At 39.7% G+C, this 229401-nt stretch overlaps 1 protein-coding gene and 2 long non-coding RNA genes across 4 annotated transcripts; 2 read left to right on the top strand and 1 right to left on the bottom strand.

The window, feature by feature from the left end:
- The first annotated feature begins 16260 nt into the window (after positions 1–16260).
- On the top strand, positions 16261–45762 carry LOC132908748 (uncharacterized). Its single transcript, XR_009658408.1, has 2 exons — positions 16261–18553; positions 45414–45762. It is a non-coding gene; the product is annotated as an uncharacterized LOC132908748 (long non-coding RNA).
- A 253-nt stretch (positions 45763–46015) lies between these two features.
- On the top strand, positions 46016–227782 carry LOC132908715 (probable serine/threonine-protein kinase dyrk2; the record flags this gene model as incomplete). The annotated part of the gene is made up of 4 exons (XM_060962976.1): positions 46016–47525; positions 114748–114998; positions 219478–219777; positions 226204–227782. Coding segments are annotated over 4 exons (2409 nt in total), but the record flags the coding sequence as incomplete, so codon positions are not given.
- LOC132908751 (uncharacterized) lies at positions 193893–197831 on the bottom strand. 2 transcript variants are annotated; one of them, XR_009658412.1, is made up of 3 exons: positions 197740–197831; positions 196869–197505; positions 193893–194210 (listed from the first exon to the last, which is right to left on the bottom strand). It is a non-coding gene; the product is annotated as an uncharacterized LOC132908751 (long non-coding RNA). The 2 variants fall into 2 exon arrangements; XR_009658411.1 differs by lacking the exon at positions 193893–194210 and adding an exon at positions 196033–196172.
- Positions 227783–229401: the final 1619 nt, after the last annotated feature.

Genomic DNA, 229401 nt, shown 5'->3' with positions numbered 1-229401 from the left:
ATTATTAATCCTCGTGTTGATTTTAGCTGTTTGCACGGCTATTTCGTTGCAAACCGATCTGTCGTTCGCCTGGTTTTTGTGCGAACGTCGCGCGGTTACGCGTGAAAATTGGATAAGTAAATGGAGATGGTGGTTGAAGCGTGTGAAACGTTTTGTTCAAATTATTATATTAATAATTAGGAAACGACGATTATGATGTACTTCCAATCGCCACTTTTTCTCATACTTTTATGAAATTCCACAAAATTATGATATTATCCTTCTCGTGAATTTGATAAAATATTTTGCACGATTTAATTACTGTCTTAAATAGATGTACACTGTGCCGAATCGGGCGTGGTAATTTTATGTCACAGATCCCGATAATTTATATTTATCGCGTGAATGTTCTAATAATTTATGTGCTTCGAACACTATAATATGAATGATGGTCAATTGAAATACATCAAGGATCATCACAGAGGGAAGCTGATCTTTCGTTAAAAGATGAACGCAGATTCGGCTGATTCGTTGATCAGAGATGAGCAGTAGCATTCAGCGTGGCTTCTTAGCAAGTTTATATAAAACTCGATAGCGGTCGTGTTTCCTGTTTCATCAGAGAAGGGCTTGTTTCCTGTAGTTTGATCGTTCCCTTCGTGGCTTCCTCTAACCCTATTTAGAATCGTTGTCTGAAACGAGCCCTCTGCCACGATAATTTGATTGCTACACCATCCAAGTCAGACCCTAGCGAAAATTCGTAATCGCAGCTGTGCAAGCGCTGCCGCTCAGTTCGGCTTCTCGTACTACAAACAAATAAAAAAAAAAAAAAAAAAAAAGAAAGAAAGAACATCAGCATACAATGAAATTCTTCATTTTCAGAAATTCAAATTCATTTTCAGTATTTCATGATTCCCAAGATTATTTACTAGAGAGTAATCCGCTAATTATTAGCTAGTATCCGCTAATTAGTCAAATCAAAATTTGATAAACAATATGTACCAGTTTAGTTGTGAAAGAAGGTCATAATGTGCGAGCAAAATCACGTAAATGGTTCGGACAGAAAGTTCTTATTATTCGTGGACACGAGCAAACGTCATAAAGGCATGTACGCGCTAATCATCATAATTTGCAAGGACGTCTAGCCGGTCTGTCGTTGAAGCGCGACGCCTCTCGTAATTCGAGTGACAACTGACGGCCGTCTACGCGTTAAACGCTCATGCCGGTGCCACGACCCAATCTCATCCGACCGAGGAGGAACTTTTTTTACGAGAACGCGAGAGGTCACGAGACGGCGGCTGTACTTTCATTCTCTCTTTTTCTTCTTCTTCCTCTTTCCTTCTTTCCGCAAATTACGTAGAAACGGTGGCTTTCTTCCAGACATTTTTCTCGGCAGCCCGACAGTACAGAATGAATCACCGTTTCCTTGCTCCTGCTCATGGAACAGGAATTCAACATCGCGCCTCATTTCTCTTATTTACAGATGCATTTGCGTAAATTTCCAGCCCTTTCCCTTCACCCTTTACGAGAACCCCTTGACAGCACGGTTTATTCGCGATCTGTTGGCTCCCTGGTAATTCTCGGGAATCCCTCATCTTGTCGCCCTGAGGTATTTCTCGTGAAAACGTCGACATCGCCGCGAGAATCGTCGTAAAAATGACGGAAAACGAAGCTGCCGTTATTTTTAGTTTTTTAGCCGGCGTGTTTACGGCGACACCGATGCGATGGAAAACGTTTCCATGGTGAAAACGATTCGTTAACGAGATGGAGATTTACGTTATTCCGCGCTCATTCACTTTTTTTTTTCGAAAATCACGATAAAAAATATGTCGGTAGGTAAAGTATGTATTTTGCTATTATAGTGAATATTCAGAAATATTTAATACCTAGAGTATGGAACGTCAAAGCTGCTTGATAGCCACAGTGCGGAATGTGAAAGACAACGTGTATTTTAGTAGAAAATTGTATTTTCTTTTAACTTCATGATGCCGTTAAGAAGTGGAACATTTTTAACGATAAAGAGACATGTTCATTGAAAGAGCAAGAAAAGTTTAAACTTAAGAAGTTCGTACCATATACTAATCTTTTACCTGGACATATTTGTAGTATAAATGTCTCGTAACTCTTACGTATTCACTTAGATTGGTTGTTAGATCGGTGTGAAATTATACCAATTCGATGATGGTAGTCGTGCCTCGCTGCAATGCTAACGAGACTTGAAAATATTTTAAATCACGCGTATAACATATTCCTAAAAGAAAATGTTCAAATATGAACCCGTGTGTTCTATACGATACATATACAAACACACACATCGCATTAATCAATTATCATTAATTTAATCATTAATCTACTCTAGGCTTTGTCTAAAATTTGTTCTATATTTTATATTCTTATTCTATTCATAATTTGTTCTATATTATTTGTTCTATTTTTGTTCTATACAATACATATACAAACACACACATCGCATTAATCAATTATCATTAATTTAATCATTAATCTACTCTAGGCTTTGTTTAAAATTGTAAATCTGAAAAGTGATACTCGGTCGATAGTGATATCTATTCACTCTGAAACATCGTTGGAGAGTAGAAGTTTGATAATGGCGGTTATCTTAGTTCTTAGCCGCCTTCTACGCGGAGAGACGAGGGAAAGTTTCTGGCGGCGCGATATCTGCGGCGAGAAAAAAGAAAGAGGACACCGGTAAACAAAAAGAGGGAGCCCGGGCAAAAGACGCAACTACCATGAATGAAATGCTGCTTACCACCTATTAATATCCATCACCTCCTACAACACGGTGTCGCCGGCCTCATAACGCCGCTCGACGACGCAGTGGGAACGTCTTCACGCGAGATTACTCGTCGTTGCGGCGCGGCGTCGCGTCATCGTTTTTTTCTAGAGTAGCAGCAGGGTTTTACGCAACCGCGAGAAACAATCTCGCCCACATCCCTCTGGTATCTTGTCGCTCTGCTTTTCCTTTTTTTCTTTCCACTCTATCCTTTTTCTCTTATCTTCTTCTTTCTTTCGTTCTTTACCAGAGGTGGTATCGTCTGCACGAGGTGAGAAAGAAGCGCGAATCAGCGCAGTGCGACGACAAGGACGAGAAGGCGACGTCACAGCGTGTTTTATTTACCGAGCGGAGAAGTCTAGACTTTGCATTATGCCACCGTTGCACGACACTTGACGACACCCCCGCATGTCTTCGAACACTTGTGTACAAACGTGACGTCGGCACACGAGGATCAACCAACATCGTCCGGGTGTTTGCGACAAAACTGGCTCGTTGCATCGTCAAAGTCCAGAGCGGTGTATATATGTACTAATGGAGAAATACCAGGCGATGATAGTCGTTGGGTAAACGCGACATCCAGGTCAGATCGTCTGCACCACACAGGTATTGGTAAGACCGTAGTTTATCGGTGTTCGAGTCGCGATTGAGATATCAGACTTTGTACGTGGATAGATATAGGTACTTACCTATGTTTCCTATCGTGATTATGATTTCTTTTTAAATACTAGATGTTGAGAAATTTTGTAGGGTTTCAGAGATATTTAACATCGTTCTATGAACAAGCAATTTTTTATATTAATATTTTTTTTAATACTTTATGAATCCTACAATTTGATCGAAGACCACTAGCTGCAATCTAGATTATTATTATGTATCAACGATGCGTTATGAAACTTGTTACCTTTATGACTGATTTCTAATTTTAATAATTCTCTATCAATTTTTCTATTATTTCCAACTAATCAATCGATGGCCAATGTACTAATTATTTCTATCGATTATGTCGACAGATTTGTAAGTAAAGAATCTTCTAAGGTAACTAGAGTACTAAGTTGATTATTTTTAAAGCCGCTAAGATCTATAAAACAAGTAGCTTGCCAAATTCTCGACTTTTAGTCATTAACGTAGAGTCAAAATACCGACTACTCGTAATTGCGACATATATTTCAGAAAACTGTCACGATCGGCACTGCTATGTAGTACGAATTCCAAGTAATTATCCTAATGGCAACAGTGGGAAACATGTGAGAAAGTATTACAAGTTACAAGGTATATACCATGGAAACAATCCAGCGGAGAAGAGCTCAACGCGGCAACCGTGAACATTTCTTAAAGCTTTCGGAATCTGAAAGCGGTTCGTTGGACTTTCTCGAGAATTTGTACGGCGAGAATAAAAGAATCGTAAGGTGCAACCCGAAACAGTTGGAGCCGCGTAAAACACAAGCTAAACAGTTCTTGTTCCCGGCACGATAAAACGTAACTCACGCGACACCAGGAAGGTAGTAATTGTTCCTCGTATTTCTTCGGGCGGTCCAACTCCTTTGAAATTTTCATCGCGAATACGCGACTATGGAACGAACGAAGTAGCTGTCATAAGTCGAAATTATTTTTCCCGTGGAACGACCGGATATGACCGAGTTTAACAAGATGCCATACTAGAATTACTCGTTACCATTAGTGACCAACTCAAATATGTACGTCGCAAGTAGATTTGATTATTGCTCGACTTTACGCGTATTTGGTTATTTAAAAATTATTCCAAGTATGTAAATAAGTAACATACAAATATGGTATATGAACAGATAGATATACACGATCCTTACTTCAGACAACAATGTACCGACAATAATGGCAACTTGTTAAAGAATAACTTGACCGTTTAAACGCAATGAGAATGAATAGTACAAGAGCATCGCATACTAAACCATGCTTCCCAGGTTATAATCATTTCTACGGTGCAGAAGAGTTTTAAGTGGCCGAAATGACTACCCTTTCGACCTGATGTAAAACCGCTGACGCGTAATTACTAATTTTTATGACGGTTGATAACGTCTGTTCATCTACATCTCTGGAGAGTACTCGAGCATTTTAGCGGACATATTGTGTTCGTTAAAACGAACGAGGAATGTTTAATTAGCACGACTCTAGATAAAGCAATTATTTCTTGGTTTTATTTCTGGCAATTAACGAGATGTAGAAAGCTAGCAAATTAAAGTAGATGCTATGCACTTTTGAAAAATAATTTTGACACTTTACCGTTGTTGCTGCGACGTTTATTATTCTGTCGTAGAGTATTCATCGTGAAATAGTAAAACCAGAATTATAGTAACTATTACAGTTTTTCATAGAATCATATTAAAGGTCAATATACTTTTGGAATTATAAATAGATAAATAGATCACAATGAGTCGTACATTGGAGGGTGATTTTTACCTCTTAAGCTCGAGTTAACATAACTAAAAAGAATACGCATCTAATATTTTCGGTTTCTCTTCGCTTAAACAAAATTTCATCTAAATTGGACTTGGTGATTTTTCTTTGTCAGCCGACTCACGCGTCGAAGGATTAAAAACGCCTAAAAGAGAAAAGAATAGGTCGCGTTTAAATTCTCTCGACGACGTAACGCCACGTAACGCCATGTATCTCGTATTTCAACAAGAAATTTTCAATTGTTCGGCAAGTGTCCACCGCAGGAGGCGATAAGACACGTTTACAGCCTCTTTTCGCGAATCTATTCGTTTCTCTTGATTAAAGAAATAATCCCCGGAGGGAGGAAGTAGAGGACGCAGCTCGTCCCATGTTCTTTAACATGGTCGCTGGAGGCCTCGCGGAACGAAGCGAACAGGGAAAAGTTTTCGCGGAAACGAAACGGAGAACGAAGTCGAGAAGCGGGGAAAGGGATGCGAGCTGTGAACGGGAAAAAGAAAGGGAACGAACAGATAGCGAATAGCGAGCAGACGGGACGGGCATGGTTGTGCCGGACGGCATTTTAATAGGTTCGCAGGGTTCGAGCGAAAAAGTTGCAAAACAAAATAAATCGGCGTTGCGACAGGTCGGTCCGCTCTTTCTCCGCTATTTTTCTCTCTCGTTTTCTCTCCCGTTTTCTCCCTGTCTCCAGGCACGGTTACGGGGCGCAGGTCATGCATATTCACGTGTGGCATTCGTACGCATGGAATTAAGCGGCCGGGGAATTAAAGCGCTTTTCGGCGGGAGGTAGTCCAGGAGCCTTTTCTCCCCCTTCTACCCCTGAGCTCCAGGTGATTACGCGGGGATTTTTCGAGGGACGGCATTTCTATGGCGGCGCGGTAAGTACAGCTGCAAGAGGCTACGCCGCTAGCGCGACGATTCGACTCGTATTATTTCCCGAGACAAATTAGACTCTCGCGTCCTGGACAACGCGACTCTCCCATTTTTTCTACTTTCCTTTTGCTCGTGCCTTCAACCGCGACTCACGCGCTTTTCACAAAACACTGCGACTAGTGATCGAACACGAAACGCTTCGAACCTGTATACGTACATGATCATGACGAAAACGTCACTTTCGAATCACTTGAAACGTGAATCGAAACGTAGAAGCGTTCGAATCTAGAAAACATCTTGGATATCTTGACAAATTCAGAGAACATCTGTGACGTTCGTCCAGATGACTTTGTTGTAGTCGATGATACTCGTGGCTTGTTTATGGAGACATGGTGGTGTTGAGACGATATGGTTGTTGATTCTGAATGTATAACGTGTGGATTGTCGAGGAAGATTACTGCGAATGTAGAATAAGGGATGTGAGTGGTAACTGTACGATAGAATGCTGACTTGCGTTCGACTGGAAATGAATTTAGATGCTCTGTTCGTATTATAATTGACTAAACTTGGATCTACTAGAATTCTGAAACTTTTCCTAAGACGATAGGTACCTTTGGATAGAACTTTTACATAGGACTTACGTTCCTTACAGTAAAACGTAAATTTCCTAGGTAAAAAAAAGAAGACTTATTTTGTCAATGTTAAAGGATTTCTCGAGTCGGTTGAAAAAATTCCAGCACTCGTGCGCCAGTTACAAGCGTAGAGTAGAGGCAGCGAGATCGGCATAAATATTCATGTCGTTCCTAGTAAAGGCAACAACAAATGCTCTGTCGCGTGCGAAAGCGATGCTGCTACGGCTAAAAAGTCCGCATCGTGCGCGCTGTACCTATCCCAGATATTTGTAAAACAGGACAAGTAAAAAGAAGAAATAAAAAGGAAAACCTAGCAAAAAGAAGAAACAAGAGGAGTCTGTATTAGAACAGGTTGCGGACGAATTGACAAATTAATCTCATAATTACGGGCGACATGTGATGACAATTGTTCGGACGAATTTCAGCGAAGAATTTTTACGCTGCGCTCGTTAGAAATCCCAACGACAGCGAGGTTTCAGTCGGCGCTAATTTGTTGCCTGTTGTACGGGAGCTCTTTCAATCAGCGATACGTGTATCGCGTATAATGGATACCGATTGTATCGATACTAATGGATAGAGTATAGTAAGGAAAGGTTATTTGAGCCATCTAAGCTTCAACGTGTTAAAATCCAATATTAAACTTTCCACGGAATAATCAAACTTGTTGTATGTGCCTATATTAGGAGATTAAAATTAATGTTTAATGCAACGACAAAAGGATGTATCGTATACTCTAGGTTTAGTCAGGAAAAATATCAAAAACGGGAAAATGATTCGCATAGCCCTATGTTAGGGTTATTAGGATTAGGTCCACGTGGAGTTAATAATGGAAATATTCGAAAAATGATGGAAATACGTTATAAGATAATTACAAAAGACGGTAGATTTTGAAGTTTTAATGAGAACAATTATAAAGTACGGTTGTATATGAATACATTTGGTCGAACGAAATTTTAGTCAGTGCCCTGAATTTGCTTCTCTGGATATGCTATTCTATAAACAAAGAGTCATAGGTAACAGAAAGAATCGGTAGATTTCTATTTCTGTCATACGAACTCCAAGTGTGCAAACTATTTATCGCGTAAGTTTATACAAACCGTGTTCTATCATATTTTATTGTCTCGCTATCGCGTGCAGTATCGTCGCGAGAGACATGGTTTCGCGCGAACACCTGGATATTTTCGTGGAAAGAGCCACGACAAAGTAAGAAGAAGAAGAAAAGGTCGCAGAGAGGATGTCGAGAAATCGCCATGAGGAAGACGAAGCGTCTGAAATAAGGCTCGAAACCTTAAACCTCCGGGAATCTCCGGCATCGTGCAACTATCACGTCTGCCAACCAGCCCGTGCACCTTCCCCCGACTCACCCTTTTGCTATCCCTGTGTGCCACACAGTCGGCTACCCCTTTCTCCGCCGTCTCCGTCGCCGCCGTCGCCGCCGTCGCGTCGTTTTCATCTCTCCTTTCACCCTGCGCCCTCGTCTCACCGTATGAGAGATCCCCTCGCCCTTTCGTCGGTCCTGTCTCACCCTTCCATTCGACCGACCGCCCGTCTAGCCGCCCTTCCAACCCCTGCACCGTGGTGTGCGCCGAGCGCCACCCCCGATCGCGTCCCGACGAAACTCCTCGCCACTCCAGACGACAGCGGCTCTGGTAACGGAGACTCCTCGAAACGTCGAACGAGCGCCCGTTACGAGCGCTTTTCTCCTCGTGCGGATGCGATCGACGCCCGGCTCGCTGACGAAGTGTGCAAAGTCGAGCCGAAGGACCTCGTAGCTGGAGAGATCGATCGATGGTTCCGCGGCTCGTTCCAACGATCCTCAAGGGCGGACTGTTTGCCGGCACACGCGACTTACCAAGAACGATGACTGACCTCTTTAGACTGATTCGAAACTCTTATTTTCGAAATAGGCACACCTTTGACATTTTCCTCGCGACAGCCGGTTACAATCAGCGAGTTACAATCAGGTGTTTGACGAGGGGAGGATTTTGTCGAGTTACCGTTGCATTCTCTTGCGATATTTTGTGAAAAATTTCTTACGTAGAGTCTGGAGACGCTGTATAATTATGTTTCGTATACCTGTTATTTGCATATTGAGATTTACAATTGGTTGATCTTGTCATCTAGTTCTATGATATTTCGAGGTACTACACCAGGCGTTAAGTCATAATTTCGATCACCAAGGGATTTACCATCGTCTATTACATAGCAGCGACTTATCTCTATATTATTCTCGATTTATATTTAAGTATATTAATATATATCGTCATCGAGATGTAGAATTAGAATGTTGCAGTATCACAAACGTTATAATTATTACCGTAATTTCGTTCTCAAGTAACGGATGAGATCAAACAGCTTAATAATGTTCGATTAAACCAATTTCACGTTAAAATATCTTTTCTATACATTGGCATACATATGTATGTACATAATCAATGAAATCTAGAATTAAGATCTTGAAATATTTCAGATGCCACGAATCCATATAATTTTCAAATAGTACATAATGCTGTAATCGTAAGAAGTCAATTCGGATTTAAATATTTTATCTTGCCATTTAACCGTAAGAATTAAAGGTTAACGTGTCAAATTAGTCATCCACCAAGAAAGAAGATTCTCTTTTAACGGTCTACGAGTCTGTCTATTTTATTATTCAAGCCTGACACATAAAAGATACCCAGTTAATGAAAAGAATTTATGAGAGCAACATCTTTCAGGCGACCACGAACGACTACATCCAAAAATAAGAATGCATTCATTGTGATTTATAGTCTGCGTCGCGCGTCAATGTTGGATGATTATGGATGGTGTTAAACGGCAGCTTCTGACGGCAGCAGATGTGGTTCGAGCGGTCTACCCCGCAGTGCAAGAGGGAGAAAGAGGAGGGGACCGTCTAAACCTGCGACCATGACATTGAAACGTTACGTCGGGCATCCCCCTCACGACGGTCGACGGATGGACAGGCAGACGAACAGATCGAAATCTGCCTTCGCAGTCCTTCGTCCCTTCTCATGCGATTCTCCTTTTTCTTCGATGATTCAGCCACGGACCCTCATAGACTTGCATTAAATATTCATCGATAATAAAAGACTCATTGGCAATGTAATATTGTAAAAAACCAGATACTATGCGAGACTTTTTTAACTGAAACCAGTTGCAAAATAATTATTACATTCTGTATTGGAGATGTCGTTAACGGGGAATGTCACATTAATGCAAAGATGGACCTTAATTCTGAATGTATAAAATTTCCCATAAAAAAGTATTTCCCTCGTAACTTCCATAAAATTTTTCTTACGTTCCTTTTTCTAAAATTAATAATAACTTTCATAAAGAGCGTACTTGAATACAGTATAATAAGGACTAAATTTTCCTCATAATCTTCATAAAATTCCTTTTACGATTAAAATTAATGGTAATTGTCCCGAAGAACACGGTATATATACTTTCCCAGTGACACTGAATCATTCCACGATCAAGTTCATCAAACGTTTCTCTGTTAAGAAGGCAGCTCCCTGAAATTTCAACTGCACAGACTCGATATCGCAGGGATTTTGGGGAACGTTTTGCACGGAATTGTATCTACGAAGTCTCAGTGGGACGCGTATTTATACCCATGGTAGCATGAAAGATTCAAGCGTCACAGAGAATGCACTGCGGTTCGGCGAAGTGGATGTCGAGTTTTCGGTCGGCGGAACGATCAAGGTGTTCAAGAATGCGGGCTCGGCTCACCGAACAAAAGTGTATCCTTCTGGACGATCGGGAGACCGAAACTGACGGGTTTGTAGAGACCGAGATCCGATATACGTCATGCGGCAGTTTTAACCGGACAATCGCGCCATCGCGTTATATTCCATCCTGATCGCGGGAATGTTCACTTTCGTATGCGAAAAGGGGGAGGAACAATGGCGTAAGTAGCATGCACGACCGCGCAAGCAGACAGACGGCCCTGCGGGAAATTGCATTGCACACATCGGATGGACACATGGAATCGTAACCTCTCCTTCTCGTTCTATCGCTTGTCGCGCTCTCTGTTCGATCGTCTGTTGTTCCCCGAGCGCGTCAGGGCCCCGATGTCCTCCTTCCTGCCCACTTACGATCGTCAACCGGCCACCTGTCCCTGCGTATCCTGTCCACCCGTCTGTCCGTTCCTCCATCCGTTCGCCAAGCACCCAACGTTTCACGCTTCCGCGAGAGTCCAAGTGGCAACGCTTGTTCCCGAAGAACAGCTCGCAAATAGAATGGAATTTCCAGGGAACCTATGCAACATGGAGCCACATACGGCTTGACCGAGTGCTATTCCGTTTGATGGGACTTGATTGAAAAGAGTTGTACGTAGTCGGCCAACGGTTCTTGTTTCTTCGTGGGGAACAACAGAGTACGAAGCCTGCGTAAGTTGAAGTGGTTGGATTGTGACGTGAAATGAGAGATACTCGAGGTAAAACTTTGACTGATTAACAAACTCCCATTGTTCGGGATATTCAAAGTAGTTGGTAAAGAGGGAGAGTTGATCAACTACGACGAAGAATTTTTCACGTGAAAAGAAAAGGTTTACTCGGTAACATTTCCGGAAAGGAACGTACAAAGTCGATCGACAGCGACTGGAACTGTCGTTTCGTATTACATCGGACAGGATTCTCGTTTCTTTCTTGTTATACAGTTCCTGTTAGATCAAGACGAGTGTGACAGTTTTCCCCGGACGCGATGCTAGAATTCGTGTAAGCTCCTTTTGTTGCGATCTTGTCTCTCGTTCTCGACGCTTCCGCGTGATTGCCGATGAAGACGGCAAGGTTGCAGCCGATACTAAGAATCGGCACGTCTTTAACGAGGAAAACTACATCTTCTTCTTTGACGTAGGAAACGAGAAGCCACGTAAGGCGACGGTAAACGACGAGCAGCCAGTATGACGGACTTGACTATAAGGAGGCAAAGAAGATGGCAGACGCCCGCTCGTCTAGACCCGCTTCGACTCGACTCAACTCTCAACTCTCTGCAGTCACTCGATAAAAAACAGTCCGCCGCTTTCCTGGCCATCCGATGCATTGGCGTACCACGTTAGGGTTTCTTTCTCTAGTCTCAGCCATCGTGATTCCACCCCAGTTGATCGAACCAAGTCGATGGTTAACCTTCTTCTCGCTCTACTTACTTTCTAGCGTGAAATTCGCGCAATTGTCATCGACCGCTGTTTCTTATATGCGCATCTCTATCAAAACGTTTCTATGCGTTAAAGAAACGGTACTGCAGCTACATAGCAAGAAACGACAGGAATATTTTTTATCGTTTTGATTAACATAACGAAGAATATACGTAACAAAGATCCAACGCTAACCACCGGTGAACACCTGACTGGAAATAACTTATCGGTAGTCAAGAGGGAGAAGCCCGCATGAATTATGGAACCGCATCGGCAATTACCGACACGTCGTGCATGCGTTTACAGCTAATCGAAACGAGTTTCGGAGGAACGAGTTTACCCGTTTAACGAGGACTGTCAGATGGAAATCGAATTCACAAGGCGTGGACTGGCAGCCCACGCGCGGAGTCGGGTCGCGCCGCCGCGCCGTACCGTCGCGACATCCTTTTTTGTTTTACGCACGTAATCAGAACATGTGCGCACATTGACCGTCATCGATGCAGGTGCAGAGTGAAACGGTGCGCGCCAAGCGGACATATACCCTGACCTTACCCGAAAGGCCAACCTGTCGACCACGATCGTGCCAGCTGCAGTCTCTCTGTCTGGCTCGGTCTGGCCTCGTCGATGTCTACCGTTTCCCAGCTCTCGACGCCAATGCAGAAATTACCCCCTGCGACCCCCTGGACCGTCTGAGCGGTGTCTAGCCATCGCCCCCTACCTCGAACCGTCGGAACCCTCGCCCCCGTTGCGCCCTACCTCTTTCTCCCTCTTTCACATCCCTTCTCTACTCTCTCCTCTCTTTCTCTCTTTTCTCCGCTGCTTTCCCTCTTGCTCCACCGTATCCGACTGCCCCACCCATCCTCGTCTCCACTGCTCCTACCCCCGTCCCGCGATCTCCGTCGACCTTCTCTCCCCGGTTGGCGGGGGTGCAGTCTAGCCAGCGACTATAGTCTCCGCTTCGCTATGGTATGTAGCTCGACCAGGTTCACGCGATGCATCCTATCATCGCATCGCCAAGGAGTGTAGGAGCCGGCAGCCGAAAACCTATCGACAAGACATTGTTGTTGGATCGAGAAAGAAAATTTTTGCCTTTCTCCGGTGCTCGACTAACATTGTTCGGGAGTACCAGCGCGACGAGGAAACGACGATTGACGGATGTGACGATGAAAGCAGGATTCGACGATTTTCGATATCAAGTTCACGATTACCACTTGGAAATGGATTGCCTGCCTGCTGTCTGACTTTCACCGTAGACGTTGAACAGCGGACGGGGTTCGAACGTAGGATCCTTTTCAAGTCTTGCAGAGATCGATACTGCGAGGGGGTAGTGATTATGGAACGTTGTATCTTCAATCAAGTTAGGGGTTATGATGAAGAGCAACGACGTTCTCGAAGCTAGATTGCGGCAGCTATTAAAAGACCGCGGTGGAAGTCAAGGTTGCGGTGCAATCGATACCTTGAAGTTCAAGGAATATCGTTGAATTGAGTTTCTTCTCATAGAAATTTTTGATGCTTTGATAGGAAACGATGCCATAAGATTCTCTTGTAGCATGTAATTCTCTATTTAATTTAACAACTCCTGTATTTCTTTTAACAGTCTTCTATTTTCTGCTAAAAATATGGTATAAAGGTTAAAGCATATGTTTCAATACTAAAAAACGACATAAATGGTGTCTGATAAGTGCAACGAATTTTGATAAAACATACTAATGTTGTAGATGCTAAGATAATGCTATACCGTATACAAATTTATGGAATAGCGTGCATGTGACGAACCTACGTAAACCAAATTCGTTCGACCGAGAATCCTGATGGTTCGCACGGTTGTTCACCACATGAAAGTACACGTCTTAAATGCATAAAGATAATGACGCATACACAGAGTGTACGGTACAATGACGAATACTGTCTGGCTGTTCCAAGTGACTAGCGTAAATAATACTTTGTGTCCGATGCGTTCGACTGATCACGAGTGGTGAATTCCATGGGGATCCAAAAATGCGTACAAAAAGCTCCCTAGCACTTTCTAGATGCCCCCTCTTCGTTGCGTGACTCAGGACGATTAGGTTTGGCTTGGGAACGCAAGAGTTTAGTCTCGCTTTGATTGGGGTAGGTCCCAAACGTATAGTCGACGACATAATAAGTCTACCACCAGTAGGACTTGCTACCAACGTAGCAAGGTCAGTGATAGGGGACCTACGTTAATTAACGTCTTGCCGTTAAACCGTCCCGATAGGTCTCTAGAGATCGAGGCCTGATGGCCATCATAAAGCAACGATCGAACTCCGTTGGGAAAATCATAGCGTTACACGGAGCTCACAGTAGTATGTATATTGCGAACGATTAATTTTGTCGCGTACATCATAAATAACTGTTTGACACAATTAGTTAAATGAAAATCGATATTGCAAAAATAACAACATCATGACAATTTTCTATCGGTCCGTTTCTCACTGCTCAATTTCACTATTTCTCTACATAAGTACACGATTAATCTTTAATTTACAAAAAGCAAATTATTTGCCTCCATACATTAATTTATTACAAGAAGATAATGCAAGGAATAGCAAATTCCAAGTTAAATTTCAGAAATGATATTTATATTATCATTACCTTCTTCTTCTGCTTTCTAATTTGTGGAGTTGACGAGTATGGCCTCTGAGTGGCTCAACAGTTAAAAAAAAAACTAAATTATTTACAATTGTAAATAGGGTTTATAGTCACGATCGCTAAAATAGTTGAAAAATATGATTATCTCTTATACGAAGTTGTATTACCGAGTGACAATATTTATTCGGATACAGCGTGACTCCTGTTCTGTCTGGTAGAGAAAACACAAAAGTAGTTACCATTCCGTATTCCCTTTGTGCTTTGTAATCTTCAAAATATAGCAGGAAGGGTTTTCTACCCTGCGTACTTGAACGAGAATTTCCAAATTCAATAATACTGTTCTAATTAAAGAAATGTTTAAAGCTAAATTAATAAACGACATTTACACCATTATAAACATATGTATATTACTAGAAATTTCAATTTTATAAACTGACAGAAAATTTTCTACACTGTTACATTACAATTATCCTCGTGCTTGAATGAAAACTTTCAAATCCAACAAGTCTGCTCTTATCAAAGAAATATTGAAAATTATATATGTGGATCATTAACCGAAATTCAGGTTATTATAAACACATATTATTATATAAATTCCAATTTTGAAAAGTTAGTTATTTTCCTAAACATAATTAAGTATCGATAATATAAATAAAATATTATTACTCGATGAATTATTAAGAAAGCTACAAATTTGTATTGTCAGATTTTAGTATCGTGCTTCCGTACTTGCAGTCGAAGGCTACGTACGTCGGGCGAGATGGTTGTCGTAGGTCAGTAATCGATAAAAACCTATTTTTCCCGTGCGTGATGCAGTGACGATGGGTCGCGTTCGTTTTGCTGTCCATAAATGTATAATTTGTCGCCTCACACAATAGCGTTATGAAGGAAATTGTTTTGTTGCGTATGTTGTCGTGGAAGATCAATAGGTTGGAAGAGAAAAAAGTGTACGGGTCGTTTACGAACGAGTTATTGAAAAGCGCGAAAAAAAACGTGCGTATGTACATAGAGAACCCAGGGAATACGAATGGGGACGAAAAAAGCTTTACAAAGTATATAAATACATACGTATGTAATATGAGAATGTTACGCGTCTGTCGTATACGGATCGTCGCGTGAAAAATGAAGCAGGAAAGTCGAAGCATCGTGTCTTTTATACGTATACACAACAATGTGCCACATAACCTAACTTTGTTTCGATTACGAGGCCGATGAAACGTTGAGCGTGATTTTTTTTATTTTTCGTTTTTTGAAAATCCTCGTAACTCTTGTATTTGTGTGACTGGTACGGAGGTATGATGTAATTCACGCGCTGCATCCATAGAAACGTGAGCGTGCGTTTCTATCGTGAGTAGCAACTGTGCGTGCACGCGTGTCCCGGACGTACCGACGCGTGAGTATGTACGCGCGGACGAAAACATGCCGTTGCCAGAAATAACCATGTATGAGTCAACTGCTGAGTCTAAATAGGAGGTTCGCTACATTTAGAGCTCGTGTCTTGATTATACATGGTCTACACCATGACAAATAACCTAGAAAATGCGTACCTATCGAAAGAGTTTGATTACGACAGCACGTTGTAAGGTTATTGTAACGAATTCGTGTTTTGATTGACAGGATTCTGACGAATTGTCGCTTTGACGAATGAAACATTTGAAGATTGAAATCCAACGCATGTTTCGCTGTTCATAAGTACGAAGACACGATTTAATTTAATACAAAATGTAACTAACCCTGTTAGACTAACAAGACTGATCAACTCTACTTGTCATTCATTTTTTAATTTCGCCATAATAAAGTTAATATCCAATTCTCAAGGAACAAGTACATACATACATACGTCCGTAAATCTATTCATTGCAGAAGATAACGTAGATAATGGTAAATTCTGAGGTAGGAGAAGCGTGTAGATCGAGATGTGAAACAAAATCCTGAGTAATAATCAAGTAACAGCAAATATAATAGAGAAGTGAATAACGAATTCCAGAATTTGTTATAGAAACAATAGAGAAATACAGTAAACATTAACAAGAGAGAATGAAACTTGTTATTACAAAGTTAAGATTCTATTATAGCATATTAATCTAAAATTTTAAAGGAGATAATAATCCTTAAAAGTTTGAAAAGTTAAGAATTACATTTTTTGTAGGTGTTCTGATCTATTTGACTGCTTTGACATACAATTTAGTTCGTCAAAATGGTCAAAACACCAGAAGCACTGTAACTATAACTCGAAGTATGGAATCGTCGATCGCAAGGATCTGTTATAACAATCCCGAGACTAAGTGCATAAACTTTACGCTATCAGCGTGCATCTTTTGTGTTATAATCCATTCGGGTGTTGTAATCCAACGAGGAGTACGCTGTCCACCAACAGGAAAGAGTTTAGCAGAAATGTTTTATTCATCTGTTTAATCAACAATTAAGATTAAGATACATCTCGTGCCACATCAAAGGTGTAACATCAAGTAGGTGCCCTTGAAGTACTAGCGTGATTTGATTTCCATCTTTCTTTTTCGCTTGTTAAAACGTGCGGCTTCCAGCGACTCTCGAGTGTTACTTGATTTTGTAAAAAAGAGATACCATAATAAATATGTACAAAGAAGTGTGAGGAAGGGATGGTAGAATAGTAAAGCGGGGTAAAAGCTATCGTTGACTGCACTTGTAATTCAAATTTTCTGTTCCGCAGCGCAAGATGCGTCAATGTTGGCGAAAAGACAGAGCGAGAGAGAAAGAGAAATAACTTAATTAACTGGTTCCGGTGTGTGCGAGAATCGTTCGTAAAATCCGTAAAGTGAGAGAAAGAAACAGAACGGTGAGCTTATTCAACTCCGTAAAACTGTTTACGCATAAAAGTATCTTCATAAGCAACATACCGCTTAGCGAAAAAAGAAGTCATTGCCGCTAAATGCGGCGTGAAAGCGACACACGGACACTAGTCTGATTTTTCAGGGACACGTTTGATCTCGTCACTCGGAGATTAACCTATCTCTGACGTATCTACCAGTGGTTACCAACGTGAATATAAATATATATACATAGCTAACGGTGTCGCGCGACACAGGCGTAACCCTCACAAGCTGACCGGCACGTGTCGAGACAAGGCGGTTAGTTGAAAGCGTCGGACAGAAAGGCAGACAGAAAAGAGAAAGACAGGTAGAACCAGAGAATAAAGGACCGAGGGGTGGGGTTAGAATTATACGTGCCCCGAGGAAAACTCAATTCGCGGCCACTTTGACGCACCCTCCATCTGGGTGGATCGTCGGATAGGCGCTGATACAAATCCACAAGATATATTCCTTCTTCTTCCTTCTCCTCTCTATAACCATAGTCTGTGCCCTCTCCTTTTCTCTCTCTCATCAGAGCACATAGCCGTAGTAGTTTATCCTGCTTTCTACCCCACTGGTGTACACCCGTGCACGTGCAGATACTCATTCGTACACACCGACAGGCCTCGCAGACACGTGCGTGGACCGGCAACAATTCCTAACCAAAAAGCCGGAGTCACCCTCGCCTCTTCCCCTCTTGCCCCTCGCACGGGAGTGTCTGGCTGCGACCGTCATCGGCGGGGCATCGAGATGCGGGGAAGTAAGAGGGGAAAACACCCGGCACAGTGGCGAGCGGCAAGAGAGGAGTGGGAACACAGACCGACAGTGGCACAGGGGGGAAGCTACGTACTCGTGACGTTGCGTCTAGACGCCCCCTCCACCTCAACCCGAAACGACGTCCACACAACGAGCGCCGAGCCAGCGCAGCGCCGAGGAACATCTCTCGGTTTTCTCCGCCTCTCGTGTACGTAAATTGCCGAGCACCGAACTCAGTGTTTTATTCTCGCGGCGCTAGATGTCGCTCCCGTTGACTGAATTAACTAGCGCGACCGCGGATTTTCAAAGTGCGCGGGTTTTTCTGTATTCGTATGGTTTACCTGCGTTGCGCACAAGTAGTACCGTTTCAGTTTATTTGAATTTCTTTGCATTTCTGTAGTGATTCTTGCTTTGAGAAAGTGACAGTGTCCGGTGTATTCTGTGGCGGTTACGTTGATGATTATTTTGGAAGAACGATGACGACTTTTCGTTTTGGAACGCGAGTCCCCGTGTAAGACGACTGGTAAGGTTAAAATTTTTATCTCCGTTGCAACGTTGCATATATTAATACTGGATGTTCTACAGTGATGCAACGTTTAACGATATCGATGACAGATTAATTTTATTATTCTTATCGCGTTTTATCGTGATTCATGATTCATCCGAGCAAACGGTGCATACAAGCGTTTTATCAGGGATCATGGCTCGTGAGTCAGGAAAGGTTAGGCGGGATTTAAGAGCGGCGTATCCTTAAGTTTACGTTCTTACGCATGCGTTTAAATTAGGAATGGCATTTAAGGCCATTCGTGAACTTTATTATCGTTTAATCGCGACGGTATACACACATACGCGCTTTTAATCGCGCACACGCGTATATAAGCATTAAACACGTATACGCGCATGGACGTGCAAAGACACGAGAGAGTAGATGTGCATCGTTGAATTTTTATGGACTGAGGGGAGCGATGCGAGACAGACGTTTCATGGCCTTGAAGATCCGCGGCCAGCGATAGGGGCATAGTTCTTTTGTGAAAAATAATTTTAGTCGTGAACCGTCGTTTCCACCGGCAAACGTGCAAGCTAATTAATTTTCTACGGATCGTATACCGTGTTTGACGCGAGAAATCGAGGACCGGATTTCTAAATCCACCTTTAGAACCATAACACCGAATTTCATCATGGGAATTTCAGAACACGGCCTACTGAAAGACTATAGAATTCATTTTAGGCTATTTGGAGAAGCGATTAAAAGCAGATAACTTATGGGTAATTGTTATTTGTCTGAATTGAAAACCTTTGCATGAAACTTATAACTTGCTTTAAAGTGTCTTAGATAGAAATGATTAAATCGAGCGGGGCTCTTTTGCACAATAATTGTTAATATACATATATATAATATTAGCGAATTGGTAATAAAAATAATAAAAATTGTCGCATGATCGTTAACCCATAACTCTTAATGATCATTCATGAAAGGCATTGAGCTACAAATGTAGAAATATGAAATAATTGTGTAGTTTATTTGTATAAGGTAGTTCAAGGGTTCATATTATGTTTAGTTAAATTAGTTCATAAACGTAAGACACTGTTCAAAGCGACATTTTTACAATCTACATACATACTATATCGATTTTTCTCATCACTCATGGAAGAATATATGGCCATAGCTAAAAAAAAAAATAAGTACGGTATGCACTCTGCACATGAGAACATCTATCACTCAAAAAATATGATCAGAGAGAAAAATATCTCTCACTAAATTGTGTTATACCGCATTCTACCACCACCACTTATGAAAGAGTTATAGCTCATCTCAGACTACCTTGTATAATATACAGCGAGGAATAAGATTATTATTTATTAAATATAGGTAATATAGGCAATTAAACAGGGTAATATACGAGGTGTTCCAAATAGATTGGTCAAAAATTTTCCTATAGGCCGTGTATATTGAAACAAGAAAGAAAGTTTATGTAGGTGTTACATATATCCTAAAATTCATCTGTATCGAAATATAATTTATTTTGTCATTGGCATATTTTCTATCACTTTATGAATTTATATTATATACATATATGTATAAATATAATATTATAATAATATAACCACGTTTCCTAAGTTAGACCTATTCTCTTTAGCTTTAATATCAGTTTATCGACCCAAATATTACATATCTACTTATCGAATTCTTTTTCCATTGACGTATAAAATATCTACTCAAATTGTCCTCCAAACATCTTGAATCACTCTGTATAACATCAAGAAACTATAATAGGGCTGAAATTCATTCTTCACGCCTATAAAATTTGTCATAGTTTGATATCCTCGAATCGTTGATATTTGCTAATAAAAACTATATGTATTGTACTTTATTACATCTTTACGGTACGAATTGAAAGTATAGACATAACACGTGTGCAACGAAATCAAAAGAAAAAGCGAGCCGCCGACTACCGTGAAAATTATTCAACCCGTTGAATGGCGCACGTCGGTTCCTGCATTCCTTCGTTCACGTGTACGGCGCGGCGAAGGCGGTCGCGCAAATAAAGCGTCGACTCGCCTTCTGTCGGCGACAATGGCAATAACAATTGAATCCGCGGCGAGTGGTAACTGCACGTGTTTATGACGATCTCGGCTTACGCTCGTAAAGAGTGGTTAGCCTCTAAAGGCTGAGGCATCCGACCGACCTTCTCGTACGTTTTGTTTTAATAAATAAAACGAAGCCGATTGTGTTCACTTCTTTGGCTCTTTCCCTCTAATCCTATTTCTCGCACGTGTTCCCAATTTCTTTCCCTTATTTGTTTCTTCCCCAATTTTTCTCTCCTTTCTTGAATTTCCTTCGCCTCTTTCTTTCTTAATTCTATTCCACGCGCGTGATTTCCATTTCTTTCTCTTACTTGCTCCTTGCCCAATTTTCCTGTCCTTTCTTGAGTTACACAACCTGACAATCTGTGTTCATTTTGATGTTTTATTTCGACATATATGAAAGTTTATAGTAATTCCGCTCCCGTTACACATCTTCATTATTTTCAGGAATATCATGTCGCGTAATATTATCTGTAAAAGTTGCCTGGTTACGAGAAAGATATAAACGTCTAATACTTTTGTTCGAACCGACGAACGAACATTTCTCAATTTTTAATTCATCTATTCCATCCAACTCGATGTATCGTATAAGTATCATCTTCATTCGAATCCCAGATATACGTAGCGAACTTGTTAACGAAAACGAACGCGATTTAAGGGGTATTTATCCGAATGGAAAAAGATCCTACGTTGGCTATTAAAGGTACGCGTAAGCGGAGGGCTGCGTTCACCGCAAACAGAACTTACGCAAGCGAACTCGCTTGAAATGCGGGCTCCTGCAGCAAGTACGAGGGAAACTATTTAAAGGTCACGCATATACATACATATTTCGTAGAGTGGCGCGGCGATGCAGCTGCACGAACCGACCACGTAAAAATATGCGAGCGTTTGCTCGCGCGCTCGTTTCGCGCCACTGGATCGTTCCACTCCGCGTGCATTGTCTCTGTCGTTGATGTTTATACCTGTGACAATCCAACCAGTGCACAAACTGTTTCTATTGCAATCGAAAATTTGTCGCATTTTAGTTTTATATAAGATTTACAATACTTTAGCGTTACCCTATCATAAAGGAGGGTAAATTGTGGTTGAAAGTAATAGTTGAGAGGTTTCTTGAGAAAATGATCTATAATTACATAAACTAACACATTTAGTGTTTTACAAGTTAGCACTTGGAAACAAGATAATCGGTTTAATTAAGTTAAATTTATAATTAATTTAAAAAAAACCATATTTTATTAATCACAAGACTCGATGAAAGTTATGTTCGAGGCTAGTTGGTTGTCACGTGTTGAAACAAAATTTTAGTTGGCGTCTGATCGACTGTACACTTCTGTTTGTTAAATCCATTTAAATGCGAACTTGTAATATTTAAGTGACAAATTGTAAGTCGTAGCGAGGTATGAATTGCGTTCTTCAGGAGTTGCGTGTTCTTCTTATCAGAAAAGAATTGAAAATTCCAGTAATAATGTCTGTTTTAACACATTGATTATATCGAAACGCGAAAAAAGAAGAAACACATCAATTACGTCAGTAGTATTATCTTCCTAAAAATAATTGAATTGGCGGACCATATGCGTTGTGTCATCAATGTGTTAGATTTGTATAAGATAAGAACATTACAAATATTTATTGTCAGCATGGTAAATGGAAATTCCATACTTTTTAATGAATTTTCGTATAGCATATCCTTCAAGGAGAAGTATACAAGCTACGGAGAAATCCACGCAAGATTCCAGAGTTTAAGTAGAATAAGGTCGGTACGTAACAGACGAAGAACTAAACATAGTAGAAAAGATCGATGGAGGCAAAGGGATGTCGCACGAGTTTCCTCGAGTTGTCTGGACTATGGTAGTGCCTGTGGTAGGGTTGTTTTGATGATTTTGTGTAAACTTGTTGTTGAGAGAGAGGAATTTGTCGGTTTAGGGGATTAAGGAGCTAACTGGTGTGCAGAAACACGGAAAACGAGCGGGTAGTGGGAATGAGGCTTAGGGCACAGCAGCGAGAGAACGTTGCGAAGGAGGGAGCCATCAAATTCGTCCTTTTTTGATTAATTTTAGTCACCGACCGACAGCCATGTTTTGAAAATCGTCCCCATTCTTAGCTTTCCGTGTATATAACGCGTGCAACTCTTAAGTGCGTTTCGTTCGCTCTAGACCGAATACGAAAACAACTTTCTCTATTGTTCGCGATGACGGGTAAATATAGTGCGTCTAACGAGCCGTGTCAGAGCAGATAAACAAAATATTTGTGTGCATACCACGTGGCAGCTACGAACGGAAGTACAAACGCCAATGGCTGGCAAATGTCGGTTAACGTTAACCTATTCAAGACCAAGCAATCAATGGTCTGCTATAACGTTATAAATACACCAATTCCTTTAAATATCATGAATTATAAGTAGAAGAAATAGTAATGAAAAAATATAAAGGAAACCCTTGATATTCTCTTTCATTGTTCTGACGTTAAAAATCAGAATTTGATATCGTAAATTGATTGAGAAAAATTGCAAATTAAATATTGTGTTAACGTGAACGTTAACTATTGCGAATGAATATTCTTCTCCGGAATCATCTCACGAATAGTTCAATGGCTGCATAGGAAAATTAAAAATATTTATATTTTCTAATAAAACCATCTCTGTAGAGATTAAACTGATTTGTAGTTCTGTATGCTACGTTATGTACAATGATAACGTAAGCGTGATTACACACTGAAATAATTAAATCGATGCTCGGAAAATTTGATACCGTCTTAAGGTGGTAAATGATTATTATGTGCATCTATTTACTTACTCGACTTCTTATAGAATAGTATAGATTGTCGATAGAAATATCGGTTTGCTGTCGTTATTTCTTGAATAGCTTTTTTCATTAACTAGAGACTCATTCGTTAATGTTCTTTTAATCCAATTTAGCCACTTGTCTTATAGCGTAGAATATCCAGTCATATCCATGGTAAAGATTGTAGTTTTGATTCAGTAAAAAGAGTTGTATTTGTACGTAGCAAAATTTGACTCGCAGGTAACAGGGCTTCAATTTCAATTCTTCAGATTGAGGATTATTAAATAATTCATGTACAATATTCCAATATCATATCACTATTATCTAGTACAATATTACAGTAATGGACAATTAACGCTTAATTAAGCAGCTATTAAACAAATTACAATTTATCAGATACTATTCTCTAACAAGCGAGTTAATAAATAATTAGTTCAATTTTGAACGAGTGTCTTGCTTTTCGCAATAACAAAAGAAGAAAGTAGATCAAAGTATTATAGTCACCCGATGATCTCGATAGTCATCTCAATCTTAGTCTCCCTCTGCAGCCGAGTTTAATTTGAATGAAACTGTCGGCTCGACACACGGTTTCGATTAATGAGAATCCGCATCGAGCATGCACAGCAAGTGAGTCTTTGTACGCGCAGTTGTACACGCGATCTTCCTCGAGATGTTTTCCTTTCGATGTCCACGGATGCCTGACTTTAAACCGAGAAGCTTATTATCATTTGCTACCAGTTATAATAGAAGCGAGGAGGACGCGACCAGAATCGTTTCAGCGTCTCGTTGATCATCACGCGAGGGAAAAAATTTAACCAGATGGTTTTTGTTTAGTCTGGAATCGGCTTGGCCTGCTAACGCGGCTATCTAGTTCGGTCTCTCGACAGGGAGAGAAACGCAGCGGGTGCGATAACTTGGTCGAGGGCGCGTTGTGGAGTCAAAGTTCATTAAAACCTCCCACGAGGGAGATCGAGATCTTTAATTCTTAGAAATCCTCCTTACTTTCGTTACGACCAAAACTATTTTTGCATCTCGTAATATCTGGCAAGACTTTTCGTCTCGGTTAATACTCTTACTCAGGCCCATACAAATTCCTATAAATGTTACACTCTACGACTGTTTTACTGTCATGGATTGTCCGGACTTATTCTGTAGAACTATATTATTGGGTTGGCAATTAAGCGATTGCGCATTTTGTCAATAGGTGGTCTTAGCATATTTAATTCAGTTTTTTTGCTGGCAAAAATCAGAAGTTTTACGAACATGGAATTACTACACTGCCTGAAAGATGTCAAGGTCATCGACAAAAACGGACAATACCTAATTGAATAAAGATATTTTTAAGCAAACATTTGGAATTTTCTTTCTTATTTAAAATACGCAATTAGTTGCTAACTCAATACAATACAAAGTACCTAGGTACATATCTGCTTAGTCTTACGGTATACGTATGTCATCACTTTTGATGAAATTTATGTCTGTGTACTTTACGAATTTTGCTTCTGTCGTGTTAAACATGTTTTGTTTTCTTCGCGTTGTTTTATATTTAAGGAGCGAAACCAGTATCATGTTTTCGTAAAATATTAGAGTATTATTATACGTCTTATTAGGCACCTCTGATATCCCTACAAAGTAAGCACAGTTGTTAATCCAGCTTTTCGCTAACCGATCGTTTATTTATTGCACCATGCCAGCTTAGTTAATCATTATTACTTTTTCCATATTTTTATGCAACCCTACTATATTTTTATTAAATTACAATTAATTTCATAACATTTGTTAAATACCACTTCTCATTACTGTTCAATGTTCAAATTATAAAAACCGAAAGTCTTGACGCGTAAGGAACTCAATCACGGAGAACCGAATTTATTTATCAAAAAAGAAAACAAAAGGATGATAAAGGATGTCGTTTGTAAATCCGATAGAAGCTAAAGGAAGGAAAAGGACACATATATGTATAACGTTGATCGATCTGCATGTATTGATGAAAAAAATTTGTCTTTTCCGCGGACGAGAACGAGGCATCGTTTGTCTGTCTCGCGCGTGAAAGAAACGATTCTAAGAAAAATAGGAGGTAGAAGAGAGTGTAAAGTAGAACGATGTAGCGTGTGTCGGTCTGAAAAGGAGCGTCGTGGGCAAATTTGCTTCTCGTTCACCTCCTACGAGCGTAATGCCCCGGCGGGGAATTAAGCAACGAGACGATAGTCAATCATGAATATACAAAGCCGGGTAACCGGGAGCGGCGTTGGCATAAAACGTGATTAAAATTAACTTGACAATAACCAGTCCACATTAACAATTTATATTTCGTTGTTGCCCGGTCGCAGGCCGTGCCACTCGAGCGCTCGCCGATTCGCATTGTGCATTTTCCACGAACCTCGCGATTCCGTCGCAACAATTGCAGAAACACACGAGAAGCACATTGTTCTTCGAATAATGTGTGAATAATGCATCTACTGGTTTCGTTTTTTTTCTTTTAAATATCGTGTTTCTGAAATTTGACGAAATACCTGAAATAGTGTAAGAGAGGAGAATAAGATTCTGTCTTTAAGAAAATGTTAAGCTTATTTGCTAGAAAACACAGTAGAATTCTATTTATAAGGATTTCACTTATTTGAAAAGAATTGTATAATCAAGCCATGAATGTTTATGCAAACTCACTATATATTCTTACTACATGTACATTTTATTTTCCCTTACTATCTTCCAATTATAGAGCCTTTTAAATACACATTATCTCCCAACAAAGAAAATTAGCACCTGTATCTACGTCTGATCTACAGACTACAGACGCAGATCAGACGATCTAGTCCAGGAATATTCTACTTCGGCGCGCAAGTTACACCCTCTATATCGTCTACAGTCTACAGTCTACAGTCTACAGTCTACAATCTACAGTCTACAGTCTACAGTCTACAGTCTACAGTCTACAGTCCACAGTCCACAGTATACAGTATATAACGCATCTAGAAACGAACTGCCCAATTGAATAGTCTATAACTCAAGCAGCATAAAAACGACGTACCTATAATACAATTCATAAGTTGCCGCGGCCTGTAATTATCATGACAAATGATCGTTTAATTGCAAAGGCGGTGTTAACAATTTCCATGGACCGCCTACAGGATTCTTCGTGACGAACGGTCGATAAGGGTGTTAACTGCATGTCCTGTGATCGAAGGAGTGTCTTCTGCATCGTGATCGAAACGTGTCATGAACAAGAGAAGGAGAGATCAGAGAACGACAGAGAACAAGAGGATCTATAGTAACGCAACAACGTCTTTGTCAGGCGTTCGCGCATTCTTCGTGAGCCCGACAATTACATTCCACGCATCGCTTTGAGCTGTGCCCAACCCGCCGCGCCGCGCGCCGCCGCCGTATTCTGCCCGGCCACACATCGACACGATTTGCTCCTGGAAAATTTCAATACGCTTTACAAGGTGGCGGACAGTCGCTAGCGAGATCAAAGGGATCGTGGACATATTTCGCGTTTCGCTTGTATCACGCCGCTGTCAGGGAATTTGCCCTTCGCTCGTCCCCTGCTCTCGCCTTTGATTCCACAAAAGAAATTTCGTGCTGGGCTTGTTGTCGACGCGACGCCTCAGCTTCTCCGCTCTTTCTTCCTCTTCCGTGGTGGAAAATTGGTTAACCGTGTGGGAATTACGCGTCCACTGCGTCGCTTTCTATGGGACACTTCGTCGATGTGACGTCTCGTTTCATCTTGTAATTATGAATTACTTTGGAAATGTATGAATGTTCACTAGCACTTATGATACATTTTAGCTAATTTTGAGACAGGGAGTAGGTTTTAGAGTAACTGAAGAGATCGTCAAGGAGAGACTCGTTGCACGATTGAATTAGTGCTATTAGCGAAACTTTAAAAGCCACTATTACACGATATTAACAAATTCGATAACGTAACAAATGAAATATTACAAATTATATGTTATCTGTCTATCATATTCTATCATATGTGCATATATTTTACAATTAAATTGTAAAGGAGAAGTTTCTAATCTATAATTCGTAACTTGTCAGTTTGACAATATTAACATAATGAGAGCGTGGTGATTTAAAAATTCTTTTATAATCAAATATCTAGAAATATTTTACGGCTCGTTAAATATTAATTTTTGCGAAAATGCATAAGCAATAGTTGCGAACAATTTGTTCTAAGAATCGGTTTGACCAAGCACTCGTTGACCAGGCCGCGTGATCGTCACGGGGTCGTTGCACCATTGTTTACGCATATAATGTTATTGTTGCTGTATCTCTGGTTGTCGGTTGATGTAATGGAACGATGACGTGCTTATACGCGGCAAACACGCCAACGATCCACAGTTATGTACGTTTGCTGCACTATCGCTTGCATATGAGCTTGCAAAAATTCAATGTCACATTATTGTCAGAGAATATACGTATTATTATTCAAAAGATCGAATCGCCGTGTCAGGGCTGTGACATACATCGAAGAAAGATGGGAACGTGATTTAACCTCGTCAGGCTATTTATCTCCTCGTGTAATATTGCTCTTAGGTATTAAATCCTTGCTTTGTCCAGGTACATACGTTCACCTAGGATCGTTCTTTCGACTGGAAATATAAATTTGTATCGATTATTATCAATCATATCGATCAACGCGTAAGCATGTACATTCTTTATGGTATAGGTAGACGTCTATATGGTTAAAAGGATTAATATAGCGATATTCATTTTCAAAAAGTTAGAACTTGTTTTACGAACTCCAAAATCATCCTAATATATAATAATTTTACTTCAGTGCTACAATGTATACTGATATATTTGCATATTAATAGCGCGACATTGCATCGCAAGATGCGACGTCCCCATTCTCCAGATTATCGCGTGGAAGCGTTAATTACCATTGGAACCGTGTCGTCGGAACGATTCATCCGAAAGGATTACGGATGCACGAAATTCGTGACAAAGCGCGAAGTCACGACCTACTTCTACAGCTTATCGCAAGAAACTACGGTTTATGCGGGAATTACGAGCCGACCTGTATTTATCTACGCTATTCAGGTGGCACAAATAAATATGACGTCACTTAACAGGCCGAACGTTGCTTCTCGCGCAAATAAGCGTCTCTATTATTAGTTTTCTAACGTCGTGTTTCTCGTTTGAGGCGTCAAGTGGCTCGCACAAGAGTGGAATGAACACGCCGATTCTTTGTTTCGCTCCGCTATGCCTGCGTGTGTCCTCGCGCCAGCTCATAAACGACTCTCACGGTCGCCGTTTTTCCAGATAACGCTTCGATTCTTCTTCCTTTTTCTCCTCGTCCCTTTCTTCCTTCCTTCTTGCTTCGCTGTCGATTCAGCAGCCACACCAGAATCTCTTCTTTTTGCCTGGCCGCTTTCTTCGCGCCCTTTTTTCGTTTACCCCCACCCTCGCTCGCTTTTTTTCTCCACAGCCACTCGTGTTGCATCGACTCGTCGAGTCGAGCCGAGAAAGAAAGAGCTGGAGAAAAAGAGAGAAAAAATGGTAAAGAGATTTTGGACGAGTGCATCGAGCAAGGTATGAGGAGAAAGGAGTGGAGGATGAGACGGTGAAAGGGAAGGGGTTGGTACGACATTGGTCGCGCAACCTGTCTGCTCGCTCATAGCCTCAGAGAGTGGTACATAGTATAGCGGTGACGCTGCTCTGGTATGGGGATTGGAGCGCAATGGGGAGGCAGGGGGGCTACAGAGTGGAGAGAGGTGGTGGAAGTCGGGGGACTCCCGTCTAGACTAACCCCCGGTTCACCCCCGGCAGACAAGCCAACCAAACTGTTCGAGTGAACTGCTCCGCGCTCCTACTGCTCCGTACACCCCCTTAAAAAGTTAAAATACTCTGTCCTCGCGCCTCTGCCGACCTATCCCTCTGTCCCAACCATCGTTGCCAACCCAAACCACCCCCGACTTGCGGCCCCACACCTCTCTATCTTTCGACTTCTCCAGATTTTATTATTACCATTTCTAGTAGGCACCTTCTTTCGTTTCTACCTCTTTTTCGTTTTCTTTTATTCTCCTTGGTGTTTCTTCGACCTGCCTCACCCTTTCAATCTGGTCTTCATCCAGCGTCGATGTAACGAGGGCTGTGAAGCATCGTTTAAATTGTTTCCGAAGGAAATACAGTGCATCTGCTCGCTATCTGCCATCATCTCCTCTGTCTGCCTGCCTGATGCTATCGGTGAATCTTCCATTCACCGATGAACTCTGTCCCTCTGTTTGTGTGCGTCTGATCGAGGGAGGAAAATTCGGCCTCCATTGCACTCTTTTGTGCCTGTAAAACGTCTCTCGAAACGTTTCATGTAAGCGTCTAAACTTGGCTTCTACTTTCAAGGTTAAATAAGAGCCGCTTATTATTTTTAACACACGCGTACTTCTTTTATTCCATATACTTTTTATTCCTAGGATTCTCAATCCATGATCACGCGTGCGATAACATTTCACCGTGTAAGATGCAAAGAAGAAAGTAGACAATCGCTACGAAACGCTTGCCTGCTGAAATTCTGATCCCTTTTCACCGTATCGTTCGAATGATTAATCGTCCATCTCGTTGTCACGATTACGTTCATTGACGCTCGACGATCCTGTTATGCACGACTATCATCGAGATACAATCGTATCGCATCGTGGACGTACATCAAGTATATAGAGGAGGGAAATCTGCGAAGTCTACGAAGGACGATGGAGTCGGTGCTCGTTTAGAAACTGCTGCCCACTTTTGTATCCGCACGGTGCGGCGTGCGACGGGACACAGGAATCGTGGCGATGGCGTGGTGATGCGGTGGTAGGTTCTGTGTGGGAGGTAGAAGGGGGCGAGGGCAAAGAGAGAGGGGGGTCGACTGCGTGCAACCAGGGAGCGGAGACCGCGGCGCGGCGTTGCATTTAAACGACGATAAGTCTCGAAGCTTTGAAGACATCGCATCGGTCGGCTTGGATATGAGAGGGGCAAGAGGGGGGTTCAACGACCCGTTGACAGCCAGACAGGCGGACGCAGGCCAGACCAGTGCATCAGCCTGGTCGAACGAGTGGAGAAAGAAGGACGGAGGAACACGGTGGTAGGAGAATGTGGCAGAGGAGCCACAACGGGCGGGGAGAAAGGGGACGAGTATATCGCCGTTATTATCGCCATCGACTTTTATCGCCAGACGATAACTCTCGACTCCTGGCGGTTACCTAGCTGCTCTGACGATGCTTTTTTCTCATTCTTCTTTTTCTCGTTCTCCCGCTCTCTTCTGGCCTTCGCGCCGCTTACTCGCGCCCTACCCCCATTCCTTTTTCCCGCTTCTTGCTTCTCCCTTGCCGTCATTGCCGGCAACGTGGTTAACGCGGGAGAGAACGATCCACCGACTGGTCCGGTCGCGGCAAATGCCCTTTGACGGCTTATCGCTCTTCTCTCCTCGGCGATAATCGCATAATTCTTTTTCTCTCATCCTTGTTTTTTATTCCCCTTTCCGCTGTTTTTTCCTCTTTTGCTTCTTCATTTTTTTCTTTTCCTCCGTTATCTTTTATCTTCGCCTCGCCCCCTTGTCCGGCGACAGAAAACGCAGAAATTTTTTTCTCGTTTCGTAAAAACCTGGCTGAACGACGTGCATGTGTACGTATGTACGTGGTCGGTATGTATATTTAGAATTGGTCACTTTTGCGCTGACGAGCGATCGAACGGGTCATGGTTACGACCATCGGTTAGTTTCCAGCTACTTTGGTGTCGTTCTTTTAGTTCGGACACGTGCAAGTAGTTGAAATTGCACATATGTATATTGTAATTAACATTGTAAAGTGCGACGTTATTCTGACGTTGAGAAAGAAATTCTCTGAATTTCTTTAATCTGAATACGCCTTTTATTGTACAATTAGCTGTATTTGTATTCTTATATATTCTAACTGGCTTAAGTGGATATGCATCTACATGTATCGTTATTTCCATCATACGACCTGCGATCTTTTCTGCCAAAGGCTTCTCGTCGGAACTTTTCGATAGCTATGCGTTTTCAAAATCTGTTTCAATAATTCAAATTCCAAGATCAATACTTCTTCAGCGATGATCAAGCACACTAACTATGCGGCATAAAGGTAAAACCTCGATGACTAAATGACATGATCTTGATCGCGTTGCTGCTTCGCAACGTGAATACAATTTGAAGGAAGAATAGAGCTTGAGCCGTATCTTCGGCCAGAAATCGACGGAACACAGAATTTTGCAATCAGAAGGAAGAATTGAACGGAACGCGTATGTGCACCGTGCGTGTTGGTCGGTCGACGGCGTCGAACCGATGAAGATGAAGGATGAAGCCCTTTCCAAGCGATTTGATCGGATTCCGTGTTTGATCGTCGATAATCCAATTTGCCCTCGACGCCCGCTGAGCTATCGTATACGATACCAAACGCGAAGGGACGAAGGGGGCAGGGGCACATGTATTTTTCAACGAGCGTGCACCGTCTGCTTCGTACGGTCGAATAGATGTCCCCTGTCAGACGTGGAGCCGTTCAATTTTCTGGAATCATGCATATATCGTCGCGTCGCAGAGACTGCCAATGAAAACGAGAGAGGAGAAAGGTATTTTTGCATCGTGAAATGCTTTTTTTATCTTTTTCCTTTTTTTCGAGTCAAAGGGGAAATCGACGAGACGCGTTTCTTCGGGGTATATCCGTTTTCTGGGATCGATGATAAGTTTCTTTCTTGCATGTTCAATATCTTGTTGGCTATTCGTTCATAAGAAACGATCAGACCCTCGAAGTGTATATGTGTGTTTAGAACGATCAACGAGGTTCGATAGTATTGGAATTTTTCGCTCGTTGGAATAGGAATGGCAATTAAAATGGTTATTGTTGTAGGGTCGAATGAAAGTTAATTACTTTTGCTTGCGATCTTCTTAATAAACTAAAATTTCAATTTGCTTTTTATTTTACTAACAAAACTTTATTCCTGATCTCTCTGTCTCTTATGTCTTTTACGCAACCATAAGTACTTCGATAAGTCGAAGATGAGTTTAGTTTTCAACAGTGTCAACGAGTGACACAAACTTAATTCAATAAAGTAATCAAGGTGAAAGGTATAAGGAAAAACATCTATCCGAATTTGTACGTATAATATAGTTTACGAAAAATCATTTAAATGTCCAAAAATGCTCCGTTTTAATTCTGTAGAAATATAGAAAATTTCGAATTGGTCATTTTAATAAAGAATGTCAATTACACGCTCAGTGCCCTTTGCATTAATCAGTATCTAATGGATGTTCCAATTCAAGAACGTTCTATGTTGCTTCCATCGACTGTACGAAGCAAGAAACATGGTGGATGATCGACAAACCGGACGATTTCACGCGAGCCCGTAATTCGCGTGGCGTCTACTCGTAAAGAGGAAGATTCAACAGGTGTACCAGCGATGCGCGAGAAATTGCACTCGCAGAAAGGAAAAAAGGTAGGCGGTGGTCGGATGACGTGCACAAAGAGCGACGCGTTATTTGTCCGCGCCAAGTCGCAACGCTTCGAAAGAGCTTGACGCGTTGCAAACATTCCAGTTATTAACAGATAACAACGGCGTACGAGTACCTACTACTCGCGCAAGGGTTGAAAGAGCTAGCGTTGGGTCTCTGGCACGAGTAGTCAGGTGAAAAACACCAAAGTCGATCGATAGGACCACTCGAGTTTGACGAACATTTGCTATATTGTAGTTACCTACATATGAATATAATAATCTCTTGATAGTTAAATAGTGCGAAGCTACAGAAAAAGAAAAACAAGAAATCTGTAAATTATGACTCTATGCGAAATGGTCATATTTTATGTAATAGACTATAGCTAATTAAATTCTTATTCTTCTATAAAATTATTAAATTCATACTTTTTATCGTGCTAATCATTTCACAGCTATGAACAGTTAAATCGTGTAAGTCAAACTTGCCTATTTATTCTAACATCTGTATGTTCCATTTGTTTCTATTTTACAATCTCAAATCAAATTCCAAGATCAATACTTCTTCAGCAATGATCAAACATATTAACTATGCAGCATAAAGGTAAAACCTCGATGAGTAAATTTGTCACAGACGAGATGTCCATGATCTTGATCGCGTTGCTGCTTCGTGACGTTGATACAATTTGAACGAAGAATAAAGCTTACTTCGATGAAAGTAGCTGTTGCATAAAATCAGGAGTAGTCAGTAGTCTCTTGTTCCCTGATCCCAAGCCAATCTTGTCATACATCTGTGGCATTCGAAACCCCTAGTTTCTTTCGCAATGAACAATCTTAGAAAGTTTTCATTCCTACATTCCTAAGTTACGATCATCAAAGAAGAATTAAAAGCTACGAAAAGCTACTTAGTTATCCAAGCAATCCTACGAAGAATCATAAGGACTTTCACTGTTATGTCGTAACAAATTACTCTGAAGCCATCGAGTTCCAGGACATTAATCATTCAGGATCGCGAACTTGAATAAAAATCCTGTCCCGTACGAGTGTCGAGCGCAAGTTTTTCGTGTAGATCCCGAGCCACGTGTTCGATATGGGTGATTCGAAGGGCTAGCAGCATGGATGCTGGTCGCGTATAAATTTCATCCGGCTGTTTAATTGAATATTTAAGAGAGAGGCCGCGGCTGATTTCGCATAATCGGCCGGTTTATTGACTTCGAAAGAAACAACTTTCGAGAGGGAGTATATATATATACATACGTTTGGTTCGTCACGAAGTATATTCCCTTTCGTGGCGGTGGTCGGTTTCTCTTTTAGTCTGCACCTTTTTTCAGTTCTGGCCATCCTCTCCTCTGCGCATTTTTCCTTTTTGGCTCCCGCTAGCCAACCACCCCACGTAAATATATTCGTATACAAGGCCCGTCCTCATGTTCCACGCATGAAGTACGAAGCGATACGACGTGGTGCGTGACGTTTGCGATCAGTGGGTTCGGGAACGGCAGGTGTAACTGTAAAAAACAGCCGCAAAAATTCAGGCTGCTCTCTCGAGGAGAGAAGAAGCCCTTGCTTGCCTGCAGCCTCAGCTTTCTCATCCAGTTTCATCGTCCTCCGTCTTCCACTTTCGGTTCTTCCTTTTCGCTCCCGTCCCTTACACGCCCTCGGCTGCCTTCTGGTATTTGATGGAATAATAACAGGGCGAAGATTCGTGATGCGCCACGGCTCGTTTCCAATGCGGTATGACGCGTCCGACCAGATACGACAGGTTGCACGAAACCAGACTAAATGACGGATCATTAATAAAAGAAACGTAGGCTATTGGTTGGAAGGAGCTGTTCGTTGAGTAATTTTAGGACATTGTTCGAGTGGCTTTTTTTATATCGTGCAAGAATTCGCCAATTTCCTGAAATATTTAAAACTAACCCTCTACAGTCCACGGTGTATCTTTTTATACTTTGTAGGCAAATTAGGCCGTTGAATACCAGTTTTTGTAGTGTTCCAGGCATTTCAATGATTTAGGAAATTTCTCTGGTATTCTTCGACACCTGGTTCTAAATATTTTTTAATGAAAATAGAAAGGAATAACTGTAGGTTAAGAATTACGTTTTATAAGAGATTCGTCTTGTTGGTGAAAGTTTGTACCGAAAACCTATATTCCCTAGACTGAATGTCTTCTGGACGTTTCCCAAGGTTCATAGAGATTCGAAGGACGCTCGTTCTGCTGAAGAGAACTACCTTTAAGCGTATTCCTCTCGCGCGCGACGATCAAGGCTGCGCTGGCCCTGCGTTCTCAGACAAGACGGCGCGTTTTGTAGAAACACGATCGCGAGAGTATGGATAGCTGTGGGATGGTGGGCTTCTTTGGACAATGCGCGGACACAGGCAGGCGGTCTGTAGATCGGGGCCGACTGACGGAGCAGAACGTAGCTCGCGGCCGGTTCGATGAAAAAGAAGTCATGCACGTAAGCGGGTCGAATCGCTCTAACGCAGACAGGCTATACGGTGTAGATCAAGTATGCGATGCATTTATGCGTCATGTGGCCTCAAGGATTTTTTCGGAAATCCAGGGAGGATATTCGGACATTATAGAACCGCTGAGAATTCGTTCCAACGGTAGAGCAACTAACTATATATCGATATGTATCGATTTGCACATGTGATTATCCTTTTTCAAGTACAAAGTACGATAGGCGTTAAGAACGTGGAAGATGGTTCAAAGTTTGGTTAGATAGTGGTGAAATTTTAGGTCTTTTTTCACACTCAGACATTTTATAGACATAGAGTATTGATTTAACTATTGATCTTTCTTTAAACGTAGGAAGAGTTTGGAGAAGACGTAGAGTGGTTCAAAATTTGTTTCGATACAAGGACGAACTCTCGATACAAATTACTACATCCTGCATTATACATACGTATACGTATAGTCCAGAAGCCGATCGAGAGTTTTCTAAGCCACGAAAAATGAAAATAAACGGCAGAACTCGCGCATTATTCGAACCATGTTTCGCTTTATTACTTATAAAACATATCGTCCAATGAAAGAGTGGTAACTACGAGTACGAGCAGAGGACAGGGTCGAAATGGAAAGACGAGGAAGGAAGCAAGCAAAGAGGGCGAGAAATAAGTAAAGCTTCGCTCAGTCGTGAAAGAAAAAGGGGAAAAGAGAAAAAATGTACGGAGCAAAGGGGTCAGGCACGCAAGGAAAGAGACGAGCAGGTTCGAAGAAAAGAGAAAAAGAGGGAGAGAGGAGGCTACGGGCTTGGAAAATGAGAGAGGAGACAGGCCGGTGAATGGCAATAGCCTGGAGTGTACTAGAAGAGCGAACCAGGGAGAAGAAGGAGAAAACAGGAGGGGGAGGGAGAGAAGAAGAAGGGAAAGAACGAAGAAAAAGGGAGAGAAAGAAAGAGAGCATAGGCCTGTGTAGCAGGCCATCACAATGTGTTCTGGTTGCTTCGGTCTGTCCGTTCGTTCCTGTGCACGTCCGTACGTCTGTCCGTTGTCTGCCCTGGCACTCCAACCGAGTGTATAGCCGTCTGGCCCCGGTGGAGGGTCTCTGACCGATTATCACTTGGTCTTTATGCTCTTTGAGGTTCTTTTAAACGTCTGTCCCGTTTCTCTGCTTCACCTCCTCTTACTACGTTTGTTCCTTCTCATCGCGCCTCGCATCTCATCATAGTCTTTCTCCCCCTGCCCTTCCATCCTTTCTTCTTCTCCTCCCTTGCGCTTTGTCCACATTCTTTTCGTCGCCATGAAATTCTCTACCCCCTTCACGGTGTTTCTTCGTATCTCACGATCCACCAACCTGTTCTCCGCTTCTCTTAATTCTTTCCCCTTTCTTCTGTGAAAAATCTTTCCGTTTGCCTACACTGACCCGGGCCTTCTTTCGGTTTTCTTCGTGGAAATGTTGGTTGGTAGCGACGAACTTGTCAGCATAGGTCGGTTGGTAAAATGATTTTGATAGATACAGTATCATTCAGAATCGAGAGACTCGTAATGGGAAAACGACGCTTGTTAAATTTGTCGAATTTTTATTACGAGCAACGATCTATAATCTATATCGTTTACTTATCGTTGAATGAAAATTAAACAACTTTTATGAAAGCTCGTCAATCGTTTAATACGTCGAATGTCTCATTATAAAAAATTGAGATCTATCGAGAGGAAATTAAAGATGATGCAGCGAATCCTTCAATTGTTCAAGCGATTTCCATCGACTTTTAGAGTCGTTCGGATAGCTATGAACGATAGTGTGCGTGTTCGTTGTGAAAGAATTTACGGGGAAAACATTTCATTGGTTTTTGATAGCTACTACCGATATGCTTAATCTGCAGCCGACGAAAATATTGGCGCTTCGTTAGCCGCGAATCCAACGATTTACGTGACTATCGACGCGACTCCTCGTCTCACGAAGGGATAAGAGGATTACAAGCGAGAAGGATTACGGTGAAAAACAACGCGAAGCGAATCGCACTGGGGCCGTTTATCGGAATTCGCCTTGCATCCACTAACTCCTCGTTAAACGCCATTCTTGGACAGAATCGTATAGCCAATAGTTTATTGCTGTTTAGTCCTCAACAAGCAATCGTTTCTTGTAAAATGTAAATAACACACACATTAATCATATTTGAAGACATACGTTTTTCTAAATTGTATCATTATAACGGACGTTAAAATTTAGAAAATTAATCGAAATAAATTCAATAGAAAATTCCGTATCTTCCAAACAAATTCCCATTTTTCCACAACTTTCTATCAAACTCTAATCTTTTTATTCCAAAAAGGTTTGAACATCTGACCAAAGTATTACTTGTATAATAAGTTAGGGGTCGTATTAAGTAAGAATTTCTTCAAGTCCCTTTAAAGCCCCAAAATAATAAGAAATCAGGCCAGGGATTCGAAGAATTCCATAATGCTGACCGTGCTAGTGAAAAATAGGCGGAGGATTATGTAAAAATCCAAAAGATTTAACCATGAAATCCCGATTGTAACAGCGTGAGCTCCGGTAATCCAACTTGTCTGACCGTGTAAGTGACGGGCAAAAGGTCGGCGGAGGTTTATGGTAACGGTAAACGGGGTGCTCCTCGGTATGCCTTTCTTTAAATACCATAGTATAGTTCTCGAGTGATCGTCCCAGTTCCACGAACTCGGTGTCCGGTTCCAAGTATGTATATCCGTGGAATGCCGCTGTTCAAGCGGTCCGTAAAACTTGCATTTTTGCATTTCCTTCCCTTCCTCTCTCCATCCTCTGCCATTCCACCGCTGAATGTTCGTATCTCAATGCGACTATCAACCTACGCGCTTCGCCTTTCGCCAACGAGATTTCATTCTCGGATCGACGTTCTTCAGGGCCAATGACTAGCAACGACCGTGTTCAACCGATCTTTCTCGTTATGCGAGCACTCTCTGTTTACGGTACGCTGGCTCGAGATCGAAGACCCCTTATCTTGCAAGTAGATAAGGCTTATTCATCGTGCAGGACAAAGCTAACAACTGCGCGAGACGTTTGGCGAGAGTCTGCGACGATGATGACGAGGCTGAGTCACGTGGTTAAGACTGAGAACGATACGAGAGGTGGGTTGCGAAGAATGGTAACACGGAAGCCTGAACAAGCACTCGGTTAAATCTTTACCATTTTATGGTGCATACGAAACGATTCGCGGATTGCACGATCGAATATGTTAGGGGATTCGAAGTGTTTGTCCAGTTATAGGACATTTCTTCATCCGATTTTACAAAAATAGATTAACTCTTCTCCAGGTGTTCAGTGTAATAACCAAATACGGTTGACATACATGTTTACGTATTGATGATTTGAATTATCTGTACCTGTCTCCCACATAAATTCCATTAAGATCAACAGATTTGGAATGTTCTCTCCTCGCATCGCAAAATCTCCTATGAAGTTTTAATTAATTTTGTTAAAATTCAAACAAATATTGTTCTACATGGCGAAGTATTAAAATCGGTCGACTCTAGCATTTCAAGCTTTTGCGTCCTTTTCTTTAAATAAGGAGCGGCGTTCGATAACGCCGATATCGCCATGTAACCAAGGGGTTGGGAAGGCTGAGTAAGACACGGAACTGGTTTCCGCCATTAAGACAGAAACTCGAGAATGGATATCGCGCCGCTTCTGACATTCCACGATTAATCTTTCCAATGAATTATTATCACTGACCAAGCGTGTATCAATTCCTCGCTTCAGATCAATATATGTCTACAGCTTTCAATTTCTTTTATCACTGCTTCTTTTCAACTTTTAAAAACGTCAAATATTACATTTAAATTCTCCTTTGTAAGTGATTGAATTTTGGAGCAAAGATTAGGAGTAGCGCATCGAAATTTGCTTGTGCGAGCGGCATGTACTCTATGTTACGTCTGCTGCGCAGAGCTTGAGAGCGAAAGGGTGACACAACGGAACGTGCCGGGTGTGATGTGCCAAATATGCATAGGTTCATCTGTATTGGAGAATCTCGGGTTCTGCTGCCCGATTGTCTAGGGGACATTGTTGGTGCGTGCCATGGATCGCAGTGGTCAATGCACTATCAATGGATTCTTGTTTAGCATAAGATCCACGTGGTGTTACGACGTTTCCTCTTAATTTCATAATTTCATAAATCTTTAATAATTTCATGATTTCTCGACAATTTTTCAAAGAATACGATTTTTATTATAAGTGTGGTTATAATATGTAAGGAATTTTAAGGAAGTTATGTTGTTGCATCTCTACGAAGTTAGTATACTTTTGTTACAGTATTCGTTCTATCGAAAATTTTCAAGCTATTAGAAGAACAATTATTTAAAGGAATTACATATTAGAGAAAAATGTTGTTTTCTATGGTATTACACTGGCCCGATACGGTACTAAATACAAGTTTCTACAGCTTCATCGTGAATCATTACACTCAAGCTAATCTTAGCTTATAAGCTCCTCGGATTATGAATTAACTAACGAACATAATTCGATCGGATGAGTATACAAATAGTGCGCAATTTATTAGTATACCATCTGTTCTCGTTGGTAATTTACAAAACGAGGTTCCACTGACATCTTTCTCAAGTTTGAAAGCCTATTTCCAAATGACACTACTCAATCGTATCAATCAAGGTATCTATCTGGTAGAATCATCCGCCAAAACAAGGTATATTCTTCGTAACTAAATTTCCTCAAACTAAAACAAACTGACCCTGACAACCTACCACGGCAAGATCAAAGAAGGTGTAATATAACGAGAGAGAGAGCACGATTCGTCCGATTAAGTAGCGAGTAATCGGGTCGTTGGGTTGACTCGCGCTAGCGACTGCCAAGAAACCAGACGATTTTCGCGACAGCACTCGTCAACTATGACTGGGACGGCGACTGCGGCGACGACAGCAGATGTGTGACGATAGTGTGGTGGTGGCGGTAGCGGTAGCGGTGTTGGAACCGGCGGCGGCTGCGGCGGCGGTGGCGGTGGTAGCCGTGACGGCGGTAGTGGTGACAGTAGCGATGGCGGCGATATGGAGAATCGAAAGAGGCTGCAACGGTGACGAAAGAAAGAAAGAGAGGGTGTCCCATGCGAAAGGAAGGGTTAGAGAGCGATGAGATGGAAGAGAACAAGAGAGAGGAGAAAGAGAACAGAAACAAGACGGATGTGTAGGGAGGAGTAAAGGTAGTAAGTACACACTACACATAGAGGTGAGGGACAGGCGCGCGAGACGCGGCAGAAACTCGAGGGACGGAAAGGGGCGAAAAGCGACGAGCGCCACCGAGACGAGACGAGGCGCGACGAGGAAAGACGATGAAGGCCGACGGGGGTCGCGCACCGCGGCGCTGAACGCAGTGCCATCCGATAGGCAGCACCGTTTGCTCCACGGATCTTCGGCTCGCTCGGCTTCGAGCTTCGGTCGTTCGCTGCGTACGATCCACACGCTCGATCCGCCGCTTCTCCTTCCTTTTTCGTTCGTCTTGGCGTGGCTGCCGTGGCTGCCGTGGCGTCCATGCCGAGAAAGGAAAAGCCAGCATCGACACGCTGCGCACGGTGGAAAACACGGGGCCGCCGCGAAGACGCGTGCACTGGTCGTGTGTGTCGTTGCCGCGCGTAGTTTTACGTGTACTGCGTATACGTCTGATCGTGCTCGTGAACAGAGGTGCCCCCTCTTCTCGTCCCAAACGGCGAACGCGCGGTGGTCAACACGGTGCGTGTGCTTGTCTCCTTCCTTTTTCTCGCACTCTTAGCCTCTTTTTTTTTTTACTTTACATCCTTTCTCGCTTCTTTTCGTCTTTTGCCTTTCGCCTAGCGCACGTTGTTGTTGTCTTTCTTTTCGACGATTCTCTCAGTCTCTGTCCTTTTTTTCTTCTCCCTCTTACTCTGTTTTCTTTTTTTTTTTTTTTTCATTTTGTTCTGCTTTTTTCTACCATCGATCGATATTGTCTTTAATCGTTCACTGTGCCATGTGATTCCACTGAACCACACTTCACACAACCATAGCAAACGGCAACGTGCGTGATAGAATTTCCTGCGAGGGGATACACGAGTTTTCATCGTGTACGCAAAAGGTATAGGTATACTCATTCTCGGAACGCAAGAGAGACCCAGCATGGCCGCCCAGCACAAGACGAGTCAGAGTTCCTTACCGGTGTCCACACTATAACGGCAGCACGCTCTCTGTCTCCTTTCCTCTCTTCCTCCCTTTTGCTCTCTCTCTCTCTCTCTCTCTCTTTCTCTCTGTTTCTACCCGCCTTCTCCCGCCGTGTTTCAAAGCGTACACACTTGCGCTTCATCCTCTTTCCTCTTATACGTGCACATACAGACACGTCGCAATCTGTCTTCGTTTTTGCACAACGTTGTTGCTCTCGTTGCGTCGCTTTCTCGCTTTCTCGCTTTCTACTCCATGCTTTTCCCTCGCAGTTCGTTCCTACGTCTGTCCACGTCTCTTCGTTTCGCGCATACCCTCCACTCAAGTCGTGTTTTTCTCACTCTTCCTTGCGGGCTGGCCGGTTTCTCTTTCGCTCCCTTTCTCTCCCGGTTTCTGCATCTCTCTTTCGTTCTTGTCCCCTGATCGCGCCTTTCATTCGAAAATAGAACGTCACCGCGCGTGCCGCGCACATTTTTCCTCATGAAAACAGCGAATTCCCACTCGCTGACACGCGCGCGCGAGACACAAGCGAGCGCTCGTGTCGTGTTCTAACCTCACTTTCCGCGAAAAATTCTGCGGATTGATCGATATCCAACCCATTAACACGTGTACATAAACTAGTTAAAATTTCTGTCCGATGTTTCGCAACACGTAGTTCATTTAAAATCCTATAGAAATAAAGAAACTTCCATTAACTTTTTAATCATACCATTTAATATCATGTACACATGGCATGCAGTTTTTTTTTTTCATTTGATCGATCATAGTTAATCAGATGATTTAATAGAGGTGCTATTTATTGCTCCCAGCGAAAAATTATTCCACGTACTTAGGTGGCGTGTTTAATCGCTGTTGCGAGCTGATACACGAAACATGTGGTGCATCGATGATCGATTTTTGGCCAAGTTTGGCAAGTGTCAGACGCATAAGAGCCGATGTAATATTTTTATCGCGGCCAATAGACCGTAATAGGAGGGTTACTGGCTTTTCATTTATCGTCTGTTGGCTTTGTTGCGGTGTCAGACGGAGGCAGACGTCCGACGATATTCTGGCGGGAGAGACTCGTAAAAATAGTGTCTTCACCGTTTCCTCCCTTCGGCTCCCGCGACTATAATTAGCACTATTCGCCGTTTTCTGCGTAAACAAACATTCGCTGCTTTGTGTTGTGGCAGCCTCTTTTATCGTCGCTCGTGTGATTTCCTGTTCGATAAAGTACGTCGAACAAACACCAGGGAAAAACACACGGCTATCTACGGCAGTCACACCGGTGTGTCGTTGGCTAATGTCGACGGTCTATCGATGCTACACGAGTTTTGCATTAGGAAAGTGTGGACAGTAGAAACAAGACCACTCTGTTCTCGAACCACCGCGTCCCTTTTCCTCCTTCGTGATTCTACGTTGGCGTATTTCTAGGAGACGTTTGCCTGTAGCAGAGAGGTGGACTGAACTATTCATGTCCGACGACCGTTCATAAAAATAGGATTTTAGTGATTTCTCCCTACGATGCTTCGCTTAATGGTGCCTAGCACGCCTGGTAAATATGTACATTTTCCGGACATTCTTCCATCGATTCTCTCGTTTCATCGATATTTAGTAATATTCACGCGTTTTACCGCTAATACATGGAAATTGGATTTTTTGGATTTTTGAAAGGCATCGTACAATGACCAGTCACGCGATATATAGTCATTATAGATATATAACAGATATGTGATTTAATATGCACGAAGACCAGAGACTTCCTCTTACGAAAGAGCAATTTTGAAATTCAATATGTTGTCAACCAATGTCAGGTCGAAACTATTTTCGCGCTTGATTTTGGGATTAAATACATATTTGCTTTCTGTCAGCCTTGAATATAAAAAATTACGCATGCAGACGAATATTAATTAAGTTAAGAAGTAGAGTTCTAAATCCCATGCGACTTCAGAAATCAGGGCACGGTTGGACTAATGTCATAAATGAAATTGTACAAGTTACAAATTACAGCTTATCGACGCTGATAGATTCTCTTGCATAACAGCGCCAAGTTTGATACGAATGAAACGGATGAAGGGCTTCGGGTAGATTTTACAAATTATGTACATGTCAGCTAATTATCATATTTTGTGTAAAATTGTAAAATTACAAAATAAACGTTTCTAACCTATAACTGGTAACTTGTCTCTTAATTCATTATTATTAGTAGATTATTTTATAAGTTATTGTGTATCAGCTGGATCGTATACTTTCCGCACCAGCTCGTTGTATGACGTCTCCTCGACGAACGTGATATCAATCGTTATCATTGTTTTTCTTTTTATCAACAACATCGTGAATACTGATTAGCGTTTATCTCGACTGTTGCCGACTATGCATCCAGAATAATTACTTCTCGCACGGCCATTATATTTATTCGCGTTTACCGCCAAGGGGCACGATATTCTACGTGTAAAGGGCCACAGGGAACAGAGTTCACCGATCCTGCACATAAATAATAAATCCACGCGATGCGAGGTAGATCTCGACAAGCAGCACTCGAAATCTCGAGTGCACGTTCCGCGGGGCAACATTTTCATTTTTATGCTGTATGTGCGTGCTTGCACGAGAGAACTCGTCTTACAGAAAAGCAAGGGAAGGGAGGGGTGCGTTTCACGTGTGTTGGACATCGTCTCGTTATATTGTATCTTGTATGGTCGGTTGCACGCGCGAGCAAAACCGTAGAGACAAAAGAGGGATGTAAAGGGGAAACGAAACGAGGGTACGAAACGAATGAGTCGACATCCATTCGTCAACTATTTCTTTACTTATATTTTACGAAGTTATAGAAGTCACGATTTCATAGATCGCAATGAGACAGTGCATGCTGCACGCTACTGTTTCTTTTTATCACGCGACCGTCTACTCTTGTTTATAACCGACGTTTGATACCGTTGTGCGTTCCATGTCTTTGTTCCAGCGATCTTTAGCGTTAGAATCCCGATTTTCCACGTATACGTATAGGGAGTCTTGTGCAAGTCAGAGAATTTGATTTTTGATGTTTCGATTAAAGATACCGAGTGACGTAGAATGTAGCTAAAGTACTTGTTTTAAGAGCGATGATGATTTTTTTTGTTGAGAACGTTTAAGAGAAATTTTTAATTATTCTATGTCGTTGTCGAATAATTCGCAAAAGTAGGGATGATGTCATAGTTCGTATTCCAAGATTCCAGTTTTTTTCTCTCTCATAATTTTAACGAAAATTTGTAAATTAATGTTTCTAGATGCTTAAAAGGTAATATACATTTTCTGCGCAATCGATAACATCTAGTCGCTTATACTACCTTCGCACTTCGAAGTTATTACTTTCATTTTATCTGAACGCATAATCGAAACACCCAATTGTACTTTTCATATCAGACGAAGCAAAGCGTATCTGTATAGACAGACTTTTGAGCTCGTTTCTCTGCGTTCCATTGATCGAATTTGTTACGTACGTATCTCCTTTGTTTTTTCTTGTCGCAAATTGCAGCTGTTCATATCAACATGTACGAGTGGGTACACGTATCGGAAACAAATGATAACAAACCTGCTGCCAATTATTCGCTTTTTTTTCAATCCATAGCTTCGTAAAAATATTTTTAAATTCATTAATACGTACTATAATATGTATGTAATATGTTAACTACAGACGTGCATATTTTTACTTTCGTCAGAAATTCCTCTTCTTTAATCGAGCTACCGATCAACTCCATAAATTGAAAAGCACAGACGACCGATGATATTAGAAATACCGGTTTTCCAACTTACCTGACAGTTAAGCGATATAAATTAAGTTATTCGAATCGAGTCATTTGTTTCTCGAGGATCGAACGTCAGTTCTTATCGTACTTATGTATATACCATATGAAGCGAAGAAATTAACAAGCAGTAGAGTCGATTAATTTGACTTTTAACAAGATCAATTAACAAATCGTGCGAAAATAATACTTTGTAATAACAAATGTATATTACTATTTGTTACAGATACGTCGTAATTGCTCCTGGAGACGGATAACCGGGGTCGATTTTGCGAAAATTCGTTGGATCGGAACTCGCGAGTGCGGTGAAGGAACGAACAATACAGAGAATGCCAGGGCGGGCAGCGGAGGCGCGTGTACTCGCGAATGCTCGTCCGGCGATCGTTCGCGACAACGATCGGCACGACTCGCGATGATGGCGGAGCGCGATCGCGTAGCAGCGATATCGTCGGTGGAGTTGGCGCGACGCGGATACCTCGGTAGAAACGTTCGACACGCGACGGGATAAATGCGAGACCGAAATCTCGTGGGTGAACCAGTTGTCGCGGCGACGAAGAAGAAAAAGAAGAAAAAGAGACACCTGGAGTCGGGTCGATACAAACGGAGCCCGAGCTGGTTCCGGATAAAGGTGAGAGCAGGTGTTTTACTAAGGAGGAACGATAATAGGAGGTTGGATGTAGATCAGAAGGAGGAGGAAGAAGAAGAGGCGGAGGAGGGGTCGAGGAATTTTGGAGTGGATAGCGAGACGACAAATCTCGAGGAAAAGGAAGAAAAAACGAGAAGAAGAAGGTGTATTGGAAATATTGCAATCCAAAGGATCCACTGTAGACAAGATCGGCCTATAACCAGCTGGACTGGACGGCCTCGCGAGTTTTCGTCGTAAGGCCGGGAGTTGTGGGGGTCACCACGGGGGCGGGGGTGGGTTTGCCCCTGCTTCTTCTGGTCGTCGGTGTTCTTGGTAATCAAGCGTGCACGACGACGGCTGCGCCGGTGGTTTCCGATCCGCACGTGTCCCTCGACGCTACGCCTCCTCGTCTTCTGCCTCGATCAACGGACCGTTCATCGTCGTCGTCGTCATCATCATCAATATTGTCATCATCGTCGTTCCCGTCTTCCTTTCGAAGAGCCATTTACAAGGGTCGATTTTCCAATCACCATCCGGAGAACCCAAGCTACGAGAGCGCCTCGAAGGGAGAACTGGATTATCACGAGGTATCGTTGCTACCGGGCGAACGAGAAGACCCGAACGGTCTCGACGGGGATCGGTTGCTCTCTGCCTGGGAACGAACGAGAATCGATACCATCGGAAGGAAGGATCCTTCTTCCCCTGTAGTAGCAGGCGGAAGAGGAGGCGAAAGAAGTGAAGCAGGCGGAAAAGGAGGAAGAGGAGGAGGAGGTCTGGCTCACGAGAGGACCAAGTCGAGACGGCGACAGGTCGCCGCAGTGAGCCTGCTCGATGATCGAGGATCATCCTCTTTAAGCCCCGTCGAACCATACCAATTGGCTACGAGATTTTTTCGTCCTCGTAACACGGAACCATCTTCGATCCATATCGACGGAGTAGAACCAGAAATTCGTCGAGGCGGTATTATCTTTACCGCGAGCGAAACAACTGGCAGTGACTCAACGTTATCATCGTTGGCTTTCGAGGACGCTGTCGTTGATACCTTATCGAACGAAAATCGTTCGACGACCACGGGAACAACAACAACAACGACAACGACGACGACGACGACGACGACAACGACGACGACGACGACGACGACGACAACGACGACGACGAAGACGACGACGTTAACAAGAAGAACAGCAAAAACGGCGACTACGGTAACCACGGTACTACCAGTCCCTTGGACTAACGCGTCGTTTCGTTTGGTTCATCGAACTGTGCCTAGATTATCGGACGACGAAAGTGTACATTCGGGTAAATCAGCCGGTAGACGCAACAGGAAGGCTAAAGACGAAGAAAAAGTGGTAGAGGTAGATATCTCGTCTCGTAAAGACGACAGGTTCGCGTTCGCGGGGGACCGTAGTAGTGGTGAGGTCAAAGGTGGTGGTGGTGGTGTCGTCGAGTGGACCACAACAGTCGCCAGGCCGATGTCAGCGTGGTCGTATCCTGAAGATGAGGAGCCGGGAGCTGGAAACGTAAGGACACGCTCGAGGCCGAAAGAGGCGGCGAGCGAGGACAAGGAGGCCGAGAGTGGCGAAGAACAGGTCAAGGTCACGGTAACAGAAGCCAAAGGCTCATCGTCTACGTCGACTACGGCAAGGACCACGAACACGTCGCCGACGACCACACAGTTACCACCACCGAGTCAAGATACCTCTATGGAAGCACGTGAGTACCACGAAATCTATTCTTCTTCTTCTTCTTCCCCTCTTTTCTTTGCGTCTCTACGCACAGGCGTTCTCTCTCGTTCCGACCACCAAAGAGAGTTTCCGACCCGTGGCCGGCTCGGCTCGTCTCTTTCTGTCGGAGGCTACACGCGAGCCGCGTGTCTCTCGCGTTGCTTCTTTTGCCGTGCCTCTCCCCATGGACATGTTTACAGGAACCGAAGCTCGACGCAGGACCCTTGGTCAGGTTATTTTTAACTATTCTAACCGTGCGGCCACTTTCTCCTTGCCCTCTCCCTTCGCCCTCGGAGTCTTTCTACCTCGCGTTCGTCTCCGTGATGTCTCGTGCCGCTTGCGTTCCCGCGTCTCACTATGACCTCGTGTTCTACTCGTTCTGGGTCCATTCGTTTTAGGTCTTAGGCCGTGGTTACGATGGATGCGTATTCCGACGAATTGACTTTCTGACCTGATGAACTCAATACGACGATGTATTAAGTTGGTTTAAAAGCTTTTTTCGTTTTGTAAGAAAATAATAGACGCGCAACATTTTTTCTTTTATATTATTTCATTGAACTATGATCCATTTTGTCTCGATGGAACAGTAAAATGACGTAAAATAAAAAATGTTACGCATCTATTATTTCCTAAACGAAGGAAACTTTCGAGACAACCTAATAATTAAATACAGTACAATAAATAGATTTTGAACGAACGTGTGCATTGCAGTCCTCGAGCGTTCCATTCGTCAAAACATCAAGTTGATTCGAGTACGCACCCACTGTACCCATTCGCGTGGAAAAGATCGTTGTTTGTTTGTATAGTGACTACTTTTTCGCTTTCATTTTGATGAGTTTTGCCTTTTTAACCTTTTCGTTCGTTTCAACCCTTTGAAGGAAGTACGGGATGCAGGGCGGGATAAAAAGAGAGCACATCCTGTAAACATGTTTCTCTTCTCATTTTGGAGCAGCATATTATGTACCTTTGCTTTTGATCTTATTTCATGATATCGAAACATAGTACTTGTACTACCATAATACCTATTGCCGACATATTATACACATTATTTTTTATTACAAATATTGAAATCACGCAATTTTTGCACATAATCAACTTATAATTCAACAGTTATATCATATATCGTAGAATTAACAGTAAATAGGAAATAACGAAGAAACAGTTAGCCGAAATTGACAAAATGTAACTATTTTTCAACCGTACAAATTAGTTACGATTCATCCTCGGTATAAATTACCTAAAGTTACCTATAAACACCAATTGCTTGTTTAATCAAAAAGGTACTCCAACTTACTGTTAGAACCTGCTAATAACAACGGTTACTCCAAACGATATGATGTAAATAATTGTTCACGTTCGTTGTATTACAACACAAACTTAACTCGAAGCATCGTTGGCGAAAGGAAGGAAGGATTCGAGTATAAAAGCGTGCGAAGCCTACCTTGATGAAGAAAGGAGTGGAAGAAGAAGAAGAAGAAGAGGTGGAAGAAGAAGGGAAGCTCGCCGTGAGAGACGTGCGCATCTCGTGTGTTTTTGATTACGCTTGCACGACCGTACGCCGGCTGCGTACGACGTACGGCTCGTGACTTCGCGTATGAATCAGCCAGCTATTCTTTTCGCGCACTGACCGACCGCCGACTTCGTTTCTTCTCTCAGCATGCTCGTCTCACTCTCTTACCTTGTCGCACACATCGGTCCGCTTTTACCGCGTCCTTGTCTATCCGAGAGAATGGGACGAGCGAACAACACGGCCGAATCCACGGCGGTATCATGTCGTTTTCTTCGCCACCTCCCCTTTTTGCCCTTCTGCGTCGCCCTTCGCCACGACCAACTTTGTACCTTCCTCGTCAATCTTCCTATACGCTCCGTTCCGCGTAAACCTACCATCGGGGAAAGCGGCTCTCAGCTCGATGGATGCGCGATCCTTGCTCTAGGATCAGCCTTGAATTTCTTCCCGAGTCTCTCAGATCTTGGGATTTGGATGGTTTTTCTTGGACATATTAGGTCGTCCGAAAAGTTTCCTTCGTTTTATAAGGAAATAATGGATGTGCAACATTTTTCGTTTTATATTATTTTATCGAACTACGTATGATACATTTTGTTCCATCAAAATAAAAATCGTGTTGTTGTAAAAGACGTGTTTGTAAAAGAAGGACAATTTTCGGACGACCTAATATAGTTTGGATTATTGGCTTTGTAAATTACAGTTGTTTTTTAGCAGATAGTTCTTAATAGGAATCTTGGGAATTATTCTACTGTAAATTATTTCTTAATAGGAGTATCGCGAACTTAGGAGATTTTCTCTAACCGTTGTGTTGAGATTGTTGAATCGTGGAAGACCTGCATACGTGTACGTCTATTGTTTATCGAGAATTTTTATGTCATCGTTGTATCATACACATCATCGCTGTGTACTACAAATCTTAGAGCAACCTTGACGACTTTTTCGTTGCATACTTTTCGATAGATAATTGGCTACAATTAGGTATAGCAACAATTGAGAATAGAATGTAATTCTTGTAAAGCGTAAAATTCCAGCTTGCTATTATTGTATGCAAAAACGTATATAGAACGGTGCAAACGAAATTGTGATTAATACTAAATAGAGAGACTTCACTGCCAGAGTATTACGATATTACTTTACTTGAAGTATCTTGAACATTCCTGTACATTCGTAAGTAACGTTTCTATGTTTGCATATTTCCGCTCTAGTTATAAACATCTAGCGTTTCTTCGTTACAACTATTTATACACATACGTACGTACATAGCCTACTCAGCGATTAAATTCCATTGTGTAGAAAATCATTTTAATCTAAGACAGAATGACGCGTTCTAATATATTGAGAATCTCAACCGAAGATATGCAATGAAAACAAACGTATTGAGATCGCTTCGAGTCAATGAACAAACAAATCTAATCAATGATCGTGTCAACGAGACCGAGCACTCATTAACGTCGAAATTCACGAATACACACAGACCAAGTACAAAGAAAGATCCGCTTTTTAGGGAAGCGTCGCGGTGTTTTATAGGCGTCGCGTCGCCGTTGTTTGCAATAACATCGGGATATCTGTATTTGGCGAATGCCGCTTTAAAAGCGTTGATAAAGCCGCGGAACCGACCGGTGGTTTATTTTAGATTATAATGTTGCATATCGCTGTGTGTAATCTCGATAAATAGCTCGTTAATTCCGCTTGATCATAATAAGATAACCGCGCGTTGGCAACGCGCCAAAAATTTCGACATTCCCAGATTCTGCCCGGTCCCTTGTCTCTCCGGCTCTTTCTTTCTTTCTTTTTTTTTTTTCTTTCTCTTTACTATCTTCCGACCCTCCCTCTGGTGCCTCTTCCATTTTTTCGCGTCCGACGATTCATTGCTTCTTCTAATTAACGCACCCTCGTACCAAAGATTCATGCTTCTTTGAAGTCAGCTATATCGTTTTCTTTAAATTCGCCGTGGTTAAAATCCACGTTCCCTCTGATTTTAGAAACTTTCGTGCTACCTTCTTCCCCGTTTTTCTCGCTTTTCCAATAATATCGATAAGCAGCCTGACGAACAACGGCTACGAATGTTGGCGGATACGTTCGCAAGAAATTTAACAATACGGCCATCGTACGTGGAATTCGTGGTGTAAAAGCGCAGATTGATCCATTCAACGTATAAGAGTAGGATATATTTTTCTTAGACCGAGCTTCGTTCAGTATTATACTAAATGTTATATAAAAGCGTAGAAGCGTTAGCGTAGAAGAATTTGTGGGAAGTTTAACAATGTGAGAAACTGTTACTATTCGTGTCGGCTGGTTTATCGTATTTATGGAAAAGAAGAATCGTAGAGTTTATAGAAGAGTTCAATGACTTGGAATATATATATATATATATACCTTTTAATCTTAAATTTATGAGGGGATTTTAGAGATTTTAGAAACAAAAAGCAATGGCGCGGCAATAATCGACCATTTGTCTTTCTGTTTCTCTCGAGATGAATTTTTCTTTCGACAATGAACGCAATATAACGTACGATCTATCGTGCGATACACTCGAATTCAGAGAATAATTCAGAAATGTATTTTTTAATCCAGAAATATTTAAAGCTACGCTCGATGAATTTACATAAAAAGTCGGAGTCTGGTGGTTGGTTTTGAAATTGATCGGATGGAACGTAAAATTTTGCCTTTGTTTCTTGTTCTCGTGTTGATTTCCGTGTCTAATTCCGCATTCCAGGAACAGTCTGTTAGTCCAATTGTAGTTTAGCTGAATCAAGGTCAGAAGATCGCGTTGCTCGAGTTTATTACATTAAGATAGCCGAGATCATCGTGTCTGTCTAATAGACCTAATTTACCGTGTGCGTGTTGTCGTAAATGAAATCTTTACTCTGTCTACTATCTATCTCCCGATGAATATAGATAACACTATAGTCGATCTACGTACATACCGTTGCAAATACGCATTTTGTGATAGTGTGTTTCGTGATTAATTTGATTAACCCAATATCTTCTATCTCGCTCCATTCTTTTCTTTCGTAATAGACGAAACATACTCCTTTACATTCTGTTTCCATTTAATCTTTCTCTCTTGACCTCATTTAAAGGTAAATTATTTATTTGTAAGTTTCCTGTAAGATAAATTTACACAAATATTCCATTCTCATCTAGAGATATACAAGAACCTTTTACAAATCCACGTGATTCTACGATTGTCTGCTTGACGAAAGTAATTCTAAATATGTACGTGTGTATGCACTCATATGGCCACTGTACGTATGGCACTGTGTTCTCAGAGCAACAGAGTCGACCTTACGGTCGAGACATCTTTAAGGTGTTAAGACACCTGCTGATATTTACGCTGATATTTATTAAATTCCTTCTGTATCTATAATTTTTCGTTCACGCAATACCAATTGACGCGGAGGCGATGATCGAGCCAGCCAGGACGCTAATTACAATTTCGTTCGATAAATGAAATTGATACAGGTACCTTCGCTTCATTTTAATTTATCGCTTTGTAGGACACGTTGAACGATAAACACGTAAAACCATCCGCAACCAGTACTCTGTCGCCATCGAGCAGAGAAGATTGAACATTTTGCTGCGCAATCGTTCTACCAAAGACGACTCGCTGTTGCTTGTTGCGGAAATATGTATGAGAAATTCATCGTGTGAAAAGGCGGGTTGCACGCGAACGTACGGTCTCCGGGTGTATTCCGATGTCGTTACTTAACGTGTTTATTTCGGTGAGCTTCTGTAACCCTCGAGGCGTTTTTTTTACGAGCTAATTCGTGATCTGGATAGTTCCCAAAGGCGAGTTCTGGTGAGCGTGGCGATACCGGGTACCCGGTATAAGAGGAATGACTAAATGGTCTGACTAACCGGTCAGGTATTCCAAAACCCGACCTTATTTTCACCGCTATAGAGAAGTGACACGTGAGTGACAAGGAGGGCAGGTAGTTTTCGTGGTAGTTTGCGTGGAGACGCGTACGAATTCCAGTCCGGTATTTTAGTGGTTTTCATCGCGCGACGCGACGCGCGGATCCCAAGGGACGGGTATACAGATTTCCCGTTCGAAACGATAAATTTACCGCCGCGGCGACTTTATTTTAAACGTTTCGCGCTATTCTCGCGCCGTTGAATTCGTCAAGATACACGTTGTGAGTTTAGCCATCACGCGACGATCCTCAACTCCAATTATACGTACCGAACCGTATATCTCTACGACTATAACATAATGTTACTTTTTTAACCCATGGTATACCACGATAAGCATCCTCAACGACCCTAATATTTGTTTTTTTTTTTTTTTGTCTTTGTATCATATACGAGACGATTGCGAAATATCGTAAGACGTTCGGAAATCTACGAAGGAGTAATAACGATACGAGAGATCCAAATGTTCTAAAAAGAGTTCTCAAAGAACGTTCTCAAAGAGTTCTAAAACGGACGAACGTATCTTTGCATCGTGTTTAAATTATTTTATCGACTACTCAAAGATCGAATTCGCCCACTTTGCTCGCGTTTAATTCTTCGTTCTTGTCGTAAAATCGAGCGACGAAAAGTTGCAACGTAACTGATCTTGATCGATTCGTGCCACATAATCTGTGACGGAGGCTGCGTTACGCGTGCACTGTGCACGCACGATCTTTAATGACGATCTCCTGGAATAGAAGGAGAGAGAGGAACCTTTAGGCCGTGAAACAATAGATTGGCAAAGCCGGGTAGACACGATGATTATCTTTACGACTTTGTAATAGTATAATGACGTGTTATTAGGCGGACAAATTGGTTCTAATAATTACAACCGTCTGAAAGTTTGGTTCCCATTCCCACGCTGAAGCAACCAAGCCTCGGCCTCCATCGTCTCCCGTATACGGTCACGCGAAAATATGCAAACTGTCCCAGGAATTTCACGTGCGATCCCGCGGCGCGTTGCGAAACGCGAGCACCGCCTTTTTCCCGCCCACTGATGCAGATTTATTTGCGCTTTCGTTCCGCGGTAATTATTCACCGGGGGTCCTTTCTCGGGGTCGTTCTCTTTCCAAAGCTAAAGTGCACACCGCGTAAACTGTATCGTTAAAGACAGTAATGTAGATTTGATTTATGGCCACGGACCCGGACCATGCTATTTTTAAGATTCGCGCGATCTTTCGACCCCGTTACTTTGACGGAAGTTTCTCACTTCGTAATCTACGAATCTTAATCGTTGACCCATGATCATCGAACTTTGCATCTTCCTCGTACTCTGGATAATGATGGATGCCTTACGGGTATCTTGTTGAGATTTTCTCACGCGCCATTTAAATGTCTAACTCGATGAAAAGTATAAATTGCTATTTTGAAACTGTAAAAGCGTCGAAAGAACGAGGACGGTTTTCCGATTTAAAGGTAGAAGTTGCCAGCGTCTCTTAGCGCTTGTATGGTTTGTCATAGATTTTATGTCGTACGTAACGAACTCTCTCCTGTTTCTTTATCGAGTTTGAGCAAATTCTGCTCCTTAAACATTAAGTCAGAGAAATGCTATGAATTTAGCCCGATAACATTATACGAAAGTAATTGAAACCGAATTTTCGTGACTCACCTGTAAGCCAATGATACGAATCGGGGGTCGATAAAGCTGCAAATCTAAGATTCGATTAAAGATCGAAACCACCGGTCCAAAATACTTGAAAAACCCGGACGTCGTAGTTTCGTGACGGACAACGCAAGGGTTAAACATTTTCGCTGTGGTTGAAACGTGACGGCTGGCGCGAGAGCACGGCCGGGTGAAACCCCTCGATCGAGCTGTGGCTCTCGACAAATGCCTCGCGGATTCGTAATTTTTGTTCTCCCCTCGTCGAGAAGGGAGAATAAGAAAGCGAACGGGGGCGAGAGGCTGTTGGCGAGAGGAAGGAGTCCTGTAAAAGTGTAAAGAAGATGGAACAAGTGAGCGAGAAAGGGAGAAGCGGGTGGCACAAAGGCGACCTGGTACAACGAACAGAATCGCGGAGAGAAGGTTGGAGAGAGAAAAGATCGGGAGATGGAAAAAGTGACTGAAACGTTAGAGAGAGAGATAGATAGAGAAAGGGTGGAAGAGAGAAAGAGAAAGAGTAGGTAACTCTCCTGCGGAAAGGAGCACTCCTGCGATGAGAAGGAACGGAGAGATGGGCTGGAGAGAAACAAGAAAAGGGTTAACGTCCTTTCGTTCGCTCCTTCTTCTCTCTCCTCTCTCTACTCTCATCCTCGTTTCTTCCTCCTTTTTTCTCCCTTTCTCTGTCGTCCATTCTCCTTCGAATCTCTCTCGTCAGCACACCCTTTCCTTTCTCTGCTCTCTGCCTGTCTGCCTCTCTGTCTTGGCTCTTTACCTCTTTCACTATCCCTCTCACCACCATCTCGTTTCTTCTCTTCGCCCTTCTTCAGCTTCGAACACGCACACTCCGCGGCTCGCTCACGCGGGTTTCTACTTCGTACTGTCTCTCCCTCTCTTGTATTCCCCGGTTCCCCGCCATTTATTATTCATCGGCAAGGAAAATTTATATACGTCTTACCGCTCGCCGTCATACTTAATTCTCGATTTACGATTCCGCGGCTCTCACCTTTTTTTTTTCTTCGTCTTGGTCGTTTTTCTTTTTGTCGGCGCTGCATGTCTGATGTCGGCGTACTTCTTCGCTTGGCTTCACTCCCTGTCCCTTTTCCCCCTTTCTCACACACATTCTCTCTCTCTCTCTCTCTGTCTCTCTGTCTCTCTTCCTTTCTGGATTGTGCGAGACCAACTTTTGTTCCTTCTGCTTCTTCTTCTTCTTCCTCTTCTTCTTCTTTGGCTGTTCTTTCCGATCTCTTTTCTTTCTCATCGTACGCCTAAATTTCCCTCGACGACCGACGACGCTTGATAATGGCCCCTCGTTGCGACCCACGGCTCCGTTCATCTTTAAAAGTGAATTATGAACTGAATTATGAACTGGATACTTGGCCTTGTTTTAACCATTCTCCTCGGTTAACTATTTTCGCTTTTATTAGCGAAAGTCGAAATTAAAGGCTTCTTAAGGGAGCGAACGAGGTTAAAGCTTTTTCAAGCGAGTACAGTGTAATTTTCTTCTCGAATCTGTTCAGTTGTTTTTACAATTACGCGAGTGTATGTTTTCAGCGAATAAGGATACACTGGTTGTTGACGATGGTAAATCGAGAAGCAGATGATTCTACGTAAAATAATAAAGTGGAAACGTAGAATAAGAATTCTTCATACGCGTGAAACGTTGATTCTGAGAAATTCATTCTGACTTTGGCTCTATAAAGATTCTATAAATCTGGTGTATAAAGGTGTTCTCTTTTACCCAATTCGTTCAAAACTTTTCCAATGAAATTTAACACAGGACAATGTAATGCTCAACTTGTCGGGTTTCTCTCGTAACCCTTTCGAATAGCCTTCACAAATTCTTACACCTCACAATTAGACGTTATATTCCACGAATAAAAAATTTTGACCCACCAATCATTTCCCCAATAGTTTGATCTAATTATCGCGCCCTCCACAAAATCACAATGCGCTTTAATTCCAATTCTAATACCCGCGAGGATGTAAACGCGTGTAGCTAATAAAAAAAAAATAAAAATAAAAAAATGTTAATTTAAATTATCTTAAGCCATCGTCGGGACAAATTCTTCCGTTCCACGGAATACCAAACTTGACAACCGAAACCAGTTGCAACAGTCATTTATTTACAACACATAACTCCATAAACTCGCGATCTAAATTATTCAGTGCAAATGACGTGCTGGCTGTGATACATCATACTCTTCCCCGCTGATATTTAATTCATACTTGGAAATTGCAGCGAACGAAAGAGGTGTGCGTGTGTACGTACAGGTACATCGTGTCTCTAATTTGTCCGCGTCGATAAACCGGATCGAGCGTGAAAACGACGAGCACCAGTTACATCCAGTTATATCAATCAATCTGGAAGACAGAGACCGCCGGTTACACGACCTCTGTGCTGTCTAGTTGCAACGCCTAATATAAAATTTACCCTCCCTCCGTGTATGCAATGACACGCTTCTTCTCATTTTGCTCACCCGGGGCTCCACCCGTGATTTATTTCATTAGGGCGTGATATTTCCAACCGGTGAAAGTATCTTTGAATTCGTCTAATAGATTTAGGGCAAGCATGATTCTAAGGGTAGCTCGGTGTAGGTATAGGTCAACGACAGAGGGGCGCGAAAGGGCTTTGGTCGCTATGGAAACCCTGGCGCAGCGCGTTGACTGTGGGGTGCCTCAAGTTTTTTATGGGCTGGACGATTGTCGGAGGGGTCGAGACTCTAAAAATCGTTACACAGACCTAGATACTCGCCTCTCCTCGATTTACCCTGCCGCGGTCGAAGGAACGCTGGCTTCTCTTCTAGCGCTTGCAAACTTTTCCCGATTAAATCTTTGCTGAATCGTTAAAAGAAAAGATTTTATCGTTTCTTTCAGACGGAACGTTCCAAGGATTGAGATTTATACTGCTCGAAGCCGTAGGAAATTGCGTAACGTAGAGATCTTCGTGATAGACAGGGCTAGGTTCTCAGGTAGTAAGATGGAGACAGAGAGATCGATTCGCTAAAAAAAAAGTAAATCTTTTAATTATCTCAGACGAAGATGGTCCAATATTGGAATTTGTATGAATAAAATCTGTAGCAGAAAATAGTCTGGTATTGGGATCTTCGAAATCGGTACTGTAAGGAAAAGAGGTGTTATAAGGAAATTGTAGTATGGAGCATTGTTGTATTTTTTGTTGTACGAAGCATTGTTTCAACGCAATCATAAAGATAAGTATATATACAAATAAAACAATACAGCAACGCGCGACAGTGAACAATACGGAGCAGTACCTCTCTTACCCCTGTGGCCTAGTCTTCTTTTCAGCAACGCACAGTACCTACCAAATGAAGAATTCCGCGTTCTCGTCGACTCTATTCGTTCAACGAGATATTCGTCGTCTTGGAAATAAAAATTTTCCATGTTTTACAACGTACGTTGTTCGAAGCTACGGAAACCATAGTAACGTACAAGTCTGCGGAATAGACGGGAATAATTTTAAGGGTAGTAGAATCAAGGACAAGGGGGACTCACGACCTAAACAGCTCGATTGATCAAACTAGCCGACCCATTAATCGAATTTGTCAAGCCACACTGTCAATTTTCGAACTAAATCGATCCTTTTCTCTCCCTCACCTTCTTTTGAAACAGGAGTCATCACGTTCTAAAACATCTAAGAAAATCTTCCAACGCGAATAGACACGAGTGTACGTAATACGCTGTTTATTACACTTGCAACTTGTAAAACGATAAATACACAGCGAGATATTCCAATATCTGAAAGGAACGCTACGAGCTTAGCGAATTGGAGATTAACAGCGGAACAGATGACGGAAACGAAAGTAGTAAAGTAGTATCATCGGGTGCGGGAGCTGGCAGCAGCTGCATCCAGGTCTCCGATACTCGTGGTCTTTTCGTCACGGACGGAAAATAGCGAAGTTACGGGCGACACGCAACGACGCTTTTTCCCATTTTATTCGTAGGGTGGCAATGCACTTGAAGCTCGCCGCTGCAAATTCGCAGCCCTTCGTCGCTTTACGTTTCACGTTTCTTCTTCGTCCTTCCCTCCAGGGAGCTGGAAGGGATATACAGGGTGGTCTGGTAACTGACGATACAAGGGATGATACTTCGTGAAAAATTAAGTCGATAATGTAGGACGAGATGTCATACGAAACTTGCTATTTACTATCATATTAGGTCGTCCGAAAAGTTTCTTTTGTTTTAAAAGGAAATAACGAATACGCAACATTTTCCGTTTTATATTATTGTATCGAATTACGTATTATCCATTTTGTTCTATTAACACTAGAAAAACTACCGATAATTAACACAAAGTTATTTCTACCAAAACCAGTCACAACGGCTGGTCTTTAAAAAATACGTAATAATAGAATATTTTATATTTATTGATTTATTACTTTCTTACAGAAGGAATTCCATGTTATGTAGTAGATTTTTGGTACTATTAATCCATCTGGGAGCCCAAATGAGGATCGACACATTTATAAAATTGTAGAGCCAGTCATTTTCACTGGTGTGGTATTTCTAGTGTTAAAATAAAGATCACAACGTTCGACGGATTAGGTTTCACGTTTGTATAAATATGCGTCGTTATAAAGTACGTGTCTGTAAAAGACAGACGCCTTTCGGACAACCTAATTCTTCTCACGGATTCGTACTATTTCTTACTGATCTCCCTTATCGTATTTCACTGAAAATTTATTTTATTTCATGCATTAACGTGGAAACTATTCAAAATGCCTACTGTAATATTCCATACAAACGAACTGTGTGAATTAAATCAATGAATTACATCGTAGTCCTAATATTTAGGCTATTCGTATTTCTATTTTTCCGAAAACAAAAACACCAGTTGCTATTACATTAGCCTATCGATATTTCTCTGTATCGTTAGAATACTCGATTCAATAAAATTAATCATAAACTCTGCCGAGTTAAGATCTACAGTTAAAATTTCTTAAAACCTCGTTCTACGTTCTCTTCTTATTTTTTTTACGAAGAATCACTTCTTGCCTGATTCTACCATCAGACACCCTGTATACGAGGGATATTGCCGAGGTACCGCTACAGAGAGACCGATCGGAGATCGTAGAAACCGTCGTGCGCTCGTATTTGCCCTCGGTGCTGGAAGAAAGGACGAGAGGAAAACGACGTCGGGGTTTGGTACCCTTCACTCTCTCTCTTTCTCTCTCTCCCTTTCTTTCTTTCTCTCTGGCTCTCTCTCTTCTTGCTAGAAAGGATGAGGATGGGATCGAGAAGGGTGGGCAAGAAGAAGGGGTGTAAAAGGGACGTCGAAGGGCGAAAGAGAGAGAGAGAAACAACGAGAAGGGAGATGGGAAGTTGGTTCGTGCTATAAAGTATTGACTGACTGTTGTACAGCGAACTATATGTACCGGCCCTATAATACCGGCAGACTCCACTCGGCCCTCGCCTCCAGCCAGCAGGAATAATGCGACTTCCGGAACCAAGGAAATACCTTTCAGCCATGCCGAACGAGAATCCGGCCGAAAGGAAAAATAAAAAGAGCTAACCGGAGAGTTAGAGCGCTCTCTCGTTCGTTAATATACGTAATCTCGTTGGATGCGGTTGGATATTTGCGTTTGTGTACGCGGGTTTGCGCATGTGTTGGATATGTTAGGTTGAGAGGCGGTGGGAAGATGAGCTACCGGTTAATTCGGACACCTTGTTTGTCACTGCACGCGATTATCGTGCGCGTGTAGAGGATGAAGAGGTGTAGCTGATAAATGACCGGAAAAAGTTGAGAAGATCTTTTCGAGTACTGGTTCTGCAGAGTCCACAGTGGATTAAACGGATACTTTCACTGTTTCGGTCAAGCTAGTTCTTTACGATCTTACGTTTGGTCATTTTTCCATGATACCGCGCAGCTTGTTTTTATTTCAGCATTTATTTGATTTTCTGTTTCCCTACTTTTCTGACGCAATGTATTTATATCAAAGAGATTCGTATTGAGGGACAAATGCTTATTTAGACGTTTAATTCATCATTTATCATTCGTGGTTAAGTTTATTTATTTATATTGAGTTTTCTATCATATATATTATTAACGCGTTAAATTTTACGCAACGTATACCGATTGGACAATTTTAAGAATTATATTATATATATTTGTTGTATTAGGTTGCCCGAAAAGTTTCTTTCGTTTCGTAAGGTCATAATAGATGAACAACAATTTCTGTCTTATATTATTGTATTGAATCAAGTACGATCCATTTCGTTCTATTTCTATTATTACGTCTCTGCATAATTCAATAAACTAATATAAAACAAAAACATTGTGCGTTTATTATTTTCTTATAAAACGAAAGAAACCTTCCGGACAACCTAATACATTTTAGATCTAGGTTATTCTTAGATCCATTGTGTAGATGAACGTAAGTTGAAACGAAAGACAACTTTGAGAGAAACTCGACGAACGTCGTAAAGAAATAACTTAATTATCTGAATATACATTTTCTAGACGAATGTAACTATTCGCAAGATAAATTGGAAACATATGGTTGTTCGGGTATTATGATTAATTAAGGATCCTCAAGTAGCTTGGTTAAAACACGCGATAGAGGGCGAACTAGGTGTACGAGAAGTCATTTTTCCTAATCATTCGGTAAAGGATTACCTCAGTGTTGGCACGTTACGGTAGTTCTTTGAGAATAATAATTCCGGAGAGAATTGATGGTCGTGCGTGATGGGCAAGCTGGGTGCCTCTACCTACCTTATAGCGTGAGATATCACAACGTTGCTGTCTCTATTCCGAATTAATGCGATAAACTCACGCTGCGAGTACGATTGACTTACCACGGATATAGGAAAAACCAAACTCGATGATGTATCGTGTTTACCGTGCTGCGGTGCAAAATCAAGCTGATGAAAGTTGTAACGTAACCATTATTAAATATAACTACATCTGCGATTCCTTCGTATCTCTTTCCGTAACGTTTTACCTCATTGTCATTTATCAAGAAAACATTTTTCCAACAATGTACACACAAACATCGCGTGTGTATGTATATCGTTTTCACCGATGAAAAATGAAACAGAGAAAAAAGCTGTTATACGCGCAAACAAATTTACCAACACTTGTAACTTTCTTCCATCCCAAAGGAAGTTCTTCGTTTCAGAAAGTTACTTCAAAAACACATAACGAGATTACATAGATTTTCAAACTACAAAAGATCGATACAAATTCAGAACCACCGACTCTAATACAAAACAGCACGCGTTAGACGTCTTCTCTTTTATTGGAAATCGCAATACGACGATTCTATCGTGATCGATCTCTAAAAGAAAAAGCCTGTCTCAAGAAATCTCCTACATCGTCGAAATTGAGAAACACGTGGATAATTCTACGGAATTCCAAGGATAGACGAAACGTTGTTGGCGAGTCGGCTCGATGCGACAGTCCGGAAATTTAAATGCCGTTGACATTAATTGTCGATTTATGTAAATGTTAATTACCGCGCTATATCTCGAAAAAGTGCGAGTGGAGAGAACTTGGCTGATTTGACTGGCTGGTTGTTCGATCTAATGGCGTTATGTGCGTGTACGTAGTCGCTGACGCGTGTACGCAAAGCGAAACAGGATGTTCGGCCTAATTACCGCCTTTTATCAATAGGGATTCTTCCGCGCGGCCGTCTAATGGAGTGTCTAGGCTGTAATCTGTAGTGGGAAGCACGTGACACAATTTCGAAGCCGGGTTCGTCGACCCTACCATTCTGCTGTTGCGTCATTGTCGCTGACGTTCTACGCGCTGAAGCGACGTGTCGGCCCTGTCTGCCTTCGAATTTATGACGTTGTGATCCACACGCCGCGCCGCGCCACATTAAGGCTCACGTTCACACGCAACGAAACACACGAGTTTCATGGTGTGGCGTGACGAGGAACACGCGTTACCATTTCGAAAGCTCCCTAGTCGTTTAATGAAATTTTTAGTGCCGAATCGTTCGAGGTGGACTTTGGAATTCCACGAATTTCTTACGATCTATTTTTATTGTTATGGCGAGGGACAAGCAGATTCTGAAACGTTGTCTTTGATATTTTCAAGAGTCGAGATTTTTTTATTTCATGTTGGATTTGGTGACTGGAAAATTAGGAAAATTGATTTTTCGCTAATTAAAGACCGTGTATTTTAATTCTATACATCGATACATGTTTGTCTATTCGAAAAGGTATGTTTTTCATAATCTCTGGCTATTTCTGCGCAATTTTTTTATTTACTAACTCCGCTGATTTTGATGTTCCATCGTAGATGGAATATTTCTGGATAGTTAAAATTTTTGTATTTTTAAGCCTTGTCGATTATTCGTGGATTATTTAATTCTTTGTTTCTGTTATGGTTGAAGGAAAGTGGTCTTTCATAGGATTTTTTGAAATTTCACTTTTGAAATTTTTTTACATCGTTTTTAAAAATCTGGAGAAATTCTGAAATATTTATCATTCTTTCTGTTACATCATATTACAATGTAATCTCACGTTAAGTCAAATACTTGGCATTTTCGATAAAAGTAGAAGCTACGAAAAAGCGTGGAGAATTCAAAGATAGATATCTTGATTCGTCAATGACCTATTTTGCAAACGGAGAGTCGATATAATACGTCGTAGGGAAAATTTACTATTTTCTATCGAATTAATTATTCTATTCATAGCAAAAATTAATCAAATTTAATTCGTCGCTCTTGTACTTATCCTACATGTTTTTGCATAGAATATCGATATTTTCTGCTACATTTTCAATAATCGATTCTGTCACCCTATAGGCCGATTACCTTTTTTCTGCGAGCAGTTACAAGCACAACTTGTTAAGCACTTTTTCCATTAGGTCGTGGCGGTCTGCAGATAGAATTCCCAAGATTAATCAATCAACTTGTGAATTAATCCCTTGACACAGATCCTTCAGAGCTACGTGGAAAGTGACAGTGACATAGATCAAAAAACTAAAGAAACAATTTTCGTGAAAATGTATAACCCCAATTTATGCTTACACCATTTCGTAACATTGTCAGGCAAACGTTATTATTGTTCCAAGTTTAAATTATTAAAGCTTAGCACGACTCGATAATTGTCTTGTCTATTTACGTATCTATATCTTTTAAATCTTATTTCAATTATAATTCCTGATTTAATTTGTTTCATTTAATTCACTTTCGTATATCGTGTTAGGATATCATTATGTTATTTAGATATGATAACAAGATTTATGCTACGCACGCTATCTACCTTTTTGTTATATTAATTTTTTTATCGTTCTATCAATTTGCCAACAAGCAAGAAATTAAATTTCGGAAATGAGGGACACACGAGTACCACGTTTATTGTAATTAATACGCGTTATAATATTTCGCACCACGATAATTAATAGGTGTCTTTTGTTGGTTGGCAAACGAAATTTGAATTACGGTGTCAAAATTCAGGAAGAAAATTCAAGTACTCCGGCCGCACGAACGTGAAGCAAAAATATCTGGGAAATGGCGATTAGTTTGCAAACCCTTAATTAACCAGGCACGCGTCGCGTCGTTTCCACGCGTCCCATTAACCAGGCAAGTTTATGTGCGTGCGTGTGCGTGAGAGCGTGCGTACAGTTGAAAACACCCTGATGCGCTGACACCGATGCCGCGTCAGACCCTTCTCCCTTTGATTTAATCCGTTCTCCCTGTCCCCTCTTTATCCCACTATCGCGTGAGTGAGGTGCGAATGCAGCGAAAAAGGGTAGGAAAGGGACAGAGAAAGGGTGCGTCGGGCAGAGTAGGAAAATGGTACCAAGTGCAGAGTACTGGGCCATCGACCAGTAGTCATTCGCGGCTGTCCTATGTCCGATAGTCTCTTGGCTGTTTTCCACTGACGACACGTAGAGATATGTATAATAAAGCTATATAAATACTTGTAGACACACGACGTTATTATTATATTGGTAAAATTGAAAAGAAATCTGAAAATATACATACAAATTGCAAGATATTTATTGCAAATAAAATTTTGACACGAAAGTAGCATACAGTGAATAGCGAAATAATTGCGATATATATTAGGTTGCTTGGTTTCTTTCGTTTCATAAGGTGATAATAAATGAACAACAGTTTCTGTTTTATTATTTATTGAATTAGGTGTGATCCATTTCCTTCCATTTCTGTTATTACGTTCGTGTATAATTCAGTAAACTAATATAAAACAAAAAATATTGTGCGTTTATTATTTCCTTATAAAATGAAAGAAACGTTTCGGACAATCTAATAATAAATTTAATTATAAAATAATAGAATAGAATAGTTGCTCGAGCCTGTATGTTATTAATGTCTCGGACGATTCCACTAACTATTGTGGTTAACTACAAAATATAAAACTTACAAATAATTCTATGTATTATCTTAAGACATCGATCATTGTTATTTCTGAACGCTATAGAGACATAAACTTTCTAAACCGCGGAACTACAACTTTAGTTCACCGCAATACGTAATAAATAATACGAGAACATTCATCGATTTGCCTCTGCTTGCATATATTAAGTCGTCCGAAAAGTTTCTTTCGTTTTATAAAGAAATAAGTCATGCACAACATTTTCCGTTTTATATTATTTTATCGAATTACGTATGATCCATTTTCTTCTATCAAAATGAAGATCACAACGTTCGGCAGATTAGGTTTGATGTTTCTCGTCGTTGTAAAACACGTGTCTGTAAGAGAAAGACACTTTTCGGACAACCTAATATTTTATATTCGATTCTTCAGTTCACAGCAGTTCGCCTAATCGAATAGAGTGCAATTATAATTCGAAAACAAAACGTCGCATCGACGCTGTCGATGAAATGCACAATGTTCCAACGATGTGTCCACTACGAAAGGTCCTCTCGAACGTTTAGAATTCCTCGAACGGTGCAATTGGCGAAACTGCGAAATCTCGTTGGTCATGACGAGGCCCGCGGATTAAATCAATGCATTGCACTGTAACGAACACTTCTAAATCGTTTGTAATACTCGTGGCTGTCATTGGTGCCCGTAATCACGAGTATTCGCCGTGCTCTTTGTTACTAGCCACGCGGTACTCCAACTCGTATTCCCCTGACTATCGTGAAAAGAACGACACGGGAATCAAACGTCATCTCAACGCGCGTTCTCCCCTGGCTTTTGCGTTCTATGTGCGTCTCTCTCGCGTGATCCCGAACAGCGATTTTGCTCACAGTTCTGCGCACAGTTCTTTTGAATCGTTTCGAGGATTCGTGCGTTGATCCGAGGCAATCTTCGATCGTCGTCGATCGTTAACCCCTTGAGTAAAGAGTATCCGGCATAAATAAGATTATGCTATTGGGTGAAAAAATATAATTCGATAGTACAGTACGTTGTTGTAGGATCTTTACTATAATTAGTTTATTTACAATAAATGGATTAAACAGGAAACGATGGTTGTTTAACGTGAACTAATCACAATAACGTATTATAATTAAGACAACTAGATAGTTAATTTGCAACTCTCGTCATCACGGACCCAACGTTCTCTCGACAACGCAATTCGCACTCTTGGATTTCTCAACTCACAATAACTGCTAATAAGTTTTCATCCCTCAGCAATTCCTTGTCTTTTGTCTTAGCCTCGTGTCTTTTGTCTTAGCCCCACCACGTACATGTTCCGCAACCGCTTGTTTATAATTCGCCTGACGCCCCCTAGACCCTAATATTCGTCCACGATGTTATATTATCATAATACTGTTACTATTAGTTACTGTTTCTGTTACTATTAGGTTGTCCCAAAAGTGTATTTCACTACCTGCACGCAGCTGTTTCCTTCAGTCGTCCTCTAGCTATCGTAGGATACGTTTCGTTTGCGTCGAAACAGAAAATATTGCGCGTCTGTTATTATTTCCTTATGAAACGAAAGAAACTTTTGGAACAACCGAGTACGTATACGTACAAAGCATCAATTTAGAATTTCTTAAGAACAAAGTTCGTTTATTACTGGAACGCGTTATTCGAGGATGGGTTGCAAAGCTTCATAGAAGCTTAATTTTTCAATTGATCGTACATTTGACTGCTGATAACGCGATGCCACGTTGACCTCGCGACCTATTTGCTTGCGGAGGTTCTCAAAGGCGTTAGAAAGGTCGACGAGTTGTAAGAAACAAAATTTCGGTCACAGCGCAAGGCTACGCGACTTTCACTCACCAATGTAATAATTAATGTTCTTACACGATCGTAGAGAAACGCCCAGTATAATTCTACACGTCATAACCAAACGTGACGATTCAGTGGCGATGAAATAATTCAACTCGGCTGGTGGTGTGCACCTACATATGTATAAACCGTATGCAGTAGCAACCGTTTAGGAGGGAAGAGGCAGACTAAACAAAAATAACCTCTCGCTGCGTGCACGTTGCCGCGGTGGCTGCCCGTACCACAGGGAAAAGAGGGTGACATAAACATATTTCTAGTAAGTACGAAGAAATTCAACGTATCTCGCTGGTAAATGTATTACGAACGAGCCCAAGTCACTTCGAGGCGCGTTATCATGCAGCGGTTGGCTGCTCGCTCTTTTATCGTATCTTCCACAGCTCGATCAGGGCAACTCTCTTACTCTTTTCGCGCAAGTACATCTCCGTGCGCTTGTACGCTGATTGTCGACCGACCTCGCTTTGTTTTGCTTTCTTTTCGTTGCTCGTTTACGCGTGAAATGCTTAAGCGCGACGTAGGTTCGTCAACGCGACGGTGATACAAGCGTACGGTCGATGAGTTACTGTTGTTGGTATAGTTGTTGAGCTTGTGTACCTGGCTCGACAAATTTTCTGTGTTTTACGAAGATATTGTTTTTGTTAGGTTAATTGTAGTAGCGATCGAGAAACGTCGAGAGTATTTCCAAGATATGTAACAGTCGTTGAGAAGGTGTGACGATGAAAACTCGTAAATTAGCGGAAATTCGCGGATCCAAAGATTCAATATTTTAAATATTTACATATTCTAAGGTTCAAGCTTTAAGCGTTCCACGATGTTAATGTTCGAGCGTTTAGATGTAAATTCAAAATTGGAAGATGAGCTGGAGAAATTAGTTATTTCGAAACCTTGAAACTTTAAAAGACGTAACATAGGGAAGAGTACATTTAGTGATCGAAAATTATATATAGGGGCGGGAAAGTTTAATAACAATATCCAAACTTTTAACGAGATTATAAGCGTACCTTTACAAAAACCTAAAAATTATTGTTCATTTTAAGAGTCATAAATGAAATATCCATATGTATTAGGTAGTCCGGAACGACGCATCTTTATACAAACATGAAACCTAATCCGTCGAACGTTGTGATACTTTATTTTGATAGAACAAAGCGGATGATACGTCACTCGATAAAATAATATAAAACGGAAAATGTTGTGCATCCATTATTTTCTTATAATACGAAAGAAAGTTTTCGGACGATCTAATATACATGGGTTTAAGCGCTTTGCTTTACCGAAACATTTCCATTCCTGTGATTTGTCTGGCGGTAAAATTCGAAACGCGTGTCGTTGGTGATTTGGTTGCTCTTTAGGATTTGCTACGCATTCTCTATTGTTATACACAACGAATGTGTTATGCGATTTAGTCGAACGTGCGGACCATTCGAAGGTGCAATCGAATTCTTGGCTACGTTCTGGGGTCGAGCTATCAGCCACTGTCACGAGCACGTCGCCACAGCCAAACGATCGTCGGGGGAATGTGGAAAATGTAACGCTAGCTAAATTAGTTAACGGCTGCAAATGCGATGATCGTTTGGGGAATCGAAGTACAGGCTGCAAGTCGAACAATTACGAGGAAGCATTGTATTATCGAAATTGCGCGTGAAATCATATTTTTGTTTTAATGTTCGCAGAATATAGGTTGCTTCGTTGCTTCGGAATCAATGAATTTAGTTTAGTATATGCGGTGGAAATATTATTACGTGGATGTGTATGTGATTTATGCATTCATCGAATATTTATCCAAGTGTACAGAAAATACACAGAGTGTATACGTAGTATGTAAAAATGTACAAAATATCCAAAAAGTAAGACGATCGTTGTTTCCAATATCTTACAATATTTTTCTATAATTCTTATTATATTCTATAATTCTATAATTATTATATTATTCTATAATTCTTAAATTCTTATTTTTAATCTTTGCAAATCGGATCTTTTTAAATCGTCGGATACGATCTATGAATCTCTCCGCATAAAACGAAGAAACGATACAACGTATCAAAATCTGAGCAAGCATTTTCCAATATGTATTACATATGCACATAATGCGAACGAGTAAATTTCTTCTCAAATATATAACAGCACCGGCAAACAAACGTTCAGGTTGACAATTATATTTTGGTACAACTGCGAGGCTCTACTGTCTCTAATTTGAATGCGCCCTCGTCCAACATCGACATCGTCGCGTGTTTCTTCGCCGCGTCTGTTTCCTTTCCAAAGACGTTTGTGTGCGTGTACACTAGCGTGCACGATAAAGACACACGCGTGGCGAGAATGCACCCGGCAAAATGCCCGTCTGTATACAATGCGTCGAATGTCTGGCCAGCGTCTGGCCGGGATCCTTGAATGAACGCCTATTTTTAAAAGGGCGCACAAACGGATAAACAAGCGGACCAGCAGAGACGATCATCCCTGCCACGAAATGGAATTCGAATGCTGCTGGTCGCGCGGGCTGTCGTACGTGTTTGTCGTCGAGCGCCACGTCAATGCTACTTTGGCCACGTTAGCGGTCATCTTACGATCGATGACACTCTGATGCTTCGACGAAGTTGGTTAAATTGGGAGCGGAGACAATTCCGACGGATATCGATCCACGATTTTCGATTTTACGCTTCGTTTTCTATTTATATCTTATATTTATCGGCATAGCAATCGTAAAATGAGACTCACTGTAGTAAGAGAAACTCTTAATTTTTCTATTGCTATTAGCGGTTATAAATATATGGCAATGATAGTGACGCACGGATTGTGAATGCTCGTGTAAATCTACATATTTTTGGACATACGAGTTGAAAAGATGAAATATTATTACAGTTTTATAAAGAAATAATAGACGCACGGTGTGTTTTGTTTTATATTAGTTTATTGAATTATGCACGAACGTAATAAAAGAAATATAGCGAAATGGATTATACCTAATTCAATAAAATAACATAAAACAAAAATTGTTGTTCAGCTGTTATCACCTTACGGAACGAAAGAAACTTTTCGGACAACCTAATAATTAGACACTTGACATTTAACTCGTTGGTATTTATTTTGCATACTTTATATGTATATTTCAGTTAATCGCGTACTTGTTTAATTAACAAAATTATAAAAAGTAGAGTCGATCAATTTGGTTTGTCAGGGCAAAGCAACTGCAATTTAACATCCAGTTCGTTATACTTTTATTTCAAAGGGGAAAACTCGAAACGCGTTAGGTATGACAACTACGTCTCGTTACGTCGCGTCGAGGCGAGGGACTAAAAAAACGTGGCAGACGATGACGAATGAATAAAATATCCGAGCGTGTATGCTGTAACGATGCTACGTAAGATAGCACCAGCCGACACTAATAGCGTGTCTCTTTATCGATAAGTGCTCTGCAGTTACCAGGCAGACAGCAGCTAGACAGAAAAATCCACGCGACTCTCGTCACGTTGCAACAGCCGATAATATACATCCAAGGTGTTCACGTTCACGTGCTCCCTTTTTCCTTCCTCGTTCTTTCTTTTTCTTCTATTTTTTTCCAAATATTCCTCACGCTATCTCTTGACTAACTGACTCTATTTACGAGTCATTCGTGTATTTTATTCACCAAGCTGGACGATTTCAACATACGTACGTATGTTGCAATAGTTTGTGCGTAAAGCGTGCAACTTGGTATATCGTAGTATTCGATATTTTCTCATTCTTTTGTTACTATGTGTATCAAAGACCTAACAGTGTCTTGTAATACACAACGAGCTTGATTATTCCGTGCAAAGTTAGTTGCAACATGTTGAAACTTAACACTAACCTTGCCAAGCCTGGTCAAGCGACCGGTTTCGAAATTTAATTAAAAAATTGTACGTTCGTCGTTATTCCTTTCGTCCATCCAACTTTACGCAAATTCTTCTATTAACGAGAATCGAGAAATTGATCGATCAGGTAATACAAGTATTTCTTGCGTTGGCAACTAAATGATCCGCAACTTAGTTGCCAATCCAATACATAAAGTTAGACGAACAAAAGAATGGCAAGGTTAGTGTTCTAATAACGTTTTACATCTTTGAGTGTGACAAAGTCTTGCCATTTTCATACCCTTCAATTGTAAAGTCACGTCAGAATAAAACACAACAACATTCTACCCATCAGGTTTCTTTTTCATCAACTTCGAACGTTCACGAACATCGAAAACACCATTCGCGAACGTGTCTTTTTAGCGAATACACGCGACACGGATCTCTAATAGATAGATTACGCGATATGCTTGGAAAAGTTGTCACAGTGTGGCGAAAATCGCTCGTAGGTACCAAGTCGAATGAAAATCACTGCTTATTCGTTGGGATGGGGAGCAACGACCGGTAATCGAGTGCGACGCCGTGACACGGTTCGGCACGCCCGGTGGGCCGTTGGTTGGATCGCGAATCGCGGAAGGAACGCTTTCGATCCCGTTGCCTGCGCGCGTGTCTCGTCGACCGAGGCCACCGTTCACCACCCTCGAGACCGTGTGTCCTTGCGGGGCTAACGATCGAGATCGAAGGATCCCTCTCGCCAAACCGCTACCAGATAGGTTGCGGCAAAGGAATTTAACAGTGGTGAGTTGTTTACTGTACAGTAAGGTCGAGTTCCAGGAAATGATTTACATATGTATGTAATTATGGGATAAGATTGATATATTCGTTGAGCATTCTGGATAATTATACAGGTTAAGGTTAGTGACTGTTGGCAAATTTGGATGTTCTGTCGTAGTCTTTTTTCGAAAGATTTATTTTATCGGTAAAGTAAGAAATCAATTAGCAGAGGAAATGGAAACGCGACTACACGTATTTATTTTCGTTGTGTACGTTGCTTGATATTATAATCGTCAGTTTGTTTGTTACAATCGGATGGTAGAAATAATCGTAGCAAAATCCCAGGCGAATTTTAGCAAATAATATTTGTAATCGTAATTTTCTTTTGGCATTTCGATCTATGCAGTTGATCAGTGGGTTGACTTCTGGCGTTCTCAGAAGCTCGTGTAGTGTACATATTTGAAGATGTACTCGCTACGAGACTCGTTATTTTCCGATATTTCTATGCCAATGTTAATTAACATTTTTTAACAAGTATCTGAATGAACGCTGTCGACGGTTGTAAAACTGAAGTTAGATTTACGATTGATTTTTACATTACGTATGATTTACTACTAATAATAACTAAAACGTATTCATTTACAAAATAGACTTGATGACGTAAAACGTGATTTATGATCTTATTTGGATCGTCACACGTAGGGGGGAATTTTATTAACGTCAAGCAGAGAACACAGCCTTATCTCCCGAACAATTTAATAAAGACAACATATTCGTGGCGTTCGTGATTTTCCAAGAGTTGGCCCCTGTTTAAGAACGAAATAAGACGTTAATTTTCACCCAGCGTGAACCTAATCATAATTATAATGATAACAACAATATATCGTGAGCGACGTATACGCGGGTCGAGGTTCACGTTGCGACGCGTGTACGCGACTTTCTGCATCGAGTCCGCGGTTCATCCATCGATTACAATATTAAATAGCTTCGCCGATTGATAAATAAATTTGGCTGAAGCAACGCAACCGTACAACTCAAGTTGCGTCGCAACATTCTTGCATTTGGTTTTTCTTGCATGAGGCCACGAACTGGATAATCGCGATAATATATCAGGCTGCTTAACGTTAACATACGAACACGATCATCATTCGCCAATTCACCTGTCATGTCATATTGGCGAGAAAAAGTGGAAATTTGAAATTAGCTTTCCACTTATGGATAAATATATTTAAAGATTGCAAGGACGGAATATGATAAGTGGTCAATAAATATTTATAAATTTTTATATTTTTATTAACATAACCGAAGAAATGGAATCTACAGTGGCTACAAAGAGCAATTTTGCGTCACTAAATTTATGATAGCGTTTATTATGTATACCGATTGCACGTATGTAATAAATTTCAAATATATTCATGCAAATGCACAAAGTTGATACTGTGAGAATAAAACGTAGGTTCTGTTGAAAAGATGTTTCATTGGAATGGAAGGCTACCTTTTGTAACCATCGTACAAACAGATTTCTTTCGCTTATTAAATAGCGTAACAAATAATTCGCTTTGAGTATTTTTTTATATTTTTGCATATTATGGCGTTGCGCTTAAAAATTTCGCGCCTTCTAATTTTATACAGAAATAGTATAATAATAAATACTATAGTAATAATTTTGTATTTAAAGTTCAATACGCTTTCAGCTAAATCCGTATTATCATATCAAAGTCATTTCTTTTATTTGATTCAGAAATTAAATCCTATCGCATTATTCTTGAATTTATTTAACCATCACTTCAGTAATACGTGACTCTTCGCAAACAACATTACATTTGCTTTTAATTGCTCCGTTTTATCAGGAAGCATGATTTAATCGTATGCGTGTACTGCTCACGATGAATCACGAACGAGACATGTGTTCTCTCTTTCTCTTTTTTTTCTCTTTCTTCCATTCTTTTTTCGTTCGACTCATTTTCATAGGGACACGTGAAGATTTTATACTTTTATGCAATCGCGCATAATGAGGGACCTTTGTAAAATAACGTCACTGGTTATCTTGCACGCACGCATTTTTCTTTGTTTACTGTAAAAACGTGATTAATTTCCATGTTTATCGATCAGAAATGTTACGTGGTTTTACCCCGATGAATGAATTTTCTTACACATGATGTTACATGTAATATATGAATTAATTAGCGAAATTATAAGGGAGGGGGCAATAAGGCGATAACGCCATAAGAATAAGAAAATGTAAAAAGCGTGATAGGTAAAAAAGATGTAAAACCGAAAACTCGTCCAAAGCCGAAAGGCACGGACTAAGTAAAAATAAATAAAAAATTACCGAAATTACTAATTTGTATTTTCTTGGAGATTCGATGATATACTCCTAGCTATGGTCTATGAATTTCTAGATCCCTTTATAGATTTTTCGTTACAGTAGAAGATGAGGAAAATCTCTATTCTGACTTCATCTCATTGCCTCGTAAAAATCCTAATTTATTCACCTAGATCTGTCTAATAATTTTATGAAATATTTTCTTGTAATTTCAGTCCACGGTATATGTATGTACCTACCAGAATATCTAAAGTAAAATGCTTGTTACGATATTCAACGAACGAAACAAATTCCTATTTGGATTCCGTTCTCTTCTAAAATTCGTAAGAACATGAAATTGCCAAAAATATCCTGCTAGTCTACTGATAATTAAATTACATATTTACTTATGCTTGTACCTCGCGATAGAAGGTATTATAGAAATCGCGCCAATTATTCAGCGCTTCATCGAACGTTCCTAATCTCTGATTCACACTTATCGCAACGACCAACGATATTTTGAACGATAATTACACGCGTGCACGTGCCATATCGCGATGCATGATCGGCTCGGTATAATTTATACGCGGCTGTTAAAGCGTGCAACTTTTTTTCACGGCTCTGTTACACACGTACGATCCTCTCAGCAGCGAGTCGTCTTCCACGTGCAAGCAGATAATCTTTCGTTTCGTGCCTCGGCGCGTACGACGATGGTCGTCATTGGACGATCCTGCAGCTGGAAAAAATCGAGGTGACATCGATTTCGCGACAATTTTACGATTTTACGAATCGACGTGATTTCACGGAGTCGTGGACGTAAATGGGCATCGTCATCCTGGACACCTTGCGCTCCAGCCTTAATGGACGTTGATTTAAAAATAAGAAGCTTCTCTCGTGCAGCTGCCGTTCGACTCTGGACATCTACTTTACAGGCTACACTCGCGTTCTTCTTGAAAGCTTTTGCCAACCGAGATCCACGGGTTACATAAAATTCTTTTGCGCCTGGACTTTATTTCGTCGAACCGTATCTTTTTTATGGATGGCCGCACGTTATCGAGGAGTTGCATCGTTTTATACCGCAGACAGTAACATTTTTAATAAATTTTCTGGTGAAAGTTTGTCGGATTTCGTAATTCCCTTGCGCTTCTTCAATCGAACAATTTGCAAATTTTGCAGATTTGTTGTAACGCGAGGCTTTGTGCGACGAAGAAAAATTTGCGATGGAAAAAGGGATATAAATGGCGAAATCATCGAGCAATTCTACTTACCAATGAAACTAATTTTTGTCGATTCGATCATGTACCGTTAAAGAAGATTTGCCATTATTTTAAACGAAACAGGCAGAACCTAAATTTGCGTTATAGCAAAAAGTTGGCGAATAATTCCACGCGTTACGAAAGATAAGTTTTCCATGTTCCTGCTATTTGTATAAATAACGAATGTAAATCTAATTAAAGTAAATCTAAACGAAGCCACTGCTCTTTCTATCGTAATTGTAACGTCAGACGACCAACGACGACACATACTCGACGCTCGCAAACGTGATCGTTTTTCCAATCGAACGTACTTTCCTAGACTGAATGGAAAAACCTAGAATGAAGAAGAAAACGAAGAAATACGAAAAATTGGCAAAGCGTAGAGAACGCGCGTCGCCAAGCGCTTGGCGATTATGCAGGAATGGAGCAACGAGGAGAGAGGGCTTGGACGTCTAGGACGGTAGACAGGAGGCTAGCCAAGCCCGAGAAAACTCGTTTCGCCGATTTTTCTAGGATTCTAGGCGAGGCCGGTTGAATATCCAGCTTCTCGGCCGTTAGTTGTAATCTTCGTAGTTGCGTGTAGCTATTAATAATGCGCATCGCCGTGTTGCAAAGAGGATGTCGCACTTGCCGAGCGCTCAGCTCGATTACGCTCGCGTATATTCCCTGCCGTCTACGCTCTCCAACACATTGCTGCAAAGAATAATGGAATTTTTACGAAGTTGCGAATTACGTATCATCGTCGATTCCTCTAGGGACGCGCGTGACAAGATCGACGTATCCTGCGACGTCGACCCATTTCGAAAAGTATCGTATTACCGATAAACCTGGATCATAAACGTGTTCGTCAGGGTTTAAGCTGCATAGCTGTTTTCAGTGGCGATACTCTTGAAATCTGAAGTATCAGGTTGTCCAAAAAGTTTCTTTCGTTTCATAAGGTGACAATAGATGAACAACAATTCCTGTTTTATATTATTTTATCGAATTTCGTTCTATTTCTATTATCATATTCGTGCATAATTCAATAAACTAATATAAAACAAAAAACATTGTGCGTCTATTATTTCCTTATAAAACGAAAGAAACATTTCGGACAACCTAATACTAGTGCGATTCTAGAGTCGCGGATCTTAGAGTTTCGCGATGCTGACAAGGGACCCGACGCTCTCTGTTATCGTTGTCCGCCGTCGAGGATCGCGTGCACGAGGCCGATGACTCGGGGAGACTCGTGGCCACTCGGATCCACGGTGCCCCGTGGCGCGTGGAATACGATAAGGGTTTTCTAGAAAGATCCGACCACAGAGTGGGTAAGCTAATGAGTCCTCTGGCGAGAGGACTGACGAGGAGACGAAAAGCTCGGAGAAGCTTCTCGAGATCCAGATCGCCCAAGATCGATATACGCGTTACATAAGATATACGCGAGCTTGTAATGCGATTCGAGCGAGGTTAAGTGGATGGAGAATAGGAGGCATGTTAACGGTGTTGAAAATATTCCAACACCTTAGAAATCTTTCACGAGTGTTGAGGTTATTAGATGTATGTGAACGAAGGAACGCGTGGATAAATTGTAAGGTAGAAAATATATTTTAAATACTAAAACGTAAATGCTAATCGGAATATAATTGAGCTAGTTCAGATCCGCACGATAGCAGTGTTATCCTCTGACTGAAAGCCCCGAAGCCATCGTCGCCTGTCTACCGTTTATGGTCTGCCTTCGTCCCAGTCTTTTGTCTACACTCTGTCGGTGGCTTCGGTGCTTGAGAAAACTAAAAGACCAGATTTTTTTTTATTTGCGTTTATTTTACAATCAATTCTCGTTAGAGAATTTTAAATAAATTTATCTGACGCGGTACTATGACATGATTAATAAGTGTTTATAGTATGTTTGATTCTATTTGAATCTAGTGCTTAGGTCTAAGAAAAGACCAGTTTTCTTAGAAGTGGTGACTTCAACAACGAGTATACATATTAGACGTGTTACACGAGACATTTTCAAATATCACTTCTTCTCGTGTTTTCCAGTCAGTCTTTGTATTTTCCCTGCATGGCCGATGAAGTTTGACACTCGTACGATTAGATCGGATCTTAAGGTAGTCTGATTTATCGTTACGTTAACAGGAAAACAAATTTCGAAATTCTTCAACGACAAATAAATTTGATGGGACACACGAACGAGGAAGGTAGCTGATTCTGGTCGTTTCTATTTATACCGAATCATCTACGGCCTCGTTACGTCGACGATCATTGGGGATTACGTGAATGACGTATTAATCAGCGTTAGGTGGTGCTATCGCTACTCTATAGACGTGAAATGACTGCCAGCCGCAGCGTGCATTCGAACGAACGGTACGGGAAACAGCGTCGAAGATAAGGATTATCGCGAATTATGGGACGTAAAAGCTGCTCGAACGGTCCCTATAGCGTCGTTGAATTTTGCGCGATCGCGCGTTAATGCTTTTCAATTTCTTTGCCATGAACGATATTCTCCTTTCCTTCGAGAAATTCAATATAGATATAATGTTTCAAAGGTTGCTGCTTTTCAGGTTACACAAGGTATTCTTTACTCTTAAATAATACTAATAATTTATGTATAATATTCTTTAATAATAATTCTTTAATATGAATGTATAATATTCTTTATTACCAAAGTATATCAAGTAAATTATATTCTTATTTATTGGGAAGAATATTAATTACCAAACGTTGAATATTGAACGTAGGTTGGAACGATATTAAATTTAAGAAAGATGTAGTCTGTCTTTAGATGATTCTTATTAAGTTGTCCGAAAAGCTTCTTTCGTTTTATGAGGGAATAATAGACGCAATTTTTTTGTTTTATATTATTTTGTCGAATTACGTACGATCAATTTTGTTCTGTCGAGATAAACACCGCATAAACACTTTACAGGCTTGGTTTCACGTTTGTACGAAGGTGCACTGTTGTAAGAAACACGTTTGCGAAAGAAAGACACTTTTAGGGTAACCTAATACATTGAAAAAGTTATCGTCTAGCGTTTATTAATTTCCTATGTATGTAACAAAGATATTTTGTATTTTTATACAGTTCAATCGCAACTTTGTGTCACAGTACTAATTAACATTCATTTATATTCGTTGCTTATCGAACTTGTCGTACATCGAAAGATATTCAGACATTGCCCGCCTTAATAACCTTATCTTCGGTTTCCATAAAACATGCTCGATTTATCATCTATATTTTCAAAAGAGTCGGACCTTTCAGCCTAAAGTTCGTTTCATTTCCAATTATATCTTGTTAAAATACTCCTGCTTCGTCATAAAGTGGAAAATGCACTCGTCACGTTCTATCCTATAATCTTCACAGTAGAATTGTCTGTTCGTTGCGACGAGCGTAAGCTGTTCGATTCTTTTTGAAATATCGTCAAGTGAAAAAGAAGTTGCAGTCTCGCGAACGGTCTAACAGCAGAAAGGATGCGTGCATACGCACGTGGAGCGATTAGGTCGGGAAAGAGGCAGAGAAAGAGAGGAAACGGTGTTGGGCGGGTTATAGAATGGCAAGCGGCGACGTCGGCGCGGCGGTGAGACGCATACGAGCATAGTAGACCTTGAGCCACTATTACCGACTGTTTTGCCATGATGTAATCGTATCTTAGCCTATCCGTGGCTAGCCTAGCCTGCACCTAGAGAACCCAGTGTCGTAAATAATACTCTCGGTACATTCGACGCTTTAGGTGCATTGAAATAATTTACGGCTAACCACATTCCGCCGTGTGGCCGCCTCGTGTGCCTATCCTCGTTTCATACGTAGCACAGACAGTGTGCATCTGCGCGTACACAAAAGAGAGTATGGCGAGAAAGTAACGCGACTGACAAGGAAATGTCAAGGAACGATAGCTATTTAGGACACGCTATTTTATTTAGCGTAGTTGAAGCGTGAAATAGAATTTCTTCTTATTTAGAGGCGCAGTTTGTTTAATTGCTTAGTACGATCGACGTTCTTCTACGTTCTATGCAATCGAATTTATTTAGAAAGGAGAGTCGTACGTCATACGTTGGAATTTATTTGAACTACAAGTTACATTTCTTCGTTTTAAGTTTTCTTCCCTGAGAGAATTAACTCGATATGTTGTTGAAGAGGTGGAAACCATTTTCCAGTTTGATGATTGCCACTATGTGATATTTTTCGGGAATAGATTCATATCCTAGAAACTGCAGGGCATAGGAGGTATAAATTCTTCAATTCTATGACATCGTATTTCTTTATATTGTCTGTTATAAAATATGTAGATTTTATCAGAGTTTGATGATATTCGAACATTTTTAAAACTGTTTGAAATTATTTACTAATTTCTTTCCAAATATTTCGATCCAATATAGAGAATGAATATCATAAGGAAGATTTATCTAAAAAAATATTTTTCTCCCGTAAGATATTTTCTAATAGTTTCACGAGATATCGGATAGATATCGGTAATAAAGAGGATAGGTAAGAGTGGAATGTCGATGAAACTAGGGAAGATCGCGTTGCAATAGGTCAAACTGCACCCCCGTGGGTGGAACACGCGTTACGATATGTTTTAATGTCATATACGTATGGTATATTCACTCACGCGAGAGTCTTAGTTTCTCTTTTTCGTAATTACCGTTATAGGTACATTCTACGGTGTTTAGTAACTCATTAACAAGTTCTACAAGACTAGATCGCAAACAATTGGTTAAGTATTTCTAGTACGAGACACAAAGCCGGATCTTTCGTTTGTTGGGCGTGTTGCGACACAATAGAGAATCATACACGCGCAGATAACACTTTTCGTAATTTTTTAATTTCTCATCATCCTGCCATCAAGGAAACTTGCTCTGTTAGCTGTCTTTTCTATTTCTTTTACGGCTTCGGGCTGAATAGGTTGCTAGTCGACATTGAATCTACACGATTTCGTAGCTGATGAGATCGTATGTATAAGGAGCCAGTTTTATATCTTTTAGAATTTAATTGAATAAGAAAGGAGGAAGAAGCATTTAAAAAACAACTTCCCTTTCAAATATCTTATAAATTCATAGATAATTGATTTATTAATATTTATTCGTCGGTTGCTTTCCCTAGATGTAGATGTGCCAGGAGAAACTTATTTGACTTAAAGCCACAAATATCGTGATTGATAACTTGTTCCTTCGAAGGTAATTCGTTTCGAGTTTTCAAACGTGATATCATCGGTTTGTTAGAAAAGTGAGAAATTTAAAAAAATCGACAGTTTTAATATGTCTGCAAAAATAAATTGTAACAAACTAACTAATAGTTATAGCCAATTATTATGGTGTTTAACAGGAGAAATATTATAATTCGACAATTTTACGTTTTTTAATAATAAGCGACAGTACACACGAAGGATATTTTATTAGTAACCGAAACTCAAAAGTAACTAAAAAACAAAAAAATAAAAAAAATGTCTTTATCATTAAACGATCAAATTATGAGTAATTTTCTATTTCAAACCATTGTCCTGAAAAATCTACTTTTCTTGTCCAATTTCTTCGTATCGCAGACTACCTTTTATGCTATTCATTGTTGCACTCTCACGTAAAATTTTGTCGGTTGCCTCGCGGCGATTCGAGTCACCTTTGATCCCACGGAATCGCCATTATGCGAATACGCGTCGTAGTATGCGCATATTTACAAAATGTATACTGCGCAAACTGACGATTTAACATACCGAGAAATTCCTATTTCTTTGTTACTTTTTTTATCCTCATATTTTCTGTTATAAAATATGTTTCGTTGGCTAGAGATCTCGTAGCGATGTCGAAACTACAGAGCCTAAGACGTGGCCTTAGGAGAAGTTGCACAAGTTCTGTCTAGACATGTGCGAATGTGAATATGATTGTGCCAGTACACATGATGAATGACAGTGTCTGCAAATGACAGAAGCGAGTTTAATAAAATTCATCTACCATGTGTCGTTATACGCTCACTTCGTTAAATATAATTCATATTATTCATTTACTCCGATTATTTTATATTCTTTTGCAACTGACAGATCGCATTAGAAAATTTCAAACTAAAATGGAAAATACAACGTAAATACGAATTCATTTTTGAATCACCGATATCACCGATCTTCGTGTTCGATCGATTGTGCTTGCAATAATCGTGCGTTATATTCGCTTCAATTTTAACTTCGATCTTGCGTTCTATTTCGATAATGCGTATAAGAGGAAAAGTAAAAATATATGAAATTGGTTGATTTCTTGAAATTTTGCTTGATCATTTCTGAAAGCATGACTCTGAAGAAAAGTATAGCCATGACCGGGTAGCACCGTACGCATGAGCGTGGCAGTCCGAAATAGTTCTGGCATTTTCGCATTGTTTGGTCGACCACGTGGCCGTTTCGTGACGGCCATTCACGAGTACACGATATTATTCACCAGGCGTTTAGAATTGAATGCCTTGCGAAGAACTTAAAAGGGGCCGAGAGGGGTAACATCGATGTAATGCAATGCAATTGGCCTTGCGAGGTGAACGTACTCGCGAATGATCCGATGCATATTGCGCGGCCGCTGCACCGGTACACGACAAAATCATGCTTCGAGGTCTTCGATCTCGTGTCCCTTACGAATTAACGATCCGACATCGTTAACCTTCGTGGGGCCATCGATTATACGACAGTCTACTACATAGTCTTTAGTATACTATACACGTATATAATTAAGTAAGCGATATTACTACACACTGTTTGAAAAATGTCTGGTCTCTTCGTTGAATGTACTGTCGTACGTTATATTGTTTCATCATTGTTGTACTTTGCGTAACTTGTTTTATCTGATAGAATCAGGGAACTCATTCATGCGATAGAAAAAATTATAGATGAATTCTTGCGATAACTATTTTATAATTTTTTCTGTCTCGTTGGTGAATAAATTTGTAGCTCTCTGTTCTCGTAATACCACCATGATGATCGATGAATAAAATTTGAATCTAATTTGACGAGAAACTAAAGTAACCTACAAATGGAGGTAAACGTCTATTAAATGGGAGATAATCTACAAGGGAGCATCTGTTTCGTGTGTGATAATTCTATCGATTATTTCTACATTCTATATATATATGTCGGAGACGAAGGGACGCCGGAGCCTTTCTTTCGGAATATTTGCGAAGGTCCCCGATACTTTAGTCCAGACTTTTTATTATAGTCGTACTTAAACAATAAAACTGAGAAACAGCTGTTTACGAGTTAAGTCAATTATGATTATCGAGTTATGACAGTGTGCTTGGGCTCGAAGTGACATAATGGGTCGCTGAACGTAGCTACGGTCACGGGAGGGACGTGTGCCTAACAGAGGTATAAAGTAATTAAATAACTCTCCTTAAAAACAGGGATTGACCTGAGGAATACGGAGAGGAGTATATAAGGGCAGTTCCAACTTGGACTGAGTTGGTATTCGTTATCGAATCTAAATTCATCGTCATAGACATCTGGATCACTCAGTCATCGATATCACTTGTTAACTTTTGTAATACATCCCCATAAACAAACACCATCTGGTATAAGACAACTATGGACAACTCGCAGCAGGACTCATCACACGCCCCGTTTTCCAAAGAAGATCCGACATATAGATATATTATAATTCTACCACTCTACGAGTCAAAGAGCATCTGTAGTTCGAGTACAAAATTATCAACTTCTTGCGAAGAAGTACATAAGCCTATTTTGGCTCTGTTAAATAACTATGTAACGAGTTAAAAATATAACGAAATTAAAAATAAATTAGTACGGGTATGGGTCCATAAATTTCGTCTGATCCAGAGCGAACGCGTTTCCGGAACGATTGTATCGTACGGATTTATCGATGGAGGATCGCCTTCCTTTCAGTCACTTTACAGTACCTGCGTCGTCATCGACACGGAAAAACGGTAGCTTCCGTAATTGCCTGATGTAAAACCGCTCTATATGTTCCTGTAACAGTCAATGTATATCCCGGGTCGTTTCGTTGTACGACCAAGAGAGAAGACACGTTGGTTAATAGATACGCTTGACAGCGGGTTAACACGTAACATTTAGCACGATAACGTTACGCGCGGTCACACGTAGGCCACGGTGCCGTCTTGGCGTTCCACGCTCGTTTCCTCGTCGTGTCTCGAGGCGACGAACGCGAGACGTTCCCGGAAATTGCGATCGGTTTCGAGGTATCGATCACGCTGCTTGCCACTCGCCGTTTTACGTAATCCTATTCCGTCTACGAATGACAATTAATTTCTCTATTTCGTGCATTTATTTATTTATTTATTTCTAAGAATTTGAAGAGCTGTATGGAGGGAAGAAATATAAGAATGTTGTATTGAAACGACAGAATAGTAGGGTGAATTTAAAATGGTTAAACAAATTTCACATTATACAAAATATAAGATTATAGATCTAGGTATTATTATTACCTAATTATTAGGTTATAAAACTATAATTTTTTTAGTCTTCGTGTTCAACTGTCTTTTTATTTGGCTTTTATTATAAAACCTAAATTTCAGACCAGAAATTAGAGCAAACGTTTAAAATTAAGAAATCTGTCGACGTAGTAATTTCCTTTCACCCCATTCGGAACCCTAGCACGATCACTTTGATTCAACGCATAATCCGTGAAACCGCGAAGCGAACGCTCCCCAAAATCAACTTTAATCATCGTTTTTTTCGACTGCCGCGTCGACGGGGTTGTCGAAACAACAGGTCGAACACCGCAACGAAGGGCTAGGCCGATCCAATACATCGTTCAACCACTACGACTCTCTCTTTTTCTCTTTGTTTCAAAGCTGTCGGTGTTTTTGTTCGGAGGTAGTAGAGCCACAGTAGCCACGGCGCTGTCTCGCCGCCCCTATTGATTTTGAAAATTGAATTTGGGGTGTTGAACGTGTGTTTTCGTTGGACGCGCGTGGAACCGGGTCAATGGGCCTTTGGCCACCCCCGTCTACGTTATTACATCCCCGTTCATACGCCAAGATTACGGGGGAAGAACATGATAAATCACATTCTCCATTTTTCGATTCGTAAAAAAGGTAACAAAATAGAGGAGAGACCCGACGCGATCGATAAATCGCGGAAACTTAGATTTTCTTTTTCATTATCATTTAGCGTTCTATTTTGCAACATCTGCCATAGCGCGGTATATTGTACGTAATTTTACTCGTTCGTTTCTTAAAAGTAATCTCATTCGCAATGTTTAATGTACGGTATAAATAGACTGCAAAATAATTTCTGAACGAAGATTCCAATAGTTTCGACGAAAAGAAAAGATTCTCGAGGATTGAGAAACTATAAACAAGGATTAAGTAACAGAAAACTATGCTACGTGAAACCGTTGTTGCACAAAGCTCGATTTACAATTCCGAAACAAACTACACGCTGACAACTGTTCGATAACTTCAATTGCTCGGACGAAGGAACAAGAGGGATTTGAAGGATTCGAAGGATTTAGAAACTGAAGGAACGAAACTAGAATTAGGTAATAGAAAACGTGACGTGAAAACGCGTCGGCATTACGTAAAGCTCGATTGCATGTGCAATTTTGAAAGAAACATACACCCGCTGTCGCCACGACCAGACACGCTCGTTCTTCTTGGCAAGGAGAAGCTTGCAACACGCGTCTCCGTGTCTGGCTCTGCGTTTTTCTCTTCTCTATCTTCTCTTCTTGTCTCTCCACTATCGTTCTCTTAGACATCCTCGTCATTGTAACAACGTTGCTTGAAATTGCACGCGTCGGTGCCGATGCACCAACTGCTACTTGGTGCCCGAGTACCGAGATCTCACAGCACGACGATGCACTTTTGAATCCGCCTCTCATTAGAGGAAGTACCTTCAATTAAGTTCCATTGTCCTTCAAACGAGCCTACGACGAGGCGCGGCGCGGCGTATTTTCCGCGTGCACCGCGCGTATTCAGGAGAATAGGCCGCGTTCCACCACGGTGTCGTGTCTCGAGGATTCGTTCTGTAAAGACTTAAGAGAGAGACGCGAGTATGCACGTGGATTTTTCTTAAGAATCTTGGCAATCTTTTTTTCGTTACGGGTGTTCATGGTTTGCTGCTATGCGATATTCGAACGCTGTCGCGCATGTGTTCCTTGAAAAGATCAGTTTTAATCAATTTGCCGTTATATCAGGTCGTTCGAAAAGTTTCTTTCGTTTTATAAGGAAATAATGGATGTACAACACTTTCCGTTTTATATTACTTTATCTAATTACGTATGATGCATTTTGTTCTAACAAGATAAAGATTACAACGTTCGACAGATTAGGTTTCATGTTTGTATAAAGATGCGTCGTTGTAAAACACGTGTCTGTAAAAGAAACACACTTTTCGGACAACCTAGTAGTTTATTCTGTTCGAAATAGCACGCTATTCGTCTGTTTGAAAGGCTGTGCAGAAACTTGGTCGAAAAGTAATCAGGAAAGAAGAAAAGAGATCGTCTTGCATTTCTTAAATTTCTTAATAAACAAAGAATGTTTATGGATCTTTCGTGGCAAATAAATCTTATTATTTCGAACTCAACTCCTTACAGTATTCTCTTACTTGAATTAGACTCTAATGAGAAAATACTACAATAAATGACCATCGTGCTTCATCCGCGGCGAAAGCTTCTTGATCCGCGAAATTATAAAATTACCCGATTTTATTAGTATTCTGAAGTTAACAGATGCGTTAACGAAAGCTCAGAATATTCGTCTCTTGTTTAGACATCTACATAGGAACTTCGTTACACTCTAAATAGAAAGAACCAAAAGAGGATTCTCGTGTATCTCTCGCAAAAATTTCTTCATCTTCCTACCCGGCCATCCAATCAGCCGATGTAATCAACGTGAAGCAAAATTCTCGATTGTTACGTTAGGAAACGTCTGTCAATTCCACAGATTCGATCGAGACCGTAGCTCATAAATATGCAGAAGTGTGTCTCGCAAGCTGTAAGCTCGTTCGCTTCGGTTAGAGAAACTCGTGGAAGGCACGTAAAGTTAATCGCGCGACCGATTGGGAGGCGGCAGGCCATGAAGTCATGGCGTAAGGATCGAAGCACGATCAAAAGACGAAGAAACAGAGAGGAGAGAGAGAGAGATAAAGAGAGAGAGAGAGAGAGAGAGGGCTCGTTAAATGGAACACAATCGGCACGTACGTGAGCAGAAGAAGAAGAAGAAGAACGTCTTTTCTAAAGATACACTGGATTCCAGGACACATCGGCGACGTATGGCCTTAGCCTAGTTGTGGCAAAGACCACTCGTCGTAGAGAGAGGTTTTAAGTAAATCATCTAATCGTGACTTCGGTATTTTGTACGTAAGAATTCGTATCTCTCCGCTTCTCCGACCGATGAAACCTGCTTCTTGCACAATACACAGTTACAGAGCTGCTGCAGTCGATCGAATACAAATCGGATCCGAAGCAGACGATTGGAAAATGTTTTGGGGATTTTGTGAGTTCGCGAGATCGGTACGATTATGGCGATATGTTGGGGACTATTTCTGAGTCTCAGATGGTTTTATTTTAGAATTAGTTTCTGGGATTGGTTTGGGCGAGGTTGTTTAAGTTTTTGGCTTCTGAAAGATTGGAACGACTATCTTGTAATTATATCATTGGTACGGTTTTTTTTATTAAAATCTTTCATTCGTAATTTCTACGAGAGTAAAATATTCGTATACTTAGAAATTTTACCGTACGGATAAATAAAAAATCAACGTGAAAGAGAGTAGCCGAGGAACTTGTATTCTTCGAACGTTCGTGTTACGAAGAATTATGGCACACGCATAGTCAGAAACGCGAGAACACGCGCTACTTTATACATAATATGTATGAAACGGCAGAAATTAGCGTTCGAAGCAGACAACTGGGAGTCTCAGGATAGAAGTGTATAACGGTGGACCGTTTCGTTGAGGCGGCTGCCTAGACACTTGACAGACTTGTGGTTTGCACAATAGTAGGAAGCGCTAAAAATAATCCGGCTCGGTTCTACGACGTTCTGGCCTTGGCCAGACTCGCAACCTGGTGCTACCACCTTCTTCTTCTTCTTCTTCTTCTTCTTTCTCTTTTCTTCTTCTTCGCCAGGCCAGTTACTCTTCATCTACCCTGCTTCTTCTTCTCAGACTCGTTTCTCTCGTGGACGACTTATCTTTTTCTTCCTTCTGGCGTTTCATACACGTACAGAACGTCCACCCACACGTACCAGAACTCTTGTGTAGGCGTTGAATTTCTCTTACGGCTCGTCTTCTCTCGATGGACTCTACCCAATTCTTCTTTTCCGCGTGCAACACGCAACCTTCTGACAGTCCTTCCTGGCGACCTGAATCGTCCTCCTTTGTCACACCAACATGCTGTCGTTCCTATTTTTACTGAAATCGTGCTGTTGTCTTTTCTGATTCTACGTTTTTGTTGCTATTAACACGTACGGTGCGTCTTATTCGTCTTATCGATAATATTGACAGTGCAATTATTGCAATTCTGTTTCCGTTGAATCTCCGTCTCTGAACTTTCGAGAACAACGAAATACGTATTACAATTTAGCATGAATTAATAGCGATATCCAAAGTTTATTTTGAAAATTTATTTGTCAGGTTCAACGTTTAATTTATCATGTGCTTGCATGGAATAAAATATACTACCGTTAGTTCCTAATGAAACGTTTTGAGGAAAAGAATAAACAATTTTCTCTGGACAATTACGCTTGAACGATAACAAAATCTAACCGAGCGCGTTGGTTAGGACATTAAAGACGTTCTTACAATTAGTCAGACAACCTTTGCCATGCGGTTGTGCAAGAATCCGAATTCGACGTTATATGATAACCAAATTCTATGAAGACTTTGTGAAAACTTACGCGATTTCATACACGTGATTTGCCTGGAAATACTGGGAAAACTGAGGCGTGCAATATTAAATAAGTTTGGAAAACAGGTTCGTAATAAAGCGATATACCGTTGAATCCGCCAGATGTCGAGATAATAAAATTTTATACAAGGTCAGGAAAACGGCGATTCGATAATTTCTTCAAACTTGTAAAAATAATTACCACGAATTTCTTCAACGTTAACCATTACCTCGACTAACAAGAGATTTATTCAATAATCTATTAAAATTTGCTAAAATAATGATCGCTAAAAATTCCAGCTTCTGCTAACATCTCTATTAACGGAAAAAATTTTCATTTATTCGATTCCTGTCCTAAAAAATTCACGGTGCAACGATATATCAATGTACCGAAGAAAATCCGCCGTCAGATCGGATTTCCATGATTTTCTAATACGTTGTAGTTACCACCGAGCCCTTTTCGCTTTCCAGATATTTGCAAAGAAACTTTCCGTACCAGTGCCGTGAATTCCGCCTGTAATTACGCGCCCGTGACGGCGTATTCGTCAGCATCGGTTGTTAACGCAGATCTACACAAACTATTGGGTTGGCTAACAATTTTTTCACATTTTCCTCATGCTTTAAACACATTGCAATGGTAGAAAAGTGCCAGTGAATAGGAAACGATGGAAAGGACCCTATGACGAAGTTGCAAAAAATATCGAAGAAATAAAACTAACTTTGTATATTATAGTCAGTTCCGATCATTTTTGCACCTTTGAGTTTCCCCTAAGTATTGGGTTGGCAACTAAGCGATCGCGGATTTGTCAATAGCACCTAATGACAAAATCTGCAATCGCTTAGTTGCCAACCCAATATAAGCGAAAGATAAGAATTAGCGTTAATTTATTCGGTCGCGACGCTGTCACGGATGTACAATTACAGGCAGAATTCGCTGGAATGGTAGCGACGATTATTTGCAAATATCTCTGAAATTAAGACGGAGCGGCAGTTACGCGCGTATGAGAAAAATATCGAGATCATGCCGTCAGCAACGTATTAAAAAATCATCGATGTCCAGGACGTCGACAGTCTTCATAAGATAAATGCCGATTAAAATGATTCCCGAAAATCCTTGAGACGTTCGACGCTCGATAAACCGAATAGATTCTTCATCGACAAACACGATGATGAACGTGATGACCATCAGCAAATATAAAAATCTGACTTTATAGAAAGAGAGTTATTCTCTAGGGCGTTCGATGTATCTCCATCGAAGTCGAAGAATCTTGCACACTCGTTGATCGCGTCGGGACCTGGGACGTTCAGCGTGGAGAACGTCAGATGACGTATGTCGACGAAATGACAACAACCACCGGCGCGGCGCGGCTCGGCGACTCGACGGGTCACGCGGTGATCCACGGTGCATTCTGCACGCTCGGTTGCACGGAGATGCTTATCGGTTCCATTGTTACTCCGTCTCGTTTCCTTCTCTTTGTTCTCCGCGCCTCGTCGAACACCGGTGACGCACTTAATAAATAGATAATTACGTTGCAGAATGCAACTCGCATTGTCCGCGGACCTATTTTTAAACCGCGGAACGCTTCTCTATTTTTCAAAGACGGTCTCTCGGCGGTTCTTCGGCCAGCTATTGTTGTATCGCGTGATGTTGCGTTTGTTGCTCGCTTCTGTCGCCTTCGGTGAACGGTTGAGAGCCGAGTGAAACTCGAAGCATTGCTAGTTGTATGAAATTGTGTAGTTTTGCATTTGTAGAGAATTTTTGGTAGGTACGTAACGGAAGAAAGCTTGGAAGTAGAATGAGACTTAATATACGTGGCTGACTTACTAGTTCTACTTACCTAGTTTGGGATTCCAGAACAGCTGAATGATTTTTGCTATCTTATTTTCATGGAGTAAGTTATAGAAAACGTTTAAATGTACGGTGACGAAGATATAATCAATGGGAAATGATCTCGTATCGTAAGTAAATTCTAAGAGATTCAACTTGACGAAGATTATAATGGTAACTGAAAATGAAAATTTTGAAATAGGAGATGATTCTATGTTTATCGTGCGCCAAACTAGAAGAATGTATCTTTAAATTCTATATTGTAGAAGCAAACCTTCTCATTATGTAATTAATCGAAATTACAATTATATGCTTCTCTATAAACTCAAGTACCTCGTCATCTAATTGTTTGCAAAGAATAACTTAAAGATATGAATATTCTCAAAAAAATGAGCAAGTATTGGGTGACTTACGAGCAAGCAATCGCATATCAAAAACATCTTTCTTTTCGAGACTCGTTACCTATTATCTCACGCATATCACGTAATAAAACCCGGCATAAAAAAGACCATAGCCTCCAGAGAGCGTGGCTGGGAACTTGGGATGCAAACGAGTGCACGATTCTCATCAGGAGCGTGCCAGGCTGCATTATCTCGAACCACATCGAGCTTCGAAACGACGGCGTATAAAGATGTTGAGATTGGTACTGGTCCAGGCAGACCCGTTACACAATATTCTTTTATTTTTTAATGCGAGCATATTGTAGCGAATCCTTATATTGCTTTGTATCGTGCACAAGTAGTCTGAACCCTGACAACGCTCTTCATCGTAGATTTTAGCTTTGCACACGCAGATTCTACGCGCATATCGTAATTTATCATAAAACGAAGCTAAAACGAAGCTTTAGCTTTAAATTACCTTACATTGCTTGCTTTAATTTACTTTAATCTACTTTATTGTGTATATATACATGCAATATACGATACTGTGGAAGTTTAATCGAATACAGTGAAAGATCCTGTCACAGTCTCATTCACCAAAGTACAGCGGCAGACGAAAGAGAACTTGGAATTTGTACCTGTGTGTCTAAACGTACGTATAGACATTAGCAGTTTTTGTATTTTTGTTACTTCGTTGACAACAGTCATTTTTCTGCAATATTAGCTCTTGTCGATTATGATTTCATTTTCTGAAATTATTTTTTCCATGTACTTAGCTTCCGAACTTTTTTTCCTGTTACTGTACATACTCGATCACGTCAGAAGTCTAACAAAATCGTCGAAGCTCGTGACAGCGTGTCACGCTGCACGATACAACGAGGCTTCTCCTTAGCAAGTAAACTCGCCGTTCCAACGTTCGCGACGATAAAACGATAGAGGTGGTGCTAAGCTCGTTCTCCGGGCCTTGTGCCCTGGCTGCCAGATAAACTAGGAGTCTCGTTAAGATCGACGATACGACGATTTCGACGACAACCACCAGCCGTCTCTCAGTGAAGAGCGATCGTTAAGGATCCCCTAACGAGGAGCCTCGTGCAACCAGAGGACAATAGAGGAGAAAGAGAGAGAGAGAGAGAGAGCCTCGTCCAGCTTCCCTATGCGACGTGTGCACCGTCTGCCCTCATGGATCGTGCAAACGGCACACAGCTACCATCGGTTTTCATCTTACCTACCACCGACCGCGATTCTTCCCTTCCTTGTCTTTCCTTTCATTCTCGTCTCTTGTCAATGTAAACCCTCTCCCTCATTCGGATCGTATTAACGTGGAAGCTTGAAAACCGCCACACGATTTCTTCCTCGAATAGCAACTCCGTGTCACGATTCGTATTGGTCTCGTTTCTTACTTTAAAAGGATGAATTTGTACTGGCGTGTGTGTGTTTTAAAGATCACTTCCCTTCAAAATTGGCTTTGCGGAGAATATCAAGACATGGGACTCGATCGAAGCGTTAAATGGTGGAATAAAATGTTAAAATTCGGAGTAATTGGTAGTTAGATCAGATTGGGTTACAGCTTTTGCATAAAATAAAAATTCCTTTTTCTTCTCTAAACTGACCCAACTTAGAGTTACGTTCTAGAGGTCTTCTTTGCAACGACGCGTATGCATAATTTCTCAGTAGCAAATTGAATTTCGTTGAGACCATCCGACGTAGTAAATAATAGGGACAGACAAAAGAATTCGATTTTGTTCGCATTTCTTTGGAAACGACTGCGGTATTGCGTGGCCGCGAGTCCGCGCCCTCTTGAAATCCACGAATTCCATCGGTAGCAGCGAGATGGAAAGTCGTCCTTGGTCCGTTAGGTCTCGTGCATCAGCTCCGCGTACAAGAACGGTCCGCAGGTCGAGAGGTTAACCTGGAAATCAACGACGCGTGGAACGTCCTGTTCCCGCCTCGTATTTTCTCCGCTTTCCAACTTCTTCCGTCTCACACGCGCGTTCAGTGCCTTGTGGCGGCTGTTTAACGGGACCAGACATCAATAATGTAATTAGACACGTGAATCCGGTCGTAGAAAAACACGCCTGGCGGTAGCAGATACTACGATCCTCTTGTGCGATCACGGATCCTTCGTGGATCTTCGCCTGGAGATATTAAGACAGTTACAGTTTATAGAAAAAATTATACAAATTTACGGGATAGATTATAGAAAAAGATAAAAGTCGTTAGTAGGTGGAAAATTCAAAAAATCTATATTAGATTTCTTTTAATATTTAGGGCTTTTATTCTCACGTTTGTTGATTTTTTATAATCAACAAACTTTGTTTCTTTCCAGAGATGTAGGTAAGAAAGTGTTAAACTTGGATTATACGTGATATGTGTTTTACTGAGTATGAGTGTGTATGTCTGACAAACTATGGCAGGGAAATGCCGAGAAAAACGAAGAACTGGCTGCTCCTGGATACCGACAATTGTGTCTCGTAAAATACGTTTATATTTTTCTTTGGAATATTTGTTTCATTGTAAACAAGCTAACCATTTCCTGTAAAATATAGAATGTTCTCTGTGTATGAAAAATTTCCCTCCTTCCTTCAATTTAAGTTTAACAATTTCAAGTGGGAAATACCACGAAGATAGAAAATTAGCAATGTAACCACTTGTGTCTATAAATCGCCAACATATTCGAGACAAAAGTGATAGATTACGATCGCCAGCAATCGTTCGTTATACAGAAATGAATTGTCATTACAAACTACAACTTACATCACGTTCGAAACAATCTCACCATTTTGCATACATTTGCTATAACTAGATCTTCAGAAAAGGAAGTCATACGAAAGAAACTGATTCTTAAAGCAACTTCAATTTGCCATTTGCAATTGCACACATCTATATTATAAATGTAGTCATTCTACGGTCTCGTTATTTTAAATCAACAAACACACACGAATCACGAAATTCAGAATTCGCTATCATTAACCAGATCTTAACTAGATCTGGAGAACGCACTGCTCCAGTCTTGCAAAGAACACGTCCTACGCTGCAGATTGGACGCGAGATTAATTGGCCTGATGTCTTTGCGATCTTCGTTCGTTGGTGTTACGAACGTTGCATCGCGAAATCGTGAACGATGCAGAAAGTCACCAGCGAATTATGAGCGGTAAAAGCAGGTATCGTGGCTGTCATCGACTCTACCCACGTTGTTACTCACTGGAACGTGTATCGCGAAGATCTACATATGTACGTATATAGGATTTTGATTGTTAAGGAACTTTCGAACCACTTTGTTAATGATCATGAAAAAGATACGAGATAAGATTTACTAATATAAAACAGACATTACGTTGCGCTTTCCAGCCATCTTATTAATCAACTTTGTGTATGATAATGGAAGAGATACGGGATAAGGTTTATTAATATCGTATAACAGTGAGTTTGCGAATAAAGAGGAAAACAGCACGGTTAATTTATGTTACAACTCTATCTATAAATAAAATATGTAACGAAAAGTCACGAAAGAAAGTCATTTAAAGAAACAGGAAAGAAGCGAGAGTAAGCGTGTCTGACCACGAAGGGTTACGTTCTACTTAAACGACAGACTACGCCGGAACCAATCGGTAGCTTAACAAATGGAATGGTATTCACTGGCTTGATATTTCATAGATAACAATAACGCGATACAATGAATGCAAGTAGTTCTTCGTCGGGTGTGAAGAAGTTGACAACGTAAATTCATAATTTCCGAATACGCTATATCTTCAGGTAGTAAATTATTCCATAAGAAAATCCACGAATGTATCGCGTAATACAAACAACGTGTATGATCCTTCGCAGCATCCTCGGCAATCTACCATCAAATACACCAGCACAGACTAAGAGAAAGCCGTGTACGACGAAGGAGACGAAACAGCAGCGTAATATCACGAGGCATGAAGCTCGGTTGTGGCTCGACGTTTCGCACGTTATCTCGAGCCTGTCATCTTTACTACGACCGGCTGATCCGTGTTTTAGCGTCGATCGTAATTTCGTCTCGGCTTTGTCAGCGTGAAGGGCGACAGAGAGAAAAAGCAAGCGATAGCGCGCTAAGTGCACGCGCGCATTGTCGTCAAGATTCGCGTTTATGAGACACGATGGGATGTATAGAGCCTGGCATTTCGGTGGAAACCCGCGTTCCTGCGTCTTCTTCCAGATACACATATATGCGTGTATCTCGAGGTTTATCTCGCGAACACGAAGGTTCTCGACGATCCCTCAGCCCCTCTCTTCTACACGTCACGATCTTGATTATCGTCGACAAGACGAAAGTTAAGTTAAATTCAACCGCAACATATTTTCCTTGGTTTCTTTCGAGGTTCTAAAGTTATACGTGTGTCTCGACCGAGAAATTTTCAGAGAACACCTGGTTTACGGGTTGTTAGACTCTGTGAAATTTTAATCACGCGACATGCTGCATATTTGAGCAAGCGATTAAGCTTACGGCAGGAGGCTGAGTTCAACGAGACTCTGAATGGTAGCGGGTTTAGCAGTTTGATCATCAGGAATTAAGCAGGCGCCGCGGTTTCGCTCGCTTATCCTCGCAATGACGGTTAATGTTTTGCGGGATCCTAGTCCGCGACGTATAAGTTTTCCGGCATAGGAAAATAAATATCGAATTCGTTACTATGATTCTAATATTATATTACTCAAAGGAGAAAGTATCGTAATGAGTCTGCACGTATAGAAATTTGGTCGGATATTGAAATTCTAAACGTTGGCAGGATTATCTTAGATATTATGAATAAAATATAGCGAGGATTGTAAGACAATACCAGCAACGAGTTCAGCGTAGTCGCGTTCGTAACACATTCCGTCGATTGAAAATATCGAGCTGGCGTACCTTTCGCCTCGTCGTTTATCCACGATTGTACAAAGAATGGCGAAATAAGCTAGGCAAAACGATGGGGTCCGCTAGCTCACGACGCTGCACGGGGGAGGACCTAATTTATGGCACCCTCGAGTGTTTACGCTTTCTCTCCTCATAGCCGAGGGTGAAGAATGTCAGGCGACAGTTCCAGGCGTCCGAACATCGTATTTTCTTACAGGATCTTATAGAAATTGAACAAAGTTTAAATTCAGTAAGTAATATAATAACTTCATCAGAAATTACAAAGAAGGACTCGGTAAATGGCAATTTTGTCAACTAACGTTGCTCTAATTCTTCTAGAAATTATCGTAAAAATTCTGCAAATGGAAATTCCGTCGAAGATTGTACCTCGCGTTGTTACCATTCTATCGTACCAGAGATTATTGAAAGAAACGAACACGATTAAAATCATAGTGCCGCTATTTACCGAGGAGAAAGATTCTCTAAATAAACATGTTGCAAAAACCGAGAACCAACGGTGTCACAGTTTAGTCTTAAAAATTACGCGAACGAGACGTATATGGTCAGAATCGTGGAATTAAAAATTCGATGAAAAACAGAAACTTATCTCATCTGAATCTTACATTCGCGTAACACCGTTACGCCCCCTACTCTGCGGTCTCTCAAGAGCTGCTAGAACAAAGAGCACACTGTGTTCAATCTTCAAGATTATTTATTTCTATCTTATTGCCATAAATAGCCAGTTCATTTTCTCGAGGCGCGTAGCAAGCGTGTTTTTGCGGCTGTACAATCTCACGAGGTAAAAGCCGGAGCGAAAGTCGCAGGAAGATCTCTAGCAAGTCTCTTCTACCAAGAATCGCGTCTTTCTTTCCTGGTACTCGACCTGACCTCTCTCTCTCTCTCTTTCTCTCTCTTCCTAATTTACCCTGGAGCGTGATCCACTCTCTTACGACGTCTAGGCATCTAGATGCCACGTTTCAGACATGCTCTTTGTCCTGTGACCCAGATACGAGAAAGCTATGCGGAGAGCAACGCGCGAGAAAGGCGAAGATAAGAAGAGAGGCCTTTCTTGTCTTTTGCCTACTTTCTGCACCGGCACGTGGCCAAATGAATACACCGATACGCGTGGGTACAGGTGCGGAGACATCCACCGCATCAACGACCGCACTGATGTTGAGTCGAAATCAACGCTGCACTCCTCTCTGATCTCGCACATGAAAGGTTTCGCGTGCATAGTTTGCAAGAGTGATAGTTTAGAGTCTTTCGACGAATTTCTTTTCAACGAATGTAATCATTTTTGCAGCATAATTACGTGTCGAGAGCTAACGATCGACGTAGTATGTGGTTTAAGCTGGTAATCGAAAGAGATGAATTGATTTGCTACTGAAATTCGAAATTTCTTGGTAATACGGTAACTATTTTATTTAGGAATTTTTCATCTTTTACGTGTCGATTTATTTCGTTTAAAACAAGACTATATTTACATTCGCATTAAAATCAGCGAAATTGAAATCCATTTTGTCCTTATGAACTTTTAATGTAGCGATAGTAGATGTTGGGGTTATTAGATGTATGTGAACAAAGGAACGCGTGGATAAATTGTCAGGTAGAAAGTATATTTTAAATACTGAAACGTAAATGCTAATCGGAATATAATTGAGCTGGTCCAGATGAAAACCCCGAAGCCATCGTCGCCTGTCTATCGTTTATGGTCTGCCTTCGACCCAGTCTTTTCTCTATACGCTGTCGATGGCTTCAGTGCTTGAGAAAACTAAAAGACCAGATGTACAGTCTTCTTAGAAATTTTTTTTTTCTTTTTTATTTTATTTTGGTTTTTTTACAATTTGTCCTTATGGACATTTGGTAAAGTGTTATATCTTGTTGATGAAAAAAAAAAATAAAATAAAAATAAATATAGCATGTGGGTGGCTACCCCCAGCGGGGTGCCAGCTTTGTTTTCTCTAAGTTACATCTTTTATGTTCTTAGAAGTGGTGACCACTTCAATAGTAGGAATTTTTGATTAAAAATAATTTGGTTAGTAGATTAATATTTACATTTTCCAATGCTGATGTGTATTAGGAATTGCATGACTATAGATTTTATGTTCTGCTTGTATACTTGATAATCTTGATCTTACTGCGCGTATTAAACGAAATTGTGTTGTATACAGCTCGTATAGTAATTAGTAGGCTAATGATACAGGAATTTCATTGCTTTTAAATTTAACCAACTCGTTTATACATGTAGATCTGACAGACAGGTGATCGTTTGTTTCATAGTCCCTCGACATCGGTAATTGGAAATCCGATGACTTTCCCAAAACTGAACTTACCTTTAGTGCACAAAAAGCCTGAAACTTCTGCCGCCAGTCAGTATATAATAAATATTTGATCAATCGAGCAATGAGTTTTCGAAACATATTCTTCTTTTATACACCTGCATGTATTAAGAAACCATCGCCACCATGCTGTTGTATGTATGTTACCGGTAACGTATCTTCTTGACGATGTAATAACAGATAGCCCGGCGTTATTTAGCCTTACCATAATTTACGACTGGGTGGGAGGCTCAATGAGGACTTTGGCAGGCTGCTTGAGCGAATGTCTGGTAGGTCGATAGCCAGGAACTCGAAGTCGCGGAACTCTAAGGTATCGACGACATGACCGTTCAGATTGTTTAGAATTCAAGAATAGCTTGGAACAGTTTAGAATACTTTAGCCAAAGAATAGTAGATACTTTGTTTGAACTAAAGGATCTGGCCACGGAATGAAGCAGACAGCGGTGCCTTTCTATCAGAAAATTCCTCGTAAGCGGATAGTGAGGAACCGCATGGCACTTATCCACTCTGGAACCTTGAAAGAGTGAAGTCTTGTAGAAAACTTCATAATGCGTACCCTTCTCAATACCAGAAATTTCGACGATTATTTATTGGGTTGGCAACTAAGTGGTTGCGGATTTTGTCATTAGGTGGTAATGGAAAAACCCGCAATCACTTAGTTGCCAACTCGATAGAAAGCTGGAATTTCAATGAATTTTGAAATATGTTGTCGGGGGTATGATTCTGAACAATTTTTGCCTGCACGTGTCACTGCTGCTCGAACTCAGTTTCCGAGATACTTACAAAAAGCTGTCGGTATTGCCATGTAATGGATTCTGCTTATAATTGTGCGACAGTGACAGCGTGTGGGTTAGCATTGGTTGCCGGTCACCTCGCGACGCGACGCGGATAAAATGACAGTTAACCCAAACCTGTATAAACTATAAACAAAAGATAAGAATTAGGTTTGGGTTAGGTGTTATCTTATCCGGCTACCGCGCCGCCGTAACGCAGTCAGCAACCAATATGTAGTAAAACATACGCCGCTACTAAGGACTGCAGTGGCACCAATGATTTTTCGCGAGTATCTCGGAAACTCGGAGAGTACGAGTATTCTCGTGGAAGAGAAAATGTTGTACGAAATATTGAGCTTCGCATAGGAAAATATTATTTCGCATAGATAAAATTGACGAGACATTGCAAGTAGTATGGATATATTTTTCGAATTTTTATTCATCGTTGTACCTTTCCTTTTTTCATATTTACACATGCCAGAAATGAATAATATTTGTAGTCTAATTAGTATTAGTATTCTCGTGAAAGAGAAAATGTTCGAAATATTGAGCTTCGCAATATATTCGAAAATCATCGAAATCGATGTTGAGAGTGAACCTCTAAATAATTATTGAAATCTTTGTTTGTTATTTATCGATATAAATATGGAAAATATTATTTCGCATAGAACAAATTGACGAGACATTGCAAGTAGTATGGATATATTTTTCGAATTTTTATTCATCGTTGTATTTTTTCTTTTTTCATATTTACACATGCCAGAAATAAATAATATCTGTAGTCTAATTAGTATTAGTATTCTCGTGAAAGAGAAAATGTTCGAAATATTGAGCTTCGCAATATATTCGAAAATCATCGAAATCGATGTTGAGGGTGAACCTGTAAATAATTATTGAAATCTTTGTTTGTTATTTATCGATATAAATATGGAAAATATTATTTCGCATAGACAAAATTGACGAGACATTGCAAGTAGTGTGGATATATTTTTCGAATTTTTATTCATCGTTGTACCTTTCCTTTTTTCATATTTACACATGCCAGAAATGAATAATATCTGTAGTCTAATTAGGATTAGTATTCTCGTGAAAGAGAAAATGTTCGAAATATTGAGCTTCGCAATATATTCGAAAATCACCGAAATCGATGTTGAGGGTGAACCTCTAAATAATTATTGAAATCTTTGTTTGTTATTTATCGATATAAATAAGGAAAATATTATTTCGCATAGACAAAATTGACGAGACATTGCAAATAGTGTGGATATATTTTTCGAATTTTTATTCATCGTTGTACCTTTCCTTTTTTCATATTTACACATGCCAGAAATGAATAATATCTGTAGTCTAATTAGGATTAGTATTCTCGTGAAAGAGAAAATGTTCGAAATATTGAGCTTCGCAATATATTCGAAAATCACCGAAATCGATGTTGAGGGTGAACCTCTAAATAATTATTGAAATCTTTGTTTGTTATTTATCGATATAAATATGGAAAATATTATTTCGCATAAAACAAATTGACGAGACATTGCAAGTAGTGTGGATATATTTTTCGAATTTTTATTCATCGTATTTGTACCTTTCCTTTTTTCATATTTACACATGCCAGAAATAGATAATATCTGTAGTCTAATTAGTAGTAGGAATAGTAAATTGATGTTGATATTAAATTAAAGATAGTGTATGTAAAGAGAAACGAAAAAGCGTTAATCTCGACCAAGTGTCACCATCGTCACCGGTGAAAATAAGGAAGAGAAAAAGGTCGAAACTAAACGCACGCGGCTGTGACGCCAATTCGCCCTCGTTTCCAGACTGGCTTAGAAAGCAGAACCAGAACAGCTTTTGAGCAATTTCATCGTCTGCCCGACGCACGTGGCGACTTTAATTAGCATCGCCACGTCATAGCACGATTTTTACGCGGCCTTCTCTCACGTTCTGTCTCATCGTCTCGATCAGCTTTCCGAAACGGTTCGTCGCTTCTCGGACCCAGCGAAGAAGCTAAATCCAAATTTTTGGACGTTGCCTAATTTCTTCACGAAGAATGCGTAATATACTATTACGTACAAGGATCAAGAATCTAAAGATTTTCATTAACGCGACACATAGACTCGCATGCTAATATTCAAAAGTTTCATTTAACAAAGACTGAACTTAGCTAAAGTACACCATATGTATGTACATATATACTTTGTGTTCAAACTTTAAGTGCGAAGTTTCGAGTTTTTTAAGTTTTCTTATTGCGTGTTTTGTTATTTAGAGAAATAAAAGATTATTTCAAAAATTAAAATAAAAATGAATTTTATTAGGTGTCTAAATTTTGATCTACTCGTCGTCGGTGAAAAGCAGGAAAAGCAGAATGTCATAGTCGTGCAACATGTTAATGTCGAAATTATTATTAGGTTCTTTGTTAAATAACAGTCCATTCAAGAGCGAAGAAACATCTGGAAATATTTGTAAATAGGTAGATACCATTTTAAACGAAACATTGACTATTTCATTTCGTTAGCTATTACGTAGTCTTCGCTCTAGCGACAGGGGTAACAAATAATATCGCAGAAAACATAGGAAAAAATAATAAAAGGTGTAATAGGAAGAAGGAAGTTTTCATGAAATATTCTCCTTGTAAGATACTTTCGAAGGAAAAGCATCTTCAAATTCTATGGTATTCCAGGATTCTAAGCTCCATATTCCAGAAATATGAAAATCACAGATAAGATAGAGTCGAACTATTCTGAAATTGTTAATGTAAAAACGTGATACGATATACGAGAACCATATACCGAGAATATACGTTCAAATATGACCGATATATTAAAGTTTTTACGCCTATGAGCGGGCTAGACACGTGTTCGACCCAACCCATCGTCGCGTTGCGTTGGCCAACCGAACGAGAAGACTGAGACGAATCGAGTTGAAATGAAAACCGGATTTTACCTTAGCTCCCCTCTCGATCCATTCACGCACCCTTCTCACTGATTCTGTCGGGAAAAATCGAAGAAAAATGCCGAAAAGATACGCGCCACCGGTGTTTGATTCCGGATTCGATCCTTTCAGCCAAGCCAGACTCGACCCTTTGTGGATGCCTAATATTCTTTCAGTCTGCTGTCTGGTGAACGTCCGGTGTATGGACATCGTCGTTCTTACGTACTTTGTTATGCTTCTTTTTGAGTTTCTAAATTGCTGGATGACATTTTGGGTGCACAATTTGCCAGGATGTGAGTTTGTTGATTTAGTTTCGTCTTCATTGAGATTCGGATTTGACGATTCGAAGAACGATCTTTGATTTCATAGTATACTGTATGTATATAATAGATTGTATAAGTTTAATTTTTCATGCATCGTAGGTACTTAATCCATTGGCATTTTGTCAATAGGTTGAGTCGTTGAAGTTTAGGGATATTTTGGAATTAGTATGAAGTTGTATCTTTGTAGACAATTTTACCGTTGTATCTCTTATTGCCTTTGCTTTTAAAGGAGTAGTTAAATGTAAATAAATTATATTCCAGTTTAATGTAATTTAATTTCATTCGTATCAGGATCGAATAATTTTAAGAGTGATTGTTAATATCAACGATAAATTGTTGACATTTAATTAAATTCAATTTTATTTTGTCAAGACTCGATTTAATCGAGCTTTGTTTATATTAGAATTGGAAAACTTCAAGTTGGAAATTCAAAATTCTTAATTTCACAGGAACGAAAATAACTACGTACGGGTGAAAATATCATTACCAAAATCTTATCATTTACACATAAACATTCCTTTAAAAGCAAAGGCAATAAGAGATACAACGGTAAAATTGTCTACAAAGATACAACTTCATACTAATTCCAAAATATTTCTCAACTCCACTCCAACAACTCAACCTATTGACAAAATACCAATGGATTAAGTACCTACGATGCATGAAAAATCATCGCGTAGATTAAAACGAATTTACGAGATTTTTGGTGAACAGATGAATTTGTCATTTTTACGAATCGCCTCTTACTACCTTTCGGGGATTAGTTTTGCGAATAAGATTTCCTGAACGATGGCTACGCGACTTGAACACTTTGCGATCGATGTTGCACAGCCATGGATGAAAAAATACATATTTTGATGCTTTGCCACCCGTATATGCGGGACCATCTGTCGATGACATCAGTCAGCCCGCATATATACAATATACACGATCTTCCTTTTCGCGAACGTGATATTTAAATTTTATGTCTCGTATAATGGGCAATTTGCGACGCGTGTTAAACTTGTCAGCAGGTGAACTGTCTCGTAACTGTAACCGACACACTATATCTTCGTTCGTGTTCACTCGTATAGTTAATGACAATTATCTGGTTCGGTGGTTCTAAACAGTTTAATGTTTGCGGTTTACATATGTAGAAAAATGACACGTGCGACGACGGTGTCTAAATATTATGTAACTTCCACTCGTGTGATATTAACTTGAGTTAATTGCGTAGAAAAATTAGCGATGGTTCTGTATAATTAGTAGATATTCAAATATTTTGAGATATTTTAATTTCACAACGGAATATCGTCCATGTAATTTATTTTCATTTGCGTTTTCTTTACCGCGATATACATATTTTTCAAGTAGATTTGAAAAGAACTTTAAACGTTAATTAATCGAAACTAAGCTTACAATTGGTACATATTAAAATCGGAATCAGAATTCACAGCATCGGAGCTTTAGACATTTTTAATTTGCATGTAAAAAGCACGATATTTAACAGTGTAGTTTTTTTTTTTTTTTTTAGGATAGTCGATTGTTTTAGTCGTTGACCTTTACGAATTATATTTTGCATAGTAGAACCTTCGTTATTCAAATTATGTAATCAACTCTACTTTCGTATGAGAGAAAATCGTTTATTCTTAATTATCTTACATATAATTGTATTAATGTTAAGCAGAAACAAAATCTTCAATTATTTTGGTTTCTATTCTTGTTTTCCAATCTCTTATACAACAAACCGTCTCTGTATTTTCTATTAATCAACTACGTATTATTTTCACATGTACACTTTCCTTGTTGATTGCTTGTTATTTTTAAAACATTCATCATTGTTACTAGTGTAAGTGGAGGGAAAAGTACATGCACTAGTTAACTGTTCGTTCTTTCCTTTCCCTTTCATCGCATCGTAACAAGGAGCAAGAGTACCTACCTGTTTGCCTGTCACGATATCAAAATGCAAAACGCTTTTCGGATCGAGGATTAACAAAGTTGCCGTTCGAAAAGAAAAACTGCCGACATCCAGTAGCAGGGCTCTCTCGGTTACATATTCATGAGAACCTTACCGACAAAAGCGGATATCTCGTACATATAGATATAGCTTTAGCTGAGAAGGTTGGCGCGAAAGTTTTAATAATTTATAAAGAAGCTTGTAGCTCGTGCCCCGAGGAAAATTAATTTCTGTTTCCTAGGAAAGTTCGTCTACGCAATGACCGACGCTCTGTCGCTCATCGTTTCGCTATTACATTCTATACCGTAAGTGACTTTAATAACGAAAGATCTATTCAGGTTGTGTCCTTTTTCGTTGATTTTTAACGAACGAAAATTAACGTGCATTATTGTTCGCATGCTTTATAACTCGAAAGAAAGATTTACGGTCGTGCTGTATTCTATGAAAAAATTTATGTAAAATTTTGTTAATTTTATTTCGGGGATAAATAGTTTTAATGTAATTAGAGTTAACGTTATTAAATTTAATGTTATTGAAGTTGTATCAATTGTACGACTCTTTTCACTGATTAATTTCTTATTCAAATAATGGAAATTCGCATTTAGTTACGAATTCAAATAGTAGGAGTTCATTTAATAGGACGATATTAATTAAAATATACATATAATTATACATTTTGAATGACATTATGAATTAACGAATAAAACTGTTTTCGGTAGAGAAACTTAGTTAATGAAACAAAGCGTATGAAAATACAAATTGCCAAACGGGATGGCTATGATTTATGGTGTGTACAAGACGCGTTTCTTCGAGTATTTTTCGAGAACATGTCGTGTCTTTGGCGAACGAAACGTTGGTTTCTCGGTGTTCCGTACCGAAGTCGTATTTGCATTTTAATTGGTTTTTCGACCTGTTTCAAAGTAACTACCAGTTAGCGGTTCAGAGTTTTAAAAGTTTCGAATTACCCCTGGTGAAAAAAGTTTTCGAACCTGATTTGCGGTTAATCTCTAGCTGCAGATCTCTAGCTGGTATAGCGATATAACGAAGATGAACTTGCAATTAATCTGTAATACTACCATTATAAATACAAGTTGTGTTATTACATCGTTATAGTCACGCACTAATTTATGTGATTATGGCGAAGAAATTTTTCTTTAGATGTGATAACGTGACATTAATTTACAAACAATTTTGTCTCTAGACTTTGTACCATCTACCGTGATTCTTATTTATTAGAACAAAACGTCATATAAAAATTACTTGAAAGAATAACTCGACATGGTCAGAAAACGTTATAAATCGTTTATTGAAAATTTTTTGAATAAACATTTTTTTGAAACATCCGCCCATCGTCAGGCAAACCCCAAACGAAGCACCGTCGTTCTTCCGTCTATTTTAAAAACTGAACGAGCATTGCGAATCGATCGGCGATTACACGCGCGAATTTCGATCGACGCGTCGCGTCGCGTCGCGTCGCCGCTGCACATGCTCGTCGCGTATTTGCAGTCTAGTCGCGCGACATTCGTCACGGTTGAAATGCAAAAATCGCGGAAGTTCTCGCCATTTATCGTCGGTGCGGCCATCGAGTCCGGTCAGACCATGTATTTACGGATTACAACACCGGTTAATTGCCATATATTTTCTGCCTGCGAAACGTGCCATTTGTATGTACATCGACCGACACGGTTGCAAGACTGCGTAGAGAGAGAGAAGGGATCAGCACAAAAAGAGTACCAAAGGTCGCACCTGCACGCACCTCTTGATTACGACACCGCGTTGTCCACCTACATAACATCGGAAATACGTGGTGACGAGTATTGCATAACGAAATGACGACGAGTCATCCGCCTGTTCTCGTGTCTCGTTTCAAATATGAAAGACAATCGTTGATTTAGGATCGCATATAGGAATTTTCATTTTCCATTTTCCAAGTAGAATATGTCACATATACGAGTATATACATCTGTATGTACATATAATATAATATCAGATAAACGGGCAAATTCTTCCTAGTTTTCCGAATTGTTATTAATTATACGTACATATACAATTACACGTGCATATACAATATACAAGATATAGGTAGTAGCTTGTGAAAATATCGAAACGTTACAAATATATTGTGTGTGTTTTACGAAACATTTTCAAGTTTCGTTATTTCATCGTGACAATCGTGTCACTTTACAGTTACGTAACATAATATGTACATGTATGAAAATTTTTTATTTTCGTGAATCACACTGCATATGAAAGCTAATATTAGAACGAAAATCGTTGCTTGGTAGTGTGAAAGCTGAAGTGAATTTCAATAATGAATTATACGATTTCAGAATGAATTATAGGATTTCTCGGTGAGTTTCTTTACGCGTATACGTACAGTTAATTAATGAACTCTCTTCTATTAGAATTCTCTCGCGCTTTCCGATCTTATTCAAAGAATAAAGAACATCCAATGTTTCGAGTGATTCTTATTCATCGACCAGAGATTATATTAGGTTGTTCGAAAAGTTTCTTTCGTTTCATATGGTGATAATAGATGAGCAACAGTTTCTGTTTTATTATTTTATTGAATTAGCTTTGATCCATTTCGTTATATTTCTATTATTATGTTCCTGCATAATTCAATAAACTAATATAAAACAAAAAATAGTGTGTGTTTATTATTTCCTTATAAAACGAGAGAAACTTTTCGGACAACCTAATAGATTGTTTGATTGTTTGTTGAAGCCGTATATTGGTCGATGGTCGGCGAAACGACCGTGTTAATAGTAATCGTGAAAACGATAATGGGAGATTAGATGGCTGGGAGACAGAGCTTTCCTTTTCGAGAGAAATGAATTGGAGCTGTTGCAGAGATGAGATGAAGACAAGTGGGTGGATTCTTATTGTATCTGCTTGTAATTATTGGATTTTTCTGACTAAAGTGTCTATTGAGAGTGACATGGGTAGAGTTGTTTTTGATATCGTGCGAAGTAGCTAGGTTTTGTTAGATATTTTTTGAAAATGGAGCCTGTGGAATTTTAATAACAGCAGTGGTGCTGACAACAGAGATATTTTCGAATTAAAAGATGTACAATTTTATATTATAATGAAACAAAGTTGTAGGTTTCTCCAAAAAAAAGAACAAAAGTAAAAAGAGTTTTCTATTAACAATTCACAAAATAGTATCTTCTTGGTAGTTTTCAGGAAGAATTCATTCGCGAAGAATCGAAACTATATATGAAATTTAAACTTAGCTTGCAATCTACTTTTATTAAATTTGGACCGTAATCGATATCGCAAGCCAAGAAACGAACCCATCCACTGAACATTCTCTATCCAATCTACATACTTTCCAGCTTGAATGATCGGTAAACTCGTTCTAATATCCTGCAAGAAAAAAAGTAAAACCTCATATAGTATGCAACAGCGTCTGCTTTAATTGGTTCCGAAGCATAGTGCAAAGCCAATATCGTATCTGTCTTCTTCACCAGGAATTTTTTATAATTTAATATGTCAGTGGTATCTCCGTTTTTTGGAATTTTTGAAACTCGACCGATGTATATCTGATAAATATAATTACATCAATTTCCTCCGCTTCGTTTCACGTAGTTAACCGAGTTTGGCTAACAAGCGGCTTCACCGATTCCCACGTCGCGAGTTGTAGATTTATCTTCGTATAAATCCAAGCGGAAGGAAGCAGATATTTACGATTACTGGAAGGTTTTCAGTAACCAACCCCAACGTGCAAATTGCACTGTGAAATTGCCAAAGAAAAGCCGAAACTGGCGATTCTCGAAGATCACGTTCGCATACATGGGCCACAAGATGCGACACCCCCTGGCGGATTGGCTTCTATCGCGCGGTGCATGCACGAGGCTGGCGGCCATGCGTCGTGCTTAAAGTGCATCTACGCAGACATACGCTGCTCCCTTGCTATTCACGTGTACATATATAGGTAGCAAGGGAGTCGGTTGCGGCAGAAGAGAGGCCTGGGTTTGGGGCCCGTCGCGTGTTTTTGCCCCCCGTCTGGCCCCCACCGCAGCTCATCGTTTTTTGTCTGCACTGCATGCGCTGCACCGTCCTCCTCCTCCACCTCCTCCACCGCCTCGTCCAGCTTTCTTTTCCGCTCTCTCACCCCCTTTTGCTCGGTCGCTACTCCACAATGCAAGCGCGTCCACTGCACCGCACCGTCGCGGCGCGGCGGCCTAAGTGCGCGCACACGAACCCACTCGGACGACTGGTGCGCATACAACCGGCTCGTGTAGAGTGTGTGGCCGCGCGTTACGAGTTACGAACCAGGAGGACGTCGACTCGTTGCACACGCTCGCCGGAGGCCGAAGCTCCGCGCGCGCGTATGATCGGAATTGAACGCGGACTGCCACGCCGCGCCGCCCAAAGGCTCACGAAGCCTGCGAAACGATGCATCCGAACGATCGTCCGGATGCACCTGCTCTTCTTATGCGGTGTCGTGTGCACGAGGCCCGTGTCATGCAGCATCGGGTGCCATGGAACGCGAGATACGAGAAATTCGGAGCGACGATGTATAACAGAGAACTGAAAGGATTGGGCAAAGGAACGGCCAGTCTCGTTTCCGATAAACGCCATATAATTACAAAGATAAGCGCGTTTATTGGCCGAAAATATCGTGTATTCCCTTTCGAAATTCCTAGATTAATTACCCTTTGTTCTGGATAAAATTTCGATATGGATTATGAATTTGAAATTACACGCGCCTGTTAATAAAAAGTTCGGTACATCGGCTAGTTTCTTTGTCGTACGAAATAGAAGATGTCATTAGTATCGTATGTTATATTAGTATTTTTGTGCGTTTATGCAAAAGTACAGAGAACGTGTGTATATATATAAAATATCGAAAGTGGAGTAACCGTATTAATTTTAGTAGACAAAGCAAATTAGGTATCACGTAGGTTCTTTAGTTCTCTTCAGAAAAATACGAAACTGCATGAAAATGTTCATCGCAGTCGAGTTATTAGATCGGGAACGTCCATTTGAAATATCCATCTTTATTCTTCGATCGTCTAAATCTCTTTCTTTTCAATCTCTTTATCCCTGTATCAGATATACATCGTTACATGTCATTTTAGAATTCTCTCTATCGTATATACTTTATCAATTATGTATCTTTCTCATTATTCAGCCAAATCTGAGTCGTTTAAAGTCGTGCGTTACAGCCTGATAAATCTACGATCTTGTTTTATAAACCAAACTTCAGAGAATTTTAGCATTTCCATTAAAATTTATATTCTTCGAACAAGTACTGACAGAGCTATACATCCGAAATACGAATGCAGCGAAAAATTGTGTTATTTCCTGCTGTACGCTACCTTTCATCAAAGTTTAATCTCTTTACACTCTTGTCACGCTGGTGAATCAGACCTGACTCATCCTGGCGTTCCGTCCAAGTTTCATGATTCGAGCGGATATCAGCCGCGGCTTCGACGGCCAATTTGAATGGATTTTCGGTCGCGACGGCCGGCATCGATTGGAACGGTTACGAGGCGACGCTGTAATTTTTAGTGACCGGTGAACGAACGCGGAATTGGCCCCCACGGATTGCCCGCTGCGACGGATTTTTCTGTCGCGTCGATCGACAGCTTTTCGCTGGTTCGTTGGTTAATGTGTGTACCAATCTACATGCTACGCTACTCGAATGAAAAATTAGGTTAGAACATCGACGCGATTCGTTTCGCTCTTCTCAAATATCCATATCTTTTTTTAAGTTCTGTAAATTCGTTGTATAACTATGTTTCACGCATCGTCGATAAAAGCGTATAGAAGATACTCGTAGCTTATCGACACTTTATTGACAAATGTTTTGTCTGAACAATGACCTTATTATGTTCAAAAAGCGGATCAGAATCGTTGATTTTTTCCACGATTTACTTTGTTTAATTCGTGACAGATGTTCAACATATAGAGTGACTTTTTTTTCATACGAAGCTCTATTTTTCGATGGTGTTCAAAATTCGCGCAGGTAAATTATTGAGAATTTTTGAGTGAACGTAATTATGCCGCGTACGTGTGTTACGAATACTTCTACGAATTTCCAAGGTACGTTCTTTCTCTTTGTATCGTTTTCTATTCGTATTCTCCTCATAGTACATAAAAGAAAGAGAGATTAGACGTGGTTTTATCAGTGAAAATCCATCATAGTTAAGTATACGGATTATGGTAATTCAAAATTTTATTCCGAAAATCTAGACTCCTCCCATCCAACTGATTTCTATTCGGTCTCGAATATCAAACTCGAGTAATACATAAATCGTTGGAAGAGGATCAGTGGATAGTGATCCAAGTCTGTCGCCATGTCCATGTCGGGCCTCTTGGAGGATCCTCTGACTTGAGAAGGACGCAGAAAGACTATAAAAGAGTCGAAGGAACCTCGCTACCTGACAATCCCTTTTGCATCAGCCGCTAGAAAAAGGAAGATAGAAAGGTACGTTACGAGCTGTCTTCGGGGATCAGGATAATATGCCAAGATTCTGTATTGGCTCACGATAGTATATGACCACTTACCTACGTGGAACAGTTTTATTTATTGTACGTTTTATATATCTAAAATATTTTGAAATTTCATTGGTTCTACAACGAGGCACGATCGTCATGATTATATCGATGAAATTGGAAATCAATTTGGAAATGTGCATAGAAATTACAAAATATTTACTGTAAATATATACTCGTTAGAAATTACAATAACTATCTGAAGCATATGATAAATGTTAAAAACAATGCCACTGAAAATTTACGCTTAACAACGTAATGGATAATTGATCGTTTCAATACGTTTATAATTTCTACGAAATATATACTCGTACTTGTACCAAAAATAAATATGTATCTTGTAACCTTCTTCCTACACACCGCTGTATTCATTGTAGTACCTACTGTACGTACTACTTAATCACAAGCATATTATATTTATTATTATGTATTTAATAGATACTACATATGTACTTTCGTACGACTACAAAAATTTGATGGGATTATAATATTATGGGATTGAAGATGGGATATAGTACCTGCTAAAAAGACGGTTCGTTGATAAATAAGGATACGTGACGATACTTTTCGCTGTATATATTTTCCAACTTTCGTGACATAATCGTGATAGTCGAGTGTCGTAACAGTGGCAACAAAATTTTAAAACGTTTCGTATGGCGCACATAATATAATCGTAAAAGGTGTCTAGAGATATTCGAATACTTTCACGAGCCTGTCTATGTACAGTACGCGGCAACAAAGTTAACTCTGCTCTTCGTTTTCTAAAATTCAGAGTCGTGGTCGGCATATACGATCTCTGTTCGTTACTCACAGTACTCCGACCAACACGAACAACAGTTGGCTCGCGCGGAGTCACGAAGGTCGCCTTTCAAAACCTCTTCAGGGAAATCTCTGGCCTCCGCTCCGCTAGGAAAAAAAGCCTGCTCTCGCCTTTGATCGCGCGCTCGACCGGAATGTCGAGCGTTCCTCCTTGAGAGACGGAAGTAAACGATCCTCGCAAATTGCCAGCGTCCCGACACCCATGCTTCAGCTTTGTTCTTTTCCCGTTTCTTTCCGAAAGGAATACCAGTGTAGAGATTCGGGGACAGGCTAATGGTGGAAGGACCTTCGTCCTGTCTGGCTATCCACGCGTGGCGTCGCGTCGTGACGCCAGACGTCCTAAACACTCCGTCAAATATTGACACGCCGAACGTTTGGCGACTTGGACTGCTGCGAACCAACCTTCGACAGGATACCACCACCGTTCTTCGTAACCTGCCGAGCTGACTCGTTTTGTTCGAATATGATAGCGATCGAGGGTGTGGTGAAGGTAATAGGGATCGAGGTATCTTTGCTTGGACGTCTTATTTTTAGACTATACTTTTTGATACGTAGTTGTAAATTAGGAGGCTTGAGATATTCTAAATATTTCTTGCTCTTCCTGCGACTTCTTAATTAGCCTTGTTATTTCTTCAGTTATTGCATGTTTCCCGCAGGATGTGATTCTGAATGGCTACCGTGATTCACGTTACCCTGTTCAAAATGGTAGTTACCAAGATGATTTCTAGGAATAAAGTGAATCTAGCAATCTTCTTACCTACAATCTTCTACCTAATTTTCGTTCCCTACCTCGAGCGTTGCTCGCAACAACGCTGGGCTTCTCCTAGGATACAGAAAGAAAATACTAGGCAAATAATTTTCTATAACTCGGCGATTTTCAGTGCTGGTGCGCCGCAAGAATTTTTGCAACACGTAATACCTGACTATTGACTTACCGACTTCTCTTCTCTTACATTGTCAGATAAAAAGCTACAATATCCGCCCATTCACTCGAAACAAATATAGTATGTTCTTTGGTGTGCCGGAGAATTTTAATTAAAAAATAATTAGTATATGCGTGCCGTGAGATGAGAAAAGGATGCCCTTCGTCTATAACGTATAACTTTTCGCCATGATCCTAAAGTCATGTTGTTGGATAGCACTCGTAGCATAGCGAATGCCGCGTAAAAATTGGCGAAGCAACTTCGTTGTCGGAGAGATCTCCGCTCCAGCGAGTTTTCAGCGTCGGTACTCGAGAGTCCTTTGTCCACGTCCACGGGCATAGCGACTGGTGCACGACCGTTTCGGCCAAGTTTCAGCCAGGGTCAGGGACCTCTTTTCGCCCTCTTCTGCCTGCTTTTTTTCGTCGTCCGTTGCCGAGCGTCTCGACGTGACCACGAGGCCACGGGGTGCTGCACCGTCGCGACTCGTAGAGCGTTTAACGAGCGCCTGGGTGACGAGCAGTTCAAACCGTTGAACCGGCGATGATGAACGTTGATAAGGTTTTATGGTCGTGTCTCATCCTGTCGCACCAATCGCGACTGCCACGTCCTCGTATAAACACACACACACACACCTATACAAACACATATACATATACACATAGTTTCTGGCTCACCTCTTTGGGTACACGGCGAGTTACGACCGTGTGCGACTCGTTTACTGAGTATCGCCGCTCCCTTTTTATCCATCTTGCACCTTGCCCTTCTCATGATTACAAGACAAAGATGTTGCAAAGGTTAGAGCAGAAAATAGAACGAATTTTATTAATTTGATTCTGGATAACGTTGTCGGTAGGCGGACGAGAGACAACGGCATCAATTATACTTTGACATATCACGATTATATATGTACACGTAGGTATATGTATCTTGGACGTAATGTACATACTTTCGTACGACTAGAAAAGTTTCAATCTATGGAAATGAAATGTGTAATAGAATTTGATAGAAAACTGCTTGGTCGGAAAATAATAGTTTATGCAAATATTTTTTATAACCACTGTATATGTTTGCAAGTATGTATAATAGAACTCTGTATTACCACTCTGTATAATTTCGCGATATTTCGTGCATGGAAACAAAGCTACCTGAGATGTTGAGCGCAGGACGCTGAGCCAGACTATAAGAAATTTTCCAGCACCGTACACTTCGTGAATGGGGAAAGGACCCCGGTCCCGGAACATGGAAACTCCCCAGGTTGAAATTTGCTGCCTCCGAGTCTTTTTCACGCATCACGTATGAAATTGACTGAAAGCGGCAAGTTAGTCGATACCTTTTGCTACTACGTTGTCGCGCGTAAGACGACGCTCTGCTGCTCCGTTGAAAAGCTTTGGCTGTATGTCTGTTTGAATAATTCTTCGGAATGGAATTCGTTCACGTATACTTCAGCTTCGTCAGACTGCCATTGTATTTATCGAACGTGTTACGCGATGTTCCTTTTATTCGCGATAATTCGCGATTAAACGGCAAATAAGCGTGATTTTGGAGGAACAAGTAGGACTCGGTCTATGTAAGAATTTTTCATGATTTTTGGAAATGATACTTGGTGAAATGAGATTTGTTTAGGTCTGTAGCGGCACATGAGTGATATGACGATTCGAATCGAGAGTAACTCATGTTGTTTTGCCTTCGAGTATCAACGCCGTTTCCATGAATTGGATTGTCAATACCACTTAATGACAAAATCCATAATCACTTAGTTGCCAACCCAATAGAAGATTTAAAAGCTAACAAACTATGGACGAAACAATATCGTCGTTATGTGTAACCATCAACCGGAATCTAATACAAACTTTCCGGTACCCCTCCCCCCGACCTGTATAAATAGACGAACATGCTCTCTAGTACGTTCATAACCAGTATCATTATAGTGAAACTAACAGTCTAGCAGTCTATCAAGCGAGTAGCATCGTGCGAGCAACGATCACGACGTAATATACTAACTCTTTATTTTCTACATAGAATGATTTTTAGTGTATCTGGCCATCACAATTATTCACTCGTCTTATTATTAAACAATTCACCATATCATTAATATCCACCACAGATCGAATGTTCTCCATAAATGTCACTATGATCTAGATTTCCAATCTACTTGATACACGATCAACATCGCTTGTTATTACTTTTCTTCGTGAACTTTCGAACTAAAGGAAATCAAAGAATTGCGATTAAAAATTGTATTTTATAAAAATGAAGACAAACATAAGCGTAGACAAAATATAAAATAGTTTGCTTTACCATCTAAAATTGTATAAAAATATTACTGTTTATTTTCCGCCTGATGAATAAATAGCAGAAATTGATAAAGTTACAGTAAACAGGGACTACATACGTAATAAATACATGTAATAAAAATATGAACGTCTCTCGATAAATTTCATAGAAATGAAGTCACTCGTTCGCTCTAGTTTACTCTACCAATGCATTCCGATATCATTTTCTAGAGCCACACTTATCTCGAGTGATATTTCACCAAACAACTTCTAGATCCCCCAGGAAACGGCCTGGGAAGAAACGTTACCGTGGAAAAAAAAAACGCTTATCACTTATCACTGTCGTACAGATTACGACGTAGACTATTCGTTTCTCGGTTGAGCAAGTATACGATTGGTCGTTTAGTTTTCGTTCTAACGACTGTGCCGTCGAAATCTTTAGAAATCCTACTAATTTTACGATAATATGCAACATATAAAAATTCGATAATTAAGAAACCCAAGTACACGTACATCGCGTGTATTTCGTCATACGTTTTAATAATAAATGTTTGTTTGATACCGATTCGTATATGGATAACAATCGCAAATTCTGAGAAAGAAACTTTCGTAATAAAATTCTTAATTAATTCGATATATTCCGTACAAAAGTTAGTAATTTAATAATCAGTGAATAATAATTCATATTTATTAGTATTAGTATACATATACGTATGCAGTATGGATAACGACAATGAATGTGTTAAACATCGATGCTAACGAAAAGAAAAGCGACTTTTGCACTATCATTCTCTGGAAAATATTAATATTTAACGAAAGACAATCACAGAAAATGTTACAAGTATAAAAGGATCATTTTTAGCTGGAGATTAAGAGTCAATTATTCTGCGATTAACTGCTAATTTTTATACGTCTATGGAGAATATAAAGTTACACAAATTTACACAGTGCACGTGATATATAAAAAAAAGAAAAAAAAATACATAAAATATTAAAATTTCTATTTATGTTTTACTTCTCTAACGATATTCGTAGGAATATAAATTTGCATAAATATCCGTAATCTATTATTGTAAATTATTATTATTTCCATAGATAGTTAAACAGTTAGAACTTCGAATTTCCAATTAGAAATTTCTGTTGACAGTGAACGCGAGTAGCTACATAGTGTCAGTGGTGCTCGTCCTGGTAGTCGGGGCACTGGTGGGTGTCCTGGCGACGGTATCTCATCATCTTCATCATCGTCGACTGCTACTGCACGAGCCAGCCTCCGCCTCGATCTTGCATCACCATCGGCAACATCATCACCGACATCACCATCATCATCGTGAGGAACTCCCAGCGTCGCATCAACGACGTCTCCTGCTGCAGGACCACCACCGTCACCCTGGCACACCGGTGCGTGAGTTCTTTTCCATCACTTTTTTCCTTTTTTACCCACGTGTAAACACGTAATTTTACGATATTAAGATAACTATGAATTCATTTTGAACAGTGATAATCGCACTCATCCTGGCAAACCAGTGAGTCCTTTTTTTTTTTTTTTTTTTTTTTTAATGTAATATCGAGACATTTGGAGAGACTCTTTATAAATCTTGAAATATTTTTATTTTTAATGTAAAACTAGAATGTCGTTCGATTTGTGATTATAATATTAAGATATGTATAAATTCATTTCAAATAAGAGAGAGTCCTTGTAGGAAAGAAAAATATTCATAGTTACACGTTACATATATGCAATGCGATGACTTAGATTAAAACTTCAGTTATTTTGAGTTTACGCCGATAAAAGTTAGAACAAATATGTATATCTAGGGTATACTCACTTTTTTTTATTAATCTATAGCTGTAACTGTATTTTATTATTACTTTTAATCAAAAGCTTGAATATCATCCAGTTCTAAATACATACAATATTAAGGTAATTAAAAATTCGAGTAATATTTAATATATGTATGTATGTATACGATCAAGACTGAAGATGTTCCTTTATATCCTCAAATTCTCAATTCAAGAAACTTGCTGTAATTAAATAACAAGCTATCTGCAAGTTTTCATGTCTATAGAATTATTATGTTAAAAGATTACTCGATTCTGTTACAATTTCATCTCATTTTTCGTCTAAATGCGTTCAACTAAATATAAGACACAGTTGGAAGGATGACGATAATGTTCGCGAATCAGGTCAAAAATCAACGTTTCAATGGATGAAATGTTTATCATGAGAGGGAATCGTACGCTCTATCATCTTGTTATTGTTTGACTTGGAGTTCCCGGCTACTGCATTATGAATTTACAATATTCCATTATCGATACGATCAAGCGTATAAATATCCAGCGATGATCTAACAACTATTACTCCTAATATAATCGATGCTCTTTGAAACGTCACTGACATCGATGATTTACGATATCTCGAAGCAAACTTCAGCTTCACCACGAGTGAATTATACGCTTTGAACAACTTTATATAATTCTATTTTCTTGATTAATTAACTTGCTTGAGCAATCCTAACACTGTAGAACATGTTCTGCATTTTAAATTCGCGGAATGTATACTTCATAAATCAATCAATAATGCATAGAATATTTTTATAGAATAAGTCGATCTTACGATGCATAAGATAAACGTAAGAAGTTATTACTCGCTCTAGTAAATATTAACCATATATGCAACGTAGCTTGCAGCTTGATAATTGTGAGAATAACGGCAATCTGCAATCTATTAACCTGTTAACCGAGAGGGGCGAATTAATTCGTCATTGGGATTCTAAGTTTTTTGGATATCGAAATTTCTTTATTCTACTCTTTGCATCTCTTTCATTTAGATAGAAATTATAAAAAATTAACGGCCGGTAGAAATACAAATGATATGTGATAAGTGAGTAATGAGGTCATAAATCTAACTATTAATTAACAACGGCGATTGTATAATGGGTTTTCAATTTGTTTAATGGGTTTCTCTAATGTATCCGTAATCTCAATACATTTCTCATACTTTGATAGAACAGTAACCTATACTCGATGTAAATTTTTTTAATAACGTTGCATTTTTACATTTTATACGCTCATTCGTTGCTTCATCCTTGGCACGTTCGCTGCCGTTCGAATTTCATACGTTTTTCCATGGGAGTCGCTATGCATCGAAAAATATACTACACCGCATCGTTTAATTTTCCCCAAATATTACACAAATATAAAATCATATTTGCTCACTTTTTCTTCGGTAATTTTTAAGCGTTTCGTATCGGTGAAAATATTTCAGTTTCTTGAATTTTCCTTATTTCGATCGTTGTAAATCTACTTCAATAAGCTTCACCGTTCACCATCGTGGCAATCAACGCGCCAATGGGTCGACACGTGACTAATTTTACACCCAATACGACAATTTTCTTCCATCGACAAATACAATTTCCCATTTGGCGAAGGTATTTCGCGGGCGTCGTCGACCTTCGACGAGATTATTACGCGATTCGTGGAACGTCGAAGGCTGTCTGGAAAAAAGCTGCTGATATCTAATCTCGGTCGGGATGGTAGCGCAGCTGCGCCTATCTAACCCACATGTTTTCCTCTCGGTAGCCGTCTGGAAAACCAGACCACAGTTCTCGCGCCCACATTCCGTACCTTCTCTTTCTCCGCCTCTTTCTTTCTTCCCTTCCTCTCCCTCTCTCTCACCCCTCCCCCACCTCTCTCGCTTTCCCTGTTCAGACTTTTTCTCTACCGCTGCTTTGTTCTTTTTCACCTTTGTTCTCCTCCAGACGAGACTTTCCTTTCCTCAAGGTTTCCCCTTGGCAGAGGTTCTTCTTCTCTCTGTTCACCGGTCGTGTCGCGTCGCGTCGCTTCCGCGAACGATTTATTCGCAGTAGACTGCACGGTTGTCCTGGAGCATCCAGGCTTTCTAAATCGACTCTCATATTTCCAGAATTGTGTAACGAATTTCAGGAACGATTTCTATCGCGCTAGTCCTGCATGTTTTGCTGATCCGAGCACGTACGTTCGATCGAAAAGTGTTATTCTCGTGGATATATTATATATCATTGACTTACTAGAATATTATATTTCGATTTTACCTGTTTATTTGTTTATATCGTATTATTTATTACGAATTACGAAAAAGAAAATACAAAAGTTCGCTGCGATGTCTGGTTTTCTGACGATACTAAGAGACAGTCGAAACTTTAGCCTTTGCAACTTGTTGACTGATTTCAAACTTGAAAAATCATAGATAGATCTTATATTTCCACGTTACTTTGCACTACGTTTGCTAGAAGTAATTCATTTCGATCAAAGAATCGTCAATTTTCTGACATCTCTTATTTCCAGAATTTTTAATACGCCAGATGAGATTTGCCACCAACGGTGAATTATTTCGCTTAAATTTTTATCTATTCATAAACACCACAGAATTTTTTACCGTAAGAGAAAATCGACATCGCTAACGCCGATATTATTCAAAGTTGAGCAGTACAAGAGATCTTTTGAAAAACTACATGCCAATGTTTACAAAGACCATTCAACGCACAATTTGCAGTAAGCCAATTAACTCATGCAGTCTTGAGTTTCAACCTTGAAGTCTTCTCATCGATAATCAATACCTAAACGCTATACGCCCTTTTCCTTTTCTTTTCTTAAATCCTCGTCCGTTTCTCTTGCATCGCTTTGTTCCATCTGTTCAACGGATACCGACGAAACTCCCCTTCGTTCTATTTCCTTCGGGTCATACCGCAACCTTTTTTCCCCGAAGCGAAGGAGAGAAGCGGTCCTTCGTCGTCGCTTGCACAAAAGATTTATTTGCAGCAGACGCGACAAGAGCTGATAACATCAACGTCGGAAACACGGAAGGAAAAGAGAAAGCTCGTGAGAAAGAGAGAGAGAGAGAGAAAGAGGAAGTGGAACGGATAGAGAGGGAACGTCCCTGATTCGATTTGTCTCGCGCTACGACGTGCTTATGTCCCTGACGTCGGACTTCCGGGACACGGGACGTATTGTTTGCCTGCGAGGACGGTTGTCGGTGTCGTCGTCGCGTCGCCGACGCTAGACGTTATCGATCTACCATTCGCCTCGGTATGCTTACGACCGCGAACTCGTACACGTAAATAGAAATTAGTCGATAAATTTTCGGTTGAAGCTCGGAACCAGGCAAATGGCCACCGGTGGAGACCTCGATCGATTTAACCGAAACGCCGCATCGCGCCGCGCCGTGACACGTGACGCGCTTAAATCTTCACGCACGTGGCAATTTATATGGAAGTTTGGAGAGCCAGACGAAATTTCATGTTGGTTGAATGGTTTAGGGAATGCTTGGAAAATTACAGGTACGTTGGTAATCTTGTTAGCAGAAGATCGTAAAGGAAGACAACGGAGGAAGGAAAAAATGAATTATATTCACGTTAAAATTCACTTGCAAATTACTAACGTTTCCTCTTTATCGAAATTCCGAGCTAAATATGCACGTATCTTTTCACTCCTTTCGAAACTTTCGAAATATTGCTCATCGTAATATCAAGATATCGCTTGTTTTCTTTATCACGCGTACCCCTCTCGGACTTTGATCGAATTTTCACTTATTTTTTGAAATTTTTCGTACATCTCTGAGCCTAATAAATTGTTTTTATTTTCACTTACGAAAACCAGGAAGAACTCACGAACAAGAAACGTATACCTGTACAGAACTTCGTTAATTGTTCGAGCACAAAACCATCCAACCTGAATCGTAGACTGAATTGAAAAGACTCCAATGGTTGAGTAACGAAGCTTCTCAAATCGATGCTATCCCTGGATGGTTTCACTGAACCATCGTATCCCAGGCATTTTCCCGGCTATCCCGTGAAATCTCGCCATGGTGGATTAGCCCCGAAACCCCGTGGAACGAAGGTCGTTCGAGAAAGTTGCTAGTTGCGGGTTCTGTCGGCCCGTCGAAGCAACCCAGGTCCGCCCTCCCGTTTCGCGACCATTGTTATTCTAGATTGCATTGCAAATTAGATCACGGACTGCCGTCACCCTTCTACCCTCTCGTCTCGTCTCGGCCTGCTCAAGTTGCAACATCGTCGTACCTGGACTGGTTTCTCGCTACGAGATTCCTCCCTCCACGTAAACCACCTTCCATCCCTTTTAGCTTGTATTTCCGCCACTCCTCCCCCCCCCCCCCCCCACGTTCTTGCAAAGAAGCGAACCGTGTTGCAAAGATCGTGCACACGACTACGCGCTGCCGCCAATTCGCGTGGAAACTTGGCAAAGAAAGAAAGCGAATTGTCTTCGTCGAGGGCCAATTTACCTAACCACCCCTTCTGTTTTTCTTCGCCGCTTCCGAGATAATTGTCAAATTGTGTTTTCGAGGACGTGTGCTGAATCGGACAAGATTTCTTCCGATTTTAAGAGGCTTAGGCAATTCTTTTTTTACTTGGAGGTATTTAGGTGGGATATCCTTCCTTATTAACGTTCTTTTAGATATTTTTATAAGATGGTAGCCTTCATTGGTCGTGTGCTTTATGTCAGATATATTGTTACGACCGGTGATTCTTTACATAAACTAGAATCCACCCCTTGGTCAAGACTAAGGAACTGTCATAAAACAAAGCATTTTTATTTTACTGTCAAGGCTCTTAATTGTAGAAAAGATCTTCAAGACGAGACGTTCCTTATGGTTATTGTTTCATCAGGTAGAAAATGAGAAAGTCGAATTTTTCCCATGTTCAACGATCATTTCCACCCACAAGCGACGGGCGGTGGGGCGATCAACCCCCAGTTTTCCTCTGCGACAGCATCGTCACGGAACTTCACTGGTTTATCATCCCTACATCAGTCAACATCTCTTGACTGGTTTTTCATTCGTTGACGAGTCAATGTCTTGACTGGTTTCCCGTTCATTGATCAGTCATCAGTATTTACACATCTCTGAGAATACGTCTACACGCACCACGCGCAAATATTTATATCTACAAAGTTGTTGGAATGAAGTATACATTATAACCTGTTACTTCGGTGTTATAATCAGTGAACCACCTCTATCATCCTAAACGAAATAAGGGATCGACCAATTCGCGACGGCTAATCGTAACGAGAACATGCGACTCTGGTTGGCGCGATTTACCGCTGTTGAGGTTATTAGATGTGTGAACAAAGGAACGCGTGGATAAATTGTGTAGAAAATGTATTTTAATACAGAAGTGTAAGTACAAGAAGGAATATAATTTGAGTTGGTCCAGATCCGCACGCTAGCAGTGTTACCCCATGACTGAAAGCCCTGAAGCCACCGTCGCCTGTCTACTGTTTATAGTCTGCCTTCGTCCCAGTCTTTTGTCTATACGCTGTCGATGGCTTCGGTGCTTGAGAAAACTAAAAAGACCAGATGTAGAGTTTTCTTAGAAGTGGTGACCGCTTCAACAACCGCGAACGGTCCAACACGTTTATAAAATTCTACAGACGCATCGCCCACCATTAGCGGTAATTTGTATCTTCCAACTTAAAAAACCATTCCTTTCCCGACTATATATCTTAGACACCAGGTGACATCAAAATTACGAAACCTAAATTCCAAATGGGAGAAAAATCAGATTTAGTGTTTCGTGATTCTTAACGCAATTCTGTGACTTGAACTATTTTTTTTTTTTTATTTTATTTTTGGTTATTTTACAATTTGTCCTTGTGGACATTTGGTGAAGTGTTATATCTTGTTGGTGAAGAAAAAAAAATATAAATAAAAAAATAAATATAGCATGTGGGCAGCTACCCCCAGCGGGGTGCCAGACTTGAACTTGTTCGATAATAATATCCGATACGAGATATATATTGTTCCAACTGTCGTATATTAACCGTTACTGTCCAACAACCAACAAATTCATCTTGAAATGTAACTATTCCGATCAAAAGAGACATTACTCTCCTTTAGACAACGCTAACGACAAAGCACTCATGAACGATAGCACAAAACCTCAGAAAGAAAGTCAAATTACCGATTGAATAGTAAATCAAAGCGCACGGAAACGTTTAATTTTGCTTTCACGTGGCGAAGAGTCCACACATATCTGTCAGCTTCGACTCTTCTATACTCCATACTTTATGCTCATTATAGGGGAATGCACGTGTCAAGATCGACGTCTCGTGAGATGTCGATCCATTTGCAAGAGTATTGCATTGCCGATAACCGGAACTACAAATGTGTCATCGGAGTTTAGGCTCGATGGCGGCCTTGAGTGTCGATACTCTTGAAGTCTGAGGTACTGGCACGGCTCTAGAGTTGCGGAGCTTACAGCTTTGGTATCCAACAAGGAACCCGACACTCTGCTTTTGTTACTCGGGCTCACGGTGCTCCGTAGCATGTGAAAAGCAATAAGAGTTTTCTGAAAGGATCTGGCCATTGAATGGGCAGATCGACGAATCCTCTGGCAAGAAGATTGACAAGGAGTTTAAAAACTGAACACCTGCGGCAGAATCTTTGCGAGGTTCAGGTCGTCGGAGACGATTTCGACGTTTTCCTAAGTATTTTCCGGAGGTACGTGTTCTCTAGATGATCTCATCCGTGTGAGAAACAGCAAACGTGATATCGGTACGACTCGTAATCGATATCGTTCGACGCTGATTCTGAAACGCATCTCTGTATTCGACGACTTTATTCGTCCGCTTGCGGTTCGTTCCACGGATCTGCGAGGTCCGTCGAAGCTTTAAGGCAGTTTAAGAGATCGTTGGGCTCGTTCCTAACGTATACTTGTGTTAGCCAACTCCGATAGCTAGCGGTACGCTGGAAATGGAATTTTCCAAGTGTTCGTCTGGCACGTGACCCGAATACGCCGGCTCCCTTCTGTTTTCTGGCGCGCGAGGAGATGCTCGACACGTGGAAGTGAAAGGCCGGATTTTCGTCGAACGTCAAGCTGTTCCGACGTTCCGACCGAAAGAAATCGGGAATCGTCGAATCTTTCCTTCTTTAACCACAATTTTTACATCGTACCGGGAACAAATTTATGGGTGCGGACTTGCTCGCGTGGAAAAATGCTTTTCACGCTCTGGACTGGAATTTATTTTACTTCTCTGGAGGGAAGGAGGTGGATTAATTGCTATTGTTGATAGCCACTGGCTTTTCTGTATTGTTTCTATAATTTTATTACTTGAACATTGTATTAACTTTTTCTAAGACACTCAATTTGACCGATTCATGCTGAAATTGTATTTTTTTGTTCGTTTCTGGGTTTTAAAAAGTATATAAATTCCAAGATACTTGGAAATATTCTTTCTTCGTTGTATTATAATTCGTTAAACCACATATTGAACATCATGTTCTTTTCTCAGCAAAAATGAAATTTCTTTTCGAAATATCGGTGTGAAATTTCGCCTACGACGAAGGATTCACTGTATCTACCTGTATGCGCTATACTTTGTTCTTCCTATTTATGTTATAACCAGATTATTTATCAGATTCGAAGAATACGTATTCTGACTCTTTATGACCGGTGCATACTATTATTCAAATAAAGAAATAACGTTTTTTTTTTATGTTTTCGAATTTCAAAAATGGAACTGAAATTTATAACATTAAGTATTTTCGATGGTGAAACCGAAAGGATCGATTCAACTTCGTGGAACTGCAAATTTTCTCATATTTCATGACGGTCTTAAAACAATAGGAAACAATAACCAAAATTCCTCCTATAATCACGATGTACATGTATAATTAATTCTCGACGGATTTCGCGTAAACAAGAGCGAACATCCCGAGGTCACGTTCATTTCCCAAAACCCGTTCCTCCACGTGGCTTCCTCTTCTAGCTGCTTACCCACCTCGGACAATCATTGATTTATTCGCTCGAGTAAATCCAGCCGGGGTCGCGCAGCCAGTAATTAAATTTGATTTACGAATAAATAATCGATGTACCCGCGCACCGATGATTAATGAGCAAAATTAATACGCGTTCTTAATTGACCCGATTTAATTTCACGTTACGCGTATGTATATAGCCGTATATGTACGGCAGACCAAACGAGACAGCCATATCTATGTGTGTGTACGTTGAATCGAAGCAATACGAGAGAATACGAGAGAATACAAGAAAAAAAGAAGGTATATAGCGAACAAGGGATCGAAAGATAGAAAGAGAGAGAGAGAAGCGAAAGAGAGCAGAGGACTTGAAATGGCTTCCAATTATCCGGCGCGTAACGATATTGGCGATAAAAAATATTAAAAAAAAAAAGAAGGAAGAAGGAGAAAGGTGTGTCGTGGCAAGTAATGACCGTAGAGTGGATTTTTCTGGCAACGCGGTTGCTGTTTGTTCTTTGCGTTTCTTTTCGATACACTAACGTCGCGACACTTTAAACTTGAAATTTTCGGATTTCAAGAATTCCGTACCTACGACTATTTCGTAGGAATATTTACGGAAATAAAGGAATTTGCGTATAAATTTCACGTAACGTAGGATATTTCATGGTCATCGGTTGAATCGAGCATTTAATGTTTTGGCGGGAAAATTCAGAGAGACGAAGAGTCGATGATTACGAACGAACGATGGATCTCTCGAATGGCATAAATTTTTGAAGATTTTGTAGCGATACGAAGTTTGATTTCGGTTCAGAAATTCGTCGTTTCTTCTGTTTCCCGTAATTTCCAAATAATAATGTTCAAGTCGAAAGAACCAAAGTCGCGACATAATTAACGATAATTCTACGAATGTAGGAATGTGCGTACACTTTAGACCTTCCAAATTCCAGCTGACCTTCCCAACCCAAGATGGCCGCCACGTTGGCGGTGGCTGCCCGAGGGGGCAGGTGGGCAGAAGTAAATATTATGTCTAGCGCTATAGCGGGAGTCTCTGGTTGCGGCAAACTGCGATTGTTTTTCTCCTACCTGCCTTTCCTCTCGTCTGAACCTGAACCATGAAACGGTTCGCGGTTCTGCCCAGACGAAACTTCATTTCGCGATTCATCGATCCATCGATCGATCGATCTCTTCCCCCATAATTTCTTTTTATAGAAATATTTGTTTTATCGTTTACCTTTAAAACAGCGGTCAATATGTTTAACGTCTGATATAAAAACCAGTGTGTTTATTACGACATTTAAATACAGATCAATTAGAAATAAATACGTATATCGACGTTCGTATCGCTTACTATCGTTTGGTTCATGTCATTCGTGTCAAATTTGATGCTATGGAAATTAATTATAGAAAATAAAAATTTGATAAAAAAGGCGCTTAGAGCCATAGAAGATAATTATACGTGCCAATGTACACTGTATTTGTAACCACTTATACTGTAACCTGGCGTGTGTACATACTCGTACATTCGTAACGTATTTTTTTTTTTTTTTTTTTATAGTTTATTTTGGTTTTTACAATTTGTCCTGAAGGACATTTGGTAAAGTGTTATATCTCATTGGTAATAAAAAAAATAAAATAAAATAAATATAGCATGTGGGTGGCTATATTCCCAGCGGGGTGCCAACTTCGTGTTTTCCAAGTTATATCTTTTATGATTCGTAACGTGTCTGTGCAAAAGCGGTGCAAGAGTTTCACGAGCCTGTGTACTTGTTTCATCGTTTGTACATCGTTTTACAGGAAAATTGTCAAGCGTCTCGATCTGAAATCCCTTCGAGACGGCTATCCCACGCTTTCCCCAAACTCCATCGACGCGCTTTCGCCCAGATGGCTGCAGCGAGGCTGTTTACGATTCCTCTCTCGAGAGACGCGGCTCAGATTTTTCTCGTTTCACGGTAGCCGCGTGTCAGCTCGCAACACCGTCGATCATGATTCTACGAGCTGCAACGGCGGAGGCGCACCAAGTTTTCCTCTCTCTCTCTTTCTTTTTTCTTCCGCGAGATCTTTTTTCTCGTTCACGTCGCGATCGCGATGTTCTTAGGAATAATAATAGCGAGCGTGCTCTCTTAGAAGGAAACTACGTGTAGCAAGAACCCGAGAAAGACGTCAGAACAGGAGGGAGTCACGTACTCGGCGGTCTCGTCTCACCTTCGAGAAAACCTTCCTCGTCGTCGCGACTATGTGGCGTCGTCTCGCGAACGCGTTTTTTTCACACCGATTCTCGCACTGCGTTCCTCTACACTCTAGACACCAGCTAGACTCTAGCTCGTGCATCTGTTCTCGTTTTGTTCTATATACAGATCGAAATTTTCCTCGTTCTAACTTTCTACGTTTGTGTCTTGTTCCACGTGAACGCACCTTGCAGCACCTCATGCTTCTTCCTTCTTTTTCTATTGTTTTTTAGGATTCTATGGGTTTCTTGCGTTCGTTGCTCCGATACGTTTAACCATCAGATTTCCCCACACAGATCTTCTACAGAGACTCTTCCAGCGATCGTCGTATTTAATGGAAAATTCTTTATTTTCGAGGATGTCGTGAATATCACACGGTTTATGCAGAGTACAGTGGATTTACGTGTATCCGTTTTCTTACAGTCTCAGGATCAGGTTGATGACGGAGGAATTGCTAAATTTTCGAAATTCTATTTCGAACATAACCTGATCAGATGTCGTAGATGATTTGGTTCTGGAGTTTGGATTTTGCAGGATGAAATTTGGACTCCCAGTTCTTGAAGGATACGTTCAATCTTTAAGTTAAGAAACATTTGGTGGCAGCTTTGAAACTCCAGAGTTTGGAAAGTAATTGTATTTTGCAATTGTAGTTCATCGGCTGGAAACAAGCAGACGAATATTCCTATGTTTTTCTCTTGTTTAATACGAATATTTGGAAAATGAAATCTGACTGAATAAATATAACTTAGGCGAAATTTGGGTAGATTACTTGATATCATTTTATATTCTCTACTATATGCAGTAAGCTTATCAACTGTCCTTATTATAGGTACAGACTATAGGACTGGTTTATCATCCCTAGATCAGTCAACATCTCTTGACTGGTTTTTCATCCGTTGACGAGTCGACGTCTTGACTGGTTTCTCGTTCATTGATCAGTCATCAATTAAAAAAAAAGGTACAGACTATAGAATGAGAATAAAATAAATTCATATACTCTGAGACACGTTAACTCTAATCCTTATACGATAGTTACCTACGATTGAACAGTCTCAATTAAACGTTAAACTAGTCGAAAAGTGACATAAAATTATTTCATCGAAAAAGGAAGAACGTCTAATACTTTGAACTTTCTTTACTCGAACGATACGTAAGAAAATATGGTTGTTGTGCCACCTATGATCGATCATCGGGGAGGGCCATGTGGCACGGAACGTGTTAAGTCGAGTTACTCATCGATTAGCGAAACGACTGGTCGACGAGGGCGTCACGAGTCACGAGCGCGTTAATTTGCACGTGACGAGAATTGGGAAAGCACAGATCGACGAAATCCCCCGTTGTTTTCGAGTACCTCCCACCTGACGCGTTCCGGTTCGCGGAAATCACTTGTTTAACCGGGCGTCGCTTTTCGGTTTCTTGGCTTTCATTCGCACGTGAGCTTACTATTCTTGTCGCATACAAGTCAGGAATTATCTTGGAGACGGTGTGTCAATGTTTTTGTTATTACAGAAGCGCGACCGCTTTTTTAAATCGTTCATAAATAAAGCTGTGAGTCAGCTCGACGTGCAGGCGGACAAATTTTTATCTCACGCGGACGTGGAAACGAAACTACGCGACGACGCTTCGTGGGAAAAATCGTGCGTGAATTGTGGCCCAGAAGTCCTACTTTCGCTCCTCTTTATTAATCTTTCCTACAGAAATAGAACATTTTTTGAAAATCTTTTAAAGCGTTGCATTTACGAAGGTTTATTTTAGAATTTCGTGACGTTGAATTCTTTTCGCGAACATCGGATAATGTTGCGATTGCGAAAATGATAGCGAAAGATTCATTCTTCGTATTAAATGTGCGAGAGTATATTTTCATATTTTTCTTCAAACAAGATATATCCTACTCCTCGTATATGTTGTGTATAATCGTTGAAGAACTGTCTGATCATTTTTAAAACAAACTTAAAAAGTCTTTTTTTTCTTTTCGCAACTCGAAATCTTATCTCCTTTCACCGCCAATCTCAAGCGTTGAGTCCTACCATAGGTACATTCGCCACATTCGAAATTCATACTACCTGAAAATATATGTACATACGTACGTATGTACGTTAACATCAAAATCGCATTCTCACAAATATGTGTATCGTCAGGTGAAGGAGAATAACTAACAAAGAATGTTGTATAACGAATATGCATCGTTAAAGTCGAACGTATCATACTCTATACGTAATCACGATTAGCAAGCTCATACAGACGTAATGAAATCACTGTTACGTCAAATTACCTACTGTTATATACGTGCACAAGTCTCGAAATAATTCTCTGATAAACGAGATTCTCCAAATTTCGAATCCAAGAAAATTGATAATTTCTTTGGCAAATGTCGATGACTGGAAATTACTGAATTTTGACCAAAGCCAAAGAATTCTCGAGAATGTAAAATTCTGCAGAGTTCTTCCCAAAGATTGGTAGTGTATGTAACAGTATGTATAACAGAATCTGATCGAAAGGTTATCAGTTGGCAGCTATCACGAGACTCTCGACATCGTTCGAATTTTCATGTGGAACCTGTTCTCACGAGGGTCGACACGTGCTTGTTCTTCGCAGATCATTTACACGACTCGCCGTAACAAATCAATTCACCAACGTAGTGGCCAATCGCGACGCGCGAATCCAGCCGTGTCGTTTCATTTCTCACGTCAGTTCCGCCAATCGTGCCTTGGACGATAATTTTGCCTGTGGAAGCGGCCGATAAACCCTCTCTCCTTTCTCTCTCTCTCTCTCTCTTTCTCTTTTAGCCCAGGATATACAATAATATGCATCCAATGTACAGACAGTATCTACATACAACGAGTCTCAACTATATCAAACAGACACAGACGAACACAAACGGAAGGTTTGATGGATGGTGTTGTTGTAGTGGCTAAAGTTCACTTGCAAATTGTGATATTGTAATTGTGACGTTGTCTAATTCGAAAAATTGTTATTTATGTTTGAGATATGTCGTAATAATAGGAACTTTGTATTTCTGATAGATAATGAGAACTTTATATTTCTAAAGATGAGATTTATTAAACCTAAAACGATACCATTGCGTTTCTTCAGTATCTCTGAGCAATAGTTTTGGTGTTAAGGTTTTTATATAATTTCGTTGTTTGTCCTCGGCTTCTTCAGTTTGTAAATTTTAACGCATGTTCGCGGTCTTTGCGTAATGCTATGGTTTCCCGGATTGATTAGTTTACGATATCAGAAACAGCGACCCGATTACCAAGATAATTAAAAATATTTTTAACAAATAATTTAATTTTTTAATATGGCAGATTTTAGTGCATTAAATTTAAAAGTGCTAACACATTATCGGCTCGATTTGATCTCTTTTCCACAACTTAGACGCTCGGTGTTCGGGATATATAGCGCCTAATTGTTTATAACGAGACGTATTTCTGTATTTAACGACGCATTCCAGTTTACTTTGTTTCGCTTGCAATTTCATCTTCGAGACTCTGCAACCTTGCGACAACTATACTTCTTTCTCTCTGTTATATCGTATATCGTATCGTAGGGTCAATGCCTGTTAATAAATATTAACGATAATGACAATAAACGTTAGAAATACGAATTTACCAAATCGCGTATATCGTCGCAATACCAAAATCCGAACAGCTTTGTATCATTTGGAGTGCAAACGTACATTGGACCTAATGCAAACGACGAGATGGTCGGTTCGCTGTTCACGCGACAAGCCTTTGGGTTCGATGCATCGCGCTAAGTGCAAAGGGAAGCAATGACCTGATTTGAAATTTATTACATTTGGGCGGCGTCCAAGTGCGGTGGTGCATCGACGCGGGTCCGGCTGCCAAAAGCAAACGGGACGGGCCAGCAAGCGGTGCATCGAACGAGGAAATGAAAAAAAAAAAAAGGATCAGCAGGAAAGGGAGGTCGAAAGGAAAAATGCACAAAATGATTTCCTTGCGTGCGCCTGCCGTCTCGCGAATTCTTTGGCGCATCTCTCAAGCTCCGGTGGCATTAGTTTGCCGCATGTGAAACGTCGTTTCTTCGAATACAATTTTAACCACGTCGTAGCTGTTTTCGAAAAATCGAAAAAGTTTCCCACGTGCTTAATGACCGACCGCATAGTCTTACTATTTTAGGTTTACAAGAAAATAAGAATTGAATTTCTCAGCAGATGAACCTACCGACTCTAGCTTTTTTGGTTTGCCTAAGTTAAATAGGTTAATGTTTCATTTTGAATAATGACTTGTCGAAGAAGCCAATGTTAATAATTTAGAAGATTTCCAACAATTTTCTCTTCTAAAGGAACACCAGTCACGTTTCCACGAACTTTAATAATTCTTCGAACTGGATAAGCGACAGCAATGAAGCTAATTGGTTCAACGGATGCAACAGCGATTCAAGTTGCAAGTGATCATCTGAAACCTAAATAATTAGAAACACACTTTCTAGTCCTGTTAGCAAGCACGGCCCTTACATCGGCTTTGCGACTCTATCGCCCAAGTTATCGACCAACTCATCTTTCGTCGTAAGACAGTGGCTACACGGTGTTCCTGTAGTTACGAACCAACGTTTCTCAAGGACAATATTCAATAATAGTATTCAAAGTATAAGAAAAATCTATTTTCTTGTAACGATAAACACGGAACATTGTTCGATGAAAGGTAACAGTGGGCTGACTTACGTCACTGTAATTCTCAAGCTGCCGTATTACGTCCAACTCAATGTCACTGTTGTTATATCGCTACTAGTCGTTCGAAATTCGTCATACATTCAGTTCTGCACAAAACGCTACAAACTTGCTACACACACACATATAATTAATTCAATTCGTCAAAATAATCAGCAACCAAGAGAAAAACACAGTAACCGAGAAGCTATGTGGTAAAAAAGAAAGAAATGGAGAAATAGCAGTAAAGAGGAAAGAAACCTTGTCAAATGAGTAATAAAAATAAAATGAAGGAGGAGGGGGAAAGTCCGGCTGAGCTCCGCGAGTAAGAATTCGAGGAATTGTAAATAAGGCAGAATCCTCTTATTCGTAACCTCGATGAACGCGCACATTCGTGTCTCGTAATCTCGTAGTGGTTTATCCACGTGCGTGACTTTTGCTAAGTGGCCTTGAAGCTACCAATCTGCGCGGATTACCGATTGATCGATTCTCGAAGTTAAAACGCGCCGACCGATTTCGCGAACAAACTGGCTAGAGATACATAGGTTGCGCAAGCAGGAAAATCGGCACCTTCCAATCGGAATGCGTTTTGTCAGCTGGGAAAAATCATAGGCGGAGAATCGTAGAGGATTTGACGTTGTTGGGAGCCGCCACCTCTAATTGCTTTCGATTCTGTCGGACGAACAACAGTCGATGACAAAAACGACGAGGAACAATCGCACAGTGAACGTTGACCGAGAGAATCATAGGAATTACAGGGTTTTCCGTCGGTTGTTACTTCTGCTTACACGCGCTTACAACAAAGTTTACAGATGTAATCCTAGATAAAAAATATCTCGCGCTACGAAGGATCAGCGCGACACGTAATAGACGACGAAGGTTTATGCGATGGATTTTTGTCTTCTTTTATCAAGTCTGTGTTGTTCAGGTGTATCTGGTTAATATTGGATGTGTCTAACGTTTATTTGATTGCTAATCGAATTTTCTATTATGTTTCAGTAAGGTAGATATGTTCTGATATATCTTGGAATTAATACCAATTTTTAACGTGTATATAAATATATATATTATAAATTAAAGCGATTAATGGGGTATAATGGAAATAGAGAAACAGAAATATTTAGCTTTCTATCTCTATATATGGAAAATAAGGTTACAATTTTATTAAAGAAATTCTCTATCCTTTTAGCAATTGATCTGAAATTCTGATGGTTTTAGTCGATTTAGTGACATGAATATTCCATGTAAAAGTTATATATTAGGTCGTCCGAAAAGTTTCTTTCGTTTTATAAGGAAATAATGGATGCATTTTCCGTTTTGTATCATTTTATCGAATTACGTATGATTCATTTTCTTCTATCAAAATAATCACAACGTTCGACAGATTAGGTTTCATTTTGCATAAGGATGCGTTGTTGTAAAAGACCTGACTTCTCGGACAACCTAATACATACGTAGAACGAATCGAAGTTGATTCGATGGACATTTTACGATGCAAAGCGTACGACGAGAATTTGGTAAATACAATTTTTCATTCGATGCAAATATTATCGTTAATTGATAGTAATCATTGGCAATTTTAATAAAGTCACAGAGAAATCTAGCGCTGGTCACCAAGCGACTTCAGTGGCAGTCGAACGTTGATTGGAGAAAAGCCGCTGATGGAATACATAATACAACGTCAATTACTATTCGCACTTAGGAATAAGAATTAGTACTCGCGATTAGAAGGAAAAAGAGATTCTCCGAGTATTCCAATCGAAAGGAGAGAAGAGAAGAGAAATTACTATATCGACCAAGGAAAATTACAATGCAGAAAATTGTCCAACTAATTGCTAATTTCTAAAATGTACAAAGCATTTCTCAAGAGAGAAGAAAAATTCAGATAAGTTCGATACCAACAAAAAGTGACTCCATTCGAAACTCGTATCAAAAGTTTCAGCAGTGTCTCCCGCCTCTTCATCTTCTTTCGCCACGAGGGCAATGTCCTGCTTCTAGAACACAACTAATAGTGCAAGGCAAGAAAGGGTGTGAACGATAATGACGAGAAGGATATTCGCTGTGGGATTGTGGCACGAAATCCAGGTCATCGACGAGACGCGATTTACCTGGCCGTTCACCGGGTCGCCAGTTTAGAAGCCAGACACTGTCGCTGCTCGATCGTCTTACGTCATGGACGTAAACAGCGAGACTCGAGACTTGGCGCTTTGAAACGCTGATGACGTCATAGGGACGTTCCCCAGGTTGACGCAAATGTCTCTCGGTTGGCGAGGCCTCCTGCGGCCGTCTTTATTGCTTTTTCCGGAAATATACTCCGTCTAGACACTCTAGACGCGCACGTCTCTGTGAATCATCTAGTCCAGACGCTGAGGTGTGCTCTCTGTACGACGCACGCGACGATGGGACTCTCCGACGCCATTGTAATTCATCGCGTTCCGTTCTCGTAGTCACGGATGAAATTGCCGTTGCCATTGCCGTTTGCGGCCATGAGAAACTTGCACGAAATATTTACAAGTTCGTTGGTTTGGTCTATGTGTGCGATCGAGAAAGGCGAGGAGTCGGTTTCAGCGCGAGGAAAGTGAATTGTGTAACGCGGAAGAAAAGTATCTTCATGTAACGTCTCTAGAGCGAATCTCTACGACAAATGACATACTACGTATCGTGTTAGATAGGTGTTTTGCGGTTTGAACTTTCGATTATTGGATCATAGATATAAGTGTTTATAGAGTGTTGGTGAAATTGCTTGATTTTGGAGCGTTTCGTTTTAATTTGTACTCACACGATCAATCTCATATAAAATATAAATAAATTTGTGATTTAGGGATATCATGCGAGTCTGCTATCGATTAGAGTTAAGTTCCCAATTATGAAAGACAGATTATGGATAGAAATTTTCAATTGCAGAAACGAGACGCAATTTAACAGAATACCGATGAACTGCTAAAAATTCCATTTCATAAAAGTGATATAGAAGATGATCCAACTGATCCAATTACAAGCTTCTACAAACCTTATTAAATCTCTCAAAGAACATCGATTATACCGATAACAATCCTCAAAAAAAAAAAAAAAAAAAAAAAAGTAAGTAAATAAAACTTACAGCAAACTAAACTTACACAATCACCTAACAACAACAACAAACCCATTGATCTCCCATTCCCCGAAACAGCAAAATTCTCTAGGTTAATGACCTGGCTCTAATCCACTCCCACACGAAATAATCTCCTCCTTTTTATCTGCTCTTCAAAATCGAACATACTTTTAGCATGGCGCATACAACGTTGAACCTTTTCAACACACACATACTATATCCTCAACGAAAGATCCGTAGGTAGTATCTTTGAAATCTTCGCTGAGCCAAGGGTGGAAATCGCAGACACAAAATTCCCGGAACTATTTGCTCGGTAAGCGCAGTAGCATCCGGCTCGTGACCGCAGTAAAAGTACTCTTACCTCTCTACACAACGATGGTAGGTAGGTTCACCGGTGGAAGTTAAAGCGATCGTTGGCCCGCGGAAAGACGACTGGAACCGCGGCAAAAGCGGTTTTGCTGCACCGAGCCTGTAACCGAGTTCCTGGGTGCGTGTTCTCAGTAGCTCTCTCTCTCTTTCTCTTTCTCTCTCTTCCACTCGCTCTCGTTCTCTTTCTCTCTCTCTCTCTTTCTCTCTCTGTCTCTCGGTAGCCCCCGTGGAATCGATTCGAAATTCCAGGCAGAGCGCGAGGTATCAGCATTTTCCAGGTCGCAGCCACTCCCTTCTAGTCGATCGTCAAAGCCTAGCCGCTTTTTAGCTGCGGCTAGGATCTTACGGATGATCCTGATTTAAAAGCTTCGAGAGAATCTTCGCTTCGATTCGCTCGTAAATTTCCTCGCCGATGTATCAACGCGATTTCTTCACCCCCAGGGAGCATTTGGGGAGAGTGTATCGTTTTGAGGGAAAGCTTGTTACAGAACGGGTTGATGCGAATACACGTGGATGGAGAGGACCGAACACGTTCTTCGTGGACCAGTGTCTCTCAACATGGTTCCAATCATCATTTTATTTTATAATTATTTGTTTGAATATTTTGGTATCCAAAGTATCAAAGTAATTGGAAATCGTCGTTGTTCTGAAATGTTTATTTCTAACGTGTTTTGTGTGAAAGGTATTTTACGTTGTTTTGAAGATATATTTTACGATTTTTCATAAGAAATACATTTTTGCATAGTGTTTTTCTTTGCAACTGCATTGGAAGACGAGAAGTTTTTAAAAAACCAGTAGGTTAAATCAGATGATGCATATCATCTGGATCATCTTGAATATTTTGGTATCCAAAGTATCAAAGTAATTGGAAATCATCGTTGTTCTGAAATGTTTATTTCTAACGTGTTTTGTATGAAAGGTATTTTACGTTGCTTTGAAGATATATTTTACGATTTTTCATAAGAAATACTTTTTTGCATAGTGCTTTTCTTTGCAACTGTATTGGACGACGAAAAGTTTTTAAAAAACCAGTAGGTTAAATCAGATGATGCATATCATCTGGATCATTTTGCATTATTGAGTATTATTAAAGTAGATATTTTAGAATACTAGTAATATTTCATTATTTTAATATTTAGAATATATATTCGTAAGAATATAATAATATTTTACGATCTTAATGTATTTAACGTCGCTTAATATACTTTTTCTCGTGCCTGCATGACCCGAAATTTTGAAATATTTAGTTTTTATGGATTCCACGTATTTTATAAATAAAATGCTCCAAAAAATGAAAAAGATGAAAAAAATAAATAAAGAAAGCAGCGATTTTAATATACTTGATGTAACCGCAGTAACTTTCCAAAAAATAATTTCAGACTATTTTGAAACATTACAGGTTGAGAATCTGACTTCTAAACCAATCTCGGTTAATTTTGTTTCGTTGATTTTTATCATATCGATTTTGAGGTTGTAGGAATTACATGGACGACCGATGGCAGAATCGGTACGATGAGCAGATTGATAAGATTGATAAGGATAAGATACTCACGTGTTTCGTTGTCGTGTCGCCAGACAAATTAGACTATGACCAAAAGATTCGTGCTTAGAATGAATCTAAGTTTTAAAGTATCGTGGTATTTATGAGAGTATTCGATTGCTCGATAAGAATAAAGGAAGGGGCGTGATAAATGCGGACTCATAAATTTGCCGTTTTTAAGACGAGATCGTTTTAGGTTCGTGCATGAATTATGTTAGCCAGGATGCTTCTTGGAGTGACGAGCAAACGAAAATCAATACCGGAGAATCATCGTTTATTGGTTTATTTTACTTTAGAACGAATTTTCAATAACATTAAGCGTTCATATAAGCGGATTGTAAAATGTAGAAAACGAGGCCTTTTTACATGTTTCCATTTACCACCAACATCGTCTTAATTACTTAATTTTTTAAAATCGTTTTAACTTGATCCTTTTTTATAGTCGATTGTCTGAAAACCGAAACCTCGTAAAAATTCACATTCAACGCCTTCTACGAAAAGTCATCTTTTTCCAACTCGTGCTATAATTTCTGATACACCCTGTATAACCGTATCTGGTATCATTCTCATCGAACAAAACATCAGATTAAAATATTCTCGCAATTCGAAATCCTAGGAAATAGGAAAACCTACTACATTTTGTTACCAACATTTTACTTTATTTGTAGTTTACGTATCTTTGTGTGTTTGTACTTTTAAACTTCCCACAAACGCGTAAAGACTCGTAATGTGGATATCAATGATCACGCGCTACAGACAACAAACGTTTCATCGGAGGTGGAGAGAAAATGCGTCGATTAAACGTTAAACGATCGCTGCTATTTTCGCTGGAAGAATATTTCTAATCGCTGGAAGAAAAACAGGAAATCCGGATCGTGGCGTAGCCTACATCGACGACGGAAGTGGCAGCTGAACGACGGTAAGGGGTGTGTCGTTCGAGGGAAAATTCGTTCGTCCAGGTAGCCGCATATTGCTGTCATTGGCAGCAGGTGAGATCGCTGAATACCAGGATCGAATATCATCGTGGATCTAGCAAGCGAAGAAGTTTCAGATACTGGAAACACACGACGATGGAAGCTTTCGTCCTTTCACCATCGCGACGTTTCCGCTTTAAGTGCGACCCAGACAACGGTCGAATCTAAAAAAAGGTCTCGAATCCTGCACCCTTCTGCCGTCTCACCCTCTGTTCAACGACTGAGTATCTGCTCGTGGGAGACTCGAATGCGAACATAAGTAACGAAGTAGCGGAGAAAAGAAGAAGAAGAAGAAGAAGAAAGAAGGTGGTTAGTGGACGAACAGGAGGAAGATAGCGCCTCGGGGGCAGTTTTATTTAAATCGGACTTGGGGAGAAAATGTGAAGTCCCCGGAGGGTTGAGAGACGCAGCCGAACACTGTGTTAAGTTGGCTCGTATATTTTTTCGAATTATTCCAAGGGACTGGGTGTGTAAAACAGATGTGCGATATATGTACCGTGTGGGAGTGATAGAATTTTATCGAGCGAACGAAGAGTGTTTGGGAATGCGGTCAAACGTTGTATATTTCGTATCAAATTTTACATTGTATCGGAGAAGAGTGTTTGGATTATCTTAGATGATCGAGTGAACGCTGGTTTAGCGTTCTTCTCGGTAGGAGGATGAATCTTCGATGAAACTCGACTTGTTCGTGCTCATATCGCAAATAATACGATGTTCCATAAAATTATATTTTATATTAAATAAAAAAGATTCCCTGAAATATCTCCGTTCGATGTGTCGACCATGCGACATTCTACGTACTTGAAATTTTAAGCAAATGAACAGAAGAGTTCGATACTTTTGAAACATTAAAATTCAGATTGGTATACCACCTTAACCAGATACTTTATAGCATAATACAGTGTTAAAATTCTACACCGAATATTCAACATTCTACAGACTTGAAATTTCCGGAAACTGAAAAGAAATAATCGGTTTTTGTGGAATGTTAAAATTTAGATCGATATATCATCTTACAATTAGATTCTTTCGTATCGAGCGATGTGGAAATGGTTAACGAAGTTGGATAGCAACACGGAAAGACAATTTCAAGGCGCGAAATAAAGTCTGCGCCGATTCAATTACGCCGTGGCTCTTTCGACCGGTCAGCCGGCGAAATGTCTGACAACGGGGTGTGTACACCGATTGCATCCCCCGTCGCGTGCTATTGTCGAAGGTCTCTAGCCGTGTGCTAGCCGATTGTGTACGCGTCGTGCAATCGAATCCCGGGAACCACCATTGGGATTTGCTCTATCGTACGCGTCGTCGTCGAGCACGAGTATCGCGCCGGGGGTGGTTTTGACGACCGCTCGGGGGATGCCTCGACACGCGCACCTGAAATTGACGCGTCGATATTCCACGTCTTTTAACCTGGAACACCGAGTATCTTCTCTTTCCGGAATTCGCTTTCTTTTTAGGGGAGGGGGTTAGATATTGTTCGGTCGTAATATGTAATTTTAATATATGTAGCTTTCGTTTGAAAGAAATTTGTTAGAAATTCCGATATGCGAATACCATTGTAACATTGGGTTGGCAACTAAGTGGTTGCGGATTTTGTCGATATCACTTAATGACAAAATCCGCAATCATTTAGTTGCCAAATCGATATATGGATTTCGTTGAAAAAACAGGTAATATGAATTTTAATTTGCTTCGTAATCCTTAGTATTTTATCTATCTAGAGTATCGTACTTTGTATATTGCGAGGTATAAAGCACTCCAAAATGGAACAACTATCATCGTCTATGATTGAAGAGGGTTAAAATAAATTTGACGTACCGATTGTGAGTTAAGATAATAAATAACAGACAAGAAGTCTTTATAAGCCGTTTATTAACAAATATTGTATAAAGAAACATGTATGTTGTATTGGGTTGGCAACTAAGTGGTTGCGAATTTTGTCGATATCACCTAATGACAAAATTCGTAATCACTTAATTGCCAAACCGATGTATGGGTTTCGTTCAAGGAACAGGTAATATGAATTTTAATTTGCTTCGTAATCCTTAGTATTTTATCTATCTAGAGTATCGTACTTTGTATATTGCGAGGTATAAAGCACTCCAAAATGGAACAACTATCATCGTCTATGATTGAAGAGGGTTAAAATAAATTTGACGTACCGATTGTGAGTTAAGATAATAAATAACAGACAAGAAGTCTTTATAAGCCGTTTATTAACAAATATTATATAAAGAAACATGTATGTTGTATTGGGTTGGCAACTAAGTGGTTGCGGATTTTGTCGATATCACTCAATGGCAAAATCCGCAATCATTTAGTTGCCAAATCGATATATGGATTTCGTTGAAAGAACAGGTAATATGAATTTTAATTTGCTTCGTAATCCTTAGTATTTTATCTATCTAGAGTATCGTACTTTGTATATTGCGAGGTATAGAGCACTCCAAAGTGGAATAACTATCATCGTCTATGATTGAAGAGGGTTAAAATAAATTTGACGTACCGATTGTGAGTTAAGATAATAAATAACAGACAAGAAGTCTTTATAAGCCGTTTATTAACAAATATTATATAAAGAAACATGTATGTTGTATTGGGTTGGCAACTAAATAATTGCGGATTTTGCCATTAGATGGTATTGATATCTTCGCTCTAAACGAAGATCTATACCCAAAACCCTAATCTTATAAACAATCTATTCTTCTTTTTACTTCCCTTTCCTTTCGTCTCTTACGTAGATCTAATTCTCTTCACAAATCAAGAGGTGTAAATCGTCGAAAGGAAATGAATTTTCCACAATAATTTAGTTGATTTATCGAGAGATAAATTTCTCGCCATAACGGAAACTTTTTCCATGGCATTGTGCCTATTTACAGATTGCGGAGCTAGTATTAACCAGTATGGAGTATTTCGTAATGGTTCGTGAATGGGACATAGCAAACATCCCTCACCGTGTGTAATATGGGGTAGGACCACCTCGGATGTATCGACTGGCAGCAGCCAGATTTCCCTCTCGATTTTCTCGCTTACGCGTCGACCCTGACCCAACGACAGACACGTGTGTTACCCTCACCCTTTGGATACACATGATCTCTCTGTCTCCTTTTCGCTTCGTCATCTGGCTCGTATTGTGCGTATACACGTTCCACTTGCGTAGTTTCCAACGTTTGCGGCTCTTTAAGATTTGTCATGCTTCTCTTTGAATTTTTAGCCTATTGAGCTTACAGAATTTTTATCGGTAAAAGTTTGTTTATCCAAATGATTTTATCGTACAAATAATCTTTACAATCTTACGTCAAATCTTGTTATTGTATCTTAAAGAGTTTAGTAATAGTTTGAATTAAATACTTAGAGTAACGTACAGTATTTTCTGTATAATATTTGTTCCATAACAACGAGGGTGAAACAAATCTCGAGTTTCATTCTTCTACCCTCTGCCATAGAAATAGAAATTTGTCTAAACATCCTCTCTAATAACTGAGAAAACGACACATTCTTATTTTAGTTACCAACAATAATATATATATTCTTCTTGATATATCATTTGAAAACAAAGAGGATCGAACAAATATCAGATTTCTGTTGCTTTATTCCCTTTCACGAAAATACACAAAGTTACAGAAACGTGTATCTACCTAGCCATAACTACCGAACCAGGCCACGTATAACATCAACCGAAAACGTAACAATTCTCCAGCTTGGTCACACGTACAAGGCCAATTCAAACACATCTCGAGGATGTAAGTACCGAGAAAAGAAACCAGCCGCAACAATCGATTGGAGAGAACCCGTCTCTCCTAGGGAGGGCAGTCGACTCGGATTAAGACGCGTCCACCGGCATTCTCCGCTTCTCTTCGAAAAGAAACCCGTAGCCGCGTGAATTCCTGGAAGATCCCCGAGAAATCCCCCATCTATCGTTAGGAAAAAGGGGGAAGAAATCGACGGGTGCTGACAAAGGGCGACGCTCGACGTCGTTGGGATCGTCTTATCGGCTGCTCGTTATCCAGACGTACGACGACGAAAAGTCCTGGGAAGGATGAAATCCGAAGGGAAACCTTTTGGAAGCGGATCCAGCTCTTCTGCTTTTCACTCTTCACGCGACACGACGATGCCCAGGGATAATCGTTGACACCTGTAGAAACCGAGCGTGTGTTACCTAGGGATCGCAAGTTCCGCTCGTTTGCGTCTCTTTTACCACCGTGATAAGCTTATCGACATACGACACCCGAGTTTTAACGTTAAAACTACCGACCACTACGACGTAAAATTTGTACGACAGAAATCGAAATATTTCTGTCCATTTTACGTACGTGGCTATAGCTAGACAGCAGATTCTTACATAAATTCATACGTATGCGAACCTGAATAGGAGAATGGATTCTAAATGGCGATTTATGTCGTCTATGAAACGAAATATTACAACTGTTGAGAATTGTGGATCTTAATTGCCGAAATAAAAGTAAAGGAACACTAAGATGACTCTTAGAATTCATATTAAGATAGTTTTAGATTTATTTAATAAACGATTCCCAGGATCTTTGTCGATATACATTTGCAACGCGTCTCAGCACTCTCTTTGTCTTACCGTCTTCCATAGTACACTGCCAACGGAACAGTTACATTCATCTGTTTTTCGAGACGCCGCGCACGTACTTCACACACTCATATTCACTACTACGCGGCCAATCTAGTCTAGCATACAAAATTATACATATGTCAATAACAACGACAATATTATTTAACCTTCGATGTTTTCTACCTTTTTGCAAGTCATGTATATTCCGTTTTCGAATTCTAAAAATTGTCTAATTCGATGTTTTTTAATTTCGTATCTTCACACGTGGAGCATCGAGAAAGTTTGAAGATGGAGAAACGCAGTACGATTTGCACGGAGATACAGGAATATATAGAATATGCAAAATATACTACGAATACGCCTATCTAATGGTTAAAACAATTTTCTACCTGTATCTCATCTTTTTAATTACATTCATCAAATTATTAATTTGCATAAATATACCAAACTATTGTATATGAACATTGCGATTATACGTATTATTTGTCTGCCTATTTACGGTTCGTTTAGTTTCTAGATCGCGATTACAAAGGTTATTTTCAACGCAATCAGTCGTTTTCACAAACAATGTTATAAATAAATCTCTGTAAATCTCCGACAGTAAACGAACCACGATCAGATACGCGAAATTGACAAAAAGGAATCGGACACGCGGATTGATCGTCAGGTCGCAGCAGTCGCAGATCGATTTCCGCTTGTCCACGATGAGATCGCGGACGAATATGTTGTAAGATAAATAAAGGGAAAAAAAAAAAAGAAAGGAAAAAAAGATTGTCGTTGCTGACGGTAGAAGCATACTCTACGTCTAAAACTAGTTTGCATAAATGGCTAGCGCCGATTAGATAGCGAATTACGTAGACGTGTTTGTCGAGGCTAGGGCCTTATCTGTGAGGCGATGCGACAGAACGCGGCGACGGATGTAGCTCCACGCTTGGCGCTTCCACGATTTCTTTCTCCTGGTTCAGTGAAAAATAAATTGAGCCGTGTTTCCGAAACATTGCATACATTTATCTACGTAGCCCGACTCTCGGAGTTTCTAAGATTTTTACGCCGAGCAATCTTGAAATACTTTCATCTTTCTTTTTTGAAGTTACGGTGAATCTCTGATTCGATTGATTTTCTAATTAAATGTTTTATTACGCGTTCCAGTTCAATGTCGATTAATATCGATATTAGTTATTAGCGTCGATTTCTATTCATTAGCATCGTTTAGTATTAAAATTGCAAATGAGCAAGTTTATTAAAATCGAAAGACACGGTACAAGGTTGAAGTGGGAAGCGTCAAAGAAATCAGACAGAAAGGGACCTGCGTATATCGGTTACTACTTGTACAAACGACCGTGATTCTAAGTATTCGTTGTAGAAACAGAAATCTTTTTAACGAAAATCGACGTGCAATTTGCATCTGATGAATAGTAAACGACCGTTTCCTCAAGCGTAAATAAACGATAAGCAATCGTTGGTATTTCTGCGATGACGCATTTTAATGTATTAATTTTTCAACATACTGTTCTCTAAATTCTAAACATTTCCAATCGCAATCACGATTACAATACAATTGCGACAATTGAAAGCTTTGGAAAAGAGACATAGCCTTTCAACTTACTCGTACAGTATTTTCCTACTACTCGTCAATTTTATTTGATAACACGTTAAGAATCGAGAAATAAATATCTAGGAAATCAAATTTAGAAATATTTACAAGATTTAATTCTAATGTCCTAAATTCTATCAATTTGCGCTCATCCTAATTAAATCGACCTTAAATCTTGCGCTTGGCTATCTATTGAAAAATCTCAAATCCGACTATCTCGTTACCTCTATACGAAATACATTCCACCTCTTTAAATCCATTTAAAAAAATGCGTATGTGGAGCCGGGCAAGGACGCTCGATCTGCTCGCAAAGCCAATCAAAATTCTACAACACACAACTACGGAGCTTAAATGTACGCTGTATATTGGGCGAGCAACGGTGGACAGGCCAGGATGATCGATCATCGAGGGTTGGTAGAAATTAGGTTATTCGGGCATGACGACGCGACCGGACGCAGAGGGGAACGACGCACGACGAAACCGGGGTCGACCCTCGTAATCGTCGGGCGGACCGGTGAATTTTTCAGCCCCGTGAAAGATTCGTGGAGGCCGTTGGCGAACGAACCTGGCGACGGGGTTTCGTGTCTAACACGGGCGTGGCGTGGTTGGCGCACCGGAACTCGGCCAGACGAGTTGGCGATTCGCCGGGCCCTGTCCGACGGAAATTTACGTTCCAGTCCCGGGCTAAAAGCCGCGATAAGCGATAGGAGGAGACTGCCGCACCGCGGAGATTACGCGCGTTAAGAATTCACCCGTATCCGTATCGGTCTTCGCCAGAGCTCACAAACTTCTCGCGCTCTCTTGAAAGGTTTATTTAATCGTTGCTATAGATTCATTTCTCTCTCCTTCTCTCTTTCTCTCTCTTTCTCGCAGCTTGGAATTATTGACCGGGTTTTATCGATTTTAGACGACTGTAACCCTCTGGACCCGTAGCTGTTGCGAGTTACGAATAAACGGTGGATAAAAAAGCATGCAGTTATGTTCTTAGAAATGCGAACGTACGAAACAGGTAGAGTGCACGCAGTGGGTGAAACCGTGTAAAATATACGAAATAGAGCGTACGGTCGAATAACATGTACAGGCGGAGGATTATGAAAAGATAAGGACAAAATATGGAATATAATTTTTTCACCGAAGCTTTAGTCTTCGAGAAAATCGAGTTTGGAATTTATCAAGGGTACTTGAATGTGGCTAATTACCGACTGGATAGGAATAAACGATCGATAGGATGTTATCGTAGAAGCGAAAGTAAGCAAGAAATATGAACTAAAATTTGTCCCTTTGAAGCTTTATTCTCGAGAAAATAAAGTTCGAACGTGTTTAGTTAAGAATCGATCTACTATTGGGCTGGCAGCTAAGTGACTGCGGGTTTTGTCATTAGGTGGTATTGACAAAATCCGCAATCGTTTAGTGGCCAACCCAATACTTACATTTACATACATTTTCAAATTTACTTTTCGGGAACAAAGCGCCTTGAGAATTAATGTCATTCTGCATTTTCGTACATATTCTACATTACGTACACTGACCTCTTGTCGATTATTTAGTCCTGTCTAGTCCGAAATTAGCCATGTTCAAGTATGCTTGATAACTTTTCGAGCTCGATTTTCTCGAAGATTAAACATTAAATGAAACAATTTTATTGCATATTTTGATCTTACTTTTCCATAAGGAATCGCCTCTTGTCCGCTTCTATATGTTATTTCACCATGTATATATGTAAGTACATATGCGCAATGTACATATAATATTCAGTAAATAAAACGTACTTTAGATGCCTCGTGTGTTAACTCGTTACAAATAACTATATTTTTACTACTCTTTTGTTACTGATTCTAAAAAATCAACAAATTTCTGGAATACTTACGGTCAATTACGGTGTGCACATATCTATCTATCTATCTATTATTTATCAATGAAAATAATTCGACGAGAAAGAATGGAAAGCTCGAATTTCAATAATATTGGAAGAACGATAAACGCATAATTACATTAAATTACAATAAATTCGAAATTACCAGTAGCCTTAAAAAGACGTGCAAAAGTTACTAACAGTATTCTTATCGTAACCAGTTAACGTAGTATTAAACGCGACCTGCATTTAAATTTCATTATGCTCATACTGTTCTAGGATCTTAAACGAAATATTAATAGCGTATTTAACGAACAATAACGCGTTTCAAACGTTTACATCGGGCAATATGGCAGTTTATATTTCATCGCGAAGATCGTACGAGTGAACGATACGTTATCTGGAAAGGGAACCAAGTGTATTATATTACTTTGTGCTTAGAAAAGAAAAACGCTGTTGTAAAAGTAGCGTAAGAAGAAATATGAATATGCGCGTTACATTATGTATGGTAAGAAGGATGTAATTTTTCAACTCTATATGTAGCTTACACGCCGACGTTTCCCTCTAATCTGGCCAGACTGGCGTATTCTGCTTAATTTCACTGACAAAAGAAACGGTGACTCATTTACCCGCCGCGAGTGTTTCCGGTCGTTTTGTCAAGAACTGAAAAGAATCGCCGCGAACAAGGTGAACGCATTGTGTGCAAACAAATTTTGTTTTAAAGGGATTCATTACCGTGCGCTTCATAAATATTGATCATTTCACCGGTGACGAATGATGCTGTGTAATTGCGTCCGTGGCAAATAAATTTCCGAAATCGAGTCAGATTCTCGGCTGGATAAGCGTTTAACATTGTTGAAAATAAAGATAAAGGAAGAAACAAACGAGCGTAGATTGGTATAGCTGTTGAAAGTGACGATTAGAAAATAATTCTTTTTTATGTAATAATTCGACGCGATTTTAATTTATTTCATCCGATGGTATAGTTTCTTATTATTAAGGTTAATAGCAATAAACAGTAAAGTAAACATTTTGTTTATGGACGAAATGTTGGTTGAAAGATTAAACAAGTTGGGAAAAATAAACAAAGATTTAATTAAAACGTAGAATGTAGACTGCAAGTAGAGGGAAAATGATATTTACATACGTGTATCGTGGATCTTTGTTAAAAAGATGGAACTTGTCTGAATTATAACTTAAAATTGAGATTCTTGAATAATCGTGAGACTAATTAAAAATGTTAATCTTGGCAAGTAAATTTATGAAACAAATTTTTCTTTGTATTTGATATCAGAGACTGGCAGGCTCTCGACAGAAATAGAATCGATTAATCAGTTAATGAGTCGTTTTCGATAAATATACCATAGTCTCTTTAACATTCGTCACGACGCGACGTCTCTTTGTATCACGTTTAAATCATCATTCCGACACGTAGCCTCATCAAATAAGTCTTATGATATTAATATGTATATCAAAAAGCTAACAGTACATTACAAGTGCTGGTCAATTATCATCTCTATTTGTAACTGTCTGCTAGGACAATTTAAATATCGTTAACGCTTGTCCATACTTAAGTCCAAGCTTATATACTTGCAAAATTAAACCATATGAAATACGATACAGTATAACTAAAAAGTATCTTATACATTCTCAATTCTTCTTATATATATAGAGACTCTTAAATAAAGAAAGTTGGACTGTTCGGTAGTGGAAATAATCTTATTTGAAATTAATAATTCATCGCGAACTCGTAAAAATGTTCCTATACGTTATTTATACAACTAATTCTGCCTATAAATAATCATTTAGAAAAATCCCAAAAAATCCAAAAATCGCAAAATAATATTCATGCAGAAAATCTAACGTTTATGATACACATACGTAGCACATTATAAACTAGCAGAACCAGTCGAAAAGCAGTTGGAACAAATATCTATGTAAATTAGACTATTTCTACGTTTCCATAAAATACCACATAGACCTTTTAACTCTATGTAACACCTGGATGAAGGATACTCCGACAGCGACGCTATAAATAATAATGATTATTGCATCGAGGAACAGTTAAAATACATAAAATTATCGTTTGTGTCGCACGATTGCCACATACGAGTTTAACAGTTAGCATCTCGATTCTCGATCTCGATAGTAGACAGCGTAGACGAACGTCGCGGTCTATTAACGAGCAACGAGAGAAACATATTCCGGGAATTGCTGGCGTTATGCCGTTTCTGATACAGCCGTTCATCAGCAAGAGCAGCGAACAATAAGCCTAAGTGAAATAATAGAAAGAACGTCGTCGCTGGACATCGTATTTGTGGTGGGTGTCGCTGGTGGTTGGACGCCAGCAAAGCGTAAAAATCTCAGAGATTCGCTCGGCCGAAGCAATTGCAGGAAATGGTGCATCTACTGGATCTACTATCTACATCTACTATCGAGGCACTACTGTACCACGGTAGCACGATAAAAACATCGCCGACAGAGAAACGGTATATCCGTGTACATATGTGTTAGAGTGATAAGATGCGAATGCGACGCTTTGGCTTTGCGCGATAATGTAATTTTGAAATTACACAGACGGTCGATAATTCTGGCTATCTCCTCGAGAAGCTGTCATGTCTCTATGTCGTTAAAAGTTTGAAAGGAGAAACAGAGGAAGAAATGATGGGAGAGTTAAAAACTTGAAAAGTAAGAAGAGGAAACGCGAGGATCTGGAAATATTAGGTTGTCCGAAAAGTTTCTTTCGTTTTATAAGGAAATAATAATGGTTTTTGTTTTATATTAGTTTATTGAATTATGCACGAACGTAATAATAAAAATAGAACGAAATGGATCAAAGCTAATTCAATAAAATAATATAAAACAGAAATCGTTGTTTATCTGTTATCACCTTATGAAACGAAAGGAACTTATGGGACAACCTAATATTTCGACGCACCTTGAAATATGAAAGGAACGCTAGAATGGAATATTTGAACTAAGTAAATCGGAATAATAGGAAAGGAAGATACGAGCGATCGTATGATACGCGAAATGGGAAAGTAAGGAGTCCCTTACGAACGTTTAACTCAGCGTCGAGCGGGAAATTAACTGGAATTTTCGCGCGGTCGCGGTCCAGGATACTCGCCGGTCGGACGAGCGTTGCATAGCCGTGAGAAGGCCAACGCGGTCGAAGCAGGCCGCAGACCGCGTCTGCGGTCTTTCCGCCAGCCGCTCCGCCACTTTTTGGACTTTGCTGCTATGGGCGCGATTATCGATCGCCGCCGCGCCGGTCGCGGCATCCGGACGCTGAATTAAGCCCTTGACCGCAAAACCGGCCACCCGATCGTCTTCCGTTTTAAAATCGGCGTTCCCCAATTTTCATCGCGCCACCTGCTTCACCAAATCAACTCCGCTACTACGACAAATCTATGGATATGTGTACGGATGTACCTATCTACGTATGTGTGTGTATATATATATTTCTTGAGAACTTTTATGCAGATTCATATTTTTGAGAATATAATTATGTCTTACGTTGCAAGAACATCAAATATTTTATTTTATATCGATATTTATCAAGAACAATTTTCGTATCGAGATCCGATAAAAATTGTCGGTCGTGAAAGGGTCAAAGGTATACTTTAGATAAATATAACCATAGAATGAAAAATAATTATCTTCTCGTGGCCTCGATAAACTCAAACCCTTCAGCGATCAGTTCCATGCGCCGCGCCGTATCGATTGCTGTTCCTCCACGTATCGTCAACCTCTATACGTCGTATGGACTTCCGTTTCTTCACGTATCGACGACTTCCATATGCTGTACGGATTGTGATTTCTTCCTATCTTCCTCTAAATGCTTTCAAGCTTATGATAGGACCGCTTTACGTTTACAAACGGTATCTAATGTTTAGGTATCTGACGATTGATAAAGTAACATATTTCAAGATTAGCGTTAGAACGAAGATGTATCGCATACCAGCGATTACGACCGACTTTTAATCGTCTTTAAGGTCTTTTAATATTTCCTTTTAATATTTTAGGCCAAAAATATCAATAAAGATTCGATAAATACGTAACTATCGTCAGTGGAGTAGAGTCAGTGATAGTCAGTGACACGTCGCTCGAGACTGAAACGGAATTCGGCGACACGCCACTTACAATTAATCGTCACATGCATCAGACTGTCTGTTCCGATTCTTATTGTATATGACAAGCATTGGTTGTTGGATGAATATGGTAAACGAAGAAAGGCAGCGATTCCGCAAAGAAACGTACGCGTTTAAACGGATTCGGAAGGTTTGTTCGTAGAACGAATGGATTAACGTGTGGGCCCGGAAACCGCGGCCGACACGTTCTTGAAAAGTGTACCGCGGAAGGTTAGCCTGTCAATGACGGCCAAGTGAAAGTTGGACGTCTAGACGTATTTATTTCTAGAGCGACGGACACTGCGATTTTATTCCTGTCACAGCGACACCGAAGCCGCCTGATTGACGTAGGTGTTGCACCGATTTCGTTTAAAAATAGGTGTCTGTATATGGAACGCTCGTGAAACGTTCAACGCGTGGCATCGCTCCATTTACGCTCACGGACCAATTGGCAGCGACTCGCGATCGCCACCAAACAGTACTGTAACATGCCAAACAAAATGGAAATATGGTAAAACGTCGTGCGCATGGAGAAATTTTAAGGAAAAATGAAGAACGTTTGGATATCGTTAATACGAGTCATCCAGAAGCTATGCGAGCTAAAATTCTAGGCGAATTCTATCGTTTACAAAGTAGGTAGAGCAAATGGCCATCGTTAATTTTCGCTCGAGGTATGCACGAAGCGTCGTCGTACGTCAAATATTGACCAACACGTCGAACATATCCTCGCAACTCTTCTCGTAGCCACTCTGCTTCGACGATCCTCTTCACGGGTTAGCCAGCAAATTAACAAAAACCTGGTTAACCAACGCAACGTACTGGAAAAATCGACTCACGTACCGTTTAAATCGTTCTCCGGAGGAAAACCCTCTGGAAAACCATTATCGGCTCTATGAATCCTTAGCTCGCTAAGGTAGAATTATTTGGGAACTTTAGAATCCACAGCGTCGTTTCTAAAATATTTTTGAATCTTCTTCTTACAAACACTGTCTCATTCTGAATTTTTTTTACTAATAAATGAGAACCTACAGAGAGGAAAATGATTTTTACGAAAATATTAGACATTCTTTGGGAAAACCTGGCCTTGGATACATATAAATATACGCTGAGACAGTTGATTGACAGACACAGTTAAATATATGTATTTTTGAATCGTTCAACGAGTATAAATGAGTCGACCCGCGTTGGCAGAACACGTCGAACAACGTTTCTCAGTTCCTTTCGTTCTATTTAGAAATTTACGTCATATTTATCAACTAACCTCCTTCTTTTTTTTTTTTTTTCTTAGTCACAAAATTATGATCTTTCAAAAATAGTTGATACCTCGTAAAATTGTACCTGTCTCTAAGATCGTATTTCATTCTGTAGGCTTCACGACGAATCTTTACTGGATCGATTTTAGGGTGAAGCTTCGACGATTCCATCGTAAATCTTGTAAAGCTGCTCGATCGAACTCGGTGACGTCCTTCGTCCGTTCTACCCGCAAATGGTAGGTAGCTTAGCGGTAGTCTCGTTACAACAGCACAGCGGCTCGCGACAGAGGTGAAAGTCAGATGTCTAGACGTGTTTACTCGCGGCGCAATCGCGGCTGCATTGCGACAACCTCGGATGGACGAGGCGGCGAGTCGGTTTCCTCGTAAGTAACCGGCCACTCGAGCGTGTTTCTGCAGCACACCGGGGACATTGTGTAGCCACAAAGTACAGAGCCACGTTGTACGTGTTTCGCACGCGTAAAATGCTCGGCGCGCGCGCTTTCCAAATTGCACCGCGATTTCCTGAGAAATCGAACCGACTTGGACCTGCCAGGCACGTCTCCGGACGTATATATACGATCCACAAGCCTTCATCCAGCCTCGTTTCTTCATTGCTCGCTGTTGCTCACCCTTTGCCGACGATTTAACACCTTTTCCACTTCTTACGTGCTGTGATCCTGTTCATGGATGGTGGAATTCACAGGGAAAGCGAAGATCGATCGAGGAATTGTCACGCGAATGGAAGATCAATCCAAAGAATTTTGACACAAGTTGACGGCGAATGGAATTCTGATACCCAGGTAGCGAGGATAGACGGTGAAATTGTAAAACGAACGGGCAATAAATTGCGAAATTTTCACACGGAGCGAAAAATCTTGGGAATTTTTACTTCTATTAACTGTAGATGGCAAAGTTCTGACACGATTTGATGGCAGATTTGAAATTCCGAATGGAGGATGAATCTGAGAATTTAAACAAGAGTTGATGATGAATAATGGAATTCTGATAGGAATCGACGACATGATCGCGGAATTCTAATACAAATTGACAATAGACGATGAAATTTTTAAACGAATGGGCAATAAATCGTGCCAGTTTGACAGGAGTCGATAGATCGCGGAATTGCAAGAGAATGTGGAGCTCGAAACGTTTAAATCTCTTGTTACGTAGCATAGGATTCAACGACAAAACACAGCAAACACTTGGAGCTGCCATAAACTGAGCAAGTTGCCGTAACTTCGCGACTGTGACACAGACAATTGGCATTCATTGCAAAGTCATTGATAAGCGTTCAAAGAATGTATTGTACGTACGTACAGCGTATCACAGCATCGAATAGTATTTTATTCTTGAGAACCTACGCTCTTCGTCAGATTTATTCTGGTAGGATTATGGCATGATTTAATGATAAATCTCTCGGAATTTTGCTAGATCCTATAAAATCCTATCTTTGTTATATTATACTTCGATAGCTGAAAGCGTGTCGATGCAAGAGCGAATAAACCCATTGTAATCGTTAAGAACCCGGTTAGAAAAAGTCGTAAAAAGGAAGTTTGACAAGAAGTATTTTTAATCGTGTTTGGCTTGGGAGTGTTGTAGATAGATAGTTGTGTATGTAAAGTATACGCTATACAGAATGTGAATTACGTAGCTTTCAAGGAACGATTAAATCGGATTAAATGCTTGCGAGGCTGATTCACGGGAATTTGTGATTCATTTAAGGATAAAAGAGGCAGTTCCATTGAAAATCTTGTTAAAAGACGTCGCGACAAGACTGCTCGATATGATCACGAAGATACTGTTGCAAGTTCTTTTGAAACAGTAGGCACATAAAATGATGATATTTGGTCGTTGTATAAATTAAGAATAATTCCCAGTATTGGATATTCAATATTTTATCGAATCACGAGTTACGCACGAACATTGACATATTGTTAAGTAAATTTACATCGTTAATTAGCCACCAGTTCTCTACTTCTCCAACTTTTGTACCAACTTCAAAAACATATTTTTATTTATTTCTTATCATTCATCTTGAATCAACTCCCTAAGGTTATTAACGACACGTAATACGACGTACTCGACTGTTACAACGTTTTACATTTTATTACATATACATATTAGTACAACAGATTTTTAACGTAGTTTTGGAATGTTAAAATATAATTCTAAAATTAATTCTTGCCAAAGCGAGCCAACTGTACATTGGCAAAAACACGAGGCACTGTGCTTTTCTCAAACGAAATCACGTGGTACCCGTGGCGTCGAGCGGGATAGCGCAGCGGCGACAGGTCGTCCTACGAGCCTTCAGGCTCGTATGCAAATCTCTTGTCTTGTTCGTCTTGTTTGTGGCGTGGACTGGCCGACGTGGTCTCGTCGTCTACTCGAAAAGGCCATTGTGGGGACACCAACCGCGGAGGAGGTCGAGGTTAAGACCCGGTTACGCGGCGTTGCGGGTCGCGGCCTCGTCAGGGACTGGGTCGAGGTTGCCAGGGTCCCCCTGGGCCCGCATAAAAAGTACGCGTGTGCATGCGCGAAAGCTTCGTGAAAAGTGTCGTCGACCAAGTTTTTCGACCGGTTCTCTCGTCTCTCGGGGAGAAAGGCCAGCAGACGACCCTTCAGAGGTCGAACCAGTTCCCCAGACCATTCGGTCGACACCAAAACGCGTTTTCTGCCGCCTTATGATCGCCAATTTCACGGGCACGGATGTATCCTGGTCTTCGAGGTTGTACAATTGCTTACTGATTTACAAAATCTCTGTCTATATTTGGTAGGTTGGATGTTACTGGCTTGAATTGGTTTATGGGTGTTGGAGATGGGGAATGAGTGAAGGGTTAGATGGTGAGACTGGTTTTGTATGACTTAATATTCTGTCGAATTTATGCAGCATATTTCGTCGTAGTTTATCTTGTGTTAAGGCTAATGAAATCTAAATTATCAAGTCCATCTGTATAAAAAATTATGAAACTCACGTTGCAATAATAGTTGAACGTGCGTAAATTGGTCTTAAATGAACTATCATAAATTCATTAGAAATCATTGTTTCATATGTTTACGTATTATCTGCATTCTGTGCGTTTCTGCAGCTTCTTCCTAATCATCTTACACGAATCGTATCTTTACACAGAAATCGACTACGACTATCAAGATGAGACAACCTAGCACGATTATGCAGCCAACCTTCATACATCACCTTCGCCAAACTAAATCCATTACTCTCCACAATTTCTCCATTATTCTCTCTTCCAAATTAATCTCACGTAGCTCGGCAAAATCCGTCGACAAAAAGAAAAAAAAAAAAAAAAGAGAAGAAACTTACGATCCCACGTGGAATAAGAAGTCTCGAACAATCTGCAACCAGCTACACGAGATTCGCGTATTTATAAAAATCTTAACATCCAGCAGCAGGCTAGGCATAAGCCTGACGCATTCATCTGTCGGTACTTTTGGAAGGAGAGAGAGAGAGAGCGCGCGAGAACCTCTCTCTCGTAAAGATGAAAAATTCCATACATTCGTGAAAAGCTAGCCGTGATTTCCCTTGTGTTACGCGATATCGCTGTTTCCCTTTGAGCCAGGATAACAAGCGGGTAGCAGCGGAAGCCAGACAGAAATATTCCTGGTCCTGCCTAGCGAAACCGAATCACCTCAAGTGAAAATAGTACGCGACAAATATTCGTTTGATTAAAAAATCAATGGTAAAAGAAACGAAGACCACAGAGAATATTCAATGGTACCATCTTTAACATCTACTACATATTTAAGATGGCTATTCATGCTGTATACTAACTTTTTACCATATAGTAGCTACATAGTAATTTATTAACTTACCAATTAATATTATAATAAAATATTTTATCAAAAAATGTTTAATCGCTATTATCCGTTTTTAATAAACGTTTTACTAAATCTACTATAAATATCCTGTAACATCGATATAAATGTTCAAATTGATCTCAAACACGAGCGTACGTATGTAATCGATAATCGTAGTAGTCGTATCTCGTTACGGTGCAAATAAAATTTAAAAGTGTTTTATATAACGCTCAAAGTTTTCCATTATATTAATACAATATTTCTTTCTAAGCACCAACTACATAGCTTAAAACCTTAGTAAATCAACAAAAATGCACTCGCCGTGTGTTCCTGGTGTACGTAATCTCCGAATAGAGAAAACAGAGGGGAGATGGATGCGAGGGGTTGAGTCGGTTGAGACACAAGGATGGTGGTAGCCGTTGGCTGATAGGCAACGTGGCTCGATAATTACCTTCGTGAGGCTGGCTGCTGGGTAATAATACCTTCTCCTCCCCGTCACCGACGTCGTCGACTATGAATCAATCTTGGCGAGCCGATAAGAACGATAAGGAAGTCGGCTGGTCTAGACGATTACACAATTCCCTGAAAACTGAAAAGGCATTGATTGACGTCCCTTCCTCTTTACGTTAGATGAGAGGCTTCAGGTACTCGTCGTGTCTCCTGTCCGTGTCTGTGTACACTAGGACGAGGCTAGACAAGGACGTCTTTCTTTCTCGCCAGCCTCGTAACTTCTTTCTTCTGCCAGTATTAAGCTGTTTAATAAGCACGCGCGCTGTTCGTTTCTCTGGATTTTATTTCTCAATGGCATTTCTGAACCTGGTTCATCGAGATGCGTCTCGATATGGAGAAGTGGTGGATTTGGAGCGTGAAAGATTTCGACCGAATTACGAATATTTCAGATTTTCCTCTTCCTTTTTCGAGAATTCGCGTGAAAGAGATTTTTGAGGCCCTTCGATGATGAGTTTGCCTATTAGGTGTAACGTTAATTGGATTCACAGCTTACGTAAATCTGATCCGAATACATAATGATATGAAATTCCGTTAAGCAAGTTTGCAAGGTTTCAGACGCAGAAACGAAGGGAAATAGACGAAGGTACACCTTTCAAATTCAGGCGAAGGGAGAAATTGACGCAACCTAGACTTCTAAGCAAATTGATCGATATAGAGTAGGTAGCAATATGGAGTTTATCATACCACGAGTAGGGAATACGTAGTAGCAGTTAGAAAATGCGGGAGGATAATTAGAAAATCCAGTACCGACTGCTAAATCTGTTCAAATTTGTTAAACTTTTACCAAGTTGAATTCACGATGAGGTCGATAGCCGACGTTAATATTCTACGCTCTATGGATTTTCGTTTCTGACGTAACTTCGATATCTAAGAAACTATACGCGCGAGCCGGTGAAACCAAATAAAATGTTGCAAGGTAGGAAGATACAAAGTTCCATTTTCAAATCACTGAACTCGTAATAAGGAAAAATACCATCTTGATTTATTTAATTGTATTAAGAATCATCAAAGTAACACTGCGATCCCAAATCGTCAGAAATAAGGCCTGCAATAAGCTAGCAATTCGCTGAAAATCGTAACGTTCCTTTAAACGTTCAACTACTAAAAGAACGCACAAAGTACAAACCACCGTACAAACCACGATGAACGCGTTTCAGTCGCTCGATAAGGGTTTCACTCTCGACGAAGCTTCTCTCGCAGGATGCTGTTTTCTCCTCAGGATCGCTGTACTCTTCTCGATTAGATGTAATCGACGATTTTTCACTTTCGGCTCCTTTCCCTTCATCGACGAGTTGCATAATAAAGAACACACCCTGAGGCCCTCGGTGGTTAACTCGGGGCACTGTCATTATTTCCAGCCACCGCTGGACGCACGCTCGACGAAGCGCGTCAGATCGCGCTTTTGCACCTCCGCCACGGCCACCACCGATAAAGTTACACGAGTAACTGCTGGTCCTCTGGTGTTCCACCAACCTGCCATCTTTAAGACAAGATCGCTCCCGATAACATTATTATAGTTATTATTATATCGTTCGGAAGGAGTCGACCGTGATCTGTCGGAGCGTAAATTTCCGCTAGTTTTCTAGCTCGTTAACGCCACCGCGCTCCACCACACCATCCTGGTCTTTTTTTCTACCTCGTCCCACCTGCGTTTTCTCCCTCATTATTGTTTACCCATTATCCCTATGGAGCTCGTACGCCACAGCATACAAACACATACGCCATACGAGGACGATGAACTCTCTACGTCTCTTTGGGGGATCCCCTGTATATTCTAACAGAGTGGCTGCTGCTGCCTCTGAGATCGTTTATAGATGAAGATTCTTTATAGGTGGAGCAGTCGATCTCGTGGATTTACGTACGCTGGTACGTTTCATTGTTATCGATTGCTGGGTCGGTTGCTTCGTTTCTATGCGCGATTGTTTAAGAAAGATTGGAATTTGGATTTGAACGTCGAGGATAACGAGTTGAGCTAGATGAATTTTAATAACGCCTGAAGCTTTTAACATTATCGGATCAGTATCTTGTAATTTCTGGTCAGATTAAAACACGCTTCTTTATTTCTGAGCGACGACTAACGATACCTTTAGGTTTTCCATTCGGGTTTCGTGTTTTTTAATTACCTTCATAACGATATAAATTTGCATGAAAACACGCGATCTAATTCTGGTCGTAATATAATTCTCTATGATCGCTCGCAAACTCTTAAACGTCTTATCAGACTTATCAAACTTAACAACGCGGATCACATATCGGAGGTACGGCTGCGTGTCGGTGAGCCAGCGGTGTACAGGAAATCGTGGGCCGATTTAATGTCTCACTTATCCACTTGTAATCTGTGTGGCTAGTCATCGTGACTAAAGTTTCAAGCGAAGAAAAGAGACCGCGCCAGAGGATCGGACATTGAAAGAAACACGAGGGCAAACAGGGGTTGGGGTCGGTCACTCGACCAAAAGATGCCGAGTGAATCAAAGTCTCGAGTACACGAGGCGCATCTGCGTCTACGTCTACGCGACGCTTGTCGCTTGTTATGCCTAATGACTCATCGTCGGTCTGACTGACCGACTGTCCGTGTCGACTGCACTGCACGTTCACCTTTTCTCTGTTTCTCCCTTTCTGTCGCTCTCTGTCGATCTTAGCGGACATAGAACGAGGTCCAGACAGTGGCCAGACGTCACCGCGTTCCTCTTATTTTGCCTTTTACTCTTATTGGTCTCGGTCATTTGAATCGACGTCGAACGTTCTCCGCTCCGTGAATTTCTTCGAGGCTTCGCTTCGGTTTGTTGTCGTTCCTTGAATCTTCAAATTCTATTGTTCCTATGCATCGCGGATGCGCCTGTTCCATGCGTGTTAGTATCGGTGAGAAGTTTCAGATGGTTTCGAGTATTTATAGCTTGTGGAAGAAAATAAATTAGAAGATATAACAGGACTTTGGTTACGACAGCATCGATTAATGGAACATTTGGTCATGGTTGTTCGCAATAAAAATTGGGAAATAGAACAGAGGACGAAAAATTCTTACGTCTACTTTGAAAAGTTTTTCTCTTTCTTTGATACTTAAAAACTAGTTCGAAATGAATGATCTTTTTCATGTAAAATAAGATTACTCGATCGTTTAAACGACAAAACGTACGTATGTTGTAATCGAAGGTTTGCTCATTATGCCAGATATTATCATGTTCGTACAATTTTTCATTGCTCTTTTTTTCAGGTCATTTCGCGTGACTTTCTGGGTTATAAGATTTTTCTACGCAGCATACGGTAATTGCAAATTCTCAGTCGACGATGTAGATAGAATGATAAGAAACGAATCGAGCATCGTTCTTCGAAAATGTATAATTTTTTGCTATTTTATTAACTGCTAACTCGTGTGGGAAAAAATTAAACGTATGTATAATTATATTTTACTGTAAAAAAGCACTCAGACACTTGGCCCGTTCCGATGGTTTCCTATACAACGAAATCTAGTCGCTTTCAGCCATAAGTCGGCTACTTAGTCTTTGGTGAATGACGTTTAAAGTGCTACTGAATTTAGAATGTCAGGCTGGATGACGTTATAAGAAGCCTTTAGCCTACCTGGAGAAAGAAGAAAAACGAGATGACCGAGAAGAACATGTTGGGGTTAGTTTAAAATCTTCCACTTGGTTGTGCAAGGTTTGAATGACATAGTCTGTCACTGGTATTCGTTTTCAACCCCATTTAGAATTCTTTAATACGAAATTTCAACTATTAAATTAATTAGCGTACTTAATATTTAGCTAACAAACAAGTAAAATGGTATTTCTAAGTAAAATTTTGGATAAATGTCCGAATAACTTTATAAAAATATTTGATTTCTCTAGAAAAAAGAAGAATAAAAAATAAGAAAGTTTGTTAAGGGAATTTCAAATGGAAAATTTTTCGAAACTTGCAAAATATTTAAACAAACGTTCAAGCCATCGTCCAAGTATGTTTAATGGCTTAGGCGATACCAAACGGATTTTTTTTTTTTAGCTATAAAATTATAAAAAGGAGAATGGAGCTGCATTCCTTGTGAAAAAGCATGATTAATTTGCGTTTCTGTTCGTTACGGTGAACGTTTCTAGGTGTTAGGCTAGGTGTGATACACAGGATAGCGATGGAATGAAAAAAGATACGGAATCAACGATATATGTATAAAATATTGCCAGGCTTTTGTCGATGAAATACTGCCTTTGGAACCAGTACAACGTAATCGGTTTTCATTTACATATTAATGCATTCCTTGGTGAGGTGAAAAATCGCGGGATTTTGCCGCGAACGTAACCAGCCTCTAACGTCAACTGGTAAAGCAACTTGTAAATCAAAATAAAATTTCGCCAATATGCTTATCTTGAAATAGATTTAGGGAGTATAATTTTCGTCCGTGTCAAGTATCTCTGTGGCGTCATAAGTAGAAAAAGATCGGAATAAATCGTTTTTACGAATTGTTGGTTTTGTGTTAATAAGATATTAATTTTTAATTGGAGATAGGAGGAAAATGTTTCAGTAATTTGTTACTTTTAATTTCGTTTTATCAACGATAAAGGAAAAGATGAATTTTTAATCTTATTTCGACAGCGAGAGAATATAATAATTTAACACACGATATTGGTATTTAATTCTATCATAAAATTTATGTTGCAGTTATTTCACGGAAATACAAAATTCTATATTCGAAGTTTGAAATTGCCAAATTTAAAATTCCCAATTCCTTTAGTTTAGGAACGTTTTAGTAATAAAACATTTTGCTGATTTTTAAAACTATCAGTTATTCTGTAAAAGTTTTTAATAGTAGCGATAAATTCGAGCGAGACATTCAGGAGCTGCATTGATCAACTCCATAAATTGAAATGTAGCGAACACTGAACACGTCAAAAGTGTTATTTCTTGTAATATATTTTCGATTTTGCGATTACTTACGACACGCTCACGCGATAAATAAATTCGTGGAAACGAGTTATTCGGTTTTCGAGAATTGGAATTTTAATCACCTACATCCGTGTAACGAAATTGAGAAATTTGCGGAAAAGCGTCGTTCAATGATGAAATACAAACATTTGCCGTGAACCAGAGGGAATAAAGAAACAGGACGATCCTAAGATTCATCCTCTGTATCTAAGAACCAGAAATGCTTGCGGAAAATTAAATCAAAAATTGCTAAAATCGACCATGACTTACGGTGAAAAAAATTTGTCCTTGCTTAAAAACAAAGAAATCAAAGAAAACAAAGCAAAAGAGAAGAAGCTCCCGAGATACAGTCTCCAAACCTAAAACATCAAGTCCACTCCAATTCCGCTGAACAAGGTCGAAAGCTGTCCACCTCGATCACGATTAAAATCAGAAATCTTCCTTCGCATCAAACGAAAAAAAAAGAAGGAAAAAAGGAACGTAAAACAAACCAAATAAAAAAAGAAAAAAAGAAAGCAAAAGAAAATCCGCAGGGTGCTCCCGTCGAAGGATGCTTCCATTTATTCCTGGCCGCGTTTCGAATAAATTTGCGCCGGCGTAATCCCCGTCGGTTTTTAATCCGGCTTACGGCGAGCGAGTATCAACAATTCGACTCGGCTGGCGTGGCCGCGCCAGCGCCGCAAAAACCTGCAGATACTACGATCCGCTTCTCGTAGCCTGGCTGGCGCGACGCGACGTCGAGGTCGGTCACCCTGGAGAACATCGCTAGGAGAAGAAGACGAGACAGCAGCCGTGGCAACGGCAGCAGACAGTATCATCATCATCAAAAGAAGAAGAAGAAGAAGAAGAAGAAGGAGGAGGAGGAGAAGAAGAAGAAGAAGAAGAGGAAGAAGAAGAGAAGAAAGAGGCTGACCAGTCGTGTCCAGTTGCTGCGTCTGTAGTCGACTGCGTCTCCTCTTTCATATGTCTTCTCCGTAGAATCTCCTGCTTCCTCTGAAACGTCTATGTCTGCTATATCTACTCTTCTTTCGATCGATTGCTCTTCGTGAAAGATATTTGAAATTATACACATTATACGGTCATAAGTTTTAAGACACCTGCTGATATTTAACACAAATTGTACGCTTGTCATTGATTTTAATTATTTTAACATATGCCTGTCATCTTGTTCGTACGAAACGTGTTTCGTAGCGAGAAATACCGAACCGAGTAAAATTTGTTAGTTTTTAAATAGATGTAACGTGTAGGTACCGTAATATTTCTCTTTGCCAGTGTATACATCGTAATTCTAAATTTGTGACGAAAAGCAAAGTCACAGAGACTTCACGATTCAAAATAAGACGAAGGGGAATAATAAAATCGCGTTGCAGGCCTTATTTTTGGGAAAATCGACTTTGAAAATATCTTAAGTATACGTACGTTTCGATTGAATTTTAACAAGTACATGATACAAGTAGATAATGATAGCGGATAGTTGAACTTTAACAAGAGTAGATGATCTACAGGAAAGATGTTGTACGCGTGAAAAGTGAAAATAAGTAGACATTGTGGAATAAAATAATTTGGTCCCGAGTCTCGCTTCACTCGAGAAAATCGAATTTGAAAATTTGTTACGACTCTGTTGATTAACGACTAACATACTCAACCTGTGTTCAACGTGTTTATAATATCCACCGCATATCGTAAGGACGTTCAAAGAAGTAAACTATTTGTCTCACGACAAGTTCAGATAAATGGAATTTTACTGTACTTTGTATTAAAGTGTCGATATATTTGTCGAATGTACGCAACGAGACACGTCTAATCAAGGGTCGCGCAGTATCATAGTCAAAGCTGTTCTTTATCGCTTTTATGTCTAAGATCGTGAACCATAACTATTAGAACAACTCGTATGAAAACACGTGCCTACGCATGTAAAATATGTACATGATTATGTAAATCGTAGATGTTACGCGGAGCACTTGTACGGGATCGGACGATGTTCGTGTCATTACGAAACACCTTGCATCCGATCGACACCTCGTAATTTATTAACGAGATGACCCGTCGATAGTCGGCAAAGGATTAAGCGTTCGTAGCGAACAGTAGCCGTCGGGCTTGCCAAAGTCCATTAAGCGGATCGGCTAACAGCTGGGCGGCTTCTTTGTCTCCCGGACAGCCCAGTCTGATAACTAGTCATCGAGTCATCGCCCGTAACAAATTTGATTTTAAATTAAAAAAAAAAAAAAAAACGATACCGTTTCCCGAGAAAACGTGACGCGTTTCTACCAAGTTTCTAGTAATCAACATATGATCCACACATATGTTTCTCTCGTTTCTGTGCTATTTTGCCCCCCCCTTTTTTTTTTTTGGAAGAACAGATTATTATTAATACGTTTTTAGTCCTGGTTTAATGCTCTAAGTTGATATCTTATGTGTATTGCGATAGTTTTGTTTTGATAGTCATTGAGTTTTTAACTTTGCCTTGAGTATCGGGAATTGCATATTAGAATTGGTTGGTGGATCGTAAACGTTCGTGGAAATTCATACTTTTATTAACGCGATTGAAGGTATGGAATGGTTTAAATATCACGAGAATTTTAAATGTTTTAATTCCTATTTATTACGAGGTTCAGATATTTCGTGTGTTTTTATACAACATTATGTATATTAGGCGTATGGTTCTCATATATTAAGCTTCCCATGAATGCGTATCGAGAAATATTCCTTGAACTCCATCGAATTCTCCGATAATAATGATTTTCTAAGATGGCTAGGCACATACATAGCTACACGTATCTAAATGAGATCGTGAATTAAATTTAAAGAACTGTACTGATTAATACCGTGATTGCTTTAAGATAATAATCTATCGTGTCTATAAGATAAAGTTTTAATAATCTATAAATTAATTTAACCTGTCAAAGAAGACAGATTACTAAAGAATGAGATATTGTAAGCCTCGTAAATATATCTACATACATCGAAAATTTTCAAAGATTAATTCCTTAATTGCTAATGTTTAACAATTAGAAGATCCAAAATCTGCTAATGTGGAAGCTCGATTCATCGATGCTGCAAATTGACTCGCATAAGTCATTATACTGGTTTTTTATGATTAATCACTTTATTCGTAGATTATGATTTGAGCATTCAAGATTTATATATGCGTGTAGATAATACGTAATTCTAACTATTTATCGAAAGCTATCGATCCGAAAATATTTCTGTCGGATTCTAGAAATTTCATTAGGAGTCGGAAGATTAAATTCTACGATATTTCATATCATTGGTCATTGTAATAGCTTATATCGTATAATTTATCGCTTTCTTTATCTCGTTGAAGACTCCAAGCTCGTTCAAGACACGTGCAGTAATTTCTAGTTTTTCATCGTAAATGTCTGTCAACATCTTCCAACTTAAAAATGTTTTCTATCGAACGTGAAAAATCCTAGCGGAATGCTTCTATCTTCGATATCCTACAAAAGTGTATTCGTTATCAAAGATAACGATAACATTTAGAAGATAATTACACTTCCCTCGTTATATTCCTCCGTACTATCTACGTCTCTCCTGATCTTTACGTTAAACATGTGAAACTCAAACGCTACCATCGACGATTTTCAACTATTTTTCCTGAAAAATCATAGTAGAAAATTATGCCGTATGATATCCAAAAGCGTTTTGCGATAACTCTATGATCTATCATTTTCTTCGCGCTATAGTACTTCCTTTTCGACTCTTCCCACGTTTGCGTAGTAATCCGTGCTTTTTGTTTTCCTCGTATCAACGTTTAGAAATTCAAAAATATTGTTATCGAGACATCTTTCGTTATCTTATTCGTCAGGCCTCGAAACAGTCTGTTCTCCAAAGGGAAAATTGCACGCATTTATCCCTGCGCCGGGTCGCATTCACGTGGTCCAGGATCGATCGATGTCGCAGTCAGGCCGCAAAATTCCGCGTGGACTGGCTGGTCCGCGTCTGGTCGACCGCGTAATCCGTGCCACGATCTCGACGGACACCTGTCCTCCAGGAATACCGGTCCGACGAAACGCGTTCTCGCGCCAGATATTATAGCTTGCGAAACGCGGCGCGGTCGGACGCGTCTAGGCGGCTTCTGATTCTGATCGATCGATAGCGACGTGAAATACTACACGAGCTATCTGATCGACGCGTGTCCGACGATCGTCGTCCCTTTCCGTTTCACAGAGACAACCAGTCGCTCGTAATTTTATTTGGTCATACGGCGCGACGTGGGCGTGTAGGCAAAAAAGCGTAGCAGAGACGGAAGAAACCAGACGAAAAGATGGAAATGGAAACGTACCCCTTCGTTCGGAAGTTTGGGATCCCTATGGAAATTTCATGTTCTAAATCTAAATCATAAGTGGAGGATTTATGGGAATTATTCAAATTATTGCAATTATCGTCGTCAGACTTGTGATGTATTTTGATGTATCGGGTTGGCAACTAAGTGATCGCGGATTTATCAATAACACCTAATGGCAAAATCCGCAATTATCGTCGTCAGACTTTGATGTATTTTGATGTATTGGGTTGGCAACTAAGTGATTGCGGATTTTGTCATTAGGTGCTATTGGTAAATCCGCGATCACTTAGTTGCCAACCCAATACTTAGAGGAAACTCAAAGGTAGAAAAATGATCGGAATTGTCTATAGTATACAAAGTTAGTTTTATTTCTTCGATATTTTTTGTAACTTCGTCATAGGGTCCTTTCCATCGTTTCCTATCCACTCGCGCTTTTCTACCATTGCAAAGTGTTTAGAGCACGAGGAAAATGTGAAAAAATTGTTGTCGATGCAAATCTCCTTATAAAGCGATAAAAATCTTTCCTGTTTGCGAGAAGTGGAAGATGGAGGTATAAATAAGTGCGTAAAAAATTAACAATTCATCAGAAAATTATGAGGATCTTAAAAACCTGTTATCTTGTTTGAAACGTCGAACTGTATACGATCGATTTCCAAAATTACAACGAAATTTCTTTACTCGACAAAGTGTCCTCCAAGTTCTGAAAGAGGGTGTAGAATGCCATTGGCGGAAGATTTGGTAAAATAGAACGAAAAGTATCGGGATGAGGTCACGTTGCTAATGGTTGACAAGCAAAAGGAATGAAACTCGTTTTAGAAAGCGTATTTGAAGCGTCTCGTTTCTCGAAGGACGCAGACAGACGTTCTGAAGACTTTCGATCGTCGTATAGGTTATAAAAAGTGAATAGTGGAATATGGGGTTTTTTTTTAAATCTGATAAAATCGTGGAACGCAAGTTTTAAAAATGTCCCCGAACCAAACTATTTCCAACATAGTGAATACATTAAATATACTTGATAATTTTTGTGTAAGATCTCTATATATGTACGTGGAAATAAATAAACTTTTACACCATATTCCGCTTTTCTCTATAATTATAGAAATATAAAATAACATAAAAACAAACACGCTTTACTATAGTAACTATAACAAAACAGAACTTACGCATTCTGCATCTGGTAAATAATCGAAAGTATATTTATCCAATGCACTAATGATTAAAAGTTTAGAATCGTTGTGTATCTACTACAGAAGCCAACAATTTAAAAGGATATCGATCTATTATCCTTCTATCGCGTTAGAAAACTTGTCTCTGAAAAATTATTGAAAATAAAGCATGTTAATGTTGATAATTGAATTCTCAATTAATAACAAAATTATGCGCAATAGTCAACATAGACTACGGTCAAAACTGACTTCAAATTTTTCTATTCGTCGTGCGTATTCTGATCATCTTTATTCTGATTTCCAAACACCTACAAACATACGAAAAGATTCACCTGACTCGTCGCTGAATCATCACTCTGATCGTTATCGAAACATAGCTTCGCTTCGTACAAAGATAATTATTTATTCTGATACAAAAACGAAACTCGATTAATAATACACGTATTTTCACAACATTTTTTTACTTGCCCATAACGATAGAAATCGAGTAGCCTGTAGGCGTATTTCGAACAAGTTTGTCGACTTTTAAAACAGTATACATATATCATAGAAAGATTTCGTCCTACGACGAGACACGCAACACGTCCAATACACGTCCAAATGTCCGTGAAGACCGACGGTCCAATAAATCGACGATCGCAGACTACGCCGACGAAAACATGTGGAACGTCCTAATATCTAGAATTAAGATAATTATTCGTGGCCCCTGCGTATCGCGAGTTATCACGCTCCTAATGAATCGTGTCGTCGTGTCTCCATTCGTTTACGTCACGACCGATTGCGAATGGGGTGTTGTCGCGGTCGAACGATATGCGCGATGCTCGCTCAAAGAATTACGTTCTCTTATTCATGCTCTTAACACTTACAGTACTCTGTAAGAGAAAAGCTTTTTTCAGACTCACTTCAGAATTAAACCATTGAACTTTGGCAAAGATGGAATATTTTCATAGAATTTAGTATTATTTTAATATTATTAACTCCGGTGTATTAATATTTATTTATATTATTAATTGAATTATTTAAATTACGAGCAACTGGATTTCAAATTAAAATAAGAAACTGCAACGAATGGTAATTTTTTTTTTTCGCGAGTAAATATTAGGTTGTCCGAAAAGTTTCTTTTTTTTCATAAGTGAAATAATAGATGCAGAACATTTTTTATTTTATATTATTTTATGGATTTGTGTCTGATCCATTTCGTAGCAGTAGAATAAAATGGATCGATAAAATAATATAAAACAGAAAATATCGTGCATCTATTATTTCACTTATGAAACGAAAGAAGCTTTTCGAATAACGTAATAAATTGTTTTTGATTATATATATAGTACTTGTTAGAATCTTTTATGGACAGACATTTTACTCTTTCGAGGTCCTGGGACAAGTATCGCGCGATCTCTCACAGTCTGCTTACCAGAAAGGCATCGCTGCCTTCCCTATCCTGACGCCAGATCCTTTAGTTTAGTCTTTGGACAGGCAAAGTCTCTGTCAAACTATCTGACGAATCTTCTAAGCTGTAAACAGTTTAAACAGTCATATACATCGACACCTCATGACTCGGCGATTTCGTGATCTCCGCTATCGATTTTCCGAACATTCATTCAAGCATTCTGGCTTATCGAGCTTCCTTGAGGTCCTTATCGAGCCTCCCACCTAGGTATGAATTATGGTGAGGTTAAATAGTAGCGAGCTATTTCTCGTTACATCGCCAGGAAGATGCATTGTCCCTAACATATATAAAATAGTAAAAATAGTAAGAAAGGGTGAGTCTACTATATAGATAGATATTCTTTGAAAAAAATATATTTTCATATGTGTTTCATATTTTCTCTGTACGATCCACGTATTTGCTTTTCGAAAGCCAGAACAGTGGAAATCTAACTTAATGTAACAGTGTTCAATTATCTTACCTACAATTTGGAGCTAACTTATTGCTAGTACAAATTAAACTTAGCCAATCGTTCAAATTTGTCTAGTAAATTGGATATCATTAATTTGAGTTAGTTGGAATCCTACAGTCAACGCGAAACTTATATAAATTTACTTTATTAAGTGCATTTGGTACTTTTTCATTATTTCACATTTACATATTCTCTGTTATGATAATTTTGAAAAAATATTTATTTCGTATGATTTGGTCGAATAACGTAATTGTAATTTTTTGACGAAAAGTTTACGGGATAGAACCATCGATTATTACCAGAACATCTATCAATGAAAAATTTAGAAATGGTCTCTCGTAAAATGGATAGGAAACGAAGAATGGGAACTAAAGAAGACTGGACTATTTTTATTTAAACATCAACGTATTGTAATATATAAAATGTTCATCTTCGTTGTATCAATTTCTTAAATCTTCCTCTTTTCATTAAATACTTTTTATATATTATCTTAAATCTGAGGATTTTATGTATATCGTTTCACCTTTTTTTAATTTACGTAACTTGAGAAATTTACAAAATTTATGTACTACCTATATATATATATGTATGAATGCATCTTTGACATATCGGATATTCGAAACAAATAATCTTCTCTCGTATGGCAAATTATTTGTTTATCTGAAAAATTCGATTATTAATTCGATTAGCATATTACGTGGTCCATGAATAAAATTTAAGCTTTCTTTAAAGAAAAAGAAAATTATCTTACAGACTTAATATAACTCTACTCGTATCTAATAGGCACAAGATTATGCTGAAAAAAATAGAAGAACAGATTAACAATTCGGTAAAAAAGTATAGCGATAAAAGTTCTTATATCCCTTTTTATATTTTCACATATTTCATATTCTGGACAATCGTGGGGTCTGCGAGACCCCAAGTGAATTGGCGAAATCACGATAACCATAAACGAACTTTGCACAACCCCGGAAACATTTACAAATCGTGAGATATTTTTGGATCACATCGACGGAATCACTCAGTGGTATTTCCACTAATTATCAACGACTATCGCCTGTTTTTTCTTTGTTGATGATAGTTAGAAAACTGGTGATGCCTACGCACTCGATTAACTGTTTTTGTCACAATTCTTCGGCTTGTTGATGTTAATTTATCGAAAGGTGATGAGTTCAACAACTATAGATTTACGGTTTTAATATTGTCAGTTATAATTATAGAATTCGTGCAGATTCTACGTAAATGATTAAACGGATTAGATAAACTGAGAATTTTCATAAAAACTCATGTTTTTATGCACGATGACGAAGAAATGGAATTTAAATTGATACGTTCTTTTTTAGTTTCTTCGACTCTAGTTTATTTTTCGCGAATTAAAAAATTCATAAACAAGTACATATGTTTCTTTTTTACAATATTTTTTCAAAATATTTACACGAAACATGTGACTATTGACGTCTCCAGACCAGCAGACGTAAAGCTTGCGTCTGTACTTTTCATTCGTTCGAAACGTAATATAATCGACTCTGTGGACCTGTTTCCTACGCCAATTAACACCTTGCACCTTGCATATTTATTCATAATATGACGAAGCGTATTCAAATCTTATTTGCAGTACTATGTTGAAACACAAATAAGCATACGTCTTTCGCTATTCAAATAACCAGGAGAAAGCGTTCTGCAAATCGCTAGACCTCGGCTATTTATGCATTTTTAACAAAATCAAACGCGCAACGAATTTTCGTAAATATCTGCTCTTTATTCATTATTGTCAATGAAATATTTTTCATGTTTTCTATAATATAAAACATAATATATTCGCAAAAGTTTTCTATCCTAAATACTCAAATATTTTTAGGGATCACCGCGTTGAGTTTTATCGAAAAATATATAACTTCTCTATAAAATAGAAAATAGAAAAATTTATTACAAGTGTGGTAAAATGGTATCGTAAAATAAATGTAATATAAATACTTAATCAATTAATTTATACATATTATTTAAATAAATATAGGATTCTTAGAAAAGATAGAGTAACTTATACATATGACTGTACATACACGTTCGCAGCTTGATAATAATTAATTGACTCTTGAGCCATCAAGCTAATTCACTTTGTTAAGAGTTGCAACTTGTATTTGTGCCCGCTTTTTTTGGGCTATCGTAATCAGAACTTGGATTAAAAGATAACGACGACGACTACGTGGATGGACCCACGCAAGCGAACAGCCGAGTCGCGGCACCGCATCTGTCGTTTTACGGACAACTTGGTCATCGATCGTGCCGTGCATCGCGACGATAGATGTACGCACGCGGCATGATAGCAGCATGTCGGATCAGAGCCAGGTGAATCATCGACTTGATTAAAATCGTACCGTGTCAATAAACGCTGTCACAACGCGTGATTCGATATCGCCAGCTGGCCGGGAGACGCTCAGGTGCTCCGCATTTCCGGAATTTTTGTCGAGATTTTTCGCTTCGTTAATTAATCGTCGCTCTTTATGATTTGTATATTCTTTCGTCTCTTTCTTCCTTTTTCTTTTTATTTTTTTGTTGTAAGTAACAGTCGGATGAATAAGATTTTTAATCGTGTGTGTTCATTAACGATGATTTGAAGCAATCTTATAATTATACTAGCGAACGTGGAGAAAAATTCGAGGAAAAGTGTGAAATGAAGAATTTGCAAAAGGCAGAGTGAACTGCGAAATACCAGTACATTGAACTAGAATTATTACTGATACAATTAATATGTACTGTAATTATAATTAATAATACTACAATTAATATGTAAATACTGTGATAGAACAGGCTGTGGAACGAGTAACGTACTAAATAAATTGACGAAATCTGGACTCAGGGCAAAGAACACTAAACTCTGTTTCATATCGGAATGTAAATTTTAGTAGAATAGATCATGAAATCACGAGAGAGATTGACAATCGAAAGAGTTTAAACGTTAAAACACACTGAACGATTTAGAGTCAAATTAAAAAACATTGAATTTTATAATACACCACCGAAGTACACGCGAGTCTGAATAAAATGAATCCCAGGACGTATTATCTATTAACAATGGGATTATCAGACTAGCGACGATAAATTTACTACGTTATTTTGCCTGAACTAAACGATTCTTGATAAAATATATCAATAAAATCTTATTTCCCTGTATCTTTCATTTCGATATAAAATCTATTTTCACAGTTCAATCATTAATAATACCGACAATTAAAATGCAGTACAAACGAAGAAAACACCCCAGCGTAATTAATTCCACTCATTATTAAATACTGGTTTTCACCGAGAGATAATGGGAACTGCACCGTATTAAAACGAAACGGTGTTCCCTTCTTTGCTGGCTCGTTAAGCACGTTTATCGACCCGCAGCGTCGCGACTTTCACTTTCGCCGGTCGAACCATAAGACAATTCACCCCTTTGACGAGTATCGATTAACAGTTACACACGGTGGTGTCGTCGACCCTTAGAAAATTTCCATGCTCATCCTCGTATCGATACGATCTATTCTATCGCTATGTTCTTCCGTTTGGCCGAGATTCGCACGAACTGATCGTTTTTGAAAAATTCATCAGAATTTGCGAATTATCTCAGCTTAAACATTTTGGTCTGTGTTCTCCTTTTTTTTTTTCTTATACAATTTGTACACGATTTCCCACTAAGTATAGTACAATTAGCGGAGAGGTGATTTTAAAAAGTCAGTCAAAAACGTGGAATAAAGGTTTTTCTCGTGACAACTTCGTTTACGAGAAAATGAAATTAAACAATTTTTTAAACCGATATATGAAAATGTGTGTATTCGGATAATTTCCAACTGGATAGGAGCGCATTAATAATTTAATTAGCAACAGGATATTTTGCAAGTGAAAATTAGTCGAAAATGTAGAATGAAATTTTCTCGATCATAGTTTTGTTTTTGGAAATGTTATGCGTAATCCATACATCTCTGAACTTAATTTTCATGAAAATTTCGTTTCAAATGAAACAATCTTATTCGTTTTCGACTTCCTTTAAATGCACAATGGTCCGAGAGTTCTCCGTTTCTGTTCGATCAGGATTAACCAAGTTAACGTGTACTTAACTTCTCGACTTCTTTTCGAAAACGGAGAGTCGCGTGAGAAAATGTTATTCTACGTTTCTCGTGCAAATTGTTCAGTCGTATGAAGTTTGGGATTAGCCGAATACACACATTTTCAGATTTTTACTTAACGAAATTTCGATTTCAAATTTTGTCAAAGACTTTATTTTCTCAACAATTTTATTTTACATTTCTCGCTTATCTCTACATGTAGAATCATTCCCCTGCCGTTTGTACAGTGACACCCTATATATTCTACACACTCTCTTCTTCTCTCGCATTCGTTTCACTCGATCCTCGGCTCAGCTTTATTTTAATTCGTAGCGCGGATATGCACCCGTACAGGCACCGGCAACGCCAAGCATAAATTAAGCGGCGTTTTTCGTTTCGCTTCGCTGACAAATATCGACGCGCGCAAATAAATTCCATAATTTATTCCCAACTGACTGATGAACGTGGACTATTCCATAAATACAGGAGCACGGCTCGACTCTTGAAGCGCGAAACGATCGTTCCGCGCACAATGACTGCAGCTCTCCGATTCGGTGATTTCATGTTTTTTGATTACTCGACTTTTGCTGGATTTATTTGTCAACGGCGAATGTGATTTTTCGACACTCTCGACATTCGGTTCGATCGTTAGACTTAGAGTCGTCTATATTCGAGTCGTCAATTTTCGATCGAATATCTAGTGAAAAATAGATATTCGAAATAGCGTAAATAATTGAGATTAATTTACGATTAGTTTTAAAAACCAATATCAATAAATATAATATTGAAAATAGATGGAAAATATTAGAAGAATAATGAAAGTGAAATGGTCTATGAAAAAGTTCTTTTATTTTCTTGTTTAATGGAAGAAGTTTACGTCAGATTTGATAGAGGAATCTAAGTTTTGCTGTCGCGAGAAACACGAAGCTTAGTCTCGTGTCTAGAGTATGTTTTATCAGTCTGGAGGATTATTGAGCAACGGAAGACAAACGAGAGCAGACAAAAGTGAGACGTACAAGAATGTTGGGAATTAAGTTGGTCGACAAATGTGTGTCTAGATATCGTAAGAGGTCATAGTTTCGAAAGAACGTAAAGATAAATCGCAAGAACGATGATATAACCAGATATAGTGGCTTGAAGAATGAAATCACGTGAAATACGTGAACTGATTGTAAGAATTATCGGTACGATCGACAAAATTACAAAACACTCTCGACTTGATTTTCATTAGTATCGTGCCAATTTAATTTTCAAGAAACTTCGCTGACATTGCGAAGAAATCGCGTATTGATAAAATTTACACAAAGTTTTATAAAGTTGTGTATTCAAAAATAGATTTAAATGATTTTTCTAAAGTAACAATGTTTTATGAAATTTTGAACAAATTAATTCTTACGCTGTAAATTATTCCGATGAAAATAATTGAAATTTTAGTCCATTCAAGAGTCAGCGTATATTCTTACGTAAATATTCAGCAAATTCCCGCGTCATTAATTATTTTTCAGTCGTGGCTTTTGCCACTGTTCCCCAGGATCTGATATTCTATTCAGCTTCCAAACGCAAGTTCTAATTGTTCAGAGTAGTATAATTGCAGATTTGCATACCGGCTAGCAGCAAAATCGAGCATAGTAGTTTAACGAATGACTAACTTCCCTTGTCTACGTCTCCAGACAACGAGTTATCCGCGCCAAAATGTAACATATAAATTATAAGAGGATCAAATCCATTAGCGTTAAATTTTACCATTTTACTGTACCTTTATTTTACTTTTGAAATGAAACTGAGAAATTGATATAGCGAGTAAAGTAAAATATTATTTTGTGATTTAATATCGAATTTGTGAATTTGAAACTTAGAAAACAGCCTAACGAAACAAAAAGGCCTCATCAACATGCTTATGCAATTATAGTTAGAAATATATTTCCAGAAGCTTCTCGACCTATCTCGTATTATTTCTCCTAATTCCCTCGATAATCCTCATTTATACCAATCGTGTCTCGCACACAAAGACTCTTGCATTTTTATCTCCTTGAAAACACCTCACATCGGCCGAAAATGGAAAAATTCTCCATCTTTCTCGCTCTCGTTGCTTCCAAAGGCGTGCATACATTCGTACATGTGTTTATCAGTTGCTCGTCTTTAGGAAACGTCACTTGGGTTGTCTTATCGGCTTGGATCGATAATATTCGCAGCCTTCGGCGTTACAATACGCGCGAATTATCGGCGCGCCGGTTACTCTAATCTTGAAAATCCTTCGGCTTGATATTGGTTTCATGAAAAACTGACCAATCGTTGGATAACAAGCAGGCGAAGGGTTTAGAAGGCGGAGGAACGGAGACAACCTATCGGATCGCAGGAATTAAAATTTACAGCGCAGATATCGCCGCATAAACGTCCTCTGTCGAAATATCCTTTCCCAACTTCGCGTCGCATCCTTACACCAGGCCCACGTATAAAAGATTTTACGAGATTTCGTGTGGAGGATCCCAGCGGTGATTTTTTCGTTCTTTTACTCGTCTATCTCCTATCTACTGTCTTGTACCAAAAAGCGGTGACGAACGAGAAAAACAAACAGGCAGAGCTCGCGGATTTTTGATGAAATCAATAGTCTGGAGGCGTATGGAGGACGATCGAAGATGAGAAACGAGGAAAGTGAACAGCCATAAGTAGATATTATACATATTAAGGCACCTGCTTCTTCGCTACGCTTATTGAAAACGACACACAAAACTTTAAATACTAAAAAGGTAAATATTAATTAAAATAAAATAAAATTAGTAAATATATAAAAAATATCTATTTAAGTAACCAGAATGCTATAGCGTTCTGTATTTTGTCGAATAACCAGAATATTAGAGTATTTTGATTGCCTACGTAAAAATCAAATTTCGCATAAATGTATAAAGATCTGCGTTCCATTAATTAGTAAATTATCAGAAAAAATGCCATTCGTATCGTAATATAATACTTATAGCCAGCAATGTAAATACAGTGTACAGTGTACACTGGTCTGGGACCAGAGATTCCTGCGTCTGGAAATACGTGAGCTACGCGAGTTTCGGTACGCGTCTGCGATTCAACGATATACTCTTTCTCTCTTTCTCTTTTGTTGTTTTTACTGTTCTTTTTCCCTCTCCTAACGACATTCGAAATAATCTGCCGTGCGAAATGGACATGGGCCGATATTGGTCCCCAGGGTGTGCTGGAGCTGGCAGACGACACCCGATCGAGGCGGACAAGGGCAAAAAAAATATAAGGGCGAAACGAGCGTCGATATTCCTGCGTCCAGCCGGTCCATGGGATACGACGCGACAGCGAACAGGACACGACCAGGATAGCTGGCGGCTACCTCGTGGCAATCGGCGCTGCTCCTGACAGCAGAGTCACGTTTTCGAGTTCACGTTTCACTTTGTCCTGCATGCACGTTTGCTGGTGACATCGATCAAACTGGAGTACGATACCTCGATACACGGTCCGAAGCTTTTCAGGAGAACGTAACGATATTATCTTAACACTGGTGATCGAAACGATCGTTGATGCGTTTTTTGCTCATCGGTCAGGTGTGATTTTTTATTTCGCGCGTTGGATGTTAGGGATTTTCGGATGGATTTTGACTGTCATGAAAAATCGATATTATTGACGAATTTATACTTAACAGACGTGTGTAGTCTCTCAGACCTTTTACTACACGTTTTATTTATTAAATCACTGTTTTAAAATTGGTCTGACATTCATATGTATTTGGTTTAATTATATGTATATGCTCGTACGTGTTTATTGAGATTTTTGGAATTGAAGACACTCGACTATTGGAGATTCTAGAATTCTCAACTAAATTCTGATTATATATAACTAAATGAGAACTTAGTTACATAAATTAGTCATGTTGATATTTAAGTAAACTGCCGCGATGTTTGTACGGAAACGAAATTGAATCAATCGAGAGGAATATTAGACTCTACTGTTAAGATTGATCGTACATTGTGAAGGATCTTATTAATTCTGTTTCACCAACGACAAATTGTCATTCTGTTGATACAAACGTATTAGATTTGGAGATCCACCCACGTAGGTAAGTGGTATCACTTGCAGGTATTCTCATAATCGAATAAAGGACGAAACACAACAAAACGTATTTGCGTAGGTGGCGGGCATTTTGAGATGCTAAATTGCCAAAAAAAAAATTTTTTTTACGATCTTAATGACTCAACTGGTTTGACAAATTGCCTGCCAAATTTTATCAAAATAGAAGACTCTACATTATTTTTAATTGTCTTAAGAAAGAAATCGCTATTGTTTATTAAGCTTAAAATACTCGCAAAATATTTGTTCATCATAATGTTCTTTGTGCCTTTTAAAATCATTTAAAAATTAAAACGAAGTTGAAATTTTCTTTAAAATTAACTGCTTGCTACAACATTAAGATTAATTTTATTTATAATTCTGAAGACTCACTGAAAAATTACTCCGTTCAACAATTTCGAATTAAATGAGCTAAATCAGAAGGCATTTTTAACTCTACGTTACCTTCGACTTTCCTTCTCAATTCTCACAGATCGTTAAAAAGACTCAACGACTTCAAACGAAAAAATCTACGTTAGAGGAATAACTTATCCAGCCCCGAAATTTACGTATGTACATAGCGTGTACGCACATACTTACGTTCTCACAATAGACGTATTATTTAATCGAGACAGTTTTCCTTTACGAACCTCTCCACATACTACTATATACGAACGAATCTTCTGGAACATCTCTAAACTCTAAACCGCCTAACGCCACGCTTTCCTCGAACGAATCCTGGAAAAGGTTCGCTTGAAAGTGGATATTCTAGCCTGGACAGGTATCTCCCGTAACAAAAGCGTGGCGCAACATTTCCATGGACGGACATGGTGTTATCGAGCATAGTCGACAATCGTCTTGGAAGCCTCGTAGCCCGCGATACCCTCGTGGAACGACGCGTATATATATGTATCGGTTTCAGAGACAGAGCGCGATTGGAAGCACGGCGCACCCGGTACAACCCCATCCCCGCGATAAGACTGCGCGATGTCTCTCGCGGAGGGCAAATAAAAGGGGGCGAGCGTAATCGAAAGAGAAGAAAAGGGCAAGGGTAAAAAAAAAAGAAAAAACGGGAAAAGAGAGCACACGGACAGAGTTATCGCGTTTCGTCTGGGCCACGTCGCGGCGAAGTCGATTTGTAAGGGAAGGGGGAGGAGAAGGGGAACAAGTGGGATGGAAGAGAGAGAGAGAGAGTGAGGGAGATGGAGAGAGGCCGAAGAAGAACCACATAAACTAATCGTAAGAGCAAGAAAGAAGAACGGGTTGGTAAAAGGAAAGGTGGACAAAGTAGAGGATGGAATAAAGAGTAGAGAAAGGGTTTAAGACGAAGACGAAGAGGAAGGAACAAGCAGAAGCTGTCGGCGAAGGTGGAGGAGGTTGCTGTGCAGTGGTCGGTGTAGCAGCGTCTCGACGAGGAACAGGACGGCGAAAGAAGGTGAAGATACACACACAGCGAGGGTAGGTTGTGTAGGGTGAAGGAGAAGGATCGCCGGAGAAGAAAGGGGAAACGCGGAGGACTCGTAGCAGCGGCCCTGAGATATGATAGCCGGTTATCATACCCTCCCCACTATCTCGTTTTGCTGCTGCCTTCCCTGCCCCCTCTTTACTACGCTGCTTTTGCTCGTACCCGTATCCACCCCACCTTCTCCCCGTACGAATCCCTCCAACCGAACCCAGCACAGCGTCGTCTTTCGCCTCTCTCCGCCGACCCTCGTTCGGCCCCAACAACCTCCTGTCTAGACGGCGCGCACACGCGGCCATAGTCGCACACAGACGTACGCTCGCGCGCGCAACTGCCTCGTGCGACTCTCCTTCCCTTTCTAGCAAACGTGTTCTCTCGCTCGCTCTCTATGTAATGATCTTTCTCCTTCTCTATAGTGCTCTATAGTGGCTGTCTCCGTTCGACTGATGGCGCGTATTAAGCCGCGTCCACACGCACGGACCAGACACGCGCTCCACTCTCTCGCGCGATAAAGCCACCGGTGCTATCGCTGCCGTGGTCGCCGTCGTCAGTGCGTCCATACCAAGCAGATTCCGTTATCTACACGCGTTGCGATATAACGTATACGCGTTTAGATACGAGGAACAAAAGAGAAAGAGAAACTCCCCGTGAGACTAAGTACGATCGTACGATGAGTGCATCGTGTCTGAGGCTCGCGGTTGTTTTGATCGCGACCCTGCCCCACCGGTAAACAGACGAGAGCCAACGAAAGGGAAAGTTTAGTCGTGCCACGAAAATGTTGAAGCTGTGCTACGCGTTTAGCCGCGCGGAACAATTACGTGGTGCAAAACGAAGAGAAAAGTTTGCCTTAGCTAGACGTGTGCCGTGCAAGGGTATAAGAGCGTACACAGTGTACACCCTAGGCCTCGAAATTCACAATCGAAAGAGAGAAACCTTGATTCGCTACCTGAAAAGTTGCAGCGGAAAGTTCCGCGGAAGCTCAGAAAGTTAATTACGTAATTGTGTTACGTCTTAGAGGCTCGTACGGATAATGCTTCTCATACAGCTTCCTCCCCTGAGAGCGACCGTTGCGCAGGGTCCTCTGTATCGAAATACTTTCACCACGAAAACCGGAATTTAATATAAGAGACGGGTGTCGTTAAGGGCCACGGGAGCCCTGCTCGCGTCGCTTAATGGAAAAGTTCGGTCTCGGTCGAAATAGTCCGACTCCGGTAGAAATAAAGCTGCACCACAGTCTCTCCTCTGGTGTGTCACGTGTGTTTCTCTCCGGTTGCGCGTTTTACCTCCGTCCCGATGACCGGGCGCATGCACGGTCCGCTGCTCGTCAAAACACGGATCGCAGTCAGTCAAAACGACATTAGAGGCGGCAGACGGTTCGTCGTGGCACGACCTTGGCCGATGTAAGGTCAGGCGTCGAAGTTCCTTAAGGCGCGCCTATACTACCGACGACGACGTCGCGTCGCGAGTGAGAGAGCCCGTATACTCGAACAGTTCTTGCGAGACTGTCTCTTCTTGCCTGTCTCCCGTTTCGCTCTAACCTCGTGCTCATCTCGTCTTACTCTCTTTCCCTCTCACGACAACCATGCGCGGGTGTGAGAATTCGTCTGTGAGATTTTGGCATCTTGGTGTTAGACGTAGGCACGTTGGTGGGGGTTAGCAGCGTCTGGTGGTGCCGCGGAAAGAAGTTATGTGTGCGTGACCGTCTGTGCAACGCGCATCGTGCCAGTTGCCTTCGTGTATAGGCTTATTCGTGATCGAGAACAAAGTGGAGGAGTTTTCCTCCAGGAACAGATCCTTTTTGATGATCGAGGTCGATCGAGAAAATTATACGCCAGTATTCGATAATGGCATCTACTTTAAAGTGGACAAAAGGCCCGATGGAAATGACGAACCGGGTCGAAGATCGAACGCGCATGTGCGTGGAGAGTGAAGCGCGATCGGTAGTCGGTTGACGGGGCTTAATTGGCAGCGGCGATTATCCGATTTCGAGACGTGACTCGGTCGAACGATTCGACGAGCAGCCAGCTTCTTTTGTCACTGCCATTTCTGGCGTGCTTAATTGAAGACTATTCTCTAACCGACGTATATACGGTACCCGCTGCCTATATCGCATCGACCAAGTGTTATCGATCGCGTTGAGCGACGGTGGTCGATGCCGGTGCGGTTGAAGTATCAACCTGTTATAATTTCAAGGGTAATTTCACCCTCTACAGGGTAGAGTAGCACACTCGAATTAATGGAACCGGCTGGAGCACCGTCGACGAGAATAATTCGCGCGAGTGAATGTGCGTAACTGCACGCACGCGTGCGTGCGCGCTCGACGCTTGCTCGTTCGTTCGTTTCGCCCTCCCCTCTAGCCGGATACGCGTAGTTCTCCTTCCTCCTTTTTGGAGATTTCGACACTTGAAATTCCGGGATTTTATCTTCCGCACTACCGGCGAAAGGTACATTACCTTCCGCGCGCTGTGATCGTAAGCGCGTTTCACCGTTGATGAAAATTTGATGACCTTCCGGAATCCCTCGTCGAGAAATCGTCCAAGGACAGCGCTAGTGGGTGGAAGTAACGGACGATAAAGGAATAAATATTGCCCGATATTCTTCGTCTCTCACCAATCTCCGATAATTCGATACTCAAGAATTTACCTGCCTCGAGGCCTCTGCTAATTAAATCGCAGCGATCACGCGCGTTTGATCGAACGGTTTCAGGCTACGAAACCGCGCAGCAGTGTCACCGTATCGAGTCCTTTCCGCCAGCTTCCCTTCTACCAGGATAACAACGCGCCATCCTGTCGCTGGGATATCACCGTCGACACCATCACGCGGATGATTTTTGGTTACGCTACGACGCGACGCGACGCGACATATGTACTGGCTTAACCGGCTGCTGGCCCGGGCCACGCGTGTGTTTGCTCGTCTATGTTCGTGTCTCACATGCAGTTCGCTACGTCGATACCGTACTGACACTATTGCACGCAGGACACCCGCTGCAAGGGTACGCGGAGACACGTTGCTGACTCTCTGTGTGCGCGCACCGACGCGGCGCGGCGTCTGCCAGTGTATCAGACAGAGAAAGGAACAGCGATAGATCGGGAGTCGGGAGTCTTTCTGCAAGCCGTGGTTAGGACGTTGGAGAGGCAAGAGGAAAAGGTAAATGCGACCGCTGCGCCGACTATGAGTAGTGGGGGACGGGTGGAAAGGGTCTGCGCGGCAGTGGATGGGAGAAACGCTCGGCGTCGACGGTGCTGCGGCCTGACAGCCACCGGATGAATTCAGTCTGCCGCTGGACTTGGAACGTGTCGGATGTATTGGAAGACTTCGTTCAGGGTTTTCCATTGCGGAGCTGGTTCCGCTTTCTAGTTTGTCGCGAGGTACGGTGTGCAAAGAAGAGACTCGACCGCTAGGACGAACTGTCCTTTAGCGGCACGACGAGTACAGGAAAACGAGATCCTCCGGCAGTGCATGAATTTTCTCTTCCATTAATTCACATCTGCAGACGCGTATACGAAATAAGAACGAAAACACACACTGTGGTTCTTGTTGTAATTCAGAACGTAGCATCAGAGGTCGTGTCATCGAAATCATCGACTTTGGCAAGACCGCCACTGACATTTCTAGGTGGGCCACGGAGCAGCGACAAGCGGGAAGTTGGCCAACAGAGTGCGTCTTTTTTTACTAACGTGCGTCTCATCTGTCTATCTGAGTGTTTCGTGAACGAGTGGTCGCCTGGGCTAGAAAAACGGCGACAAGCCGACTGGCAGTCGCGCATCGACGATTGAGAAGAAAGAAGTTTGTTATTAGACGTAGACGATGAACGCGAATCGTTCGTGCAGATACGAGAAGATTGTTTCGAAAGAATCGTGGTAGAAAAGCGAGTGACGGAGAGAAACGCACGAGTAATAAACGAGTCTGGCGTTCGAAAGTCAAGGTCGTACCTGTCAAAAGACGACGCGTGTACCGGTGCATTATTTAATGTCTCGGCTTGTGAGTGACACAAGAGGATTCCTTTTCACCCGGTCTTCGGCCGCGAGACGACGGTGCCTCCTTCGCAGAAGCCTCCAGGAATTCTTTGCCTTTTTCTTCGCGTGACCATCCGCGCCAACTTGTATATACATTCGTGCACACACAAATAGCAAATACACAGATACACAGAGGCAATACGGACGAGTCGAGACGTAGTTCGAAGGAGTGTTCTGTAAATATCGGTGGGACGTGAAAGAAAAGAAAAAAAGGAACGCCACGCTATCGAAGAACGACACTCGTTAAACAACCGTATAGTCTGTGGTCAAGTGGCATATATGTACGAGGAAACGCAACGAATCGAATTAAGCTGAAATCAGGTCATTTCCTCTTAACATAATCGGAGATCGATTGTCGACGTAAAGACGTCATTGAGACACGCTGAATAGCTCTTGTCTGTCACCTATCATGACACTTTAACGTCCGCGCGTGCGTTCTTCAATTTCTTTCCTGTCCGTTGCTTCGAGAAATTTGAAAGACACGAAAAGTTATATAATTGTATATATATATATAAGAAGAATTTTCTAACGAACTTTTGTTAAACGTGAGAACAAAAGAAGAGTAAAAAAAGTGAGCAATGACGAGAAATTCGAGGAAAGAGCAGGTTTGACGGAATAGCAACGGGACGCGAGAGTCGAGAGTGTTTATATGCCAGCTTGACAGCTGACGGCCAGTGGTTTCCAGCACGTCGACAACCTGGCGGCACGGTTCAAATGAAGCTGAGGCGTCGCTGCATGCAGACGCTCGGCGTCTCTGTGAAACAGTTGAGGAGAAAGCTGCTTGAGCTGGGCGCACGAATCCTTCACGTTCAGGGTTCGAAACCACGCGACATGGCCCTTGTGGTATGTTAATCAAATGAAATCAATTTTGCATTTATTTCTTTTCCGGCTCTCTTGCACGATTGAATTCATAGCGTTAGTGACATTTCACAAGTTACAAACCACGAATTACTAACGCTAGTATATTCTCTTACATAACGGCAGTAAGGTTGGTAATGAAACTAACTAGTTACTAAATGTAATTTAAGTCAGTTGTTCTGTTCGATACGAAATAGTAAAACAATAAAGATAAACTTTTAATTTGACGATTCGCTAGTATTGCTGATATAATATTGGTTAAGTATTGTGCAAGAACGCCATGTAAATTAGAAGGATACTATTATGAATATTTTGCGTATGTGACATAATTGAGAATTTATGGGATGTATTAAGGGAATTGTTTAAAAATATAGTTATATACCGCGATGACGCTGCACTTTGCAGGGAATTACCTCGATCGATAAAATGTCATCTATTGTACGTGATTGAGTTTCTCTTTAGTAATAATATTTTCATATCGAATTTCACATAAGAGAGACATTTATGTAACAAATGTTTAACAAACGTATCTGTAGAAAGTTTGACTTGTTCATTATCGGGCTATATACCGTTTCAGATTATGTACATTTAAAGAATTCAATATCTATAATATTTCATCGCGAAATGTTTAATTTTACCAGTTATTCCTTATTTTACCAAAATTTAGGCTTCAACTGCTGTAATTGAATCATAAGTAACCATGATTTGGAAATACATTTCATTAACATTTGGACTGTCCAACTTAAATTTTAATTTATACGTGTCATTTACGATGTCATTCATAGTCTTTATCATTTAAAGTACCGAATATAAACTAAAATTAACATTCTAAAATTAACAAAGTCCAAGCTATTATCAGTCAATGATACCATTTGAAAATTGTTCCTAATGGAACTTCATTTTTATTAATAACAATTTTATATTTAATTTGCTCTTATCTAATAAACCAAGTTTTATTACTATTAAACTAATAGAATACTTTATTACATGTATATATATATAAGTACGCTATATGCAGTTCAAAACGTATATTTAAATTTTAAATTGATATACGCATATGCAATACGTATATGTGAATTAATTTCCCCTTTTTTACAATGCAAATTCGTGTCAGCTCGTCGATATTACATAAGTCTAACATTGATCTCCGCGAAAGTTTGTCAGCATTGCGTGAGGTGTATAGACAGAGCGTCGATAATTTAGCTAATTAGACGCATGTTAAGCGCGACGTGAACGGATGCCCGGCGTAAAATAGAGCAAATCTGATATCAGAAGACTAGACGTTTATTTTTAATCATTTTAATCGCACAGCCCACGTGTTACTTTGCGCCTCTCTTCTTGTCTCTGCTTCTGTTTCACGCTTATCTACAGCTTCCGTTTACCGTCCACGGAACCGGCTTGTTTCAACCCGCGGTAATAATATTTCGATAAGCTAGTCTCGCGTAGAATTGATCTATTAATATTCTCAGGAAATACGTTTGACGTCTGACGATCGTTGATTCACGATTTATCAATGTTTAATCACGTTTAGTCGAGTCGACCACTTTTCGAAATGGTGACTAATGTCTCATCATGATTTTCATCATGATTTTACTCGATGATGAATCGGTTGCATTATTGGTTAAGGCGTTATCGTTTATTCAGTACTATTTACAATTTTGTAAAGATTTTTTCCTTGAAAATTGCATTACAAACAGCTTTTTATCGTAAACTATGTATCCATATTTTTTTCACTGTCGTCTATTGACAAATACGTATCGTAGAATCCAGCGAAGTATCGAAGACAGAAATTGAAAATCTTATTGTAATTATCGATAATATTTGAGGAAGCTATGTTATGATTAATCGCAACGGTATGATATTATGCTATTCTAAAGCTGTGCTAATTTCCTCCAAATTAAACCCTTCTGGAAGATTTTCGTTCTATGAATTATAAAAAATAGAAACATCTTTTTCACACACTTTTGCAAAAACATAACGCGCTAAAATTTCAGGCAACTTGGTCGAAAGTAGATACATATACCCTTTAATTACTAAAAAGTTCATTAAAAAATACAATACTACGCATAATGTGTGAGGTAAAAAGATTGAAAATATCGAAAATTTAGTACTATATCTAAGACCCTGTTACATCTAGTAGGTAGTTTCCCACGTCCAAAAGATGAAAAGATCACATAAAAGAAGGAAAACACAGCGACGAGTGCACGGGTATCTCATAATTCATTCTGGTGTTATTTCGTTGCCGTCAGAATCGCGTTGGAAGGTTGTTCGAATGATTGGGCAAATCGTGACCCCATCGTTTGCATAATCAAGCATTCCGCCACCCTCGCCCTCGACAGATGGGAGAGCGCGAAAGTCGACGGATACTCACTCTGGTACCGGGCTCTTTAGAAGAAAAATAGGAAAAACGAGCGTGTGCCGACGCGAACGCGACCAGCCGTGTGGCGAATCGAGAGGGAGCGATCGATAGGAGCGAGAACGAGAGAGACAGAACGAGAAAGAGCGAGGAGGGAAAAGAGGGAGAGGCCGTTACACCGTCTGCTTCGTGTTTCTTCCGTCTGGCCCAGAATGCGAGCCGGGCTTTCACTGCAGTTTTCTCGTCTGGGTCGACGATCGGTCTCCTTCGCTCCCATTACGATTCTCCTTTCTCTCTTTATCCATTCGTCTGTCTGTTCGTTTACTCTGTCTCGTACGTAGTTCGTTGCCTCTTCTCCCTCGCACGGATCATCTCTCTCTCGCCCTTTTCTCTCGGTCGATGTCGATACCTTCCCGTAGCACTTTTAAATGTCATCAGTCCGATCGTGAGGTCGACCTCGACGTCTGCTTATACAGGGTGAGCTTAAAATGCATGACCTCCGCCGACTGTGGTCCATTGATCGTGAGAAAGGTAAAAACGAAATAAAAATAGGTATCTTCGATGATTGAAGCGAGTCTTTGAAGGTGATTAGTTTATGGAAAAATTGGTTTGACTGAAGTTTTGATTAATTTGTATTTGGTGTGGCGAGCAGTTTGTTATGTAGAGAGCAGGAAGTGTGGTAAGATCCATAGGATTTCGTAGAATATTAAGAAATGTGTAGAGTGTATATTAAGAAAATGAAAATAAAATAACATTTTGGATTATATTTATACATATGTAACTGTTAATAGAGTAAAATTCTTTAAATCTGAGCTACTTTCAGGGATTTTCAATAAAAATACTCTTTTGTACGTGTATGTTTACTTCAAAATTTATTTCTCTACCTACCCTGATACACAAATATTAAGTGAAGGCTTAATGCTTGTTCTAAGTGTGGCAAATGGACATTGAACTAACTTTCCATACATCACATATTTATATTCGTATTTGCTTCCTACTACGTTATTGTATTTTATAATTATGACTGTGTTATGAATACAGCTATCGTAGAGATTTGTTTCGCTTATTAAATGTTATGTACGTACGTAGTGTAGGTTCTCGTGTGATTAGATTATTACAATTATTACTTGTTATATGTATATAATTTTTAAATCAAACTAAGAAATTCCATCCATTCTCATTCTTTTAAGAACATCGATCAAATTCTGATTACACAGAGTTCAACGACCATCTTCTTTCTCTCACACATATATGAATTTTAAGATTCATTATTTTTGGAGAATTTCATACAGAGAAAGTCCTAATGGCGCTTCTCGTAGAATCATTCATACATTGTTGATTGGTTTTCCATGAAAGAGATTGAATGAGATATTTGGAAAATGATAGAAGAGGATTAGGTCGCGGTCATCTAAATAGTTCAAGTATTTAATAGCCTAATAGTTTCTTTAATTTAAACTTCCTTTATTATCATTGTTATATATTTTTTACTATTTTCTAATAATTGTTAATGGAAGAGAGATGCAACGTGATTTAACATTTCGTTCTTTCCCTGTTTCCTCTCATGAGAGAAACCAGGAATGTTCTATTCCATTACAATTCAAACATAGCCCCTTCTCTATTCCAGACTAGCGTTCCAGGTATTCCGTCTTCGATCTTCGATATTTTCAGATATCTTTGTATAAGTTTCCCATGGGAAATATTCTGTACACTGCATCCAGTTTTACGAAGAAATTTTAATTAGAAATAACAAAGAAAAGATTGAGATTAGAGAAAGATGAAAGATCAAGCGATGTATATATGTACATTACAGTTTTGCATAGTACATTATTGTTAACTCTAAAATGAATCTATTTGTAGATATATTTTTACATCTAATAGAGATTTTATTTCTTACAAATAATTCTTTTAATATAAAAAATAATTTCATTATCACAATACGAGTAAAACTCTAAAAAAAAATCGTGTTTTTTTACCGTTGTTTTATATTAGCAAAGTATTCAATACAATTCTTATTTTGAGGTTACAGAATTAAACGCGGAAACGACTATTTTTATTCTTCAGTACACAATCGAAAAAATTCTCTTTAACCTTTAACTTGTGTGTCAGTACGGTATAAAAACATCTGAATCATATACATAAATTGAGGGCAAAATTTCTGTGTTCATCCTCCGTAATTAGCATTTAGGTTTACGACTGTCGACTGAAAGGCTTTTTTACGATTCCATGACAAATCGTAAACAGCAGGCTTTCTCACACGCGTGTGTCGTTCAACCATACTCTTGGGAACATTCGAGACAAAAATGGGAACATCCAACCGCGTCATAGTTCATTTACCAAATTAATACAAGAACACGTGCCTTTCGCTCGTCAGTGCTTCAATAAAACTCCTCGTACTCTTATACTTTTGATATACCAATGCTATATTAAAGCAACATTGTTCGTTTTCTTCTCATTATATTCGCATTATATTCATTTGGAACATAAAAGTTCGTCTGTTCGAACTTTCGAATAACAACGTCTCGTTCAATCATTTCACATGGTATTTCCCACAATGCATCTTACCTAGCTCGCCCATAGTTCACCCAGAAGACCCAACCACACCCTTCACCTTTCGATATTCAGTCAAACTATACATACGTCTCTCGTGCTTCTTCTCTTCAAGTATACAGATATCTACTTATTTGAACAAGCACACGTATTGCTTCGCACACATTGCAGAAGATAATTAAATAATCAATTATCTATTACGTTAATACGTATACCTCAATCAATATTCAATGAGACTATATTATATGGTCAAAATTGATTATAAGATTAACAATAAAGTTGGCAAATCAATTTGTCCTTTTCTATTAACAGGTTAATTTTGTCGAATATTTTCCCTGAATATAATTTTGCGAATAACGTAGAATGCTTAACACTTGTTACGTGTATGCTGAAGATGGCCTGTAGATGTAAATACACCGTAATTAATGTTTTGTTAAACATCATATGTTTCCAATAAATATTTTGTCATTTGTACATACATTTTCAGGCTGGTTTCAGAAATCAATTTAATTTCGACGATCGTACCACATTACAGTGTGGGTGAAATTTCAAAATATTATGTAATGTAAAAATTTTCAGTGACAAGCGTTCAAATATTTTTATGATCCAGTTTATTCCCACTCATAAATACGGCTGCATTTGCACGTAGCGATTTATATCGCGGTTTTAACGGTTCATATCTAATCTGGCTCATTAGTATCGAATGCACGGTCGGTTCGTTAAAACACACGACAGCATGCATCCCTCGCGTACGCGTGCCCCTAACCACCAAGCGGATTGTTTTTCCGCGACGAAATTAAGGTCAGCCTGCTTATTTCCCGCTCTTCTTTTTTCTTTTCTCATCCTCCCTCTCTTTCTTTTTATCTGGCCCGTGGGAAACGCGTTCGAAGCTCCAGCTCCCAGCAACCACACTCTCTCGTCCAACTCGCGCGCGTCGATCGACCGTGTCGACGCACGCTTTTCACGTTCCACTTGCCTCGATTCGGAAGACCGAACCGCGATTTTTTTTTTACCGGTCTTTTCCCCCGTTTCGTTGCCATTTTTACGACTCTATCGCGATTTATCGCACCACCGTGTATTTTTTGTTTTTTACGCGTAGCACACGAGAGATCGCGTGAGGATTTGCGGACGCTTTGGTCGCGTTGTTTTACAGACAGGAAGAGGGAGGGAGGGAAAGAGAGACAGAGAGAGAGAGAGCGAGAGAGCATGACGAAAATGGAAACGTCGGATCTCGAGTTTGCAACGCGTAATCCTACTGTATTCGGTTAGGTTCTGTGATCGATGTCGCGTGCACGGATTCAAGGTTGTTGCGGCTTGTTGCTGTTGCTGAGTACAGTGGGGGGCCGGTGGTGCTTATGGAACATTTTGCCGGATTTTTTATTATTGTTAAAAATTTAAACCATTAGAAAATTTCTTAGGGATAGCTCCAAAAAATATCGATTATACGACCAATGTATTATCAGTTATTCTCATATTCCATAGTAATAGAATTAGTCAATTTTTTTATTTGAAAAATTTCTCCTCTATATAGTTATAATACCATTTTTTATTATTTGCTTTAATAACGAAACCTCCATTCTTAATAATTAAACTTACTCCAGATTCTATATTAAGGAAGTATATAAAAAGTTTTAAATAAAACGATTCATACGTGGCGAAGAACTTCAACCGGTTCCTGTTCCTTGTCGCGATTCCTGATTGCACGACAATCTTCTACGACCATGCAATACCTCGGTTATATCAGCAAGGGGAGGAAAAGTAACGCGCGATTACACGCGTGCGTATGCGGACCGTTGTCAAAGGGTTGCGTGTCAACGACGTGTTCGTGTCAGTGTCGACACAACACGACGATAACACTGGGTCGACAACCACGTTCCATAAAACGATAGCCTTGAGAGGCCAGGCTAACGAACAAACTGAATTAACGAGCGCCAGCATTTTTTAATGTAATCAGTAGACTGTGGATTTTTGTGCATTTATAGGAAATTTGAAAATGCAAGATTCAACGTAATGCACGTAATATGAAAAATATATAAGTATCGAAGATGTAGGTAACCAAAATTATTTGAATTATTTGAAAAATTTATCTTTAAATTGTATTTGCTGCGAATTATCAACTAAATAGATTTGATATCACGAACCTTCGACGAATTAACTCTACAGGTGAAGAAGATTTAATATATCCAGTGTTAAGATAGTTTGGCACTTTATCTGTACTTGTTGTATACGAGCAGAGTTGGATGTTTTGATCACGACCGTTGTAAGATCTTGTTGAGACTGAAGAAAAGATGCTGTGCGAGTCATAAACGGACAGCCACTCCAAATCTCGAACAGTATTCTCAGAAAGTATGGATTTGCATAGAAACCCGTAGTCTAGTAACGAGACTCGTGTCCGTGATAGCTTCAAATTATCATTTTTGAAAAATATTTCGAAATCTGTTTATGTACACCAATCTTTTCAGATATACTCGTTGGTTATTTTCATCCCATTTGGGAATTGTTAACGCGAAAGAACGAAAAGCCCAAATGACAGGAAGAAAAATTGTCTGTAAAATAACAAAAGGACGTTTCTTCTCGTTGTGGAAAAAAATTCATTTTCAAAAGGGCTAAACATGTTCGATCGAATCTTGTGTGAAAAATGAACAACCACGTAAACCAAAGCGAGCACATCGAACGATTAAGGACGTTGTTATTAACAGCCGATTGCTAACACGAGCGATTGACACGACGCGGCGCGACGTGACCGTAATTTCCCGTCGATTTCCTGGTTCTCGATCACAGGCCGCCAAGTTGCCTTCGGTTCGCGAAATTAAAGCTATTGTCGCGCGTCGAGCACTTCATCGTCGATGCACGTCCTCGTAAATTGCGTCGGTATCACAATGGGATCGCGCGCCAGCAATGATGCGTAACATATTCTGCCTTACAGGTGCGTGAATGTGTAACGAGTGAAACGTGTAACCAACGATGGGACGTGAAACGCTTCGAATCGTTTTGAGTTTGAATATGTTTGCTACGAAAAAAATCGTGATCGAAACTTAAAACTCTCGCAGCCTGAAAATCTGACTCTGAAATCATGAAAATCTTGATAGATTTAAAAGTCTGAAGAGTTTAGATAGGTTTTGATAGCTCGACGAGTATTCAATATTTTACAAGTATTCGGATCACTAGATCGCGAACACGTATGCAAATCTATGTTTTTACAAAGGCTAGCTAAAGGAATAGAAATAGAATCTAAGCAGAAAGCTTTCCTTACTAAATGTTATGCGTAATGGGATGTTACGTGCTAAACTTGGTATATTTTATATACTTGCGCATATTATGCGCATTCTAAATTCATTCGTAAATGGTAGATTTAAATCTACCATTAATATATTATATTAATGATATATAATAATATATAACCATAAATTAAAATTAAAATTTACCATAAATGCACGCAAAATCTACGGTCTACTGATCTTTTTTGCCCAACGGTATCATTCATATAAATTATTAAAGAGAAATAAGAGTTTTAAGAATTCGAATTATGTTTCAAGCGATTCGGATTTGTCATCATACATATATATAATGTATACTATATAGGTTTGAAGATACCATTCGTACGTGTAACACACGCCGTCAACGGAACTTCCGTTTCATTAAGTTGTATAGAGCGAGACCAGTAATTACGATGCACGCTCGCGTAAATTTTCGAGGGTTGCATCGTCGCGCCTCCACGCTACGAGATTACGGTACGATAAATGTGTTTGATCCTCGAACGTTCCAGGCTATATCCTGAAAATTAAATGGCGTAGACGTCGAATCGATAATGTTTCGTGAATAGTAGTACGTAGTTTGGTAATTTCCAAGTTTTGTTATCAATTTTAGGCTGGTTACAGGGATTATTAATTCACAATGTTAGGAATGGGTAATTTGTACGATAGCATGAGAGGATTATAGGGGCAGATTGCGACAGGGTATAGTTTTTGGTTATGGAAAAGGGATTTTATGATTTAGTATGTAAAGCACGTATAGTGACATCGTACATATTAATAACTACTACAAAGGAATTTCTCAGAAATAATAAGTGAATGATCACAAATCTACAGCTATTATCAAATCACCCTCCGATGCACCCTTACGTCCACGTCACAGTAATTGCCGCGGAATGAACGAGGCTATTAACATGTAAACTGGCCTTGAAACTCAGAAATTGTTCCAGAAACATCGCTACTCACCCTCGCTGTCCAGTCACGCGTAATTAATTAATCGATTTACACGCCACGCGACATGCAACACTTTGACACGTCATCGTTCTGATCTTTGCAGAGATATTTCACAAAGATCATAAAAATGTATTATAGTATTGTACCGTTAACGGGATGTTAAAATATTTTATACGAGAAATATGATGTTCTCATAGACGTTTTCTATAATAAATGTTGGATTTCTGTCGTGAGACACTATCTACAATTATAGCGATTACGAAAAACATTGATACCGAATGGTTATTTTTATTTTTATTGTTTTATCGCGTTCACTATTATTTTCCAACGAACCGTTTCTTTTATCAGTTTCTACATTCCATTTTCGTAGTATCAAATTTTCGTAATCACACGACACTATTCCTAATTGACACGAGTTTTAATATACTTGAAACTATGTAAATGTCATAATAAATACAACGATAAACCGAGTTATCGCGGTTATTAAATAATACGTTATTCGAGATTTCGGCAATTTTCTAGTATTCTAGGCTCGCCTCGTCTTTCGCAACTGTCCTAGTATTTATCAATAGATGTGTATATATATAGAACGAAAAAAGGCACGTGGCAGTTTTCAGACGTTGAGTGCGCGAGCACGTTCGAGTGTTAGTATTAGACATCACGAGCACACACGCGCGCGTAATTTCCAGCAGACGTTTCTCGGCTTGCCGGAGATAACGCTAACGAGGCCCAGATAATAACGTCGGCAGTCTAGACAGTTAATTACAAGAAGTCCTTTGGAACAACGCGCATTCGCGCGCTTTCAGTCTCGCCGCGCGCGTACTCCTTCGCGTGGCGGTTTCGAGCTTCGCGAGACCATTTTACGGGGGTGGCTCCTCGACGATTAACCAACTCGAGAACGGTCGAAGGATTACAGAGAAAATCGCTTTGCGGACGATCCTGTACGATGTACGTCGTAGACTCGGGATTCTCTTGAAAAATGAGGCTCACGGAATGGCTAGCCTTGATATTCGCTCTGAACGAGGAAGAACTTTCAATCGGGATGAAAGTGTGGATGAAGATCTTCCCAACCGTGTTATTCCGGATTTTTAGGCTTGTTCATACGTAAAGAGGGAAGTTAAGCTTTACGCTGTCATGTTTCACTGCATTCGTTAAAGTTGTTATAAACGTTTAGCGTTGCTTTTCAATTCGCCACGTGCTTTGCTAAAACTATCTTTCTTTATCGTTGGTTGAACTTTCGAACGTTCGCGGGGAGACGCGATCTCGAAGAAACACGCAAACGGGAGTCGTAAATTCCCGTTACGATTTGACCAATCGATGCCACGATTCGATCGATCCCTTATTTCTTTCGAGGTAATAAGGTTGAGTGAGTATAACGCTGATATTAACAGGTTATAATGTACATTTTAAAGATCCGACAACTTCAATGTGATACAATGTTATGTATGGAATGTCAAACTACTCCTTTCGTGTTGGCGAATGTGTTGAAGTATCTTCGACTTGGTGAATGTGATGACTTCACTTCTTCTGTTCCTCGTACTGTGTTTTAACTCGCACCGGTGTTAACTGACTGATGAGATTTGACTGTTCTGTAGGCCAGAGAGCAAGTGAAGTTCGTTCTTGTGTTATCACGGAGGAAAGCTCGGGATGGGTGTGTTTGTTTTATGAAGAAAGCGGATTCTCATACTTTTCGTTAGGAAAGCGAGGGTAACGATCCGCGATGCCCATTGGTTATGACCCACGTTTATGAATGAAGATAGGAGGAGGAAGCCTCCTACCAACGTGGCTCATGGATGAGCTTGTTCATGGAGAAAACCAGCTTTTCCGTTAGATAATTACCCGCCTTCTCCGTGATTTTTAAGAACGTACAATAAACCCAAGGATCGTTCTAAGGACCAGCCATAAACCGAAAATGCTTGCAGACTATGACGGTCAGACTATGAAGGATGTCGCACGGACCATCTCACGCGACGTAACATTGGTACATGGTAATCATGTGTGTGTGTTACTGTATGAAAAATGGAATATATATGATGCAATGTATATAATATATAATATAAAAAAGTATGTGAATTTGTTATTTATCGACTATTGACACTTTTACGAATGGGTATGTGGGGTAGGTTTGTTTCGTTCCTTTTCTTTAGAGCCAGTAAGGCACATAAACGTAAGATAGATACTTTTTGTGAAGATCTTCGAAAATTCAAGACTATTAATGAAATAAAAAAAACTTTTCCACAATTACATGATTAAATCATTAAATCAGTTTCTTGAAAAAATTACGTTTTTAATTGCAACATTTTTCCTGTAGCTTCATCCTTAATAAATCACAGAAATAGTTTGTCATAAAACCATGTAAATCGATCATGCTTACCCAATACATGATATTTTGCATAATCTAGCAATTATCGATTGATTACTAACTATTATGGATATATAAATGACTTTCCTGCAGTCGAATAACAAGTTTCTTAGAACGACCATTGTATTATCGTTTCTGACGTCCACGACAAATGATGACAAATTATTATCAATGTAAGTACTGACAAATCCGACGGCTGGCATTATACACAGGTTTATTATTATCGGTGTCAGTCGACCAAAGCTGATGTCGATATATTCCAGTCCTCACCTGTCCTCTAGACATTGTTTCATTTTTAAATCTTCTGCTTTCATTTTCCCTTTTTTCTTACCTTTCTCTTTGTATTATACGGAAGATGTGTAATTGATACGTTGAGAACACAGAACTTGGAAACAATCGACGCCTTATCATCCTCAGCTATTATTTGCAGATCGAGAGCAGGCTGCGCGGAAGATACGATGTTATCGTCTGACGCTTTCTTTCGTTTTGTTTATGGGGTCGCGAGATCGAACCCATCGGCCTAGATTTACTCGAGGAAAGGTTCCGTGGAAAACAAAAATCACTAGAATGTCACTTATCGTTGGTACCTTTTTATACTGTACGCAATATGTACATTTATTTCCTTATTATGATCTTTGAATCTTCTCTTAACACAATTTCTTACCAAGATACGTGTACAGTTCTGGCGGATCATTTAAAAACCTTCCGATTAGCGAATCTTCTCAAATCTTAGTAAAATATTTAACGAGGACGTTTTTAAAAATCCGACGAATCTTGTGTGGAAATCTTACCAAACTAATATTTGGCAAAAGTGTGTAGAAAGTTTGGTGGATCCTGTATCCAAATCTTACGACAACATTTATTGGAAATATTTAACAAATTCAGCGAGTCTTCTATTCAAACTTCAGCAGTATATTTTTATATACAAAATTCAACAGAGCGAGAAGAATTTCAAGTCTTCTTAAAATACATTTACAACACAATTCCTCGGCAGAGTACAGAATCTTCTATTCTATTTACGTAAAAGGATTCGACGCGTAATCGCTTGTAACCCAGTTAACCCTATCCTTTATTCTACGACCCAACAAACTCGTCTGTCTGCTTACCACCATCCAACATGTAAAAGCACCATATACTCTTGTCCATTTCTAATTTCATTACGAAATCCCTATGTAGAATAACTAACACTAATTTCCATTCCGTTGGGTCATAGAAATCCCTTCTCTTGCCACGTGAGCGCTCTATCGCTATTATTAGTGTCATGCAAGCCGGACATAAGCTTATAAATGCGTCGGATGAAATATAAATGCGGAAACGCTACTTATTTCGTGCAACCACGTCGCGTCACGCAACTTTACGGTTGCTATCAGCACGTTGCTCGACGCTATACTGCGCTGTGTCGCGATTTATTGGTCAAGATGGCCAACGTCGATCCTCGGCTAAGTCTCCAGCTCCTCGACCGCGAAAGAATGATTAAAAGGATGATTGTAGCAGAATCAAGGATGATTAACGGTACCTATGGTCGATACGAAATGAAGAAAATCTGATTTTTCTTTTTCTAAATGTAGATCTCTTGTTATTTTGGTTGTGAGCTTTTGATCGAGTAACATGAACGAATGAAAGAATATTTTAGTTCCCTTTTGGTGAGAATATTAAGCGCCAGGTATTTAATGATAGGTATTTAATTATTTTTTATTAAATACAGTAGAGCCTCTTGTATCTAAATTAAGAGGATGACAGAAATTTTGGGATAACAGAACAATCACTTTTTTTCATATTAAGTTTTATCTATTTAAACGGAGATCAAGCAAGTTAACAATGTATTGCAATATTTAAGCGTTTCATAAATTTTCGTTTGGATGAGTTGTCTATATTTGTTAATACCAGTAACTTTACATTCTTACGTTCTTTTTTGCCTCAAATCGTCCAAATCTTTTCCCAAATCCTTTGACACGAGTGGGTATGTCCTCATTATTTTCGTTCGCTGTTTCAGTTTGTATAAAATTTATGTCCAGAAAATCTCCGCCACCTATAAATGAAACACTTATCTACCACGAAATTAAATATTTTAAAATTATTTCATTATATATCATTTTAAAAAAACCCAGCTAGTGTTTTATTAAATAAGGAAGAGATTTGACAGACATGTATCTATATTTGTACGTTTCACATGTAGTGTGGTGTTAAATATTTTAATATTTAAAAGAATTCTGAATTTTCAAATGTCTATTCTTTCAGACGATATTTTATTGAAATTTATTTAATACGTATAAGTAATGTAGCTGATCAAGTTCTTTAGATAGAATAGGATTCGCTTATTCTTGGGAAGACGTAGCTCAGGGAAGTAGAAAAGGATGTTTATGGCCAGACACAGAGTAGATGTTCAACTTAACTTGATCTGTATTTCTCAGGCGCTTACGTAATAATGAATACATTATTCTATTTTATTATGACGTCATTGTTTTGTCGTTAAGCAACTAATTTTCTATTTATCCAATTAGAACGTAACGTCAACTATGAACATTAGTAATTATAAGGAGAGAAAAATTCTAATGTTGTGTATGGTTAAGTAATAGATTTCAAAAGTGAAAATATTACTTAAAATTTAAATAGTTAATTTAATTAAAAATTATATAGGATAAGATAGGAAAAACGATTAATTTACTTCAATAATTTATCTTTCTAAGCATTTACCTTTTTAATCGACTACTGCACGGTCAACCATGCAAATGTTAATCAGTATAGCATCCGGTGATGCCGATTCGTAATTAAACAGTCTACAAAAATGAATAAAAACTGTCAGTCTGTTCAATATCTATCTGACTCGTGTAGGATGTTGTGTCTTCTTAGTTTTGTGATTATTAAGCTATTTAGAATTCACAGCATTCATCGATAGTGTAGAAAGTGTCGCAATGTCTGATTGTCAATAATTCCAACTCGCAATTACGATAAGTCGATAGTAATTATCCGGCGCAGACTATCTGAAACCATCGATCGTTCATTTTCTTTAAATGTTCCTTTTATAACGATATTCGGTACTTCGTTTCAACAATTCTCCTTATTTGTCCTTTTCACATAAGAATCCATCGAACGAGAGTTTCATATTTTTAGAATATTATATAATATATGTATGATTAATATTATTATAGTTATATATAAAAGTTATTTTTTTTATAAATACAAAATGAATATAAGAATATAATCGCAAAAATAAATCATCCCTTAATCGTATGACGACGATCAAGAAAACATTAATTTCTATTTTTTTTTCTATCATACGTCTGACAAACATTGTCAGACCATATGTCCATATTTTTCATTACATTCTTTTTATATGGAGATTCGCTTTTATTATAATATTAATTTATATTATATTTATATTATATTTAATTATAATATTAATCGCTTTACGCTTTTATTATAATATTAAGATGTTTCAATTTGTAAATTTCTTTATTACTATCATCTGGCTCTTGATCTACAAAAGTTGTGGATCTTAGTAACCTTTCTAACTATAAATCGCTTCTCTTTCTCATTTTTAATTACTGCTTTATAGGATTTTTCCTGGCGTGGTTGGTATGTGTGGAATGTCATTTTATTTTGGTGTAGAAGATGGATTAACTTCCGGTAGGCGTCTGATGTATTTGTATTTATTTTGATAGCGTCCACCGCTGTTGCTTCACTTGTTTTACTCACTCAGACGAAATCTTTCGTGAGAACAGTTTTGATGTTGTCCAGCATGAGTCGGTAATTGCCTATATCTTCCATTCATATCAGACACGATTTTTTAATTATACTTGATGTTTATGTTAATTTTAATTTCCTGCGTCCACTCGTCTTGATACAACAGTGAAAATCTATTGAAATTTTCTACACTATTATCATTCTCTCCACTTTGTACGAATTGCTTCTTCCCCTGGCGGGACTTCTATTTGTTCTGTATCTCTGTTGCTTTTACTTTTATGGGATTTTATCTGTTGCCACATTATTTCTGGAAGAGTAAAATCCACGTTCATTTGTTGTTACCCTGCCACGACTATATGTTAGCGAATCCTTTTGTACAAATTTTGGAATACTTTATCTCTGAGAAATGTAAAATACGCCATCTAACAATACACGCAATATCGAAACGAAACATTAAACAATATAACATCTGTTGCAATGTAATTTTTATTTCGTGTCGTCTGGATCCAAGAAGAATTTAAGAGAAATCAACGATTGCAACGTGGTATCTGTGACAATTATTCGATGGAGGTCCCACATTTCTCAGATATCGCGCGAAGATTTGCTTTGCAGAGTCTAAGATTTACGGAAGCAGAATTAACGATTATTTCTGACCCCTACATAAATTGCTTAACGTGGATAATGTGAGGACATCGTCGTGATTATCTGACTTTAAATATCTATCAAAATGATGTAATAAACATTGCCGAAATTCCATTTCAAATCTCTTAATCTCGTTTCGAGACAGACTGCAGACAGACTGGTGAAATTGGCAATAAAACGTTTCATTGGACGCGATCGAAAAGTTGAATCGCGTAAATTTGCGCTCAGCTTCCTTATTAAACTCGTTATTGCTGTTTCAGGAATATGACTTGACGATATGAGTTCGAAATTTTATTCTAAACATTTTTATGTGTACGAGAATTAAAATCGTCGCATATCTTGTACAATACTAATGACTTACTTCAAAAAATCTTCTTCTATAGTATCTGCTATTTTAAATATAATTGTGATACTAATTTTCAATCTTATGGTCTTTAGTAACGTAATAAAATTTAAATAATATTTAATATAGTAAGAATAATGATCGAATTAATAATAATATATTAATCAAAATTTTACTGAGTAGAATAAATTCTACACGTATCGTTTCTTGAAAACAATCTTTCATCGAGCATTTAGACAGTGTTTCTACTTTAAAAAGTCCATCATTTTAATTACTCGTACCTTTCCAATCAATCTTACTTATCTCATCGAAATGAAACGAGTTTCATTTGAAAATTTACTCAAATTTCGGGTCGTTCGTACGATCGAATCCTGGAACCGAATCACGAGAGCATGTACAACGTGCATTGTCAGTGTAGAAGTATTCGCGCTTGAGCGCAGAATCGCTTGGATTCTTGGCGCGGTCGCGCTTGTTTGGCCTTAAGGTCGTCCCGATAACGAGTCGCTTACGTCAGTCGAGAAACAGGCGACACGTTTCTCGTCCCGGCCCCCGTTCTTCTGGCGCTGTCTGGTTCCTCTTAGGTTCCATCTGTCTACCTAATCATCCTCTATCATCCGACCCTGTTTTTCTCGTCTGCATACACGTGCACCGCTAACTATATAAGTAGCTATAAAGACATTTTTATTAAGCATTTGTTGGCGAACATTAGAAATTTTATTATATTTATTTAGTATTTCATACGTAAGTCGTTGGAAACTTGTTAAGAAATTCCAGTGAATTTTAATTTATACGTTCGTTCATTTTTTACGGACAATGAATATATTACATATACTACAAATAATAAATATTCAGTACAAATTGAATGCTTTCCACCTATATCTTTTAGAACACGTTTATTTAGATTTACTTTTTATAAAAGCAATCGAATTTCCATAAAAATAGGGAAAAGCGTTGAAAATTCAGCTAGAAATTTTATGTTCTACGCTATAGGTATCTTAAAGAAAGTCGATCAGAATATCACTGAGCTCTCTAAACTGGCGAGATGCTGCGAACTCACGTTCGTTCGTCGCGACATCAGAACGGAACCGATCGTCCGTCTGCTGGCCTTGGGCGATAACGATAATTGGCAGAGGCCGATTACGCGACGACCGGGCTGAATAACGTGGATAGTCTAGCCGGCACGTCGCGCTAGATCGCAGACACTTGGCCCAATCGAGATTAATAGACCCATTTGCACCGGTTCCAGCAAACGTTCGTGTTCGTGTTTCCTCATTGGATCCAGTGATCACGTGTGGACCATGTTGGTGGTCCTTGAGGGATCGACACGAGCCCATCGAGAGTGCTGATTTCGTAATGCTGGTGCGCACCACGATCCAGAAACAGGGATTATTAGGGAGGATCAGGAATAAGTGGGTGTCCGAGGGTTTCATCTTCGCTCGATGATGGACGTTTTTCATGTTCCTGAACACATAGTAACTTTGTGGATAGTTAGTTTGTTGGAATATATTAAATTAAGGGACAGTAGCGAAGATGATTGCGTTGTTTAGGTTGATTATGGTGATTAGGAGAAGGAATGAGAGGTTATAGGGGAGAAGAAGTATCATCTATTTGCATATTTACATCTTGTATTATCATTTAATTCAACGCTAGGAATAGGGCAGCTTCGTACAATTTTCCTCTTTATTTTATCTACTTTTCTTTATTTTAATTAAGAAAATATCCAGTCTGACGCGTTTGCGCGAAGATCTAATAACTTTGGATATTCAGAAAATGAAACGATAGAGATAAAAACGACAAACGTCAGCCTGAGAATCAATAATCTAAGTGAAAATTTGAAATAAATATAAGTTATCCGTGATCTTTGAAAGAATTTATTTATCTCATTCGTTGGTTGATTAAATTATAATTTCGGGCGAGACACGCGAAATATGAAAATTCCAAAATACGCGAGACATGAAAATACGTGGATCGCAGCAGAATCAAAGCTGATCGAAATGAAATTCGTCACAGAGAAATATTGACGTGATTCGTCGTTAATAACACAAAGTGCATGCTCTCGGTGCATTAAAGAGAAGATGATTAATATGAAACTACATGTTTTTCTGTTGTAATTTGTTTTTCCCTCGTTGGCCACTTGATGTTATCATTTCTGGAATATTCAACAAGCTGAGGATGCGATTACTATAAACAAGAAGAGAATGAGAGTACCATAAAAAACGATATGTAGATGCGTGACCTCGAAGAGAAACCGATAGCGATATTTATGAGCATCGACGAAGTGACAAGTTTGTAGGTTTTAATGAGAATGATAATGTACCAGCTTCGAGGGAGCAACGATATTGGCATTGATCAATTCTAATGCGCGAATATTCCAGAAATACGTGTGTATATTAATATCCTTTGATTTCGGAGAAAGTAGTAATATCAGCGCTTTGTTCGTCGTTGATAACGAACGAAATCGATATTGATGGATGGCAGTGCCCATTCAAGTGTAATTTCAATGCGTATTAATAGCTCATTTGTGCCGGTGATTATAAAAGTGGCCTAAGTCAAGAATCTAAAAAGATAAGTTTATCACTTATTCCGCGTTGCGTTTATTTATGTTACAATAATTCGTGCCCATCTTTGCAAAATAATAGAAATTGAATTTCCATCGAGTTGATCGTTGCGTCGTTAAACAAAATTCATTTCACGTGTCAAACGTTGAAATAGCTTTAGATTTAGGCCATTCTCATAATCAGCGACAGCACATTTGACGCGAGCAAACGTGCTTCCAGCATCTTGGGTTAATGTAACAAATATTCCTACCCTCCTCGTTCGTAATCTTCTGCGAGATGCTTAAGCGAAGTAAAGTAGGCTATTTTTCACAGAAATAATAGTCGCAACGAACAATTCATAAATTTCCAATTTTACAATTTTGCAGATTCCTTTAGAAATTTTTGGCTATGTGAATGATCTTTTGGTAAAATATATGTACGAATGATGTATTGTTCATGTATTTGTTCATTTTGTCGTGGAAGAGATATAACAATAGAACACACGTAAGTAGAAAAGAGGAAAAATTATCCTACGCTAAAATACCTTATGCGCTATATTTTCAAATCATAAAAGATATAACTTAGAAAAAAAACGAAGCTGGCACCCCGCTGGGGGTAGCCGCCCACATGCTATATTATTTTTTATTTATATTTTTTTTTCTTCACCAACAAGATATAACACTTTACCAAATGTCCGCAAGGACAAATTGTAAAATAACCAAAATAAAATAAATAAAAAAAAAAAAAAAAATATTTTCAAATCGTTCTTGCACTCAACGATGCGATATTATTTTCAAAATTCAACCCTCGAAACTGCATCGATCCCCTATAATCCATAACTACGTTAATGCAAAATTTCCCGTGAAGATTCATATTTCCTGAATACGTACGCTTGAAAGAATAGAATCTAGACTAGAAATTCATTTTACGTATTAAAGTACCGGTATGAAAAGTACTATAGCTTGGGTACTTTATATATTTTCGTGTATTCGAAACTCGTTATAGGCATTTTTGTGTCTTCAAATTTGCTATAAATGCGTAAAAAGCCGCAGTCTATTTATAACTTCGTATGCGGCAGGATCGATGCTCGTAACCGCACCGGTGGCGCGGCGCAGCGCGTAATGATTTCATTTTACTCGGGCGAGCTTCCGCTCGAACGAGATCAAGGATTCAGAATTCAGCGTGTCGACGTCGACAGGCAGCGAATGGTGGAGGCGAAACTAACGGTGTAAAACGGTCTGCGAAGAACGAGGATTCACTTTCGTTTCCTCGCCGACAGTCCGCGGCCACACGAAGCAGTTCCGCTTGTCTAACGGTGTTTCTTTTTTAACGGGAGGCCTTGAAAGACCTAGGACAAGCAACGATAATCGAGTTTTCGGTTGCGCAAGCCGTTTCTTTTCCACGCTTCACAGCGATCACGTAGCTAGAAAGAGCGTCGACCCTAAAGAGCCAGTCAGCTCTCGTGACTGCTTGTTCTCCGGTGTCATAAACCTGGCCTGATGCCTGTCGATCTTAATCTGCTGCAGCCAAGGAAGAGAGAGCGGTTTTCTCGCAATTCTATAGGAATAGGGAGAACGCGTCGCGTCGATCGAACATCGTTTGCTTCTCTCGATTTTCTATTCTGAATGTGGTCGTACATTAGAATAACGCTGTCCAGACCAGTTCTTTCATCGTGGAATTTTTATTCCTTTCGGACTTTAAGAACTTTGAAACGTTTTTCTTCTATGCATTCTTGTACGGATAAATAATTGAGGAATTTTTCCTCGCAGAATAATATTTGATTTTGTTCTTTTCGTTTTACACATTACGTAGTTAGGAGCAAGGATTTCTTTCCCCGAGGGAATTTTTATCTTAACGTGGAATTTAAAATAAGTTAGACGGTAGAAACATAGATCGTTAGATATTGCTACTGTTAACTGTAGACGTCTGCATAGAGAAACTGTCTGGATGATACTTTCTACAGATATAATAGTTAATTTGCTATCTGCACTAATGAATTGTAAAGAATATTCGAGCTTGAGAAAAAAGCAGAAAGAGGGAGAGTAAATTTTAGTGCGCTGCAGCTTACAGATAGTTGATAGATAAATTAGTGAAAACATTTACATACATATTTATTCGATGTTCCAAATTATTCATATTAAGCTTTTCAGGGACAACTCTATTGATACAAGAAAAAGATAAACTTCTCTCGTCCTTAAAAATAATACAAATAAATAAATACAAAATATATATCTATACGAGATATGTGATAGAAAATACATTAAAATATCTGAATATAGGAATATATGATTCTAAAAAATACAGAAAATCTATTTTTCTTCTGTTTTAACATGCATATACTCAACGTTTGCTCTGAAATTTGAACGAAATTCGGATTACTATGATCGCTTTATCACGCTCGTATATTTCACACTTATCTGTCTCGTGACATTTCATTATTTTCTGGGATGAATTCTAATTTCTCGATAAACAAAATTTTTCTACGATGCCATTTCTGCACCAAGGCTTATCCTAGTTACCGAGGCCGGTGCAACTGGTGCATCGTATCGTCGGTGCATTGCCCTCGTGACGCGAATATGCTCCTCGATCGATTTGCCTCGACCACGGCTCGAATCGTTCCTTCTAGCTTGGAAATTCTCGATGTTGTACAGTCGAGATGCTATAAAGTGACGTCTTAAAATGTCAGTAACTTTATTTTCACGCAGTGAAAATCCACCATTCCTTTCCGATCTTTCTCTTCTCTTCTTTTATTCAATACTTGAACGTTCGTTCCACGTTTCCTCTTTCCCTTTAATTTTAAATTTCGTCGAGCGTCTCCAAGAATTTGTATATCGCGTGCAAGGTGAAGATAATAGGACGTTTATTTTGAAGAATGTAAATTTAACGATATGGGAAACAGTGTGAAGATATTCTTGCCATACTTGAACTTTCAAAGTATTCGATTACCAAGGACATTAACCCTTTCACTGTAAGGCATGCGCCGTGTATGGAAGACTTTTCACGCTCTGAAAGTATCATCTCTGTGTTGGCTGGATAAAAAATTAGATTCTTGGTATCTTTAGAGAGCAATGACAGCTTGGATTTTAATACTACGGGTGGAATCTGTAAAACGAGTGTGGTAAGATTTTTTAAATAATACAATAACAGAGGAAGGAAGACGAGGTCAGTTAAATCATACTTAATATAAAGAACATACTTTCGAACAAAATCTTCCATCTCCAATATGAATATCCACAATTTATGTCCACGCTTATCGTTTATTATAAATTGTAATGTTTCTGTTTTATAACCATAATAAGCCTTTTCGATTTCTTTTTCATCTATCAATGTTAACGTATACGAGACTGATTTCTGAGAACTGGATTATTAAAACATCTTATGGAGCATCTTATAAAAAGGAAGCGCGATATACTCGTCACGTACGCTCTTCAACAACCTTTTTTTAATAACTATAATCTTCATATCTAATTTCGAACACGTCAATTCGATAACAGATAAACACTATCGTCTTAGCCTGTTGATGTAAATTCTCCTCCGAAGTGTAGTCGTTTTCCAGTTCTTCACCGGTTTACCGCTCATCCGAAATTTGTTAATTCGTTTGCAAAAAGAGAAAAATCTCGCACGATTATTTCTAGACTAAAGGATAGTCCGTTTAAGAGATCATTTAATTAACAGTTTAAAGGAACTGAAACGATGCTAACAACAGAAATTACATATCGGAAAATAAATTCTCTCGCCACGTTCATTTCGTTACCTCTTAACGTACTTGGCATAAAGTTTCCTTCAACTTGACGTACACGCGAAGACGATGTGAAAATCTCCTCGAACAGTGTCTTTTAGAAGGTCAAAAATCATCTTGTACGTTCTTAAATTTAAGTTTCTTCCAACTAAATAGATCAACCACGTGTAAGGTGCAACAATTATAATTCGGTGTCTTTACATCGAATGCGTTTTAAGTTTAGCTGTTTCTTCGATATTTTGAGGTTTTCAATTCCCAAAATCTTATTACCTACGAAACGTATCTATCTATGAATATAAATTGCCATGACAGACGACATTGATTAATTAAAAGCATCTATAATCGACAGCTGCCAAAACCTATATCCGTTGGACATGGCACAGAATACACACAGCTGATTTATATGCCTGGTACATCCATCATTCTCTAATTTGTCAAAATTGCTTGTCGACGCGGATCAATCAGAGACGTTAATAAAGACACCTGTTAAACCTACGTTAAACACTATAAAAAAGACATCGAGTTATTCTAACTTCTACGCGTAATATCCATCATTATTCTAATTTGCCAGCCATTCGCACGATATCTTTTCAATCTCATACCCACGCAAAAGGAATTTCCAAAGCAATTTTCGCGATTGTAAAATCGAGATTTCTCATTATCACATCTGCAAGAATGTTCGAACATCTGTCAACAGTTTCACGAATAATTCGTTCGACGAACGACGAACGAAGATTTTTCCCAACGAGGAGGGTGAAAGTCGGATTTCCAGGTAACTTCGTTTCGATCTTGCGACCTATCCCGTGGACATTGTGCTCGTCTTTGTTATACGAAGCCATTGTGCGCGATCAATACGAGTTCTGCGAAGCACAGGCCACTGTGAGCCGCTAGCATCCCCCGGTGCTTGTTACCGACGCGACGTCGCGCCGTTACGAGTTACGTCGCGACGGCAGCAGCTTTCCCTTTCGACGGCCTCCGTGGAAATGGAGAACCCCTTTAAAAGCTTTAACGCGAGTCCCGCCACGTTTTATTCGCATCGAGGAATATTCCTTCGCCGATTCCCAACGCGATGAATTCTCCTTTGTCGTTCTCCCGTGACGAGGATTGGCATCGCGCGGGTAGAGATCGATGGCGATGCTTGGACGCGGATTTCTGGCGTTTGCTTACGATTAGACTGCGGATTTTTATGTATTTGTACAAAATTTGAAAAGGTTAAATTGCACAAAATTCGTCCAGAATATGAAAATATAAAATATCCAAATATATAGGGTACATACAAATATAATGGTGTTTTTCTACGGTGTTTGATAGGAAAAACAACCATCTAGCTTTCTGATTCTATATTTTTAATCGTATTATTAAAAATATGAATTTGTATAAAAATCCGCAGTGTTGTTGCTACGATTAGACTGTAGATTTTGATATTTCAAAGTACAAAAATATATAAAGTACACGCCATATGTAGAGGTATATAAAATATGCAAAGTATTTGTTATAATATTTAATAAGACTGTTGAGTAAATGAAAGAAATCTCTCTCTGGGTTTTATTCCCTTAACTGTTTTCGCAAAAATACGTATTTGCATAAACATCCATACTTTACAATTGCACGAACATATCTTTTAGCGGATCTCCTTTCCCTGAATATTTAAACTTGTGGTTTAAGAATTCATTCGAACCTTATGACCAAATAAGGAAGGTGACACGAGAAGATTCATATTCTGATGACCAGAAGCGAAGGAACGAAAGTTGAAAGAATCTTTTCTACGACAAACACTCAATTTGAATATTTCATACATACACGTGTACATTTAATTGGTACATCTTTATGAACATCTTTTACGTTCCACTTACAGTAAACTTTTACTACGAGTAAATAGATGAATCACTATAGATCACAGAGTTGGAAATTCCGTCGATGTAGAAACATTCGATACAAATTGAAGTTTCATGCGACATGCTTTATAGCGACCCCAAGAGTATGTGTCAAAGTGGCGTATTCCTTGCGTTATGTACCCTTGAGGATCGTGTACGTACAGCTTCGAGGCTCCGTAGTTCGTAAAATTTCAAGTATAACTCGGCCACCGTAACATACATTTTATAAGAGACACGTGCAACTTTTATAGATCGAGGTTTAATCTCTCTGATTAATCATCTCGCTTTTCCACATATACTATTTTCGTAATATCACGAGTACCTATCTCATCTTATCTATAACAGAATTCCCTTAACCTCTAGACAGCTGGTTTCGTATCGTCTACTAGATAAAGACAGTCTCTAGTATATTTCAGTTTGATAAATCTCAGTTTGATGACCCACGTCTATGAACATAAGACGTAGAGATAAGAAAAGCTTCATTTCGAGCTAAACCACATAGTTGACCATCGTATTACAAAATATAAAAATTAAATGATACATCTACAGTCACACATGTAGTTGGTTATTCATCAAAAACGTTTGGTAACGTCGTGTAAATTTGTTGCCGTGAAAACGTTCATTCTAGACACTCTGTATCTACGTGTATATGTATTTATCATGACATGTTGTACATAAGTACACCTGGTGTTAAAATACAACGTGCAGGATGATTAATTTTCTACGTTTCGCCATCCTAAGCTCGCAAATAGCCAGTTCTCTGTCGCAATAGGTCGTGTAGCTTAATCTACAATAAAGCCACGATACGCTAGTATTATTAACCGCATTGTTAACCGGAATCAATTTCAACGGCGCCTGATAAGGTTCACAGTTGCGAAGAACAATACAGTCGGACTGATAATCCCGAAATTCCTCGAGAAAATTCGCTGAAGATACATCGTACGCATCCTTCACTTTGAAACTTTGTGCACTGTTTAGACTCGTGTTTCTAAGTCATTTAACGCATAATTTAAACTTATCATCTGTCGATTCCACAAGAAGGTATAGCAAGGGCTATTTATCGTTCAATTTGTATACTTTTGGTCAAATTTACATATTACACGTTGCCAGAAATCGACGAAGTTTTGCAGATTCTTACGAATATGCGGACAACCTATGAATGATTCTGTAAATTAGTTCATTCCTGTAAATTTGTACATTCTATAAATCTGTTCATTCCTATGAACGTAATTAAACAAATAGAAGCTAAACAGAAATTTGTTTCATCAATTAAATACATATTAGGTATAAGATATTACGTATATCGTGGTACGACTACTGTATTTTAAATACTAAATATTAAATTCTAGCAATTAATTCGATGTCTTTACACTGAAACTATCTCGAATTTCGAGACGTCCATCAGCGGTGTACATATAATTAAGCAGGTCGCAATAAGCCTAAGGAACGGCCGTAGAACGAAGCTTCCTGATTTACCGTTAAGTTCGTCAATTGGCATAGAACAGCTTCGACCCGGGAAGTTTCTTGTGGCTATTGCTCGATCAGGTGAAAATAGGAGAAACCTAGGTTTCCCATGTTTCCACCCGCAAGCGACCAGTGGTAGGACGTTCACTACCGAACAAGAGTTTTCCTTTGCGACAACATCGTCACGGGACTTCACTGGATCTACGACATTCGTACAGTCAACATCTCTTTACTGGCTATACGACTACAGTTCAGTCAACATCTCAACACTGGTTCATCGACTACAGAAAGATCAACACATCTCTACACTGATTCTCCAAACCTAAGAACAGTCAACGTCTCTCTACCGGGTCTTCGCTCGTCAATCATTCGTCTAATTCACTTATTCCTTACGCAACGACGTAACTATCTACTGTACAAAATTGTAGGAAATATATATGTCGCATAAAAGATATAACCTAGCAAACACGAAGTTGACACCCCGCTGGGGGTAGCCACCCACATGCTATATTTATTTTTATTTTATTTTTTTTATTACCAATGAGATGTAACACTTTACCAAATGTCCTCCAGGACAAATTGTAAAAAAAAATATATATATATGTCGGGTTGTCATTAGGTTTAGGGGCGTGTGATGAATCTTTCTTTGCATTAGACATTGTTGTTATGCAAGAGCAAAGATATTTATACTAGTACAATTATGATTGTAACAGAATTTGACAAGTAACCGTGGTAATTAGATACTCGGGATGTGAATGCAATGGTCTTAGACTCAATAACGAATCCACTGTCAACGGGACGACGAATGCGATTTCTGCCACAGTCTAAGTCGATCATAAAAGATATAATCTAGCAAACACGAAGATGGCACCCTGCTGGGGGTAGCCACCCACGTGCTATATTTATTTTTATTTTATTTTTTTTACCAATGGGATATAACACTTTACCAAATGTCCTCCAGGAAGGAATCCTTCAGTCGAACTCAACTTACTGATCCACGATTCGGGTGTCACTCGACGTACTTGTTCACTGTACAAGTAGAACTTATCGGAGTGAATTTCAGTCCAAGTGTAACTGTCCTTATATACTCTTCTCCGTACCTCTCTGTACCCCACAGGTCAATCTTTGTTCTTAAGGAGAGCTACTTAATTACTCCATACCTCTGTTAGGTACACGTCCCTTCCGTGACCCGTAATGTCACTTCGAACCCAAGCCCACTGTTATAAATCTCAGGTACTCATACTCAGATTCAGTCATAAATAACTATTTCTCAGTTTTATTATTTAAGTACGGATATAATGGAAAGTCTGGACTAAAGTATCGGGGACCTTCCCAAACATTCCAAAAGAGAGGCCCCGATGTCCTTTCATCTCCGACATATATATTATACCCCGTTAGCCGTAGTGTTACCCACTGAACTATCCTTATTATCCTAACAGAAATAAGAGGATCGATCTGTTCGTGACTTTGATTATTCTAATCGTAACGGGAATTTACGACTCCCGTTGACACGCTTCCTCGCGATCGCGACTGGTCGAACAAACACGTACCGTCGAGAGTTTAAAGTTTTTGATATTCATGAAACGTGACATTTCCAAAAGACATTAATCAATGAAAAGCATCGATAAATGCAATACCATTTGACGAAGCTTATAACATTCTAGGGCAGACATCGAATTAATTTCCAATATTTTAATATCCAACGTTTTGTATGATTAGTGTTCAGTAATATAAATATGCATAGTCTATTTACGAATGCTGGTGTACCTTCTCGTTTCATTTCCTTCCTTCGTTTTACTTTTCTGAGCTCCTGCCATTTTCTATTTCCTCGTTCCTTTCCGCAATCGCGACTACGATCAACGTGTTACGAACTTTTTCTCGGAGCACACGCGTGCGTTATCGAGTCGCGTTATCAGGCCGCGATTAATTCCGCCGTGTCAGGGAATAATTCGTGCAGCGATACGGTGCAGTTTTGATACGACACGGTGTGCAATGCAATCGAAACGTTCTGGCTGCCTGATAACTTCAAGATGGCCGTAGCCTCACGAGAATGAAAATCCTTATTTTTTACTTTTGTTATCATTTCAACAATTTTCAAGAGACACAGCAACGAACCTGGCGATAGTTTAAATTAATAGATCGTTGATGATATACCGTGAAAGAAATTTTACATCGGTTTCCACATTCTTTCGTTTCTTTCCTTTCCAACGTTTGAAAAAATTGCAAATGTCGATTCTTCTCTGCTATCAGGAATATGTCAGTTGCTTCGTTGGGGTATCGAAGATTCTTCAGGCAGTGAAAGATTCCAGAGCGTGCGACGCTTTACAGGAAGATACAGGTGGATAGAACTTTGCTCGATCATCTCTATCGATTAAATCGAGGCTTTGTTCCTCCGATCGGTTCCTACTTTCTTTAATCGTTCAGCTTTATTAAGCTCAGCTAATGACAAAATCCGCAATCACTTAATTGTCGATCCAATAGTATAGAACAACTTAATCCTGATTTTCCTTAGTTTCGTTATACTATTTCTCGTGATTCATAATCGTTTAGAAATGTTTCACGCACCGGACTGACACGACTGTTGAAAACGAATTTCATTTAGTGAGACAGTGTATTTCATTTGTGCAGTGTGACTATTTCTCGTGGGCAATCTATGCACTGCATTTTACCTTCTGCGTACCACGTAGAAGAGTAGGTATAGAATGGGGTAGAGAGACCATTAATATGCAACTTTCTAGGTATCAGGTATGAAAATCAGGTATGAAAATCAGGTAAGAATTCAGGTATTAGACATTTAGGAAACGGAACAAATGGAATAGGTCGTAAGACACGGTACGTAGAAAATGGAATAGAATAACGTAGTATAAAATTTCTTCGTCTTACTTTCATTTCGTTTTTCGTGGGGAAACATGGTCTTTTCGGTTATATCACTACCCTAAAAGTAGCCTGCGTATAATTTACTTTGTATTATACTTGGAAAACTCCACCCTCGAATCAGTAACCCTTTACGCGCTCCCCCGAAATACCAACGAATACTCACCCTCGACCCTTTTATTTACACCTGAACGTATGTCAACAGTCGACGTATGACCCGTAAAATTCCTCGATCCACACCGCTGTTACCATAAAATTTCCAAATGAGCGCAAACACAAACGAATCGATCCATTGAACCTCTGTTGGTCGCGATTCTCAATGGGAAAAGAAGCTAATCCCAAACGAAAAGGAAAACAGTTTGAAGAGTCTATGCTCGTACCACTTTCCCTATTCACAGTGAGGATGCATTGAAACGCAACAACTATCGTTAGCCAACAGCGGTTTTACTTGTGATCGCGACCACACGTCTGATCTACGAGGTTTGCGTACGTTGCCACGTATCTGTCTTTTACCTGTCTAATGGAAATTCGATGCAAGTCGGCCGTGGAAATCGGCCAATTAACCAGCTGTCTGTGCAACAGAGTGGCAGTACTCTTTAAAGGGCATGGTATAAAATGAGAACGGTTGCTCGTCGGCGTACACAATTAGGTCGATAATTAGCGTGTGCATTGGTGGAAGGGGTAGATGTATGGTCGTGCACCTCGTTGTATATGTTCCCTGTCGGCTTTGTAAATCATGTTCAAAGCGACTTTAAATACCCCTGGCGCCTCTGGAAATTCGATAATCTCGTTAGAGGCGAGGGTGACTGGTTCAGGGTGGCAAATGTGAAATATGGAAATTGGTTTTCTCATAGATTATTATCTTTTCCACCCTTTCCCTCTCTTGGTAACATTGAAATTTTGCTTGATACGGCTTGTTAATTTAACGAGTTATATGGAAATTCGTGTTTTTGATTTCTTATACGCGCGCGTATTCCCGCGGAACGAACATCAACATTGTAACAATTGACTTATAATCGGATTAATAGAAAAGCTATTAGTCTTAGAAGAATACGATGAAAGTTTGTAAAAGCTATTTGGAAGAATCGCAAAGAAATAAAATGAAATAAAATGACGTGTAAGATTCGGTAAAGTTCAATCAGTATCTAAATTTTAATTGTAGCCTCATTTGCGATATGCGTGAAATCAAATAAATGCAACGTGCAATTTAGTTTAATCTTCTTACACGATGAATATACGTTTTTCATTTTATTATAATAATAATATTGTACAGGTTTTTATTCTATTTTAGAAAAATGTCTACTTGTACGTATTTGTTGCAAATGGATAAAATTTATTTATGTTTTATAATCTCCGTTGAAACTGGAAAAATTGACGATATAAGTTGTAAAAAAAACTAATATAAAATTCTAAAATAAATCGATCAAATGGACGCAATATTATTAGGAAATCAATTTTCTGGTAAAATATTGTTTATGGTTAATGACGTATTAATTCGCAACACATCGAGGCGAACACATCGGACATTTGAAATTGTGTTATTATTAACAGATGAGTGTAACGATGTTGCGTATCATCGTGATTATTGTTAGCTTAAATAGAGAGGCTATTTATCATTAGAATTATATAAGCGGTGCTCTCATAATAATATATTATACCGAATGTATCGTATGGATCCCGCTGATACTTTAATTAACCGGAAAATTCAGCTTTTATTAGCGCATTCGAGATTGTTATGAAAAGGGATAATTAATGTTGTTTTCGGGGTTATGATTGGTGACCTCACAGGCCGCAATTACTCGGCGTTAAACTGGCTTTCTGGAAACGAACGATGCAATTATACCACGCACGGTAGCCTCAGAAACATTATTCATCCTTAATACCCGCTGAGTCGAATTTCTTTTCGTAAATGAATTTCACGTAAAGATCGTTTTTTCGGTAGTTGAAAAACAAAAATGAAAGGAAAAAGAAAGATGCGACAGTTGATGAATTATTAACACGTTTCACGCCACGTGCTTCTTTAAAAGGCTTACGGTATTTATTCGAAAGAGAAATGTTCTTTTCTCCTTCCTTCGTATACCAGTCGCTTGCGTATACTTTATTCCCCCATTCTCAGAAATCAATGTACAATGGCTACAAAAAGTACTGGCGCGCACACCCTCACTTTCCAATGAAGAGTCTTTCTTATCACGTACAATTCATTTTCGTAGTGTCACATCTTTGTACTCACGAAAGTACATACTATTAAATGCTACCAAGTTTCTTATATTTGCACCTAATTCATTTCTATGTAAATGATATAATAAATGAAACGATGCAGCAATACTCTTTGCACCCACTATTTTACGATTGCAGTCAATAAATGTTAAATAAATGTTCTAATTAAATAAATGTGACCCTAATCTGAAAATCTGAAATTTTAAATTTCTCTTTTTGTTTGTATTTTTATTATGTCATACCATACGCCAAATGGTTAAAGACGCAAAAATACAGAATGCACCAAGTATAAAAGAAATCTACAAAATATCCAAAGCGTAGTGCTCGTTGCAACAGTTAGCATGCAAACAAATTTCTGTTTAGTATAAATTTGTAAAATACCAATTCGCACAATTCTCTGATTTTATTCATAAAAGTGTCAGTTCACGTTTGTCATTCGCAACGTTTACGAGCATAATCAAAGGAACGAAAACCAAATAAGCATTTGTTTCATCCAGCTGATATTTTATCATGTACATCTCTATGTGTGTTTATTTTTGCACTGTCAAGTTTCCCACAAATGCACCAAATATATCGATCAGTATGAAAATGTATCAGTATGAAAATAAATCGATCAGTAAAATGAGAAGACGTCGAAGATAGTTTGACGAACGACAAGCGCGGACTAACGAGCGTGTTGACGATAGATTCATCGTGTCGCACCGCGCCGGTTGACGAACGATGCCACGTAATCTCGTTCCGTCTTCCAGTTTATCGTGGTGCATTGAAAGGTAGCGTTACCAAGCCGCGATCATTTTGCTTACGGTCCCACGTTTCACCTACGACATAGACCGTATCCTCGTATTTCCGCGCGCACAACACGCGTCGCGTCGCGCCGCCTTGATTTCTGCGGATAGTCGTCGCTTAAACGTTCGATAGAAAAGACTATAGTCGCTCTTGCGACGCTTATTTCCTCGACGTTACTTTCTCGAGATACTTTCAACCCCTTTGTCGACTATTCACCCTCAGAGTACGGACTTTCAGACTTCCAAGGGAGGACGTTCGCGCTGCCTTTGGTTCAGAGATCGGTTCTCGCGAGAAAGTCTGCGTTCGATGGTTCTTACAGAATTTTCTACTGATTTCTTCGAGCATAGAGATGAGAACGTAAATCGTGAGAGATTTTAAATTTGTAGGTTTTTTATTGGTGTAGTGTTATGTATGTTTTTTCCTGTGAATTTTATTTTTTCTTTATTTTTTTTCTTTTTTTTTTTTTTGAAACATGAGTGTTTACAGTGAACATAGTGAAACTTGGTTTCTTAAGCTTTTTAGGACGTGATCGTGTTTGGATATTTTTGAGCAAATTCTATGCTTTTTTAATTTTTATTTCAAGATTTTTTAGCGAGTGTACTTAGTATAGTGTTTGAAAAATGTGTGTTTATAGCGAACATAGTGAAATTTGTGTGTTGGAGTTTTTTGGGACGTGATCGTGTTTGGGTAGGTTCGAAGAAACTGAAAATTTTTATGTACTTTCCCGTACTGGGAATTTGAAGCTCTACATTGTTCTCTTTTTTTCACGTTTAAAATTGAGTTGGCCAAATCGAACTATAAAAATAAGTTGCTCATGGTGTTCCGTGTGGATGAATTAAATTTAGATTATAAAGAAGTATGAATAGAAATATATCAAACGTTTCAAATTTCAGTAGCTGATTTTTCAGTTATTTTAAGCAATCTAGACATCGGATTTCGTTGTGACGCGAATCGTGAAAACATTGCGAAACATATTGCACCACAATGTAGCTCGAAGACGTCCGTATCACCGTGACATAATACAGCAAATTATGTTCCCTCATAACAATGTACTGAAAAAGTACGCTGCGTAACAGCATAACTCATAAAACATAAGCTTCAACGAAGCCTAATCCACAAAAATATATCTACGTTACGTCTCAACGTAATTCCCAAGACGATACATGTCGTCATGATGCAATTGTCGCAAGTAATTTTATTGAAACACCTATCACTATGATTGACTAAAATAATTACAAAATTACAAGTGCATAAAACGATAGCAATCTTCTGCGAACATTCTATCACGATTAAAACGATTACAAGAAATTTATTCACGATCTCCCTTTTTAAAAAAAAAAAAGAAATAAATAAATAAAATCACCTCGTACGTTGTTACTAAAATACAAACAAAATCTCACATTTAACTTACAATGACTTGCATTTGAATTCCTCTTCGCTGAGTTCTCACTGTATACGAATAGGAGAATGCAAGGAGAATAGGACGACCGTGTGCATAAAGGGCAAGGGCGCGCGCGATATTCGGTGCTTGGAACGTTTCCTGCCGTTTAGTAGCAAATAGATCACGTAAGTAGCGTAGACGAGAGATACTAGAGAAACAGAGAGAAGAGAAGAGAGAACGCGGGCACGAAATGACGGACACGAGGAATTTATACGTCGCGGTCGCGTCGGCCCGGTCACGGGCAATTGCCCTGCTCGTCACGGACTAGAATAATGTCGCGATACGTGCACGGCACAGTGCACGGCAAAACACCGCTGGCCCCAGGGAGGAAACAGCACACCGATGACGACTGGTTACCGTGGTCGAGACGAACCGGCGCACGCGGAGACGGCTAGCCGCTGCGCTGTCGCGTCTGGCCTTGCGCGTTATTATCGTATAGATTCCTCTAGTCAGCGGTCTACGGTGTGGTTGAATTGCCAATAAGAATGAACAAACCGTGAACAATGTCAGACAAAATGCTTTAGCACTTTGACTGCTTCGATAATCATGAACATGTGGTTCCTTTTCGTTGGAACTGTTCCATCCTTCGATAGGATAGCGATAAATCGTTTAAGCGTTGGTATATTGTTCTTTTCTTTTTGAAAAACCAAGTTACGCGGAACGTTTCAATCTGTAACATTCTCCGTGTACTCCAACTATCCGTGAATTAGACGATGGTATCGATAAGCGATGGAAAATTAACTTGAAATTACTTGGAAGTTATGTTAGAGGTCTTTCGGGATTGTCTGGAAAATTAAGGGAATTAGTTTATGGTTATTGGGCAGGGTTAAATCTTCAGGGAATTGGAATTGTAAATTATGGTTTGGTAAGGAGACTGTTAGTAAAGGTAACCATTAGGGTAGTTACTGCGCTAATGACGTAACTTGCATTGCGATCCACCACGATGGATCTAAAAGTTGGAAAGGAAGAGGAAGATCTTCGATCAATTGATCCTCACGAATTAATGTTCTTCTTATTTAATTACCTATTGTTGTCTGTTTAAAGTGGCTACAGCAACTATTTGTACTTTAGTTGCTTTTCAGATCTTATGTAACATTATCGGATCTTATATTTCATTCGTATAGTATCAAGATTTTGCAATCGCTTGAAAGTATTATCAAATGGAATCAAACTATCAAACGACGATAGAGTAAATACAATGGCGTGTAAATATGTGACTTTTTTAGCTATTGTGCGTATTAAACTACGAAGAAGTAGAAAATAGTACATAGAGACTAGGTACGTACGATCACACGACGATGAAACGAAATTTTTGTGATTCGATGATGGTCTGGTCGCGCGATGACGCAGGATTCTTGGCTCGACTTTGGAAAACTTTGGCACATAGAATGGGCTCAAGTTCAAGGTACAGGATAGTCTGCTAGGTGAATATTTATTTGCGGAGGAACAACATTTAGAACACATGTTGCTCTAAACATAACTTTCGAGAACACGATGTCTCGTTTATATAATATAATAGAAAATTCCGAATTGAAATTTCGAATAATTTTGGATATCATCCAATTTGTATGAATCGAATGGAACGGGGAAGTAACCGCTATAACGATCAAAACGTTCGTTTCGAGGTATAAAGTGATTATAACTGGAAGAGAATTGGTATCGTGAATTGCATTCATTTCGCGTAGAATTTCCATTTCGACAGCGATTTTAAAGTTAGTTTGAACACGTATGCATCCGATCGAAACTCGGTTCGACTGTTTGCTGTAGTCCATGAAATTGTATACCTGTTGGTCCCATGAAGAACTCGAATTACAACCAACACACACGTAAATATGCTGTTGAGAAAGAAATTTAAATGCTGTTAATTTAAACAATTTTAATCAGAGGAAATTGCATGTAATAATTTATAAGGCCATAACGATCTTTTCTTAACTAAACGATAAATGTATTCTTATTTTAATAAAACTAATCTCGAATTTTAACGCTTCGCTTTTTCTTCTTCAGAAAACCCTTCGAGAACACATTTCTCTGTTATTCATAATTAATTAACATACTCTATAGTTTATAAATGATCAACTATTAAAGTACTTTTGCTAGTAGATAAATTTCTGCAATAATTTTAAAAAGCAAAAAACCACATTTTTCGTTGCTGTTCAATCTTTCACGATTAATCCTTTGAATTCTTTATGATTAGATTGCCTGATTAAACTTTTCAATTCTTGACAATTTTTTCCACTATAAATAAACCTATATTCTTTCCACTATAAAATTTTAACACCAAAAATATCGCGGAATAATTAAAAAAAAAAACTGATGGAACAGACGTGAGAAAATCAATAATTACTGTACAAAAATTCACGCAAAAGAGATCTTCGATGTTGGAATTTTTTTTAGCACCAAGAAGGACCGAATCTCGATCACGTCGATCATTCGAAACTATTCTACGTGGAAATATTGCGCGGGTATTGTTCACCCGAGATCTTTCCGTGGAAATTACCTGTCGGTGCCGCGTGAAATCGAACATCGATAACGAGCCCGACGAATTCGACATGGTCGACGCGGAAAAGGATTAATCGTGGTTTCAGTAAAAGAGAAAACGCGAGGCTTTTTGCCTGTGCCTCCATTTTCTCTCTCTTTCTCTCTCTCTTTTACCTCTGCTAGCGTTCGTTGCTTTAGCGACCGACGTTCGTTACGATTCGAAGCCGATTAAATTAATAAATGAAAATCTCGCGTGGCGAATTAACGTTGGACGCTGTTAAAAAACAAAACGCACGGAATGTACGATTAAACTAGGAAAACGTGAATTAACGCTGACCATAGTGAGAAAGGAAAAAAGTGCAGCTGCAACGAGTCGAAAGATGGTATAGATTTTGATCGAAATTTTCGTACCTACATTACGCATGAATCGTAAGATTAATCGTGTTATCGTAAAGTGGCTGGTTATTCGAGTTTTGTTTGAAATTTTCTGATTGCGATTGTGCGATGAACAAAAATATGTATTGCAATATCGAAGCTATTGTTTCGCTTCAAGAGCAAGGTTCAAGAGGTGCAAGTTCTAAAAGAATAATCAAGAAAAACATTTCCCATACGAGAGATTACAATTTTATAATTCACATCGTAAATGGTATCTACTTATCGTAAATCTGCGTCAACGTGCCGATTTTATTTCACAAAGAGTTGGCTCGTAGAGTCGCAATCTTGTAATTCGAGTTGCAATTTATTTAAAAATCGACAGCAGAGTTGAATTATTCCGCTTCGAAGTGAAGAAAGAAGGAACGAAAGTGTTGGAAGAAATAAAAGTCCCTGTACAAAGGCATAAAAATTCACACCGAATTCCATAGATTTGTTAAATTTCACATGGCAACCCGTCGAATTCCATGAATTTATCCCGTCGACGAAAATTTGACATTTTCAACCAAGATTTCCGCATCGACGTATTTAATGATCGACCATAACTTGTCATTTCCCATCGCCACCGATCGTTACAATAGCGGTGTGTTCGTTTTACGACCGATCGATTCGAAATTTTCAATCCTGACGATAAATCGAAGACCGGTTCTTTGAAAATTTTATTCGCGACAAACGTGTTGGATGATCCGAGGCAATGCACGGTTCGATTCGGATTGCGTTCGTATCGTTTCTTATTCCATGGATACGATCGTGTCGATCGTAAACCGACGCCGGAAGACGCTCTTCGATTTAATATCCTTCGTATATGTGGACGATAGCGTGGTGTGCGTTTCGAAAAAGAAGTCTCAGTAAAGTCGAGACGATCAAAGTTAACACTGAAACTACCAGCCTGTAATACGTAATTAAATATTGTATACCTGTATCAATCACTATAATTCAAACGCTATGAATTAAACCGAGTAGATCCGTGTCTCTGTCTAAATAAAAATCGATATTAATTTTAGCAAAAGTAGTTGCTTCTTTCTTATAATAATTACGCTTATCGTAAGAGAAGAAGATCCAAAGTCCGTCATTTTCATAGCTCTGATTTGATACTCGAAGTTCGGCAACTCCTTAATTCGTGATATTTTAGTATTTTAGTAAACCTTGAGAAATTTCAGACAGATTTTGGCATTTTACTATGTGTGTTTGCTCAGGCGAATTTTACGTCTTTCCTTGTTCCTGTAATATTGGAAAAAACGAGTGTTTGTAACGAATAGCGTGGATACGTGAAACTTTCGATAACTCCCTGCTTGAAGATATTTCCTAATGACTAATTCAAACTGGTTTTTCTTTCCAAAAAACAGATAACGTCATCACGTTCGTTTAGCTTCTTTCGGAAAATTATTAAGATACGACTGTGGCGGATGAGGGATGTTGTGTTTTGGATCGCAGAATCGCACTAAACGTTTACTCCTATTACACCTAAACTCGCTCGCTAAATCAACTCGATAAATAATAACGTCGCTCGTGATCGTGTCCGTTTATATGTACTGGTCGGGGGGAGTCGGAAGATTCAAATTCGTTTTGGAAAGACGGTTGCCCTCAACTTCGGCATTGTTGTTGGCTAAAGAAAATCCAGCTTCATTTATGTGTGTCTAAGCAGTGTCCGTAATCCGAGGTGCAACAACAACATGAGTCGTCCTCGTCTATGACTCGTCCTATGACTTATGTGTCCTCACACGACTCACGAATTTTCGAACTTTCTTACTCATTCGTGTATCTACGCTACATTATCGGCCAACAATTTAAATTCGCTAATTCCCTTCCCATAAAACCACGATATTCAACTGTCGAAATGGCTCACCCCCGTACCACATTAAACGCGTCCCTCTGGTTATTTCGTAACGCGTTTGCTGGCGGCTATCGCAGGTGGTTGATATATTATTAATTGGCGGGAGAATTGAATTTATGGAACGGGGATGTGCACTGTACGACAAGCTTTCGTGCTACTAACGTTCGTGATGTGCATACTTTTAGGATTCTTATCGGTTATGGCTCGTTTTACGAAGGAAAATTAAAGGGTGTTATTGCGTTACCTGGGAAAGTTACCTGGGAAATTCTAACTCACAATCTACCGTATCATTCTCATTGTCTGGCCGTCATAGGCCCACGTACCGTTATTCAGATCCTCGATGAACCTAAGGACCCATAAGGGACCCATAAAGGCCTCATTGGTAACTAATAATAAACTAAGGAGCCGTTAATCTTTTCAACATAATTCTTTTAATTTGAAGGAATCTCATTGACGTTGGCTATAACCAATAGGCATTGCGGATCGTTACCCTCACTTTCCTAACGAAAAATGTGAGCAACGAATCCACTGTCTTCATACAATAAACACACCCACACCGAGCTTTCCTTCGTAATAACACGAGAACGAACTTCAGTCGATTTCTGGACTTGAGCTACAACATCTCAACATCTCAGCATCGATAATCTACATCGTTCATATATTTTGTTGGTATATCTTACACAGCAGCATAATTATCTTCTGTATATAGTTGTTAGAAATATATATTATAACCTGTTAGTATAACGCAGAGGATCGATCTGTTCGTGGCGTCGATTATTCTAATCGTAACGGGAATTTACGTCTCCCTGCGACTGGTCGAACAAACAATTATAATATCGTACGAGTTTTGTTCGAAAAGCATCGAAAGTTTCTATAATATCGTTTGCCCTTTATGATTGTTGGAACGTTCTATATAAAAGTGAACTAATCAGAGTCTTCGTCGATCTATAGATGCTGTCGGTGAGCCCAGGAATGAACGTAGGCAACAGCGGTCATGGTGGCCTCGGCGATGGACTAGAGGGTGAGCCAAACTGTGGTGGTGACGTGATGGGCGGAGGTGGCGGCGGCGGCGAAGGAGCCACTGACGGGATACAGGAAGCGATGGTCGCCGCAGCGAGAGACCGGGCGATCCGATCTGGAAGTGTCCGGCAGGACCTCGCCCTCGATCTACCCCCGCGGCTGCAACTTCCAGACGGCGAGGAACGTCCTTACGGAGCACATACCGCCCTTCACCTGCGCGACCCGGAGCAGGTGAGTTTCCCACTGTCTTTCAATATTTAACGGGTTTCTCTTTATTATTCTCGCTGCTGCGGGTTTAGGTGGCTAGTTTCGACGCAGACTGGCCGAATTAAACTCTCTCCCTTCGTAGCTCGGCAAGTTTGCGGTGTTCTGTTTGCGTTTGAAAGCTGTGAGAATATACATATAGCGGTTGGTGGTACAGAAGCCGACGCTGTTTAGGGAAATCGTGTATCGAATTTTGATTGAGGTTGCTTTTAGACAATGAAATTTTTGTACATTACGATTTAGTAGTTAGACCGAGTTGACGTTTCTTCGTTCGCGAGAAATTAAGAGAGAAGAATACGTATACGATAACAATGCAACAAATCTTTGTTTCGTACAAAGTTATGGCTTGTATGAATACGTACAGTCTACTCATGACGCTTTGTGGTGTCGCTCATACAATTTTTCAATCTTACGACAGTTAGCTTGGACTGAAAATTGAGGGAATCTGATAGAAGTAGAAGGACATACGCGAAAGTAGCTAATATATAAAATGCACGTGTGGTAAATATGAGATAAAATGTATTTAATTAAAAGAAATAATTTACACCGAGTATTGAGATTATTTGATTGTATTGTATTCGCTGACAGATTGTTAAATCGTAACAGAGAAACCTATAATCTGCAGGACAACTTGTAACTTGTCAATTTGCTGATATTGTCGATAAGTCGATCGTTGTAGAAAAATCCACGGAAATCTTCCTTCCATTTTATAGACGTATTTTTGATACCTGATAAATGAAAGAAGAAAAATATAAATGGCAAACGAAAGATGTCGAACGAATTATTGATTACGCTCGAAGCTTATAGGTGATCGATGCAAACGTGTTACGTGTATGTTACGGCGGCCGACTCTCTACCTGAACCGGACCTCACATCGCGGACGTATGGCAGCCAGATGTCCGCACATCCTTATTGCGTATTCCTGAAGACGCTCGCGGACTAACCATAAATCTCAGAAAACTCTAGCGAAAGTCCTTCGTATCAAACAAAGGCCTTTTCACGAAAGCGTTTTCTAAGGTTTCTGGTTCGCATCTGGAAAACACGTGAAAGTTAATTTTGCACACGTGCGATGCTTCCTACTCCCAGCTTTCCTTCAAGGGTGGTTAAGACCCTCCCTAGTCCATCGACAATTTTAGTAGCCAATAGAAACAATATCTATTACCCTTACTTTTCCGGCAAAAACATGTCATCAACAAATCCGATGATTCCGTGTGTTAGACACACCCTTCCTTAGCTCTCCTCCGACACAGCATCGTCACTTTCGAGTTAGTTCGTTCTCATCGTCCAAGCAATCAACACGTCGAACAACGACTCTACCCGTAAATCAATCAGTTTGTAAGGTATAACTGCATACATCGAAAGCTCTGACGAATAAAGTCGCTTGGTCTAACTAATTCGTTGAGAAATATCGTAAAGTCGGGTAGAATCTCTTTTTTTTTTTTTTTTTTTTTTATTTTGGTTATTTTACAATTTGTCCTTGCGGACATTTGGTAAAGTGTTATATCTTGTTGGTGAAGAATAAAAAAAAAAAAAATATGAATGAAAAAATAATATAGCATGTGGGCGGCTACCCCCAGCGGGGTGCCAGCTTCGTTTTTTTTTCTAAGTTATATCTTTTATGAGGTCTATTGGGTGTTTCCTTTTTAGTCTTCTTGCGATATTTGTTATGTTGCACGTTTCAGCTGCCAGCTGATTCGGGTGTTTTTTTTTTTTTTTTATTTTATTTTGGTTATTTTACAATTTGTAGAATCTCTCTGTAACACATTAATTGTACGTATCGCCAAATAATTGTGACGCTCGTATTATTGTATGACTAATTGTTGAATATAGACGATATTTTAACACTGTTAACACAGTGTTAAATTCATTAAACTACCCCGGTTATCCTAATCGAAACACGGGGAACGACTACTTCGCGGCGTCGATTACACGAATCGTAGCGAGAATTTACGCCTCTCGCTGACGCGTTTTCCTCGCGACCGCGTCTCTCCACGAACGGTCGTAACAATGTACATAGATTAGAAGTATACGTATGTACGAGGGTAACGTGAAAATCACGAGAAGAGATTACAATTATGTTAAATATAAAAAGTGCTTGAAATTATGCACGATCAATTTGCAGCACAACATTCTGAAATTATAAGACACGAAGCTAATTAGCCAAAGTTAGCCGAGTATGATCCAGGATAACGAGCTACATCGAGCAACGGAAAACGTTGGATAATATCGCAGTATCCGAAACAGTTATGATAATCCTAAGATCGGAGGACGTGTAAAAAGCATTTTACAAACAATTTTTCATGCATCTTCGCCTATTACGATGCAAATTAGACGCGTTTCCCCCATCAAATTGCAAAAATATAATGATACACTTTGTCGGGACAGAAACCTGTTTACAGAAACTTGCAAACATCATTGCTATACACGGTGTCCCAGGTTTTATTCACGAAACGATATTCCTTGATTATATTCGTTGGATAAACGTAAGAACAAATTTCTTACAAGTACAGTGTCACTGTTATCCTTATATCGTTATCTTTTAAAAATAAATGACAGCTATTCAACATATACAGAGCGTATGCAATATCTGCAAAATGTTGCAAATTCAGTACTTATTATTAACGTATTATTTAAGTTTCGCTTTTGCATTTAATTATGTTCGTAAAAATATGAATTTGCGTGAACATCTGCTGTTTATTTAAATATACATTTTATTCTCATGTTTACTGATAAGATCTAGCTATTTAACAGCACCCAATAGACCTCATAAAAGATATAACTTAGAAAAAAAAAAAAAAAAAAACGAAGCTGGTACCCCGCTGAGGGTAGCCGCCCACATGCTACATTATTTTTTATTTATATTTTTTTTTCTTCACCAACAAGATATAACACTTTACCAAATGTCCGCAAGGACAAATTGTAAAATAACCAAAATAAAATAAAAAAAAAAAAATTTAACAGCAGGACCAAAAGGCCTTACACATCAAACCGAAGCATCTCACTCAAAACAAATAAAATTGCGATCTGAGAAGACTAGCTAGAAAAGGCGCGAAATTCGAATCGTTCTTAACGAAACGATGTAACTTGGAAACGAACAAACGCTGTCTTCAACGAGGAACGGTTCGCGTCTCTTGATCACGCGTCATAAATACTAATTCTTAAACATCGTAATCAGCATAGCTAATTACCGTGTATGCACGCTTTAATAACACCGTCTACGTACGTCCACGCTGTTAAACACGCAGGCGAAAACAGAATTCACTGGTAGAGGGTGTACGCGTTTAACGAATACGTAGCACGAGTCTCGTACTCGACACCGAAGAAACGCACCAGCCATTTATATCGACCCAAGTCATTTTACTCGAGCCAATCAAGACGAGAGAGAAGAAACATCGGTAAGTGAAAAGCCGCGACTTGGACGAGGGAACGTAGATTTTATCTGGGGGACACGGACCGTGGAAAATTTATCCGTTTTTACACGCGTTATTACCCACGCGGTCGGTGCTACTCGAAAATGCGCTTATTAGCGACCGGCTAATCGAGCCGCACGTTCGGCAAATGAAAACGGTGCCGGTTGGCGAAACGTCTGGATCCAGCCAGTCGACTAATCGGCTAAAATTGCTCCCCCACGGTTTAATGCCATTAATATGCCGATATTAAATGTTACCAGACGCGAAGGCGGTGGGTGATATTACGTTTGAAAGGTTTGCGCCAGCGATAACCGGAGAATCTGAACGTGTATACGTGCGTACGTATAAGGCTTGAGTATGAGCTTGAATCTTGGAGGAAAAATACACAGAGGAAGATGGAGGTTTAATTTGTCGAGAAAATGTTTATTGCGTGTGCGAAGAAGCGAATTTGTGTAACGTCTGGAAGAAAATATTCGGGGGGAGTGAAGATCTTGCGCATTGAAAACAAATAATGTTCCTTCTTAAGGAGATTTATCGAGGCAGGATAGCGTCTAGAAGAAGATGGAGATTTCAAGATATCAGGGATTTTATTACGGATTATCCTGTTTTTGCTGGTAAATTAAATTGCAGGAGAGAAAGATAAAAGTTTGTGATCGATAATTTATAGGTTGTAAATGTCGCATTGTAACGTGCAACGATATATAATACGTATTTAATATACAGAGCATAGAACCTCTAGTGAACGGAACAAACTTTTAGCTAGGTTTTATTTTTAGTTCAGGATTATTCAATCAGACTACAAATAATAGGATATTACGAATTCTTTACAGAGATATATAAAAATATTCGCTAATACGCAAACAGATAAACAAATACACGAATCTTACGCAAATAAAAATTTGCACAATATTCGTTGATGCATAAATACATAGATGTACAAAAATCTATTAGATATGTACATATATTCACTGATGTATCAGCACGTATAGCGCATAAAAATGTACATAAAATTCTTTTATCGTCAAATTGTGCAACGTGCTCGTTTAAAAATATTTACGAGTAGATATAAAATATGATTTTGTATAAATCAGCGCGATGAACCACGGCCTCGATAGGGTTAACTAGCCGGGTCACCGGAAATATCGTTGGTTCGGAGGCTCGCAGACGATCGAGTGACCGCGGGTCTCGTGCCATTTTCGCTGAAGGTCACGCGCGTGCTCGCCGCGCCACGAAGGAGGTGTCCGACGAAGATTCGAATTCTACCCTCGTCGAGGCTTCTGGAGTTCCAGATGCCGGCCGATCGAGCAGAAGCGCTCATCTTCTCGGCGCTGTTCGAAGGTCGCGAGTTAGAATCTTAGAAATTTTACGCGTGTAAACGCGTGTACCTAAGTATTAGGTTGTCCCAGAACTTTCTTCCGTTTCATAAGGAAATAATTTGTTTTATATTATTTTATCGAATAGCGTACGATCAGTTTTCTTCTATTAAGATAAAGGCCAGAACGTTTGACAGACCGGGTTTCGTGTTTTGTATAAAGACGCATTGTTGTAAAAGACAGGTTTGTAAAAGAAAACAACCTAACACGTTGCTCTATCTCCCCCGCTCTTTCTCTGTTCGGGTGTCTTCGCGTCGAAATCCTTTCCTCTCACGTAATAATTTACGATATATAAAAATATGAATACATTGACGAGTTACAAGTTGTAGATTATGGACTTGAATTTGAAGATTTGTAGGATTTTATGCGAAACAGTGATCGAGTAATTTATAATTAGAAAAGTTGCGACGATGTTGTTCTCATAAAGATCGTTCAACAAAAAGAGTTTTCGAAAGTATGGCTTTCTTCAGATTGTGCAACATGTGGCATATTATATCGGTCTAAGTACGATCACAACTTTCAATTCTCACGTACGTAGGTACAAGCTGCGTGTAAGTTACAACCATAGAAAAATAAAAAATTTTTCAGTGGCTTCATAGTTGCGATACTAATTTACAAATTGCCATTGCAATACTTGCAATAATTTATCGAGCTTCTCAATTTTTAATTTTTAAATTTCAGTCGTTTTATTACCAAAACGTCTCTATGTACTGTTATATTTATACTAAAAGAATTTATTAACATTCATAGCTTGTATCTTCTAACTTGTAAAATTCTTTTCCGCCTCTCCGAATATTTTGTACGTGAAATTTGTTTTGCTCTTCTCGTAGAAGCGTGCCATCATTTTACGAATCGAATGTCGACGACCGTTCGAGATATAGATATTTCACTCGATTGACTGGTGTCACGATCGCGAACGAAACGCGCAGATGAAATCGGTTTTCGATTTTTGGCGAACTGCCGCGAAATAAACGTTTCACAGCCCCGCTACGTTTATATCCAAACGAAAACGTCGCCTCTGGTCACGCTGTATGTCGAAGGGTTGTTTACGATACTCTGCTCACAGTGTCGTGCACCACTTTCGCGAAAACCAAATATGAATTTTTTTTTACTTTTTCCTTTCCTTCTTGATGGATGGATGTTTGGGTCGCCGACAAGCATTTACTTAATTTTTCCAAAAGGATTTCCGAAAGATCGATCGTGTTTGAGCGTTGGGATTGAAATTTTTGTTTATCCGTACGTATATGATACGTTTGAAAGATTGGACTGCAAATTGTCGAGTTCAGTTCCACTGATTCTTTCAAAGTTTCATTCTATCCGATTTTGTTAAAACGTTACTTTATACTTTCAATTATCTATCCATTTCGTCTCGTCGCCGTGTGCTTCCGAAATTTTCAAAAATCTACCTCGTAAGATCGGATTACATGTATGAAACACTTGCGAAAGATACACTAAAATATATAAAATATGCAAAGTGCATCTACCTATTGTAATATTTAACCGATGAGACAGGTGTCTCTATTTAAATCCTATTGTTTAAATAATTTTCCTCAAAATACGAATAAATCGAAGCGGAGACGTACGTTAAAGCTGAAATGTTCGATTTTCAGGAGAGCGAGATTTACCAGAAGTGTGTGCGACCACCACCAAACCGGACGGTGTTCGACAGCGAGAGCCCTCCGCCTTATCGAAGCCAGTCCGCGTTGCTGGACGCGCCGGATCGTATAGTTCGGTGCCACAGCGCCGGCAGTTCCTTGTTGAGGGTGTTCCGGAAGTTCCCTAGTCCTGGGAGCTCAACGCCTGCCGTAGTGGTGCCGCCGCCGCCCAGACGACCTACCTTGTCCAGTTATTCCGAATCTAGTAGCAACTTGAGCAACCTGTCCAGCCTAACGATGGTTCCCTGCGAGACCGACGAGAGTCAGCAACAAGAACAACAACATCAGAAACATCGCGTCTGATCCGAGGCACGGCCAAGAAGAAGAGCGCTTGAGGTCACGCAGCAAACAAGTTCAACGACGTCGAATAGCAGCGAGTTCCTCGAGGTCGACGGACGACGGAGGATCTCGTGGAAGAGGCGACGAGCCATTCCAAAAATCGTGGCGGGACAACGAGAAGAAAAGACAGAGGAACGGGTCGACGACACACGGCACAAGGACGCTGCTGTTGCCTCTGACACTGCCAGCAAGGTCGTCGTACTTGTTCTGCCCTCCTCGAGAATTCTCGACCCGTCGAGGATCCCTCAAGACTGACTCGCAGGAGAAACGTTCGTACGGGTTCGGCCAGCTGACGAATACGTGTACCACGTTGTTACTACGGTCGTGGATCGGCTGCGCGGAGAATCTCGTCGACAGATAAAAAACGCTACCACCTGAGAGAGGAGAAGAGACGATGAAGAGAAGAATTTCATACAACGATCCTCCTCCTGCAACATCCTACTTGTACCACCGCCGCAGCTGTAGATCCTCCTTTGGACTGCACAGCTTTGGATGGTCCTTCAGCTTGGTTTTTTTTTTTTTGGAACAGCGTCCTCGCCCGGGGGCTGATGAAGATGAAGAGAGAGAAAGAAGAAGAGAGGAAGAGTGCTGCTTTCGTGGGTCTGTTCCCTTCGGTGCTTCCGGTGCTCGATACCTTGCGATACATCGGCCAGTCTCTAGCCTAGATCTCAGACGATTCCAAAGTTATTTAGAGACAAGGTTAGTTTATTAACGCAGCTAATGAGATTGGATAAGGGTGAATTGAGGGTGGGCCGTTGAGGCACCAAACGAATCGATCGAGGCGTGTACGAAAGCAAGGAACGGATAAGAATGGAGATAAAGAGGGACGATAGAGAAAAGAAAAAGACTAAGAGAGGCCTATGAAGAATTTAAGAAAGAATAGACGCAAAGGTACGATCCGTAAAGCAGCACCAGCCACAAGTAACGCAGAGAGTGACACGTTTTGTTCCTGGGGGGAAAACACGAGACACCATGAAGCAATGTACGTGATAGGAAGCTGGCCATGAAAAATACACGATGTAGCAATTAGAAGCCGACAGAGTTTGCTGCCCGTTTGCTGCCGACCCAAAACGCGAAACCACAGACCAACGGGACGATATTTCTCATCATCGAGTTTCGTTTCGCTGCGAAAAAGACTTAGTAAATTATTTATTGGCGATAATTCGCGATGGAGCGTGTCTTTGTAGAGAGCGAGGCACACGACGAAGCGGAGAAAACGTGGAGAAGCGGACAACGCCGTGACACACGCTAGAATAAAATGAATGTATCCGCGTGTGAATGATTCGCGTCAATTGTTTGCGTTTCTGTGTATGTATGTATGTCTGTATGTATGTATGGTACGTGTGTATGCGTGGAGCACGTATTCGTGTGAAAAACGGGTCCAGAAGTGACAGAAGAAACGGAGAAAGATAGAGGATCGAAGAAAGGGAGGAAGAGCGTGGTAATATCATTGAGAGGAACGCGTGACGCGAAGGGCGAAAAGGAAAGGGATTTTCTGAATGACTGATGCGGCGCGATTCTATGGAAGGCTGTGTGTAAATGAAAAAAAGAAGAAAAAAAAAAGAAACGAATGAAAGGAAACCAGAGAGAGGAAAAGTAGTGCCAAGAGCGTTAATAAAAAAAAAAAAACAAAAAGATGATGATGATGAAGAAGAAACTCTGTAAATATTAGGTTAGGTAGTTCAATATCGATATAATTATTACGACTAAAAATGATATGCTCTATATACTTGATTAAAAAGTAATAAACCTTTACACCACGCATAAACACGAGTTAGACGGGCCGTACGAAATCGCCATGAGACACGCGTTACGCTTTTCGACGAGGCCTCTGTGACATTTCTTCTGAATGTGAAAGAACAAAAGAAAGAAAGAATGAAAAAAAAAAAAGAAACAAAACATTGACAAAAAAGAAGAAAATCGCTCTCGAGCATCACGATCGATCCTTCGATTTCTATGATCGGGAAACAAATGAATAGAGAGGGCGAAAGAAAAAAAAAATGATGACTTCGTCGATTATCCAACTTCTTTCTTTTTTCTCTCCGTACAGAAAGAGGGAAGAGAACGCTTGATCGAAGCTTTCGGGATATTTTTGAAAGAACAGATCGGTATTCACGTTTTAGTGATTGGTAACGAGTGGAAGATGAAAGAATTGGAATGGGATGATCGCGAGTCGTGGACGAAGAGGTTGTAAAGAGATAGAAAAATAGAAGAGAAATCGAAGGGAGCCTCGCGATGCTCGAAGAACGTACTGCTACCGCGTCTCGCCGTGTTTCGAATGGCTCGCACGATGTCTGATATAAACGCTACTTTATTATTATTCAGATAGATAAGGCTTCAGTTTTTCGAAAGAAAAGAAGAAATGAAAATAGGACGAGATCTGCCTTGACGACGAACCGAGAGTCGACGACCGGCTTCGTTTCCCCGTTTTCTTTCAACTGCCACGAAAAAAACCAACAAAAGTTTCCATTTAGATCGCCGTGGAGATTGCCTCGAAAGAACGGTTAGGGTTTACGGTAACTTGTTTAGATTTAGATATGCCTAATGGTGCGTTAGGTGTATCGTTAGACGATTAACTATTAACCTATTAACCGGGGAAGACAAGAAAGTTCACTCGTTATTCAGATTGCAAATTTTTTGGGTAAAATAACTCGTCTATTTAGATATTATCCTCTACGTGTCGTATCATTTTTATTAAAAGTACGTTATAGGAGAGAGACGAAAATCTGAGTACATTTTATTTTATTATTAAACTTTATTTTAATATTTTAATATTTTAATATAACATAGATGAACATGAAGAGAGTAAGCGTG

The sequence above is a fragment of the Bombus pascuorum genome, chromosome 7 (genome assembly GCF_905332965.1).
Source record: "Bombus pascuorum chromosome 7, iyBomPasc1.1, whole genome shotgun sequence".
Taxonomy (NCBI): Eukaryota; Metazoa; Arthropoda; class Insecta; order Hymenoptera; family Apidae; genus Bombus; species Bombus pascuorum.
The sequence above is the reverse complement of the archived record's forward strand: the minus strand, read 5'-3'. Positions and strand labels throughout refer to the sequence as shown.